Source organism: Camelus dromedarius, chromosome 10, assembly GCF_036321535.1.
Source record: "Camelus dromedarius isolate mCamDro1 chromosome 10, mCamDro1.pat, whole genome shotgun sequence".
NCBI lineage: Eukaryota > Metazoa > Chordata > Mammalia > Artiodactyla > Camelidae > Camelus > Camelus dromedarius.
The window spans coordinates 25,018,133-25,306,490 of NC_087445.1; the positions used below are offsets into that span (position 1 = coordinate 25,018,133).

At 39.0% G+C, this 288,358-nt stretch overlaps 1 protein-coding gene across 7 annotated transcripts; it reads left to right on the forward strand.

Annotated features, from left to right (window-relative positions):
- Positions 1-10,245: 10,245 nt before the first annotated feature.
- On the forward strand, positions 10,246-156,300 carry MPDZ (multiple PDZ domain crumbs cell polarity complex component). Of its 7 annotated transcripts, none has more exons than XM_064490200.1 (48): positions 10,246-10,519; positions 32,425-32,497; positions 34,708-34,874; positions 57,602-57,811; positions 58,286-58,425; positions 59,238-59,451; positions 60,138-60,266; positions 61,834-62,043; positions 64,634-64,748; positions 65,095-65,183; positions 70,251-70,434; positions 71,225-71,314; positions 73,895-74,004; positions 76,462-76,608; positions 77,490-77,654; positions 79,513-79,698; positions 80,778-80,987; positions 83,011-83,127; positions 84,066-84,233; positions 90,216-90,500; positions 90,762-90,885; positions 99,081-99,279; positions 105,739-105,843; positions 108,833-108,925; positions 115,216-115,393; positions 118,090-118,200; positions 122,716-122,814; positions 123,545-123,616; positions 125,844-126,006; positions 127,764-127,960; positions 129,193-129,284; positions 129,499-129,589; positions 131,622-131,702; positions 138,700-138,792; positions 138,879-138,953; positions 140,122-140,296; positions 141,504-141,649; positions 142,367-142,450; positions 142,782-142,975; positions 144,409-144,556; positions 147,084-147,170; positions 148,064-148,154; positions 149,044-149,087; positions 149,871-149,993; positions 151,256-151,360; positions 151,928-152,040; positions 152,892-153,015; positions 154,904-156,300. In XM_064490200.1, exons 2-48 carry the CDS (start codon positions 32,482-32,484, stop codon positions 155,048-155,050), a joined length of 6,306 nt encoding a protein of 2,101 aa, XP_064346270.1. In that variant the 5' UTR covers positions 10,246-10,519; positions 32,425-32,481; the 3' UTR covers positions 155,051-156,300. The 7 variants fall into 7 exon arrangements, with proteins under 7 accessions (XP_064346270.1, XP_064346272.1, XP_064346273.1 ...); XM_064490201.1 differs by lacking the exon at positions 10,246-10,519 and adding an exon at positions 10,574-10,592; XM_064490202.1 differs by lacking the exon at positions 123,545-123,616.
- Positions 156,301-288,358: the final 132,058 nt, after the last annotated feature.

A 288,358-nucleotide genomic window follows, 5' to 3' on the forward strand; every position in this document is an offset into this window, starting at 1 on the left:
TCATTACTTAATGAAAGCGAAACAACAGAGAGGGCCTAAACCTGCCTTAAATAAAACGAGATGTAGGACACTCCTTTCTGCTCTTGTTGGGTAATCTAGTACCAGGTTTCTCTGAGCTCTAAATCCCACTGGTCTTGAGCGTGAACACAGAGCAGCTCTCACCCAGCCAGTCTAGTTCCTCCTTCTCCTCTCCAAGTTTACCTGATGTGTCTGAGCAGAAATAATCCTTAATAATAATTCCGTGAAACTGCATGCTGCACATACAGAATTATCATCCAGCATGATTATACTTAGATAGATTTCCACTGATATGCCAATTAATCTCTTTTAAAATTTTATCTCATTCTGAAAATACTAAGTCTTGAACTAAATGTACTAAATATTTCTCATGTAAGCTCTGTCTCCACATGTTGTCATTTATGTTGTAGGTAATCCAATTACAACATAAGAGAAAAGAAAAAAACTTACTGAACTGACATGACATCAAATATAAGCAAACTTGTACTTGTTGAGTAAACGAGAACAAGGTTTTTTTCAATAATTAAACTATTTCATAAAGACCACGGCATATATCACTGAGATGAAAAGTCAGAATTTGGAGAATATTATGAGGAGACAAAGCCTCGTAAAGTAGAAATATGTCAAATATTCCCTTGAGATAACGTTACTGATGTGCTCATTTGCTCTTGCCACATTTTTCACCTTGCCTTGTCAATTTTGCGATTTCATTACTGAACTAAGATTACTAAGAGTGCTCCATTTTCATTCATTATATAAACTTTTTTAGAAGATATGATTTCTATGTTCATTAATACATCATCCCCTTGAAACAAAGATAAGACCTTTCAGAGGTGAATTATCCAGCCTACAGATAATTTAAATCCTTCACTTTACCCACCCATATATAATATATATATATATATTTTTTTTATTTTTTTTTAAATTTCAGTGATCATTGCCACACTGGGAAGATTAACAGCAGGAAGGCAAAAACTTTAAGAGGTACAGGTAATAATATAGATGTAGCATATGGTTGAAAAGTGTTTCGCTTTTCTATTCTCCTTTTTATTACTCTTTCTCAGCCAGTTTCCAACTTCCGCTAAGTAAGCAGTGTTTTTAAGCTATAAATGACAAAGCAGATCTCATAACTCACTTAATACCTTATTGTGAATGAACTCGATAGGTGGCCTCTGGCGGACTGATTTCATTTTTAAAAAGAACCTGGGGGAGGGAAGGATAAATCTATCTCAGAGCCACTGCTGCTATTGTTCTTATGTATTTGCCTCTACAATACAGATTTCATAAAAGCTGCCCATGTTGCTGCTTGTAAAAAAGATGCAAGTAACTTAGGATTCTGTTAAAAGGAAAAATAAACCGCACATTCCATTTTGGTTATCTTTTGGACTAATATTCTTGGTTTCCATAAATTAAGGTACATAATTTAAAAATTCTTCTATCAGGTGAGAAAAGTTATGAGAATTTTGAGGGAAAATAGTAGTGAGAAGGCACACATTATTAAGCTATAACAGTTAGAACAATTGATAATGAAATTGATGCAAGAAATGAGACAGTGGGACATGATCCAGCAACAGACACTGTAAGATGTGGCTCTACTATGGGATAACAGAATTGGTACTGATGTCCACTGGGACATTTTTGTTGTCTTGAAACTTTGATGAAGTCTCACATCTCAGGACCCGAGGGGCATTTGATCCACATAGTCCCAACAGAAGAGCACATTCCCCACGGCACTGACTGAGAAATGCAGCACAAATCCTGACACGCTGCACCCGTCATTCACTTTCAGGCGATTAAGGAGGAATGGGGAGGAAGGCTTTTCAGAGTGAGCCTTTCTTTGGAGAAAACTGTTTGCCTGGTAGAGAGTACTATGTGTTCTCCTCCGTTTCTCACACTGGGCTGAATCTTGCTTCTTCAGCATCTCCCCAGGCAAGTGAGGGGAGTGTCAAGAGAATCACTCAGCCAGTCGGATTTATCTGGTAGAGAGGAGGGATTTCATCACCCAGGATGGATGCTACTGAGCTGCGGAAAACTTAGGTCTCACCTGGTGCCACTATTAAAACGGAGTGTGGTGAGGAAATCTTTAGGGGAACTTGACCTGGGTCCTTGGGGTTTGTAGGGCATAGAGATTATTGTCTGATTCTCCCCTAGAAAAGTTCGAATGTGACAGGCTGTCTTGAATTGCTTGAGATGGCAGGTCCAAGAGCAATCTACAAGCCCTTGGATGGGCTTGGATTTTCCATGATGCCATAAGGACTACTTGGAAGGTAGTGGTTCTAGATTAGTGCCATTTTGAAAGGACATCCCCAAAGATCTTCCTGTCTGGAAGAGTGGACCCTTGCATGCAGGAAGAGGCTAATGGACCCTCCCAGGAAAGCAGGAGCTGAAGGGGAGATTCTTACAAGGTCAGCAGGAAATGCACATCATCCCTAAAGTGGGCAGAGGCCCAGGGAGGTAGCATGGAGGAGGTCTTCAGCTAAGTCACTAAATCACTCCTTAAGAGAAGTAGTTGACTTTTGGATAACTGCCACTGAAGAGAGTTTTCAATATCCAGCCAAGTAAAAAGCTAGTTTTGCTCCTTTTCATCTGATTCCCACCTTTGTACTCTTAACTTGGAAGAGCCAGGAAGAGCAGTGAGTGAATGGAGGGAAGGTAGTGAACAAAACCAAAACCATCCAACTAAATCTGGGAGCAAAGAGGAGATATTTTGTATCAAATGTAAGGTGAAATTTTAAAAAATTCATTTGGATGGAAACGTTTAGGACTAGAAAATAAGGGCTATTCACTGATACCCAAAATTGCCTGTAAAAGCAGCAGGATCCATTATGGTTTTAAAATATGCCTGCAAATTCTTTGGCTCTCTTCCTATCAAGACCTAGAGCCTCTGTCCTCTCTCCTTGGACGTGGTGAGCCTTTGTGACTGCTGCGGTGAATGAAAAATGGTGGAAGTTTCACTGAGGGACTTGCAGTCCGAGAGTGCAGCCAGCCTGCTGGCCTCTCCTGGGCACTTACTCCGGGAGCCTTCTGCTGTCGTGGAAGAAGTCTGGCTACTCTGAGGCCATTATGCGGAGAGACTACGTGCAGAGGTCGCACTGGGAGAGAAACATTGAGACAGAGGGGCTCATCAGTGGCAGGTGAGTGAAGGAGTGTCATTCACCTGGGCACGGAATTTAAGGCGGGGAGGGGGGCACCAAAACCCCCAAGTCATCAAGGTAAATCATATGTCAATACAACATTTAAAAAATAAAAGTTAAGGTCAATGATGAATAAAACATCAGCATTTTAAAGACAGGGTCAGTATTCCAGAAAGTTCCTTTTCTCTCCAACTTCAGTACAGCTGAGCAAGGCACGGATAGTTGTCTGATTGACTGGAAGGGACACAAGGCAACTTTCTGGGGTGATGGAAATATATTACATCTTGGTTCATTGGTGTTTATGTGGATGTATATTGTCAGAATGGACAGAAATGCACACTTAAGATCAGTATGTTTCATTGTTGGTAATTATGCCACTCTATACATGTACAAGTATGTTGAACAGTGAATAGATGAGTGATCTAATTCTAAGGAAAGTTGAAGGCATGTGGCAGGAGGTTTGGGGGACAGAAGTTTACTTGGTTTTTAAAAGCGAGCAACCACAATGGATGGTCTGTGAACAACGTTCTGTGTGGATGTGACAGCAGGACTGCTCAGGCCACCTAGTTGCCAGCCTGAACCTGAGGCTGACACGTGGAGATGGGCAGAGCTGAAACCATCAGAGAAAAAGGAGCCCAGAGCCCTACGTGAACTACGTCTGATCACAGTGTTTACTGTGGACCTTTCTATTACATAAGCGAGCATCTGTTTTATTTAAAAGCCAGTTTGTGTTGGGCTTTCTATTCCAAATTCAGAGAGACACATTGAGAAACCAGTAACCAGAAGCAGTGAGGCAGTAGGGGCTAAGAGTGAACAGAAGCCACACGTAAACAGGAGCAGAGCACACGGCCGCGTGGGCAGAGCCTGCACCTCCCAGGCACTGTGCTGTCACGGGGTCACGAACGGGAAATGGGGCAGACAGATCTCTGCCCTCAGGGCGCTTACAGTCTAGCTGGGGGTGGGAAACAGGAAGGGGGACAGACATCATTTTGGATAGTGATGAACACCTTAAACAAAATCATACAGGAAGAGGCTACTGCTTTTACTAGAGAGCTGGAGAAGCCTTCTCCACAGAGGTGACATTGGATCTGTGACCTGAATGAGGAGGAGAGGTGAGCAATCTAAAGCTCTGGATAAAAATCTTTCTAGGTAGAGAGAGAGCAGCACTTTCCCAGAAGACATAAAACAGATGACAGAGTGGAAACTCTTTAAGGACTTTAATGTGCATATAAATCACCTGGCGATCTGGTTAAAATAAAGATTGAGATTCAGTGTTCTGGGGTGAGGCCTGAGATTCTGCATTTCTAAGGAGCTCCCAAGCCATGCCAGTGTTTCTGGTTTCTGGACCATAGTTGAGGTAGCAAGGCTCTGCAGAATTGGACCCCAAAGTGTGGTCCACAGCCTGGTCCTCTAAGAAATTTAAAGTTTCTTTGAATATCTTTATAGCAATTTAACACTGATACAACATCCATGCATGTAATCATTTTACTGGTAATTCATTTGAAGTGCACAGGTCAGTGATATATTGGAAATTAAAAACAAAAAACAAAAAACCTGACCCTTCTCAGGTAGATGGAGTAGCCCTGCACTAGAGCTTAGAGGGGCTGCAGCTGCAGGGAGCTGAACTAGCTCCTAAATCTGCAGAGAAGCTGGGGGCCAGTGAAAACCTAGCACGATGGAGAACGGAAGTAAAATGTCAGGTGCACAACATAGGGATTGGAGCAGTCACCATCACCACCACCACCACTACCACATGCGTGCACACACACACAGCTTCCATACAGAACTCCTAGCAGCCTGGCATCAGAAGTCCTCTCTAGACTCATCAAATGACCCTGAGCCAAGAATTCCTCATTCTGGAATGTAGGGGCTCCTAAGTGTAAGGCTGCCCTCTCAAAAGTGAAGCACAGGGGTCAACAAGGCGTCCCGTGTGTGCAGAACCTACAACTGTTCATTGCCTCTTTATTATATAGATCAGAACATTAAGGATCACCAGACTTTCAAGGAACCAATTTAAACAACTATTACCAGCAGATGGAAAGCAAGATAAATAGGGACAGGGCTGTGCTGAATCATAATTATGGTAGAATTGCAGAGACTAAGAAAACCTGGTCTCTAGAGTTATGTCCTCTGAAATGTTCTTCCATTATTCTCTGTGTGCTCGTGGTATAGCCAGAAAGATGTCACATTTCTCAGTGAGTTTCACCTATGAAAGCTTTTAGTTGCAAATACAGAAGACCCACGTCAAACACTTTGAAGAAGTAAAGGAGATTTATTGGCTCATATAAATGGAAATATAAGACAGGGAGTGGGCTTCAGGTGATATGTGATACAGTGACCCAGTGATGGTCTGAAAAACTCAGTTTCTTTTCTCTATTCTTTTGCCATCACAAAGGAGGGATATTACCTAAAAGATACTGTGTGACTTGAACCAGTCCTTCTCATTATCATTATCATTGCTTATTTATCTTCACTTTTGTTTGGACAATTGACTTATACCCTTGTAGTATGCACTTTGCAGGAGAAAGATTCCAGAAGGTCATAATAGCTTGCATAAACGAGTCAGATTCTGGATCGGTATTTGATTGTGTTCCACTCGTAAAATAACCTGGTCCCAATGCCTTCTCCCAGGATTTCCTCACTGCACCAGAATTCTGTGGGTACAAAAGCAGATGAAGTCAAGGTCAGATGGTCACGACCTCCCAATGCCCTTTCTTTTTTCCTCAGGGAGATGAGACCCAATTAGACACACTGTAGGTTTCAGTGCCTCTGTTCTTCTATAAACAGTTTGTTATATGAAGAGAGACAGATTACTCTACATGTTCTCAAGAGAGATAATTTTTACATTTTTCTCATGCCTGACATTCTCTCTCAGCCTTTCCTTCCTCCTAATGGATTTCTTGTAGACACACATAAATTTATTATCCTAACATTCTTTTCTCTTCTCTTCATCCTCTTTTTTTTAAAAATCTTGTCTGTTTCCAACAGATTAGAGAAGTTAAAGATTGTTTAAAATGATCTCCTTTTTTTCTAACTTTGGAGAAGCTGAAAAAATCGTGTCCCAACTCTTCTTTTATTTGAGAAAGTAGAGGCCTATTGAAACCTTAAAGCCAGTCAGCCCACACTGATTGAATATAAAACCCTTTCTGCAAACTATAACAAATAAAAAATGCATATTTGTTATATATTAGCTAACCCTTAGGCAGAAGGAGGTGCAAACATGTCAACTAGTTTCCATTTAAATAAAGCATTATTAATGAGTCACATCTGGTAAAAGGTATGGAAATGGTCCATCGTCCCACAACTGGAGTTCCTCCAAAGTCATTTAGTCCTTGGAAAAGGATCTGGTGATACAGTGCCGACCCAGGAGCCCTGCAGTAACATCTACCAGCGAGGGATGGGGAGGGACTGCCTGCCCCACTGTTAGGGAAGCAGAACAAAGACTGTGTCCTTGGGAGGCAACTCTGTATCTTGATGGATCCAACACAGAATTTCCAGGAGCTATCTTTCCAGCAGACATGAAAGGTGTTGAGCAGACAAATTGGGCCTTTCACTAGTTTTAGAGTTTTAGAGGAGCTACAAATGTCAAATAATATTATGTACTTCACTGATATTTGTACTTGTTAAATTATAATAAAAATAATTCTAGCCTATCCCGGAAGTCCTCAAAACATTTTCCCCTTAGCAAAAGGGTCTGAACGTCACTCCAGTTTGAGAAAAATAAATTGTGGTGCAGAATACCTCACTGGGAAGACAGCTGGGATGCAGACAACGTGCCTGGTTCCTTCATCTTTAGATCCCGGAGCCTGTGCTGGACAGGAAGTAGGAGGAACTATTAACCTACATGTGTGGACTGAGTTTCAACATACCCCGCTGAAAAGAGCAGGTCTACTTAATCTGTTTTATACTGTGGCTTTCTCTGTAAGATTTTACTTCAGTGGAAAGAACATTTTTCAAACCAGTGCAATATACCACACTGCATTGTTACTTCTAGAAAGTCTTGGGTCCTCTGGGTTAGAGTAAGCAGAAGAGAATGGAGCAAAATATACGAGTTTACTTCAAAAGGAGGTGCTCCTGGGTAGAATCATCCTCAAATGCTGGACAATTTGATGGAAGAAGTAATGCAAGCCAAATGCCTATTTGTCCTCTGATGCATGACCATTTAAAGTGGCATGTACAATTTGCTTTGTTAAATGAGACTACAACAACGGTGTCTTTTTAGCCAAGGTAGAATCCTTTGTTTTAGCTTCATTTACATACTTGCAACAAACCGTGATGATCAATTCCCTAAACTTGCCTCTAATTCAGTGTGATGGGCTCTTTCCTTATGGTTCGATAGAATAAATATCATTTTACGTTTTAAGACCCTCAGAATATCTTCGGTAGCTAGTTACGAAATCATTCTCCTTCTATACTTTTCCTATCAGTTAGCATTTCATGCACATTATTTCTTTTGCATTTCTGAATGACTAGTTTTGGAAAAAGACAAATGGAAGTGCTTTGCTGTTCAAAGAGGAGGAATTCTTTGAAATTTCTAAGCAATAAGAGAATCCTTTCTGAACAGGATGCCTGGAGATAACTCTATGACAAGAACACAAAAGTTACATAGATGAAGAACTCATTCTTGAATTCATATATTTATCCTGTGTTATGTGAACACTAGGTATGAAACATTTTGCTAGGTTCTCAGGATGCAGTGGTGATGGGGGCCCTGCTCTGGAGTAGTTTATGTTCTAAATGAAAAGAGAAACATTGCATATATAAGTATATAAACTAAATATATAATTACAAAGTAGGATGCACACTAGGAAGCAAATGCATAGATGAGAATGTATCTCCCTGAGTTTATCCTAATTTGTCGGAATCCTGGAGTAAAGCCCACGCTGTTCACTGAAACATGAAAGATGGCAGGCTTGAGCAGAAGAGTCATGGATCCATTTTATGTAATCTAGGTTTGAGACAGGCATACAGGGAAGTCAAATAAACACTCAGACAGAGAAGTCTGGATTGAAGATAGCAGCTTAGGAATCTTTAACCAATAAACGATAAGCTAGAGGTGAAAATGAACTTACTTAGGGATAGTGGTAAAAAGAAAAGAGGGCCTATCACTGAGTCTTGAGGAATTCCATTTAAAGATTAGGGAGAGATTAGTTGGCAAAGAATATTGAAGAGTGGTCTGACAGCAGAGGCAGATCAACCTTGCAGTTCATAAAGGTGAAGCTTCTGGGTCCTTCTCTTACCTGGGAGGAGCCCTAGCAATGGGATTACATGGTCATATATTTTTGTAGAATTTTCAAGAGAAAGATATTTTTGTTTTGCCTTTCTTCAAGCAGAGCCCCCAACTGTATGAGCTTCAGGTCCCACACATCTGCCCCTAACTAAGAGGAAGGAACAAAACCAAGAGAAAGTGATTGCCTGGAATTACAGAGGGGAGTGTATCCGCAGAGACAAGGAATAGGAGGAGAGAAATGTAGCCATGGGACTTAGGTAGTAGGAGGTCACTGGTGTCTCTAGCCAGACAGGAGCCTGTTCAGTGCTGCAATGGGACAGGAAGCCAGACACACTTGGTTGATTTAAAGAAATTTAACAGTGAAGGAGAGGGTAGAAAGTGTGGTGACTGGGGAGAGATCGACTGGGAAGGAAGGTTATTTATTTCTTCCCTCCCTTCCTCCTTCCCTTCTTTCGTTCCTTCCTTACTCCCTCCCTCCCCTTCTCTTTCTTTCTCTTTTTCAAGTTGGAGAAACTTGAGAGTGCTGATTGAAAGGTTACACAAGATAGAGATGCGTTGAAGAGACAAGGGCAAAATCAGGTGGAATGAGTTTTCCCTTTATCCTATCTTAACTTTCCTTTTCCAGAGATCCAGAGGAAATGAATATCCATAGAATCTGGATACATCTAGTCACGGTTTTTATTTCCCTGTCGGAAAATCTACATTGATTCGCATGTTTGTGAAAGCACAAGGGTCCTCTGGCTGAAGACTCTCTCTCTACCCAGGCACTGAGCTCACTTTACTCAGCTCCTAGTCATTTGCAGGCAAATGTTCTATTTTGCAGCTTTCTGAAAATATCCATTTAAAAACTCAAAACCAGTTTCCCTCTGAAGCCTTGTGTATTTTATATATATAATTGTATAAATTATATATATATAAATTGTATAAATGTATAAAATAAATTGTGTTTTCCCTTAAATACTTGGTGAATATTGTAGACATACAAATCGATTTTTAAAGACAAACCAAAAAATTACGGGTCTGCCAAAGAAAAATAGATCTTTAATTCAGATTATTTAAAAAAATTCTTTTAAATATTTTAAGTTGGGCTTCTGAGTATCCTTTGATATACATTTTCATATCCAACATGTGTTGAAAAAGGGAGCAATTTTCTTCCACAGGGAAGATTCCTGGGATTGAGGATATCAGAAAGACAATCTTAAATGGCATAAAATAGAAATTAATGTTTCTCCTGGCACTATGCAATTCTAAATCTTTTCGCCACACTTCTGTTGTTGTTGGCTTTTAATCGTATCATCGGTCTAAGAATGCACGTTGATGTATTAAAAGTTACTTTTTAGGAAGTGAGATTATCCCCGCCCCCATGCATCCTCATCAGAGGGCTTCTCATCACCATCTCGTGCCACCTTAATAAGCTACCGGAGAGCAGTCCGTGTGTGTATGTGTGTATATATATATATATATATGTATATATAAAGTCCACACAACTAGGAATAGAGGCTGCCAGTTCTCCCAGCTTGCCAGATTCAGCAAATAAAAATATAGTCTGTCCAGGTAAATCCGAGTTTCAGATAAACAACGAATAGTTTTTCAGCGTAAGTACATGCCAAACATTGCATGGGACACACCTGTCCAAATTAATGCTTCCTTTTCATTTGACACTCACATTTAACGGGGCTTTTCCCCAGCAACCTCACGGAGCCCACTCCCCAGACCCTCCGCCGAGCGCCCCCGGAGCTAGTTTAAAGCCCCGGGCGGCTGGCTGGGCCGCGCCCCCTGATTGGCCGAGGCGCGCCCGCCGCCCCGCCGGCCGCAGGCGTCACGCAGCCCCGGCGGCCCCGGCCCCGCCGCCGCAGCCCCGGTCGGCGCAAGTGCGGCGCGCCCAAGGGGAGGGGGCGCGGCGGAGAGCGTGGCTGGCGTCTGGCCGCCGGCGGCCGGGCGGGATTAAGTTTCTCGGTTGCGCGGGAGCGTCCGTGCGCGTTTATCCCGAAGCTCCTCGTCGGGCCGTTACTTCAGGACAGGAGAGAGAGAGAGAGAGAGAGAGCGTGGGCGAGGCGAGGCGAGGCTTCCCGAGGCCCCGGCTCCCCAGCCCTCCGCCCCTTTCGCGCCCCCGCCCGGGGAGGCCGCCGCGAGCCGGGTAAGCGGCGCCGGGGCCCGGCCCGGGAGACCGGAGCGCGCCCCCGCGCTCTGCGCGCGCGCCGGCCGGGAAGGTATGCGGGCACCCGGGGCTTGGCGCGCGGGGCGGGCGGGAGGCGGGAGGGGTGCGCTCGCTCCACCCCGGGGGGCCCGGCGCTGCTGGGACGCCAGTGCTTCTCTGGCTATTGAAAAGGATGAGGTCTGGAAGTTTCCTTTGCCATCGTCCTGGTCCTTTCAGCCACCTCCACCCCCCACCCCATTTGCTCTTGTTGACTCTAAATGGTTGAAAAGTTTCGTTTCTTTTCCTTTGCCTAAAGAGGCATAGTCAGCGTGCTGAGGAGGGGGACCCCGGGCCGGGCACTCCGTGTCACGGGCGCCTGTTGCTTTCCGCTGTGGTGGCCGCGCCTCGGGCCGGACGCCCCTCCCGCTTTGTGCGGGGCCGCGCTCTGCGGGCTGGGCAGGGGGTGGGGAGACGCGCCCCCCGCCTGGCGTCTCTCGCCTCGGCGCCGGGGCACCCGGCGCGCGCAGCTCACTGGTACCCGCCCCCGCCTGCTCCCCTCCCCCGGGCGCCTGTGCCCTTTCATCCGCTGTCCCTGTTGGTAGGAGCATTCTGCTCTCGCTTCCCCCTCTATCCCCCGCACCCCCCTCCGCGCAGACGGGCGCCTTTGTCTGCGATTTCGCAGCCCCGGGATGCCGGATGTTTCTAGGGAAGCGCTGTTCGGGAAACGCTTTGTGTCTCGGGGAGGGTGTGTGTGTGTCGGCCGTGGTGTTGGTGTAAATTTTTGCTGGCTTTCTTTGCAGAGGCACAAAGGCTGAGCTATTCTTTCTTGCAGATCGCGTGGAATTTCAAGCTGGGACTGCGGAGAGGAGGAGGGGCCCGGCGAGGGCGGGAGGTGGCTGCCGTCGCGCAGTGACCGGGGGCGAGTCGGGGGCGGCAGGACGTCTGCATCCATCTGGGAGGGTGGGGCTCCTGAGGTTGCTACTTTGGGGTTGAAGCCGGGTATGAGCGCTGTGTGCCTTGGGTAGAGTGGGTGCGGGTGGCGGCTAGTGTTTCATAGATAAGAGGACCTTGACTTCGCCAGCCTGGGAAGAAATCTCTGCATGTTCTTTTGATGTCAAGAGAGGAATAATCTGAAAAGTGACAAGACTCTGTTTTCCAGTATTGGACAGCTGTGGCGTAAACATCCCTTTTGTTTTTCCTTAGACATTCCTCACTTGGGTTACCTTTTATAGAATAAATAACACCTAATCTGAAAAATTTACGAGGTGATGGTGTGGGGTTTTGGGATTACATGTTGAATTTGGGTATAGGTGACTACCATGAACTTTTTGTCATCTAAATTGGTATAATATATGCTTTAGCCCCTGGTAGAATTTGGGTAAACAGTTGGATTTAAAAACCCAACAAAACTTGAAGTTCCTTGGCTTGAATTCTGATATAATGCAAAGATCCGGATGGATGCACCTGTGCCCTTGCCTGAGGGAGGGGCTGAGAAGGGTTCCAGCTGGTGGGGATAATCCTGCCTGGGATGCCCAAATTTCCTGCTTGCTAGTGGGCCAGTGTACATATGGGCGGGTCTATCTAGACTGGGCTGTGTCTCCCGCCAGCGCCAACCTCAGAGTTCACATTAAGATCCTTAAAAGCAGGGGTCTGTAAACTTAAAGGCCATGGAAGCACAGCCACACTCATTCCTGTTGTCTGTGACTCATTCTTAACTGTTTGTGGCTATAGTTGCAGAGTTGAGACAGAGATGGGAGAGCCTTCAAAATCTGAAAAGTTTACTATCTTACTCTTTACAGGAAAAGTTGCCAATCAAGACCAGGCTTTAAAAATACTGCTTCCATACTCCCTTTTGTGATGGGTGGATTGTTTAATTTCATTGCCCTTTAGGTCCTGTTTCTGATGTCCTGTGAACTGGAAGACTATTCCTGAGTAGGTGAACAAATTCAGTTAATGTTTTGGATTTTCTTATTTCCATGTTTCACTTTCAGAAAATGTCTTAACTTTTTGGTATCTTTCTTTTTGAGACTCTAAGATAAAGTGGAGTTTCTGACTAGCAGAAATTGTGCATTTAGTTATTTAAGTTTCATATGGATAGCCATATCTCAGGGTGTTCTGTAGTGGGTTCTGATGACTTCCGGCTCCTCTGTTACTTGAACAGGTTTGAGAATTACAGCTTTGCCTATATAGGTAGAGTGAGGCAGGAGTTAGGGGATGTCATAGGTTCCTTTCCACAGGCAAGTTGTCACTTAAGCAAAGCTAGTTTGGGGACCATTTGACTCTTCACCACTCTTCTTACCTACCTCATTTGCTAAAACAAACAAGAAACTGATGAAGTTTGTCTCAGCATATTACTACCAGATCGCTCAGATGTGTACCATACCTCTGCATGTGTTCCCTTTCTTTCCTTGGCTCCTTGAGTATTTCTTTTCCCCTCCCTTGTTTCTGGTTTTCTTTCTCCCTTGAACACACCCTTCATTTTATCACCTGGGTCCCCTGACTTGTTGCTTGGGAGGGAGAGGTGTCAGTCAGTTTTTAGTGAGCTCCAAATTCCTATCATGTAGACATTGTCCTGTCGATCAGGGAGTAGAGGCTGTCCCCAGAGGTCAACTATATCTCTGCAAGATATGGTACTTAGAGACATTCGTGGAAATCCTTGAAATACAATTTTGCATTGATTGAGACTTTTAGCCTTTAGCTGCTCTGGTGGGGAAGCTTGGCTTTACAAAGAAGTGAACCTATTGTTCAGAGTGAAGATTAAGGGATTTAGAAGCTAGGAAGTAACAATGAATTGCCTGGAAGATAACTGTCCTGAGTTACAAGCAGATTATTTTCTCCAGATTACATCCCAAGCCTGACATCATAGACTTGACTCAGGGTGAGTTGCAGGTTGGCTCCATTTTGTATATTTATAGTACACACCCGACACTCTGTGATTTTCATTAATGTCTTCAGGCAGGTTAATATATTGGACTGGAAATGTCCCCATACATGCTAGAGCAAATGACACATCTGACAGCAAAAGATTCTGTGACCCAAAGTAAAGAAGCAAAACAACTTCCCAAAGAATTCAGGACTGCTTGATGGTGCATTTGAATGACGATATGTCACCAGTTACATTTCCCAAACAATTATAAGTGCTTTTGAAAACATGTTAGACCTAAAGTAGGAATTCATTTGATGTTGTTAATATTGTTGCATAAATTATCAACCCCATATTTATAACAAGAAAGGTATTATTTTCTCTTGTAAATTAGCTTCGTGGTTAAAAGAGCATCAATATAAATACGGTTGGTAAATGATGTTTAGTATGGTAAAGCTGATATGCTACAATTAAATAATTTTAGTGGGGTTCCATGTGGGTGAATAAGAATAAGGAGAGGAAGAACTGTTTGTAGATAGAGGAAACTCCTGCCATTGCTTGCCTCTGAGCCACTTCCATGAAGACCTGTCGTAGTTACTCATTGACTGGATAGTAACAGATGGATGAGGAGGTAGGTTGTACTGGGTTAGGCGTGGGGGAGAATACAAAATAAATAGACCGTTCCAGAAGCTCACTGTCTTAGTTGGAAACATAGATACACAGAAGAAAGAATAAAAAGGTTTTACATGTAGTAAAAGTTACAGAGATTCAAAGAAATGAGCCATCAGCACAGGATTGCTTGCTGGCAGCTTGATGACCGTCTGCTCCCTGTGTCTTCACGAGGTCTTCCTGTGTATGTCTGTGCTCTAGAGGGACCAGTCATATGAAATTGGGGACCACCCCACTGACCTCATTTAACCTTGATTACCTCTTTAAAGACCCTGTCTCCCCAAATAGTCAAGTTCTGAGGTACTGGGGGTTAGGATTTCAATGTATGAATGTTGGAGTGCAACATAATTCAGCTCATGACAAATTCTTACAGAGTTAGGTTGTTAACTGGTGAGACCTTGCAGAATTGGACTGGTTCAGGGTAAGGGAGGGAGGTCATGTGGGAGGCTGTTGTGGTATAACTAAGCATGATTGTGATAATTTGATGTTTGGAAAGAGAGGGAAACTGCTATTTGAGAAAAAAGGTATTTTATCTTTGGCCTGAGGCTACTTGTTTTCTTTCCTCTGATGTTCACTGGGAAATTGATCCTTTTTGTGGACAGAGCATTAGTTTTCTTTTTTAAGTATTTCATAAAAGCATTAATTTTAAAATCTTTCTTCTGTGTCAGAAAATGAGTAAAACCTTAAATTCAGCAGAGATGAAATGTTATAAACATCTCATAATGGTTTTGGAATTTGACCACAACAGCATAATTCATTCTTTAAATTACATTGACCTAAAAACTGTAGGCATATCCTATGCTTGCTTTGTGGACAAATATTTGGCATAGTCTTTTTTTCCCCAGAAATTTCTCCCCTTTTTGGAAAACATATAATTTAAAAAGTAATTTATATTCTATATCATAAAATAATAAAACCTTTTTTAAATGCTGAAATTATATTTGTTGAGTTAGAGAAGTGTTAAAACTTCTTGCAAATTTGGCCAGTTGAGTTTAAAAAAAAAAAGGTGAAATGCCACTTAAATTCTTGCTTTTTTTTCTTGCCTGTGGTGGTGAAGATTGTTTGGTCTAGGGAATTGTTATCTTCATCTTTTTAGTTTTATTTATATCTGCAAAATCAACATTCATTGTTGTTTTCTTGTAAATCATTCTACTTCCAGATCTGAGGTGCTTTAAATAAACACAGGAGGGGAAAGTGAAAAAGAAAACATTTGTAAGAAAGGAAAAAACAGAAACATCAGCTACCAAAAAGGAAAAAAAAAACCAAACTGAAACTTAAGGAAAAACCTATTTAGATTGTGCTAATGATTTAATGTTGATAGTATGAGTACATTTGGGATACTTTTCATTTACTCTGTTGCTTATGCTTTAAAACCATAGTTATAGTAATATATGTAAAATAATTATTTCTTTTAGTAACTTTTTTGATGATACAGAAAGCACAAATGAAACAATGGATGGCCTAGATAAGTGCACGAAAGCAGAGAACTTAACCTGTAATTCTGGCACCTAGGTATCATCCTCCCCAAAGAAAACAGATATTTTGTCAGGTGAGGATGCTTAACTTAACTTTGATAAACAAATGAACAAGTAGAGCTGTTGATCAGTAGTTCACTAATTGCCTGTTTTCTCAGTGAGGATAATATGATCTAAGATTATTAAACATCCATATATTTGAATTGACATTAATAGCATCTGTTTGAACCATTGTCTCTTGACTCTTTGAGAAAGATAATTTGTGGCACATGGGGTGCTGGTGGGGCTTGCATTTTTAAATTTTGATGTCTGCTTAAAATTCAGTGTTCCACGGACTCCTGGTCAATTTTGGAGTAACTTTCCATTATGTAATTAGGTGGCCCCTAGCGTGCCTTGCTTCAGGGAACAGACTCTAGAAAACGTCATGGGAGTCTGTTATCCTGTCTGTGCGCATAAGACAACACTGAACTAGCAAAGCTGCAAGGATAGAGCCCTAAGTATCAAAGGTTAGTCTACAATTTAGAAGATCCTCTCTGATCTCTGCAAGGTGTGCCCAATTTCTCTTAAAGGTAAAAAATGGTCAGTGTTCCCCCCACCCCAGTCTTCTAAGGGTTTTTCATTTTAATACGTTGAGCACGAAGTCTGCCCCTGGGCATCATTTATTTTCTACTGTAGCGCTGGAGGGGCCTCAGCTGTAGGATCCCGTGGAGTTTTGCCTGACACCCTCCCCCTCTTTTCCATCACATTCACGGTTTTCTTGGGAGTAGTGAAATGTAGTCATCCTGTTCTCTTTTAGAAAAATACAGATTTATTCTGATAAAATCTGCTGTATGTATCTGTGTACATAGATATGTACGTATATTCAGGATCAGACTAAGTCACGAGGTATTTTTAGATCTATTTTGTGGCTGAGGTAGGAAAACAAAAGAAGAAACAGCCCCTGGGCCTGGATTACCGCTCCGTAGGCAGCTCTGGTTAAGTTCAGTGAACATCTTTTGGGTGCTAAACTCAGGACATTTAGACTCTGCCCTTTTCTCCAGGAGCGGGGACATACTGTGGAATGTTCATTGAGGTGTAATTTATAGTTCACGTGCGGTAACCTGCACGTATTCAGAGTGTACAGTTTGTTGAATTTTGGCCCCTGTGAAACCATCCTCACAGTCCAGTTGGTGAACGTATCCAGTCCCCCCGCAGTTGTCCTCATGCCCCTTTGTGATCCTTTCCCTGCCTCTCCTCTTGCCCATCCTGAAGGAATTACTGATCTGCTTTCCTATCACCACGGATTAGTGTGCGTTCTGTAGAGCTTTAAGTAAATGGAATTGTAAGATGGTCCTCTCTTTTTGCCTGACTTCTTTCACTCTGCGTTTTAGGGTTCACCCATGCTGCCAGTGCTAATGGTTCATTGCTGTTTGCTGCTGAGTGCTAGTGCATTTATGAATTTACCCTTCAGAGTTTTTAAATAGTTTAGAATTCTCTTATACTTCGTATGTTTTGTAGAGTACTTGTTCTTGGTTTCACCTATGTTGTGCCAGATATTTTGTATTTGTTTTATTCAGTCCTCTTAAATTCATGCCCCCTTTGGATCCATGTAAAATTTAAATACCCTTAGTTAATGTTACTTGAAGTTTCAAAATATGTAAGTCTTACATTTTAAAAAATTCTGGTGATTGTAAAGAGATTTAAAATTTTTCTAATCTTTGAAGATACCAGGTGATTAAGTAAAAAAAAAAAAAAAAGTCACATGAGCACTGAGGCTTTCCACTAGCTTTTGTATACTACCTTGTGAAGTCAGTTTCAGCCCAAAGCTTTAGGTTCAGACTGCTTGTCTAATTCTCCTGAACCACATGCATATTTTTTGTTCTTGTAATTTTTGATAGATTTATCAGTCCCTTCTTGTGACAAATTTGTATGACAATCATGCAGTGAATTGAATAACAGAGAAGTAATTTGGTGTCTGAATTATCCAAGTAATTGTCATTTGGTGTTTGTTACACCTAAGATTATGCAACGTACTAAGAGTTGGAGAGGGGGGATGATCATTGCATTGTGAAAACATGTTATTCTCTCTGGGATCATTCAGATTTCTCAGGCATTTTTAACATGTGTATGTTTGTCTTTACTTTCTGATCACATGATTGAAATTAAGTGGTTAAATGAGCAAAAACCACAACCCCCAGAGCAATGCCATTTAAAGCAGATGTGTGCTCCAGATTATTACAAAAGTAAAAGTTGGTGTATAATCTTAATTTTAATAGCTAGTCCTTTGAGTACTATAGTAAAATACAGTTCACAAATGTAGTGAAATAGTAGATGAGTTAGTTAAGAAGCAAATAGGCATGTTTATTGAAAGAGGCTAAGACCTTTTACATTGTTTTCAGAGAGAAAATACCAGTTGTCATGATTGCCCTAGTGAGTCCTATGGAATTACATAGGGTAACTAAATAGTAAGGCCTATTACAGTGATCTCTGAATTAGTAATTAGGGGATTGAATTGGTCCGTGCTTATTTATCTCATCTGGCTGTCGTGTTTGGGTAGGGTAGTATTAATTTGGACTTCTTTATATAATTTTCCATTATCTGAATAACTTGGAATCTTGCCAGCAAGATGTAACTTGTCATCTCTCTGGCTGACCTCCCTCCGTGTATCCTCAGCAGTAGAGATGACCACTGCCTGACAGGCTTATCCACTGATTTAGATAGTGACATCACTTTGCTGTCAGAGGGATACAGGGATCTCTCTAGTGAGTTTTTAATACAGATTATGAAAAACACTGCTTTTATTATTGTGGGCAAACTTATCTCTTCTTGAGTGTATGTGTGTTTTAATGGAAGATCCAAAGGTGAATTTGTTTCGGTTTAGTATGGAGGTAAATAAAGGTCATCATGGCTGATTTTATATTTTTGGATATATTCTCCTCCGTAGATGTAGATATAATTTCATCTTGGAGCCTGCTGGAATATTTTTGATTCCACTAAGATTTTTAATTTATCCTCACAGGTGATTGATGTCTGTTTAAGATACTTTGGTCTTCCTCTATATTTAATTTGACCTTATTAAAGTTATCCTCCATAAGTAATTTGTTTTCACGTTGGTGTAGGAACCAAAGTGTTGTCGAATAAACCTTCTTTAGTGTCATCTAAATAAACGGTAACTTCGCTAGCCTGCTGGCCATAGTGGGAATTTTGTGAGTATAGTACATGTTTAGAGTGATCAAGCATGAAGAGTCTTTATTTCTAGTTGATTTTTGCCCTAAAATAATTCTTACACATTACATTCTGTTTTTAAATGTTCGTGTCCCCTAGGATTCCAACGTCAGTTCTCCCCTCTTGTTAATCTCTGCTTTCTTCCTGATTCGTCTCCTTTATCTTCAGCAACACCTTGAGGCCAGTGATTGCCTGCTTTTCTGTCTCCAAGTCCTTTTCTCCTTACATTCACATATGTGGTTGATTCATCCTTTCAACAAATATTTACTGAGTGCCTCCTGTGGGCCAGCCACTATTTATGGTGCTGGTGATACAGCTCAGTGTGGAAAAGGAACCAGTAACAATAAAAAATTCCGACCCTCGTGGAACTTAAGTTCTGTTATTTTCTTTTTCTCTTTCTGTTGTTTAAGCTCCTGAAGTCCCAATATTTCTAGCTTGCTCGATTAGAAGCATTGAAAGTCCGCCTCTGTGACTCATTTTCTCACGCTGCCTGCCCCCAGAACACCCCTAGTGGGCACTGATTCTTCTAATTCCCTCTAATGAATTCTGCCTGTATCTCCTTTTTTCCTGCCCCTGCATTGATCTTGGCTTACATTTTCTGACTGGGCTCTTTTAACAGCCTAATATCTAGTTATACTGTTATTAGTTATTTTCTTTTTTTGGTGAATTATTTCACTTATGGCCAGAATTGTTTTTCTAGAAAATAAATTTTAGGGACACCTCCCCCTTCCCCCCATCCCTGCCCCACGTATCTAAAATTCACTGTGAACCCCTGTGGGGCAAAGTTCCAAGGAGACCGTGGAAACATTGCTTTCCTTGCTTCTAGTTAGTGTGACAGCCCAGTAATACAGAGACTCATTGAGTTCTCTGGTTTCATTGCCTTAACAGGGTCCTTCCCTTAGCAAGAGATGCCTTTCCTTCTCCTGGCTGTCCCTCACATTCTCCTAAGTTGTGCATCCTTCAGGACGATTTGTATCTCTGATTTTTTTCTGGCTCATTCTGACAGCGTTGGATTCCTCTGTACGCCCACAGAATTAGCACATCATGTTGCAGTGCACTTTCTGTTTTCTACTGAGTGGAGACCTCACAAGCTTGGTACCTGGCTTTTACTTTTGTTTTGCCATATGCCTCAGTGATGGAGGCAGATAGTACAGATTGGGAGGGGGGAGAGCAGCTGAAAGTTTATAGAATTTCAGGTTAATTTCTTAAATATGAAATTACGAAAATGAAATTGAATGTGAAATTGCATATTTATTTGTACGAGAATGGAGGTACCCTGCACAAGTATCTTCATGCTAAATCTGCCTGTGCCTTATGCCTAGGGAACCGTAAGTGCTGGTTTAAAACCTGCTAAAATACTGCTGTGTATATATATATAACATTTTTTTGGCATTGATTCTCTTAAAATTAGGAAGCAATATCAGTTAGCCATTTTGATGCTAGTAGTGTTGTGAATGATAATAATGCCTAGTGCTTCTGTAACACCTCCCCTTTTCTAAGCACTCTGACATACTTTATCTTAGGGGATTCTGTCAACTGAGTCACAAGAACAGTGACTCAGACGTAGTGAGTCTTAACTGTGTTTGCTGCTTCGGTGGGTGAAAGAAGACAGAGCTGGAGTTCTTCCTTTGCGATCAGATTTCACTTTGACGGGGAAATGATTCAGTTCTTCTGGACATCTGTGACCTCAGTCAGCACCCTGCTGCATCTCCTGTTAGCCTGGTGAATGCTAAGGAACTTTCTGGGCTTTCCAGATTGCCTTGTTGCCCACCAGCTTTTTATCTCTTCTCCCTTGCAGCTTCCTCACCTGATTATTTCTTCTTTCTCTCCTGTTTGTGTCTTGCCATACATCAAACCTAGTCCCTCTCCCTTTGTTTTCTCTGGTTGATAACTTAATACTTTTTGAATGTCAGTTCTTTGACTAAGCTGAATTTTGGAGTTTGCAGTTGTTGGGTTCGTTTCTACTACTTTGAAGTGTGTTAGAGGGGGTGATTTCGGGGATCCTCAATAGTACTCAATAGTACAAAAACTACATATGGTTTTCAGCCATGGGAGAGCTATCCTAAAGCCATGCACTTTATTGACTGCATAGGTAAGACATGGTGCAGTTTGCAAGTCCCAATTCAGAAATGATCGGTTTTCCCTTGTATTAAGGAGTTACCCATTTAATAAAGCTGGTAAACCTCATAGCAAATCGGAAACAGCAGACACTAGTAGAAGACAAAATAATAATCACAGCAGCTTCTGTATGCCCATTGCTTCCAGACACTTTGCATACATCATTGTTAATGCTCACTTTACGGCAGCGCTCTGAGAGGTTAAGTGACTTGCCCAGGATTTCGCAACTGGTAAAATGGTGGAGTGTGTTTTCAAGGGAACTTTATAAAGCAGCCTGGGAACTCTGAAAGCATAGCTGCCTGAGGCTACTTAATCGGAAGGTAAATAACTATTTTCTTTCCTGTAGTGCGATTTGGTGAAAAGGACTTGGCTTTGATGCCATTCAGACCTGGATTGGCTTTTAATGTTAGCTCTGTTACTCGCAGGCTTCATGAATGTGAGGGGAAACACTTTCATCTTTCTGAGCCTCAGTTTTCTTACTTGAAAATGGGTATATCTCATGCAGAGCTGTTCGTAGGATTAAAGGAAAATGCATGTTTGTGAAGCACTTCTGGTCTGTTAAAGGAAACTAGGATATGTGAAAGCCATTTCAAAACGGTTTCATTTCAAACAGTGAAAATAATGCTGGTTCACTGTCTAAAAACCTCACTTGTGGAGACTATCTTATTCCCTGGAAGAGTTATTATTATAGTATATGCCGTAGCCACTGCTTTTTATATGCAGTTTTATTATTGGTTGTTACTGAATAGCATTTTTAAAAGTCTTCAGTGATGAGCTGTTGCTTTAGTTTGTGGATTACAACCAGGCCTTTTTATGTTTTGTATAATGTTTTAAACATTCCAATGGTGAATATATATTTGGAAACCTTTGCCACTTTGAATAGAGTATTTGGTGGTGAATTTGTACCTGAGGAATGAAGTTGCTTTTTTTGTTTTGATCAACAAGATGACATGGAAAACTACACACTTTGTTGTTTAGATAATCTAGTCAGGATATATACCCAATCTGAAGACTGAATCAGATGACTGAAGTTTTTTAAGCCTATTATATCTTTCTTCTTCTCTGTTCTCAAATCCTCTTGAAGCTGAATTAAGATTACTTTTGGCTGAAACATTCAGACAATTGTTGATATTTTATTATCTAGATTTTAGGACCCCCATATAATAATGGCTGTAGAAATATGATTGCTTAATAAAGATTTGAGTTATGTGAGCTTGGGGAAGTACTGATCTCTTTGACCTTCTACTTCCATCGTGGTAAATTTGGTGTTAGTAAATTGTTACGGGAAGAGTAAAAGCTCAAAAAATTTTTTATGTCTTCAAATAAAATGTTTGAAGTTATTAAGCATCAATAATTGCAAAAATGCATTGGTTTCTTCTGTCAGCTAAATTTTAAGAGTTCTAAATTGCACCATGAAAAGAATTGCGGAAGATGGGCTCACAGCAAGAGTGTGACCTTTCGCGAGCCCTTCTCAGTACACGTGTGGTACTTCTCCGTGCAAAGAGTTGGAGCTAAACCAACAGGGACGCAGACCTTCAGGCACCACAAGCCTAGTACAGGAGAGGAGAACAACCACATTAAATATCACTCCGACATGGTGTGGGTTTCCTGTTAGAAATTTGAGGCTGCCCTTTTCTGAGTCAAGTTTGTCAACGTTATCTTTGTTCTTATCCAAATTCAGCAAGGGGGAAATCATGAAAGCCACAAACTGAATTGAGGAAGCACTGATTGATGGGGAAAGATAAAAATACCTAATTATGTGTAGTACTTATAGCTCAGTGATAGCTAAGTAAATGATATGATAAATGACACTTCATAATTTTTGTAGAAAAGATTCCAGAATGGGAGAAACCGTTTAGAAATGGTGGAAATAGAGTTATTTTAAAAGTTATGGGGAAAAGCCCTAGAAATGACCTTCAGTGCCAAGCACGAGCTCGAGCCAGTTGGATGGGACAGTAGGCTGAAGCTACATGGTTGTGCTCTTCTGGGCACCTGCCATCTCCTAGCCCCACAGTTTCATCTGGATTGGAAAGCTTGTCTCTCTTCACTGTTGTTGAGGGCTTCACCCTAAGGAACCATTGAGTCACAACTGACAAAGCCACATGTGGTTGTTTTGTTCTGCCCCAGTATCATCGTTGAAATCTCACAAGCTCATGCTCATTGGGAGGGTGGCCAGGAATGACAGAGGTCTTCTGACTGTCATGCCTCCTCAGTTGATCAGTCCTAACACAGAGCAGCTGCCGGCCATGTTTCAGGGTCCTATGGGGTTGCTTTGAGTATTAGGGGTTTTCTAAGCACCAAGGACGCAGTTTGCCTGGCCCACTGGAGAATTGCCTCCATTCCAGGCAGGCAAAAGAGCAAGAGGCAAGGGCCTGAAGTAATTTCTCTGGAGAATTGGTTGCCAACCGTAGGAATGACACCAGGGAATTCTGTGGCACTGAGTTAATCCTTCTGTACATTTTTTGGTTTCTCCCAAGAAAATGATGTGGCCGGAGTAAGCGCTTTCTGAGCAGCTAGCTATCTTTGGAGTCTGATGTTAATTCACTCGTTTGCCTGCAAGGGCAGCCCTTGGAGGAATTCCCCTGCCTGGTTCTGTCCAAGAAATGTGCCCAGCCTGTTGCATCTTGGCCCTTAACGCTGAAAATGTGGTAGCAAACAGGGCAAACTGCCCAACAATCTGAGTTCCTTTGAGTTTAACCAGGGAGTGACAGAACAGAGGGGGCTATATCTTCATTCTCAGAAGCATCTCAATCTTTTTTTCTGATCACCACAGTTGGTGTGAGTTGATTTTTGGGAGAGGGTCCCTGTATATAGGGAGGGATATGCTAAGGAGAGAATATGATGGATAGAAAAATGTGTAAGAATGGGCGCGCAGGGAGAAGGTGTTGGAGCCTCCAGTCCTCAGGTAGTGTGTTGAGTGTGTGTGCATTTTTTTTTTTAGAACATGAATAATGGTTGAGGAAGAAGAAATAAATATTATACAGTGGAATATAAAGAGAACTGATCTGTCTAATACATTTTTTCTAAAGTTCAGCCATTTAATAGTTGATTAGTATAGCAGCCTGAGGTTCTAATAGCAGACACGTCACTGGTTTGTTACAGAACCAAACCTCAGTGAACGTTAGCTTGTCTGTGACCTACATGTTTTTTTGAGGCTCCTTTCAACCATAAAATTGATGTCATCATTGGGTATGAGCAGTAAATAAGGGAGCTTGACTGAAAAGCATCACAAAATATGAATGTGTAAGTCTGGAAGTGGATGTGAATCTGGTAAAAGGTCCTTATAAAGTTAATGTCTTTGTGCTTTTAAGGAGTCTGCAGTTAAGGAGAGAACATGTTATATATTTTTGAAAGGACAGTGAGCCCTTCACCTCAGGCCAACAGTCCTTAAAAATAAAAGGAAATAGCTTTCAAAACCAAAATAAATTTAATGAATATGTTTGTTAGTGACAATACATTGTTGGGTAAGTGTATCTATAAGTAAACATCCTAATATCCATTTTATATGTATTTTCCTCTTCAGTAGGTTTTTTTTCTCCCTATTGGGAAATTCCTAGGAAAAGGAATGAGATAAAAATATTTTCACCAAAATTTGTTTGGAGTATACGGATTCTTGGTCTAAGTAATTATTGTGATTTATGTATGTCTACATAATTGTGGATCAATATGCCTCTTGTCCATATTAGCTTAGGTATAGTATGTGACGTCATTATATTGAATTGTCATTTGAATATACATGAAAGATCAATGTTCTTTCAACTGAAACAGATTTATCCTTATGTACTCTTTGGGGTTCACCTGTCATTTCCAAAGATGGGGATTTGGGGTTGCTCAGCAACATCTCTTCCTGCTCTGCTGCTGAGTCTCTCACATGGAATTGGCTAATCTGAGGCCATGAGGTCTGCTTCTAAGGCTCTTATCTAAAACAGCTTGGTAAAACTAGAAGCAGAGTAGCCATTAGGAAATCAGAATAAAGCTTTGTTTTTAATTGTAAACATGAAAATTCCTCTTGAGATACTAATTTTTGAAGAAATCTTTACATAATACTTCCTTTCATTTGTTGGAGTTAAAAAAATCTAGCCTGAAGAAATTTGCCAATGGTAAAAACTTTTTCTAAGTAATTTAGTGGTTTGAGGTGAAATCTTTTTTTCTTGAGGAAGGATAATAGGGAGAATTTGAGAAGTATTGTGAATAAAGAAGGAACTAATCATCTCTAGTCCTGTCCTGCGAAATTAGATATTAACATTTTCACGTGTTTACTGACAATCTCTTACTTTTCTAATTTTTGTTATTAAAAATTTTAGTGTACATTTTACAGTGTGTATATTACAGTGAATCCTCATGTATCCATCTTTCAGTTTTAATAGCCACTGGCTCTTGTCCAGTCTTGTTTCTTCTGCCCTCTTCCTTTTTTTTTGGAAGCAAATCCCAGACATTTTGCCATTTTATCCATAAATATTTCAACCCAATTACTTTTTTACATATATACATTTAAAACATTCTAAAATTATAGTTTCCTTACAAAAAATGGAGAAAGCTAAAGTACTCCTTTTGATCTCTCTCTGATCTACAGCTACCACTTACATCTGCCCCTAAAAGTAACTGGAACTGTGATTGATTTTATAATGTGTCCTTTTAATTCATTGCTGAAATGATGAAAGCACATATTTACACATTTACACGGAGCGTATGATTTTATATATTCTAAAACTTGTAGATTAAGTGATACCAAACTACTTATTCTGCAACTCTCATTTTCATTTTTGAGATCTGAATTGTGAATCTGTTCTTAAGTGAGTCTAACCCATTTATATTTTTTGTGAGTATGGATATATGAATTTACTTTAGTCCTCTTGTTTTGTGTTTTTTGTTTACTGTGCTCTTTATTTTTTTCTCTGTTCCCAAGCTCTTTTAGATTGCTTGAGTATTCTTTGTTCCATCTTTTTTCCTCCTGGTTTATAAATTATAGATTCCATTGTAGTGTTATTTTTCATTTTAAACATACGTATTCGCCTTATTTTTCTAGTGGAGTTTGAAGTGAAAGTATTCCTCTTCTCCTATGACTGGAATATTTTAGGCAGAAATATTTTCATTATTTGTGAATGTTTTCCACAGTTACTATGGTTTCGTTTATAGAATGAAACCTTGTCAGTCAAATGTCACATTCCTTTTTCAGTAGTGGATTTTTGGTTTGTTTGCTTGAAACCTGGTCATAAATATACTTCCTAAAAGCCTTATCTCATGATACAGTCACATGAAGGGTTACAGCTTCAGTAGATGAATTTTGGGGGCATACAGTCCAGTGCATAGCAGCATTGTAAGATACTGTATAACTCAGCCTTTTAAACCCTTGATCAGGATAGAGCTTTATTTCTAGAACAATCGTACCACTGACCTGCTGTTATTTTTACGTTCTCTTTCCAGGTGGTTGGTGCTAACCATCCAGTCAATAGCTCAAGCAGGAAAGCTTGGCTTCATCCCGGGCTCATCTGCCTTACCTCTACGTCACCAAGTGCTGTTGCTGATGGCTCTTCTTCGCTTCTGTCTCCCATCTTCATTTATTTTTCACTTTCATCTCTGTTTTTGAAAATACCTTTTACCTGGCCTTCTTGTTTCCAGTTGTTCTTCCTTTGGCCGTGTCACTCACTGTCCTGAAACAAAATTCATATTAAATATCTAAACTCCTCAAGAGTGGTGTGCAGGGCCCTCAGAAGTTTAGCCTGTATCCACATCTCTAGCCTTGTCATCTCTGTCTTCTCCTTCAGCCCCAGTCCAGGCGTCAGCACCTACTGGCAGTGCTCAGGAGGGACTGTGCGCTCCTGCCTCTGTGTGGGGAGCAGTTGTCACTCCTTGTGCCCTAACTCCTGCCTGTTCTTTAGGACTCTGTGCAGGGGTCTCTGCCTCCAGGAAGTTTTCCCTTTCTCTTCAGTTTGATGACATCCGTCTTTTTTCTTCTTTTATTTTAAGTGTCTGTTTACTTGTTTTTGTCCCATTCACTTGGTGCCTGAATTCCCAGACTGTGTCCTCACTACCACCCAGCAGCATGCCACGCCAGTCCTGTCAGTGCCCTGTGAGTTGTTGAATCCGTAAATAACAGAATCTGAGTTCTTTTCTAACCCTGTGACCCCCTCGCTGTGTTCGACTTGGGCAGGTACTGTATCTTCCCATTTTATAAAGGAAGGACAAGACTATTCAATCAGTATTTGAATTATGCTGTAAAGGCAAGGTTCCTTGATATTTGATTTATTTTTCTTGATTTTGGAAGCAAAAAGAATTGATAAATTCTGTTATTATTCAAGGAATTCGGAGAGATTTAAATGTCAACTGGAAAAGAAAGATTTTGTTCATGAGTGCTTTTTTGATCAAGCCTGTAAAAATGAGGGAGAAGTTCTAACGAACAGATGCTAAGAAGAGCTGCCTGCTTTCTGTTGGATGATTGCATGATGTTGGTGGGTAGAGGGACATTTCTGTGCTTTTGGAGCAATGGTTCGGTAACCTTACCCTGGAATGTGAATCTTGACCGCAAGCGTCAGTTTTGCTGTCATGGCCAATTGACTTTACGGCAAACTACCTGCAGGTTACTGCAGTCTTGCATTTGTCTGCTGACTTCAGGTGGTGCTGAGGCAGCTATGAAGGAGACGAATGCTAAATTTAAATGCAATGACAGATGCTGGGTGACTTTGACAAGCTGCAAACTGTTGCAGCAAGCTCTTTTAATGGTGTACTCCTTTTACAGTCAGAGTTGTTTAAGATAACTAGGAAATTGTATGCATTTGGGGCAGTGTCTCTTAGTAGAGTTATTTTTAGCATGAGACATATTTTCACTCGTTAGTTGCCATATACCCTGCATTGGGCAGAATGATTTGTTTTGTGTTTCAAACACTGATTCTCTACTACACAAAAGCTGTGCCTACATATTACCAGTACAACTTGTTGAAAAATAAAATGATTTGTTAATTAATCCGTTTTTGCTTCTAAAAGAAACCAAAGAAGCTGTCTGATTTTTACCCTTGGTTGCAAACTAGTGTTATTAATCAGTTTTTGGAGAGTCATATGCTTACAGCTAAAATCTTTAGAGATTTATAGAGGATTTGGCAACTCTGCCATTACATTGAAGTTCTGCCGGAAGCGTAAAGTCCTTAAATTAAAAATGCTTTTTAAAATTTGAGTCTTTCCTAAGCTAATAGATACATAAGTAGGATTGCCAGAGAAAATAATGGATGCCTGGCTAAATTTGAATTTCAGAAAATCAACAAGTTAGTGTTTAGTATACCCCATGTACGGCATGGGATGTACTTATGCTAAAAATTTATTCATTTATCTGAATTTCAGATTTAACTAGGCATCCTGTATTTTTATTTACTAAATCTGGCTGCCTTATATTGACACAAATTTTTAAAAGCTCAGAAGAAATGCAGTTCAGAATAAGTTTCTCCTAATGTCCTCCAGCCCTCTACATTCCACTGTGTCTTTGGAAAGCTTACAGAAATAGTCTATGCTTTTATAAACATGCACGGATTAATTTTACTTACACCCACATCTTCCCCCCCTTCTTTTATATAAAAACTAGCAACTTAATACATTGCTCTGCTCATTCTTTTTTCCTATAACAATGTGGAAAATAAGGGACAGTGTCATCGAGTGAGTGGGCGTTTTGAAGTTGGGTAGAGTTGGATTCAAATCTAAGTTCTCGGACTTACTAGCTCTTTGACCTTGGGTAAGACCTCAGCCTCTTCCTTTCCTCTGTTGTCTTATCTGGAAAATGAAGAGAATAATGTGCCAGGCAGTGGAGGATGCTGTGGAGAGCAAGGTGGTCAGGGTCGCTGCTTCCCTGATGTAATGTGTGTAACTGCAGTCTCACAGCACTGTGGTGCCACATAGGGACCGAACTCACGGAGCCATTGTTGGTGCGCCTTGTAGTTCTGAGTGCCCTCACCATGGAAACAGACAGCAGTGATATGGCTGCAAGCGGAATAAATGAACAGCAGCTAGAGGGGCTGCTGTATGGAAGCCAGTATTTTTTGTAGTATTGGAATATGCTGTTCTCACTGTGTTGAGGGATTTAGTACCTTGAAATATAATAGCCATGTTTTTAAGTATACTTTAAATATTAATATAAGGAAGCTTAATTTTTTTTCTTGGGGATTTTACTTAAAATCCTGCATTTTAATAGTGATTTGTTTAAACATACATGGGCATTATATAAATGGTGAATATTATTGCTCTTTCTTTGATGTACCTACCCGTAGTTTCTAAAATACTTAATTCTGTGGGGAGGGTATAGCTCAGTGGTAGAGTGCCTGCTTAGCATGCATGAGGTACTGGGTTCAATCCCTAGTACCTCTATTGAAAATAAACAAACAAACCAACCTAATTACCTCCCTCACAAAAAAACATAAATAAATGAATAAATGAAATACTTAATTCTGACTTGTTCCTGCCTTTCTGCGGAGAGTTGGCTGTGTTGAATTGTCTATACCAGTCCATTTCAGACTTCATCACTCTGGGTCCCTATTTCCTTCTTTTGTTTCTCCTGTGTGGAGCAAGGTCTACACAATTTCGAACTTGGATAGAGGAAGAAGAACGTAGGGTGAATCTTCCTTCTCTCGAGGGGCAGCAGATTGTAGAAGTTAAATTAATTGACTCTGGAGCCAGAATATCCGGGTTCAAGTTTAAGCTTCATTAACTACTAGTGGTGCAAGTTACCTAACTTTTCGGTGCCTCAGTTTCCACACTTGTACAGTGCGGAGATTGTGTTAAAGGACTTAATTGGATAACATGCTTTGAAGGGTGCAGAGTTTGAACGTAGTAGATGCTGAGTGGTTGCTGTTATACCACTGCTTCTGCCCCAGGAATAATACCCTTCTCTTTGTTATTGTATCCGTGTCTTATTTCTTCTCTTTACTGCCCCTGTGATTCATCACTGCTAGCATGAATTGCCCAGAAAAACCCAGACAGCATTCTTCTGACATGTATTGAGCTTTCTTCACATCTTACCCATTGGCCACAACCCACTATTATCCCCCAGGTGCCCTTCTGTCTTCATAGTGTTGAGGCGGGTGAAGGGGGAAGGGTGTTTGATCGTGGGGTGGTGGGAGGGCGACAAGGAGAGTTCATGTCTGCAGTTTGATGGGGATGGACGCCATCCCTCCATCTCAGAAAGTCTGTGATTACACATGAGTTTTACACTTAGATCTGAGTACTTGGTGTAGGGGTATAGGGCATAGAAAGGAGCATTTTTTTTTTTTTAACCTCTTGTCTCTGTCATGGTTACTAATGGTGAAGTTGGAAGAGCCAGGTATTTTAGGGGCATCAGAGCAGGGATGACAAACTGTGAAACTAATTTTTTATCAGTGAAATTCAGAGGAATGGAGCTCTCATCTGGGAATTAATGTCACTGACTTGTAGCTGAATTAAGCATTTTTTCTTAAACCTTTATGAAAAGGGTTTCTCTGGGAAAAATAAAAAAGTAGTTCTGGTTCCGCATAGCTGACTTGTAGGTGAACTTTTGGATGACGGAGTTCTTCTCAGTTGGGAACTGCTTACTCTGTATTTTCTCTGCAGATTCCTCATAAATCAGTGGGCTTCCAAATCCATGGGCTGCCCTCCTCTCCACATCATGAATACTGTGTATCTTTCTGAGTTAATTTTTCACGGGGGGAAGAGGATAGTACTAAATTTTATTGTGTATACCAAGTGCTTACGCATATGATTTTATCCTTTCAAAGCTCTATGACTATCATTCATTTGTAATTAGAGATTGGCAAGTTCGGAAAAGGTAGATAAGTGACTTAACAGAGGCATATAGCTAATAAGTGGTCAAACAGATTTTTCCCTTTGGTCATCAGATGAGGGCTTTTTCATTGCTATCATGCGTCCTCTTGGGTGGTTTGATTAAATATATCTTTGTAGACCCTGGGTTTCCTTATATTGAGGTTTCTTTCTTACTATTTTTTGTCAGAAGTTAATAGTTTTTTGGGGGGGACCTAATAGTATGCTATTTCATGAAGGATTATTATATTCTCCTTGTAAATAAGAATAAAAAAGATGACTAGTTTATTCCTAAGGTCTCCCTGTACTTTTTGTACTCCTTGCAAAATGTGCAGTGCCTGGCTTTGGAATGCTAATCTATATGGACTCAGTAGTGATCCTATATATATATTTTAGAGTTAGGAGTTTTGCAGTGAGCTAGAAATTGGTATGTATTATTTATTTCATTTATCATAACCCAATGAGTAAATGTGCTTTCTAGGAAAGTAAGGTTTAGAGGATAGGCCCCTTGCTCAAGGCCACACCACTCATGAGGTTTCAGTTCCAGGCTAGAGCCAGTGCCCTCTTTCCTTGAAACCAGGACACTTTTTAAAACAAGTACCAGTAGTCGAGCTATCTGACTGCAGTGGAGTCGATGTTTTAAACCATGCATTCTAAACTGGGTTAAGGAAAATCAATAGGTACTGTTCTCAGTAATTACACAGAGCTAATTGCAGGCGTTGACGGTCTGTGCATCTGCTCATACACATCACATACTTTCTCTTTTCCCAAATGCATTCTCAAAGAGATTACAGGGGGCAACTTGTTCCTTCTTGGAGAAACTCCCTGTCTCATCTTCCACATGAGCAGTGAGGATGTCTGGCCGTCCATTACTTTTTTTCTGTTGAAAGAGTGACTGACTGACTTCCTGATGACTCAGGGTTTTCTGCAAGGCGAAGGATCTATGTGACTGGGAGTCAGTTGTGCAGAATTGTTGGACAGCAAAGATTAAAGGCGGGTTAGTGATGTGGATATTGTCAGTGGGGATCTGCATCCAGTACTTCAGAGTCCAAATGAGTATTATCAGAGAGAGATGAGATCTCGTGTGAGTTGAAGGAACTGAGAAGGTTTTTGTGAGAGGGAAAAAAGAGAATGATATAGACAGGAGGGTATTTTGACTAGTTTAAAAAAATTGTTTTTTTTCCTTTGTCTTTTTTTTTTTAAATAGAGTTACTGGAGATTGAACCAGGACTCGTGCATGCTAAGCATGCACTCTACCACTGAGCTGTACCCTTCCTCCAAATCTTTTTAATGTTGTGCTCTCTTTTATTCAGTTTTTTGTTCATGATTTACTATATTATCTTGCGTTGATTCACTTACTGCTTGAATGTCGTAGTATGTGTCTGTATTGTCTTCCCATTTAAGGCTGTGAGCTTTCAAGGGCAGGGTCATATCTTCGACTTTCTACATTCTAATGTTTTTGCCTACAGAATTTCTCATGCAGAGCCAAGTAAACTCCTTCCTCTGTGGGTAAGGATCTGTACGTGAATCCAAGGTTATAGTGGTCTGTGTTGAGAAGCTTTTACGGAAATATTTTAGATACTTATACTGTTCTATTTAAAACAGTTTTTATGCCTTCTGCCTTATTATGTGACTGTTATCTGAAAATATAGGATAATTTTGAATAATCCTAAAATGATTAATTTTTTTTTGCCAAAAGGAAAACTATGTCATGTCAACAAGATTTTATTGTCCAAGAGGATTTAGTTTTAAAATATAATTTTAAAGTTCTATTAATTAAACCATTCCTTTTTCTTTCTCCCTAGAGTTCCATTGTAGTTGCTGTTGATAATCATTGTAGAGAACACTGAACTTTGGAAAAAATGTTAGAAACTGTAGGTAAGACCTATTTTTTCCTATTTTTATAATAATTGAAACTCCTTCCACTGGGATCTTTGAAATGTAGTATATTCTACATATCAGGATTCTATCTATAGTAATTTAGTTTGAAAAATTTAATCCACTAACATTGTAGTAGGATAATGTGTTTCTATATTTGGATGGTTTCATGTGAAGTGTTACAGAAAACATGTCATTTACAGGCAAAAGTTAAAAGCATATGAAATATTCTACCAGTTACGGGTTTTAAAAAAGCTTAATGTAAACTCAGTTCTGATTTATGAACCCAGTTCTAGTTAATATTTGTTTCTGAATAGCTCCAGAAAGTTTAACAGTATTTTTAATACTGAAAGATCATTGCCTATCTCTTATTTTTACTTTTTTTGGGGCAGGTGAAGTACTATTGAGCTTTGCTTTTAAGTTGATAAAAGTGTTAGTAACGAATACTGACTGCAGTAAAATTGACTGACAATTTAAGGCAGTTTAATTTGGCATGAGATAATTTAGGTTGAAATATCCAAATTTTCTAGGCTCATGGGTTAATCTTTTTTTCACACTGCTCTTTAGTTTTAGAGAAAGTAGTTTATAGAACCAGTTTCACGTGTGTCAGGTATGGTCCGCCCAGTTGTCCCCCGTCTGACACTGCAGTCCTCACCTTTTCCAGGGAGCTCTTTGCGATTGGAAGGTGTCTGGATTTCACTGTGGTGCCTTGATGATCATTACTGGTGCCTTGACACCTGCAGGTTTTGAGGGGTGAGGGGGCGGATGGCTGGAAAGGAGAAGGAGCTGTTTTTGTGGTTCTGGGGATGATTACTGTGACTTTTGTTCTTGGTGGTAGGCCCGTGATGAGAATGCATGGGTGTGTGTTTCCTTCGTCACCTATTTTGTACTGAAGGTCCCATACCACAAAGACGGTAGTCCACACAGCAAAGTTCCTCATGAGAAAGTGGACGCAAAGGGGGAATACAGAGTTATTTAAACCATTACCTTCTAATCATTATTCTGTAGGTTATTACTGAGCTGTACATCTTTCAAGAACCGACATGGGAATTGACGCTAGATTTGTATTCTGAGATACCGTGGGAAATACGACCCAGAATAAAGTTCTCATGCATATCTTTTTTATGATTTGCTTTAAAAATTCTGCATAAGAGTGAATATTGTTTAAATTTGTGTTTGTGTGTGAACTCATGGTCAGCATTAAATCATATCTTACTATTTTAATTATGCAGAGACAGTTTCCCTGTCTCTGCATAATTCTACATTTGGTGCTGAAGAAAGTGTCTCTGGTGATAATTTTCTCTCTTTTCTGATTGCAGTGATATGGCAAATATATTTTAATGGAAACACTTGTTACCATCATGCATCTTTTAGGACATGTATCTGAACGGTCGCTATATTTAAAAAAAACAAATTTGGCTTTCCTTATAAGTAAGGGAGAGAAGGAGAGAGAGTGAGTTTTGAGGAGATGTTTTTAACAATTATTTGTGGTAGAAACTCACTCACTGGTGGAAGCGTGCATGAAAGATGCTAGGATTACTAGGGGTACACTTATGGAAAATACTGACTTTTGCATCTTTGTGCCTGATACAAGGTGATTAGTAAATTTTTGACTTGTATTAGTTTTATGCATACATATGTACATATGCTGTTTAATTTGGGGATAAGGCATTTAAAGTAGTAAAAATTGTGCTTTTGAAGGGATATGCATTATTCTGACATATTTTCAAGTAAATTCACAAGTACACAGTACTTTGCCTCTTAATATGAATTTGTCACATGTTGGATGTTATAACTCATCAGTGACATTATTCACCTTTGCATACTAGCTAAATTTCTAATTTTTCTTGTATGTAAAATTTTTAAGTGAAAATAACAACATTTGCAAAGTCACAGAAAGTGTGGTTTTCATTAGTTTTTATACAAGAGTTGAAATAGCTGGTATTGGACTCAAATATGCCTCATCTGAATGTCTGTACTATACAATTAGTTACATGTAGCATACACTATAACCAGTTCCCTGCTTCCAGAGAAACTTTCTTGCTAGAGACTTCAGGGTTTGAAAGCTATATTTATAGTGATACATGTCCCTCCTTTCTTCCTATGTCAGTTTTGAGCTCTTGAAAGGAATAGTTGTAGGATCTCTCTAAGTGTGGTTTGATGCCTGTCTTTTGACTCCTGTTATTGACTAATGCTGCTCTTTGGTTTAGACAAAAATCGGGCCCTGCAGGCAGCAGAGCGCTTGCAAGCCAAGCTCCGGGAGCGCGGGGATGTAGCCAACGAAGACAGACTGAACCTTCTCAAGTCAGTGCTGCAGAGCCCGCTCTTCAGTCAGATTCTGAACCTTCAGACTTCCGTACAGCAGCTGAAAGACCAGGTAGGCTGTGAAGCGCCCAAAGCAGGCCTTCGTGGCATGGCGTGCATCTTGTGAAAGTCTTGTGTTTTTTTCTGAAAGGCTGATGTTTGTATGTGTTAATGGATCGTTAATGAAGTCATTTAAACCTCCAAATGAGACGTTCAGATTCACTGTGGCTCCTCCACCCAAACCCCCAGTTATTTTTGCAGTGGTTGTTGCTGTATATTGTAGATGGATGACATTGTGTTGACAGCTGTGTGAATGCAGAAGGATGAATTCCTACAGGAGAAGGGCATGATAAAAATATGTTTAAGGTGGATGGCTGTAGCCTTGGTTTCCATCATCACTAAGACTCATTGTTCGTGTGATCTTGCTCATTCCGATTCAGGCATTTAGTGCACTTACAAGGTTTCAGATGAGCCTGGATTTGCATGTGTAATCATGTGTGTGAGGAAGGGAAATCACCTCTGTTTTGACAGTAAGGGGAATAATTACATTGTCATCAGTTAGAGGAATTGCAGTTCTCACTTCTTAAAAAGAGTGTAAGTAGCAATTGCTCCCGTGACAGCATCAGATGGTGATAAACATTAGAACTTCTAACTGTAAGTGTTTTATTTCTGTAAAAACTGTGAGCATTAAAAAGCCCTAGGGTTTATATTAAAATTGAAACATATCACGATGACAGAATGAAAACTGGAGTCAGATGTTCTTTGAACTTACATAATTTAATCACTATTTCTCAGATTTTTAAGAAATATTTTTGAAGTGGTTGTTATTCTCACAAGGTTTGAAGTCAAGATCATTATGCCTTCCTTCCGAGTTAATTCTGATTCTGCTGTTTTTAGCATTAGTCTAATGGTTATGGATGACTTGCTAGCAAATATTCTACCTTAAAAGTTTAAACTGAAACCTGAAGTCTAATTTCTTAATTCAGTGAAAGTACAGCTTCAGTTAAAAAAAAAAAAAAAAAGTGCCGAATGCAAAAAGAACAAATAGAAGCAATAGAGAAGGAATTTGTTTAATGTCACATAGCTTCTTAATCTAGATATTTTGGAAGTCAAAAAAAGTAAGTAAATAAATCGAGAAGAATCTTTAAAACATTTTTTTCTCAAGAGGATTTCTACTTAATGATTTTAAAAGTCATAATCCTGAATTAAGGAAAAGAGGTATATTTCGTATATGTAGTTATGTTTGTTTCCTTTGTAAATTATTAAGATTTTCTGACTTCAAATACTCATTTTCAGAATGGACTGGCAAGCTTTTGGAGAAACCAGTAACATGAATATAAGCATAATTATGGTGTGGAGAATTATCTGGTTTTACAGAGAGTGTGAAGATGGTGAACAGACGTCTTCTCCCCTAATTGTATTATGTAGAATATGATTAGAATGAGAGGAAAACTTGAGAAAGTACTAGTAGGTATGTTAGGAAATAGACCAATGAGGCAAAATCTCCCTTCCAGCCAGCCGCACAGAAGAGAGTAGCGTTTGTACTCAGCACACCTGCTAAAAGCAGGGGGAGACGTGGGCCTGCTTGTTGATGGGCTCGTTTTATTATTCCCAAATGGAAGTAGGAAGTGGGCTCTAGAACTGTTTGGGTCCCATGTGATTCAGCTGAAATTTCCTTGGAAATTACTGAGCATAGTATTATCGAGCCTCATAGTCTGCGAACTATGTACAGTGTGATCTTACTCTGTTAATGACAGACCCTAATGTACGCTTGAACAGCATGGGTATGAACCATGCAGGTCCACTTACACAGGTCCACTTTTTTTTTTTTCAGTAACTGCATCTGTGTACCATAGATGTGTTTTCTCTTCCTTATGATTTTCTCAGTAACACTTTCTTTCCTCTGGCTTACTTTATTGTGAGAACACAGCATGTGATATATATGACCATACAGAATATGTGCTAATCGATTGTTTATGTTATCAGTAAGACTTCTGGTGCACAGTAGGCTGTCAGTAGTTAAGTTGTGGGGGAGTCAGAAGTTAGCCTTGAATTTTGGACTGCGCAGGGGTCGGCACCCCTAACCCTTGTGTTGTTTGAGGGTCAACTGAATTTCAAGAGTAAGTAAGCCGTGATGTTTGTGAGTTAGGTAGGCATGTCTTAACATGCCTTTGGACTTCTGGCTCATTGGTCACCTCTTCAAATACTGAAAAGGACCAAGGAATCCCTCTGTTCTCCCCTCTGCTTGTTACAGTGGCTTAGAGAGTAGAGCCAGGACTAGAGCTCGGGTTTCTTGGCTCCCAAGGCACAGCCCTCTCCCTTATTCGAGTCTGCAGCTTGCCTTACATCTTCCTGCCACCCCCAAGGGTAGAAAATTAGTCCCTAGATTCCAAGGGTTTAATGTCGCTTGAAACCACTGATAACTTCCCACGGTTTTTGTGACTCTACACTTTACTCTCCGTTCTTTACCAAGTCAGTTTCATTTATTTATTGAACCACTTTATTTTCCTCGGATGACTAGAGGACATTTTCAAAAACTTGTATTATTTTCTGTTTTAAAGTTTAAAAATAAATATTCTAGACATTAACCACGTTAGATTTAAATTACCAACTGCTAATTTATTATTATTTGTAATTTAATATTTAAGCAATGCACCTAATGAGTGAAAATTGTGCTTTTAATCCAGTAGCTACACACATATGATTAATGGTCAACTTTTATTTATTGTCTTATACCTAAATTATGTTTTCAAATGTATAATTCTGTATGTACAGTGGGAGCACTTACTGTCTCCTTTTTAGTATTAGTGGAAAGTTTGACCCCTTCGATTTTCCTCTGCCATCATTCTGTGTTTTAAAAAGCAAAGTCAGTGAATAACTGAAAAGCGCAAGGTACATGTAGCATATTGGGAGCATAATCATACTGTTACATTAATGACAGATGTTGACATGCCATGTTGAATTAACCCCACTGTTTTTTCCCCCAGATCCTTCTCATTACCTGTATTCAATAATGTTTAATTTTTCCACTTTGCTTCTTCAGTATTAAGACTGCCCTTAGAAATCAAACTATTTCCCTTTGGCAAATTAAACACTTGACAGGTGTGTAACTGAGAGGGCAAAAAAGCCTTGTCCTGAAGGGATTGTGCTATTTAAATATTGTCAAAAATATTAACAAGTCTGAGAGTATAATTGATGCCTCTGTTTAACTCTGCCACATTGTGTATTGTTCTAACCGCCAGCTAAAAGGATGTGTGCTATTAAACCTGAATAATCTCTAATAGCTGCAGTTCATTTCCCATTGCATGATTCCTGTTTAAGTGAAGAGAGAGAGGAAGAAAAAAAGGAACCGTGACTTTGTGTCAGTGATCTGTCAAATGCAAATTCTCAAGTAGTGTCCTCACTGTCACCTAGTCATCACAACTAATAACTGCGGGGCTTAATGCATATTCATGACAGAAATCCAGCTATTGTGGAGGAAATAAACACGTTAGCAGTTTAATAATAGAAACGTGTCAGCCATGAGGATATTGGATTTGCATATTTATTCTGTGACGTTTCTTCAGTCCAGTATAGGTGGATGCTTCTCTCCTGATTACTTAATTACCTTGCCTTCTGAATTGACTATGGGCACTAAATTAAATGTCCCTTTTACTCTGAGTTATTTGTAGGAAAGCTACAAATTAAAATTAGAAATTTAGGACTAATACTTAATAATTGTCATTGCCATGATTTTTTTAAAAGCTGTGGCTACAGAGACCCAATTGAAAAAAATGTGGTTGTACAGGTTACAAAAGCTGCTAATACAGAAAACCAGCCTCAGAGCACAGAATATTTTGGAGGTTTCTCCTTGTCAGTGATTTCCAGCCCTTTTGGAGTGTGTTGTCATTCTAGTTTGATATTTCCAGGTTCCTGATTCATTCACCTTTCTCCCAGAATAGTGTTGGCCTACATGCATATCATCTCAGTGCATTATGTATATGTACACAGAAGTAAGCCAGATTTTTCTAATTTTTTTCTTTGGAAATTTTATGACATCTCTTGAAGTAATTGGAGAGATGCTGACTTAACATAGAATCAGTGTAGGAAATTAGTGCTCAGTGTTGATCAGAATAATTCAGTCCTTTTTCAGTTTTATTCTTCCAAATATGGTCTTCATGGTATAAAATTGTGGTTTTATGTTTCTGTGTTTCTGAGTTTTATCATATTCCAAAAAGAACTTGGAACAATTCCTGAAGGCAAAACACATTGACTAATGAACGATTCAAAGGTAAATCTAAACAAAGACCAAATAAAAATATTAGAGAACTAGACAAACTAAGATCTTGTGTTGCTAAAATTAAGTATATAATTTAATTACTACTTCCCAGGACAAAGGCAGAAAAGAACTAGAGAATTATCTATTGCTCAGTGTGAGACATCATTCAGTGAACCAGATTTTCCTTTGGCAATGGGAGGGTTAGCTCATGGATGTTTTTATAGAAAGCTGACAGTCATTTATTAGCAAAGCTTTGTTGAACATCTAAAATAAATAAAAATACAGTGAATAAGTAAGATGGAACGTCTCACTATTTGGAGGAGAAGATAGAACATATATATTCTAACATAATTAAATAGAAAAACAAGAAGGTGAGTGGTATAAGACAGAAACATTTTAGGTAGTGGGAACAGTGTTTATAAGGGTTTAGAGCAGTTCTCAAATGGTGGTCATTTTATATTCTCTCTCTTCAGGGGACATTTAGCAATGTCTAGAGACACTTTTTTATTCTTAATTTTAGTAATTTGAGGTGTTATTTTTTCTTTTTGGTCTGGCTAAAGGTTTGTCAATTTTGTTGATTTTATAAAAAGCACCAACTTTTGGTCTTGTTGATTCTCTTTGTTGGTTTTCTGTTCTCTATTTCATTCATCTCCCCTCTAATTTTTATTGTTAAAAAAAAAAGCAAATAAAAGGAAACAAAGATTAGAGACACTTTTGATTGTCACACCTTGTGGGTGGTGGGGTGAAATGCTGCTGGCGTGTAATGAGTAGAGTGTACAGCATAGCCCCTCACAACAGAGCTGATGGGTTTATAATGTATGCAGTGCTGAGGTGGAGAAACCCTGATTCAGAATCACATACAGTCACATATTATCAGAGAAATGGAATATGTGTAGGCTGTTGGCAAGAGAGGAAACTTTGGAGCCAGATTGTGAAGAATTTATTAAGGTAAGGCTTTTTGCTTTTTTTGCAGTATCTTTGCTGTTTTGCATTATTTTAGTATCTTTGCTCTTTTGCGTCGAATTTTGTTTTATCAAGTTTAAATTGTATTAACTTTATCTTATAACCATTCTATTAAATACAATATTTCACCAGTCATTTTATTTATTTATTTTTATTTCTCCACATTTAAAAAATTGTAGTAAAAAACACACAACATAAAACAAAAGTAAAGGTTTTCGTGACATTTTGAAAGTTAAGACCTTCAGTTGTAATTGTAAAATACATGAATTATTCTTCAGAGGACTGTTTCTTTCATCCTTCTAAGAATGAGATATACTAAAAATGCACACTACTTTACTGATGGCTTTCCTGCCAAAGAGTACGTAAGGTAATGTACCCTGTATATTCTTTTTTCTGATGCTCTGTCTTAAAACAAGAGCAAATTGTATAGAATCTAGAGAAACACGTAGTCAGTGTGTACCTCCAAGGGTCACTGATGGAAGCAGGGATGGTAGACGGGGTACCACGGCGCTAGGGCTTGCCTGGAGAGCCACTCTTCTATAGGAACATACTTGTAAAATGGCTAAGTCGAGTTTACAGCCAAAGTGTTCACCTATACTGTTTTTCAGCGGTAACATCAGCAGCTCTGACAGTTTCTTACATTTATATTTTTTAGATTGATGGGAAATGAGAATTTTGATAACCGAGAACTTTGCTCTGTTTTGACTTTGGTAGTCAGAAAGATGCTGTTTTGTGCAGTTCATGTCTCAAAAGAGCAGAAAGGTCTGTTTCCTCAGCTTTATTTTATTACTTTATAAATGACAGAAACATAACCCCTCTGTCTATGGTTTCTAATTCGAGACTGAAATGAAGATGATTCATCTGTAGGCTTGCTATCAGTAGAGGGGAAGTGACTGCGGTCTCCCAAGAATGCCTAAATTGAATTATGACTTGGTGTGGGGGAAGGGGAACAGAGAGAAAGAAAATATGCCTTGACCCCTTTAACAGGAATTATCTAAAAATCGAATGGAATTCTTTTCAGTTGATGTTGCTTGTGAAAATGAAAAATATTTTCCTTACTTCTGAAATGGTTTTGCCTTTATGATAGAGCGTTGCAGCCGCCTAACAGGAAAGTGTCTGTTTCTTGAGACTTTAACGTACGTTATCTAGAAGTTAAAAGAGGAGTTGATTCTCATGTTTTTACATTTACCATAAAGTTTATTTACTGTGGGAATTTCAAATACTTTATTTTTGGTACAATAACAGCTTTTAAATGTTTGTTCCTTTAACTAAAAGTTTGTAAATATAGAGCCTTTGAAGGGACTAAAATTCTTGTTTTATCCTGGGCAAGAAGGCACTGTTCAAGCTTTTTATACAGTGCTGGATTAAAATGCAACACCATCTTGCTATTGGGTATGCATGTGTGTCTAAAACAGCAAATGGTGCTAATTGTATGGTGTTTTTGTGACAAAGTTAAATGGTCTTTGGAGAAGAGGGAAAAAATGTGAATTTTACTGGGTATAATCTAAATCAGTTTTTTAACCCAAGAGCTTCGAAGAGTAGAGGAGTGATTTACATTTGAAGTATAGCAGCAGCAACCACAAGAACAGTTGCTTTTAGGAAGCCCTTGTGCGCTGTGGACTTGTCTCATTTAACCAGTCCATCAGCTCTTTGACGTGGGTTTTATCCCTATTTTGTCCAGTGAGGAAACTGGGGCTTAGAGAGGTTATGGAACTTACCCTGGACCGTTCATTGGTAGATTGAGGGGAAGAATCTAGGTCTCTTTGACCCTGAACCCAGTGTATTTAAACTTTTATTGCTAAATCCTTACCTCTCTAATAGAAAGAAATAAATAAGTTGAAAAAACAGTTAATAGAATTTCTAAAGAGAGGTACACTTAAACTAAACCTTTTGTGAATTCAGATTCGTTAAGAATTGCCATTTCCCTTGAATTATCCCTCCAAATTTTAATCTGAGGGCCTTTTTAATATACAGCAGAACTTTCATTCTGCTTTTATTTAAAACTATGCTAGGTTTTAAAAGTAAATGAACTAGTAAACTTATGGTGAGAAAGAATATGAAAACAAATACATGTATGTTCGTGTGTGACTGAAGCATTATGCTGTGCACCAGAAATTGACACAACATTGTAAACTGACTATACTTAAATAAAATATATATAATACAAAAACAATTTTTTTTAAACAAATAAAAAAATAAAATAAATGAACTGAGTACAGATGATGTGAGATGGAGAGGCAATATGGCCAAGTAACATCAGTCTCCATGTGCCCGTTTCCATATATTTATACTTGTCTGAGGTTTGGTTTTATTTTAATTTGTCTCTAAGCAGACTGTGAACAGTGAATCAATTTTATCTCCTGGAAATATGGGACTTATAAAAACAACACTGCAAAAATTCTAACGTGTCGTTTGTCTAAATTTTCACTTTCTAAATTTCTTTGTCTTGGCATTTTAAATAGATAAATTTACTTAATTTGGAGACCTTTACCCCTTTGATGAAGAAAATTTCAGTATACTGTGGTGAGAGTATTATTTTTGGTCAAGCTACATTCTCTAAAATTTTTCCCTTGCAAGTTTTGTTAAGAAAGCACAGAAGTGTTGAGATTTAAATAAAGGAAAGACATTCTGCAAATACACATCAACACACATGCCTAGACTGTGGTGTCTGTGCTGCGCTCCACTCGCCATTTGTTCTTAACAGGCGTGAAAAGGAGTTTTAGAATTCATTGTGTTTCAGGTTTGTTTGGCGTCCATTTACTACTTTTGGGATAAAATCCATGCCACGTTCACCTTTGAATACCTTGTCCCAGACATGACACTTAACTCAAACTCAAGAAATGATTGCTTAATTAACAAGAATGTTCTTGAATATTCAGGACTGTTATGGATTAGTCATTTATGTTTTCTTGCCAAAGAACTAATTTTTAACATAAATAAATTAGCCAAATAACTGAAGTTACTTTGAAGATGCCTCAGTTTTTTCTTAGTAGCTGTATTGAATAGGTGTGTCACTCATCCTCCATCATCATCATAGTGATTAACGTGTATAAAGCTCTTACTGTGTGCCGGGAGCTGTTCCGCTATAGTTAACCTGCCTCATCATTACAGCAGCACTGTAAAGTAGAAGATGACGTTTTCCTCATTTTGCATGGGGGAGATGGCGGTGCAGAGAGGTTAAGTGGTGGAGTTAGTATTTGGATGCAGGCAGGCTGGCTCCAGACCCCAGGTCTTGATCATAGAGCTCTGTCCTTTTTGTTTGTTTGTCTGTCTCACTGTCCTCGTAAACAATATAATGAACACAATTTAAGGATTTCCTGGTGATTTTGAGGGCTTCGTTTTGATTATGTGATCTCAAATGCTGGCAGTGTTGCCTAGTTTGGAGACAGACACAATCCGGACTTGTATTCTGGCACTGATATTTATAAGTAAATGATCTTAAACATGACTTTATTTCTTAAAATGAAAAAATACGTATTTATCTTTACCAAGCCTCTTTTTTTTCCTCCTGTAGTTACAAAATGGGAACTAACTAACAGGAATCTAAAAACTCAAAGACTTAAGCCCAGTGCTTACCAAGCATTCAGTAAATATCAGTTCTCTGCTTCTTGCTTCCTCCTTCTATTGGAATTTAATATTCTAAGGCAGCAGTTCTTAAATAGTTTGGTCTAATGACCTCATTACATTCTTAAAAATTATTAAGGACCTCAAAGAAGCTTTTGTTTTTGTGGTTTTATCCATCAATACTTACCAGAAATGAAAATTGAGAAGTATTATATTTATCAATTAATGCATTTTAAAATAACAGTAATAAGCCCCTTATATTTAAAAACTAGTGAGAAGAGTAGCATTGGTTTACATTTTTGTACATGTCTTTAATGTGGCTCAGTAGAAGACAGTGATTCTCATATCTGCTTCTGCATTAGATGTGTTTGGATTTGGTGTTTTAGTTGATATATATGAGAAAATCTGCTCTCACGCAAATACGTATCTGGAAAAAGGGAGGAGTATATATGGCCTTTCCAGATAATTATAGATATTCTCTGTTAGGGCATCAGAAGTCTGGGTAGTTTCTTAAAGGTTAGCTACAATGTGGAATGTGAAACCAAAACAATGAACATTTTCTACTCTATTACAGTAAAATCTATCTTGTGCTTTGAATTTTTACTTTTTTTACCCATGCATAATTTTATATTACTTTGGTCATCTGGAAAACTTGAAAAATAGAAAAATTACACTTCACATTTCATTATGTAATATCAGAAAATTACAGTTGCTAATAACACTTGCTAACATCACTTCTGATCTTATCAAGAGAGGCTTTAAATTATGGAAGAGTGTCAAGCTCAAGGTGACAGATGCAAGTTTTCTTAAATTCTAATTTTTACTCGAAAGCTTCACATTTACTCCTGGCAACAATTACTGTCAGTTGTTTTCCTTGAATTGACTGGCATACTTTATTTTTGAGAAATTGTCTACCGTATACCCATGTCTGAATAACCATTTTTTGGTTTTAAGTCATTTTTTTTCAAGTAATACGGTGCCCATGTAAAAAGAAGCCAAGTCTAGCTTACAACTCCAACAGTAGTGCCTTTCTTTTGCCGGTTGTATTGTTCTTACAGCAGAAGTATTTTATGTTTACTTACACTTTTTGAAACACAGAATATTAAAAAGATGTACATGCAAGAGTCAAGATTGAATAAAACTAATAATTTTTACTGCTTCTTATGAACTTTTATGTGATTCAGAGGTAGGGAAATAGACTTGTTCTTACTGGGAGGAACTGAAAATAATTTGTTGCCTTTTTTTTTTTTTACAGCTTCCCCCAGTAAAAATAGTAAAAAGTAAAGATACTATCAAAAAAGATCAAACAAGTATGGAAAAGAAACCATTGTTTTTGAAATTAATGGAAACTAACTGCAATGTCAGTGGAAACTCAGGGGATAGGTTAAAGAATCCTGTTATAGTTTATTTTTGTAAAACCTAATTTTATTTTTGTAAAACCTAATTTTCTAATGGTAAACTTAAAATTTATCTTATAACAGTAATGAAAAACATTTAAAACAAAATTATGACTTTTAAATTCAAGTTATTTTCCAGTCTTTACCCAAGTGTTCATATATATTTTTAGGAAATTGGTGGGGGGGAATCTGAATATTTTTGTGTAAGAGTATTTCTAAAGATTTTGGTGAAACTTAGACTGTCTTTTAAAATGTAGTTTACAACATACACATGGAGTACTCTGCATTACACTTCCTGAACATTTTTAGTGCAGTATGCCCTTCGGATTGGTTATAATAAATATCTTTTATGATGTAATTTCAAAAATAAAATTTTCATAGATGCAGTTTTGAGTGAAAACTAGAACAGTATAAAATAGCATGACCTTTGCCACATGGCCATTCACTTAAGTGGACAGGGTGTATCAGGGTCCAGAGCTTACACTGTACTTGATCTTGCCATTTAATAGGCTGCAGCAGTAAGCATTCCTTTGGGTAGATTATTGATCATTGATCATCCATATGTGCCTTCCTAAATATCAAAAGGGACAAGACAGGAGTCTTAAGTTCTCTCTAATTCATTTCTTTCTTTAGGCTCTAGTGTTTCTTGAGTTTCCTGGTTGATAGTTTTTAGTACAGGGGAATTTTAAAAACAAATATGCCGCTGAAACTTTGTACTTATAGCTCCATCGAGGCAGATGCAGAAAATTTACATTTTCGTTACTCAGAAGGACTCCTTAACCATTCTTGGTTTAAGGAATTAATTTCTAAACTAAGTACCCTTAACTTTTATAATTTATCAGCCAATGATAGTCCATGGAAACTTTAAGAATATCTACAAATGATAACGTGAGTTCTAGACTGCTGCTTGCTTTGCTATTCAGGAATTCATAGCTATAAAAGAAAGGCATTCTATTTCAGTAGATGGGTGAACTAAGAGTGGTGGGCTAGTTTTATGGTATGTCTAACATATCAATGGTTATGGAAAGCATTTTGTCTCTTTAATTACTGTCCCATTAGCTGGAGCCCAGTGTTTTGGGTATTTCAGGTGCTGTTGAGTATTTGAATGAATGAAAGGAAGGTCTCATAGAAAATGTAAAATTATCCTTATTCCATCTGAAAATGCCCCCTCCATAACTTGCTGCTCCCCTTTGTATCTTGTTTATTAGTTCAAGAGCTATGAGCTACTTTATGTCCAAAATAGTCTCGTCACATTAAGCTAATCCGCTTTGAACATGCAACTCAATTTCTTTAATTAGCTTTAAAAATAAGGGTCATTAAATCAGAGTGCCACCATCAATTACTGTGCCAGGGTTTGCCTGTTCAATAATGCATCAGAGTTGTGCTGTACTCAGTATTTTCACTGAAAGATTTATGGAAAAGGAGGCCTCTCTTGGTTCCAAACTTGAAATGGAGTTCTATTATGTGTAAAAATTTTTTTCCTGTGATTGCTGCCGTTTTAGGTGCTGTATTTCATTGAATACTCTCAGCATCCTAACCCTTTTTACATTTCATATTTGGGATCAGTTCCAGAGAATGTTTTACAGCATTTTTGTAAATTCACAAGAAAATAAGCACTTTTCTTGCTCTGCAAGAAGAAAAGACAAGGTGCAGATTAAAAAAAAAAACAGTCCACATTTCTATGCGGTGCACCTGTTCTGGCAAATTCCCCAGAGAGTGCCTTACTTCTTGCTTTTCATTCTGTGAGGAATAACAAACAAACAAAAATTGTGAAATTGAGCTAGCAATATATGTTTCAAAATTTGTTTAAAATCTAGCAAAAATGGAGTTGCGAAAGCAATGGTCATTTTTCTTTCTTAATTTAAGGTAATACATATTTTAGCTTCTAAATGATAGAAAAATAATATTCAAATGTACGTAAGCATTTGGGTCATTTTATTCTCACTGCTGTGAAATGAATTCAGAATAAGTCAAAATAACAGGGCCACAAATCAGGTTTGGATAATCTGTATGGAAATGGTTTAGGAAATTCAGTTTGATCCTCAGCAGTCATTTTTGTAGACAGTTTTACATGTACTTCTGGAAAGACTGATGTTAGCTGTTAAAATAGAACTAATAACGTTAACTTCCTTTTTTTAGTTAACAACCCAAAAGAGACAGATAAAACAAAAGAAGTCCATATTTCAGTAGTTGATAGCAGTTTTAGTTAAGTGAGTCTACATATTTGAAAATTTTCTATTGTTTTAAGCTTAAGTGCATAGACCATATTTATATGGTCAAAATATTTAAGACGTTGATCTTTTGGAGTATTTTGGAGTGACATTAATAATTAAAGAATAGGTATTATTATTGAAGAAAGATAAAAAAAAACAGTTTATAAACATCTTACAGTTATGTCAGCCTTGTACCAGAATGGGTCAAAATAGTTCAGTGTAAAAGTATAAGAGAACCTAATGATTATCTTTTCTCCTTGGAATTTAACGTCAACTAAATGATTACAAGTTTTAAAAGTTAATCATCTTTGAGGAAGAAGAATCTAGAAGTGTTACGGAGGTTAAAACACATTTGCTGAGGATTCATCATGATGGAGCACTTGTTAAGGGATTCGTTCTGGGAATGGGAACTAACCAGTTGAATCCATATCAAGCCTGTAGGGGTCATCTGTCACAGTAATAGACTAAGCTTCATCTTCAGGTAGCGATTATTTTTCTTCATTTAATGTGAATGCTTGATATTTGAACTTCATACAGAATTTCTGTCAGAGAAGACTTAGCTTGATACATAGAGGCTGTTCCTACCATCTACTTTCTTTAAGAGAAGTGTATTTTTAATATCATTCATTGGTGTACCCTAGGTTCTCTTGCTCTGACTGTATCAGTTATTTTGTAAACTTTAAGCAAAATTAAGAAAAAACACACGGTCAGTGGAAAAGGATTTCCCAAGGGAAAAGGGAAAAGCTCAAAGATTTTTCTCAAATTAAATTACCTAAATCAAGACATAGAAAGTTTCCGCACTCCATAATGCTCTCTTCCTCCCCTCAGTCAGTCCTGACCACCTCCAAAGGAATCACTGTTTTTTTCCCAGCCTATTTGAGATAAAATGGACATACAATATTATGTAAATTTAAGATGTACAACGTGACATTTGATACATGTATACATTGTGAAATGATTACCAAAGTAAGGCTAGTTAACGCTTCTGTCCCCTCACATAATTAACCTTTTAAGTATGTGTATAGTGAAAACAGTTAAAATCTACTCTCTCAGCAGCTCTCAACTATACAGTACAGTATTGTTGACTAGAGTCACCATGCCGTACGTTAGCTTCGCGGAATTTATTCATCTTATAACTGGAAGTTTGTTTCCTTTGACCAGCATCTCCCGCTTGCTGCCACGCCAAGTCCCTGGCAACCACCAGTCTACTCTTCATTTCTATGAGTTTGGCCTTCTTAGATTCCACATGTATGTCAGATAATACACTATTTTGACTTTGGTCCCATAGGTTAGTATTTGAATTTTGTATAGATGCAGCCTAAGTATATATTTACCTGCGTACCTGGCATCTTTGTCTTTGCTCTGTCAGTGAAATTCGTTTATGTTGTGTTATGTAGTAGCAGTTCTCATTTTCACTGTATGAATATAATAGAATATATTTGACCTTTTTATTGTAATTTTTTTCCATTTTTTGGCTATATTGTAAATAAAACTGCCATGAAAGTTCTAATACATGTCTTTTGATGTTCATAAAGTGTGCATTTCTCTTGGATATTTACTTAAGAGTGAAATTTCTGAGTCTTAAGGTATATATTCAACATTCGTAGATTCTGCCGAACTGTTTCCCAAAGTAGTTGTAGGTCTATGCTCTCACTATATTGTATGAAAATTCTCCTTCCTCCACATCATTGCTTATACTTAGTACTGTCAGCTTTAATTGTCTTTCTTTCTTTTTTTTTCCCCCTTATTTTAGCCACTCTGGGGGTATATTGTAGAGTCATATGGTTCTTTTAATTTGCATTTTCCTGAGGACGAATGATACTGAGTACCTTTTCATATGCTCATTGGTCATTTGGATGTCCTCCTTTGTGGAGTTCCCCTTAAGTCTTTTGCCTATTTTTCTATTGTTTTGTCAGTCTTTTTTCTTATTGATTGGTAAGAGTTTATTATATTGGTAAGGGTTTATTATATGCTATGAATATAACTTTTTTCTTTTTTATATTCTTTCCCTTTATGCTTTATTACAGGATATTAAATATTGTTCCCTGTGCTCTACAGTCGGACCATGCTATTTATCTATTTTATGTATAGTAGTTTGTGTTTGCTAATTCCAAACTCCTAATTTATCCCTCCCCTAGCCTATTTCCCCTTTGGTACCATAAGTTTGTTTTCTATGTCTATGGGTCTGTTTTTGTTTTGTAAATAAGTTCATTTGTACCATATTTTAGATTTCACATACAAGTGGTATCATATGATACTTGTCTTTTTCTTTCTGACTTCACTTAGTATAATAGTCTCTAGGTCCATAAATATTGCTGCAAATGGCATTATTGCATTCTTTTAATGGCTGAATAGTCTTCACTGTGTGTGTGTGTGTACATACACACACACACACACATACATACATACTACATCTTTATCCATTCATCTGTCGATGGACATTTAGGTTGTTTCCATGTCTTGGCTGTTGTAAATAGTGCTGCTATGAACATTGGGGTGCCTTTATCTTTTCCAAATTAGTGTTTTCTCTCGATACATGCCCAGGAGTGGGAATGCTGGATTATATGGCAACTATATTTTTAGTTTCTTAAGGAACCTGTGTACTGTTTTCCATAATGGCAGCACCAAACTATATTCCCACCAACAGTGCAGAAGGGTTGCCTTTTCTCCACACCCTCTCCAGCATTTACTATCTTTAGACTTTTTAATAATGGCCATTCTGACTGGTGTAAGTTGATACCTCATTGTAGTTTTGATTTGCATTTCTCTGTTAATTAGTGATATTGAGCATCTTTTCATGTACCTGTTGGCCATCTGTGTGTCTTCTTTGGAGAAATGTCCATTTAGGTCTTCTTCCCATTTTTTGATTGGGTTATTTGTTTTTTTGTCATTGAATTGTATGATCTTTTTGTAGATTTTTGAAATTAAGCCCTTGTTGATCACATTGTTTATAAACATTTTCTCCCAGTCTGTATCTTGTCTTTCCATTTTGTTTATGGTTTCCTTTGGTGTGGAAAAGCTTATTAAATTTGATTAGGTCGCATTGTTTTTGTGTGTCTGTGTGTGTGTGTATGTGTATGTGTGTGGTTTGTTTTGTTTTTTGCTTTCATTTCTGTTGCCTTGGGAGACTGATGTAAGAAAATGTTGCTATGATTTATGTCAAAGAATGCTTTTGCCTTTGTTTCTTTTAGGAGATATTCAGTGTCTTGTCTTATATTTAAGTCTTTAATCGATTTTGAATTTATTTTTGTATATGGTATGAGGGAGTGTTCTAATATTGATTCACATGCAGCTGTATAGCTTTCCTGATACCACTTGCTGAAGACAGTGTCTTTTTCTCCATTGTGAATACAGATTTTTTTTTGGACATTTGTATTGCAACTCTTTTTCTGCTTTGTGTTTTGCCTTTTGATTCCCATAATAGCATCTTTTGATGACTGGAAATTTAAAAAAATTATAATAAAGTCCAATTTCTGAAACATTGCTGGAGGGTTATCTGTTTTATTAATCCTTTTTCTTCCAAAATACAAACTTTTGGCTTTATTGAATTTATTGTATTTTTTTTTCTATTGGTCTCACCTATATTACTTTATTCTTTTTTTGGGTTTGGTGTGTTATTTTAACTTTTGGATACAGATGCTTAGCTCATTGATTTTTAATCTTTCATTTTTTTTCTAATATATTCATTTAGGTCTATAAATTTATTTCTAAGTAAGTATGTCTTTAGCTGCATCCCACAATTTTGGTATGTTGTATCTTCATTATTGTTCAATTCAAACTGTTTCATTTTTAATAAAAGTTTTTTGACCCATGATTTATTTAGAAATGTATTACTTACTTGACTAACATATGTTAGTTTTCTTGTTATCTTTCTGTTATTGATTTTTAGCTTAATTTACTGTAATCAGAGGTCATCTGTTTGTCAGTTCTTTGATATTTGTTGATACTTGCTTTTTGAACTACCTATAGTCTGTTTGGATGAATATTTATTTTGTATTTGAAAAGAATTCAGCATTCAGCAGTTACTGAGTGCAGTGTTCTATATTTGCCATTTAGAGCAACTTTATTTAGCATGTTGTTCAGATCTATTCTTATTGATTTTTTTTTCATTCTGTCAGTTAGTGAGAGAGATGTGTTTTAATCTCTAATTATGATTATGGATTTGCCTGTTTCTCATTTGGATTCTGAGTCCTTTTGCCCTACCTGTTTTGAGATTCTTTTTTTAGATTACCAGGATTGTTTTATCTTTTTACTGAATTGACCCTTTATCTTTGAATTGTTCCTTTTTACCTCTAGTAATGCTTCCTGCCTTAAAATCTACTTCTCTCAAACTAGTTTAGCTTTACCGGGTTTCTTTTGGTTAATGGAAATGTGGCTTATCTTCTTTCCATCCTTCTACTTTCATTTTTTTTGTATCTCTTTTATTATTGTTAACTTACATCTTTGGTAAACAACATGCATGTGGGTTTTATTGGATTATCTAATCGAACAGTTTAAGTCTTACTTTGAGTATTTAACCCCTTCATATTTAATGTAAGTATTGATAAATTTTATTTTACCATTGTTTTCTTACTTACTCATTTTTGCCTTTCTTGTATTCGGTTAACTTTTTATTTTATCTTCTTCCTCTATTAGCATGTTATTTATACTTAATTTCATTATTTTTTATTGTAGCCCTGAAGATTACAGTAAGTATCCTTGACCTATTTAACTTAAAAATAGTTTTATTTTTAATTACTCATAGATTCACAGGAAGTTTTCAGTATAGTTGTGTGTACTTTACCAAATTTCTTTCAGTGGGTACATCTTAATTTAAGTAAAATATCATGCCACAAAACGTACTGGTACGTGTGTCAGTTTTTTCAATTTCTGTCATTTTTTCACTTGTATAGATTTATGTAACTGCCACCACAATCTACGTACTGACCTATCCATCACCACAAAGATCTCCTTTTACATTCATATCCAACTCCCTATTCCACACCATCCCTAACCCCAGCAGCCGTTTCCATGTCTTTAATTGAATCAATTTAAGACTATTATAAAAATATCAGCACAACATATGTGACCTTTTGAGATTATCTTTTTTTCACTCAGCATAATCCTTCTGCAATCCCCTTCAGGTTGTTGTGTATATTAATCTTTTGCTTCTTATTGCTAAATATTGCTCCATATTATAAATGCGCTTACTGAGGGACGTTTTGTTTGTTTTCATTGTTTTGCTCTTATAGATGAAGCTGCTATGGGCAATGGTATGCATGTTTTTGTGTGGACATAGGTTTTCATTTCTCTATGAAAAGTGTCCAGGAGTGCAATTGGTAGATTAGATGGTGAATACACATTTAGTTTTTTTTCAGATACTGCCAAACTGTTTTCCAGAGGAGCTCTATCATTTTACATTCCTACCAGCAGTGTATGAACAATTCATTTTCTCCATATCCTTATCAGCATTTGCTCTTGTCACTATTTTTTTTATTTAGTTATTCTGAAAGTTATGTAGTGATACCTCTTTGTGGTATTAATTTGCGTTTCTCAAATGAATAATAGTGCTGAACACTTTTTATGTTCTTGCTATCCATGTGTCTTCTTTGGTGAAATGTCTCTGTGTGTCTTTTGTTCAGTTTTTTTAATTGGATTGTTTTTTCACTATTGAGTTTTGAATTTTCTTTCTATATTCTAGATGTGAGTCCTTTGTCAGAAATACGTAACCTTAACTTACTTGATTCTACTTTAATTACTACTTTCACTACATCCTGGAAAATGAAAGGAACTTAATACATTTCAACTGCATTTACCCTACTCCTGTCTTTTGTGTAGTTACTAATGTAGCTTAATTCTACATATTTAAAACTTCAAAATTTTAGAATAAGTGTTTTAAGCAATTTCTATTGATTTACTTACATTTTAAAACTCTTGTGCTCTTCAGTTTTTTCTTTTTCTGCATTAGGGAAAATCCATCAGGGATCCTTTCCTTTCTGCCTAAAATTTTATTTTGGAATCTCTTTTGCACAAATCTGAGACAGAGCCTTGTGTGGGAGGATTTGTGTGGGAGAGGTGTTTTGAAAATGCTAGGTTGTCAGGTTTTTTTAATTTGAATTTTAAAATTCTGTTATTGTCCGTCTTTCATTGATTCACTTGAGAAGTCAGATGCCAGCTTTATCCTTCTTTGAAGATAAAGTCCCTTTTTGCTCTGGTGCCTTGTAAGATCTTCCCTCTGTCTTGGCTTTCTGCGGCTCTGCTGTGCTACGCTGTGGTAGTCGGCCTCCAGGGTCGACACCAATAATCTCTGCTTTCTGGTATTCACGCTCTAGTGTGACGCCTTCTTGAATGTGGGCTGGGCGAACTGATTTACTTACGAATATAACATGGCGGAAGTTAGGGTTTCCTTTTGATCTTTTAAAGTTTTTTTGAAACAGCTTTTTAAGCAAATTTTCTAACTGATCTCAGTGGAAGGGCTGCTCTGATACAGCTGTTTCCACAGAGTGAGCATAACTGTATATAGAGCTAAAGAGAATTTTTGTTTTCTTGGGATGCTGTTACAGAAGCAGCAGTTCTCTTAGTACACCTCCAAGTGAGTTACTTGCCGGGTAAAAGGATGCCATTCTTTTCTCCTGTAATGCTGTTGACTGATGCCCAGAGCACTTAATGCTTGTTTATTCAGGTTTTTTTTTGGTCTGTTTGCTTCTTTAAGTGTACATTTATCAAAAAGTCATCTTAGAGCTATTTATGCCGATCGTGTTTATCTTTATATTTGTATCGCTTTATCGTGTTACATAAAATTTATGGCAAAAGATATTTTTGTATGAAAACTTACTTAAATTCTTTACAGAGACTACATAAGTGAATTGATAAAGTCATCATTGGTGAGTTGGTTGTGCTAGGTGAAACTGAAACATTGAGGAAAGATCTCATAAAAATGTAGTAGGTTTCTGCAATGAAATTGTTCCTCAAGTGTCCAGATTCTTGCTTCACCTTTTAAAGAGGCTAAATTTAAAAAAGGATTCCATATTATATGAATGTGGTTTATCGAAGAAAGAAGGTAGGGACCTCCCGTACATCAGAATATTTGTGAATGACTATATATGTTTTAAGTAAAATCCATAAATTAATAAGTGAATGTATGTTTGTTACTGAGAACATAAAAAAACTTTCTAGAATGAAATAGCCACAAGTTAAACAGAAAACAGATAATTATTTGGTGACTTTTGCTCATTTACTAGCAACTTCCATAAATTATGCAGATTGTTTATCTGTATATAAAAATCACTAGATAGTTGTGTTTTCTTCTGTTTATTTTATATTCTATAAACCAAGACTGGAGTCAAGTTCTTTTTATTAAACATTTATACTGTGTCTGCTATGAACAGACCTACCAAGGCAAGAAGATTTATTCCCATTCTTCAAGATTATAGTCTAAAAAGGCATTTTAATAAAGCTGTGGCAGAATCAGAAAGTGCCTTTGTGCTTTTTCAGATGGGTATAAAATTTCAGATTTAAAAACTAGCCTTTTGTATGATGATGTAATTAAATTACAGTTTTTACATTGTGATCTCTGCGTTTACATGTATGTAGACCTCAGTGGCCGGGAAGAGATAGGAGGATTCATTGGTGAAACCTTTAACATATTTGGAGAAGATAATTGATATTCAATGTCATATAACTTCATATGTATATATAACTTTACTCTTGAAATGCCTTCATGCCTTATCCTTACATAATATCGGAGCTTCTACTTCTTATGAATAGACTCTTTGTTCTTACAATGTTATTTCTTCATTCTGGCTCACTGTAGCAAAACTCGAAATATTTTTTCCCTTTGCAGACATACCATAGGCATTAGGTCCTGGTGTGTGGGATCTTCAGCCTGTCACAACTTTCACAATTACGCCATCTGCTTCAACCTGAAACAGTGTATCTTCTGCTGGTAGACTTATTTAAGTTGTCATGCTCAGGTTAAAAAAAAAATCAAGTTTGGCATAAGAAACTTGCTTTTGAAAAAATAATAATTGATCGTGCCTGCTTTAGATTTTAAAATAAGCATTTGAAAGGATTCCCCAAAGCCTCTTCCTCAGACACACTGATCTCTTTCATCTGTGGTTGTAGATAGCCAATATGATGGTGAATTATTGGTAACCTTGGTAACTTACTAAGTTTTCTGTTTTATTTTTACAGACAGGTAACAAACTCTTAGGCCTGGATTGGTGACATATTGTGAAATATTTTGATTGCTCTGTCAGTGGAAGCCATTTACTGGAGTTGATACTAAGTGTTTGTTTGCTCTGTGTATAACACAAAGATTATAGGAACACCATGATGAAAAAAAGCCAGGTCATAATCTACGTACTACATGTGTGAGGGTGTAATTTTGTTATCTTTAGAATGCAAATAGTGATTCTTGAAGAGTTGTTGGGGACATCAGATCAGAATAGGTCCTTCAAAAATGAATACACATTTATTCTGCAAATGTATATTAAATGCCAGCTCTGTGCAAAACAGTCCTGGAGAATGAGAATATAACAGAGAATGAAAGGGCAGATTCCTCCACTGAAGAAGTCTGCGTTCTAGCCTGTCTCCACTGATAGGGATGGAAGCTCCGTGACAGCAGCGTGCATGCAGGCGATAATAAGCACCACAAAGGAGAACAGGGCAGGGTAGGCTCATGCAGCTAATGATGGGGTGCTGTCTCGGTTAGGGTTGTCAGGGAGGGCTTCTTTGAGGTGGCGCTGAGTGCCCTGGGAAGGAGTAAAGAAGTGAAGACGTAAGCATGTGAACACTTAGGGGAAGGATGGACGTGGCTGCTAGAGAGAGCAGCTGGGCAGTTTGAGGAACAGTGAAGTAGTCAGTGTAGCTGGAGCTGTGTGAACGAAGGGTGAAGTGCTGGGAGATGAGTTCAGAGAGTGATCCAAAAACATCATTGGTGTAACCTTACTTATGATTAATTGTAAATAAAAAGCTATATTCCAGATACCTTATAGAAATTTGAAATTAGGATTGACTGTTTATACTGTTTTAATGATTATTTTGCTCTAACTAAATATTGTTAATTGTTATATTTCTTATTCATGTATTAATAATTAAATTATAATGGTATTATATATAAACATTGATATTTAATGTATTATTTAATAATATATTATTTATATATTTTTATTAGATTATTTTTCTCTGTATAACAGGCACAAGTAATTATAGAATACTTTTCAAAAATGGAAAGACCTTTTTTTGTTGTTGTTTACTAATGTCATCATACCCGGAGCTAACCGTACTGTGAGGTTTGAGGGCACAGTCCTTCAGACTGGGAGCTCTGCCCAGGACCTGTGCCACCAAGAGCCAGGAGTTAAGCTCCAAATACAGAGTTGGAAGGAAGAGTCCACATAAGACCACCCTCTCTTGTGATACCAGCTGTGCATTTAGGGAGGTCTCCAAAACCACCGTCAGGTTCAGCAGTTCACTAGAAGGACCAGTGGAACTTACTGAAAGCCATTATACTCTTGGTTATGGTCTTTAGCAGGGATAGGATACAGGCTAAAAATTAGCCGAAGAAAGAGCCGCACAGCACGATCTGGGAGGATTCCAAATGTTGAAGCTTCCATTTTCCTCTGGAAGTGTTCCCTTCCCCAGGTCCTCCTGTGACAGTATGCGTACGGTGTTGCCAGCCCAGAAATCTCACCTGAGCTTGACTTTCAGAGTTTTTATTGGAACATGATTTCATGGGCATGACTGATATGCCCATGTGATTTAACCTAGTGTCAGCATTTGTGCTGAGACCATGTGGCCTCGGCCCACCATGAATGACAAAGACATTTCTATCACCTGGGAAATTCCGAAGGTTTAGAAATTACTTCCTAGGAGCTAGGGACAGAGGCCAGGCCTCTCTTTGGAGAGATTGAATTCTTTACCGCATAAATTGCTGTAAAAATTCAAGCATTGTAGAAATTATGTAAATGGCCCCCTGGAATCCCATCCCTTGAGGACACGTAGTATTCTGTTGGTTGGTTTGTATATTCCAGATGTTTAACGCACATTTCAGCATATTTTGAAGGTACAATGAATTATACTATACTTATTGTTCATTAACTAGGCTTTTTCGCTTAAGAGAGTGTGCATGGATGTGCGTGTTTTTGTGTGTTTTAATGAGTACCCTGAAGTTGAACACAGGAGATAATTAGTTCTTAAAACTTTTTTCACCTAAATATACTGCTGCTTCGAACATCTTAGTACGTATATTTTTGTGTATTTTTCTAATTTTTCTCCTTGAAATAAATCTTTTGAAATAGAGTTGCTAAATAAAAGGGTATGGACGTTTTGAAATTTTGTATGTACTTCATTATTACCCCTCTTGGGATGGTTTCTGTGAATTAGTTTATGGAATGTCAAAATTGTTAATAATCTCCATTACTCTTAGGTAAACATTGCAACTTCGGCAATTTCAAACGTCGAATGTGCCCATATTCCGCATCTCAGCCCAACTGTAATTCCTACGCTGCAAAATGAGTCGTTTTTATTGTCTCCAAATAATGGGAATCTGGAAGTTCTTACAGGGTTGGGTACTTCACACATCAATGGGAAACCTGCTTGTGATGAATTTGATCAACTGATCAAAAATATGGCCCAGGTAAGAGCATTTCTTCATGTTAGCTGTGATAGAAGGTATTATATCTTAAGAGTGTAATCTGGTCCTGGATAATTTGAAGACTATTTATATATTTACTTTATATATGTTAAATATACACATCAGATATTATATATTATGTTAAATATATTTTAAAGTACTTTGTTTATGAAGACATAATATCTGAAAAAAATGGAATGAAAAAGACGTAAATTTTGTGAGCTTGGGTGGTTCAGAGATTTTTCTATTCCTTTTTTTTAGTATAGCATTTTACACTGAGCTTTATATATTATGTTCCAGAAATATTCTTGAGGATAAATAAAATGTCTCTTTCTAGGTGATGAGTGACAAAGATTATCTTAGGAAAAATATTTTTATTTTTGTCGATTTTTAAAAACAGAATAATGCCACTAATAAGATGACTGTGAGTGCAGTGATTGGCATTTAATGACCATTTTTGCTTCTTTTCCTGAGCAGGGTCGCCACATTGAAGTTTTCGAACTCCTCAAACCTCCCTGTGGAGGCCTTGGGTTTAGTGTTGTGGGACTAAGGAGTGAGAACCGGGGAGAACTGGGAATATTTGTGCAGGAGATCCAGGAGGGCAGTGTGGCTCACAGGTGAGACTGTCTCCTCTGTTTCTGACACCACAGTCAGAAGGTGTTGATTAGCTTGGGAGAATTTCGAGAAACAAAAATGAATAAAAACAGATAAAAAACTGAATGTAACCTGCTGTTAACTAGTTTTTAGAAATCATGAAATCATTAACATTATTATGGTAAAAAAAAAGAAAGTCCTTTGAAAGGAGAGTCCTTTTTAAATGTTTAACTAAACATTTTTTAATAAGGAAAGAAAAATTTGAGCAGGACTTTATTCTCACTGTTATTAAATGTGCTCTTTTGATTTGATTTTAAATTACAGTATAGAAAAGTATACGCATGACCTATGATAATTTGAGCTATGTTTTATTAATGTACTCAAAGCAGCAAGTAAGTATATGCATCTCTGCTTTCGTTTGTGGAAGATAAGGACACCTCACATATGTTGTATAGATTGAGTGGGTAGCTGAAAAGTAGACTTTAACCTGGGAGGGGTTGATTAGGGGTGGGTCAACTGGATCCAGTCCACATACATTGTCCCTTCCGGTTTTATTGAGATATAACCGACATATAGCACTGTGTAAGTTCAAGGTGTACAGCATAATGATTGGACTTAACATCGTGGAATGATTATCACAATAGGCTTAGTGAACATCATCTCATATAGATACAAAATGAAATAAATAGAAAAAACATTTTAAAAAGTAGAACAGGAGAACAGTTACCAAGTGTGGGTGTCAGAAAACAGAATGAAAAAAACCGTGAAATGCACGCCAAAGCTGTCATTTTCTTGAGAGCTGTCAGTTATCTTTTACCTCCTTTTTCAATCTTAGAGATGGAAGATTGAAGGAAACTGATCAGATCCTTGCTATTAATGGACAGGCACTTGATCAGACAATTACACATCAGCAGGCCATCAGCATCCTGCAGAAAGCCAAGGATAATGTCCAGCTGGTTATCGCCAGAGGCTCATTGCCGCAGCTGGTCAGCCCCATAGTTTCCCGTTCTCCATCTGTGGCCAGCACAATTTCAGCTCACTCGAATCCGGTGAGTACATTAGAGTTTAAAGAGGAGCAGAACATATTTTTCTAGGTCTCTTTGGTTTTGTACAGGTTCTTTGTACTTCTTGGATTTTTGCCTTTTTGTTCTTTTCTCTCTCTTTAGCCTAGAATACTTTTTTATGTTATTATGATTAAGTTTCTGACTTCTAAAAAAGCTTTTTCTTTTCTTTATTTTCTTTTAACTTGACATCGTTCCTTAAAAAAAAATTAGTTCCTTAAAAATGGACTCTATCTGTAAACAAATGTAATCTCGATTTTGCTTCGTAAGTTGTTAACAGTTAGCTGTCAGAGACTTTAAGTCATCTAATTAGGAATCCTGTGTATCAGGATTTATGCAGAAAAAATTCTTCACAGCTAAGTAGGCTTTTTTTTTTCCTTTTTCCTTGATCTTTTTTTTTTTTTTTTTAAAGTTCTGTAAAGAATCTTGCAAATTGCTGTCTGCTTTTACCTGGTTAAATGCGGCAAATTGGTAATTTCAGGAATGATGATACCATTAGCAGTGACAGTCTGTTGAAAGGGAAGTGCACCACATGAAAGGGACACTGTTAAGGCTCAGTATTATGTCTCAGCTCTTTAATTATTTAATACTAGTCACAAAATAATATTCACAAGAATTTCAACTGAGAAAAATTTTAGTTTTCCTTCAGATTCATATGGGAGCTTTGTTTTCAGGTTCACTGGCAGCATGTAGAAACTATTGAATTGGTGAATGACGGTTCTGGTCTGGGATTTGGCATCGTAGGAGGAAAAGCAACTGGCGTGATCGTGAAGACCATCCTGCCTGGAGGAGTGGCTGATCAAGTAAGCTGCTCCAGCAGGTCTTTTATGCTGTTTTGTCACAAAATTCGGCTTCGTCCTTTACGTGTTAGAAAGAAGAAACGGGCCTTAGATAATGTCAAGGAAGCTGAGTTGGAACATTCTGGGCTGTTTGTAAAGTGTTTTTTCTTAGACATGGGGAGAAAAACATTTGAAAAGAGACTTTGACTTCAATTACAGATACAGATAGTGATCACAGACTAAAGCCCGGGGGGTTGTTTTGATCATCGTAGAGGTAGCTATCCCTTATTTTATGATCCTATATCAGATTTATAAGCCTCGGTAGTTGTTTTATAGCCACAAGGCATCATGGGAAAAAGAATACATCATCACTGGAGGAAAAAGCAAGATTCATCTTATTTATCCCTTTAGTGATGGGTCACTTTTATATGGAGCACAGCCTGTTTTTATGTAGAGAAGTTCATTAAAGCATTGCCATTTATGCTGTGTAACATTGTTAGAATATATGTGAGAAAACTAAAATTACTGATTATGATGTATATTTTAATTTGACAAGTTCTGCTAGTCTCTCTTTTGCTTTGGTTATAACATTTTATTTATAAAACTGTTTGCTTTTGCATTTATATTTGAACTTACTTAGAAAGTCAGGTTTATCAAGTATTCATATTCATAAGTGAAAGTCAGATTTATGGGCAACCTTATCCACAGAGGTATATATGACATAATACAATGATATGCACAGTTTCTTCCTTCCATGATATGCCTGTATCAAGCAGTATCCAGTGAAATTTCTCTAATTGACCAGCTTGCAATAAATAAGCTTAATCTTCTATATAAAGCTTCACGGTACATTACTGTAGGTACTTGCCATATGTCACTTTTTAAAATTCAAATTTGAATTAATTAAAATGGAATAAAATTACCAGCTCAGTTCCTCAGTTTGGCTAGCTGTATTTCAAGTGCTCTGTAGTCACATGTTCCTTGTAGCTGCCATATTGGACAGTGCAGAACATTTTCATCATTGCAGAAGGTTCTAGTGGACAGTGTTTGTATGGAAGCTTATAAGAATGCTGTTCACTTCCCTCAATCTGTCTAAATTTACATCTCACAAGGATTTCATCTGCAAATGAGTTCTTCAGGGATATTTATAATCGAAATGGCAAGGCAGAAGATTGTGGTATTCACTCAGTGCTTTTTTGTGGTTCATACCATATTCTGAGTAATACATATTTGTATGGTGAGTTATACTTCATCTTTCCTAAATGGCAGTTTCTCTTTTTTTGTATATCTCAAAAATTTCACAGAAAGGCTAATATTTTTTTGCGTTAAGTGGGTAGAAAACAATTTGAAAAGCTCATACTGACTATTGAGTTTAAGAATATTTGTGAATTTCATTGACTTCTGTCACATTGAATGATGTTAGGATGCTTCAAAAGACAGTTAACATTACAACCACATGTTTAATGTACCATGATTGGTAATTCATATCATGGCTTTATTTGGTTATTATTCCCATTCCCTCATTTAGGATTTTTCTGATGAAGTTAATAATAGTAGAAGCCTGATTAATCAGACCCTTTTTACTTATTAGCATGGGCGATTGTGCAGTGGTGACCACATTCTAAAGATTGGTGACACAGATCTAGCAGGAATGAGCAGCGAGCAAGTAGCCCAAGTCCTCCGACAGTGTGGAAATAGAGTCAAGCTGATGATCGCACGAGGTGCCATAGAAGAGCCTACAGCATCCACCTCTCTGGGTGTCACGCTGTCCTCATCCTCCTCTTCGACGCCAGAGATGCGAGTAAGTCAATAAAAACAGTTAATGGGAAAGTCAGACTGTAGCACTTAGATGACAGTGGTGTTTATTTATAAACTAGACTTATTAATGTTCGTATATTAATGCTAAAGAATGAAACAAAATTCAAATGTACAGATGTTTCAGCACTAATTATTAATTAGGAACAAGTGTATAACAGGCGAAAGGTTGCTTAAAAATCCTTGTTCACTATTTTACGTTTTTCTCTAAGCAGCACTTTTATGAGGATAATGTTTTGAAATATGGATGAAATTTTAAAGAATTATTTGCTACTAATACCTAAAATGTTTAATTGTTTCTCTTATTTGGAAGCTCCTCTATAAGGTGGGCTGTAAATTCCAGTCATTCTGTTTCTTTTCTTAGTGTCTTTTTTGTGGCGGGAATGGATGAGTAAAGCATACTAAAACCTTTCAGTGTTATTGTTTTAAGGTAGAACTGTTATCAGATTCGTAGTGAGAAGTGGCTATTCTTGACCCAGTTATATAATTTTTTAAACTAAAGTTATACTTTGAGGGTTGTAACAGAAGCTTTATTCATAGGCATAGCAGTCCATCTTTGTTCTTAACTTGATATGAAAAACTGGGACATTTCAAAATTATTGGAATGTGATGATTATCTCAAATAGTTCAGGTCACAGGACTATAGTGTATGAATATCAACAAAATGATTTTCCCCAGAAATTTCTTAAATATTTAAGAAGAGAATTACACTCAATTTCTAGACGAGCTTTATAGCAAATGCAAGTTTTGCGTTCCTTTCTCATAGATCTAAAAACATCTCTGTGCTTTTTTCTATTACAGTTTTTTTTTCTAACACAGTTGCTACAAATTCTTTCTTTAATATCCTAACCTCCTCCACAAACCCTTGAAAACTTTATTAGAACACTTAAAATTTCCATGATTCTGTTGTTTTTAGGATTCAGTTTGGTTGCTATTTTTTACAGGGAGAAAGAAGGAAAGAAAGAAAGCCTGTTTATGAAAGTATTTAAATGGCATTCTTTTGTGGTAAACAAAACATTTTATTCAGCAATATATAAATGAATGCAATACCGAAAACCACTTGATGTAATTGAAAGCTTAGAAGAATATCTATTCTGTGCATATCATCATTTCTGAAGCTTGTGCCCCTTTTAAAACCATTCGATAGTCAAATTGCCACCCTCTAAAATAGCGCTCGCACAAGTCTTATTAAAAATAGAAAACACATTTGTTTCAATTGAAGCAGATTTCATCCTGTCATTTTCTTGTAATTATCTAAACTTTAAACTTTTGCTAAGTTTGCACAGATAATTATATGCAATGGAAAAAAAATGAAACTTTACTATAGAATTAAATCTCATTTAGGTGGACTATCAGTGAGATATAGTCAGAGTGTGCTTAAACTAGATCAGAAAGTGTTACCAGCCAGCCCCAACCTGCATGTCCTTTTGAACTACAGGATTCGTTCTGTTGTGATCTTTCTGGGGTTCCTGTGGAATCTGCTGACACCACACTAGTATATAATGCCAACAGCTTGTTGCTGACTTATTACATTAGTCCACTCATGCTTAATTCAGAACCCTGCGGTCCAATATATAATAACAGTGATGCATATTAGAGAAACATGCTTTCAGCTATCGTTCTAGGAATGAAGGAAATCAATTGTGGAAGGCATGCTTTCCTTAAAAAAAGCTTTTCATATTAAATTGTGAATTTATAAAGCAAATACAATTTTAAATTAGCTCTTTGGTACATTTCAGTGGTTTTGAAAATAATCAGTCTACTAGTCATATATCTAGAAGACAGATTCATATTCATGGCATTAGAATCAGCTACCAACTTAAGCTGGTAATAACAGCATGTCCTGAGTGGACACTATGGCCCCTACGCTCTAGGAGGGATTGACATACTGTGCAGCATTTAATGCAAGGACTCTGCAACCAGCTCGTCTGCATCTGAATTCTGCCTCTGCTAGATTGCTTGCTGTTTGTTCTTGGAAAAGTTTATGTTCCTCGGTTTCCCCAGAGAAAAATTGACAGTAATTGTACCCACCTCCTAGGCTTATTCTAAAGAGTAAATGAGTTGGGACATGTCAAGTACCTGTTACATAAATACTGCTCAGTAAATGTTAGCTGGACTTGTTTGTATCCCTGATGGGCAGTTGAGTAAAGTGACGCTTAGAAAAATTCAGTGGCAAAAGCTAGGTTTGAACTTGTTGATGTGAATTCAAAACATGAGTTATTTCAACTGTATTACATCCTGACTCCTTCAAAAATGAAGATGAGCCATCTCTGAAAGTAGAATTTGTCAATAAGAAACTATATGAGTTTTTATATTTTGTGCACACAAACAGTTATGTATTTATCTGAAGAGGGTGGGGTTCAGCTTTACTGCTGACATTCATTTTTAGTAAAAATGCCGTGCTCAAGCATCTGGTCAAGACTGAAGGAGTAACTCCTGTTACAGTTCTCTAAAAGAATTTTCTGACACTCAGCTGTATCATATTCTTCATAAACAAAGGTTGTGGCTTTAAAAAGCTTATCTTGTTTGTTTACATGTTTATTTCTCTGTATATTTATTTATAAATTTTATTTCAGGTTGATGCTTCTACTCAGAAAAGTGAAGAAAATGAGACATTTGATGTAGAACTCACGAAAAACGTCCAAGGATTAGGAATTACCATTGCTGGTTACGTTGGAGATAAAAAATTAGGTAGTTTTTGAACATGAGTATTTTATTTCTTTTACCTTGGCAATTACTTCTAATATCATCGTCTTATGAAATGTTGAATCAACATAATATATTTTCAGATTTTTGGATAAACTGATTGAAAACTTCCTTAGGAATAATTTAATGCTAGTGATTGATACTATTTTTCAGACAAAACCGTTGTCTTATTCTGTAGGTGATGTTTCTCCTAGTGGTTTTGTTTGTGTGGTTTGTTGACTTACATCTATTTAAAGTTAGGACTTTAAATTTGGAGAACAGAGGATGGATACTCTTTTGAGTGTGCTTTGTGGATAGTAAAACAAAACATTTCTATTGTTTCTAATCTTAGAACCTTCAGGAATCTTTGTAAAGAGCATTACGAAGAGCAGTGCTGTTGAACATGATGGAAGAATCCAAATTGGGGACCAAATTATAGCAGTAAGTAACACGTTTAATGACAGCTTCGTTAATTTTCATGGTTGAGAAATGCATCCTCCTAGTTTACTTGGTTTTGAGAACTGCTGGTAGCTCTGTACTAATTGAAGCTTGCTTTGGTGATTTAAGGCTGTCATTCCAATTACTCATTTTATTATTTTGTGGCAGTAAGAGCATTGGATAGAACATATACTGATCTCAGTTCTAAAGGTGGGACTCTTTCTTGAATAAATTCTGATATATCTGATTTCTGGTTTTAATGAGGTTGTTACATTAATAATCATATTTATATTTTAGTTGCAGATGCTCCAAAGCTAAAGACCAAATGTTATAACCTTTAGTATACTTGAATCTAAATTTGGGATGTGTGCATTTTTTTTTTTAACATCAGCAGAATGATACTCTGATTGTTGTCACCATGACCAGGGCTTATTTTAGCTGTAAGAGTATAAAGAATAGTAATTTAAAAAAAAAATCCAACCTCTCTTCTCTTAATTAGATCAAGCTCATCATTATTATCCTAGTAACATTAGTATGTTTTGGTACCATATGGCTATACAAGGTAGTGTAAAAAGAATCCAGCTCTCATTTCAGTGTTCACTAGAAACCGGACTACCCTAAGTGCTTCTCAGAGCACACATCCAAGAGACCCTGCATCAAGGGCTTTCTGATGAAGTAAGTTTAGGAAAAACTGCATGTGATAATGGTTCCTTAAGAATTCACATTGCACATTGAAAAGTCAAAGACTGATGAGTTCTGCAATAAAGAAACTTGTTTAACTCTTTTGCTTCACAGTTTCTAAAACTTTTGTAATCATGGATTATTTCTTTCCTCAAACATATACTAATATTCTTTGGAATACATTTTGGGGAATGCTGATCTATCTTAATATGTATTTGTTTGTGTGTACTTAATCTCTGTTGTTTCCTTTGGCATCATAGTAAAGATGTAGAATGTTACGATAGAAGAGTCCTTGTGCATTGCAGCTTTACTCACAGCAGCTAAGATGAGAAGGTGACCCCGATGTCCACCTAGGGACAAGTGGATAAACAAAACCTGCATAGATAAACCTTGAGAACATTATGCCCAGTAAAAAAAAGCCGGGCACAAAAAGACAAATACTGTGTGTTTCCACTTAGATGAGGCATCTGACGTAGTCAAACTTAGAGAAACAGAAAGTAGAACAGTTACTGTGAGTGACTGGATAGAGGGGGAAGTGAACTGCTCAGTGGGTGTAGAGTTTCAGTTTTGCAAGATGATAATGTTCTGGAGGTCTGTTGTATAGCAGTGTGAATGTACTTAACACTACTCAAAATGGGTAAGGTGGTTAATTCTGTTACGTGTTTTCTACATCAATTTAAAAAAAGGTAGAGATGTTCTTTATCTCTGCCCTTTGCTTCTCCATTGTAATTCCCTGACTCTTCTTGGGCTAAGTTCTAGAAAACTCCTAACTACATCTGTTCACCTCTTGAAATCTGCTCTGAAGACCACATGTGCCTGCCACCTAAGGCGGCTGTGTTCTGGAAAAGAGCTTTCCCTGTTGTATCTCCATTTTAACATACAAGGAAAATTAACTACATTTTTATTTTGGAGGAAAAGGAGGTAGGGAGAGGGAATGAATCCGTATCTGATAAAGAATTACATATTGAAAACATAGGTAATGTACTCCCTCCCCCATACTGTATATTTTAATCCAGTAGAAAGCTTTTTTAAAAACTCAGCTTTACTGAGATAGAACTCACAGAAAATACAGTTCATCCATTTAAAGTATGTAATTCAGAAGCTCTTGGCATCCTCACAGCTGTGCATCCATTATCACAACCAACTTTGGAACATTTTCTTTATCTTTTAAAGAGACCCACACCCATTAGCAGTTACTCCTTCATTCCCGCATCCTCCCAGCCCTAGACAAACATCAGCCTACTTTCTGTCTCTGTAGATTTGCCTGTTCTGGACATTTCTTATAAATTGAATCATTCAGTAGGTGGTTCTTTGTGATTTGCTTCTTATGTTTAGCATAAGGTTTTCAAGCTTCATCTGTGTTGCAGCAGGTATCGGTTCTTAATATCTTTTTATAGCTGAATAATATTCCACTGTGTAGGCATACTACATTTTATTTATCCATTCATCAGTTGATAGACATTTGGGTTGTTTCCACTTTTGGGCTATTATGGACAATGCCACTATCAATATTCATATGCAAGTTTTTGGTGGATGTATATTTTCATTTCTCTCGAGTATATACTTAGGAGTATGGAATTGCTGGATCATATAACTCTATGTTTAACCGTTCTGCAAGAACCAGGATTCCTTTATCTACAAAACTGGGATAAGGTAACATCCCTTCTGTGATTTTTAGGACAATCGAAAGAGTAATTTATTTAAGATACCTAGTATACTTGGCATGTAAGTACATTTTAAATAATCAAGCAGGTATTTATTGAGAGCCTGAAATGATGCACATTTAAAGTGTCTCATAGAAACTTCCTTTCAAGCTTGTTGTTTTCATTCTGATATAAATGGAGTCTCAAATGTAATTTTGCCAAGGCCTGGTCAGTACTGAAGGAAATTGTTGGCTCAGAAGTGGAAGCTCCGTTCTTCTGAAGTCTTCTTGTTTTCGATAAAATCACTTGTCTTTGCTCTCACCAGTGTTCTGATTTTCAGGTTTTAGCTGCCCTCTCTTACTTCAAAGTTAGAGGCGTCTCAGACTCCCAGAGAAAATCATGCAGTACTTTTGATCATGCATTCATTTTGTGCAAAACACCACCATCTTGTGGGCTTTGGAGATTTGAGTAATAAAGGTCTTCACACTAGTTGCATTTTCACAACTGCTGTCTTTTTTTTTTTTTTTCCAATTTTTTCTTGGCAGCAGCTGTTGAAACTATGCTCTGTTTTAATTTTGTAATTGTTGAGATGGAAAGAAAATTAAGAAATTGTTCCTTACTATCTGAGGAAGTATTGTTTTAAAACATGAAACTTTTGTTATAAGATTCCTGCTTTACAAATTGTACTCTGTTGACCCCTAGGGTTTCACTGTAGACATTACAGGAGAGGGGATAGAGCAAATGGGACTTTTTTTTTTGGCACATTATATGTTGGTATTCTATGTAAGAATTGTTTAATAAAAGGACTCTGTTTTTCTTTTTCAAGTTAACCAAACTTGTCATTAGATAAAATTACGTACTCATTCTGAATAGAAGTTTCTCCAAGTTACTGATGTAAGGACTTGTCTTCCATGGTTTCCAGTTTTATTACACTGTTTTTTCTGTTATTATATTTTTATTATTCTGTCCAAAAGGGTATCAACAAGGTAGAGGTGGGAGGAAAGAGGAGAGAGATACCTGTGTTTAAGTTGCCGTTTAGCTCAAAAGGATCATATGAGATTACATAACTTGCAGAGTATAAGGTGGATCATTTAGATCAGAGGTCTCTAGATTTTTGACTGAGTACCTCCATCAGTTAAAAATATATATATAAATTCTTCCTTTCTCCTTCCTCTTTTCTCTGTATATTCTTATATGACATATTGTTTTATATATATTATGTTTTGTTTTATATATATATTAATATATGTATTGTCTCATATTAGTTAATGTATATATGTTTATATATAAAACAAGTGAGATTTCAAAATATGTTTGATTTAAAATTTTATTATAATCTTCCAGAAGCTTCTGCAGTGAGGGTACTTCATCTGGGAGACCACTGATCTAGGTCTAATGTAATCCCCATTTATTGACTAAATATTTGAATGCCTAATGTGGTCAGCACTGTGCTTAGGAAAGCATGACGCTTACACAGCCATTCTAGCTGTCGCAGTTTGAAAGGAATATCAATGGCTTTGAATTTCAACATTTAATTTATTGTTCCACTTTTCCAAAATGTTTTCAGTGTAATTTTATGAATTTAAAAATAAGGTGTTATAATCTTCATTTATTCCAAAATAGAATTTGATTTACAAACAAATCTTTGACATGTGAGCCAGTTCCCATTTGTGAGTATCTCCCATGTGAACAGCACCATATTTAGATGACACACTGCCTGTCCTCTTGGAGATTGCAGTCATAAACCATGTAATGACAGAGAATGTAAAATGAAATTTCTGTTAAGTGCTATGAAGGAGAAATGGTGAGCGGGACTTTAACTATAGTCAGGGACATGGAGATAGTTTAATTGTGGAAGTAACTGTTGAACTGAGATGTAAAGCAATTGTAGGTGTTTTCTAAGTGAATAGATGAGAAAGCACGTTGGCTGGAGTGGACTGTCGAGAGCCTAGACTGAGGGAACAGGACTTGCACAGACCTCATGGCTGAAGGGGGAGCTGCAGGTCAGGGGAATGGAAATGGTCGTCTAGGGCTCGAGGGCAGAGTCAGGGGCATTGTGCAGGATGAGGTCAGTGATAGGAGGTGGGGACAGTTGACACCATTCTAAGCCATGTTGAGAATCTGGAGCATTGTCCTAAGGAGTGTTCTATGGGAGGCACTGTTAGGTGACAGGATCATGTCTGTGGTTTGGAGAGATCACAGGGGCATCTTCAAGTATTTTGACATTTGTGAACTAGAAAAAGGGAAAAGCACATATATTTTTTGAAGAAGCCAAGAAATAAAAAGGAAGGTGGTTTTGTCGTCTTTCTTTCTTGAAAGCCAGTCTAAATATGATTTTGGAATTGGTCAGCACTCTCAGTGACCACTTTATTCCCTGTCTTCCCTAGTACCTCTCTATCCGGCAAGTCCTGCTTTCCAAACCTGGCTGTGCATTAGGGTCACCTGAGAAACATACAAAAATATTTTAAATGGTATATCCTGGGCCCCACCCTAGAACTGCTGGCTCATTTCTAGACGTGAGACCCTTTATTCTGTACTAAAACAAACAAAACACTTCGAGTGATTCCAGTGCATCTGAGCTAGTGCTGGTCCCCAGACAGGTGTTAGCGCCTTCCCCAGTCAGGGGAATACTCATTCCCAGTTCCCTTCTCACTGACAAGCAGTAACCACACATTTGATGAGTTGGTAATACAAATATCCATTTATTTCTTTGTTTATTTCTCAATACATCATCTTCCTATTATAGGTAGATGGCACAAACCTTCAGGGTTTTACCAATCAGCAAGCAGTAGAGGTGTTGCGACACACAGGACAGACTGTGCACCTGACACTAATGAGGAGAGGAGCGAAGCAGGATGCTGAGCTCACCGCGGGGGAGGACGTCGCAAAAAGCACGGTTGCGTCTCCCATTAATGCCGGTGTAAGCAAAGGTGAGGCCACAGTAACCTGGTTTTCGGTTAGATTCTGACATCATTTTGATTTTTTTCTTCTAATTCTGAAATTATTTAAAGGATAGTTTTTAGTCTTAACTATTCGTTATGAACCAAGTAAAAAGGGAATTTAATCAAGTTGGGATTAACTAGACCAGTGACGCGTCCGTTGGCTGTAGAATGGGCTCTGAGTAAAGCGGATTTCTGTCCCGTTCATGCAGCCACCACTTCTCATTTAGAAACATGTGCAGTTTACCTTTCTGCCCTCGCCTTACTCTTGGGTGTCATTGCCACGTTTTCCCTTCAGAGGCGAACTGTTCTGCCTAGATGATGTGTGTGGGCCCTAGGACATTTCTAAACGCCCAGCCTTTCCTCAAAGGAATCAGCTTCAGTCCCACGTTTAGGCTTGGCTAGCTGGGACGGGACAGCCTGAGACTTAGTTGCATGTTCAGGAATGTCCTTCTTAAGCTGTTTGTACATGAATATCTGAAAATTCCTGAAATCCCCCTGCAGCTCACTGAGGTAAGGGTTCATTGGTAGAAGTCAGGCTGTTGGTTTGCAGGTGCTGTTTCATTTCTGACTATTGAGCATCCTGGTATTTATGCCGTCTGCGAGACAGGGAGGCATGTCCCATTAACAGGAGCACTTTCCTTTAAGTACACGTGGTTGTTGAAACGTTTACCTACAAAAAGCAAACTCCCATCTAGATGTTCAGATAAATAAAATGGGGTTTGAAAAATTCAAGTGCTTGATTATATTAGACATTAACTCCTAAAATCTTATCTTTAAGAAAATTATGAAGAAGATGAAGGTTCTTTATCTTCAGTAAGAAACACCAGTACATTACCAACTGAAGAAGAATGTAAACACCTGGAGCCAGGTTATTATATATTCTTTACTTTTTTTTTAGAGAAATTATTTTTATAAATGTGATTCTAACTCTAGATACATTGTAAATTACTAAAAAAAAACTTTCAAAAAGAGATTATTGTAAGTCCTTATTTATAGATGTGATTAATTATTCTAGTAGTTTAAAATAGTTTATGTATAGCTGGCAGATTTTCTTGTTGAGTCAGTCTTTTTTTTCCTTCTACTTTTTAACGAGACCTTTAGGAATCATTCAGTTACATACATGGTTTTGTTCCAATCCCCTTAGTTCTTAAGATAGAGCCAACATGTCTCTTGAGCAAGTAATGATAAAGTTATAAAGTGTTTTTAAAATAAACACAAGAGAATCTTTAAAGCGTAAGACCTTAGGAGTGAAACTCTCCATATTTTGGGGTCTTTTTCTTCTAAATTTTTCGAAAGTTCTAAATTTTGAAAGGAGTTATACAGAGAAATGATTACATCTTTCTGAGATTTCTCTCACTCTAAACCTAGAATTCATCAAACTTTTAAAAAATTGTTTAGAGCGGCATTGTGTTCTATGCAGTGATGCCAGAATCCTGCTGCCGTCTTTTTTAGTCTGAATACTGTTATGTCCTTCCCTCACCTGTTCTGTTGCTATAGGTGTTTGATAATTAAATCTGCTGGAAAAAGTCCAAGGCTCATCTTCTTTATGTGAATTCTGCCCTTCACTAAATATTTATATTGAGACTTTGAAGTTCTTTAAGATATTTACTCCTTTATTAGTAAAGGTTTTATTTTTCTGCTGAAAATTGCAATTTACCCTTTTTATTTTAAAGAAATATTTGTGTTTGCAGTGATTCCCAGGAGTGAAATGTGTAGGATTCACAGGTGTTAGTCAGATTCTGCCATTTTTACGCTAATAGGTGTAGTAGAAATTATTTAGGATTAACTGAATATCAGGAGTAGTGGGAAAGGATAAGAAACTTGGGATAGTAAGAGGGGACGGGTGTGCGGAATCATCTTGAAGGCTCAGCCATCTGTGTTGCTGTGCGGAATGTGCATATGCCTGTTGAGGGGGGGGGCGTGTAGGCTTGTAATCAGGGTTCCCACATTCTTTTTAAAACAAAAATAAGGAAAAATTCTTAATGTTCTTAATGCATCTACCTTAGTGCTGGTCCTCAGACAGAGGATGAAATATTGTTACCTCTTCCACAAAATTTGACTCACTGTGTGAACCTGGACAAATCATTTGACTTCTCAGTAACATCAGAAGACTGGGCTTGATGATTTGGGGGATCTACCTGAAATCTAGTTTTGAGGCAGTTGGGAAAGAGGTCGACTTGAGGGTTGTGTTATTGTAGGCTGTGTGTATGAATCCAAATCTCAGACTGTTGTTACCAGCAGCTGACAGATTCTCTCCTTCCTCAAATCCAAATCCCACCCTGCGTGAATCACTGCCCACCTGTGTAAACACAGCAGATGCAGAGAAAGGGGCTGTGGGAGGAGGTGGACTCGGCTGACCCTCCTTTTTCTAACCCTCATCGGGTTGAATGGTTTCCTGTCATCTGTGTTCACCCCTGCACAGTTATCCCTCTTTGAACTGAATATACTTTTGAAGAGAAAACACTCATTTAGGAAGCTAGTCTCCAAATTTTTCAAAAAATATGTATTTTATTGTTTCCAGTTTCTCAAGGAGAAAAAAAAATCATTTTATTAATTTAAAGCATAACAAACCTGAAAAATAAGCCTGGAGGAAAAGCTCATTCATTTCACTAATGAGGAGGCAGCAAATGAGAAATTGAATTTTGGAATACTCTTTAAATCTGAAATTTGAATGCTAAAAGTGATGTTGAAAATCTCATTTAGAGAGTAGTGTCTTGTAGAGGTTTGTTTTTTTCTTTAGAAGACAACCTTTATGAGTAAAATTATGATGACATGGAAAATTTGAAAATGACTTGGAAATGTTTCTTAATCAGTTTATTTTAGCTAAACTGTTTTAAATCAGTATTGTTTGCATAATTTGCTTAGTGATTTTCTTTTCTATTTTTTTCTTTCCCTTTGGCCAATTAGTAGGATTCCAATTATAGGATTTTAATAACATGTTTTCTGTTTTTCATTGTTTCTTATTATTTATATTTTCTTATTGTACATACAGTCACATATATTATTTGTTAATTCCTTGTTTGTTATTGCTAAGGTGTAGCCTGCTCCCTTCTTTACTGTGTAGAACCAAGTGGAAATGAAATAGATTAACACAGAAGACGGCATGGCTTTTTACTGTAGAGTCACTGAGGGACTACCGAGTGAATTCTGGAGCTTAGAATCCTCGTTCTTTTAAATAAAAGTTAGGTAATACATGGATACTTCAATGGAAATATAGTTAAGACTGAAAAGATATCTCTTAAAAGAGAACAGTGTTGGAATGTATAGATGATAGGGTTCTAAACTGAATTATTAAAATGTGTAGAGAAATAAGAGTAACTCATATATTGGTTGGAGAGTCAGACTTGATACGGCAAACAGGTTCTGATCACAGGGTCCCTGTTACAGAACGTTAAGATACAGAGGCGTTTGTCGTACGTCACTGACTTAACCGTGTTGACTCTTTCAGGGTATCCGTTACTGTCAGCTGAGATGGGAGAAATAGAAGACGCGCGGCAAGAGGAAGCGGCCCTGCTGACCAAGTGGCAAAGGATTATGGGGATTAATTATGAAATAGTGGTAGGTCAGCTTACCCTTCTAAAAAGTTAGCTGTGTAACTTTTTTTTTTGATGAGTTTATTTATTTATTTATTAACATTTTTTACTGATTTATAATCATTTTGCAATGTTGTGTCAAATTCCAGTGTAGAGCACAATTTTTCAGTTATACATGAACATATATTCATTGTCACATTTTTTTCTCTGAGCTACCATAAGATCTTGTGTATATTTCCCTGTGCTATACAGTATAATCCTGTGTAACTTTTTAACTGTATTTGAGCAGGAAGTTCATGACAGTAATAAAGATGGCTGTCATAAAGAGTCCTCGAGAATGTAGCACGTGCCCAGGGTTTTTTTCGAATACCTAAATGTGCTGATTCAGATGTTAAAAAATCCAACTTGGAGAAAGTCGGATTAACCAAGGAACTAAAATAAATGGGATGAAAGTTGTAGAACTTACAATCCATCAGTATGTCTGGCAGTGGTGTATGTTATATAGACACTGGGAAGGGTTTTTCTGATTCTTGTACCTGGGGAGTCCGGTGGAAGGAGTCAGAATAGAATGACAGAATTTTCTTAAAAATAAAACTGAAATTGTCACGACCTGTGTGCAGACTTGTGAAAGGGCTTTTTCCGACTCCTTCTTTGTCACTCTTCTGCACTTCTCTCCGGAAGGCATTTTATGCTGTATGCTTTTTTCATAGCACTTAAGCCGTCGTGAGTGTTCTATGTTTATTAACGGTTTGCACACCTAATGTAGCAATTGTAATCTGCTGTCCTAAAAAGATGTTTAACAAAATTGACATAAGTTACAAATCTTTAGATATATATCAACAGATTTCAGGGATTTCAAATGGAAAAATAAAATACTAGGTTAGGTAGAATTTTTCGTATTTCTTGTAATATTCAAGTAACTCTAGGTAAGAAGAGATAAAAGACAACAGATAATGATTTAAGGTTAATAATAACCAGCATTTATTGAGTACTTTGTGCCAGGCAGTATTCTTAGTGTTTTTTATATCCTCATGACAAAGATTTTTTTTAAGCGATCAAGTTAGTTAATAGTTAGATAATATTTGAGCAAGTTCAGCTGCTATGACCATTTTAAATTGAATCAAGGAACCATACAACAAGGTCCAGCTTAACTGTGGTTAATTTAACATGAAAAGAGAGTTGGAGGATTCCTTCTCCGGGGTAGGGGTAGGGTTAGCGTGGCCGGCACACGTGACTGCGGCTGTGTCTCTTCAGGTGGTAATTGAATAGTAAAGAGCACCCTTTCCCTAGGCCTTTTGTCACACACGTCAGATGGGAGACTGTGAACTTTTAACTGTCCTTTGTGCGCATGCTCTCCTGGTGGCACTTCCAGTCATCTATTGAGGGCCGAATGTTACTATAAGTAAGAAAGAACTAAGCTATATTGGCTTTCATCAGACAAAGGTAAATACGACATATTTTGGACTTCAGTAGTTTGCTCCATAGTTACACAGCACACATGAAACCATAGGAGGAGTGTGTAGTAGAGAGAAGGATTGATGGGCATGGTGAATGGGATCCTGGAGGGCTGCTCGGAGGGAGTGGTACCTAAATTGGGTTTTAAGGGGTAGAAGGATTTCATCCAGCATTAGATTTCAGAGTCAGATAATGTAGCTTCTAGCATTGACCCTGTGCTTGTTACCATTAAGACCTGAAAATGTCTATTATAATTACACAGTATTTTTCTTAGTCCCTCTATCCCTCAGTTCCCTTAGCTATAAAATAAAGGGGATGAAATAAATCATCTTTAGTATACCTTCTGATTTTAATATTGTAATTATTGGACTCTGTGAAAATGGTGATGTCCCAGCGTTCTTCACTATTTACATATTAGTGTAACAGTAGGAAATAGGAAGTTTTTTCTTTCTGTTTTAAGCTTTGATTCACTTTTAAAGACACGTGTTATCCCCTGGTACGTGTAAGGTCCAGAGGTTGGGGACTATAGGACCAGAGTGCTTAGGTACAAAGCAATTTTCTAGCTTTGGGACTCAATTGAAGGTGACTTCTCAGAACCTCTTTTTCCTAATTTGGGAAGAACAAGGACAGACATTGTACCTATTTATGACAGGTAAGTGAGGTGATCTGTGTAATGGGGTTAGCACAGTCCCCAGCCCATGGGAAGTGCTAAGGGTATGTCTTTTCCATACTGTCGTTTGAGCTCAGACTTTTGATTTTGTCTCTGGTAACCACCATCTGTTATCAACATTCCTGCAGAGCATCTTGGGTGCTTGCAAGTGACTGCTTCCTTTTGGTTTGTGTTGGTTTAAGAAACCGACAGATGTCAGTACTCTTTCCAAGGCAAAGCTCCAGAGGTTTGCAGCTTTACAAGTTTTTGCAAAGTTGTGAGAAACTTGACCTTGAGGGTGAAGATAAAATACATGAGAAGAAAAACAAACAAATAAATGAAAGAACATTAGAATTGGGATGGTTTTTCTCCTTCCAGGTGGCCCACGTGAGCAAGTTCAGTGAGAACAGTGGGTTGGGGATAAGTCTGGAAGCAACAGTGGGACATCATTTTATCCGATCTGTTCTACCAGAAGGTCCTGTTGGACACAGCGGGAAGCTTTTCAGTGGAGATGAGCTACTGGAGGTAAGGAGTTACCCTGTTTTCCCCTCTGTAACTAAAATTCTGAAAAGGCTGCGGGAAGCTTAATGTGGTGAATAAGAAGCTCTTCTTTTAAATTTGTCCTCTAAAGGGAACTTGAGAGAGATACACAAATAAAAATTCACCCAAAGTGAAATTTCCAATCTTTATGTATATTGAGTTTCACACCTAACTCCATGTACGTGTGTGTTTTTTAATTTGTTGGTTTTTTTTTGATCTAGAGAACTATAAAAACTTTCTTTAAAATTTTTGAACATTCAGTTTTTAGAGTGGGTAATAAAATCACATATTTCAGAATCTCAAAGAACACAGTGATACACTTCAGCACAAAGTCTCTCTTCTCTCCCATTCCACATAATTTTCATCACCCCTTATTAGGTGTAATTACTGTTATAGTTGATTCTATGCAGTTTGCAGATATTTTTAATAAGTAAGAAAATTTGAGTATGTTCATTTCTCCTACTTTTAAAAACATGGTAGCATACAACATGTGCCATTTCCATTTTTTTTCACTTAATAATGATATAAAGTATTATTAAACATAAACTTCTCCTTTTCCCTTCCCCCTTTGGTAATGATGTTATTAACTCTTCCTTTCCAAACTATTACACTGGCATATGCAATGTGGGTGAAAGCTAGTGATTTTCCGGTGAGTGCTTTAGAAGGTCCAGTTCCAACAAGACTCTAAAGCTGCATGTCAGTGGTTTTAGATAACACTTCTCCCACGGGTCCAACTATGATGCTGAGCACAGCCGAGCTGTGGAAATCCCCTTAGTACAATTTATATTCATTTAATTAAAAGTTGCTTTATAGAGACTAGCATGGTGTGAAATGTTCTTTCTTGGATGGCGGCTCTTTTTGCACAGGTGAACGGCATAACTTTGCTTGGGGAGAGTCACCAAGATGTGGTGACTATTTTAAAAGAGCTGCCTATAGAGGTGACAATGGTGTGCTGCCGTCGAACTGTGCCAGCCACCGCCCGGCCAGGACTGGAGAGCCTGGACTTATGTGACATTGAACTAACAGAACAGGTATGAGATCTGCGGATGTGAGACTGAGCTGAATATGTAATGGAAAGGCTAAATGGCATTAAAACATTTTTAAGCCTCTTTTCTCTTACTTGATATTTGATTTCCTCACAAATCCCATGGCTTATAGGGTAGATCTTGGGGTCAGACAGACCTGGGTTTGAACCAGGCTTGGCACGTAACTTGCTCTGTGATGTTGGGCAAGTCCTTCGTCTTTCTGAATCTCACTTTTCTCCTTTTTAAAATCTAAGTCATGATGACTGTCCTGGAGGGTTGCTCTATGTGATAAATGAGATAATGTAATATTAGATATTATTACATAATACCTGTGTGAATAATTTATTCACAGTATTCCTATGAAATAGGCACTCATTCCCTGCCCCCTTAACAGAAGAGAAAATTAAAGTGTGAAATTAGTGAGTCTATAGTACGCGTGTGGTAAAAGACACTTTTGCATAACCTCCCCAGCTCAGTGCCTGGCACACGGTTACTGCTCAGGGAACGGCTTAAATATGGATGGGCCATCATTTCTCTGGGCATAGATCTTCTTTGCACACTGTCTATACTTTTAAAATATGAAGATTTGAGCTCATGATTCTTCATGTCACATAATACTCCATGATACTGAGAAAATTCCATTTTCCTGTTCGCTTATTCTTTTCCATTCACATCACAATGTCAAGAGATAGAGCTCATTAGCTTTTCTGAGGACTCATGGTGGGTATCTAAAGTTAACATTTGGACTTTCCATAACTTATAGCCTATTCAGAGCTCACTTAGGGTACAGTGAGAGATGATTGTAGGGTTTGATTTACATTATACTGTAGGAATCAGTACAGTGGAATAATTTTGAAAACTTTGAAGAATAAAGTGCATAGTTCAGTATTCAGATGGGTAATTAGAAAAGGGTAGAATAAGAAGCGTAACTCCAGATTGTGTAGAAACTGAAGTCTAGCACTGTACATATCCAAGTGCATCTTTATGTGGTATAAATGGGATTATTACAGTAAAGAAGGCTGACAGATTTGTATCCATGGTCCTGTGTGCAGTAATTGATAAAAAGCAACGATAGTATTTAAACTAGAATTTCATTATCAAAAACATGTTTTTCCCATTTGATGTGTTCATGCAGATGAACAGAGCTGAATTAACCTAGATTCACTTTAATATATTTTTACTGAAAGAAGCTAACGTTTTGAATCCCTGTTTTTCTGCAAAGTACTTTTTAAATGCTACCTCACTTACGTCTCAGTGACACGTTCTGTGAGAGGTGACTGTGAAGCCCAGGTTAAGAATGCTGCTCAAGGCAACATGGATTAAGAGATCACAGAGACAGTCCTCAAGCCCAGGGCATCTGACTTCAGGTCTTGCCTTGCCACTGTGCTTGTTCATTTATTAAGGAAACAATCATGTGCACGAGTCACAGCGTTTTGTAACCCTTGTCTGCCTAGAGTGCACAATTTTAATATATAGCTATTTTCTCTTGAATTGTTCTTATTTATCATAGGAATCCTTTTTCTTTACATTTTTTTCCTAACAACAGATGTGATTCAGATACTGATGAAAACAGTGAAAGTCATCCACAGCCATGATGCTGAGATATAATCATTATATCTTTTTATAGATCTTTGAACCATGTATTTTTAATGCCCCTTGCGAGTTAGGTGTGTCTTCCTCTTTAACACTTTTTGACAATCGCCATCCTGATGCTTGGAGGTTTTGTGGTGAGCCATGGCTGCTCTCGTTTGTGAGACTTTGATCCTGAACAGGTGCTGGGCCTCCCCCTTTCCCTTGTGGTGTGGGTGTGCGTATCTGCTGATCTGGTGCCTCTGAAATAAGAGCTGTCTGGTCTGTTACCCAGCCTCATGTAGACCTCGGTGAGCTCATCGGGTCCTCGGAGACAGAGGAGCCCGTGCTGGCGATGACGGATGTGGGTCAGAATGGAGAGGAGGCTCAGGGACCTTTGGCCATGTGGGAGGCTGATGTTCAGAACATAGAGCTGGAAAAGGGGAGCAGAGGACTTGGTTTCAGCATTTTAGATTATCAGGTAAATACATCCTACTTTTAATAATTTTTTAAAAAATGATGAGAGAAACTAGAGATATATTGTTCACAGCCGAGAAGAAGCAGATAATATTTTAGAATCATCAGAGATGTATTCTTGTTTTACTGAGGTTGAAAATAATAACTTCATGATTAATTGGCTATCATAAAGCATTTCTTTCAACACTGAATTCATTGAGCCCTTTTATATTTTGTCTCTTGGAAATTTGAAGAATAATGCGGAATATTTTTTAGGAATCCTAGAGAAATGTAGTTGTTTGATCCTTTGAAGGTTATGCCTAAGTTACTCTTACTCCTTTGCCCTTAATTGATGCTTCATATTCAAATGGTGAGACAGAAAGTGTTAGCTACTCATTTCTTTCATCTAAAGTGAATGATAAACTTATAATTGGATATATTGTGAATTCTAATATTCTTATGATTTGACCAAACTTATGAGTTAGCTTCAGTTGGTCACGTGTGGCCTGCGTCCTTCTTTTGTGTTCTGTGCTGAGTGACTGAGGGAATGCTAAAGCGGGTCTGAGAAGGAGCAGCTGCTCCTCTTCATCAGTTAGTACTGAGCCAGGGAGTGTGTTCTTCTTTGGTCCTGGTTCTGGAGTCTGGTTCTCATACTCAGGTTGCTGTGTATGTGAAAACACTGCATCACCAAATACTCTACGGGCTCCTTCTGAACTTCTGCATCTCAGAGACAGGCCCTGCTGTCAGTACACTCACAGCTACAGAAGTTCCACAGCTGTAACTTCCTGTTAATAAACCGTTAATTCATGTGTTGCAGATGACGGTTATAAAATTGGACCGTTTATCAGAATTTAAAGCCATAACGTTAAAGTTGTCTGAATGGTACCACAGAAAGTGAGGCTGCCATTGTTTAGGAGGGACTCTTCCTAAACTCTTTAAAGAGGCCACAGCCTTTACCTAGAGAATTCATTGGGAGTATTGTGTGCATTTTTTAAAAGACACTTGAAATAATTACCCATCCTGTACAATTCGGAGCGGACAACCTGTAACAGCATTTTTAAGTGTCGAAAGAGCTGCCTTCTCTTTCCGTTTCTGTTCTGTCAGGATCCAGTTGATCCAGCAAGCACTGTGATTGTAATTCGTTCTTTGGTGCCTGGTGGTGTTGCCGAAAAGGATGGACGGCTTCTCCCTGGGGATCGACTCATGTTTGTCAACGACGTTAACTTGGAAAACAGCAGTCTTGAAGAAGCTGTACAGGCACTGAAAGGTGCACCCTCAGGAACTGTGAGAATAGGCGTTGCCAAGCCTTTGCCCGTAAGAATTTGGATTTTACTCATTTCTTTTTATTTGCAAACAAAATGGCTTTCAAGCTTTTAGCTTCAGGTGTTCTCATGATCTAGTCATGGCTTTTGGTACTTTTCATCGATACAGTTATTTGGCACCATGAGTGTGAAGACTGAATTTTGAGTAATGTTTTTTAAAAGAATAAAGTAAAGAAAATAGCCAGAAAGTTCAAAAATAAACTTATAACTTACTGTTCTATGGTTCACTTTTGACTTTTTTATTCAAAATTAAGGTCATGATCAATATAGAATCAAATATTTTCAAAGAATTAGACCTCAAAATCTCTATGCCAGATTACAGTGGCCTAAGTTCCTGTTTCTGTTCAATGTATTTTGTTGTCTGATTACTGCAGAGCAAGAATTTGAACTTTCCAATGTGGATTCATCAGGTGGTGACTCTCCTCCTGGGAGGGAACAGCTTTCATGTTTTAGTTACTATGATATAAAACAACTAATGAATTCATGCTACATAATGTAAAAATATTTATTAGGTATAGTGATTGCAACATAGCACTTATCACTGAATTGCAATTACATATTAGAGACATTCTCAATATTTGTGGGTTTCTTCTGTTATAGATACATTTTTAAGTGGCAAGATAAATATACCTTCTCTTAGGAAGGCACATAGATATATTTGCATAAACATCAAATAAAGATTTGTTGACTTCGTGAGAGTTTATTAAAATCGTAAACTTGTTAATATATTTAAAACATTGGTTAAATTTTTCATGCTGTACTTCTTATTCCACAAAGAATTCCGTAACCTATGAAAATTATTTATGAGAATAGAAGAAAGGGAGGGGAAGAGGAAGGGAAGAAGGAAGAATGTGTTAAGCAAACCTCGGATCGAACCAGGATTGTAGAAATCAGAGCAAGAGATCAGTACAACAGGGAATGTAAGAATGAAGACAGGCCATTCTGGACTCTCCGTATTTAAGACTGACCCTATATCTGATTCTAGTCTCTCTATTATATAAAGAAAAATGGCAAACGTGGCTGAGTATATGTTTTTTACTGCCCTTAACCGGAAATTATGCCAGTTATTCAGAAGCAATCTTTTCTTTTCCCTAGTTAGTTCCAAAATAAATTTCTTTCATAAAAGTGTTTAATATTTCACATTTAATATGCATTGCAGTATATGGTAACTACCTCTTGCATAAAGTGAGCTTTATTAACCATTAAATTCATAGGTGTGGGAAAAGAAGATAAATAATTTTTCTCTAAAATACATCTGCATGTACTGCGCACAGAGTGATGTAGGCAAGACAGTCTAAGTACTTTTGCTTATTTTATCTGAGATTGCAGTGAGAATGCTGTGTTTTCTGTCTCTGTGATCGTGGTTACAACATCATATCACAGGACTGCAATTTAAGCTGATTGTGAATGCGCAGAGTTGGTGGTGGTGGTGGTTTAAGCCAGGCCGAATTAAGGGACTTCCTTGTTGGGTTCACTAACAGTCCTTGTCAAGGAAGTTACATTCTTTAAAATAGTATTCTAGTAAAGGATGACAGAGAAGTTGATCCTTCTTTTTAATAGTTCAGTCTTTTGCAACTTCTTTTGTGTCTTAACACCTAAAGGTGGCCTTATTTCTATATTAAGAAGTCATTTTTTAACCCAAATATTTGGCAGAATGACTAGAAGATTATAGTAATGTAAAAAACTTGTTGATTTTGATAATCTTTTATAAGAAGAATGAAGAAATTCGTAGAAAGGGATTCTCATCAGATGATGTTGGTATTGGAATAAGCAACCTCATTGTGTGCTACTAGATGAAACTGTTAAATATGAATATTTATCATATTTCATGCTCACCATTCTGTGTTAAAGTCATATGTTTATTATGACTTTATAATTTGAAAACTTCCCCGTTTTTTCCTCTCCTCCCCTTTCTTTTTCTCCCCTCCCCCTCTGCCCTACCTTTCCTTCCTTCTTTCCTGTTCTCTCTCGTTGGTGAACTCATCCTCACACACTGAGCTTCATTCTCCCTGCAGCTTTCCCCAGAAGAAGGTTATGTTTCCGCTAAGGAGGACTCCCTTCTCTACCCACCACACTCCCGCGAGGAGGAAGGGCTGCCTGACAAAGCCCTCTTCAGGGCCGACTGGGCTCTGGTTAGTGGCCACGACTTACCAAGCTTTCTTTCACAATCTTGTGTCTTAGATTTGCTTTTCAAAGTATTCTAAAGTCTTACTATATTCTTTGATCATTATGTTTTGGGAAACTAAACATTTTCTTTTCAACTCTAGTACTTCTCATAGTTCAAAATGGGAAGGAAAACAAACTATAGTATTTGTGAAAACCGTTGAATCTGTAGGAGATATTGTTAGCAGTGCATTACGTCACCATGTAGAATAAGCCTTTTCATCATACCGAAAGTCGCTGGAGCTCTTGTCTGCTCCAATTTCACACTTGCGTATCTCTAGGCAGTCTTAAACTGTTTGTAGTACTCAGTCATAAGTCAGTTGTTTTTGCTGCCTTTTAATAAGGTAATAGGTATATTTTTTCATTAGATATTAATAATGTGAAAGTCACATGAATTGATTCGGTTACTAAGACCACAGAAGCTTCCAAAAGAGGCAAAACCCATGTTTTTTATAAATACGTGTATGTTAACATTACTGATTTACTAGAAAATCTTAAAGTTTTATTTTACTTCATCTATATAAAATCCTTCATTGTAATACATATATTTAGGAATCACTGGAGGCCACTTGGATGAGTGAATACATAGTTTTTGCTCCTAAGAACCTGATCATCTGGTAGAAGAGCCGATGCTGTGTTAATAGTTAATAGCTAAAGTGTAAAACTAAATAGCACGCTGCTCCAGGCCCTTTGTTAATTGTTGCCTTTAGCTCTTTTATCACTAGCACTGATTTGTCCATGTTCTGTCTCAGTGGTTAGCCTTTGACGTGTTGAAGAGGGTGAGGAGGTCGTGTAGGAGAAAGAATAGACAGAGTGATACCAGTATGCCTGTTGGTCTCAGGTGGAGACTTTGTCATGTGTGTCACAGAGCAGAACTGCCAGCTGACGTTTTTATTTTTATCCCTAGGTGGACACGGACGATGCTGACTTAGCAGACGAGTCTGCATTCGAGTCTCAGTACTCTCCTGATCATGACAGTATCTACTCCACTCAGGCCTCTGTTTTATCCCTTCATGGCAGTGCTTGCAGTGATAGCCTGAATTACGGTCCCTCCCTCCCGTCTTCTCCTCCCAAGGTACGAAGGAAATGCCGTTTTCTTCGTGGGGGAACCCTGTGTGTCAGTTCCCAGAGGTCAATGTTCATGGGGTGCTGGGGGTGTGGCTCGTTGGAGACATCTTATTTCTTCAGTCATGGCTTCATTATCAGGCTAAGGTGCAGGTTCGTTTAGATGGTGTTAATTGGATGTTTTCTAGACTCTTGGGTTCTATTTAAATGTCAGTTCTGTGATACAGAGTGATAGGCACAGGGTTCAAAACTTTGATTAGGATTTGCATGTTAGAAAGAAAAACTTTAGTGAAGTCTGTTTCTCAGATTGTGTTTTTAGCTGTGTGTACTTTGGGAGAATTACAAGAGTAACTTTATTTTCTTAATGGCTTTAAAACGGACTTTCATGCAGAGTTGGAAAGTAGAGTGTTCCTTGCATGAATTTAGTATTTATTAGCTAAGTTAAACTTAGTGTTGTCATATGTTTTCATATAAAATGATGCCAAAGAATACGTAAAACTCCCAGTGAATGGCTGAGTATGTTTAAGTCACTGGATGTGAATGAAGAATTTAGCTACTGATTGACACAACTGTGCCATCTGTATTTTAGAAATAGATTGTTGGTATAAATGCCCCACCCAGCTCTATGCATTATCTTGATGATATACTCTATAATGTTTAATAAGTAATAGTTTAAAACCTGTTCAGTCTTTTGGGCGTGAAATGGTATCTTACTGTTTTAGTTTGGAGTTCTTGACTGCTAGTGAGGTTGAACACGTTCTCATGGATTGGCCATCTGGTATTCCCCTCCACCAGTGGCCTCTTCATATCTTTTGGTCATTTTTGTATGGGATTTCTTGTCTTTCTATTGATTTGTTGGAGTTGTTTATATTATCTAGAAATTGATGTGCAGGGCAATTCAGTGTGTTTCTCTAAGTATGTGTGTGTGTATGTTAAAAATCTGAAAATGTGTGGGAATGTTCCTCTCAACTTCTGGGAAGATGTTATTCTTGGAGAAAAAAGAAATCATGGGAATTTAGCTGTATCTATAATACATTACAAACTTTTAAGAAGAAAGAGAGATTGAAGAAAATACACCAAAATATTAAGGTCTGTTAAATCTGAGGAAAGAGTTCATATGTGGATATATTTTCTTTATTTTTCTATGTTGGGAACATTTCATAAACAAAACATTCAACATTAAAATAAAAGACTGAATAATAGTTCTTTCTTAAATATATGAAATGTATATTTTCCACATAAATTCAGTAGGGAGGGAATCTGTATTTATGAAGAAGTTGGGAAGTAGAATTTCCACAAGCCTAACACAGTTTTCCTCTTTTCTGATAAACAAGTAGTTTTTTGGCCAGAACATTTTCAGAGCATTTTCTTTTGTGTTCAAGGTGCACCTGTTATCCTTGCAAATGATGCTGGGCAATCTCCTTGAATTGGTTTGCAAGGTATAATCGTGAATGGAGCAGCTGCTCCCCTCTCACACCTGAGACTGTCTGTCTGACTGAGTCCTGTCTGGAACATACTCAGGCTTTACTGGCCCCAGGGCTGGAAGCTGAGTTCATCTCCTAATGGAATCTCCTAATCCGCTGCACAGCACACTTCATGCCAGTGGGACAGATTGCATTGTTTAATTTAGTAATTGTTACTTAAAGGGATTACACAATCTGCATACTGAGAAGCATATATTTTACAGGGCAAATGCTGGCTGTATGCAGCACAACATATTGGCTTACTGAAGTCTGTTTGCCTCCTTTTCTGTTTTTTTCACAAGCATTTTACTCTTTTGTTGAAGCAAATTTTGGCAAGCTGGCCTATCAACTGAAATATTTAAACTACAAAACAACAAAGGAGACATTAATGAGAGTGTTTTAAAACACATTGTGAAACTCCTGTGTGCTTTCAGTTTCTCTTAGAATGTAGGACTGTTTCCCTATCATGGTAAATCTCTGCAACATTGTTTTATTTCTTTGGCTTGTTTGTTTTTGTATTTGTTTTGTGGCGTCTTTTTAGTACCTAGATATTTTACTGGAAAATTGTATGTAAATAAGAACAAAAGTAGATGATTCACTCACCTTCCTTTATCTTTGCACTAAATTTATTTTAGAAAGACAAAGTGGCAGCTTGTTACAGAATTTAGAGTCAACCATTTTTCTTAAAGAAAAGTGAGCTCACTTTAGGTTTCTTTAATTGATAAAGTCGAATGATACATGATATTTAAGGAAGACAAAGAAGCCTCCTTACTGATCTGAAGGATGGGTAAAATAGGATGTGAGGATCCCAGTGAGTCCTCAGATGTTTGACTTTGCTAATTATGAAATAATCTTGTAGCCTTAAATGGTGGTTGGAAATGCACAAATAATTTTACCTCTCTTCTTTACCTTGATGGAGAAGTCTTTTGGCCTTTGCCGGGTGTGCTGTGGAAGTTCTAAAAGCTAATGCTCCAGAGCCTGGACCTGTTGTAGAGGGAGGCCTTACTCCCAGAGGGCAGAGCCTGGACCTGGACAGTTGCTTAGACAGGAAGGGGCTGTAGGCATATGTTTGAGCTCCTTTGCACAAAATTCTCCCATTTAGGGGACCAGTCTGCCTTTTTTTTTTTTTTTTTTGAGTTGTGTTTGCTTAATTTGATTAATTATCGTTTAAGGATTTAAGGGAAACAACCATTACTCACAAATTTAAAAAAATTTGACCACTTCCGTGGTATTTGGATTTATAAAATCAGGTCGCTGAAATGTGGTTTTTTAAAGGCAAAAAGCCAGTGGGTTTTCTCATTGTTCTAGGTTTTAATTTTCTGATTAATCTTTTTATCCCCTTTTCCTTGTCACCTCCAAAGACATAATAGAATGCAGAAATAATTGTTTTCTAAACTTACTAAATGCTTGTAGACTTTTGTTTCAAAGCTCAATATAGCTTCTGGGGAGACGATGCTTTCATTTATTTTTCCTTATTTTGGCTTAAAAGTCCAACCCAGTAAAGATTCTGTAGCTCGGTGGTGGATTTCCTCCTCTGCTTCTTCCCCCACACCCCTGCCCCACGCCTCCTCACACCCCCAGGTTCTCCTCACTCTTGTTCCGGAAATGAAGTGATCCCCAGTTTGGTGCTCGTCCTGCATTCCTGAATACTGGTCCCTCTAGGAAATGCTGTTGGTTCTGGTGCAAGTTGAACTTTATGTTTGTCAAAATACAAACTCCTCTTCACACCCTGCACACGAAACAAAACTAATGTTTCTTCAATCTATGTATTTGAAGGAAAAGATCTCCACTGAGTGTCATTCTGTAGCATAAAATATTGCTGCCTTCCGATTTGTGTTTAAAATGTTGATACCATTTTTTATTTTTATATTTTGAAGAGAGAGTTAGTATCAAAAACTAACTAGATCACTCTAGCCAAGATGATGCAAGTGATTGTGGAAATCTTAGTGATAAAACAGCAAGCTTGCAAAGGTATGAGAGATGTTGCCTTTTCCCTCAGGAGGGTAAGAGTACTGATAATAAAGAAAGTGCATCTTATCTCAGAAGACGCTGTAAGTTAGAGCAGTTGGGCTTACGGTATATTTTTCAAAAGGATAAGGAGACTTGTGTGGTTGACCGATTATTGAATAAAAGCAGGTTGTGTCCAGTGAATGCTTAAATACTTAGCTAGTCTATATAGATACATTCTGTGGGTAAATAAGGTGCCCAGGTGTAACGTTAAATGCATTGCACTTAAGAAGTAGAGCTGTTTTCAAGTATAACCGACATTTTAATTTAACCTTTCTTTCATTTTTTCCTAAGAACAAGAATGTATCAAATGGAGGCTCATGTTAATACGGATTTTTGAAAGACTTCCGTTTAGACACCAAGTTGCAGTGGGAAATTGTAGAGTTATTTTTGCACATCTTATGAGGGAAGAACTGCTTTTCTTTTAGATCCATAAGACTCTTAAAAATAAAACTCAGTCGGTTGTTCAGCAACCAGAAATGTTTCTACAGTAGGCGTATGTTGTCTGCTGTGTTGATTAGCTCTTTCTTTTCTGTGTGTCTGTGTTAACTCCCTCATGAATAACGCATGGTGGTTTCTGTTACGTGATTTATAGTAAACCCCAGCTAACAAGGGCAGCTTGACCTCTTCTGATGAAGAGCAGTTTTGATTGTCATCTTTATTTGAAGAGTGGTAGAGATGATTTACTGCTAATTATTATAATTAATTTAGTAATACAGCAGCTAACCAGCTCTCTAGTAAGTACATTTGTTTTTTTCATAAGACTAAAATAAAGTTGGCTGAATGAGCCAACAGAGTATTATTTAAGTTCTAGGAGTGTGGAGGATGATATTTCCTGTCATTTGTTCCTGAGGATTTTAAAGAGGTTATTTGCTTGTATGATATTCCCACTTACCTCAATTCTTTGTGCCAGGAATATTTGATAATTCCAGAGAGACGAAACTTGATTGAATAAGAGGAGTATAATAAATTGTGCTGGAGCGATTGATTGCCAATGTAGCAAAAAATGGAAAGAGACCCATATTTCACACTACACCCTAACATAAATTCTAAGTGGATTAAAACTGAATCTGAAAACAGACCATTTATAAAATAGAAGAAAAATGCTAAAAAGCATTTTATTTACTCTCTGCAGTGGAAGGACTTATGAAGCAACATGTAAAACCCAGAAGCATTAAAAAAAGACAAATTTAGTTACATAAAGAATTATGTAAAAATTTCTTGATTACATAAAGGATTTAACTTCTGCATGTATATGTATATAACTTATACAACTTGAAAGACAAGTCACAAGCTTGGAAAATATTTGCAGTATACATCACAGACTTTGTATTCAGCCTGTGTGAATGACAGCGTATTTACTGGCATGACAATCTCTCATGTTAAGATATAAAGATACTTCAAAAAAGCAAGTAGAAATATGCCACTCAGCGTATAGTTTGGTTTAGGTTTTAAACATATACATATATCTGTGAATGTGTGCCTGTGTTCTTGGGCATATGTATTTTATGGATACATTAAAAATTTGGTGAATGAATACCCAAGGGATGCCAGCCACTTGTTTTTACTGGGGAAAGGCCTGGAAGTATGAGCCACAAGGGAAGGCTTCCCTGTCGCACTCTTCATGCATACATGGTACAGATCTGTATGGCCTGAATCTTTTCTGATGATACGTACACTGCTCTTCTACTTTAAAAACATCAGTAAAAGAATTGTAGATACAATTGATACTTTTATTCAATAGCAGTTCATGGAGCACTGCTTGCCCATGATAAAATACATGTGTTGTAAGTAGATACATACATTTATGTAGGACTGCAAAATTTTAGAGTTTCAGGGAATTTTAAAAATTATCTAACAGAAAGCCTAGAGAGATTCTGTGATGTGCAGATTGTTAAGAGAGCCTGCTTTAGAACATCCACACGTCTTAGGACACTGTTCTTAATACTAGTCCTTCTGCTACATCTTGCAGAATATTTAAGAAAAAGTTCCCTATAAGGATATGAATTGTACGGCTTTCTCTTTGGTTCCGTAAATACCAAAAAATGCCTATCAAAATACTTTTTTCTTGGAGGTTCTTATGAATCTGAATCAGTCAATATCGTACTCTTCATGCTCTTAATCTTATAATAAATAGAAACTTCAACCTGATAGTAAATGAACTACTTTTTAAATGAGATGTGGAAATAGAAGTTACTTGCTCTCCTATGTATATTGAACTCTGAGTAATTTTATTTGTGAGCAGAACATAATATTCTATCTAAATGGTCTTAGGTACCAGCATATTGCGTGACTCAGTATGAGATGTATGATTTGCAGGGAATGTATTCAAAAGTATTTACAAAAATAAGTATATGCAGAATATCAACTAAGCAAAGAATTTGTATGTTTGCTAATACTTTTTGACTAATGAATAATTGTATTGTCTTTTGTTTTTCACTCACTAGTTGTTCATTAGGATCTTATGAAATACATTGATGCAATTCTGGCCATAATTTTTATTTTTGTTCTTTAATTACCAGGATGTTACTGAAAGTTCTTCAGATCCAATTCTTGATCTCCATATGTCCTTGGAGGAGCTGTACGCCCAGAATCTCCTACAAAGACAGGATGAGAGTCCGCCTTCCGTAGACCTGAACATGGGGACTGCTTCTGGCTTTACCGTAAACGATTATACACCTGCGAATGCTGTTGAACAGCAGTACGAATGTGAGAACACAAGAGGGTGGACTGAATCTCACCTACCAAATGAAGTTATAGCAAGTGCAGAACTGAGTTCTCCTGTGCTAACTGATTCACCTGGAAAGGTACATTTTAAAGATAAGGTTTGTGTATTATGATAAAATTGGGAGACAATGAAGGGTCGCATTATTCTGGCTAACCTTCCTATTTGGAGCCAGTGCTCTCCTGAAGCTTGAGATTTTTTTCAGAAGAGAACCTATGAACTTGTTTTGTTTATAGGTTCTTGCTTAGATAAAGCACAGCCAATAGAGAATATGGGTGGTGTTGAAATCATACTCCAAAGTCTAGTTTTCCTTTCCATGTGACTTATGTTTGTTTTCTGTCAGGGCTCCAAGTTCTTAATGCAACAGGGTTCCCTGGCCTCTGCTGCTGAGTGTGTCATGTTCCAAAATATATCCAAAGAATCTTTTGAGAGGACTATTTCTATAGCAAAAGGCAATTCTAGCCTAGGTAAGTTTCTTATTTTCCACATTTACCTTCCTTCCCAACCTCCTTGTCAAGAGGAAATATTGAACATAGTTTCAGTGTTTTTGAAGGTAGATTTGAAAATAGATGCTGTAAAATATCTGGCAGTTTTTATGGTTACTCTTTTTATGTACTCATTATTTTATCTGAAATGCTTGATACGTTTGTTTACTTCAGACTCGCTTAAATCCCTCACTCCCTAAATTAAAGGAAAGTATGCACGAGTCTCATTTGCATTCAAGAAAAAGATACACAGATTGTTTGTGTATGAAAGAACACATCGGAAAAGGAATTCTTAGAAAATGGAAAGTCAGCGATTTGGAAATCTAAATTCTTTGGAATAGTAAATTATTAGTTTCTTTGAATGTTACCACTTATGCGTAAGTCAGTTTATATTTAATTTCTTTCATTCACTGAAATAAAGACTAAAAAGACAGCCAGGTGTCCCACCACCAAAATATAAATGGAGTTATTCAATGGTCCTATCCAGGTGACAGGATTTTTGTGTCCTCTTCTACGCATGCTGGATTGCGGCTGAGTAATAATCCTGAATCTTCTGAATTGGGCAGGAAGACTCCCTGTAGAAATTAAGTCCTGACTGCGGTAGCTAAAATTACATCAAGGCAGAGCACACTTGTTCTTCGAGTTAAGCAGTGGCATGACTCAGTCCTGTCTTCAGTGCTTGGTGGGGATAACGAGGATTGTACATCAGTCACTCCGGGAGCCCGACTGCAGCCCAGGACCATCCGGTTAGCTCTGCCTCAGAGGTCTCGTTCCTTCTCGGATGTAACCAGCCAGCACAATTTACGCTGATACCTATGATCGGTCTTGTTCCTTGTTAAATTTGAGGCTTGGCAGAGGGGACCGGCAGTGCTTGCTTGTTGTGTGGGATTCCAGTCTCTGTCTTCTAGATTTTGTTCCGTTTGGTGGCAGATGAGTCCTAACAACAGCAGTTAAATGGGGAATTACAGCAGAGAATTTCTACTTAGTTTTATTTCTTATGTATTACCTCTAATAGAATAATATAAAACTTAAGCTAGAGAATGTTCTGTAATTTGTTAATTATGGGATAGATACGACAGATTCCTAAGCATGTCAGAAATATTTCGTCTGCTGATGCCACGTTTCTGGAAGCATGTCACTTAGAATAGTAGTTTTATAGGATGTTAATGGAAGTTATAAATGGGTTAAAGTTCAAAAGTTTAGGATGTGATAAACTTAAGGAGACAGGTGTTTCTGTTTGTGCTACTCAGTATCTTTGATACTCAGATGTACGTTGTGGATTCTCTAAGAAAATGTTACAGTATGCATGACTTGTCACATTACATTGGCAACAGAGCCCATTTTTTAATGAACTCTTAAGACAGAGATCTTAGATCCCTATTCTGGTATATTTATTTAATCAACTCTCAAATACTAATTATTTTCTATATTCTGGCCACTCTGCACGGACACCATGGTATAATCATTCTCCTCAAGGAGCATGAGTTTAAAAGAGTCAACTAACTGCCTTATAAGATCCTCAGGGCGTTCAGATCTCATACACGCTGCGACAGACACTCACACAGAGAACACTGAAGGCTTACGAGACAGAATAGTTGATCCCTGCTCTCTGAGTGTGGAGGAGTTTAGAAAGGTTTCAAAGAAAAGATGTTTGATTTAGTTCTTGAAAAAGGAGTACGTTTTTGCCACATAGTTTGAGGCATTGGGAAAGCTGGAAGCTGCCAGAGCCAAGGCAGAGAATTGTGAAATGTCACTGAGGTTTATTTGTGTGGATGAAGTGTGGTATGAAGTGATGGCGGGCAGCGTGAGAGCTGACGCTAAAGGAGTTGGTAGGTGGAGACGCTGCCGGGCGTGTTCACGTGCAGGACACAGGACATCCGTCATGACACCTCCTGCCAAGCTCTGAAGTCAGTGGGAGTTAGGGGCAGAGCGGTGACATGACCAGATTTGTGTTTTCACATCATTCTGGCACTGGTCGATGAATTAGGTTGAAAGCAGTTGGGAGGCTGTTGTAAGAGTTACGGTTTTAGTATGCCTGATGTTATGATCTGACCCTTTGGATTGCTCACCTGTTTTCAGTTTGCGGAGAGAATGTTGAGTTTTGTGAAATCTTTTCCTTCATCTATTGAGAGAGTCATATGGGTTTTTTTGTTTATTCTGTTATAATGTCAGGATATATAATTTTTTAGTTTAATACAAGATACATAACATGAAATTGATCATTTTAATCATTTTTAAGTGTGTATTTCTATGGCATTAAGTACATCACATTGTTTTGCAACCATCACCACCATCTGTCCTCCAGAACTTTTTCTTCTTTTCTACCCGTTAAACACTTACTAGCTCCTCGCAACCTCTGCTTTCTATGCTATGTCTCTGTAAGTTTTGACTGCTCTAGTACCTCATGTAAATGGAGTCATGCAATATTTGTCCCTTTGGGGCTGGCTTATTTCACTTTGCACAGTGTCTTCAAGGTTGTGGCATGTTGTAGCATGTGTCAGAATTTCCTTCCTTATATTCCACTGTGTGTGCACACACACACACACACACCAAATTTTGTCTATCTGCTCATGTGTTATTGGAGACTTGGGTTGTTTCCACTTTAGCTTTTAAGTTTTGATTAAAAAAAAATACACTGAAATGGTTAAGCTCTTGGAGGAAAAAAACAGGAAAAGGTGAAGTGTCTTTGTTTTCTTTGATACCAGGAAATCCATTTATATCTTCATAGTTTGAGTTTAAAAAGAAAGTATAAAAGAGCTCTTCCATTTGCTTTATGAGACTAAACCACTTACTTACAAGTGTGAAAATACAGCATTGTTAGTTTAGCAACCAAACTGTAATATAAAAGTGTTAACATATATATAATAATATATATCTTTTAGCTTTACTTTTCTGCTTCATTTCCATTATTTGAATAATGTACACACCCACAGCATTTATAGGGCTTTGTCCCTAGCTATTTGATTTCCTGGGAACCAGTGAGGGTTCTCTCGCATTTTGGAGTTGAAATTCCATATGCCAAAGGGAGGACACTTCTCTGTTATCTTACCTGACAGCAGATTTCAGTATTCACATTTACATGATGCTCGGAGTAACTCAGTGTAAAGGAATAGTGAAAAAGAGCTATTTTAAAAAATCTGTGTGAAACATTAAAATAATTAAAGCATCTATTTAAGCTTTTAATGTAGGAAGGTGTTGCCTTTACAACTTGAAGGAACAAAAAGTGTCATATTTTAGAAAAATCTAAATAGAGACTGGCCTTGTGCTGGCAGGAGAGTATGTCATGAGAGGCCAATCACTGAATGTGTTTTCTTAGATTCAGTCTCAATCTGTGTGAGGTTGTTGGCAGTTTTGGCTTTCTGGGTAACTTGTTTCTCTAGTGATCATCAGATGAAAATATTAATAGATGATAGGTTTCTGTAAAAGCTGTCATCACCCAGTAGCTTTAATTTCATGAATAACTTGAGTTTTCTTTTAACTCTGTTAAATTTACTTGGGAGGATGTTGTCTGTAGATATACACACATGTATACGTGCATATGGTGACCTTTGAAAATTTTAATCTTGATGATTTTTGATAGGTCTGTGATCCATTACCTAATTACGTTGTGTTAGGTCTTGAAGGTAAAGGGAAAAGGTAAAAAGGTAAGAAGGGAAAGAAGATATTATCTTCACTTCACCGAGGAAGTACAGAAACATAGACAGACTCTGGAATTTCTCTGAAAGGACTCAGCCCTTGAGGGGTGGAACCAGGAGTCAAACCTGAGTCTGTCTCCCGTTTTCACATACCACACAAGGCACTACCATCCCTGAGTCACGCAAGGCTGCATGAAGATTTCTACAATAACAGGCTTCATTTTGAAGCTGAGTTACGATTGCCTTTAGCCTTCAGAAGGCAGTATAGCTTTGGATCGGGTAGAGATGCCTGTAAAATATATTCTGTGAGTTTTCTTTTGTACTTTATCGAGCACCTTGACAGGTACTCTATATGTGCTTTACTCACATAATTTTTTTTTAGGTTTAAGTCCTTTTTTCATGAGCTTTATTTGTTTATTGAAATATAGTTGATTTACAATGCTGTGTTAGTTTCAAGTGTGCAGAAAATGATTCATTTATACATACACATACACACACACACATGTATATACACACATTCTTTTTCAGATTCTTGTCCATTATAGGTTATTACAAAATACTAAATATAGCTCCCTGGGCTATACAGTAGGTCGTTGTTGTTTATTTTATATATAGTAGTGTGTGTCTGTTAATCCCAAACTCCTAGGTTAGCCCCCTCCACCACTTTCCCCTTTGGTGGCCATAAGTTTGTTTTCTATGTCCTTGAGTCTTTTTCTGTTTTGTATCATTTGTTTAGATTCCACATATAAGTGATATGATATTTGTCTGTCTCTGTCTGACTTACTTCACTTAGTATGATAATCTCTGGGTCCATCCATGTTGCTGCAAATGGCATTATTTTATTCTTTTTTTTACGACTGAGTAATATTCCATTATATACATTATATACTGCATCTTCTTTATCCAGTCATCTGTCAGTGGACTTTTAGGTTGCTTCCATGTCTTGGCAATTGTAAATAGTACTGCTGTGAATATTAGGGTGCATGTACCTTTTCAAATTAGACTTTTCTCCAGATACGTACCTAGGAGTGGGATTGCTGGATCATATGGCAACTCTGTTTTTAGTTTTTTAGGGAACGTCTATGCTGTTCTCCATAGTGTCTGCACCAATTTATTTCCCACCAGCAGTGTAAGAGGTTTCCCTTTTCTCCACACCCTCTCTAGCATTTATTATTTGTAGTTGTTTTGATGGCCATTCTGACTGGTGTGAGATGATACCACATTGTATTTTCAATTGTGCCTGTACCCTACAGTTTTGTTTACCGTAGCTTTGTAGTTTAGTCTGAAGTCAAGGAGCTTGATTCCTCTGTCTCCATTCCTCTTTCTCAAGATTGTCTTGGCTGTTCAGGATCTTTTGTGTTTCCCTGCAAATTTTTAAAAATTTTGTTCTAGTCCTATAAAAATTGCCTTTGGTAATTTGATAGGGATTGCAATGAATCTGTAGATTGCCTTGAGTAATATGGTCAGCTACATGTAGAAGAATGAAATTAGAACATTCTCTAACATCATATTCAAAAATAAACTCAAAATGGATTAAAGACCTAAATGTAAGACCGGATACTATAAAACTCCTAGAGGAAAACATAGGCAGAACACTCTGGCGTAAATTATAGCAGTATTTTTTTTTATTGATCTCCTAGAATAATGGAAACAAAAGAAAAAATAAACAAATGGAGTCTAATTAAATTTAAAGGCTTTTGCACAGCAAAAGAAATAATAAACAAAATGAGAAAACAACCTACAAAATGGGAGAAGATATTTGCAAGTGATGTGACCAACAAGGGATTAACTTCCAAAATATACAAACAGCTCATATAGCTCAATATCAAAAAAAAAAAAAAAAATCAAAAAGTGGGCAGAAGACCTAAATAGACATTTCTCCAAAGAAGACATACAGATGGCCAGCAGGGGCGTGAAGACATGCTCAACATTGCTAATTATTAGAGAAATACGACTCATGTAATTCCTTAAATAGCCCTATAAATGTACATATCCCCATTTTACAGATGAATGAAATAAAACCCAGTATGAGGTGAAGTCAGTTGCCCAAAGCTACACTGATTAAAGTGGTGAAACTCAGATTTGGAACTCACTCTGGTGCTGCAGTACAAGGTTTGGGCTGTCCTACTTGGTTTGGGCTTTTCCCTTTCAGGAAAAACGTGAGAGATCTTATAAGTTACAACCAAAATCTAGTCAGTAGACATTCCTCAAAGTTGCTGAACCCTGAAAATTATCATTTGGTGAAAGGAAAGTATAAGCCGAGCTCACCGATGCCGACCTCTTTGTTCATGTGGTTGACGTGACCTGGCAGCCTTAATACCTGATCGAGACAGGAGTTAAACATGCTGTTTAGAGTGAATTTAGAGGTCCTGTCAACCGTAGCTCGTGAAGACTGGTCCCATGTCTGTGGCTCGCTTGACTGCAGAGTGCATGGTACTAATGAGAACAGGATGCTGGGTTAGATTCCCAGGGTGGGCTGCTGGGTTACATTGTGTTTTGTAGTCAGTCACATTTTGTCTGGTGGGTCTTGGTGGCAAAGGTGGCAGGATCGGGCGAACTAGGGTACGTGTTATAACATTTAGGAACTGGACTCTTTGCTCGTAAGAAACCCACCTTAGTGTCTAAATTTGTTGGTTGGTTAATGACAAGCATAAGTGTTTCCTTAATAGCAATAAACTCAAAAATCATTAGTGTAAGTCTTCACAGATTATTTTAAGTGCTTTTGATTAATGGTTCATTTCTGTCAGTGACAACTGGGAGCCTGGGCGGCCCACACCCAGGCGTGAGACGTCAGGCTGGGAACATATTGTAGTCAGGATCGTTCTTAAAAAAACATTTGAAATATCATGTCTAATGTAGTATAATTAGAATTAATATTTAGAAAGAATTTCTTTCTTTAAAAAAAATGCAAAAACCTAAAAAGGGATTTGTGATTTCTGTTTTTATCAAAACCCTTATAGATTTCTCTCTCTCCTTATATTGTTTAATTCTATGATCTTGTTTTAGAAGGAACTTGTATTACTTGGGTTTAAGTTAATTTATGTTATTTTCTGTAAAGTTTTAAATATAATTTCAGCAGGTTTTATATTTTTGAAAGAATAGAATGAGGGTAGGGTGAGCAGAGAACATTAATTCAGTTGGAGTTTGTTAAGACTATCCTTTTGAGGAAGTAATATTGATGGATGGGAAGTTGTTAGCTGTGCAAGAGCTGCAGATGGGGGTGTCAGGCAAAGACTCTGAAACGGGAGACTAGGCTTGTTGCTGGAACATGGGGACCAGGGAGGACATGGCGAAAAGGACGGGCGCATGTTGGAAGGGCCAGGAAATGAGTTTCATACAGACAGTGCTACATAGGTATGTTACATGTCTGTGCAATAGGAAACTGTTGTTAGCAAAGAGAGTGATGTGGTGTGACTTGTGTTTTTTGAATGGTTACTCTGTCTGCCATGAGAAGAATGCATCAGAGGGGACAACTTTGTAAGTCAGGAGACCAGTTAGGAGGCTGTTTGAAAAAGTGAGGCAGGAGAGGTGCTGGCTTGGTCTAGATCTAGTGTGGAAATGGAGAAAGGTGAATGAATTCAAGATAAGTTTTGAAGATAAAAATGACAGGACTTGGTGATGGATTAAATATAGGGAGTTAGGGAGGGAGAGGAAGGAATCAAGAATGACTCCAGCGTTTCTGCTTTGAGCAGTGGAGACTAGTATGGTGGTGCCCTTACCGAAAAGGGGAAGACAGATGGGGAAATAAGGGGAGACAGGAACTAGGAAATTTAATTTTATACTTACTAGGGTTGTATTTCCTGTGAATCATCCAGGGAGTATGTCCAGATTGTAGTTGAATATCCACATCTGGAGCTCATTGAAGTTCAGATTTGGAAATAAAATGGGAATAGATTAGAATTAAGTTCACATCGGTTTAGTTCAACAGACTACCGTGCGTTCAGGCACTGTGATAGGCACTGGGGGTTAGACTTAAATACAAACTTCCTGATGTTAGGGTTCTGTTACGCTTTTTGATCTCAAGCCACCAGCATGGTGCTTGCAGCACTTAATAAGCATGTAATAAATATATACCGAATGAACAGATGATCTAGAAATAAGATAATGACAGAGAGTTCCTTAATTTACAGAACTAATTTTCCATTGGTAGTCCTGCTCTTTATTCTTTTGTATATGTGAGAGAGAAACTTTTATTATAAAATTGGTTTGGTGCTCTCAAAATACTGACCCTGGGAGAGCTTGCCATGTAAGTGGCAACACGTCAAATAGCCTAAGCTACATTCACTCCACGGTGTAGACCCTGTTTCATCTCTGGTGTATTCAGCATGGGGTGTCTTTAGATAAAATTTCACAAACATTTCTAAATTTACTTTAAAAATATTTTTATGTTAGAAACTAATGTTTTCCTTTTCTTCTGATTGTTTTTTACCGGCCAAAAAATTACTTCTATTCTTTGATCTATGAATCCACAGTGTTCATTAAATTCAAATTAGAATGAATTTGAAAGTCATGCATTTAGTGTGTGTTCCTCCTTTTCCATAGGAATGACCGTAAGTGCTAATAAAGATGGCTTGGGGATGATCGTTCGAAGCATCATTCATGGAGGTGCCATTAGTCGAGATGGCCGGATTGCCGTTGGGGACTGCATCTTGTCAGTCAACGAAGAATCTACTATCAGTTTAACCAATGCCCAGGCACGAGCCATGCTAAGAAGACATTCTCTCATCGGGCCTGACATAAAGTAAGTGTCATACGGACCCTAATTTGGCTTGGGAAATTCAGGAATTTCAATTCATTACTCAGAAATTTTTTTCTCAGTACATACTTCTGTTTGATAGAAAAATATTATCATATATGTATTTAATATAAATCAGTGAAGAATTTGTCTATTCCTGAAAAAGTTCTTGATTGTATACATAGGTTCCTCAAGACTGTAACAATATTGAAATACAGCTGGCCCCTGAACAACACGGGTTTGAACTGCGCCTGTCCACTTATACATGGAATTTTTCAATAAATACACAGTTGGCCTTCTGTATTCATGGGTTTCACATCCTCACATGCAGCCCACCTTGGATCAGAATTTCCATCAGAGGTTGGTTGAATCAGCAGATACAAGACCCATGGATGTGGAGGGCCGGCTGTACCATGGCATTTGAGTATCCATGGGGGCATCTGGAACCAGTCCCCTGCAAATACCTAGGGATGACTATATTCCATAACAATGCTGCTTTCTATTTTTATTTTTACTTCTCCATTGATTTCTGCAAAAACCTTAAATGTGAAAGGTATGAGATACCTTTCATAGGGCAGGACTGTCCACTTTTAGGAACTGACAGAGAAGTTTGGATTGGCTTCTGTGTGGGGAACTGTGCACTCCCCAATGATTTGTATGAATCCTCCAAGTAAGCCAGTTCTTCAAGGGCAGGCATGGAAAAGATCGTATAGAACAGTACCAATCTGACCTACAGTTTGCCCTTTTTTAACTACCTTGTGATACAGGAGAATTTGCCAGTATGTTGACGCAGTCTGACGGTAGGTCATGTAGGATATTTTAGCGGGAAATGTTTAAATATCTCATCATCCCACAGTGTGCTAAAAGCATTCCATATATATGGTTTGGTTTTTAAGTCACTAAACATTTCTTGAGGCAACTTAAAAATGAGTTCATAACTTTGTTGTCACACCTCAAAGAGTGTTAATAGCTTGCCTTTTTTCTCTAGCATTAATAACTGAATATTTGTGTTTAATATATAAGGGATAAAATAGTAAAATAAGAGCTCAGGGAAGGGTTGTTTACTTTAAATTGATATGATGAATACTAGTATGGGAGATATTTTGTATTTATATTATGTTACTGACTGCATTTGTATTATTATTTTGTGAAGTACATATTGGGAGAGCTTAGGTAAGAAAAACGTTAGTCACAGTCTGTTTTTCATTTTCCATCAATAAAAAGAAAAATATATGCTGTTTATAGTGGCTGTCTTATAGAAAAGGAGGTATTCTTTTTGGGCAGAATTTCAACTAATGGGCTTTCGTATTCTTGCTTGCCTTTTTGACTTTTATAATGGAACAGATCATCCCATCACATCATGGGACAGTCCCTTAATTAAAATTTAAAGTAAAGATCATTCAAAATGCCAGTGCCTTTACACTAAATAAGAGGAGAAACTTTAAGTGCTTTCCTCATCCCTTGCAGGATAGTGTCCATTCCTTTGGCTTAAAAGGTGATGCTGTGGATCTACATGGAGACCCTTTGCTGCTGGGGTTCCAGCTTACGTAGTGTAGATGGAGTATAAAATACGGATGGCCTCGTAACCAGTCATCTGACTTGTTGTGTGATAGTGCACATGCCACGTCATGAGCCCTGATGCAGGTTTCCTGTCCACTTCCTGGCACTCTGAGCACTGGAATTAGCGCTTGGTTTTAACCTTACCTCTCAGTTCTAATGTACTGCAGAACTTAAAAACTGGCCCCCAAATATGACCATCGTGACGTTGATTTAGCATAAATCATGCATCTCGTCATCTCTAGAAGAGCTGTCAGGTACATTTTCAGGCTCTTAAAGTCTTTTTTCCTGCTTTCCTTTTTTGTTTTGTTTTGATTTGTCTTGGTGTTCGTTTGTTTTCCCACCCTCCGACTGAGCACCAGAATCTGCCCTTTCAGCAGCTGTATTATGACCCTGAAGGATATCTGGAGAGCTAGTTTAATAGAAGTTGCTTTAGAATCCCAGGAAGCAAAATGTACTGTAGCATTTGACATTAAAAAAGAAAATAAAACTCTTGCAACCTTCTGTCCTCTGGAAATCAGTGAAGTCATTGGGTCTGTCAGTCACTCTCTCCCTTGCTCATGTGTGTGTGGATACACACATTCACAAACCCACCCCCAAATCACATTGATTTCTTCTTAAGTGCTCTGTTAAAAGTGTGACTCAGATGACTGTAGTTTTGGCTAATTGGATAAGTGATAAAAACAAATGTGAACCAGAGTCCTTTTTTGAAAAAATGTTTCAAGTGATAAAACAAATAGCCAGTTAGATCGACCAGGGCTAAGCGGTGTGTTCCATGCATTTTGCGTGAAGTTTTTTTGGCCCTGTCTCTTCCCTGTCACTTGCTTTCATGAAGGAGAAGGTTTAAAATTCCCTTGAAAGCTGTGTGAGTAATCCTCCCGAAAGGAAAGTTTAGGCCTTCCTTTGAATGAAACTGTAGCGTTTCCTCAGACCAGTTAAGTGTTACAGTCATTGGATCTAGGCTTCATGTGTGTCTCTTCCTCTTCATTTTTAAAAAAATTTAATTTAATTTTTATTTTTTTTAATGAGGTATAGTCTGTTTACAATGTGTCAATTTCCGGTGTACAGCATTATAGTTCAGTATTAACAATGCTAGCTTAATCTGGAGTGGTGGTAGAGGAATGTATTGTAGGGACTTTAAAAAAAGACTCTTACTGGTTCAGTTACATAACTGATTGGTTTTAGGAAAAGCATTGCTTATTGAGACAATGCCCTGGCTTTCTTTTTTGCCGTTTACCAGAGATGGCTAGGAACTTCACGTGTGCGTATTCATGTGTGCCTGGGTTCAGATAATTGTGAGTTTCAAGAGTTCAAGAACAGCCAGTTTAAGTTCCAGGTTTCATTATTTTCTGTGGAAAACCAGATGTGAAGCCTCACCAGAATGCATGCTGTCTCACTTCACCCTCCACCTTGCCAGGAGTGCTTATACTCCTGTAATAATAGCCAGGGTTTTGTGCTTAGCAGCAGCTGCTTGTAACATCTGCCAGATAATTACTGAGCTGAATCAGAATTCACCTGCCTTAACCTAAAGTGTGGGATGAATTCCTGATCAAGGAATAAAAGATTGATTGCAGTTACATTTTTCTATGCTTGTTAATAATCACTGCTATAGACACGAGTGAAGAGCAGATGCTTTTCTGGGGGAGGTGTAGATAGGAGGGAGGTAGCAAGGGGGAAAAACAGGAGCACCCACATATAACTACATATGTATGCATCTCACACACAGCACAAGACACTGACATTTGTTAACACCATTGTAAAAAGATGTCGCGGCGTATGCTTCACATTCTAGATTTTCTGCAGCACCTGCTGACGATCGAGCCCCCTTTTATGTGTGAGTATCGGTGATTCAAAAGCTCATTATGGCTGTGTGTTGCAACTTGTCTGTGAAAATAATTTCATGCTTTCGTAACGTCCCCATGCAGGGATAGATCCAGATATAGACTGAGTGTATATGCATTCTGGCTTTTTTCCCCCCTTTATATAAGAACATGCATTCGGACAGAGCTATGAGGTTGTTACATTTTCATATTGCACTGGTGACTGTGACCTCATTTAAAAATTGTATTTTCCAACTGCTAAGCTTTCTAGCTCCGTGGTCAGGGAATGATCCTGTCTGCATGTGCAGACGCAGCCTCTGGATTAATAGCTGTGTCACACTGCAGCGTCACTAATGCTATTCTTTTTTCCTAAGGTTAGTTTGTGTTCAAGAATGTTTAATATAGCTCTCAAATTAGCTGTTTCAGTGTGCTTCTGCAGTTCATGATGTAGTTTGGTGTTCTTGTTGGTGTCTGGAGGTTTTGTGTGGCCGTGTGACCAGGCCTGCATCACAGTTGCTCTGCATGAGCTAGTGTTTTGTCGGATGCTTGTTCTGGTGGCCTTGCTGTCTGTATTGGGCGAAGTATTCGTGAAAACTGCTTTCTTTCTTCTTTCTCACGGCTCCCTAAAATATCAGAAGAATATTTGTAAAGCTCCTCCTCCTCCTCCACCCTTGGTAAAAGGGTAAACAGTGTTGAACAAATATAGAAGAAAAATCGTTTTCAGCAGTGTTTGGAATAGAAACATCTTTTCCTTCTTAAACCAGTTTAAAAATTAAATTATTATTACTTTTACTGTTGTGTTCTAGCTTTCTCTCCTTACCTCTTCCTGGCTTTTTTTTTTTTTTTTTTTTAAGATTTTGTTTATATGAATTTTACCTTTACTGAACCTTCAGAAATAGTACCCTATTTCTTGAATAGGCTTTTCAGGTTTTGTGTTTTATGTTTATTTTCCTTTGTGGAAAAGACTGTCAGTCTTCTGTCCCAACATAATATGTTATACATTTTTGACTCATCATTTTTGAAGTGATAGATGCAAATTTGCTCTTCAGTGTATTTTTGTAACACTGTAGAGAAGGTGTTTCTATAGATGAATACATTAAGCAGGGCCAGAATTAGAATGCAACTCTCTCAGCGAGCTGAATCCTAAACCCACAGCCCTGTGCTTCCTGCTGTAGTTTGATCCTTGAGGTAAAAGTGTCAGGAAGGGTCCCAAGGGTCTGCGGCTTCTGCTGGAGGGACCAGGTGGGGCTGGCTGGCTGATGCCCTTTTAGAGCGCTGCACTATATCTGTTATGCTGCTTGGCTTACAATAGCCTCATAAAAAGTGACATCCTGTTTGTGACTGAGAATATGGGGATTCGTTGCTGATGATTTACGCCCCCCACCCAGTACACTCCTGGGGCGGAACAGAGCTGTATCCTCTGACTCCAAACCTAAGCGACCACGCAGAGTGAGTGCTTTTTATGGAGTAACCGATATATCTGAAATCACATATCTTCCCCACTGAATAAATTATGCCATTAGTATAATTCTTATTTTATTGTAACGTGCAAGACAGTCCTTTATCCTTGCTGTCCAGTGCTATGGTTTTAAAACTTAACTGTTTTCATAGGTAAGTTACGGTTAGCTGGTTTAATAGTCTTCATGATTTTTATATTGTGCATTTTTGATCCACACTTTTGTTTCCTTGCACAAATATGCTGAACTGACTTCAAAAGCATTATCTCTCTTGCCATATTACTATTCATTAATTTGAGGATTTTGAAACAGGCGACATAACGCAAGTGTATCAGTTATGTAGCATTATGAGACAGCAGTAAACGTGAATTTTCCAAAGTCAGTTCCTAAACATTGTAGCTATATTCAGCATCTTGCTCATTGCCTTCCACATTGTAGGCATTCAGCCAGTACTTGTTGAATTAGTAAGTGATCATTCAAGTATGAACAGTAGGCTTTTCTCTGAAACCAAAATGAACTTATAAGAAGTTGCGACAAATTAGTAAGAGCATGTTTCCACAAACTTATAATGGTTTAACTTCAGACTTGAGAGATCATAATTTAATAAAGCTAGGGCATAATTATTGATAATGCTTGTTAATGTCCATAATTAATTTTGTATTATGGGAGAATGTAAAGTAATTTGGGATACGCAGTGTTTTAGTGGCGTACGCCTAATTTGTTTCTGCTAAGGAACCCAAAAATCTTTGGAGAAAATTAATGCTATTACTGACAATTATTTTTCTAAGGATTTATAGATCTTTCTAATTTCAAAAAAATTGGTGTTATTCTTCTCATTTGGAAGTAGATATAATGCTGTTCTCCTCCTCCATGTAATTACTGATAAAAACATATGATAAAAGAAATTTTCACATACTGAGATGGAGGGAAATTATTCTGGCTTATCCACGAGTTAAGTTGGATTTTATTTTAACTTAAATAGCCTGTTTGTGGCCTATCAAACATCCATTGTGCATCTGCTTTAATTATTAAAGAAAAGGGCACATTGACCAGAAGTAAAGAATGTCCATGTTAAAATAAAGATTCAGGGCCTCTCTTCCCAGGCTGCCATTGCTGGTCCTCCCTTGATGATAAGACTCCCTTCCCAGGTGCCAAGGCCATACTGACTCTCTGTGTACGGGCTGGTCTGCTCTTTTATTTTTTATAACCTTAAAGAAATATATTCCTGACTTGTAAATGTTTCTTTGTTCTGACAATATATAAAACTGTGCTGAAAACCATACTTGTCTGGAGCAGAACCTCAGAGTAATCTGGGGAAGGTAGGAAGCAGGCTTCTGGGCTAGTCCTCAGTTTGGCTCAAATAAAAATCTTTTACTTCTTATCACCGATTGTTTATTAATTATTTTTGTCAGCACATAGCATTTTAAATTGTAATTTCTGTTGTTATTCTTGCCTGTGGGATACTTTATCCTTTTGAAGTTTAGATTCTCTACCGACTAAGCTGATTCACATGAGTTGTGTGAAAACGTAGGGACGAAGTGACAGTGTATTTTTATTTCATGTATTGTAAGCTTTTCCTAACAGGCAAGACTTTGCTTCCCTTTGCGTTCATGGATTGTGTCTTGTTCCAGAATTACTTACGTGCCTGCGGAGCATTTAGAAGAGTTCAAAGTCAGCTTGGGACAACAGTCTGGAGGAATAATGGCACTGGATATTTTTTCTTCATATGCCAGCAGGTAGGTGAAACAGCAAATCTGCTACAGTGAACAAATGATACTGCGAATCTATAAAGAAGAGGTTTGAATCTGGAGCCAGGGAGGACTAGCAGTGAAAAAGACTGAATTCCTTTCTTCTTTTTCAAGATTTTAAACAGTATTCATTCTTTTCCCCCGGAATACTTAAGCAGTGATCATATAGTGCGGAAAATTTAGAAAAACTATGAAAATTTAAATCAAGAAAATAAAACCATCTTTAATTGTACCACTCAGTATAGCACTTTGAACATACTGAGTTTTGGGAATTCCTTCCCAATGTGAATATGATTTTATTAACTCCCCGGAACCTACAATTTGTATGGTACTACGTCTTTTTTTCCTCTTTTATAAACATTTTCAAACCTTTTCAGAAGTTTTATTTCTTTATTAGCATACATACAGATGTAGAAACATTTTAATAGTTATCTTTTACTCTTGGAGAACGCTGAGTTGAATGTCTTTATATATGTCTATACAAACATACATACACGTTAGGAAATAAAGTGTATGGCTTTTAAAGGCCTCTTGATACACAGTGAATTAATGTTTAACGTTAGAGAGAAAGAGCCAGTTTCAGTCAGCAGTGTGCTTCCTTCCCAGCGCAGAAGGGAGTGTGGTGAGAATTGTCTAATGCTGTGACGAGCTTCTTCGCTGCAGAAAAAGTGTATTTGCTATTAATATAATATGTGGATATATTTCTTTAGAAATCCAGTTTTTACCGACAGCTTAAAGCCACACCATAATTGATTTAACATTCTGTCTTGCCCTTATAATGCCATTTATTGATGCAAAACAAAATGGTCCACATCCTCCACAGGAGGAATCTGTACCAGGGAGGTTCAGTTACTTGCTCAAGTTTCTTAGCTAATAAGAGGCAGAACCAAAGTTAGAATGCAAGTGGTCAGGCTCCATGTTCTTAACCACTGGATCCAAAGAAAGAATTGTGCAAGCCCAGTATAAAAATATGGGGCAGCGTAGGATAGAGGTAAAGAGTGCGGGTTTGAAGTAAGATGGCCTCAATACCAGCCTCACAAGCTCTGCTCCTTTACTGTGTGACCTTGTGTCAGTTTCTGGCACCTTAATGCAGATGTAAAGAGAGTTAGTTATTATAGTTGGCAGAAATTTCATTGGTATTCAGAAGTCCAACACGGATGCAGAGAAGTCAAATTCATTCGTGACTGAGTGAGTGCAGGAGGCACAGAACTGGTCCACTCTGCTCTTTGGAGCACACGGCACCACTCCCTTAAACCCCACTCTAAGATGGATAGAGGAGAATCAGCACACTTGTGGGCGCATATCGGGGTTAGTGAAATGACTTGAGAGTGTGGAGCCATTTGAAAAGAATGGGGTTTTTGTGTCAGAAGACTTCTCGTAGCTCATGCGGCAGGAGCGTGTGTGCATGTGTCTGAGTGCCCCCCCCCCCCCCCCCCCGCTTAGGCTTCAGGGGTAGGAGGTCAGTGTTTTAGGGACTCTTTCTAACTTCTCATTCTTGTCTGGATTCCATACCTGCTTTTTCTATCATCGTCTCTCCAAGGTGTTTCCAGGGGGTTAGGCCTGTGTCTCACCTCTCTGCTTTGCATCTTCTGGATTGAGCTTTACTCAGACTATTTAGTCCTCAATCAGCTTCTTAACATGGTTTAAAAAATCCTTTTTGAATCTGTTCCCAGCAGTCCTGTCCCACTCTCAGGCTTAGGCTCTGGGAACCCCAACCTCACTCAGAGCCTCCTTCTCTAGTCTCCACAGAAGGGGAATTCAGTCACACCCCTGAGGGGTAGGAACCACAGGCCAGTGGACTTCCTTTTCACAGAGGAAAAACAAACAGCTCACATTCAGGTCAAGGAAGAATGAGATATTCAAGGAGAACTCGGACAGTTGTTTGGCAAAAAGGTTGGGAAACATATTCAAATGCAGGTGAATTTTGGATTGGATGACTTCTGATCTCAAAGTCTAAAGATAATATAATTTGACAGAATTCAGTATTCTTGTCAAAGGAGAATGGATATAATTTGAACACATACTTTCTTTAGACTTTTTTTCACTTCCCATAAAACTCGACTGCAAACATTTATTGAATTAGAGTTTTTAAAGCCTTCAGTGTTTTCAGAAGAATATGTGGATGTATTTTGTCAGAAATACAGTTTTTACCGATAGCGTAAGGCCACACCGTAATTGATTTAGCATTCTCTATTGTCCTTAGGATGTCATTTATTGATGCAAGGTATACTTTTGGAAATACAAGGTATTTCTTGACAAGGTTATTATTTTACAGTTTTATTTAGAGTCAGTTACCAGACTGGGCATACTTTGTTATAGGCCTGACATTTGGCAAACTCTGAATTCCTACAGAAACTGAAACCCGACCTTGAACACAGGTACACTGTAAACTGCTTCCTGTAAGGAGAATTCTGTGTCTGGCTCCTTTGGATGGGCTGAAGCTGGACCATAAGCATTTCCCATCTGTCTTCAAAATTTGAAGGGAGAGCACTGGTCCATCCTATGAAGCAGTGATGCTACACTCCTGATGTGCTTGATGAGAAGTTCTTTCAGGCCAGGGGTCGATGCGGACTGTGCCCGCAGAATGCCTTCCTGGTGCTTCTACCTGCTTGCACACGGCAGGCATTTAAGAAATACTTGGTGAATAGTTGTTCTTTAAAATTCTGCCACTTGTTCCCTTCTTTTCATTCCTGTTCTTTATTTATCCATGTTTCATGAGGAAAGAAACAGACTAGACAAGGCTCTTTGTGTTTTACTGTATCTGCAGACTAAGTGATAGTAGATTGGTTCTAATGTAAGGCTTGAATCAGATTTTCATTTCCCCTTAATGTAAAATATGATATACTTACATGCCAAGTATGGTGAAAATATCAAGCACTTCTGCAAATTTAGCCAGACTGACAGTAAAGTGCATATAAGACAGTCTTGCATGGTTTTACTTGGACTTCATAGTACTCACTGTACGAATCTTTAACAGCGACATTCCAGAACTACCAGAGCGAGAAGAAGGAGAGGGGGAAGAAAGTGAACTTCAAAACGCAGCGTATAGCAACTGGAATCAGCCCAGGCGGTAAGGACTGTTTCTGTCTTCTGCCTACTCAGTGTTTAAAGATAGAGAGGCGTAGTTTCAAGCACTGGATTCCAGCTTGCCACTGTGACTTTGGGTGTGTTGTTTAGTATCCTTTACCCTCCATTTCTTCACCTGCCTAGTGGGGAAGATAATGTGTATCACACAGGGTTAAAATTAACATTGTTGGAGGATTTGGCAAGACAGTAGGGACTAAATAAAATTAACTGGAGAAAATTGTGTGTAGGTAGTTGGAATGGATAATATTTTCTGTAGAGTTTGATCTTAGGTATACCACCAAATGTTCATTTAAATTTTTTTCTAGTGCTGTAGAAACTAGACATTCAAGCATATATATTTAGAATGTGTGTGTGTAAGCATCTTATTGTAGGCTGCAGATGTTCTAACCCATGCTCTGTCTAGAATGAAATTTATATATAACAGAAAAGATGACTTTCCTAAAAACGCCCAGATAAACCACTCTGTGTCACTAGGGTATATGTTTTTACGTTCACACTGAGTAGAATGAAATTCAGTTTAATAGAAACTCATTGAGTCCTGATTATGGACCCAGATGAGAGGCAGATTATTTTGTGAACGACAGGGAAGTGTAAGACATAAATCCTGCCCTAAAGGAAGCTGTTACATGTTTGGGTAGGCAAGAGGTAGAGACACACAGAATAATTACAGCAAATTGGAAGGACTTTGCTTTAATCCCCAAAGATAAGTAATCATTGGGCACTTTCTCTAGATAGATCTTAAGGTGACCATGACAAAGATGCCTTTTACTTAGCACATACTTAATATTTGTTCTATAGTGAATAAACAAAATTCTCAAGAGAGAAAAATTTCTACTCTGCAGATGTATAATACAGTTTGATGATTTTCCTTGCTCACAAATGAACTTGAGGCTGCAGCCATCATATTTAAGCATTTTCTAGATTGAGTCATGTTCAAAGTGTAGGAAACATTTTATGTTGCTTTCACAGAAAAAAAAAGGTATCTAAAATGAATTATTTCCAGCCATCTAAAATGAATTATGGTTTGATTTCTTTAAAAGCTGTTTAGGCTGCTCAAAGAAATCAAGGCCTTTCTACATTATTACCTGCACTGAGAATGTTAAGTGCTAGGTCAGTGAAAGAAAATACATTATAAGCTGTTAAGTTTCTTATTTATTTGAAAATAGAGGCAGAAGTTAAGTTAGATGGAATTATATATATACTGTAGAATATTACTCACCATAAAAATAATGAAATTCTGCCACTTGGCACAACATGGGTGGACCTATTCTCTATTATGCTTAGTGAAATAAGTCAGATAAAGACAACTACTGTATTATGTCATTTGTATATAGGCTCTAAAAAAATAAACAAATGTATATGCAAAACATAAACAGATTCAGAGATAGAAAAACAAACTGGTGGTTGCCAAAAGGCAGAGGGAAGGTGGGAGGGGCAACTTATAGGTAAGGGAATAAGAAACACAAACTACTACGTATAAAATAGACAAGCAGCATGGATATATTGAACAGCACAGGGAATTATGGCCATTATCTTGTAATAGCTTTTAATGGAGTATAATCTGTGAAAATACTGAATCACTGTTCTGTACACCTGAAATGAATATAATATGTTAAATCAACTATAATTCAGTATAAAAGAAACATTTTTTAAATAATAATTAAAAATTTTTATTTAGAATAGAAAAATAATAGAACCTTTTACATTTGGGGGAGAATTCAGGGTCACAGCGTCACGTGTAAGGTCCTCAGTGTGGTGCCGGGTACAGGGTGCGCATTTAGTCACGTCAGTCTTTTCCGTCATCATCATCTTCGTCATCATTACTCACAACAAAGCAAATGAAACGTGTGGAGCACAGGGATCATTATGAAAGTTTCTTGTGGGGAGGAATTGGGTTATGACATCTTGACTGGAAGACTTTTATACTTTTATCCTGGATTGTAACCTTCACGTCAGCCTAGGAGATGTCTCTAAGGGTGGTAACTGATTTACAGAGAGGCTATGTCTGGTGCTCCTGTAAATCTTACAGAAGGTACTCAGCCGTCACTAACCTATACAGAAGCACTAAGGTACTTTTGGGGGAAAGTTCATAGACGTTCAAGAGGAAGCTTACCAAAATAACCAGAGCTTTTAGTAAATGAGGAGCAAATGTCATGAATATGCTTTACAACATTGGTAACCTGCTGGGACATTGTTTCAGGCAGTGGAGAAAAACCTGCTTTGTGTGGAAACAGAAAATACGTTTTAGCAAAGTGTAAATTTTAAGACTAAACAACCTGTGTTACATTTTTATCTTGCTCCTGATTTTCATGTACAAGATTGTGTCAGACTGTATGTATCATTTTCCAGCTCGCCTACTCCTCTCTCAAGCTAGTGTCTTGGAGATCTACCATGTGGATACTTCAATAGCTAATTCCTTCAGTTTCCTTGTTGCAGTGCATTTTAATATGGAATATACCACAGTTCACTCCCAGATTGATACATGAGTAGTAAAAAGTTATTTACTATTGTAATAGTCTGTGCAGTGTGTGTGTATGTATGTATATATGTGTGTGTGTGTGTGTGTGTGTGTGTGTGTGTGTGTGTATCTGTTTTCTTCTACATATGTGTGAGAATTTATCTAAGTATACATCCAAAAGTGGAATTGCTGGCTCACAGATTTAACTGTATTATCTATCAGAAGTTTTGTCAAATTGCTTTGTAAGGTGGCTGTACCAATTTTTACTTCTTTTTCCAATATATGAGAGTTCCCTTTTCCCCATATCCTTGTTACCACATCATATGATCATGTAAAAAAAGTTTTTGTTAACCTAATGGGTAGAAAATGGTACATTTTCTTAGTAGACAAAGTGTAAGTGTGACAGAGTTGAGGTGCTGGGGTGCACATTTGTCATATGGATTGAATGTTTTCTCTTGCTCCCATCACTTCAGTAATCATAATTACAATCATCGTAATAAGAGATTTACTAATTGCTTGCGATGTACCAAGACTTTGTTTTGTGTGTCACCTGTATTCATTACTTTACTCCTCATAGCAACTCTCTGATGTCCAGACTCTTAACTGGCTCCACTTCCCAGCTGAGGAAGGTAAAAGAGAGACTAAAGTAGTTGCAGAGGGTCACACAAGTGTTAAGAAGCCAAAGGGCAGGACTTGAGCCCAGTCCCTCTCGGTTCAGAGTTCAGGCAGCCCCCTCAGAGCTCTGATTTACCTTTGCTTTTCTGAACTCCACTCTTTTTAAACCTCTGTTCTCAGAAAGGCTGCCATTTTTCTGTAAAGCTAGCTCTGCTCGTGTTCTGTAAAATTTTTCCTTTATAGGACTCTTTCTTTCCTTGGGATGTTTACCACGTTCTGTTCCGTGGATACTGAGTCCAGTTCCTCAGCGCTGTGGTCGTTGAGGCAGCTCCATCTTTGGTTGTCTTCTCTGACGTTTCCTCTGGGAAGTGTATCTGAAAACACTCCACTGCCTGTGCCAGATCCTAAGGCTGCACACCGTGCCAGTATCCAAAGGCTGTATAACTTCTCTGTGCCTCGTCCCTTCGTAAAATGGGGCTGACAGGAGTATCCACCTCGTAGGGATGATTTGAGAATTAAATCGAAGTATGTGGAACTCACTTAGAAGGTAACGCTGAGTGCACGATAAGCCCTTAGTAAGAGTTTGCTGCTGCTGCTATTTTTAATGTTTAGGAAATCATAAGAACTACTTTCTAATTTACATCAACCACAAAGAATCCCAGGAGACATTTTCCTTCGTTCGTTCTTTTATTTTATTTTTCCTTTTTAAGAGAAGACTGAAGGAGTCCCACCTGCATATTGTGGATTCCTAACTATTAAAGACAGTGGTTACCTCTGCTGACCTCTGTACTTTGCCACTTTACCTTAGGAACTGGGAGAAGTTGGTTCTTGTCTTTCACAGAATTCCTTGAGTGGAAGAAAATTATGACTAGGATTTTGACTAGTTCAAGCTAGTCACACACAAATTTTAAGATCGGGAATCACGGTGAGATCCTTTTAAACTAAACAGGATCATGGATTTCTCATAGAGTGAAGATTGCTGACCACAGAAAAGACACATCACCACCTGCCTTCGTCTGGCCAGCTGCCCATCCCCTCACTCCACCTGGGGTGCTCTTTTATCCCCGGTCTATTCTAACTGGGCTTCTCCCATTTCATTGGAAGCCAAACTTTCCTTTCCTCTGGGAGCACCTCACATGCCAAGATTGAGGGCATCTTGGACCACGCTTTCTTCTCTCTCACTGTCCACGTCGTCTCCCTTCCTGCAGCCTGGGGCAGACTGCAGTCTCTTACCTCTCTCAGAGCTCTGCTCGGTGTCTCTGTCTGCTTCCCGTCCCCGGAGTCGCTGCCTCATCTTACCTGGACACCTCGCTGCGCATCACCTTGTTCTTATGCCCCAGTCATTTCCTAAAACATGTCCTTTCAGTTCGTCCATAGCTGTGGCAGCTATCTGCAGTTACTAGATAGGAGTTCATGTGTTTATCGTGTGAGTAGAAAGTAGTACATCCAAAGCAGAGGCAGTAGCACGCACCAGGGCCCCACGGCGGGAAGGCGTGTCTGATGAACTTGTGGAACAGCAGGAAGACGATGTGGCAGCTGGAGTGGAGAGAGGAGAGCTGTGGGAGATGGGTTAGGAGGCGGTGGTGGGACCAGATCACGTACGGTCTTGTCGGCAACTGGTCTTCACACCCTGGGTTAGTTGCGTGGTCTCCTTTGGCAGATAGACCTACAGAGGGAAGCTTCTGAGAGTGTGTGCAGAAATGTTGTCTCTTGATTGGGTTGCTGAGCTTAGAAGCCACCATCTGTTCAAGGGTAGCAGAATTTCTTAACGTCCGCAGTATTAGAGCTTCTGGAAAACCGTACTTTTACATTCCTCTGTGTCCCAGCTTGGAGTATGAGTCCAGTATTTACTTGTAACAAGTCAGCTTCAGAAATGCATTAGTATTTATCAGACCCTATAAAACACATAATTGGAAAAGCATTTATAGTGATCTTGTACTGCTGGTAAAACCTTAATAAATTGAGCAAATATTATTTGCAGAAATTAATGTATATAACATTTTATTCCTTTGAATTTTTAGAACTGTGCCTGTCATCATTTTTTAACCATTTGAACCATTTTTAAGTGTACAGGTCAGTGGCGTTAAGTATGTTTGCATTGCTCTGTAACCATCACTGCCATCCGTCTCTGAAACTTTCTCATTTTGCAACACTGAAATTCTGTACCAGTTAAATAATAACTCCTGACTTCCCTCTCCCTGCATCTTCTGGTAACCAGCACTCTCCTTCATGTCTCCATGGGTTTGCCTACTCTCAGTACTTCATAGAAATGGGATCATATAGGATTTGTCCTTTATTCACTTAGCTGGCTTATTTCATGAAGGATAATGTTCTCAAAGTTCATCTACATCATAGCAGGTGTCAGAATTTCCTTCCTTTTTAAGGCTGAACAACATTCTATTGTATTTATATACTGTTTTGTTATTCATTCATCTGTCCGTGGACACTTGGATTGCTTCCACCTTTTGGCTGTTATGAATAATATTTCTATGAACATGGCTGTACACATATGTCTTCAAGTCCTCGCTTTGAATTCTTTTGGGCATATACCCAAGAATGGAATTGCCAGATCATATGGTAATTCTTTTTCTAATTTTTTGAGAAACTTCCATACATTTTTCCAGTGCAGCTGCAGCATTTTACATCACTGCCAACAGTGCACAAGGGTTCTAATTTCTCCACGATTTCTCTTTGCCAACACTTATTTTTCTGGGTTTTTTTTTTTTTTTTTTTTTGATAGTAGCCTTCCTACTGAGTGTGAGGTGGTACTTCATAGCGGTTTTGATTTGCATTTCCCTAATGATTAGTGACGTTGAGCATCTTTTCACGCACTTATGGGCTACTTGCATATCGTCTCCAGAGAAATATCTGTTCAAGTCCTTTGCCCTTTTTTTGATTGGGTTGTTTCTTTTGTTGTTGCTGAGTTTTAGGGCTTCTCTATATATTCTAGATATTAATCCTTTATCAGAGACATGGTTTGCAAATATTTCACCCATTCTGTGGGCTGCCATTTGACTCCACTGATAGTACTTCCTGATGAACAACAGCTTTTAATTTTGAAGTCCAGTGTGTGTGTTTTTCTGGTTGTTGCCTGTGCCTTCAGTGTCATGTCCAAGAAATCATTGCCAAACCCAAAGTTATGAGGCTTTTCTCCCTGTATTTTCTTAGGAGAGTTTAAACTTTTATTCACTTTTTTATAGGGTTGAACTTTGGCGAGAACCGAGCAAATCCTTGGGCATCAGCATTGTTGGTGGACGAGGGATGGGGAGCCGTCTGAGCAGCGGTGAAGTGATGCGGGGCATTTTCATCAAACATGTTCTTGAAGACAGTCCAGCTGGCAAAAATGGAACGTTGAAACCCGGGGACAGAATAGTAGAGGTACCCTCCAGTGAGCTTTCTGTGCCGAAATTAACCACACAGTCCGTCCTTTATACCAAGGGAGTCATTTTTATGCTGGTTGCTCAACCCAACATTGAGTAAAATGTGTTTGTCGTTAAAGCATTTCTTTCTTACTTGTTTTTGTCCATAATTTTTCTCTTCAGTATATGGTGACAGATTCTATATCTTGAAGTAGAGACTAATGTTTTGAAGGTATAATCAATCATAGTTAACAACATTGGCCCTGAGATGAAGTAATTATTTTTAAAAATTACTGTTATTTAATTAAAAGGACAAAGCAAATTTCTTGAGAAAATAATTGAATTGTTTAAAAATGTATATATACACACAAAAATTTGTACATAATTAAGCCCTCAAATGAGATTTTATTTCAGGAAGTACTTAAACAGTGTTGGATGAGGGTTTTTTTTCCCCAAGTGAGTCTTTTTGGTAAAATATTCTATACCAGGATCCTCATCGCCTCTTATATCAATGTCCCCCTACTCCCATCCCTGCCGTCCAGGCTTGGGTTTTCCTCCGTCTCAGTGCTGTGCCCATTCCCCGTTCATCACTGAGGGCTCTGTGTGTGTATGCGTTTGTATGCTTGTGTACACGTGTATGAATACTTTGTTATGTGTGAGAGAGAAGCATTTGGTCAAATTGTACCTAATCCCTTAATTCAAAGTTAAATTTACATTTTAAATAGACCCTTTTCCCGTCCACAAATATTCCTGGAGCAGCTGTTGCGTCCCAGGTGCTTGACCAGCATAAGCATAGTTTCAGTTAAGAGGGTAGAGGAAAGGGGGTCTGACCCAAATTTGCTGAATTGTCAGGACTTACAGAGTAGACTACAAGAGACAACTTCCAGGTAGAAACTGCTCATTTGGTTACTATCACAGCCATCATTTTTATTTTATACACATGGTTGTCTCTCATTTTCTAAATCCATATACCTCAAACACCAGAATGCCTTAATTGTGTAGAGGGAGGTTAGCCGTATCAACCATAACTGGCTAGTGAACGTTATGGGCATTGATCTGTTTATTCCTTTATTGATTGTCCCTGAGAATTGAAAAGGGAAGAAGATTGAGACTTGAGAAAAAGCAAGGGCCATGTCTGGTACTTTTTTTTTTTTTTTAACCTTCTGACCATTTATAAGGAAGAATGATGGGCTTTTGTTCTCTTTTTCTGCATCTTTACCTTTCATTAGATGATATTTTAGCACCCCCCCCTTTAAAGAATTCTTTTTTAGAGTACTACATAAAATTCCTTATTTAAGATTGTCTCAAAGTAATTTATTTTATGGATACTTCACTATTAAATACCTTTGGCCCAAGCAGAAAAAGTAAGAAATGTTTATAATTATTTCAAGAAAGGATTAATCATAGTTTGCACCAAAATGTTATTTAAATGTATTAAGAAAGTTAAAGCAGTGGTTTCAAATTGAACAGGATTTTTTGCATATGGTAAAATACTGTATGGTGCTTAGCGGTGGTTTGTTGAGTGCTGTTATGCTCAGGGGCTTTTTCAGTAAATAAGAGAACTTTAGGCTTCTGTAATCCTGGGGATTCTAGAACATGTCTGCTAAGAGCTTCTGAAAATGCTTGTTGGCTAGATGAGTAGAGACCTACAAAATATTCCATTCTAAGTATAGAGTTCTTTGGACTTGAGCAAAGATATTTAATGTCCTGCTAAATTTTCCCACTATTGGAATATATAGTAAGAATAAATAATTTACTTTTATTCTACAGAAAGTTAGGAGCTGTTTTTCATATGCACTGAAAGAGATGTCATGACATCTGAATATCAACTTGAGTGAGGTTTTCGATTAAATGCAGCATATAATTCTTTTAAAGGTGATAATGTTCTATTTCTTTTTCAGAATTGTGTCCACGCTGATTTTGCTATTTTGTTGTATAGACCATTCTGTGGTAATTGGAAATGATAAAATTATAATAGTATCCTGTGGTTTTCTGGCAGGATTAGCATTTGGCCTTTCAAACTATTTTCCTTCCTATTCGTATAGTGCGTACATAAGCTGAGCTGATCATCACCCAGGCGAGCCACGGTCAATTAAAAAGTTACAAAATAACTTTCATTTTCAAGCTATTTATATAAGAATTACTAACAAGTAAGCACAATTTCTTGGCTTCCAGCTCCTGTCATGTGTACTGCAAAGATTCTTTTGTAAAACTAACCTTACCATAACCTGATTTTTCTAAACATCAGAATTTTGTTTTCAACTTCAGACTTCCCTGTATGGAGAGAAATACCCAAAGCATCACCCACCCACTTCCCAAACTGCTCTGTAATGAATTGGAAGAAAATTTGCACAGTGACTCCCATGATGAAGACAGTGCTGCTAGGCAGTTGCCGTGTATTATTTCTTTAATGATGCTGATTTATCAATTTAAAGAAACAGTTGGACAGTGTAAGGGAGCAGAAGTAGAGCCTTCATTCCAATTGATTCTTATTTCAGTTGATTACTGGGGACAGAAATCTGTGTCCAAAACAAGGGACCACAAGTCTGCTGGACAGATGAAAAGTTCTGGAGGCTCAAAAGTTGTCTCCAATATCTTTGACTCTGAAACAGATTTTCCAGGAGCCAAAACTAGGATCCTTGAAACTCCAGATCCACACATTGTTCTGTTGTTCTGTAGCTTCTTGAAATGTTAAGCTGAGGCCTTCCATTGCAGGTGGATGGAATGGACCTCAGAGATGCAAGCCATGAGCAAGCTGTGGAAGCCATTCGGAAAGCAGGCAACCCTGTAGTCTTTATGGTACAGAGCATTATAAACAGACCGAGGGTAAGCGAACACAAAGGGCAAGGTAGGCATATCCAAACAGTGTTCAACTTGGAATCTAAGGTATCCAGGGCCAAGTTGTCTCTAGGACCAAGGAGATGGAGTCTTGAAATCTCAGGAGCCTTTTTAAAAGTTTGTTTTGCCTTTTTTTCTTTTAAAATTGAGTTGCCCTGAAAAATCTCTTCTACCATGTTTAACAAACACTTGAATCGGCTGAAAACACACAGAAGTAGGATTTGTTGGTCACCATAGACATCTAGATGGATAATTACTCGTAGTCGTGAAGCATGTGAGTTAAGAGGGATGTGGTGTAGGCATTCAGGTTAATAGTCTGTGACCTCTAGGCAAGCCCCTTAGGAGCCAGAGAGATTACGTTTTCTTTATAAGTTTATTCTCTGGACAGGATTTCCAGCTTATGCAATCCCATGAACTCTTGTGAATGATCTTTAGCGTATTTGTCTGTCCCACCGAATATTAAATTTCCACATGGTGGATTTTGTTTAAGTCCTATGTTTATGTGCTAACGATTCCATAACTGCTGTTTCCCAGTCAACAGTCACTGCATAGCTCATCGCTGTGTAGCGCCTGGTGGACAGAGACCTGTTAACCCATTTTACCATCAGTCATCACAGGGGAAGTGGCTTTAAAAAATGTTTTAGAAAGTCTGAGTGCAGTTAGTGAATGTTGTTGGTGGGGAAGATGCTAAGTGAGGCTTTGTGTAATTGTTAAGCCCTAATGTTGCTGAAGATGAAAATTGTGCCAAGAATTTGAAACTATTTTTTTCTATTTCTTCTTTGTGCCTTATTAAAAAAAAAAAATTTCCTGTGCAACAGTTCTTAAATATATTGGGGCCACATACCCCTTTGAAAATTCTTCAAGTTTACTGCAAGGTTTGCATTGCATCTCTTAGGAGTTCTCCAGATGTCCTGAGGCTCATAGAGAGAGTCCACCCCTGGATTTGAGAACTCTTGTCATACTGATTCTTTTTGAAATACCTGCTTATTAGCTTTCAGGGTTCATTGTCTTTAGAAGGAAAGTGTTCATACATGTGAGGGAATTGAAAAGAGTTATCTAAACCTTATGTAATTTTAAGCATAAAATACATTTAATTTTAAGTTTTAAAATTAAAAATTTAAGACAGCTTTACTTAAATGGTGGAAGGAGTTTAGCAAAACAGCTCTGTGGATGATATCAGTCAAAGGAATTTGTCAGCATTCTGTGCCACAGAAAACAAAGTGACCAAATTTATCCTATAGGTTTTTCCTTTTGTTGTCAAGACAGGTGTAGCTCTGGTCTGAGTTCACTGTAAAAAAAAAAAAAATGAATTAGTAGTTCTTGATGTAAGCAGTTATCCTCACATCTGCAGGTTTTAATCATTCAGTTGTGTATTGTTAGGTAATAATTATCCATTCAGATGAGAAAATATGCCAAATGCTAGGGCTGTATCACGCTGCATTCTTTTCAGATGCTATTGAGTTTGTTTAAATAACTACAGATCTTTCTGCCTTTGTTTCCATTTGTTGTGTTAAACAGAGACACAGCATGATAATGTCGGTAAATGGCTGTTGAAGTTAAGTTAAAGCTGGGTTTTTTGTGTGTGGGGGGGTGGGTTTTATTCCTTTTTTTATTTTTAATTTCCAGCTTTTGTATCATTTAGGGCAGTACTATAAACTGCTGAATAGGATTCTCAGTATTACTTTTAAAAACTTAAACTACAAACATTTCTTTCAGTGCCGGTTGCATTTTCTAATGTGCTGGGAAGATAGTTTCTCATACACCTGGAAAATGTTCCTGTTTTATTATCTGAGGTATAATGACGCCTGGTTTTATAGCAGTTACTCCAGAATAAATCTTGCTTAGAATGACATGTGTAGTAAAATTATATTTGACAGGGATTAGGGTACCCTATCCTAAAATACGACACCGTGGCATGTTGAATATTTAAACTGAAGTTAGTTGAGAAAAGGCAGGTGCTGAAAGGATTCTGACACCCCCAGCAGGTCATTAGCCTCTCCTGAGAAGTGCGCTCCCCTTACCTGGAGGAAAGGAGCATCTTTGCAGGGGAGGAGGAAGCCTGAGAGGCATCCGAATGCATGGGCCTTGCTCAGGGTCCCTGGTGAACTGCACTTAGCACCTGTTAATTTCGTCCTGTCACGTTTCCCCCACTTTCTATCCTTCATCAGACCTACCGCAAACATACTCAGGTTTAACCATTTCTCCTGGTCTTCATTTCCCTACGAAAGCTCCGTGTCAGGCAGAACTCACATTAAAATCAGTACGTGTGCTTTCCTTTCGCTAGTTTGATTTTTGTGACACGGATCCAGCCCAGGATCTAAGGTGGGCAGAGTAAAGATGTTTTTCCTCCTCTACATACATATTCTGTTTGGGGAAATGAGAATCAATTTTGCATTTAAAATGAGATTTACCTTGTTTTCAGTGGTTTACTGCCCTATGGAAATAATCATGTCTCCAGTAATCCAAAAGAAAGAACATGACAGATAACACGAGAGTCTGTTAACGGTGAACGTTTTATTTGTGGATATAATAGAGCTTCAAGAAAATCTTAGACATAGACTGAAAAGCCAGTCGGCCTCTTTGGCTTTTAAACCGTTCTGGAATTAGAACTTCCCAGAACTAGCCCTGGTAATTCTGTCAGTACGGCCCTTCACAGTTCAGTCTGACCACACTGTCACAGCGAAGCATGGGCCCCACTAACACGGGCCAGAGGATGATTTTGTCTTCCCTGTGCTGCTTCTTAGCTAATCACATTTCTATTTTTATTAGCCTTTGGGACTATAAACACAAGTTTCATCATTGATTTTTTTTAATAAGAAATACAGCCTGTTTCTATAAATCTTTCCCTAATAACAGAGTGACCTACTATTTCCTTTGCTGTGCTCACCCTGGACTTGTACTCTTCTCTCAGGGCCAAATTCTAATCCTATAAGAGCTGCACATTGAAAAAACAAAAGGCAAAGCCAAGCAAAAAGCCAGAGCTCTCTTTAAATATTCCATTTCTTGCCATTATGGTTTTGTTTCATATCGTTGTACAGAATTGTAAAGGGAAACATAAAACCTAAAAGCTCCATGTACGAGAATTAGGGACAGTCTCTACCTTCCGCAGCATTGAGTTACGTTGCCTAGGATATTTTCTTAATCTTTGCCACATCACTTCTTCCGCCTTAATAAATGGTCATGTTTTTCTGGCATTTGTGATCTTCTCCTTTGTAAAACAGGAGTTGACATTTTAAACTGAAAAGCCGAGAGAAAGTTGAGATGAGCAGAAATGTCACCGTGCCCATTTCTTTTACCCGCCTTCCTTCTGTAGGAAAAACATTGCAGGAAGAGCAGATTGAAAGGGTACTGTGGCATAAGCTTTAGTGCAGGCGCACTGAACGAGCGTAGTCTCTCCAGAGTGCTCCCCCGTGCAGGGTGGCGTCACATGACAACCTCTCCCTCCTCTTGGTGCTTGCCAGTAGGGCTTTTTTATAGAGAGAAGTAACACAAACATTTCATTAGAGCCAAAATGAATTCTAAACGTCTGCAATTTCCCCTGAAAGATATAGTCAATAAAAGAAAAAGATAGCAGTGTGAAAAAGAGAAGGATTTATTGTGCTAAGGAAATTACTTTTCTTTTTTTTTAAAAACTATGAAAATGCTACATTCTCTTTGGCAGTCATCCTGCCTGTAATATGTATATTCAACTCCAATGGTCCAGCTCAGGGCATATCACAGGCAAGCCACAAAATCTGTAAGAACTCAAAGGCAGGACTTCAAATATTACCCATAGCCTCATAAATCCCCCAATAAGATGGGAGCTTTTATAGGAAATTAAAAAACTCAAATATCAGTGTTCCTAGTTCCACAGAAAGTGGGCAGAAATAGAGAACACCACTGTACCTCGGTTCATTTTAAACATTGTTAATTTCATTTTTAAAATTAAAAAAATACTCTTGATCTGAAGCAATCTTCGTATCTAGTCAACGTCTGAAAAGTTTCCTTACTGGGAAACAAGATAAAGAATACTGAAGGTTACAAATGAACTAGCAGACAAATGCTTCATTTCCTCCTGGAACAGATAGACTGCTTTTTTTTTTTTTTTTAAACCAGAAAAGCATCATTTACTTTTAAAGGTAAATAAAAAACCTCTCCAGTTTTAATGTTGAAGCATGTTTACTGATACGCATGGAAGATATATTAATATAAGTGGGTGAAATGTATGAGCCTATCTGTCAGCGACCGTGAAGATACGCAGGGAAAGGAAAAGAAATTTGGGATCAGTTTGACAGACTTGGTTCCCACGTGTTCCCTGGCTGCATTTAGATCAGGGTGTGGATTCAGGTTGCTAGAGGTAAACTCTTCGTTCTAGGCGGTTTGATAAGACATTGTTATTAATTATGAGGTCTGACAGGGTCTGGTGTCGCACAGTTACTGAAATCAGTAAGTACTTTGTCCTTATAACTGAGTTATTTTACCTGTGTTTCTTTTGCGCTCAGCGCCTCTTATGTTTCCTTTTAGAAATCCCCTTTGCCTTCCCTGCCGCACAACCTTTACCCTAAGTACAACTTGAGCAGCACTAACCCATTTGCCGATTCTCTTCAGTTCAACGCTGACCAGGTTGGATAACGCCCGTTGTCTTGCCGTTGCCTTTTGCCAATGTCTTGTTCTTTGTTCCTGCTGTGCCTTTGTCCCAGCTCGCTGTTTACTAAATTTGGGCAAACAACACCACCAACAACTGTGTGTTTGGAGTGGGCGTGCACATCCTTTCTTAAGCACATTTTCTTGCCAGAAGCTGTTCATTTTGATAGACAAAATTAGATGGCCCTTCTGAAGAGTAAGGGAGAATCGTGAGTCCAATTACTTTCCTTTATTTTGGTGTGAGTTGAATTTTCGGATATTTAAATTTTTGTTGGTTGCCAAATGTTTGAACTACTTTCACACATAATTTCTTTAAAACCTTGTGATGGTTTAAATCCTTCTCAGACTTATGCAAGGTGGTCCTGAAAGCTCTTCTGTTAATCACTCTGCACATAATTGTGTATGTGCAGGAGTCTGTTGAATATTTATAAAGTGTGTCCACGTACATGCCTGATCAGGAAACATGGAACTGTTTCAAATTTTATAAATCTATGCTTGGATATTCTCATACTCTGATGAAATTATAAATCCAAAATTGAGACAAAAACTTATGAGAACTTGAATACTATAATTTGATTATGAAAGGAAGAAAGCTGTGAACAATTTCTTTCAGGAAGCATTTTATGAATATTCATTGGATTTTTATGTTATTGTAATGTGGTTAACCAAAGACGCTGTATCTGAAGGAATGTGTTTTCTGTTACTGTAGGAATTACAGAATCCAAGTAGAGTTACCTTCCGTTGTTCCCCAACTAACCCTTTTGCTCCCACACCGTTTAAGGTTTGTAGCGTGACGTATCCCCGAGTAAGTGGGTGTGTTCCAGTGTGCTGTGTGTGTACGTTAACACTTGTGTGCAGACATGGCATGGAGTGACTTCAAGTACACTTTGCATTTTTGCCCATGAAGGCTAAGTGGTCTTTGTTAAAAGAGCTGTGTCTTCACTGATAATTATAAGAGGTGTCGGCAGCAAGCTCAGTTACCCAGTCTCAATAAGAATGAGCGTTTCAGTAATAATAAAACAGAACACCTGATTGCCCCTTTAGTAAATAGAGGCTTGTATTGGCTTCGTGATTAATCAGTTATGTTAGGGTGCTATTTGTGTTTACTCACAGTATGGAAAATGTGCTCAGAATGAGATCCTAAATAGTTTTTGGACTGACAGGTTTTGTTCATTTTAAGGAAACAAAGGAAAAAGCAGTCAGAAAAGTTATGCAGCAAGTAAGATCTGTAAAATTTGCATGCAAAAATTTATTGAAATTATGGCGAGTTTAAATTAGATTTTGTTCCACTTTTTAAAAAATGAAATGGGCTAAATTCTTGCATCCTCACATTTTCCATTATTAGAGAAGTAATTAAAAAAAATTCTGAGTTCTTAGTATGTGTAATGAATCTCCATTGGATCAGATGAAGTTTTTTGTTTGTTCATAATTATTTGTACATTGGTTATTTGAGGGTTTTATGGCACAGCACTTGGGAAGATAACCTGGATTTTGTCTACACTAGTGATTTTTGTTTGGCCAGTGATGTGTAGACCAAACATTTTAATACAACGGATTCTGTGACTTGAGAATCTGTTTTCTTTAAGTGTCTATCAGTCAGCTCACCTATGTTTGCCAGAAAAATAGTAATTCATGTTTATTAGAATCATTTTTGAGGTCGCTTAGAAACCTGAAATGCTTTCTGAACCATCAGAGATCACATTCAGTGCCATATAGCTTTAGTTTTAGGTATATTTTGATTCTTGACAGTAATAATTCCTGAGTATTTGTGCATGCTTGTCATTTAGTGTGTTCTGTGAAAGATATATTTTATTATATTATAGATTATAGATTATATATATAGAATCACTGTCTTTTCCCAGATACATACATGTGAAATAAAATGAGATATATCAGGGATTTTCCTATGGAGGAAAGGTAAAGTAAGAAAGGGACACATGTAGGCTCGAGGCTTCAGGGACAGCCTCACACCAGGGCTGGAGCTTCAGTGGGATATCTCTAACCCTTGAATTAGGTACCCTTTGTCTTACTGCAGATATTGGAGAAGACAGCATGATATAATGGAAAGTGCATTGGATTAGGTTAAGAATTAAATGAAAAGAACACTGGTTTCACTGTGTGATTCTAAACAAAATCGGACTTCTCACAGCCTTGAGTTATTATTGTGCAAAATGAAAAATATGAACTCAGTGACATAAGGGCCTTTCTAACTCTGATACTCTCTCTACTTGATAATCTGTAAGAGCTTGTTCACCTATGTTTTAATCAAAAGAAAAAAAAAAAAGAACTTGATGATACCAAGTCCTTTTTTTTTTGAAATAGGACCTGTAGCCCTAAGGAACAGCAAATATACCAGCCATAGTTTGAGTTTATATGAAGTCTTCACCCCTCTTTATTCATTTTGGCTGCTTTGTGAAGGGGATGGAGATGTTGTGCCGCAAAACCAGCCCCCCAGATCTGAATTTGTGTGCTCTTTGCTAACAGACTGTCTCCCTGGTAGATGACCCTGCATGTGCAATACTCATTTTCATGAATTTGTTGAGAGTCTTTTGGAGAGAGGATTCAGGGAGTAATAAAAATTCTTTATATATAACCTCACTAACTAGATTCAAGCTGTTTTGTTTGATATTATTGGAAGGCTTTTCTAGACCCCCAACATCTTACCCAGATAACTTTTGAATGAGTCCTTTTTTTTTTTTCCCATAAAAGGAAGCTCATGTAACTTTTTATCTTAAGTTATTTAAGCCTTCAAATCAAATATTGTTCACCTTAAAATATCATAGAACAAGTTCAGTGGATTGTGCTCTGAGCATACTGTTTTGTTTAGTATATTTAAACTTTACCTGAATCCTGTCTACCATTTTTATATATGCGTATTTCCCCATTATTTAATATCTCAGAGATTTTAAAGCTAGTTTTTTGTTTTTGACATTGCAGTCTTACTTCTTTTCCTTAGGTTTTCCTTCCTGGGACTGTGCATACCCACTGCGTTCTTCTTGTCCCCACAGGTGCCCAGTCAGTCAGAACCCGAGCCGGAAAAGGCTCCGCCGTGCACTGTGCCCCCGCCCCCTTCCTCCGCATGTGCAGAAACGAGTGGGGACCATACACAGTCATCTGCAAGCAAAATGTCAGAGGATGTGGACAAAGAGGATGAGTTTGGTTACAGCTGGAGTAAGTTGTCTTTTTGAAATGCACTGAATTACAAGAGGTCTTTAAAGTAGCTCTGGGCTTCCCAAGGCTTACACTCTGGATGAAAAAGTATGTTTCACCTTCAGTTACACATACTGCAGTTCTGTGTGGAAATAACTACTGTCTGTTGTGCTTGAATGCAGCACACATTTCCAGGATATGAGATCATCTTCTTCCTTTCCTTTAAACCTGCATTCGTATTCAAGCCCACTTTGCCATTTGTATAAGAATTAAAGGGTCCAGGGCACTCTCCCAGAAGCTGGTACTAGATCAGCTGTCTCATGGTCTTGAACAAGTCCTAGCCCCTCTCTAGGCCTCATGTTCCTCATTGTAAAACCTGTTGTTGCTGTTAGAACAGCTTTGAACTTTGGTATTTTTCTGTACTAGGATGGTAACGTAGTATAATTGTTGAGATAAAAACTTGGGGCATTTGACAAGCTATGTAACTGCCCCTGAGTTTTAGCCTGGTGGTTTTTTCCCCCCTTTTAAGATACAATTCCTCCTTGGGTTGCTAACAATGAGTTAGTCTGAGAAGCACTACGCATGAAGCCTGGTGCACAGGAAGCAGTCAAAGGTAGCTGTTAATAGGATGAGTGGGGTACCTCTGTTTCCTAAGGAAATCAGCCATTTTATAGGGAAACATTAAAAATTTAGCCCAGAGTTATGTATCAATGCTTATAAAAAAAGTTTCATTAAAAAAATGCAAGTATTTTCCTTAAGAACACTATGGTATATGCTTTTAGGAAGTACAGAGTGTAAAATTTCTGCTTCTAGATTCTAGAACCAGGAAATGACAGTTCGTGACATCGATGCAGTTAAGGATCAATAGCGAATGCATGATGTCAGTCATACAATAACATTTTCTAAGGGATGATTTATAAAGTTCGCAGTTTTCTCAGTCTGTTTCCAATGAAATTAAAATATTTTACTAGTCCATCAAGGTGGCCAGAATGTACTCTGAGAAAAACATGAAATGGAAGGTTTCAGTTATCTTTTGTCATGTCACAAGCCACCCCAAAACTTAATGGCTTAACGAAACACGTTATTACTAGTCTGTCAGGGTGCTGCGGCTGAGTGGGCTCAGCTGGGCTGGGCCTCCGAGGTGGCTCACTCACATGGCTGGTTGTTCATCTGGGCCTGGGGCACCTCCATGTGGCCTTGCCCTCAGATTAAAGAATCACTTCTACCACTGGAACATGTGGGGTGGGAGATATGAGTGGTCTCAGCTAACTGCTAGAACTGGTACAGTAATTTGTTCTGGCCTGTGCGACAAGAAAGCCCCTTTCCTTTCTTCTGGACCTGTGTACCAGCCACTCTCCAACGTGATGTGATACGCAGTGTAGACTTCGCTGAGGGAGAAAAGCTCCCACTGACCAGTGAGGACAAATCCTCTGGATGTTCTGTTCTCTGCAAATGATAGAGTGACTTTCTGTTGTAATCACAGTCTTTTGAGAGTTTGTTAATGGGAATGACTTCTTTGGGCCTCTTTGCCCCAAGTGAACTGATTAATCAGACCCTGCACTCTCTGCATTGTGGATAGAAAGAAATCCCTCAGAGTTTGGCTGCTCCAGGAAACCAGTCTTGATGGCCGGTTTGTTTAGCTTTTCTAACTGCCAGGGATTACATGTCGGTACAAATAATGCCCTTAAGATGCCATTCTAAACAACCTTCCACAGTAAAGCGCAGGGCTGTGAATTAGCTCTTACTACCTGTGGGCTTTCTGTTCTTGCTGTGTGTAGGAAATATCAGAGAGCGTTATGGAACCCTGACAGGCGAGCTGCATATGATTGAGCTGGAGAAAGGTCGCAGTGGTTTGGGCCTGAGTCTTGCTGGAAACAAAGACCGATCCAGGATGAGTGTCTTTATAGTGGGGATTGATCCAAATGGAGCAGCTGGGAAAGATGGGCGACTGCAGATTGCAGACGAGCTACTCGAAGTAAGTTCTCGCAGAAAACACTGAATTTACTTTCGCTGAATTGGTACAGTGGAACCATCAGTTTACGGAAAATCCACCCGGGTCTCATATGGTGACTGAGAAAACTATCGCTTGCCTAATAAAGTAGATGCATTGTAGCAAATTTGGCTCTAAACCAAATCTCTACTAAGTACAGCCCATGTTCCCATTAACTTCCATTAAAAGCTTGTGACTGTGGAGCACCAGAAACAATTTTTGCCCCAAGACAGTAATAAAGATCACACTTCAAAAACATTTTTTTGTGTGCTGCATTTTTATTAGGAGCTTTTGACAAACCAAATGACCGATCTCTCCCTGGTAATGAAACTGATCCACTGGTCCTTCCTAAAAGTAGAATCCCTAATGGTAGAAATGATGGGAGTGGTGAGCGGCAGGGTCAAGGTCAAGGCTAAAATAACAAATTCAGGCGGCCAAACAGAATAAATTTGTGGGCCATACTTGATAGTGTTTAGAGTCGTATTTGCTTGATTTGTGCGTCCTTGCCTCCTGTTGGCTGGGGCGGCTCAGTGAGCAGTGGCTGAATGACAGGGTGACGGGCACTCTCCAGTTCGTACCGTACCGTGCTGCTCCAGCACGTTCTGCTGCCCAGACCCTGAATCCACCAACATGGCTTCTCCCAGTGGCCTCTTCCCAGGGCTTGAGTTTTGAGATTTCCTGGGAACTGTGGCAGTAGAGCCTTCCCACGATGGCCTGTGCAGGTCCCACGTGACTCCACAGAGCCCTTGCTCTGTACCAGCTCACCCCTGCCCGGAAGCCGACTCTCTGCTGTCCTGCAGTCAGTCCAGGTGGTGCCTCTTTAGTCCATGGAGACCAGACCAGTGTTCGCTTTAAACATGAGCTTTTCTTTATTCATCAGCAAAGTCAGGTTCACATTCTGCAAAGGAAAATATTTTTATTTGTTTTTTTTTTCAGTTTTCAGTTTTATTAGGTAGAATTGTTACAATTTGACTGCACAAGTATGATATATTGAATGTAAATACGTATATGTAATAGACCGCACATTATTTTTTTAGTTTACATATGTGTACTGTTCATTATTTCTAAGAACAGTTCAGAGCTTTAGATTTTAAACTTACATAGGAAAATATGTATAATATTTTAAAGGGAGAAAAAATGTGCTTTTCATTAGGTTGAATGATAAAAATTTATGAAATTAAAATCTAGGCTCAATTAACGATATTTATTTCTCATAGATCAATGGTCAAATTTTATATGGAAGAAGTCATCAGAATGCTTCATCAATCATTAAATGTGCTCCTTCTAAAGTAAAAATAATTTTCATCAGGTGAGCATTTTCTTTTTCTGGTATATTAAATGTTTTTTCTTAGCCTTTCAATTCTGAGTTCTTTTGAATGAACATAAAGCATTTATAAATGTGTGAGTGTTGTAGTTTCAGCTCTTTGGAGCTACAGAATTTTCTCTAATAATCTGAGTCTTCAAGCTGAAGAATGAAAGTATGAATTGTTATGAAATGATTGGTCATTTTTTTTTTATTTTAGAAATAAAGATGCACTGAGTCAGATGGCTGTATGTCCTGGGCATACAATGGAACCTTTGCCTGCCGCCTCAGAGAATCTTCAGAATAAGGAGGTATGTGATTGTTTCTCTGGGAAGAGTTGATTGATACACCACTTACTAATTCAGTTAACAATTATAGAACTCTTGCCAGGGATATTAAGATAGATAAGTTATAGCCCTGGCCTCCAAGGAGTTTACAGCCTAGTGCAAGAAATACTAGTAGAGCTGCATAAGAGGAGTTGACAGTCTTGCCTCTGGAGAGAGCTAGAATAAGACTTCCTAGAGGAGGTGAGCCTGAAGTGTACGTTGGAAGTAGATGACTTGGGGGCATAGACTTTGCAAGCAGAGGGCATGGGTTGAGGAATGGCCTGGAGGCTCTGGCCAACACAGAGAATTGAAAACTACAGAGCTTTACCGAACAGAGGGAGGCAGGGAATGGGAGGGTCAGATCATGGGAATCATGATGCAGACTTTGTCTTTGAGGCCCTGTCATGGTGAACTCAAAGACTGAGATCTGTATTTTTAAAACCATTTTTGGAAATAGTGCAGAGAAAAATCAGAAGTTGCAAGACAGAAGTTAAAGGGATTAAGAAAATGACTGGAGAAGTGTAGGGGTTGGATGATGGGGCCTCAACTAATGAAAAAAAGAAAAAAGAAGGAAATGGTTACCTCAGGTGTTTAGAAACAAAACTGACATTACTTCATCCCTAACTGAGTATTCTCAGCAAGGAAGAATGAGTGGTTGAGAATCTGTTTATCCGACAGGTGTTTATTGGGTATCTGCCTTGTACCAGGTACTGTTCTTTAGGCTGAGAATAAGCTGGCAGATGAAACAGACGATAGGTACCTGGCTTCCAGGTGTCTGACCTGGCGACTTGATAGGTAGCTAACTTTCACCAAAATAAAATTAGAAAGAGGAGCAGATATTTGTAAAAACAGAACGCATTCCCTCTAAGGCAGCTGGAGAATGGAGTGCCTGCTGGAAAGCCTGGTAGAAGTATCCACGGGGACACTTGGTCTAGAGTTCAGAGATGAATTCCCGCAGATGCCAGCTTAGGTTTTGTTAACTGTGGGAGCCGAGGCTCTTGCCTACAGAGGACATTCAGAGGAGATGAGGGCCAAGGTCAGGATTATGTAATATCAACAGTAAGGAGATTGGAGATGAAGAGGAGAACGGTGGGCGCGCTGTGCAGCAGCTGAGGACAGCGCCCTTGAGAAAGGGTGTATTCCACAACCGTGACTACTGCGTGGAGGTCAAGTAAGAGGGTGAATAAAGAGAGTTTATTGGATTTGCCGATTAGGAGGTTATTAATGATTTTGAGAAAGCAAATGATGGATAAGAAATTAGGAAAGAGAAGGCAGTGGCTAGAGAGTCACTGAAAATTATAAGAGTCTTTGTGGGAGTTTTGTTTAGATTTGGAAAAGCTTTGGATACATGTTTAGGATGAGTATTATAAGGAGGTAGGAGAGAGTGCAAAGTTTAAAATTAGAGGAACAATGAATGTCTATGGGTAGGTCAAGGTGTAGAAACAGAAACACTGTTCCCTAAATTAATGTCTAAACATGGGGCTTTCCTGCACATGAGGTTTACAAATTATGTTCTCATGCTGGTGAACTGACTTCATGGGTCATAATAGTAAGCTGAGTTAAGTGGGTTTTTTTCAAGATTACAAAGGAGAAAATTTTGTTTTCATATGAATTGTAGCAAATATGTCCCTTGAGAAAATGGGCTTTTATAGTTTTCAAGTCAGACAGGAGTAGCTCCTGCATTCACGTGGTGACCAGCGCGGTGAAGCGCAGTGAATGGTGCCGCTGCTGGTGTCCTGTGTTGAGTGCATTGCATCGTTTGGTAGCTGGGTTGCTATTAGATGTCACTGTAGAGTTAATCTAGGCAGTCTTGAGAAGCACTTTGTGTGTCTGTGCTCTAAAATAATTACCGTCTAATCACACCTCATTTGTATTTTGAAGAAAATATAATGCTCATAAATATCATGAAATATTAAAATGAGGAATAATGAATTACAATGCGTGAAATAATTTTGATTAAGTGGCCCGTCTACGTAAGACTCACTTGTCTCTCCTGTCATTTCTTTTCCTCTGTCAGGCTGAACCGAATGTTACTACTTCTGATGCAGCTGTGGACCTCAGTTCACTTAAAACCGTGCAACATCTGGAGCTTCCCAAGGTAACTGCTTTGATTTGGAAGGAAATGATGTGGGTTCCTTCACTCCAGTGTCCTGATTTCACTATTTTGCAAAACTGTGGTCTCCGGGTTGGCAGCATCCGCATCACCTGAGAGCTTGTTAGAAATACAGGCCCATGGGCCCACCTGACGTGAGGAATGAGTAGCTCTGGGGGTGGCCCTGCAGTTTGTGTTCTAACAAGTCTTCTCCATGAGCCCAGTGTGCACTCAAGTTTGAGAACCACTGTGCTCATCGATACCTTGGCATTGACCCAGCTTTTCTTGCCTCTGATTATCCCAAGGTGTGACATTTAGTGGTCTGTCCTTTGATTCTTTTACCAAGGACCTGCTATGGAGGAAATAAAAAGAATAAATGAACAAACGTTACAGTCTTTGTCCTTCATAAAACCGAAAGCTCGCATAACTGGAAGTCTCCCTGATGGGCATCAGTGAAGTATTTACTTTTGCAAAGATCTGAACCTTAGGTTCAAGTGACCACTTGAAAGAAGTGGTTTGTTGAACAGAACCCCATAAATGCTTTCACGTGCTGCAGGCTCGTGCTGGAATGCGGGTGGACAGTGGATGCACCAGGGTGTCCGCAGAAAGAGCAGTGAAGTGTGCGGGAAGAGGAGAGGACGGGAGGAGAAGGACAGAGGGGTGTTTACACAGAATGCTGCAGGCAGGAGGCAGAGGAGTGCTCCCCCAGGGCTCTGCAGCTCTGAGGCAGTGCCGCAGGGTGCGTGAGGGCCTGGGTGCTGCGGTCAGTCTGTCTGGGGTGAGTCCTTGCTTCATCAGGTACAGACTTCATGCACTGTGTGGTCTTCCTTCACCTCTGTTTTGTCACCTATAAATTGGAGGTGATAATAGTACCTTAGATGTAGGTCATTCTAAAGATGAAATGAGTTCTTTATAAAGCTGTGGACATTATGCCTGGCACGTGGTCAGACTTTGTTCATCATTTAGTGGAAAAAAATACTGTGACTCTACTGGATTTGGTTTCTTTTTTTATAATAGATAACACTGTACAAAAACGGATTGCTCTGGACTTACCACATGTATATTTAGAAAGTCGTCGTGGGCAGTGTGTGTTGTGAGGAGAGGGAAAAGAGCAGAAGCCATTAAAGCGTCTTCTGCCAGGAAGTCCACACACTTCCATTCAAGAGTCCCTCATTCTTTTGCCCTTTAAGAAAGAGCATACCTTTCTTTCTTCCCTGCTGATTTTAGGGTTGAAGTTTTTTTTTCTCCTAAATCCTGAAGTCAAAGTTTATAGTATTTAACAGTGTAATAATGTCTGTATGTTCTGTTAAAAATTTAAATATATGCTAAATTCATAATGATAAATTATTTTTTTTTCCAGTCCTGGTTTATGTGTATCTTTAGAAAACTCCAAAATAACATAATTTATTTCACATGTAACCTTCCATGGCATTGATCTAATTTATTTACTTAGGCTGTGGTCCATCCTGGGATATAGTAAGCACCCAGGAGATGCTGGGGAGTGAGCTTGTTAGACCAGTGACTAAGGAGCTGTAGTGGTTGGCCGCACGGACTGAAAGCCAGACCACCTGGGTGGGAGCCTTCTCTTTGCCTCTTTCAGGCTGTTGCCTGTGACCCTTGCAAGTTTTATAATCTGTGCCTAGTTTCTCCTCGACGAATGGAAGTAATAATAGCACTTACCTCTAGGGTTGGAGTGAGAGTCACATACGTATTATGAGAATTGAGTATACGTGTGTGTGGAGCCCAGTACCAGGCACACACATGTTAAGTGTTGCCTGTTGTGTTCATTATTGTCATAATGAACAGGAGAGAAGAAGCTGGCAGAGAGATGTCTGACTGCTGTGGACACTGATTTTTTTCTTGAGGTTCTCTCTTTGCATTAGGCTGCCTGATGTAGTTCTTCGGAGATGTTTACCTCATCCTAATCCTTACTCACAGTCTTCCCAGGACTTCCATTTTCAAACAGACGAACTCAGGTTCCTTGGCCTGGCAGTTAGCAGTGGGTGGACAGAAGCCTGCTTCATCTGCGGAAGCCCTTCTCCCACCCTGAGGGCTCTCCAGTAAATCCTTTGGTCACTTAATCCCTCTGGTCCCCGCTTGCTCCTCTGTAACAGGGGCTGCCTGGGTCGGGGGTTGTTGCTGGGATTGTTTGAGCTCATGAGCAAGGTTCCTTCCTCCTACAGTATAAAAGCTGGTCTCTGCCTTTAACCTCCCCCTGGTTTTTACATCAGGTGTCTATTATGTACACTTCCGTTTCTGAGTTAGTGGCTATAGGGGAATCCAAGAACTTGAACTTCAGATTTCATTGCCCATAGAAATCTATATATAGATTGCAGTCTGAAGGTTGGGTAACTGAAGTGTGTTTACTGATGAACGCCAAAATGACTACGGGAAGTAGTCAAGAACCTTTTCAAACCAACCGACAGAAGAAGCAATCAGCCATGACTTTAAGTGTGGGGTTTTGGAGCCAGTTAACTTCTGGGCCTCAGTTCCCTCGTCTGTAAGATGAGGTGAATAATAATGCCTTTATATTAGAGATACTTTTGTAAAGATTAAATGAGATAATTAACATAACGCATTTGGCACTGTGCAGGTGATTGTCTTCATCACTATTCTTAACCATGAGGTTCGAATGCTTCTCAGCATTTGTCCCTGAAAACATCCTTTGAGGAAGCCGTTGCTAAAATGACTTGCTAAGTGACAAATCATACTACAGGCCTGTACACTTTTAATAGTCGACTTTGGGGACAAAACACAAGAAAGGGAAGAAGGAAGAATTAACCAGCCTTATAACAGTGTTCATCCTCATCTGAAATCTTTTGTCATTTATACTGTCCGATATTTTTTAAAATTATGATTATTTGAAAAAATAATTTCATGGTAAAGTCATATGTGTACATTATGTTCATTTATTTCTCAGCAACCCTGTGGGATTGCTGATTTTCCCCCTACTTTTAACAGTTCCCCAAACTCACAGTGGTAAAGTTGGAACTTAAAATCTGGTCTTCTGTCTTCAAGTCCTGTTTTCTATTCCCTGTTTCAGTTTGTGGCTGGGCCCCATTTACCTCTTCAGAACCCTGATATGCTCCTTATAAAAATCCGCTACTGCTTCCCTCAAACTGACTTGAATCAAGAGTCCATGGAAATGGCTTTAAGAATCCATCCCCCTTGCCTGTTTATATCACTTGGGATGTCCTGCTTTCTTGTGGCTTATTTCAGTCCCATGTAACTCACGACTTAGGTTAACCTCACTTCTCCTTATTTTGAAATATTCTTTCATCATTCTGGCCTGTGTAATGCTCACTGTTACTGTCTTCATTTAACCCGGCCTGGCCCAGAGGCACGTCCTTTGCAGTACACTTTCATGTGGGTGTATTTTCTGTACATCTTAATTACACACACGTTGAGAGAAGAACCTCTTACACTTTCTCTCATTATAGTGGTGTGTTCTTTGGCTCATACTAAGTGTTTGGGGCGGGGGGAGAATGAATGAATGATTACATGCCGTCCGTGTGTGCACAAGAGAAAAAAGATGTCAACGTCACGAAGGAGAGAATAACTTTTGTTCTGTTTCACAATGAGAACCATCACTTCCAGTTCTGTTTTGACTCCTGGGAAACTGTCTTAACAGGTCGATTATCTTTTCTCCTTTTTAAAAGGAAAATGGAAGTGTAAACAGGAAGTTTTTATGTATGTAATTGAACCCTGAATGGCTGACTTAAATGGTAATTCGATTTATCAGACAAAATATTGTGACTAAAGATTTAGCACATGTTGCCCTAGGAAAAGTACTTACACATCAAAGCAGATTACAGTCTTGCCTGCTTGTCAGAGATACGTCTCTTATCCATACAATTTTATATGGCGACAGGCTTCAGATATAATTGAGAGTTTTCCCTTCTTCAGAATTTTAGGGAAGCGTCCAGCTAGTTTTCCTGATGGTAATAGTAGTTTACTCAGCGTAGTCCCGCTTTTAATTCTTGTGTACACCTTTCTAGCTGTTTAGCTATACAGCTGTTTCTCATTCCCCGTGTGGTGAAGTCTGAGTAACTAGCTCAGGACCGGTCTCTCAGATCTCCTTCTGTTGAGGACTGTGTCTGCTGTGGCAGAAGTGAGGAGGAAAGTTGAGCAGTTGGGTAAGAAGTCGCCCGTTCTCACCCTGTTCCCCTCACTTACATGTCATCCTGCTTTTCTGCTGTTAATGAATTGTCTGTAAGTGTGTATACACCTGTTTTTGTACTATTCTAAGTGGGGTGGGGACATATTATACATGCAGATGTGTAGCTTATGGCTCCTTTTAGGACCTGTTGCAAATAACAAGCATCTTACTTTGTCAGGCCTGATGAAAGAAGGGGACTTGCGGGCTCAGGGAACTCGTCCCCAGTCTTCGAGGACAGTCCGTCCTGGGGCTCAACAGCGCCATGAAAGCCAGTCCTTTCTCCCTGCACGTCTATCCACGGTGTCAGCTTTTCCCCACGACTCCTATTCCTCATAGTTCTGGAATGACTGCTGACCGCAGCTGGGGTCATGCACCACTTCCTTCACATGCCGTTGGGAGTCAGGTGTCTAAAAACCCCAAACAAAAGTCCTGAGATTCTTCCTGAATGAACCAGTGCAGATCATGTGCCTACTCCTGAGTTAGGGACTGTGGCCACGGGGATAGAGTTGTACTGGAATTGAGTCATTCAGACTCCATTGTTGGAACTACTCATTCATTGCAACATTACAAATTACCACAAAACTTAGCAACGTAATAGACATTTACTATCTCACAGTTTCTGTGGGTCAGGAATTTGGGAGCCGTTTAGCTGGGTGGTCTGGCTCAGACCCTTGTGCAGTTGCCAGCAGACTGCCTGTGAGGGCTGCGGTCATCTGAAGGCTTGACCAGGGCTGGAGGATGCACGTCCAGGATGCTTTACCCAGACGGCTATTGGCAGGAGGGTTTATTGCCTCTTCACGGGGCTGCGTGTGTATCCGCATGACATGGTAGCTGACTTCCCCCAGAGTGAGTGATCAAGAGAAAGAGCAAGGAGGAAGCCCCAGTGCCTTCTTCGGACCTGCCTGTGAAATTGCATGTCACCATTTGTTTGTTATTAATCATATCACCAGGTCCAGCCCACACTCAGGATCCCCTTCTTGAAGGAAGGGATATTACAGAGTTTATGAACACATTTTAAAATCACCACCCAAAGTGGAGGCACAGAGTGGGAGCGAGAGCAAAAGAGAGAGCTCTTTGAGGCAGCACGGGGCGGGGAGACTGGACAGTCTAATGAAAATCTGAGTTTGTGTAAAGGAGTGAGATGAAGATGGATGTTAGGTGAACAACCAGCAGGTGCCCCCTGTACTCAGTAAAGTGCTTCTCTCACTTCAGTTGTGTGGCTAGACAATAATAGAATCACATCTCAGAATGGAGTACGCACGATCCACACGATCATGGCAGATGTGGAATGTTACTTATTTAAACAAATACTTCTCTGTGGTACTGGGAAAGAGCGTTGGTGTGGGTATTCCAAATAGAGGGTAACTGGATTATTGGCATTGGCATTGGGATTTGTCAGTTTGTTAGCACATTGACCTTCCTATTCGTTATGCCTGACTCTTTGACCAGTAGATCAAGGTTTGGGGTTTGAAAATCCTGGCAGGTTTTGAGACTTTATCTGAAGTAAAATTGATTATATCCTGTAGAGTTATAAGTGCAGGGAATGCATGCGTGATAACAACACTTTGGTCTAGTGCATTAGACTTTTCAGCCTTTTCTTACTACACTTGATCCTCATGGCAAACTCATGGTTGGCAAGTTGTATTTTCTTTTTTTTTTTTTTCCCAAGACAGGAAAATTGAGGTTGAGATGTTTGGTAGTATATCCAAATTTATACAGCTAGGCAGAAAGGAAGTTACAACTGAGCTCTGCTTACCCTAAACGCGCCTGGCTTTTTCTGTTTTACGCACATGACTGATTGCCTGGAAAGAGCAGGGGTAGAGAGGACACACAGTGACAGTGAGAAAGTCGTCAGGCATTGATCACCTTTCTCAGCAAAGCCACAGTGTTGATCATCTTACAGTGATGGTGCAGCCTTACCTTGATGTCATGATCCTAAATGTCCAGTGGCAAGCTTGGCTCCCATGTATGTACAGTTCACAGAAACCATGATGAAGTTCCCTTTTCTTTCTTGCTTTCTATCTCCCTGGATGGAAACTATAATGAAAAAGGTTGCTAGCTCTAACCAGAATGAAAATGTTTAAAATACTGTGGTAATTTTACTTATATAAACATTAAGGAAAGGTAAAAGCTGATATATGGAATATTTGTTTTTGATGAAAGAAAGTGTGGACAATATAGACAAAGTAGGTGTAGCTCTCTGGCCTTGGCAGCTTTTCCATGCAGGTCTTTGGTCTCAGAGTTGAGAACATTTTCTCTGTGTACCAAATCAAAACATGAATCTTTGGAGAAACCAGTCCTGATGTTTAGCCCCAGAAGGGACAGACCGTGAGCCTTCAAGGCAGTCCTTGGAGGAAGAGGGGCAACAGAAAGGCATGCAGGGGCCTGGGCTGGTGATTGTCTCTAAGCTGTAAGCCAGAAAGAGGAAGCAGGAGTGCTTTGGAGCCCTTTGATTGGTTTTGATTAGTCAGTTACACACAACTAAATTCTCAGATGTTGTGTATTCACTGAATTGTTGGATGCATTTTTGTTCTCTGGATATTTTGTTAAACTAGAGATATGCTACTGGATAGATACGCTGAAGATACTGGAGGTAGTAGACATATGGGAGGAGTGAGAACATCTAATATTTGATGGAGGAGAATTTAATCCCATTTAAAATTTAGAAAGTTTGCTTAAGGAAAGAGATTTTAAATAGTGGATTTTAGAATAGTTTTAATTACTTTTGTAGCCCTTAGGTAAGAAGGTGATGTTCAGAAGTCACGGCCACATGCTGTGGATAAATTGTTGGATAAATTTAGCCTGTTTGGTGTTTTCTGAGTGCCCCTCTGTTGGCCTGTCTAGGACCAGGGGGGTCTGGGCATCGCCATCAGTGAGGAAGACACGCTCAGCGGGGTGGTCATAAAGAGCCTCACGGAGCACGGGGCGGCAGCCAAGGTGAGGCGCCCCCACTCACTGTCAGGGGGTCGGGGGGGGGGGATATTCCTGTAAAAGTACTTTAACCCTTCCGTGTTTCCACCCAGGATGGGCGGCTCAAAGTTGGAGATCAGATCTTGGCTGTCGACGATGAAGTTGTTGTTGGCTATCCTGTTGAAAAGGTACTTTCCCACAAGAAAGCAGGTGGTACTGTGAACCCATCCTTGGTCATGGCTAAATTGTGCATGTGTGTGTGTCTGTGATCACTCATAGGAAATCAAAGCTGTGTAGCTGTATTAGATAGATATCTGTAAGGAAGAGAGGAGATTATGTGGAAGTTGTTTAATTTCTTTTTTCTGTTTTCCAATAAGGTGATGTTAAGGTATTTTCTTACCTGATAAATTCAGCATTCAGTGGGCATTTCTGATAAATATCATTGCAATTTTCCCTTAGGAAAACTTGGAGCTTCTAAACAAAGGTCAACTTAGTATCAAAACTAAAGGAATATTTTTTTTAAATGAATGTTTGCTCCCATAAATATCCCATATACATATATATATATATATATATATCTTTATAAACAGATTTTGAGAGTCAGCCATTAAATGTAAACTCTTATTGGAGTTAAACAGTTACTTGTGCCTGAGTTTCTCCCTCCTCAAAAGCAATCTTAATACTGCACTGACTAGGAGTCTCACCTGAAGCCCTTTGTAAGGGCTAGGGAAAAAGCTGTTTTCCTCTTGAGGTTTGGTGTGCCGGCATTTCCACTTCTACCCTGGCCAGCAAGACGCTTAAACCATTTATTAAATTCAGTTTTAGTCATTGTGTGGGTTTGATCCTTTACCCCACACGTGCATGTTTTAGCTTTCCTTTTGGTTTGATTCTTCTGTTACATAGTTTTCTTACCTTGCTTGTAGTATGTATGAGTGTTTCCATTTTATTAAAGATGTTTGTGTAAGCCACGTCATGTTCTCTGTGGAATCAGAAGTGGATGAATCACCCCATATTTCTTCTAAGGTTGTGGGGATCTAGGAAAAAAGTGGATGGTATTAATTAGAAATATAAAATGTTGAAAGCCTTTTACTTATATAAGGAAGAATATGGTCAGAACTAGACTTACAGTAGAAATTAACTGTGGCCTTAATATTAGGGAATTGGAGAAACTAGGAAGAAACTGCCACCATTCTTTCCTGACCTCTCAATCACAGGTCCTGACAAGGAAAGAATGTACCTCTGACTCTTCTCTCAGCCACAGATAGTTACAGATTCCAGCTATGATTGTGGCTATTTGTACAAGTCTACTAATTTGCCTTTAAATTTTATTTACCCTGTGCACCAACCTTCTGCCAGTTTATTAGCCTTTTGAAAGCAGCGAAGACGACAGTGAAACTTTCTATTCGTGCTGAGAATCCAGACTCCCAGGCCATTGTTCCAGCAGCTGCTACAGCCAATGGAGAAAAAAAGAACAGCTCCCAGTCTCCGATGGTCCCACTGTCTGTCTCCCCGGAGCCGGAGACCGTCCGAAGTAAGGGCTGGTCTCTCGCTGGTCCTGCATGTATGGCACATTCACACGCAGTAGCGGATCCCTACTTCGGGGCCACCTGCCTGTATGTAGCCCACTATTTGAAACGCCATAGTCAGGGAATCCTTTGGTGAAAGGATGGCATAAAGAGAGGGTCTCCTGAAGAAAGAATACTGGACAGTTAGGGAGGTTAAAACCATTTATGGAAATTTTCTCATTTTTTAATTTTAAGTTGGTCCTTAAATAGCATTGTCTATAAAAACTATAAATTGGTAAATGGAAGCATAACATGAAAGAAAATATCTTACACCTGCTCTTACCATTTCAGGAGCAAGAAAATAGTCTACCTCTAATTCCTAACAAGAGAACATCTTTTCTAAAACTAATCTATCAAGTATCCCAGCTTTCCCCAAATACGCTGTTTGCTGTGTGCACTTTGGTCTATCAGAGAACGTGTGATAGGAAGACTGTCACAAAACAAGGTGTGAAAGTACAGCCTCCTTATTTTCTTATAATCTCATCTTACTCATTTAATTCTGAGCGTAGATGCACCAGGTTTTAGTATCCAAGTTTATAAAACATTGAGCAAGACACAAGGAGAGACACTGCAGGTGGGTCTCGCTTGATGTCTTAGAAGCTCAGGTGTTAAATCCAGGTGCACGTATGCTCAGATTTGATTACCCAAGAAGAGAAACTTTAGGATGGGGTGAAGAAGAAAGCCAGATCAAACATAAGAAGCCCTGAAAGGCAGGCGCCATAATCCAAGTTGCTGATGTCCTTTGTGTTTTATGGTCCTCCTGAATGTGAGGTTCCCAACGCATCTCACCGTGCTGAGTTTTACAAATCGTCATTTCATAAGTTTGGTTGGTTCCAACAACATGCAAAATACCAAAGTGAAACTAGAGGTTCAGTTCAACTCTCTGCTCTCATTCCTTTTACATATTATCTCCTTAATTTAAAAAAATACAAAATAGTGCAGAAAATAATTTAACAGGAATTTCGTGTCCGTGACCTTAAGTTAACAACGGTGATTTAATTACCCGCTTGATAGTTTTAAACACAGCTAAAAGACTGAGGCAGAACTGAAGGCTTCTTTGTCCCCAGATGGGCCCATCTTTCTGTCCCATTCTCTATCCCATCTATGGTGAGTCTAATATATATGCCTTCGAATCAATTTTTATTTGTATTTCACTTCATTTTCAACTTTTAGGTACAAGCAGGTCGTCCACACCAGCGATCTTTGCTTCCGATCCCGCCACCTGCCCCATTATCCCAGGCTGTGAAACAACAATCGAGATTTCCAAAGGCCGAACAGGGCTGGGCCTGAGCATCGTCGGGGGGTCCGACACATTGCTGGTGAGGACGCAGCCGGAGGTGCTTCACAGACACAGAGAGCCCCCTTAGTGGGCCCTGAGAGAGCATTATTAGGGAGACTTCTGTCCCTTTTATGAACTGAAATACAAAGGCTTAGAAAAATGTATTGCTCATTCTTATTTTAATTTGTAGGGCAGATACTCAGCTGGGTACTGGGATTTTCATTTTGAGTAAGCTAATACTGATTTAATACTCATTTATTCATGTGATTGTGACCTTTAGGTTCAGAATATTTCATTAGTTTACCAAGTATTTCCATCTTTTAATTTCCTTCCTACTGACTGGATACCCATGGGTTACACCCACCCTGAGAGGAATTTGAAAAATTGGATAATTTGAAGACAAAATTTTCCACAGTGTCAAAAATGCTTTTAAAGTCTAATCATTCCATTTGTGGATATGAAAGGTGATGAGTTGACGTTTGTCTCTTACATACGTGTGTGTGGGTGGTTTATATATTTTATAATTTCTTTCTTTAGACTTACCTGTCATGAGAACGAGGTATAAGCTTCTTTGAGTCTTTAGGAAAAGGTGTCTTGTTACACTTCTCTTTGACTTGGGATACGTGACTCATGTATGGATGCAGTGCGTGTGTAACCCTTAGCACTGCCTGTAAAAGTGCGGTGTGTTTCGACTTTCTGTTCACCGTTCGTGGAGAGAATAGGATCAAGCATAGGTGTGTTTCGTTTGAGCCCTTAGGGAGCCATCATTATCCATGAAGTTTACGAAGAGGGAGCAGCATGTAAAGACGGAAGACTCTGGGCTGGTGATCAGATTTTAGAGGTACAGCATGCTGTGCGTTTGGCCTGGGAGGGTGGTGTGTGTGTGTGTCCTTTTTCCTCCCTCCCTCCTCCCTCCCCCTCCTCCCCCTCCTCCCTCCCTCCCCCTCTCCCCTCCTCCCTCCCCCTCTCTCCCTCCCTCCCCCTCTCCCCCTCCTCCCCCTCCTCCCTCCCTCCCCCTCTCCCCTCCTCCCTCCCCCTCTCTCCCTCCCTCCCCCTCTCCCCCTCCTCCCCCTCCTCCCCCTCCTCCCCCTCCTCCCCCTCCTCCCCCTCCTCCCCCTCCTCCCTTCACTTTACTCAGCTCACCTGGTTCCTCACTGTCTGGTTCTGTGCAGGTGAATGGAATTGACCTGAGAAAGGCCACGCATGATGAAGCCATCAATGTCCTGAGACAGACACCACAGAGGGTGCGCCTGACGCTCTACCGAGATGAGGCCCCATACAAAGAGGAGGACGTGTATGACACCCTCACCGTCGAGCTGCAGAAGAAGCCGGGGAAGGGCCTGGGCTTGAGCATTGTTGGTAAAAGGTATGACTGAACAGGGCACAGGCAGCGACCTCTTGGAAAGGACTGAATTTAAATTCCTTTAATAGTCCTAGCAGTCGCAGAAGCCTTCTCAGCCGCTCCTGTTCTGTAGGTAGCTGTTGTCGGCCCGCACAGTGGTAGAACATCAGAAGACAGTGGTTATGCACTTTTTCAGTCAGTGTTTTGAGGGATTGTGAAGGTTCCAGACAAATAGCAATTTGACACAATGAGTACCTGCTGTGTGCCAGGAAATACATGAGCTTCTGGGGAATAGAGTTGAATAAGACATGGATCCTGACCTCAGAAAACTCAGTTTGGTAAATGAGAATTAAATACATTCTTTCAGCAAAGTCACCTGTTGATGAGAGACAGAAACTCATTGGGGGGAACCTACGAGAAAAGGACCACGTGACTGCATTAAGGGAAGTAGGTTAGGAAAGTATCCTTCAAAAGAGGTGTGCAAGACGAAGCTAAAAGTGATGTATGAGAGTTGGTCCCACTATAGGGGTAGAGGGCATTCTCGAGAGGAGGATCAGCATGAACAAGAGCACACCGTCACAGGGAACAGAAAGTGTACATTAAGAGGCCGGGGTGGTAGATAGATGAATATACGTAAGTTAAGTGCCTAAGTTATTTCAGTGTGTGTGTATAGGTAATGTTAGAAACATATGCTCCAGTAAGTCCCAACACCTTTATTCTGAAGATGAGAAAGCAGAGTATGAGATGGTGGAAAGACTCGTTTGAGGTCATGACCATCGCAAGATGTTCAACTTTCACTGAAAGATACAGTTATCTTTCAGTGTCAACAAGAAGTTGTTGGGTTATTTATAGTTCCATCGAAGGAAGATTGGAGTAAGATTACTACTTACTCATTTTGTGTAAACCTATTATTGTATGAAAGTTAGATCTGTAATGATTTAAAATAAGAGGCTTCACAGCAATGACATTTAAATTTTGAATAACAAATAGTTTCGGTTTAAGATACGTATTTGTTATTTATTGTCAGCAATGTTAATGACATTGATGATAATAGCGACATATTTATGTAGGCACAGATCAATATCAAGTCTTTATTATGGTGTAGAAAGAACAAGACATTGAGCTCTCAATGGCTCAAGTCTCATTTTTGCTGTGTGGTAGCTGTGTGGCCCATAAAGTGAGGATAATAGTAGCCACTTCTGCTCACAGTGTGTAACTGTTGAATAAGTATGCTTATGAAAGATACGTCTAATCTGTGAAATATGATAAAGACATAAGATTATATTAAAAAATTATTCTCCTAGTTGCCCCACTGTTGCTGAAAACAGTAAAACTTTTAAAGTCATAAAAATAGAAGTAAAATTTTCACTTGATAAATGTTAGCCTTTCGTTAAATAAGCATTGCATTACAGTTGAGAAAAAAGTGCTAATGTTGAAATTCAAAATTCCATTTGCAGAAATGATACTGGAGTATTTGTATCTGACATTGTCAAGGGAGGAATTGCAGATGCTGACGGAAGGCTCATGCAGGGAGACCAGATACTGATGGTGAACGGAGAAGACGTCCGTCATGCCACCCAGGAAGCCGTCGCGGCGCTGCTCAAGGTAAAAGTCAAGTGCCCCAAGCAGCCGTGTGTAACGGTGTAGGAAAGAGAGTTTAACAGGGAGCTGCCACGTCAGATAAGTCCTGACTGCTCTGCATTTAGTGTGTTATCTCAAAGATGCATTTATGCATTAGATGCTGTGTTTCAGTGATTGCTCTCTAAGTAACAGATCTATGATTAGCTATTTATTATATTGGTATATATTTATTAGCAGTAATAAGAATTTTGAACTGAACATCTGTGATCTTAGTAAATCTTCTTACCATAAAAATGAATCTCTTGAAAAAAGGACACATATTCAGGCCACAAAGGAGAAACCAAAAAAATGTAACCTCAGTCCCCCATAATTATATTTGGATTTATTCTTACGACCTCTGGTTTAAGTGAAGACCATCCCTGGCACGGGTGCTCTTTGAAGGGGACTCGGCGGAGAGGCAGGAGGTCATACGAGGCAAGAAGGGCACCTCTGGAAGTCATGCTTCCTGGGCTGTCCTGTCCCAGCCCTTCCTTATGCCCTGTCTGGCTGTGCTGAATTGGACATCTTTAGACTTCCCCAGAGATGAAGAGTATGGAAGAAAGATTTTACCCTTGTTGAACCAGAGAAGAGGATGTTTGGTTCACATCTTACTCTGATTCAAAACTACTGAACTATTTAAAGTTTGGCATTTAAAATCATAGTTGGACGGGTCATCCTTATGAAGGTGATTTAGTGCAGATTTACCTGGCAGTACCTTCAGCAATTATCCTTGTTGTTTTTTTCAGCCATTATAAGGCCCGCATCCCAAGGTATCACTGCTAGGCTTAAGTACATTTTGCATTATGAAATCTACTTCCTCCCAAGTAAATGCTCCATGAAGAATCATCTTCTGATTGGAAAGGAGAGCCAGTCTCATTGTAAAAATAAATTGTAAAATACAGAATAGTCAGTTAAAAATGCAACTCTTGGAGCTTGAGGCGTATTTCCAAGGAATATTCCAGTTTCTAGAGAGGATGTGTCTTCCTACAAGAAAATAGAGCAGTGCTTATTACCTCCTTGTTTTCCCTTACCTGGCATGTGTTTTTATGACCTGAAGCGTAGAAGTGTTTTACAGAGAAACTAGCCACCATCAGTACCCATGCCGTGTGGCACATGTTAAGTAACATTAGCCTTCAGGGCAGCGCCCCCGCAGCAGTAAAAATACACATTTCTCACGTGCTCGTGGGAGCCTTTTCAGTGGCTAAACTCCACGGAGCGATTTTCAAGGGAGCATCTTGTTATTAACCTCTGTGATTTGCATAAGACCCGGTATGTACATATAAATGTAGTTATTCGTAAAGTCACACTTAAAAGCTGTCCTTTCGTCTTAGAGTTACCAATTTTCAAAAAATAAAATGATTACAATTCCTTAAGGAGAAGTAACTTCCTTTTGGAAACAAAAGCAACAGTTAACCCTGTAAGATAGATACCTCTCAGAGATAAAGATGGAAACATCCATAGAATAACATAAATAATTTTAGAACAAGTCAAACCACCATTTAAAAACCCCGTTCGGCGGTCTCTCATGACAGCCTTAAATAATTGTATAACTTTGCAGTTTGTAGCCGCTGCTGCCTGTTCTTGTTTTGATTTAGTCAGTGTTCCCTTGAAAATCTTGTGTAAATAATCCTCATTACACAAGAAAACTTTATGCACAGAAGGTTCATTGCAGTGTGGTTTGCAATAATAGAAAAACTGGAAGCAACACAGTTGCTACTTTGTGCTAGGCACACTCGTAAGCATTGCATGTGGGTTATTTTATCACAACGGCCTGTAACAGTCTCCATTTGTAAAATGCAGAATAAAAGACTTATCAACGTAGACGCATCTGGTAAGGTCACACTGCTAGCAAGTCACATAGTCTGGATTAAACCCATGTGTTTGACTCCAGAGTCCGGGTCCTCAAACAGCTCGTTGTGTTCCTCCTGCCTGAGACTGTGCAGCGTTCCTTGTGTGCCTCTGATTTGTGTGCGAAGAGACACAGGGAAATCGTGTTCAGTCCTTGGTCTGTGTGTGCAGCCGTGTGGCTCACTGAAGTATGTACAGTCGCTCCATGTGTGGCGAGAGAGCTCGTACCCAGTTTACCTGAGGGCCTCCTCTATGGAGGGCAGAACGGATCAGTGCCGTAGTGGTAATTTTATTGTTTTTGTTTTGTTCGTTGAAATCTGAGTGATTTAGTTTATTTGGCCTGTCTAAATTAGTGTGTTTTATGAGCTAATTGCTCAATTCTCAGTGTCTCTTGCTTTGGCAGAAACAGGCTCCATGTGAATCATTAGGTGGTAAGACAGGCGCTAGTGGTGCTGCTGCTGCTTGTTGTTAATTTTTTTTTTTTTTTACTAGTTTTAATGTTTTAGAAAAACCTCTTTCCACAAAGGATTGGTGGCAGCCTTGCCTATGGAAATTCCACAGGGAAGATGCCTTTCGAAAACTCAGTCTTGACAAATAAAATATATTCCTAGAGCTGAGTGTAGCATTTTGTTTTAACATTTCCGCAAAACCACCTCTCCCACAGTGCTCCCTGGGGACAGTGACCTTGGAAGTCGGAAGAGTCAAAGCTGGTCCGTTCCATTCAGAGAGGAGGCCTTCTCAAAGCAGCCAGGTGGGTAGCTGTGGGGTTCATCGGGGCAGTGCAGCCCACATGCCAAAAGGAACCCAAAGGTGGCCTGACTGTGGGTCTGTCCAGGGTGGTGCACGCAGACCTGGCTCCCTGACCCTTGGCAGAGCGGCCGAGGTGCCGAGTGTGGGTTGAGGGTGGGCGTGTGAGCATGGTGTGACTCTTGAGTAGTTTGTGAGTCATTCAGAGGAACTTAATTCCAAACACTTCCCTTTTCTGGCATAATTCTTATTCCATAATCTCAATAGTGAACCCATTACTATATGTAAAGCCTACCGAAGTAATATATTTTTAAAGTACTTTGTAACAAACATTTATCAGTCGGTATTCAACTAGAAAAATCCCATGTAGGGGAACTGAAGAAGCTCACCACCACGTGTAAAAATATGGAGTGAGGTAGTTGGAGTCTGTTGGCAAGCCCCTGTCCTCAGCCTTGTCTTCTGCTGACAGAAGCCCGTTTCTGTCTGCCTGTCCTTAATGACCCCTTAGTCACACCTAAATGACTACCATTTGTTTCCCATTGACTGGCCTTAGTTCTACAGTTAAGTCCCCATCTATGTACAACATGAGGTTCAGTTTAGAGAAGATTAGCTTGAATGAGATTAGGAAAATCCACTAAAATTTTAGCTAGGTTGGAATCAATTGCATCCATTCTTTTAGCTTCAATTTATTCATGTCACTGTGCAAATTTTTCCTTCAAGGAGAAAAGAAAAAAAAACTCAGTAGAAACTGTTTATATTGCCTTTCAAATTATCAGACACCACTGTTGCTTAACAGGTATTTCTTTCTAGGTACATTAAAAGAATCCTGAAATAAGTAGGTTTTAGGGAGTACCATTACTTCCCAAACTTTCTAAAACAGCTGTTATATGTTTATAGATGAGCGAAGGCAGCCTTTCATCATTCACTTTTCCACTCTCGGGATCCAGTACATCTGAGTCACTGGAAAGTCACTCAAAGAAGAATGCATGTAAGATGGTTTGATGTTTTAAGCATAATTTATTGGTTTGAATTTTGGCCATCAACACTGATTTTTTTTTCCCTGTTTTAATTTACCTCTGAAGTGCTCTTTCCTCTAAATCATCCCAAACCCTAATAGAGGTGCAAAGATGAGGGCCAGCAGAAACTCAGAACAGCATGGAGGGGGATCTAGGGCTGCATTTCCCATGTGATGTTTTCCCTATGAGACACACTAAACATTAGAAGCAGGATTCTGTAATTTTTTTCTTACGAAGCAGATTGGTGTATTTGATTTTTACTCCCTTTTTCTGTTTAATGTAACACTGATAAATCAGAAGATGACATTACGTGAAGCCTTCTTTTTCCATGAAGATTGCAAAAAGTCTGATTGAGAAGATTAATCTGATCCTCCTGTGTTTTAGTTACATGAAATCATGATGCAGAGGGGTTTTTGGCTTGGAGCACTGGTTGAAAGTTGTTCAGATTGAAGAAACCAGCCATCTGGCAGTCTCTGTTTGCAATGTGACTAATATTCTAGAAATTTAGGCACTTAAGTCCATGGATTCTTTTTAATGCTTCCATGACTTTATTCCTCTCAGCTGCGCACATGCATCTTTCTATCCAAAGCACATCCTGTCGTTGATTCATTCAAAGTGGATTATGCAGTTGTATAAGCGATGCTCGAAATAAGAAGGAAGAAATGGCATGGTGTGTGCACTCTTCCAGCTGGGAGTCGCAGTGAAGGACAGATTTAATCATGTGTGCTGGAACATTTGAGCACCTCTTTCAGTAAAGTTAGAGTATCTCATTCAGTCTCATCTAGCTCTGGACATCAACTAAAGCTTAAACTAACATTAAAATGTTTTACCAACCATATTTTATTTTTTTTCCCTTTACAGTGGCATCAGAAATACAGGGATTGAGAACAGTTGAAATTAAAAAGGTAACTTGGGAGAGAGAAAACAACATAAACTCTGTCTGCATGTGTGTTTTCCTGTTAAGCTGCCTTCCTATGTTATAGTAGCGTCTGATAAAACACATAATATATTCAGGGGAAATAGCACAGCGCAGTCTTTGCTGACTTTCCTGGTCATAGTCCCTTATTTGAAAAATCACTGTTGGTATATCCTTTATTGCCATAACTATTAACCCAGCCCCAGACAAAGCAACACTTGCCACGCTGATATGTAAGCCTTTGTCTTCAACAGAAATTTCCTATTCTCCTGAAACAGCCGTGCACAGGAGAGAAAACCTGAGCGGATTTACGGGCTGAATGCTCTTGTAGACCCTTCATACCGCTGTCACTTTACCTGTCACTGCAGCCCTTTCTCTGTGAGAGGCGCTGCGATCTCCATTTTGCCTGTGAAGATCTGGGGATTCGCTGAGAGCAGTGGACCTGTACCAGGTCCCAGTGCTCCTAAGTGTGGGCTTCTGCCTTCGAACACGGGTCTCTCTGGTTCCTTCTCACTTCATCAGTTTGTACTTGCTTTCCCTCAGTCCCTATATCCTGATTTTCATTTAGCCTGTTTTGACCTTTTTTTTTTTTTTTATGTTTCTAAATCACATTAAGGACCTGTATCAGATAAAGTAATGTGGTTTTCCAGGGCCTCGTTTTCCACCCTCACATCTAGAAGATCAGAGTTAACTGTAGAATACCGTGCCGAAGAAACCAAAAGCCAATTAAAAATGTCCCTTTGACCAAAATGTCCCGTCTGTTTGATGGCAGGGGCCTGCTGACTCGCTGGGAATCAGCATTGCTGGAGGAGTGGGCAGCCCGCTGGGCGATGTTCCTATATTTATTGCAATGATGCATCCGAATGGAGTTGCAGCTCAGACCCAGAAACTCAGAGTAAGTTTCACTCATCGCCCTGGTAGCCCTAGCAAATCTGTGGAAAGGTTTTATAGACCCTTTGAATCTGGCCACCTGTTGCAGGCAGTTTGAATTATCTGTATCAACTTTTAAATCGGCTAATACAGCCACAGCAGGGCTTGCTTTGAGTAAAAGATGAGGAAGATGAAAAGGAGGAGAATTAGCTGTTGGTGTGCAGATTCGCAGCTAGTTGGAATGGGGAGTTTTACGGTTGCTTCTTAACATTTTTCACTTGTTTGAAACCTTGTGGAAGAAGTTCAAAGGAAACAAAGTAATTTCGGAAAGTATTGCCAGACTGAAGTGAATTTTTTTCCTTTGCATGTTTTATTGGTTTAAATGCTAATTTAACTTTCTTAAATTGATAATTATCATGTATGTTACATTTGATGACCAAGTTTGCAGAAGTTTAATGTAAATATGATTTATATTGTGAAATTGTACAAGACTTGGCTTCAATATTAAGGGGATTATGCATATGTGGAACTCTGTGATAGAATTTATGCTAACTGCCCAGTTCTGAAATTATGTGAATGTTCCATTAAAGGAACTCAATCTCTATAAAGTAAAATCCGTACGGCCTTGTGCCTTAAAAATGGTCTCATACCATAACTGCTGTTAACTATTGTCTAAATCAGTAACGATTCAGTCTCCTTTTGATATGTAAGTTTATGACTGACACTTAAAAACTGATCGGACACACAACACAGGGATCAGAAAACTTTTCTGTGAAGGAGCAGATGAATACTTTAGGCTTTGTGGGACATACGTGTCTTTGCTGCAGCTACTCAACTCTGCCCTGTGAAAGTAGCCCGAGAGTCGTATTTGTCTTCAACCAAATTTTATTAACCAGAATAAACAGTGGGCCCTTCTTGACGTGCGAGTCATAATCTGCAAACCCTTGACTTAGAGTCATAGCTAATGTGTATAATAATATTGTCTAGAGAAAGTCTGGTTTCCGAATGGTAATAGATACGTTATTCTTTTAGTAGGAAGTACTGTCTTACCCAGGAGAAATGAAGAGAAGGGGGAAGAGTGGTTCCCTGCCCCTTGCCCCAGAGATGATACAACTAAGCCGTTGTATGCAGTGTCTCTCTGTGGTTGCTGCTACTTGGAATGGGAGGTTTCCTTGGGTTCTGTTTTGGTTGCTGATGAGCAGTGTATATGTGACTTGGAAAGTGGGGAAGGAAACTGTGCCATCGTCCGTGGCTGTTGGAGCAGATGGCTGTTCCTCTCTCTTGCAGGTAGGGGATAGGATCGTCACTATCTGTGGCACGTCCACCGATGGGATGACTCACACCCAAGCAGTTAACTTACTGAAAAATGCCTCTGGCTCCATTGAAATGCAGGTAAGACTTTTGTCCCAGCTGTTCAGAATATGAGTAGCTTGACAACACATGAGCTTCCATGTTAAAGTTGTGAAAATGATTAAATCTCCTGCTATTGTTTTATTTACTGCTTCCCTGAAGCGAACGATTACATTGAGAGTTCCAGGAAAGTGCGTAGCAAACACATGCTGTCACGTTTTATCCTGATGCATCTATTATTTCATACTTCGTATCTAAGGGAAAGAATTTGTGGTCTTAGCAGGAAGTGATTAATTGCTGAAATTTTAAGCATGTTCTTGAATTCTAAAGATGTTTTAAAAACAACTGCATTTGAGACCATGTTTAAAAAGCATCAGACAACTTGGTAGAAATTGAATTAGGAGAATATTCTTACTGTCAGTTGAAGAGAGGCCTCTGGACCTTGTGAAATTCCCTCCTCTTTGGTTGCATATATTATGTTAGTAGTAATGATGCTGTGAACAATAAAATATACATTTTAGTCCAAATGCTCTTTTTGAAAGAAAATTACTGATATCTTCCTAGCCACATGAACACGTGTTTTTCTCTGTATATTTCTCGGGTGTGCAGGTGGTTGCTGGAGGAGACGTGAGTGTGGTCACAGGTCATCAGCAGGAGCCTGCCAATTCTAGTCTTTCTTTCACGGGGCTGACGTCAAGTAGTATATTTCAGGATGATTTAGGGTGAGCTCATATATAATGGTTTGTATGTCCCTACCACTCACGTAAGACGGAAATAATAGGAAGTGAGGTACAAAATAGGAAAACCAAGTGTTTCTTTCTCTTCCATAATTATGGCATGGATTTAGTTTATAAAGCTCGGTATGCAGCTAGCTAGACAGACGGACGTGCATGCGTGCATGCCACTATTCCTGCATTTTCAGCTCTGAGCTTTTTGAGTTTCTGGGGGTCAATCTATCATTTAAAAAAATTCCAGCATTGCCTACTCATTTATTAAATCATCCTTCTGATTAAAAAACTTCACAGTTACCCAGAACTTGAGCACAAAAGAGTCAGAACACAGAGAGAGAAGAGAGGAGCATATTAGAATTTTTTAAGTAATTTGATGCAGCTTTTATATTGCTTATCCTTGATTTTTTTCTCTGAGCTTGGGAGTGCTGACATTTATGACTTACTCCTCCTGTAGCCTCTCACTTTAGATAAACTGGAAAAAGACCCAGCTAATCTATGCAATGAGAACACGCCATGAATATGTTAGGTTAAGGGTGCTATAAATGAGTAATAGAATTAGGGTGTTAAGTAGGATTTCATTAGATTATGTAAATATAAAATACTTAGCACAGCACGCACTGACAATTTAAACATCGCCAAATAGCCATGATACACTCGCTTTCTGTAACACAGAAAATTATACCAGTTCTAGGTGGATGTCAGATAATCCATGATGTACAGATTCTGGAGATACATATATAGATACCATATATATATGGATACCATATATATATATATACATATATATACATATATATACATATATAAATGTAAAAACCCCTTTTTCCTTCTCTTTGCTGTAGACCTCCTCAGTGTAAGTCAATCACGCTAGACCGAGGACCAGATGGCTTAGGCTTCAGTATAGTCGGAGGATACGGCAGCCCTCACGGAGACTTACCCATTTACGTTAAAACAGTGTTTGCAAAGGTAAGCTTGCAAATTTTAACCACCCTCTTTCCCCCTAAACATTAATTAATGGTGGTCAGCAGCTGGCTTATTATTTTATGGCCCGAGGTAACGCCAAATGGTTAACGGTTGATCATTTTCTTTGGGAACTCCCTACAGGAACAGGTCATTCAATATTTTTTTTTTATCCAGTACGAGGTTTAGTTGTCTTTAAGGGGAAATAGGCTCAAATTGAAATTCCATGGGCACTCTTGACAATATATATAAAACTATTAATGAATTTCAGTTAGCCAGTAAGCCCTGATTTTTTTTTTTTCCTGTGGAAACAAGTCGCATATGATTGAACGTCTTTTGAAAATAGGACACGTTGAATGTGTGTATGCTGTAGAGCCCTGGCATTTCTTTTTCTCTGCATTTTTTGTTGTGAAATGTAAAATAGGCACAGAAAAGTACATAAAACACATATGCAGAATAACTAATAGGGCATTTATTCTGCAAGTTTCATTTCATTGAATGGAATAGAATAACAACCACTAAAAAAATTTAAGACTCTCCAGCAGCTCTGTCACCTGCCATGAATCAGCTATTTGCAGTCGAGGGATTCCTTAAAGAAAAGAAAACCGTTGGCATACAGTTGTAATCGTGTAGCAATCCCGTTCTATGTTGAGATGTTTAAAGTACAAATAAAGTGATTACAACATTAGTGAAGCTATTATAATCATTTAAATTTGTATAATTATTGTTAATTCATTGTTAAGATAATTTTTTAGAAACTACAAAATTAGACAAAACTTCCTGGAGCAGAGAATCTAGATTCTCAAATTTTAACATTGTGAAGGAGCCAAAACCATATTAAACCTATGAAAGATTTGATACGGGGGCTTTAGATTTGTGCTGTGGTCCTTTAAAGTGCAAACCTGTGGAGGTTTCATTCTATTTTTTTTAATTATTATTTTTAACGAGTTTAAAGTGCTGTATCTACAGCAGTCCAGCTTTAGGCTTAATTTATGAGATTTTTTTTTTTTAAGCTACTGGTATGTCCAAAAATACAAACTGCATTTGCCAGTAAATAGAAGAGTCACGCAGTCCTCTTCCTCAGCCTTGGAACAATTTATTTAAGGCATGCTAGTTAGAACATATTTTAAGAATTTCATCATTATGGATTCCTCATTAACTTTTCCAGATTTTTAATCATATATTTAATTACGTAATTGCCTACTCTAAGTATGCCTTAAGATGGGGTTCTTGTACGAACAGCAGTGTCTGTGTTTAGTCTTAATCATTTAGGGTCCATAAGGAATATGAAGACTCCATCTACCCTTGGGAAGCAAAGAATCAAGCAGCTTAAGCAGCCTTTTCAAAACCACAGAAAGAATGAGAATTAGCAGGACTTGTGCCTGATCCTCCTGCCCTCGTCAACATGCACGTGGGCTTTCGTGCTTCTGCAAACCTTTGGGTTTGGTGACCTTCGTGTCCTTGTCCTATAAAACGGCTTTTGTCCTATGAAACGGTTAATTCTTTGTCTTCTGTCTGTAGGTCTTCTTTACAGGATAAAAAAAAAATCTTGGATTCTACAAAATCATTTCTACTAGGCATATTCCCAAATATTCTTTATTAATTTGAGTTCCCACCAACTGCTGTGCTGAACAGCCAAAAAACCATCCAACTAATCTATTGACTGCTAAATTCTCCCTCCAATTGGAATCTCAATGCTAAAGCCATTTAGGAGAAAGGGTTCCTTTGTGTGTGTTCATCACTGCTTACTGGCCGCGGAGCACCCGTGGCACACTGAGAGCGCTGTGTGTGTCCATGCAGGGCAACTCACATTCTTGTTTGGATCTCTTCATCTGTTGTGTAGCTGCAAGGCAGCGTTTTTTGAGGAGTAAACAAGCCCACTTTATAATTGCAGGGAGCAGCTGCCGAAGATGGGCGTCTCAAGAGGGGTGATCAGATCATTGCTGTCAACGGCCAGAGTCTAGAAGGGGTCACTCATGAAGAGGCCGTTGCCATCCTTAAGCGGACAAAAGGCACTGTCACTTTGACGGTTCTCTCCTGAACTTGCTGCCAGAATCGAGCCATCCCAAACTCCTTGCTCACATCCCATACTGTAAAGAGAATGAAACTGGTCCTGCGGATAACTTTCCCCATGCTGTCTTCATCGGGCTCTTCAAAACTGTAGGGGGAGAAAAGTAATATTTAAGTTGTTTTTCTCATATAGAAATGATTTTCTTACTGACAGCCTAGCATCACCTTCCCATTCTCCTTGCATTTTGTGATGTAAACTCAAAGAGCACGACTCTGCGTTGGCAGATCCCGTCTTTTCTTCCCGAAGATACTGACGTTTTATAATCACATGGGCAGAAATTAATACTGCTGATTAGTAGATAAAGAAAAAATGAATTCAAAAGCTAACCAAAGAGAAACGGCTGCCTGGCATTAAGGTGAAAAGTGAAAATATAAAATAAAGAAGAAAATCTCAAATTTTATAAACATACATTTTATTCCCCCTCCTCTCCCTGCTTCTAAAACAGAAAAGAAAAAACATTGACTGAAAATCTTTAAAAATACTTTCAGTCTTTAAGAATTTTGAATATTATTAAAAAGTTTCATCTCCTCAGCTCCAACATACACATAACTTAGTTTCCTCCTAAGAGGGGCTTCTGAGATTGAGTGAAAAAGCAAATGCAGGAAGTGGTGTCCCCGAGTTTGTACAGAAGCATTTACTGCACCATATTGATGTTCATTTTCACCTGCTCTAAGATATTTTCACCTTCCTATAAGTAAAATGCTGCTGCTGCCCCGTATTGACTGCGGTTTCCCTAGAAAGCAGCTGTGTTAACCGTGGACGAGTGTAGCTCTCCAAGTCTTCAGTGCTGCTTGTGCGGCGTGCAACACTCAAGATGTGTCACCGTGCTGTGCAGTTGGTTTTCAATTAGTATTAATCTTAATGACAGAGAAAAAAGCAACGTGTTAGTAATTATTTTGGTTGTATGCCATTAGTAAATTGATAGAAAAATTAAGGGGATTAACATAGCTTCATTTCATTGCCCTGTATTAACATCTTATAATACAATAGTTTAAGACTAAGGGAAACAGATGGAGCTGTTTATTGAGACAACTGGTGGGGAATTATCATGTGTTCATTCCCATTTTAGAGCGTGAAACTCCTACATTAGAATATATAAAGGCACTCTAAGTATTATCTATATTTGTAACGAAAGTAGTGTACAGATATTTTATTACAGCACTTTTGTGTAAATGCAGAATTGAAGTGAATAAATAAGACGTTTCATGGTGCACAAAAAAGAAGCAGGCGTATTTTTTTGTTGTTCATTTTACTGAGGAAAAGCTTTATTATATTGTTCAAGATTTACCATCTAAAATTGGTCTGTATCATGTCTAACTGCACATATGGTGTCCATAGTTACAGTTAGAGGAACTTTGGGCAGCATCATTATGAAAAGCTCGATGTTTTTCACGCCCAGCATTTTTACTAATGCTAAAGATTCACAGACTCCTCACAGAGCAGAGGAAGGAAAACAACACTGAAGGAGACACGTCCTGCTTGAACGTGCTTTTCTGAGATGCGGTTAGTGAAGCAGTATGAGAAGTTGTTCTTTAGAGTAGTCAAGAGCTAACGTGTGTTCAGAGAGAAGAAGTCATGATGAAAATTATTTATAATAGTCTTGAAAAGTCCAGTTTGAGCACTGAGCAAAGAAGTGGGGAGCCTTTGTTCTGCCAGTCTTCCCCCTAATTAGCTGATTGAGCACATGCATGCCCTCTGATTCATCTTGTCTGTGAAGGGATAGGTTATTTTATCTCAAAGCTTGTATCAAGTTATAAAATAGAAGACTTCTGGGATTCTTAGACGTACAAAATGAACGGACAAAACCGCACGGTGCAACAACTTGGGAGATATTCTCCCCAACCAACTGCTGTAAACTGAGGTACTTGATGTAATAAAATACATTTCGGTCTCCCAGTGACACATCCAGCTTCCTAGTCACCAGTTAATGGCCCTCCGTCAGGAAGGCCTGCCGAGATCCCCTCGTGGCTGGTTGCTGGAAGCTGAGCCGCCCTCTTCTGTAAGTTGTAACTAGCGAAGATTGTATGGAGGCCACTTGATGGCAGGCCCTAGGGAGGTGAGGGAACCACCCAAATTGAAGTCTGAGTAAATATGTGGAAGTACTCCAGTGAGAACAGCCTGTGTAGCAGCCTCCCCAGGGTCTACCAGGAACCTTATTTGGAAATTGGGTCTTTGTGGATGTCATCAGTTCAGTTAAAATGAAGTCATGCTGGGTTACCATGGGCCCCCATCATTAAAGGAAGGCCATTTAGAAATGGGGGCAAAACCAGACAGACAGACAGACAAACAAACAAACGGAACCTCTGGAGCCACCAGAAGCTGGAAGAGGCAGAGGCAAGGAAGGCCTTTCCCCTGGGGTCTTCAGAGGGAGCTTGTCCCTAGTGACACCTTAATTTCAGACATCTGGCCTCCTGAACCGTGAGAATAAAATTCTGTTGTTGTAAACCACCTAGTTTGTAGTACTTTGTTATGGGAGCCCTGGGACAGACAAACATGGTAATCTTAGATGTTTTTACATCCTTAGCTACTATCGTTGTGCCTGGATAGTAGGAGGGGCTCCACTCTGTACATGGTTGTTGAGCGCGTAGATGATTTAATTATAAGTCATGATTAATTTCGTGGTATGACCTTGTCTTAGTTAAGCTAGCTGTAGCCTCCATGCTGCAGAAAAGAAGCGATGGGACTGCCACAGTACAGATACAAAAATATGGAAAAACTCCCCTCCTGAATTGCTATTAAGTGAAAAGAGGGAAGGAAGGAAGGTAAAGAATATAGACTCATCAGGACTGGAGGGAGTGGCAAAGGCTTATGCTTACTATATTACTCTCTTCTGGAATATAAGAGTTCTCCATGCAGAAGGAGGAAAGTGTGCAAGGAGTTTGAAGACTTGAACATTATAGTGTTAATGCCATGTGTGACTCAAGACCATGTGTAACTCAAATCTGTGGATTGCCTGCAGTAGATTCAGTAAAATTGCTTGTGTGATGGAATCACGTTGGTGAGTACCACACATTTCTTTTGTTCTTTGTGACCCTCCAAAAGGAGGAGGAGGAGGATGTGTTTAATTTCAACCCTTACTGATACGTACCAGCAGGAGTAGCGATGCAGTTTAGCAAGTCAGCAGAACCCATACATCAGAACAGTGATGGAAGCATAAAAGATTAAAATTCAATGGAAGACAAGGGAAGGGATTTTTTTTTTTTTCATTTTTAAGAATCTTGATAAAGCAGAATTTGGTAGATTTGAAGAACGGAAAGAAGCTCTTCCCTACTCTGAGATGTTCTGTGCCAGGCTGCCTTAGATCTGGTCATCCAGCTGATCGTCTGAGAATGCCAGGCCGTGGTTTAATGCCTTTCCTCGGATCTCCGTCAGAGTGAGTAGGGATGACAAAAGGATGCCTGCAGGGAGACAGGAATAAATAGGCTCTCTTTGGGTCTAGGTGTGGGAATGGCGGAACTGTCATCACCTGCTTTCAGCAGCCCTGGTGGGTGGTTTCATGTCCGTGACAACTATTCTGGAATGCATTTGATTTATGCAAAGATGTCCCTCAACTTTGTCTACCAGGAATTAACTTTCCCCTTTCTAAAGGGAGTTATTTGTAAGGTGGGACTGGCTTCTGTTACCTCGAGAGGAAGGAAAACATTGTTGGCAGCAAGAACATGTCTAAATAAAGAGCATGAAAACTAAGCAAAGCAAATGTTGCTAGAGTGGTTTTTGTATACTGGGCATTGCAGCTCCTTTTTCCCTTCAAAACACCAGCACTTCCTTTTATGCAAATTAGAAAAAAAAATTGAATTACTTGTCTTGGAATTTTACTTCCCATTCAGGTACTGAAAGTTCAGTAGTAGACCCTTCAAAGGAATTCTGTCGAGGAGGCAAATCGATGGTAATGATCTCAGAATTCTGTCAATGAAAATGTTTCTTGAAGTTTCAGAAATTAAAAAGGCTGCTTTGGGCAAGTTCTAAGAGGGAGCCTTGTTTGCTTAACACTGGACATTTTTCAGAAAGCTGTATTGTTTGCTGATACTCTGTGACCCTTTCCACCTCCCTCCCCAATCCTCCTCCTCTGTGTGAATTTCCAGGAAATAGTTATCATTGGAAAAACCTACTTTTTCTCGCTTCTTTTCTTATTAATCATTAGAAATTGTGATTTTTCAACTGAGTCTACCTTGAAATATTTGGCATTCAAAGTTCCACTCCCTAAATTTCGTGTACCTGAAGTTACTTTGTTCCATTCAATAAAACTTACAGATTTACCTTGCTTTGGAAAATTAAATGAGATAAGTACATATAAAGCACTAATACCATGCACAGGATAAGCTGTCACAAAATGGTAATAGTTATTGTACGTGTTACATCCTGGAAGACAGAGTGTAATTGTAAATTCAATAGCTTTCTTTAAATAGCTTTCATTTTTCATTTCTGTATATCATATCTTTTTCTTCTGAAATTGGATGCAAATCAACTTACACCAGAATTTCAGTGGTTTTGCATACAACCTGCATGATGTGTCCCACATCCTCATATACCTGTACTATAAATTACTAAATATTTATCTTTAAAGTGGACTCCTGTTTAACTTAAGTGTGCTTAAAAGAGGAGCTGTCTCACTACTTTAATTAGAAAACCAATATCATTTGCCATAAATTTAGGGTAACGATGAGCAAAAGCAATATTTTTAAATTCTATCAAAGTCCCATTGCCTACCAGGGATCAGAACTTGAAGCCTGCTCTCTTAATGAGAAAGGGAGTTGCAAACACTAGAATGGTGTTAATGACTCAATGGAAACTCTTTCCTGGACTTAAAAGAACTGAAAGAGAATACCTTTTTCATGATGTGATTTAGAATTTTCTGGTACTGGGTCAGTGCTGCCTACAAAGATGATCTCATGATAATCTCCGTCTTTGGAAAAACTCTATTATAACCAAAATCAGAAAGGTCTTGTTTATAGACCCCTTATTTATTTATTTTTTTATTTTTTGTTGACATACAGTCAGTTACAATGCCAGAAATGGACACATTGTAGTAGACCCCTTTTTTTGAAAGTGTAAAAGCAAGCCAGTCCTTTAGAGTATTCTTAGCTAATGAGGTTGTTCAAGATTTTGTTTATAAGACTTTCACTGAGACCAGAATTGGGTCATCGCCTCCACTGCTTTAGTTCTGGCAATCTCGGTTTGAAATAAAGGACAAATGACATAAATTAATGGAGTAAAATTAATGTTGTGGTGATATTAAATAAAGCTAATGTCTCCTGCACCTGGAGGGCGATACAGATGGCAGGCATACCTAATTATGCACCCTGCTGCCTTTAAGTGCACTGATAAAAATCTCTCAGCTGAGTGTAAAATATGTTCGTTCACTGGCTCCAGACAAGTTTGAGTAAGGAATACAACACACAAAAAACACAGCCTTAATGTACTTTTTTTCTTTTTTTTTGATGAAAGTATGAAATTCTATAAGTTAAATGAATAATTAAATAGTAACCTCATTTTAAAAATAAGTTATTATTAAAGTCATGGTTTTTGTCCTTTGTCTGAACATTAAAATATGTGTCAGTCATTACGAAAGATTTTTCTCAAGCCAGTAAGGACGTGCTTAAATGTGTCTACATTTTTACTTACTGTGCCTTCATTAAAAAGATAAACTTACGAAGAAAATCCTAAATAAGTTGATTTGATTTCTCACTCTAGGTAAAAATTGGATTGACCAGGTATCAGCAGATGTTTATAAACTTGCTCAATTCTTTAACAAGTAGCTACTGTAGAAAATCTGCCAGTGTCATTAAGCATAGAGATAATACATTTTACTACAGATATTTCAGAGATGTCACTGAACTTTGTAAAACTTACCGTGTATTTTCTTCCTGTATGGCATATGAATTCTCATAAACTTCATTTTGTTGCAGTTGCATATCAATGCAGTTAAAAGCACAACCGACAACTTCTAGGATTTAGATTCAGAATGATTTTTTAAATGCTTTTATGATATTTACTATACATACATTAATTTTCTTATCCTTAGATATATGTTTATAGCCTATATTTTAAAAATAAAAAGGACAGACAGGTAAGATACTCTTTTCATGCATACTTTTCATCAAAATAGGAGAGCTGGTGCCAGCTATTGATTTTATAATAAAGGATGCTGGCTCACTTGAAGGAAAAGGTGTTTTTTTCTTTAAGGCTAGGGAGAATATAATGTCTTCATCTTTAACTCTTTAAGGGTTAATAAATAAAGGAACTGTACGTTTTAAAATATACATTGCCATTTGGGTAACTAAAATTACGGGAATTATGTTCAACCCATTCGTCTACAATTATTTGTAAGTGCCTGACTGTTAGTCTTTCTGTTCAGTAGTTGATTTTTTTCCCTAAAGCTTTTCCTTTCTGTACCTTGCAGGTATTTATGTAATGAAGTCATCAATGTCTCAGCACCCACTTTGAGCGCCTTGAATGGATGTAAGTCATAGCTGATCCATGTCTTGTGCTGACGGAGCTCTAGATTTGTCTGAAATGCAGTGTAGAGAGCAGGGGCCTCTGGACCGCAAGGCCCTGGGTTCCTTTGCTGGCGTGGTGCGCGACTGGAAGGCAGCCGGCCTCTCTGAGCCTCAGCCTCCTTGACTGTAAAGCGGGAATAACAACATCTTCCTCACAGCTCTGTTAGCGTCAGATAAGAGGAAGTGTCTGCACGTGGTGGCACTTGATAAATGATAGAAATAGCTCATGTGTCTAAAGTCCCTGTAACTTCAGGGCTGGATGGTCCCTATTGTGGAACTCTGGGGGTCATCTGGAGTAGACTGTGCTGTCACTCATATTCCTTTATATCCCGACTTTAAAAATAAGCTTGTAAAGTGCCCTCCTAGTTATTTATTCTAGAAATATCCTCATCATTTCTATTAGAATGGGAAGCAAAAGCGGAAATGACTCCAGAACTGAGACCCGCATGGTCTCATTGTTGGTGAAGCGGGTGCGTCACTCTTTAATGTTTTAAATAAGATAGAGTTGGGACGGAGTCATTTAAACCTAGTGAGAGGTTTTAGCGTCAATCTGAGCCCCATCACTTGCATAATAAGCCAAGTATCGTGTTTTAAGAGTAAATGGGAAATTGAAGAATAACCGTCACGCATATAATCTCTCCTTCCCAATCCTCTGTGTTCAGTTAATCAGGATAGATAAACTGTGCTTTCCTCTTCCTTCTTAGGTACAATCTCTTTCCAGAAGGAAGGACATGAAAACAATTAGCTTGATAGACTAAACAGTCTTCTACAAGGAAGTTGGTAAGATCAGACTGTCTGCTGGTTGCTCCTTTTTTCCACATTAGATATTATTTCTCCAGTGGCTGATACTAAATACGTTGGGGAAATGTAAGGCGGAAATTGTATGCACTACTAGGGGTTAAATTAAAAAAAAATTTTTTTTTGTCAAGGAAAGAAAATTAGCTTTTAAAGAGGATGTCTCCCAAGTGGTCATCACATTTGACTGTAAAATAAGCTTCAAGGTCTGTGAAGACCTGGCCCTGACAGTTCGTCCTGTTTAAGATTAAGATGAGGGTTGAGAGAATAGACGCGTCTCTTTGGGACCCTCAGCACGCTTCTCTTTGGGTGTGATGGAGGGTGATCTTGTGTGTGCTGGAGAGCAGATAACTAGAACACACGAACCTAATTTCTAGGTTTGTACAGTGGATGGGCTAAGAGTATAGAACATTCTTAATCCCCACTCACGAATAAAATAACTTCTAGATACTTATTTTTAAAAAATTATAATTTCAATTGCCTAAATATTGTAAGCCCATGAAGGACCAAGAATCACCCCTAAACCTTGATAAAGAACTGAGATCCCAGAAGAATGTATGTGTTTATAGCCACCTGTACAGAGCGGATCATTTGCAGATAGATGAGCTCGTGTGAGAGTTATGATGAGAAGTCCTAAATTGTGAAAATCTCTGGTAAGTTTTCCTTTATGACCATAAATCAAGATTTCCTTTTTCTATTTATCATGATGTTGCTACTTAGAAAGCTTATCTGTTCTTAACTTCCAAAGAAAAGCATGAAACAGTTATTAAAATACCTGAACAAGAGGATTCTGACTACTATAAAGCAGAGAAATTTAGTTGCTAAAGAATCTGAATGGGATTGTGGAAAATGTTCCCAATTTGAAGAAGAAAAAGAGTGAGATGAGTGCCAGAAACCTTTACTAAGGCTAGGTACTTAGTTTCTCCAAATATATTTCTTACTGGGGATAATATCTTCCACCTGGGTTTTTGAAAGTCACAATACATAATGGATATGGAAGTGTTTTTAAAGTTTTAAAGCACAGATCATTGTTATTATATGTTAGCGTAACCACATATGTATGGCTATTTTGATTAAAAGTTATCGAATTGACCAAACCTGGCTAAATATATATTCTGTCATGTTCCTGTTACATAGCTCTAGAAATGAAATATTCCATACTGATAACGGCACTTTATTAATGAATGAAATATATCCCACTCTTTTTTCCAAAAGTATGAGGTGGTATACATATTTTTAACCTTGTGTTACATAGTTTAAAAAAAATTAGCAACAGATCCATTAAAGAACCCACAGTCATTCCCAAGTATGATCTCTCCACCCTTTTTATTATTATATGTCTCGAACATACCCGTTTTATAGCAGATGCTTGCACTATGTTGCTTTATTTTGCCTACGTTATGGGCTCTATTTTTCTACTGAAAATAGTATTAGGTCAACAACGTGGAGAAGGGTGAGGGAGGGAAAGAAGGAAGTGGGAGGAAGGCCAGTGTGACCAGTGCTGGTTTTCATCTTCTGTATCTTTTGTCTTTTCTTCTCAAACATTTTCTTTCACTTTGAGAAGATGAGGCTAAGAGAATGGTGATAAGCCATAGATATTTTTTGCTCTCTGAGGAAGTAGGACAAGTACAGAAGATCTCAGAAGGTTGAAGGGCAGAATGCAGCTGTCATTTTTTTTCTCCAGGCGTCGCCAAAGCTTGGGGCCAGTGGATGGTTTCCCTGGAAACACTTAGTATCTTGGTAGTTGGTGGCAGGATGGAGTTACTCCCCAAGTTAGTCATTGTTATAAAAAATATACATTATGTGTATCTTATTTAATGAAAGCCGCTTCTTACAGTGTATCAAGCTGCGCACAGCATCTACTATACAAACGATAACTCTTCATAAACATTAGCACCTAGGCCTTGTTATCTCCGTGATTTCTCCCTTAGGTCATGTTAGTGATGGTCTTAATAGTCCATCCCTGTGGTACCACTTGATAACATGCCAAGAAAGGAGTATTTCCTCTGTCCTCCAGTCTGTGACCGTCTGAAGTCCTCTGAGAAGCATCGACAGGTGGTATGATGGAGAAGTGAGGTAAAGCCATAATCGAGATATTTCAGCTTCTCTAGTGTCAATTTGGCTTGCAGTATAATCAAAATAAGGTAATAAAAAACTGAACACATGGAGCTATAGACTTTATTTTTGATAAATAGGAGTTGATAACCAGAGGACTCTTTGGTCGGGAAATATTTTTTCACCTGTATTCTGCATGAACTCTCTAGACACTGAATGTTTCCTATGAATAGATGGTTGATTAGAGGCTCAGGGACTGTCGGGACATCTTCTGTAAGATCCTTGCCAACCTTCTCTTCTCCCCGCACCAAACCACTCTCTCCCGTTAGTGAAAGTGTTTGTGCCCCATTAGGGCGCTTCCCTTGCAATTCTCGCGTTGTTTCAATCCTTGTAATTATCTTCACTGTCATTCACCGCAGTAGAAAGATGAGTTGTTGCATCTCTCAGAGAAATAGGTAAGAGCTAAATTCCTGCAAACGAAAGGGTGTGGTCTTTGCCTTGGATTAAGAAAGTGGGAAGCCTCAGTGATGGCAAGCATTTCCTCAGGGAGTATCAGGACATTAAAGACTCTGGCTGAGATGTGTGCAGACTAAGAGAGCCCATCACCTAAGGTCCAGCTGAGAGGGAAGGGGGATCTGATTGCCACAGTCAGCGGGGGGGCCTCAGTTCCAACCCACTGTTTTACTTCGGAGGCTGAAGGACCACAGCTCATTCTCAGATTTTTTGTCACATTTCATCCAGAAGAGGTGCTTGCAGCACCTTCTTGACAGATGGAGAAAACAGAGTTGATGGGAGTAAAGTGATTGGAGAGTTTGATGAAGTCTCGCTTTCTTACCCACTCCCCAGTCTTCCATAGCTAAACAGGATGCCCCGGATGCCTCAGACTTTTCTGTCCGTAGCTTGCTTGTCGACTTTTCTATTTCCTTTGCTTTCTTGTGGGCCCTCTCCAAATTACCGATGCATATTATAGTGTAGGCTTGAACTCTAAAGCTGATTTTCATAATGGTGCAATCAGTGGGTGAGCCATCATTTATATGTACCCCAAAGATAAATGGGCTTTATTCAAAGAAGCACCGACTAGCCACCAAAAATATAACTAAAAGTAGTCTAAGTGTTTATTTTACTTATGAAACCTTGGTTTTTATGTTCATGAAACCTTTAAAATCTCTTGATTGATCTTTATCTTATCCTCATCTTCTACTTTCCATTAAGGGATTAAAATGACATCTCCTCCCTTGCTCATTTCCCAGTAGTTTCCACAAGCTATGCGCTGCCCTATTTCTTTCCTCCATCTTCAGCCTGGAATGGCCATGTGTGCCTGCCAGGCATGTCAGGCTGACCTAGGCACCCAGGAACTCCATACGCCCCTTCACTGGCGTGGAGAGCAGCACAGAGCAGCCCGTAGGAAGTAGATTTCATCCCTAGCTATGACCACTTTTCTTGGCAAAATTACCATCCCATTACCTGATTTCAACACATAAATAAATGATAGCAAGCCAAAAAGAAAAAAAAAATCTGTATGCTTGGGAGAATGTGTAGGGAAGGCGGTAAGGCGGGTGTATGTGAGTGTGTATAGGGTAGTGCACAGACACATAACAGGATTGTCTCTGAAACTGTGAAGATATGTGTTTTCTATGCATTGCATGGCTCTCTCCCCACCCCCTCTGCCACCCCACCTATCCTTCTTTCTCCTAATCAAGAAAACCATTTCCCCTCTCCCCAGCCCACAGTAAAATGTAAGCAAACTCTCAATGTAGCTTCTGGCAAAAATGTTAGAGGAAAAAGTTAAGGTTCTTAATGCACAGTGTTTTCATCCCCACAAACTGTCAAAATACGGATGGTGAGGGAGAAGGAGTGATGGAATAGGAGCAATGAAAGGCCTTCAAATGAGAAGAGGGCGAGGAGTCACTCACTGTAAGGACCCGGAAGCTGAGGAGAAGGGGACTGGGTGCCCTGCTGTCCTTGAGTGATGATCTCCAGTTGACAGCCCACTTGAGTTGACCAGCAGTGCCCTGACTCCAGCCCCCTTCCCCACCCCTCGCCTGTGGACAACCCACCATCTGACAGAACTAGACACTCCCCAAGTCTTCCAACTGAAGGAGGGGGCACTGGATGACTGGGATGGGTTTGGTGACATGGAGGAAAAATCTCACTCGCTGGTGAAGGGGAGTGCGTTTTAATACCAGCTGAGATGTTCTGTGTGAGTCAGGGCTGCAAGGACTACGGCACTTCGGTTTCCCACATGCCGTCATTTAAGTCCCCATACAGAGGCTATCTCTCACTCCCAAGTGCCTAGTGTTTCAGAGATTTTGTGGGAGGTGAATAGTTGGTGATGAAGAGGGTGGTGGTGGTTGATAGAACTTGGAACGTATTTTAACCACTGCTCTAGCCGGTGGTTAGACTGGATGCAGGCTGGTTTGTTAAACTTCCCTTACTTGAACTGCATAGTTGTTTAAGTAATGCTCTCCTCCCCAAGACTGTGCTATGTGATCACTGCCAGGGGTCTAGCCCTGTTTTCAGGGAGTGTCCTAACAGAGAGAAGAAGGGAAAGAGTTTACTGTCATTCTGCAGTCTGCAGGTCAGCCGTTTTGATGGTTGACCATTTAACTCAGAGCCCCGTTTCACGTTCCTGATCTCATTTACTAAGACCTTTTACTGTTATTGTCTTTGTCCTTGGTCTTGATTGTCTTCTAATGTTGTATTTTGTTAAAATTTTAAATAATTGGCATAGAAAACCTAGTGTTTGGGATGTGTTGAATACAGGCACTTGAGGAAAACCAGACTTCATTAGAGGAAGAGGATGAGTGAAACACTTTTTGTGAAGATTTTGAAGAAAACCGTTGGGTATGTTCAAGAACTCTAGACGTGAAAAGAACTGGTTCTTTATGAGTCTTGATTTTGCTTCCAAATGGGAGGCTCCTACTTTCTTTGATCTATTTATGTCACTAACTCTTCCTGAACTCAGGTCTGGCTGCTCGCTGCTCAGAAGTCGATACAGGAGGCAAGTGTTGGTAGGAGTGGGAACATTGCTTTAATCAGAAAGCTGGCAACTTGGGGAGAAGGCAGACTTGTGTCCCCAAGTCAACTCCGAAGATTCTGCTTGAGCACGAAAGTTCTGAAAGGGCAAAGGGGGAGTAAGCCCAGTTAGCCATTGAGATAGGGGTCAGACTTGTCCCCATCTCCCTCTGGGTGCAGGCTTGTCAGCTCCTTGTGTTCTTTCTTCAGATGCGATCTTGTTCACAGTTTGTTCTGAAATTTACTGAAGGGGAAGCTGGGGAAAGGATCTGGCCATCTGTTAATTACTTACTCTTCATTTCTGTTTCCTTTGATCTAAGGAAAGAACCAACAGGTTAGGCAAGGTGCTGTGTGATCAAAAGATTTGAAAGCTACTTGGGCCAGAGATGAGTTGACTGAGCATGGGGGCACCTGGTTTAAGGTTAGTTACAAAGTTACTGTATAGCTTTGCTACAGTGACAAGACGAAGGGGCCTCCTGCAGACAGCTCTTTGCTGCAAGAAGCTGCTTGCAAAATGTGTCGTAGGCTTCCCACCGTGGAGAAAAATATGTCCATACTTCGCTCAGTATCTGAGGCAACTACAACTTGGCCCCACATTTTCCAGTCTAATTCCTCAGCTCTGTTCTGAAGAAGAGTCTCATCCTATAATTCTTTTCATAATTTTCCAAACACATTTGGTGTATCCTGGCCTGCATGTTTCTATTTACACTTACCTTTTTCTGAAATGACCTTTTCCTCAGGTTGTCCCTGCGTTATCCATCCTTCAAGACCTAGCTCAAACTGTGCATTCTTCATAAAGTTTTCTATGTAACGTGTTAAAGTGCTTCTCATAGAAATTACCTGGAACACTGTTGTTGATCTCATCTTTCTTCTTCTCATGCTCATAAAATTTTATCTCTGGCATAGTGTTTTTCAAATGTTCTGTATTACTTATTAAAAACAAAAATCTTCTATGGTCCAAAAATAAACTGTTGGAACATGGGTTAAGCTCAGTTAAAGAGATTAATGTCAGACTTCTCAGAATGTCAAACCTAGCAATATATTGTAAATCTTCCCTGAGTGTAGAATACCATTTTCCAAACCAAATTGGCCAAAAATATCCGGTGAGACTCAAGTTCCAAAGAATACATTTTAAGGAAGCACATCTCCACCACTTGAGTCTTTGATCTGATAAAGTCATTTGGCTGTACATTCTCTTCCCCGGCAGATGGTGAGCTTCTGGCCAGATTGAGTCTCTGAGTCAGCTTTTTACCCCCATAAACTAGAACGTATATCACATAGCAGGCCATAATATATTTCTTTTTCTTTTTGAAAGAGAAAGATTTTTTTTCCCCTAAAAGAACTAGAAAGGGAGTTGAAAGCAAGGAAGGTAGAGAGGATGTGTATATTATTTTTAAGGAATTAGAAAGTTGTGAGTGGTAAAAAGAAAACCCACTGTGTGTTGTCCAATGTGCAGAGAGTGTGGAGCTGGAGAGGGAAATGTGGGGTCCGCTTTTGGCATGCCCACGAGGTTGTAACAAAGTAGTGTTGTTGATATTGGAAGATTAGGGTGTAGAGTACAAGCCAGTCCTTTATTGGGAAAATGTGTTTCCAAGGCAGCTGTTCTTGGTAAATTGTTGTGCGTGGGTCTGTCTTGGTATTCCAATTACTTACCATCTCTCTTGCTTGTTAAATTTGACCAAAACCTTGACCACATATTATGGGCCTGGCGTGGTATCATTCCAAAGCCAACACTATATAAGAGGGCTCTCCAGAGAATTAAAACATGTTAATTTATGAAAGATTTTAATCCACTAGTGTTATACAGGAGCCATCTTCAAAGTTACCAACAATCCATGGTAAAACTGGGACTAGAACTCAGGTTTCCTGACAATTGGGTGATTCTTTTAATTTAACAGAAGTATTTAAAAGTGACATGAATTCTTCTGAAAAGAATTCAATACTTAAAAGAATACAATACTTAAATAACTTATAACAATAGTATCTTAACTATATTAACTTAATTGAAGGAAATTAGCCAAGCATTAAAGTTGCAGATTTGAAGTTGGAGCAAAGGAGATGAATGGAGAATAGCTGAGTATTATCATTCATTCATTGAACTATAGTCTCAAAAGTTCAGACGTTAAGCCATTAGAGTTCATATTCATCACAGTATACATGTTTCCAGCAGGATGCTACCTGGAAGAATTTTCAGATTCAGCTCTTTCTTTGATAGAGGAGGAAGCTGCAGGTGAGCAACTTGTTCAGCAGTTACTAGAGTCACCGTTTCTCAGATTGTATCTGTGAGTTGGAGTGAATTTAACTTTCGCCTGCCTTCCCCATGGCAACACAAAGCAGCTCTCCCATTGGTCTGTTATCATCCCAGCTACTGCATCTTGGGACAATTCCATAAAAACAAAACTAAACAAAATGATATTTTGATTATTATTGTGGTTACTGTTGGATACAAGTTCCCTGCATAAGCTTGATTAGAAGTCTGTTTGTATGGTAGCGACTGCAATGTTAGGTTATAAGACAAAGACACTGTGTGGTAATTTAATATGTTGACGAGCATAAAAAACATTTGTGCCTGTATAGCCAGTGGGAATAGATGTGATTATAAAGCTCATTCCATAAATGGAAATGCATTGCAAATTGATAATTTTAGATTAGCAGTGAACACGATTAAGATGTTTCAGTGGAAGTTTTTAAAAGGACAAATCTCATTTAAAGGGAAAATTTAAGAATAAATACATTAAAAATTAGCCTATAACTTCTAGAGATACACTAAATAAATGTATGTCACAGATGAAGTAACCTTACACCCACATTGAAATGTGTGGCTCACCCTAGGAACATCAGGTATTCGGGTTCCAGCAGCCATTGCTGCCTCACGTGTGCACATGCAGTGCAACAGTGACACCACTGGGCCCGATTTATCTTAGCTCCTGAGCGTCCCGGTAAAAAGAAAGTTAGATGTGTATGAGAAATGGGGGCAATTGGGGAAAATGTGTATATAGTTATGAAACTAGGCTACTGAATTTGGGGGGCGTGGGGTCGGGAGACTTTCCAGCAGTGCCTTTGGAGTGCTGAGTCTGTTGTGTGCTTCCTCAATGACCTAAAAAAATAAAGGACCGGGGAATCACTATGACTGCTGAAGTATAACGACTATTACTGATACTCCAAGAAATGTTGTCAGTTGGTTATAGACCTTTCCGTTTAGCTTAAATTCTCAAAGAGAAAAGAAACTCACTGGAGAATAAAAGAAATGCATGGAACAGTTTAATTTTTTTCTGGAGTCCAACCACTAGAGGGCAGGAGACTCCATGTTACTCTGGCTTTGTTCTACATTACCCCCCACCCCCCAACCCCGCCGTCCCATCCCCCCGCCCCCCACCCCCACTCTGTCTTCAGCCCATCCTTCTGATTCTGACTGAATGAATGGACTTTTCAGAAAAGGGGCTGTTTCTTATTCCTAAAATACCAGAATATTACGTTTTCTAGAAACATACCTGAGATACAAAGCAGTACAAGTGGAACGTGATACACTTCTTTCCAGATTTAAGAGTGTGATTATATTCTTTTTGTTTCTATTAAAATGAGCTCTGTTTTGAAGTAAATGCTTAGGAACAAAAAAGGTGGGTATATCCACAGGCTTTTCTGTCGTTATTGAAAAAAATAATACCATGTTCTAAATCAATTCTTAAGTCAATTTTTGAGAAAATTTTAAAGTGACAAAGCCAAGCTCTTTGTATTCTTAAGAAGAAACTCTGTATGAAGAACATAAAATAATAACCAGATGAGATACTTGAAACTTAGAAGCCTAGATTTTCCTTGATGTTATTATTGCATTTAACTGCTAGGATTTGAAAGAGAATAATAACTTTTTCAAGTAATTTTTTTTACTTTCCTTTGTCTTTTCTCTGGCAAAAACTTTTATTCTGGTAAAATGAAAGATTTGGTTGAAACTTTTTTGACTTAATTTGAAACCGATTTTGTGGGTGCTTATTTTGTGCTTTATCCAATAAAGAAATATTGTATTGTCATCCATCACTGATAAAAGGAAATCATTTTTCTGGTTTCTGCTTCCAGCCCTGTCAGTGTTTGTGACTGCTGTCAACATTTTGTGCATAACATTTCCTCTGTAGGGAAGAAGAAAAAAAAGTAAACTTAGCCGGGATCTTTGGTGTTACAATACTTAGAATTAAATTTTTCTGTTAACATACTTAGACAGCTGGTCATTTTACTTGCTGAAGAATGGAATCCTATAGAGAAACATTTTGAAGAAATACGAGCTTTCCTTAGAAAACTGGATTAGATATGGTTAGACCTTCACCTATGCTTCTGAGTAACTCTTTCCCAAAACAGTGCTGAGCATAGAACAGGTACTCAATTTGTTCAACAAAAATTAACATGTGGATGTATCTAAATTCCAAACACTATGTGGGGAACTCTTAGCGCTTCCTTATGGGAGTTAAAAGTCTCTAGAGTAATAAATGTTCAGTATTGTTAACTTTAAGGTAAGTTCACTTTAACACTGGTATTTGCTAATTTTTGTTAAAGTTTCCTACTCTGCTCAGAAAAGTGCTCCATGACACATTTTTTTTTCCCCAATTAAAGTGAACTGAAGTATTTTGGAACAGAGTTTTTAAACAGACTTTGAGGTGATTGCAAGAGAACTGCAGTGTCTCAAAGACAGTGTTGTCAATTACTGGTGTAGGTGATGCATTTTCTCCAAATTCCCTGTATGTTGCCACCAGGATTTTTTCTTTTTTTTTTTTTTTTCCTTTTTTCTTTTTTTTAGTGATTCCCACACATAATTTTTGTACTCTGCCCCTCCTGCACAAATTCACTTTGGAGATTTGCAAAGGATTTAATTCTGGATGTGGCCTAGGGCTTGACAAGCAACTTCCTGGAAAGGCTTTGCAACAAGAGCTTTGTAGACAAAAGTCGTGCTGGCTCAGTTTAACTTTCTCCTTGGTGTGTCAGTCTGTTATTACTCATGTAGGTTCAGTTTACTTTGGCCCTTCTTAGGGAACTGCAAGGGCATGATTTTAAGGAGAGAGTGTGGGCATATCAAAGCAATCCAGTCATAATATTTTTTAAAGAGACTCCTTGGGAGACAGCCACCATGGATTCTGACACTTCTTTCTTAAAAACAAACAAACAAACAAAAACAACTTAACCTCAAGTATGTTACTTTTATCTCTTTAAGCAGAAGAGAAATCCTGAGACCCTAATGCAGAACATTGGTATTTCAGGGTTGAAGACCTGAATTTGTCAAGTGACTTTTCTGGAAATTATAACCTGTCAGAAGTCCTGTTTATCTCATGAAGTTACCCAATTTGAATAAGATATTTTTTACTTATTTTTAAAATTTTTAAAAATTAAAGTATAATGGACTTACAATGTTGTGTTGATTTCTGGTGTAGAGCATTTTTATTTGGCAACTATTACTGAGGAAGGTTTTTTTGAGGCGAGGAGAGGTCCTTTTCTTCCTTTCTATGGATCAGATTACACTTAAATGAGATACTTGATATTGTTTAGCTGGAAAGAGGATGACCTTAGTTAGCCCAGCGTTTAATCCAGTTCAGCTAACATTCCGACTTGTACTACTTTGCCAGGATTTCCTCTGTTGGACTTGAGAGCCAGCCTGCCCTGGAGAGTAGTGGTTCAGTCATCCTGTGGTATCAGTAGCGTTTTTTCTGGGTGGCCTCCAACTCGGTAGCTTTTTACGACAGACTCTGATATCCTATCCAACCGTTACTTACTCAGAGCTGACATTGACTGATTCCCTCATTACATTATAAAATTAAATACTTAACACCCTCATGTGATGGTAGCAATGAGCTCCATTTCACAGATGAGGAAAATAAAGATCAGAGAGATACATACTTGGTCTAAGGTCTCCCAGTTTAAAAGGGGGCAGAGTGAGAATCAAAGCTACATCTTTTGACTTCATGTCCACTCTTGCTTTTGCCACAACTTTAGCTTCAGTTACATCCCAAGAAAGGGCAGTGGTATAAACAGGACTAAACCAGGGTTTGAATATGCAGGTGAAGTGATGAGTCATTGTTATTAATGGAAACAATTGCATGAACCCCCAAGCCTTCTCGCACCTACAGACTCTACACTGCCCTCAACCACATTATTATGGCTTAGGATGCAGCTGTTCTGCTGAAGTCTTTAACCAGGAAGGTTGTGTCACGATTCATGCCTAGTAATTGCCAATGATACTGCAGCTCTTTTACAGAGCAACAGAGCAAGTTTCAGCAACCCAGATCTTTATCATCTTCAACTGATAAGGCCAGTTACATTTTAATATCAGTTATATAAATGATTGTTTTGAAAACAAGCTGGTACATCTCTAGAAGCTTTTTAAAAAAGAAATCTTCCTTTGATGCCCATTAGTTTTTTTTTTTTTTTTTTTTGAATAAAAGATGAATTAAACTACATGAAGTATAGAAAATGATGTAGATCTCACTATTGAATGGGTATTCTGGTCAGGGTGTTTTGTGAAGTTAGACAAACTATAGCCAAAGTCACCTTTAATAAGGCATGGTTTATATTCGGTAAAATGTACCAGATTTTAACTGTAGATCTTAATATGCTTTGATAAACATGTATGCCAATTATTTCCAGTATCCCCAGAAGTTCAGTTATGTAACTCTTGTCAGTCAAGTTTCCCTTCCCCGTCTACCGCACCTGGTCACAGGCAACCACTGACCTGCTTTCTGTCACTACAGCTTAGTTCTTCTTCTATTAGAATTTCATATGAGTAAAATGACATAAAGTTTGTATACTCTTTGTATTGGCTTCTTTTCCTCAGCCTGTTTCTGAGATCTGTGTTTTATGTTTCAGTATTTTATTTCTGAGTAGCATTCATTGCATTGTTTGGATACCCAGTTTGCTTCTTCATGCCACTACAGTAGATGTTTGTTTCAAGTTTTCAACTATTATGAATAAAGATACTAAGAAGATGCCTGAAAAGGTTTTTGTGCCCATATCACACTTTTAGATCTCTTGGGTAAAACCTATAATTAGAATTTGTGAATCATAAGGAAAAATATATATATATGTGTGTATGTGTGTGTATATATATATGTATACATAGACATATATATTATAAGTAACTTCCAGCTTGTACCATTTTGTATTTCCACCATCTAAATATGAGTCTTTTAGTTTCTTGATATCCTCACGAACACTTGGTATGATCAGTGTTTTTAATTGTAGTGATCCTAATAGATGTAAGGTGATTTTACATTGTGGTTTACCCAAATGAATAATCATGTCGAGCAACTTTTCATGTGCTTATTTGCTATTTGTGTGTCTTCTTAGGTGAAGTGTTTGCCCACATCCCTTATGCACATTTAAAAAAAAATTGGCTTGTTTGTTTTTCTTATTATTGAGTTTTGAGAGTTCCATATACTTTTGGATGCAAGTCTTTTATTTTATAATATGTGTGTGTGTGTGTGTGCGCGCGTGTATGTGTGTATACACATACACACACACATACATACATATGTACACACACACACATACATACATATATATATACACACACATACACACACACAAACATATATATATATTTCCTTCCAGGTTTGTGATTTTCTCTTCATTCTCTTCCCAGTGTCTTTCAAAAAGCAGGAATTTTAATTTTGATGAAATCCAATTATTAATTTGTTGTTCTGTGGATCATACACTTGATGTGTCTCTAAAAACTTTGCCTTACTCGAAGTCAGAAAGGTTTTCTTTTGTCTTATTTTCTAAATGTTTCATAATTTTAGGTTTATGTTAAGGTCTGTGATTTATTTTGAGTTAACTTTTACATATTGTGTGAGGTATGAATCTAAATTCATTCGTTTGCATATATTCAGTTGATACAGCACCTTTGTAAAAAGACTGCCCATTCTCCACTGAATTATCTTTACACTTTTCCGGAAAATCAGTTGTCCATTTTTGTGTGAGTTTTTTTCTGTTCTCTTGGTCTATTTTGCTGGCTCTACATTTATATCACCCTTTTTATTATTCTAACTTTAAACTAAGCTTCAAAATACGATAGCATTAATCCTCCAAATTTGTTCTTAATTTTCAAAATGCTTTTGGTTATTTTGGGCACTTTATCTTCCCATATGAGTTTTAGAATCAGATTTTTAATTTCTAAAAAATAATCCTTTGAAGATTTTTAATGAGATTATGTTGAATATATAAATCAGTTTGGGGTGAAGTAATCCCTTAACCACACTGAGTCTCTTGACCCATGAACAAAGTAAGTTGCTTCTTTCTTTAGGTCTCTTTGGTCTCTCTAAGCAGGCCTTTGTAATTTTCAGAGTACAGGTCTTTGGCGTCTTTGGTAGATTTAGCGCTCCTCAGTTCTTACGCTATTGCGATTGGGGTTGTTTTCTAAATTTCACTTTCTGGTGGTTTGTTGCTGGTGTACAGCAATACAGTTGGTTTTGTATATTGATCTTGTATCCTGCAAATTTACTAAATCACATATTTGTTCTAGTAGCTTCTTTGCAGATTCCATTAACTTTTCTATCTAGAAAATCATGTCATCTATGAATAAAAGAGTTTTACTTTTTTTTCTTTCCAACCTGGATAACTTTAATTTTTTTTTCATGCTTTATTGCATTAGCTAGAATCTCCAGTATAATATTGAATAGAAGTGGTGAGACTTTATATCCTTGTCTTATTCCAAAGCATTTAGTTTTTCACTATGTAGTGTGAAATTTGCTGTGCGTTTTTTATTTATGCTCTTTATTGGGTTGAGAAAGTTCCTTTTTTCTGGTTTCCTGGGAATATTTATCTGTGAAGTGATCTGGGCCTGGAGAGTCTTCTTTGTGAAATGTCTGGGCCATTAACTACAAATTAAGTTGCATTTCTTTGTTACAGGGCAGAGTGGTCTATCAATGTCAGTTAGGTCAAGTTGGTTGATAATGTTGTTCAGATCCTCTGTATCCTTAGTGATGTTCTGTTTACATGTTCTACTAACTTTGAGAGAAGGACATTGCAGTCTCTTACTGAAATTGTAGATTTGTCTATTTTTCTTTGTAGTTTTATCAGTTTTTTGCATCATGTATTTTGAAGTCATATTATTAGGTACAAGAAAATTTAAGATTGCTGTGTCCTCTTAACGAGGCTATATTGTTTTGCTTTTTTGTGTGTTTAGTAATTTTTATTGTATATTGGACATCTCAACATTGTGGTTTTCATTTCTAGAAGTTTGACATAGATTATTTTTACATATAATTGAATATTTGATTTTATTGTTTTTCTTTAAATCAGTGGTGAACTTGATTTTGACAGTTACCCATCAACTTGATCTTTTAGAGTCTTGCTTTTAAGCACTATTGAGTTGGTGGGGGTTTTTATGGGGGGTTTTTTTTTGTTGTTTTTTTGTTTTTACTTTTACTCCATAGCTAGTTTAAATGTAGTCCAAGGGCGTACATTTTTTTTAGGGTCAGTACTGAATACCCTGAGTTTTCAATAAGTACTCTCCACTTTGGCTGACTCTAACTTATCTCCCAGACCTGTGTGAGATCTGGGAGCTTTTCATTTTACAGGGCTCTTGTGGCTTCCTTATGATGTTTCATCCTAGGCACATGCAATGTAATATTTGAGAACATACTTAAGTAGACTTCTGATCAAACCTCTGGAGATAGTGTCTGCATATTTCCCATTTCTCTCATTATGTGCCTGAAAACTCCCTGAATTCTGACATTTGTTGTCTGTGTTCTGCTTGAGTTCTGTTGCCCTGCACCATGGTTCAGCAAAGATCTTAAGGTTCTTGTCACCAGGGTGAGTGCAGGCATCATCTCGATTTTTTTTTCCTCCTGAATCACAGTTCTGCACTACTCATTTTCTACTGTCTGAATAGAGCTGTCTCTTTGTCCAGTTTCCTAGTTGTTTTCTTTTTTCTTTTTTTCTTTAACAGCAAGATGGCAAGTCTAGTACCAGTTACTTCAACAGGGCCAGAAGTTGAGAGTTTGCAACTAAGATTCAATTTTTTAAAATTTATATTTAAATCGTGTTGTGGAAGGGCAACAATTCTATAAAAGTCTGTCTTATAGTTTTGTCAGATTTCATGTTTTATTTCTAGATATCAAAATTCATCAAAATAGGAATCAGTGCTGAAATTTAAAAAGTACACTTAAGTATTCATTTAGACATGCCTAAGTTCTAAAAACTCCACATGGCTATGTATTATAATAGCCATTTGAACACATACCTGAACATGTATGTAAAGTGTACAATGAATAACAGATGACATTAATGTGAGAGGATTTGTAGAAATCTTGAAGAAAAGAAAAAGAAAAAGCAAGTTATGTTTATTTTAAGGTATGGTTTTGAAATGAATTTAAGATAAGAGTAATATATTCGGGAAGGAAAAAGAGAAACAACAAATTTACATCCTACACCACATGTGCTTTTGAATATTTACTTATATTTAAATTAAATCTAAGTGAAAGTTTTAAAATATTAAAAAAAGGAAGCATTCTTTCAACATAGCTTATATTCAAGGAAGTGTGGTGTTGTGAGTCAAAAAAAAGAAGACATAATATGTCCTGACTTCAAGAAATGTACTATTTGGTTAGCAAAATAAGACAAAAGAAAAGGCAGACAGTGACAAATGAGTGTAAGTATTAATAGTATACCTTAGTCTCTGTAGTTTGCAGAGAACTCAAAATTATTAATATGCACCATATCTACAGGGACCCAGTGGGAGTCAGCTATGCTAGGACCTTCTCAGGACCTTAAACAACACAAAGCATGATATCCAAAATCACCCGCTCTGAATGCCATTCTCATCCTTCAGAAAGGAGTGTTGTTCTTCTCAGTGGCATCCTGTCTACTATTCATGGACAAAGAGAGACAGTCAGACAGAAGCAACATCCTAAACTCTCTGTCCTAGCTTGTGCTTCAGACGGCCATGGGCATGCGTTGGGTAACACCCTTTGTTCAGTTAATCCATTTCTAAATCACTTATCTGAGGTCTTCCTGTATGAAGACTTGAGAGGCTCTCAAGGGCAACTTAAAGACTTAAGAGCTCTCTAGAAGGTGTGGCTCTACATGAACAGAAACTGTGAGAAAGAGAAGCTTATGAACAAAGGATGTGTAAGCTTGGCCCTTGGGCCATACTAAAGAGTAGAGAGGATCACGCCAAATTTGTTTTATACCTGTAATTTGTTTTCCTATAATAAGCAAAGTATCGTTTGTATTCTGTAAGAAAATGTTAGTATACGTACTATAAACTTAATTATAACCTGTTTACAACACTATTTCACCAGGAATAAAATGTCTAATAAATAAACAGGCATTACTGCCCTTTTCCTTACTTCCCCTGTGACCTCATGCATTTCTTTTCTTGCCACCCCTGTCTCTTCTGTCAAGTTTCTGATTCCTGGCCCCTCATCTCCCTTTTCCATTCTTTCCTTTGATGGGTATGCGTGAAGGAATGGGTTAATATTTCTGGCAGATTTTATTTTAAAAAGTATTAAAATCAGTATCTGCCCAAAGGCAATCTTCCACAATAGTTATCTGGGAAATGATACAGTATGCTAGTAAAATGGTCACCACACAGCACCTCTGTAGAATCCATTTTGCACAGATAGGCTATCCATAAACATATTTAACTTTGTGTTTTTAAGCCAAAATTACATTTTGTAGATTTATAAACAAAAGTTTTCACTTACAGTATCTTTTAATGACTTTAGATTTTTTTCAGAAACTCAAGAAGATAATGCTTGCTAGCATGGAAGATGCTCCGAAAGATGCACCATAGCCTCTGAAGGCAGTCTGAAAAAAGGATTTTCCAAAGAACTTCATGAATGATAGCATCATCACCCAAAGCTCTGGCCTCTCAAAAAAATGTGATGTTTTAAACATATCTTTTACTTGAGTAGGTAGCGTAGAGTGCCCCTGATTGCCTCCCCTGACCTACAAGTGGTGTCATTTTCCCTCTTGTTAATACCGTGCATTGGTGCAATACATTTGCTATAGTCAATGAACCTGTGCTGACACGTTGTTCTTAACCAAAATCCAGTGTACATTAAGGTTCACACTTTATATTGGACAGCTCTGTGGATTTTGACAATCAATCGTGCCTTTTATCTCCCATTACAGTATCATAAAGAATAGTTTCATCGTCCTAAAAGTCCCCTGAGCTTCGGCTGCACATCTCTTCCCCTTCCCTCTGGCAACTACTGGTCTTTTTGCTGTTTCTATTATTTTGTCTTTTCCAGCGTGTCACGTAACTGGAATCCTACAGGACGTGGCCTTTTTAGACTGCTTTGTCTTAGCAATAGGTGTCTAAGATTCCTCCGTGGTTTTGATGGCTCAGCTACCTTGCTAGATATATTCCATTATAAGAATGTACCACCGTTTGTTTATCCACCCACCAATGGAGGGGCATCTTGGTTTTCATCCAGTTTCTGATGATTGTGAATAAAGCTACCTGACACTCCTGTGCAGGTTTTTGTGTGGACATAAGTTTTCAACTCAGTAGAGTAAATTGTACCTAGGAGTACAAATGCTGGGGCATGTGGTAACAGTATGTTTCGTTTTGTAAGAGATTATCAAACTTTCTTCCAAAATGGCTGTGCTCTTCTGCAGCCCCGCCAACAGTGAGTGAGAGTTCTTGTGCTTCTATATCCTCGTTAGCATTTGGTGTTGTCAGCATTTTATATCTCAGCCATTCTAAGTATGCGGTGGTATGTCACTGTTAACTCTAATTTTCAATTTGCCTTGTGAAATACAACGTTGAGAGTATTTTCATATGTGTTTCTACCTGTATATCTTTGGTGAGATGTCTGTTCAGGTTTTTTGCCCACTTTTAAATTGTGTTGCTTATTTTCTTATTGTTGAGTTTTTAAGGGTTCTTTCTCTATTTTGGATACAAGTCACTCATCAGATACGTGTTTTGTAAATATTTTCTCCCAGTCTTTGACTTGTCTTTCGTTCTTTTTTACAGAGCAAAAGTTTTTAATTTTAATTAAGTCCGACTTACCATTTTTTTCTTACATTTTCTCATAGTTTTGGTGTCGCATCTATAAACTCATTGCCAAAACCTGGGTCACCTAGAGGTTCTCCTGTTTTCTTCTAGGTTTAATAGTTTTGCAACTTACATTCAGGATTATGATTCATTTTGAGTTATAGTTTGTGAAAGATGTAAAGTCTGCGTCTAAATTCATATTTTTGTATATGAATGTCCAGTTGTTCTAGTGCCACTTATTGAAAAGACTATCTTCTTTCTATTTATTTGTCTTTGCATTGTTTTTGTTTGTTTGTTTGTTTGGGGTTTTTTTGACAAAGATCAGTTGATTATATATGAGTCGGTCTGGTGGGATTTTTCTGTATTTTCAAAAATTACACTTATTAGATTTTTAAAAATAAAATGAAATATAAATAAGAAAAACACAAATGATCTTTAAAGAGAGGGCTTCTGCTTGTTAGATGATGGAATAAAGTGATTTTGCTGCTTTGTTTCAGAAATTACTCCAGAGCAACAAGGATAATGGCAGACACAGGTGCAGATTTTATCTTTGATGACAGTAGGAGTTGTTTGGTTTTTTTTAAACTCTAAATCACAGTATCTAAGAAAAGAGTTGCCAGATGTTGCGCTGGTTAAGTGAGGATGCCAAGAGGCATCTAGATTTCCTATGTGAAGCATTGAATCTCTAAACAGCTGGAATTCCCCCAGAGCCGTCATACTTCCTAGAAACAATGCCTTCTTTAGAAGAACAGAGATGGGTAATGGGGCTGTGCAGGACTCTCCAGAAAGCTATTTTATACCATAAGGAAGCACACACGTGTACCCACACACATGTGCGCGTACATGCGCATGCACGCGCGCGCACACACACACACACACACACACACACACACACACACACGCAACTCTGTGGCATAAAGCACTTCAATATAAACCAGAAAGAATTTCTCCAATTTTGAATGCTGGTCCCTCATGCATGAACTTCCTTTAATTAATGATAGAGGCTGAGGATAAACTTGTCTCATTCAAAGATGACTAATTTTTTTTTTTTTTTGAAATATTATAAAAAGTCAGAAAAGAAATAGAGAAAGCAACAGTCCAAGGATATTGAGAATTATATTGTCCTAAAATATGTGAAAATTGTGATTATAGTCATGCGTTTAAAAATTTTAATAAAACACTTTTTTTTAATATATACAAAGGACTCAAAGCAGAGATACGAAAAAAAGCAGAGAGATTGCCATGTTTTTAATTTTGATCTAAATAGCCTCAAAAACATGGAAATACTTGGGACCCCCAAGGAAAGAAGTACTTCCTAACTCCTTCGTAGATGAGGTGTGATGCTCACTTGAATATGATTTGTGAAATGCCGGAAGTCAGGCCTGTCCCCTTTACTTCCTCTTCCCCTGCCAGCGTTGGCATTAATCTCTCCCTCTGCCTAGCACAAGGACTTCAAGTAATTACACTCCACTAGGTCAGATGGGCACGTGTGTATCAGCATATACGCTAACTGCAGAAAAGGAGATGAGCTCTAAATGGCTGCTTTGGTGGCCTTGTCTAAGCCCGTGTCAGTTTATTACTTGAGGCTTGTTGAATGTTGCATAGAGCCGGACTATGAAGATGAGATGTTGGTCGGATGAATTGTGGTCCAGAGGGTAACCTAGGAGTAGCAAGCCACAAGATGGTGCTAGACTAGTGACAGAGAGCAGACACAGGAGAAGGCCCCAGAGAACTGGAGGAAGTATTTTTAGTCCATTATGGAAGGAGGTTGCCAAGAAACAAACTTATTTTCTTGGGAAGACAAATGTCTTTTGATCCAGTTAAGTCCAACTCTGAATATGAGATTCTACTTGAAATCAGTTGTGTGACTTTAAGCAAATTACCCAGACTCTGAGAGCAAGTTTCCCTGTCTGTGAAGCTTAAAATGATGTTTGCATCATAGGTTGTTGGAAGTTTTAACGGAGATGTCTGGAAAAGACCTAGCACATAGTCGGTGGCACTCAGGCTGTGATGCGCAATTCCACAGAGCACTGTTCTCAGTGTGGAGGGCACCAGCAGCTGCGGGATGTGGAGGCCCTCGGCAGTCAGTTAGGAGAACTGCTATTATTGCTGGCTTCGTACTTTGTCTGAAGGCAGCCCCAGCCAGTCATGTATTGGACTACCATAGGAGAATGGATTCTTTGCTCTTTCTATTTACTTCTTGTTACTTTATAGCCTTATAGACAGTGTGATGTATGTGAAAAGGGCCTAAGCTGACAGAACAGGGTCCCCAGTCAAAGCCCCACTTTTCCTCAACTAATTTGGGAAAGTGAATCAGTTAATGACGTGGGTCCCCAGTTTCCTCATCTGTGAAGAGAGAGAGTTGGACCAGATCATCTTTAACGCTCTTTCCAAAATTCTTTGATTTACAACCTGGGTCTCGTTCAATCCTTTCATCCTGGTACAGTTGCCCTCGGAGAGGAAATCTTGTTCTTAAATTGACAATGAAATTCATTGAACGTGAATTCCCAGAGGGTAGGGGAAATGGGCCAGACTTCTCCTACCAATATGTGGCATCCAGTCCTTGGCAAGAAAAGGAAGTTGTCAGACTAAGCCTAAAATATTCCTCTTCCCTGACACAGTATTAATTAAATCTGCTTAATCATTACTGCAACTGTTTAGCAGAGAAAGCTTAGGCATGGTGAGCTCAGGGAGCAAGCAGATTATGGGGACGTATGAGAACAGCCAGGGCAGAGTCATGTTTGTAATTAAAGTGGAACCTCTTCCCCCTTCTCTCCCTCCTCCCTCCCCTCCTCCCTCCCCTCCTCCCCCTTCTCTCCCTCCTCCCTCCCCTCCTTCCCCTTTTCTCCCTCCTCCCTCCCCTCCTTCCCCATCTTCCCTTCATGCCCCCACCCTTCTCTCCCTGCACCTCCTCTTCCTCCTCCTCGTTTTAATTTCAAAGAATTAAGCAGTTGCTCAGAAACCTTCGAGAGTGGGCCGGGGCTCTGTCCCGTCGGAACATCACTGCAGTCCTGTCTCCTCAGCTGTTTCCTGCAGTAACGGATGCAGATCGAGAACACACACAGAAGTCCCTTTGAAAGGAAAACTGTCACATCTACTCCCACTTTCTTAACAGGTTTTCTAAATCTTCAGTAAGTTTGTGTTAGTTAGGAATGAGTGTCTGAATTTAGGCTTCAAAAATGTTCCTCCCCCCCGCCCCAATCTGTATAATTACTGTTTTTTTCCTGAAGCCTTTCAAAATACTATAATTAACAGATTGGCAGATAACCCATATAACTGCAGTTAAGGAAAATATAGTATGCAGCTGTCTTTGCATTAAGTGATTAAATCAAATAGCATAGTTTTGAAGTACATTTATAAAGCATAAATTTACCTCCTGGCAAAACTGTCTTAAGTAACACACCCTACACCATCTGTTCACTCAGGATTGATACCATATTTCCTAGGACGATAGCTCCGGAGAGCAGAGCTAGCAGCTGTGTAGCACCAAGAGGTGCTGAGGGAGCCTTTGGAATACTCAGCAACTTTGGGACCCTCTTAAGGATGCGCACAGCGATTGTGCATCTGAAGCATACATGCAGCATACGCATAGGCACACGGGCATGGACATACACCCATGCACACGCACACACGTACGCACACACCACCTCAAGGTACACATGCCTGTATGCTCACTTCCCATGAATAAGACAACATACTGGTATGACTTTAAATGCATTTATTCAAGTACTTGTTTTTCATCAAATGATTCGTGCAGCAATGATTTATTCAGGGCCCCTGAGTGTCAGACTACGTAATGGGTAGAAGGGGTACATTGGTGAATGGCGATGGCCCCTTCAGTGTAGCACTGAAGTCTTATTAAGAGACTAACCACAATAAATGGTCATGATTTTAAGACAAGATAGAAACCCAAGGAAGCCGAACCTCATTTAGGGTTTATAAAATCAAAAGCTGTACATATTTTGCACTTGAAGTCTATGTGTAATAAGTGAAAACTGTTCAGTAATCAAAAATGTCTCCAGAACTTGCCATGAGTGGCAGTAAACTCAGTGGACAAAACAAGGAAAAGACGTTCCAATCTGGCAAAGAAAACTGGAGGTAGCACTGAAAAGAGGGGCTAACTTGGATGACGCAGACTGCTGTGCGTTGTTTCAGAGACGCTGAGGAAGTACTGAGACGAGGGAAGCCTGAGAGGGTTTCACGGGGCAGCGGCTGTCAAACCCTGCCAGGCCCCTGGCATCATCTGGGTGCCAGTGAAAAATATTCATGGCCGAGATCCACCCCAGATCAGTTAATTAGAAAATCTGGGCATGGGGCTTAGATCTCTCTTGCTTTAAGTTCTTGAGGTACTTTTAATGAGCCCTATCTTGTAAGAAGTCGGATTTGAGCTAGGGTGTCAAATGACGGTATAATCTAGAGCTGTGCTGTCCATATGTTCCCCGCTGGCCACAAGTAGCTATTAGAACTTAATTAAAATGAAATGAAATTCAAGTTCTCAGTTGCCTTGCCACATTTCATGTGCTCAGTAATCATGTGTGCCTAATGGTTACCATATTGGACTGCACAGGACATTTCCATCTTTGCCAAAAATTCTATTGGGATATGAATTAGATGGATCAAGAAGAGAGATGGATAATCATGAGCGAAGACAGTGTTAGGAAAAGGCATTAGCAGCTGCGGGGAAGAGTGACTATGCGCTTAGAGCAGTGGGGATGTGGGGGAAGTGTACACAAAGTGGGTGGTAGACGATGGCGGTAGTAAGGGTCGCTCCGTCAGATGGGATTTGAAGTGACAGGAAACGGAGTATGGAAAGGTCAGGTGTAGGGGAGTGATAAAAGGTAAATGATAGAGGTGATAAGAGAAAATGTTCTGGCATAATTCAGGATGAATGGAGGAAAGACAAACTGGAGTTTGCAAAGCTGACTCAGAAACATCTCTTTTGTACCAGCCTCAGGAAGAAATAGGAAGAAATGAAGTCCTAGTTCAGTTAGCTGGAGCACACTTCACTCCATTTCTAGTTTTCTCTGGGAAGCCACACAGAAACTAAGTTAAGCTTTTGAAAAGTCAAAAGGATGATGGTTTTAAACTTGTCAGTTGTCTTGGAAGTGCAAAGCTAGAGCATCCAGAGTCATAGTTTACAGTTAGGAGGGGTTATATTGACCGTCCAAGCCAATCTTCTCATGTCATAAATGGAAACCTAGAGGTACAGAGATGGTACGTGAATTTGCTGTGGTCCTGCAGCTAACGCAAGGCAGCTGCTGACCCGGAGTCTAGGTTTTCCAGTTTCCAGCCTGGGGGTCCTTTTATTACATACCGCTTTCCAGATTTTAGTATATAGTGAAAATCAAAGCCAACCACCCACAAAAATAGCTTTTTCATGAAGGTTTTCAAAGTGGGGCTACTTGAGGAGGAAAGCAAAGAGCAGGAATGCAGATCATCAGCTGAAAACAAAAGATCAGCTATTGCTATTTTGTGAAAAAAGTGGAAGTGGATTCTTGAATTTTGTGGCTTACATGAAACATCAATAATGCAAGCATCTAAGGTCACCCTTTTTATTGCTTTTATGAGCTGATTGCTTCTTTGAGAGATATCAATTATTTGACATTTTGGGGGACTTAGTGTATATAAAATCTTGTCTACCCAAGAATCTCTCATGTGATCAGTAGTGCCTTCCTATTAGATAGACCTGATGTTTTCTGTTATTGCTGCTTAATCTAAAAAAAATTAAAAGTTTTCTTTTAGGAAAGTCTGAGTAACATTGCGCTGCCAGACTGGACTGCAAGATTCCTGCTGCAAAAGAATGTATTCCGGGTTTTGTTTTCTATCAATATTTATTATTGTATCAGCAGCTACAATTTGATGTGCTTATAATTTATTAGTCTTTATCTGGAAGCAGAAACGGATTCCATAATTCTCATGAATCACATATCCTCCAGGCATTTTTTTTTTATTCTAACTTTTGTTTACTGTCACTTGTACTGAACATTTCTCATTGCAATTCATAAAGAAGCTGTTCACAAAAAACTAGTATCTGGCCAACTCCAGTATTTTCCACTTTATTAGTCAATGGGAGTTGGCTTTCAACTACCAGGCTTATAATTTATAACCGGAACAGACAATTTAAACGTTTTAGGATGTGTTCAAGCACAGCTCAGTGCTTTAACAAGGCTGCTGCCTTTCTTCCAGAGCCCCTCCCTGTCAAGAAGGGTCTTGTATTTTAACAAAGGAAACACTCTTTCTGTTGAGTTTTCCCTTGACTTAAAACGTGTATGGAAACTATGAAAAAAAGTATGTGGAGAAGTAAAGTAAATCCCCAAGAAGGGGAAAAAAAAAACTGGGAGTCTTTTGAGGTCATGTGAAAATGAAGTAAAAGGTGGCAAAAAGCTAATTTGATAGCAGGTGGGATCTCTAAGCTCTTCATTAAGAGACTAACCATTAAGAACCATGAAGATTGAAGTTTCTAGAGGCTCACTGATTCTTTTCTGGTATTTTGAGAAGATGTGATTATATGGTACTATTTTTAAATGTCATTTTGTAGCTTTCAAAAATGATAGAGGAGGCACCTTACCAAAACGATTATCCCGAGGGGACAAGAGTAAAAGCCACTGAATGCTGGATTTTCATTTGACGTAACTCCAAATTATTTACCCCAAGGACAAAAGACCATGCATCGTGAGAAGTAGGTAATATAATTAAACATGCCTATGCTAGGCCAAGTATAAATCAGGCAAGTTGGCACCACAGGCAGCAGAATGGTAACTTCATCTGTTTGGATGCATAGATGGATGGACAGATGGAAGAATGAACTGATGGATGGATGGGCGGACAATGTTAGTATTCCTGTAAACAAATATCACCCAGTATTAGCTGGGTCCTGTTTGTGTCAGACAGAAAAAAGCGTGAAGAACCAAGAGAACTGCAATTTGGTAGATTGCCTCAGCGATGACAGTAGCAATAACTCAAGGAACACTCGGAGTTCTTACTGGCAGAAACTTTATCTTCCTTTACTTTATATCCTCAGCTGCTATCACAGTTCCTCTCGTTCAGTAGTAGTTCAGTAATGTTGGATAAATGGAGGTAAAAGGAAAGAAATATGGAAGGACCCCTAGAAGTAAATGCTATCACATTGCATTTCAATGAACAAGAATGGGATGTTTCCATTAGAATTGAAAGGAATCTTAATATCACAGAAGGAAAACAACTAGAATGAAGATAATGACTTCAAAGATGCTATTCTGAAGCAGCTTGTCTAGGAAGCCCTGAGGAGGCCTGGATGAAGGGGAGGGATGTTGGAGACAAGACTGTAGAGTCGGTGGAATGTGTAGGGCCATGAAGTAGGGCAAGACCAGGAGCGAGGAGACCAAGGGAGACCTGGACATGGGCTCTCTAGCCGTGAGGTCCTGGACAAACCTGGAGGCCTCAGTCTCTTATACGAAATAGAGAATTAAACTAATTTACCCCTTAGATCCTTTCCAAGGTCTACTGTACATTTTTATAATCCTTATGTTTCATTCTTGAAATCCCTTGTCTGACTCCCTGGAAATAAAGCTGATTAAATGTTTTCTTACGAGGGGAAGGTAGGCAGAGAGCAGAAATATTGGTTATCATTTTATTTTCCAGTTATGTTATGACTTGAAATTTTTTTCTTGTTTCTCAAGTGTGGTTTTGTAATATGAAACCGAAAATGCTAAATCTAGGTAGGATTTCTTAAAAGTAACACCTGGAGAAAATTGGTTATGAGGCAAAAAATTGCTTTCAAAGAAACTTCTCTAAAAACATGTCAGTATTTTGATTTGTATTTGAAACTATGGATGAAACTTTTGCATTCTTTCCTTTTCAATAAGAAATACCCAGTAATATGTAGCATTGGGATACATGATAGAGCCTTACATTTCAGTGCTTTAAGCTTTCAGGTCGGGAGTTTGTATTGCCGCAATCAAGAATCCAGTGAAGCACACCCTTCATCCCCAGATTTGTCAGTCTGCTGTCTTCATACACAGTTCATTCTCTCCCTGCAACTATAGAGTCCTTTCTAGCTTTTGATTTCTTTCTAGGTATTTACAGCGATGCCCAGAGTGCAGAGGAGTGGATGCCTGTACCTGAATATTTGTTTCTAGTCTGTAGGAGGCTGACAACAAAACGTTTCTGTTAGTAGAAAACGACACTAAATTGATTTCCAGAGAGGAAAAGAAGAAGAAGGGAGAAGTACCGAAAGTCAACATGAGGCATGGTGAAGCAAACACGTGGTAGCTTTGTCCCCACGTGAAAAAGCTTTGAAGAGAAATGGAACTCAAGTGAAGTCTGCTAATCCTGTGAATGGGGGTCCGTGGAAGAGAAAAGTCTCAGATGAACGAACTCGCAGGAGGATGGAGTAAAAGGCTGAAATGAGATGAGGTCTGCCTTGAGTTGGTCCTCAGCAGATCAACATTATGGGGCAGTGATATCAACATGCAGAATAAGAACAGAGCACTCCATCTTGACAAGGAGAATCAATCCATAGGCTTGTAGGACTGTGTCCCATGGATTATTGGGCTGGGAGCTATGCCAAGTGCACTTAAAAAAATTGAGATCTGAATAAAGACATTTCAGGTTTGGTAAAGCTCCTGTTGGTTCTATTAGTATTCTTAATCATAACTATTCTTTCTCATGTGACCAAGGATTTTTATCTCTACTTTCCAGAGAAAGAAACTGAAAAAGAAAAAATAAAATGTTTCCCAAGTCACACCACTGGTATGTCACAGGGCAAAGGTTGGAAATCATGATATTAATGTGATTCTTTTAATTTTTTTCAAGGCAAACAACTTTTCATTGAAGTGTAGTTGCTTTACAATGTTGTGTTAGTTTCAGGTGTATGCCAGAGTGACTCAGTTGTACATATATTTTTTTTCAGATTGTTTTGCATTATAGGTTATTACAAGATACTGAATATAGTTCCCTGTGCTATATAGTAGGTCCTTGTTGTTTATCTATTTTATATATGGTAGTATATGTCTGATAACCCCAAACTTCTAATTTATCCCTCCCCCCTTTCCCCTTTGGTAACCATTAAGTTTGTTTTTTATGTCTGTGAGATTGTTTCTGTCTTGTAAGTTCATTTGTATCATATTTTTAGATTCCACATATAAGTGACATCATATATTTGTCTTTCTCTGTCTGACTTACTTCACTTAGCATGATAATATTTAAGTCCATCCATGTTGCTGCAAATGGCTTTTTTATGGCTGAGTAGTATTCCATTGTGCATGAATCTTTTCAAATTGAGTTTTCATCTTTTCCAGATATATGCCCATGAGTGGGATTGCTGGGTCATGTGCAAACTCTATTTTTAGTTTTTTAAGGAACCTCCACACTGTTCTCCACAGTGGCTGCACCAGTTTACATTCCCACCCACAGTGTAGGAGGGTTCCCTTTTCTCCACACCCTCTCCAGCATTTATTATTTGTAGACTCTTTGATGGTGGCCATTTGAGGTAAGGTTATACCTCGAACTTCTGATTTGCATTTCTCTAATAATTAGCAATATTGATATCTTTTCATGGTCAACACTTGTTGGCCATCTGTATGTATTCTTTGGAGCAATGTCTATTTTAGGTCTTCTGCCTATTTTTTGATTTGGTTGTTTGGTGGGGTTTTTTGTTGTTTTTATTGAGTTGTATGAGCTGTTTGTATATTTTGGAAATTAATCCCTCATCAGTCGTGTCATTTGCAAATATTTTCTCCTAGTCCATAGGTTGCCTTTTTATTTTGTTTATGGTTTCCTTTGCTGTGCAAATGCTTTTAAGTTTAATTAGGCCCCATTTGTTTATTTTTACTTTTATTTCCGTTATTCTAGGAGACAAAACAGAACAAAAAAATTCCTGCTATTTATGTCAAAGAATCTTCTGCCTGTGTTCTCCTCTAATAGTTTTATAGTATCTGGTCTTACATTTAGGTCTTTAATCCATTTTGGGGTTTTTTGGTATATAGTGTATGTATCTCAAAGGGAGTTAATACTCAGCAGGACTGATTGATGAACCATTTCTTAAAACCATTTATTAGGAAGCAATTTGAAACTTAAAGAAAATGTGCAAGAGTAGTAACTAATGCCCAATAATAGCCTTTACCCAGACACCAGGTTATTATTTGTTCTGTTTGCTCTCTTTCTGTCTATATAAACATTATTCTTTATCCCATGCTTTTGAAATGTAGTTACATTCGTCATGCCCCTTTGCTTCTAAATACTTCGGTGTGTATCTCCTAAGAAAGAGACTGTTTTCTTACATATCCAGATTACAGTTATCACTTTCACTAATTTAACGTGAATACTGGGCTTCTGACTTACCCACCATCTCCATTTCAGTTTTGTCAATCCATCTACCCAGCAGTGTCCTTTCCGGCATGTTTTCCCTCCAGTACAGGATCCAGTTAAGGATCACGTATCTGTGAGCCTTTCCTTACTGTATTTCTCTCGTTTCCTTTAATTTGAAGCAGCTCCCAGGATTGCTTTGTCTTTTATGACTCTGACATTTTTGAAGAATGCAGTCGATGGGTCACATTTAGAGCCCCTTCCTCTTACCTGGAAATAGTATTCTGGAGCTTATTTTTGCTCAAACACTGAAGGGTGTTTTTAGACCTGGGAGTTCTTTGGCCTTTAAAATCAACCAGGGATATGGTTAGCCCTATATAGTAAGGCCAGAGATACTAGGATGCACAGAGAGACCTTTCTGAACAGACATGTGTTTTGCACCAAAGGGAGAGTAGGTAAGGGTGGAGCAGAGCTCGACATGGAAGTCTTTTGTGGGTAGGTGACTGTGGGGATGCAGAAAGAAACTGAAAAGAAGGAGCTGCCAGCTCTGGTGAAGCTTTGTGCCATGGATGGGAAAGGTTTAGAGGTCCTGGGCATGGAGCTCCATCAGCATGAGCAAAGGAGTTGAAAATATCAAAGAAAGAAATGAGATGTGACAGTGCTTGAACTCCTCAGATTCCCTGTTAGAGTCTTAAGAATGAAGCTGTAAGTAGTGTACATCTCCTAAATGTCTCACTAACATGGGTAGATAAAACAGACATAGATACACCATGATAATAACTAATTTTTAACTTTACGAACGTGTCATTAATAGCCAAATAACTGCATATACTTAATGTATACAATTTGACAGGTTTAAGCATATGCATACCCTTGTGAACCCATCACCACAATCAAGATAGTAAACATATCCATCACCCTTAAAAGTTGCCTCCTGCCTCTTTGATTTTTGTTCTTGTTGCTGTTACTTGTGGTAAGAACCCAACTCGAGATCTACCTTTCAAAAAAAATGTAAGTGTACAACATAGCGTTATTAGCTCCAGGCACTGTGGCGTACCTCAGAGCTCTAGACTTACCTCCCAGAGGCGAACCTTTATACCCGTTAAACCACAGCCCTCCGTTTACCCCTCCTCCCTGACCCGGTAGCCATCATCATTTATTTTTAATAGGTATTTAATAAGTGTTGAAAGACTGATGAGGATTTTGGAGAAAAGTTAGCAAATATTTGGGGAAAATTAGGGAAATGTTTATATGGGAAGTAACCTATAGATGTGATTTGAAACAAACCAAAAAAGTATTGCTCTGTATGACTCCAACTGCTCTTAAAAAGTTATTTGTGCAAAAAAAAAAAAAAAAACTAATTCACCCTCCAGATCAGGATATGTCTGGTTTTCCAGCTTGGGGTAGAGAGTTGGGAGAGTGGACATACTTTGTATAAAGAGAGAATTTGAAGTGGGCGGCTGCTGCTGGTGGTGGTGTGGGGATCTGGAAAAGAGGAGGAGGGGCCGCAGGGTGGGGCACTGCTCAGGTGGAGGGGGAGAGTTGAGAGCCTTGAGGCAGAAAAGTTCAAAAAGCCGTTTGGATGGAAAACAATTACAAGGCAAAGAATGTAAGTTGCTCACAGTGGGATGGGCTCCCTACCCTTCATCACTCAGATAGCATTGTTAGTGGAGGGTATATTGCTCCCTTTTTTTTTTTTTTTTTTTGATGAAAGTGTCTTCTTTGGGAGATGCTTTAAAGGGACACTAGCTCTGTGTCCAGGTGGATACAAGACCAATATAGATTATTGGAGAAGCTACCCAGAGGATGAAGATTTCAAGAGTGTAAATTTATAGAATTAGCAAAAATTCGGGGGTAAACTTCAGACTTTCAAAGCTGGAGAATTGATAGGTTCACAGCCAACATCTCCAGGGGTAAAGGTGGACCCAGCAAGCATCTGGGTTATATGAGGAATAAATAGAGAATTGTACTAATGTATGTGTATGTGATATGATGAAGGCTAAGGGGTGGAAAACGGTAATGCCCAGAGAAGAGTGAGGGATCTAGGCTCTGGGTAGTGGGTGCACCTTTCCTCGGCCTCCGGAGTGGGCGTTGTCAGCGCCCGGCACCTGTGGCCGCCGTGTGCTTCGGAAGATGCAGAATGAGCGTTTGTCCTGTGGCTGCTTTTCACGCCACGGGCAAGCCCTGGCTCCACTTTCTGGGAATTTTGCTTTGATTTTTCACATCCTTTTGGGGATGTGGCTCCTCTTTCCATTTTTACCAGTATTGGGGGAAAAGCTCTAAATCAGGATAGGAGCTAGATCCAAAGGAGGCCGAGTCTTGTTTTATCCTGTTCTGCTCACTTTTCTAAGTCCTGTTGGAGCAGAGACACTTGAAAACTCTCAGACAGTAGTCGGACATCATCCTTCCGGGGGAACAGGTTGGGCGGGGCAGAGGTCATAGTGGAGACTGGAGCTTCTCTTCAAAACTCACAGGCCATCTACCTGGGTGAGGGAGAGATTCCTGGGGTGAATCCCAAATACCATTATTCAGCAGTGATAATTGGGCTTTTAAGGCATCTCCAGACACGGGAGGAGAAGCGTTTCTCAAATTGTTCCTCGGCTGCCTCCTGTCGCAGCTTCCCTGGGACCATCCTCTCTGTGTGTCGGTGACCTGGAGGGCGGTGCTGAGCCTCTGGTCAGATGCTAGCCCATCTGGGCTCAGGGAGCGGAATCCCACTGCATGGAGTAGAGGTGTTTCTGAAGACCCGACGATCCGTGTCCTGCCCCAGCAGGGACTGCTGGTGGGCGTGTCACCCGCAGACTTCACGTGGGGAACCTCTGTTACTTGATCTTTTCAGAGAAGAAACAATGGAGCATTCTTTTATCTGCTCTAAAAATGAATAGCAGGAATGGAAAACTGATTTTAATGATCTCAGTCCAGAAAAGCTTATCATTCATGAATAATGAATGTGAACAAAAAATATTGCAAGCCATCTTGGTAAACAAAGAATGCTGTGGCCTTCACATCACCAGCCACTACCGCCACCCCCGACCGCCATTGAGCAGAAGAAACTCAGGACGCAGACAAGCAGGCAGCCCAGCCTCTGCAGCTGCCTCAGCGGTGCAGCCTGAGGGGCTCAGGATGCGGAAGAGCGGATACTGGCCCTAGACAGCCAGGGGCATAGCAAACGAATGATTTCAATGAGCCCAGTGCCTTTGCACCTGCCCATACGTAGAAAAGCTCTAAATTCCTTAACTTGAGATACCTGGTTTTCTTTAATTAACAGTAATCCTTTGATGTTCCCACTACCTGGTCTTTGTCGTAAAAACTCCTGTATATCCTGGCTTCTCCCAGCCTCTTCTGAGCAATCTCTCAGAGCGATCTGAGAGGCTCTCATCCCCGGCTGGAAGGGGTTCGAGTCCTCAGAAATGTCCACCTAATAAAACGTAGCTCTCAACTTTTAGGTTGTGCATTTCATTTCGGTCGACATGAATGTCTGCAGCTTGTCTAGAGAGGGGGGAATGAGAATGAAGTCCCAGACTCTCCTCCTCTTGTTTCTGTCTTTCAGCATCACCGCAGACCAGGAAGGGGCTCATGAACAGGAAGGTGGAACACTCACAGGTGTGGCTCCGCCCGTTCAACTCTGTGCTTTCCATGGGTTAACCTTAAACTCTCTTTTCTGTCAGGAGCCAGGTTGACAACCTCCGAGGATGTCAGATATTAGAGTGAGTCCATCTCAGAAATAGGGCCCTTTCAAGGGAGGTCCAAAGCGGGGAATTAAAACCAGTTCTCAGACCATCCGTAGGAATAAGAGCACGACGGGGCTGGGCAGCGGGGCTTGCCGGCTCGGTGGTGGTGTGAACTGCACTGGACGTTATCTGTCACGTTCTCCAGAGAAACAGAACCAATAGGATGTAGAGATAGAGAGGTTTCTTTAAGGACTTGACTCACATCACTGTGGAGGCTGGCGAGTCCAAGATCCACAGGCTGGGCTGGCAGACTGGAGACCAGGGAAGAGCCGATGTTGGGGTTCAGGTCTGAGGGCCATCTGCTGGAAAATTCCTTCTTGCTCAGGGAGGTCAGTCTTTTGTTCTGTTCAGGCCTTTAAGTGGTTGAATGAGGGCCACCCATTATGGAAGGCAATATGCTTTATGCAAGGACACTGATTTAAATGTTAATCTTCTCCGAAAACAGCCACTCTTTGTAGATTTTAACAAACGCATAGAGTCATGTATCTTATTTTTTTTTTTTAGTTTTATACAACAGACAGCTATTTTTCCCCAACAAATTTCACTTTCCATTTAATATGATATTTGTGACAAATCTTCTTTTATTCCTCTTTCTTTCTTGCTCCTCTTGTAATACTAACTTTATCATTTCAACTCATATGCCTTTATTTTGAATTTTACAATTTTTCCATAGTTATGTTGCTGAACTAGAAAATAGATTAATAATATTATCATTGTAAAATCATTTCAATTTAATTATAAGTTAAACTTACATCAATATCATGATAACCTGTGGTATTCTCCTAAGATATTCAAATAAACATACTACAGTGTTGCGTTGGTGCATAGAAAAAAAAATTGAACTGGAGGAATCCATTGGCTTGGAGTTAAGCCACGTGCTTATATATGATACTGGAAAAGATGTCCCAGCACCTCACACATAGTACAACAGAGTATGTTACAAGATGCAATAGAGCAAAATTGCAGACTAAAATGATATTAAATTGAAAATAGTTTGCGCTGTCTACGGAAGGATATTTAGATTGTTCCCATGGCTATTGTGAATAACACTACAGTAAACATGGGAGTATGTCTCTTCATGATCCTGATTTCAATTCCCTTGGATATATACCCAGAAGTAATTCTGCTTTTAATTTGTTGAGAAACCTTATACTGTTTTCCATAGTGGCCACGCCGGTTTCTATTCCCATCGACAGAGTTCAAAAGATCTTTGTCCATATCCTCACCAACACTTGTTGTCTTTTGGGTGTTTTGGTAATAGCCACCCTTCTCCAAGGAAAACATACAAATGGCCAATGGGTACATAAAAAGGTGCTCAGCATCAGAATTGGTCAGGTGGCGAGGCGCCACCACCTCAGCTTTGGGCCCAGGCCACAGGCTTTCTGGGAAGTCTCCAGCCAAGGTCTGAGCCCAGTGTGGGGCTCAAGAACTCGGCCATTTCAGCAGGACACGTTTAATCAGCAGTCTTCTCTCTGCAGTTTCTGTTGGGTTGGCCAGAGTTTGTCCAAAGCTCCCCTGCCCAGTCCTGCCCAGGCTTTCCTTTCACAAGGGTCAGATCTGCACGGTCACCAGATGGCTTTCCTTAGCCAAACCTAGTGCCTCCTCGCCCCCCAAAAATGGTTTTGTCTCCAAACTCCCTTTGCATGTCTGCTTCCAAAAGACACAGTTCCTTAAATTGTTTCCCTTTTCCTCTGCTCTGTGATTGCTTCAAACTTTTAACGTCTCCCATCCATTCTTAGGGATGTTTTTAGATTCTCTGGCAGGAGAATCCCGCCTATTTCTACATACAACTTACTGGAATCTCCGTGGCTAAAGTACATGTTATCAACAACTTGAGGATGAGATGTAAATGTTCTCATCTTCAGAAGTCTTTCATCTTTTTTTTTTTTTTTTTTTTTTTTGCTGATAATCACACGTTTTAAATGTTACCTAAATCAAATAATTCTAGACTTACAGCCACCAGGCCCAACCCTGCTCTTTTATAGATGCTATGATTTACCTGAGGGCCAGGGTAGTTAAGTGATTCATCTCAAATTGCAAGAATTATGGAATGAATTTCCTGCATAAGTTAATTGTCTCAAGAGAATTTCCTCACGTTCCTGACATTTCTAATCAGAAAGTGTCAGAGGCTAGCTGTAGACTGCTCATTTACTAATCTTATTAAATTACTTCCTAATGTGTTTAACTAAGATTATTTTACTCATCTGAGGTTTGATAGATTCTCTCTGTATATGTGATGAGTGCCTTGTCTTTGGGGGCATATATTCCATAGATGCTGGGGAATCTTTGTCAATGGCTAGATTAGCAAGCAACAAGATGATCATGGAAAATCCATTAATTAATATATATTTAATCTAATTAGTCTGAGGCAGCAAGTTAATATAGAGCACAGTATCAAAAGACATGGAATTGTTAATTAATAGTGAAAAATGAATTTAGATACTCTATGGAATGTTTCTGAAAGTATCCTTTTGTTTCTTGTACTTACAGCAGCTCCCCCTCCCTTCCTTCTTCTTCATCCAAATGGCTGCTGCTCTGATTGTCCATTATTCGATCAACAATTAACCCCAGGGAACAGAATCTAGAATTTCCCAGGAAAGCATTATTAGCGTCCTTTCCCGCAGACATGGTGATGCATCTTGGGAAGAGAAACTCAAATTAACTACGGAAAGGTAAGATAGAATTGGGGGTGTCTACTCAGACTTGGGTAGGAGGCCGGGAGGGTGGCAGTTTACAGCAATTATACTTCACAATCCTGAAAGGATTACACACATACACACCCAGTTAATTTGACCCCAGGAGGCCTGCAAGCGATTTTCTTCCCCTAAGTAATTCTGTCAAATGTATCCATGTTTTCATTAACTGCTGAAATAATTTTTCCTGTTCATTGTAGGGTTATACTGTACTTTTTTTGTGTTAATAAGTATTTATCCTCTTACCTTATACTATTACAATCATTAACTGCAGTGTGTAAATGTGCTAGTTATTACTGTCTAACTTTTGTTGAAAAAGAGCACACTAAGGGAGTGGAGGTGAAAGAAACATTACACAAAAAGCGTGCGGCCAGAGTCTCCTGCCAGGTCGCCGGGCACTGAATTCATGACATTTAGTCTCTGTGCCCAACAGCTATGTCCTGTGGTTTTATTGAAAAAGAATGCTGATCAGCCTAGGGAACGTAATATTCTTGAGAGGTGCACATCTTGGAATTGAAGAAAATGAGAAATTGGAGGGACAGTATCCCTGAGTTTCTTTCTTTCTCTCTCCCCTCCCTTCCTTTCTTCCTTCTCTCCTTCCTCCCTCTGCTCCCCCTCCCCTCCCTTCTCCTTCCCACCCTTCTCCTTCCTCTTCTTCTTTTTTTTAATGGAAACAATTTAAATGCAGACCAGGATGGCATCAGATATAAGCTACAGGTAAGTTAGGGCAGCTTCCGGTCAGCAGTATCCATCTGGAAAGTTGGTTACCACACACAAAAAGATGCACAACATAAGAACTAAAGAAAAGTGAAATTAAAAGCTGGTAAGTGGTACCAAAAAAAATAATAATAATAATAACAATAACCATTAAGGGGGAATAAATGCACGTGTACATGGCTCAGTTACTAGAAAAAACTCTCATAGCTGTCAAAGCACTTCAGGGATGTTGTAGATAAGCAATATCTTGAATATGACTTTCTTTGGTACACAATATTTTAAATGAAACAAAATCTGGGGAGAATGTAGCAAGTGCAGCCTTTTCACTATGCAGTATGTTAATGCGTCAGATTGGCTGTGCTGTTGAACAGCTTGAGGGAATGGCAGTATTTTAATAATATTATATGGTAACCTGGCCTTTATAAATAATCTGTTTACCTGCAAGATGCTATTAGCGTAAGTACAGAAATGTAACTTCTATACATGTTTATCCCCACTTGTTTTTTTTTATTTGTATTAGCAAAGTAGCATTTCAGTCTTTTTTTTTAAGGAGAGAAATTAGGTTAGATTCAGGGGAGAGGAATAAGGTTGTTGCATATAAAAACGGAGATGCCTATGTGTTTGTCAAGGTTGAATGGAAGGTCCAGTAATTCTTTCTCAGTTTGATATTGTTTGACCATATTGTTTGACTGAGAAGGTTGACTCAGTGTCTTACTGTTTGCAAACGAAAGGCAACTGTAATGGAGCATCTTGGGAATACATCTGTGGTCCTGTTTCCTTCTCTTTGGTTGCTCTAAAAGCCATTTTACACGCGTTATTAAAGAAGAACCGTTGGCTCAGATGAAGAGTCTGGAGTACAGCAAGGCTGTCTGTGGTTAGCTCTAAGCTGTCCTTATTTATGTCTCTAGCACAGGGTGTATTTGAAAATTTACATGTCTTTACTCCATTTTAGTGTGTTTTTCTTTTTTCCATCAAAAGACTTCTACCTATACCTAAACAATATATGTGGATTGATTTGAAAAATGCCTTAATCCAAATGCCTCTGGGAAGACGACCTTGCTGCCTGCTCCACGGGGCCTCTCACCACGTTCCCTCCAGGAGAGCTGCCCTCGGTCTCCTCCACAACAGTGAATTATGCGTAACTGGAGGGCAAGTTCTTGGCATGGACAAAGTGTGACCTGTTGGGTTAAAATTACATACTGAGTAGGCTTTCTCTGAGAGACATGAATGAAAGGAAGATGCTGCTTTTTCCCCAGGGAGCGTGGACTTCCCGTTGTGATGTCTGCACACGGCAACCTGACTGTCACGACACGGCGCAGGACAGTGCAGACATCACGCCCGCCTCCACAGCTGACTGGTGTCAGAAGGAAGTCCTGGCAGTTCTCAGAAATGACTCGGTGATCAGACTCTTTCTCTAGACTCAGCTGGTGTTTCCGTGCATGCTTTATGGCCTTTGGTTGGGTGGAGCCTGTGCTTAACCCACAGGCTGTCACTAGGGGCAGTCCTGAAGCAAATTACAACAAGTGATGATGTCAGCTGCGACACTCAGGCTAAAACTCCCCAAACGATGCGCCTTTGCCTTTAGTATCCTTGGCCAGCAAAGTGCTGTGAGGCGCGAGAGCCTACCGAGAGGATGTGGGAACGGCTCGGAGCCACTCTGATGCGCCTGCGATGGAAGGGAGGAAATACAGTAGCCCTGAGCAAACCAGCCAACCTGCTCTGAAAATAGCAACTCCTGACTTAACTTGCATGTGTTGGTTTATTTCCTTATCAGTTCCTTCTTCCCTGTCTTTAGTAACAACTTGGAAGAGAATTAAAATACGGTCTGTACTTTTCGAAGCAAAGTAAACCAGGCACCAAAGAAGAGCTTATTTAGGATATGTCTTTTACAAATTTGACTCTCCCAAAGCGATCCAGTCTTTTCAAGATCTTGGATTAAATCTCCTAGGTCCTTCTCATGATATGATAGATGGCATTAAGTCCTGAGACGTGGCTAGGGACATAATAGGTCATTTCTTCTGCAGGGATGGGCACGTAACCAGGTGTTTATTTCTCAGCCAACTAGAGGTTCCGTCGCAGATATAGGACTGCTGTCTCTGACAGTGTTCCAGTGCCCCCTGAGGGCTTCTAAGTGTAATAAAAGCAAAGGAAAATGCGGCTGCATATGAAATAATTCACTTTGCAGGAGCCAAGCTGAATATGTGACTCAGAGGATCTCTGAAGTAAAGATTAACTGCCAGTCATCAGGAAACCTAAAGTCATTTGAAATAAGAGGTGCCACAAGCCAAAAGATAGAAGCCATAAACACATACAATATTAATAAAGCAATTACAGTAAGTGCTGTAGCGTTCTGCTTTGCAAATCTCTTGCCACTTCAAGAAACATCTGTCTCCGCCACTAGAAATTACTGTTAAAAAAAAAACAAAAAACACTAAACAAGCGGTGTTTTGTGTTTCAGCTTTTCATTCAGTGTCCTGATCAGCCAGTCCGCTGCCAAAGCTTCCATACCAATTTCATAGCCTATTCCCTGGTTGGTTTTCCGACCAATGTGGCCAATTGCGCTTATAATAAGCAGAGGAGCAATTAGCTGATCCGCTGCCTCGTGCAAACTGCCTGAATCCAGTCACACATAGTGTCTCGGGAGGGTGGGGAGGAAATTCAAGTGACCAGACAAATCTTTGTTTCCTATTAACTGGTTTGAGCCTTAAATCCCCCAGATCGAGAGAGTTGTTGGTTCTTTATTTTTTAAAAAATAAATCCTCAAGTTTAATTACAGTGCACATGTTTGTTTGTTGCTGGTCAGTAAGATTCAGACGTGACTGCTAGAGGAAGGAGTCTTGGGGGTGAATGCCCACCTTCCCAGAAAGCCAGATAGCCCTGGGTTCTATCCCTATTTGGTTTTTTTTTTTTTTAATATTTGTTTATTTACTTATTTGAAGTATAATTGGTTTATAATGTATTAATTTCTGGTGCATAGCATAGTGATTCAGATATAGATACATATAGAGATATATATATATATTCCTTTTCACATTCTTTTTCATTATTGGCCATTACAAGGTATTGAATATAATTCCCTGTGCTGTACGGTAGGACCTTGTTGTTTATTTATTTTATATATAGTAGTGTGTATCTGCCAATCGCAAGCACCCATTTTATCCCTCCACACCCCATTACCCCCTGGTACCCACAAGTTTATTTTCTATGTCTGTGAGTCTGTTTCTATTTTGTAAATAAGTTCATTTATCTCATTTTTTTAGGCTCCGCACAGAAGTGATATATCCCTCTTTGAATGGGAATGACACAAACTTCCTACAAATTTCCTTTTCCACATTTTAAAATCGGAAATTTAATTCCTCCCCAGCTCAAATGGGATGAAATAGAAAATTTTCAGGGAAATGCCGTGTGTACTGCAGTGCGCTACGACAGTATAAGGATTTCCCACACACATATGCTGTGTAGCAGTTTATCCTGGAATAGCACCGGTTTCTTGGAGAATGACTAAGAAGACAGGCAGTCACGTCCACTGGGGATCACGGAACTCAAATAGGACCTTGCTTTAAGAAGAGACACAACAACAAAGCAGTGTGATTCGGGGAAGAGGGAATGAACGTTTGTTTCAGTTGTGAAGAAAAGAAAAAGATCAAGGTAATCGTGGCTTCTTTGGAAGATGATGACAGAAGATGAAATGTCAAAGGTCCACTTACTTGAAGTTGTGGAGCTGAATGAGCACTGGGTTAAGAACCATTCACTCCAATATTTAAGTTAGAAACCCATAGAGTCTACTTGGGGTCCTTTTCCACACTTACCGCAAGGTCCTGATTTAATTGACCACCGAATCTCTCTTCTTATCGGTTTATCTCTTAGAATGGGCTCCAGTTTTTATTCTCCTTCCTGTTGACTTTGTTCAGGCTCTTTCCTTTCTACCTCGATTTCAGTGGCCTGCTGAATGATCCTTTTGCCTCTGGTCTCTTGCCCCTTTGATCTGTTCTCCAAATTGGTAACAGTGTTTTTCTAAAATCCAGACCTGATGTGTCATTTCCCACTTAAATCTTTTCCATGATCCCTCATCACTGACTGAGCAAAGCTCGAGCTCTTTGGGTGGCCCGCCGAGCCCTTTGCCTGACTTTTTGGCCCTGTGTGTCCAACCTAACTCCATGCATGGTCCTTTGCTTCCAGATGACTTGCAGTTCCTGGAAGATGCCGTTCTTTGGGGCCTGGCAATGTGTCCTTCCTTAGTCTCGCCATTCTTCATTCTTCACTCTTGTCCCCGAGGCCAGTCACCTTTTATCCTCCTCTGTATGACGTGTTAGATAAGCTAAGTGACCGGGTGTGCCGGTCACTTCTGTCTGTACATACCATTCACAGTAAGTATGAGACACAGCATCATAACACGGTGGAAAGAGCAAAGCTTTGGAATCGAACAAACTTGGATTTAGGTTGTAGCTTACCACCTACTGTAGCATATTATTTACACTCCTGGAACCCTAGTTTTTCCACTTGTCAAACAGGAGGACTAGCAGTAGCATATCTGAGATACGTAAGGCTACACTTGACTCATCGTAAGGGCTTGAGATAGGACAGCCACGGTATATTATATTGTACTTGCTTCATTAAATGTCTTCTTCATCTCCTTTAAACTGTGACCTCCTTGAAAAAAGGAAGTTAAATCTTATTTTTTTTCTCTCGTCCCTCATTCCGGCCTCAGCACCTAGCAACATGCCAGGCACATAGCAACTTGATAGAGATTTGCTCAAAGTAAAGGATGCACAAGTGGTGACATCTCTGAGAATCTGTCCTATAGAAGGATTAGAAATGATGACACTTACAGTGTCTGTAAATTTCAGGTGTATTTAAAACATCATTTGCTTTTCTGATTCTTGGACTTTCTTGTGGTGACAAATTAACACATCAGGAAGCTGTGTCCTCTAAAAGGACCGACTGCTATCAACGTGACATAAAGGTAGAGCATAGTGTGCGATGCAGGGCGTGGAAAGAGATAGGGGATGGCCGGTCAGTTAGAGGCCGGATGGAGGAGTGCCTTGCAGTTCACGTGTTTAAGTTGGACATCCCCTGTAGGGGATTTACTGAAGGTTGAAACAGGGATACGACAGAACCGGATGTTCTGGAGGGTGTGCAGAGGGTGATTCCAGAGGGAGCCCACCTGAAGAAGGAACATGTTAGGAGGCTGTTGAAGAGCTGAACTGAACAGTGGTCGGGGGCAGCTTCAGGGATGTGACCTGTGTGGTCACACAGGCCCCCCATCTGAGAAAGGTCCCCTGCTTGGTTCAATGTTCTGTTGTCACTCTCTTGAAACTTTTTAATAATTTTTGAAAAAGGGACCCTGCAAATTGCTTAACTGGTCCTGGCAGGGGTGGTAGGAGGGAAGTCCTGATAGATGGGCCAACACTTAGGACGAGGACTGTCCAGCTCCTCTTGGCTTTTCTGTGGGTGTGACTTCTGTGGTGCCCTCAGCTTAACCTCTGCCCGACTCGAGCGAGGCTGGGTGTGGGGGTGAGGGGAGTAGAGAAGATTCAAGAATTTTTATTATAAAAGAGTTAATGTTTAGTCTCTGTCCTTCAGTAAGGAAATTTTGAAGTCTTATCCAGGCAGTGGAGAGTCAGGATTTATTGAGAGCGGAAAAAATTATCTATGTTCTTCTGTCTTTACCTGATTCAAAAATAAAATTGTATTCTTTGCTCAAAATAGGGGTAAAGTCGTGTAAACGGTACAGGAAGGCCAAGGATTTCTAGCCTGAAGGATTGTGAGCAAGATATCAGAGAGGGGCCTGAGGGGACAGTGGCCTCCTGGCACTGAGGTTCCTGTGCTGAGCACAAGATCACAGGCCCCGGGAATGACCCAGAAGCAGTGCTGAGCGAGAGAGCCTGGGTTTCTGCATCTCAGCAGCGGTCATTGCTCCCAGATGCCTGGTGCTTGCTCTTGCCCCAGGCCCCACGCCAAACCTAACGCCGGAGCTTCCCTACAGGATTTGACTTTGGAACCAAAGAGACAAAGCCCTGATACCTCCTGAGGTTAAAATTCTTGCCAGCCTGTTGGGATGGGTGCTTAGAGTCAAACTTCAGTTAATTAAAGAAAATCAAGTGTGCTATTTCTCTTACCTAAATAGAAGGTTGCAAATTTAGACCTGCATAAACCACTGTTTGGCACTAAGAAGATAGAAGCATGAAGTCATAATCTTCATCCCCTCAAACAGAGTAGTTTTTTATTTTATTATTAGTTTTTATTATACTGGATGTACTGGGGATCAAACCCATGACCTCCTGCACGCTAAGCATGCACTCTACCACTGAGCTATATACCCTTCCCCCTGGTTTTTTATTTTAAAACAAAATTTTTATTTTATTTTATTTTATTTTATTTTGATTGTTTTTATTGAACTCTAGTCATTTTACAACGTTGTGTTAATTTCTGGTGTACAGCATAGTGATTCAGTTTTACATATATATATATATTCCTTTTCATATTCTTTTTTGGAGTAGTTTTAAGCATCTAAAATTGCAGCATTGTATTCCTTCTTTATGTGTAGGTTTAATAGACTTCTATGCTATTAGGAGTCATACCACCACAATTTACGTGAACACTTACATATTGTTAAACCTGGTACGCTTTGCCTTTCCTGGCTGCCTAGCGTGGGGTTTAGTGTTGTAATTCTCCTCATACCTTTCTAACCATCTCTTCAGTATAACTTTCCCTTTCATCCTTGTGTAATGTAATTAAGGCTTATTTGCTTGTATGGGATCCTGAAGGAGACGGATCCGGCATGGGAAATAGACCTCCCTGATGGGTATGCATCTGTTAGGAAACTCGAGGCTTGTGCAGTTCTTAGTACCTGCAGAAGTCCAGAACATCATCTCTTGCTGAAGAAGGTATGGACCCGTCAGTCTTTTTGTATTATTATTTTGTGCTTTGTCAAAACTCTGTATAGGTGGTTGCAGAAGCAGTGTCTCTCCAGCTCACTGCTCCCAGCTGCCCAGTGTTTGCAGTGGAGTGCACTACGGTTTTTACAGGCAGCTCTGATACGATTAGGACTAATGTAAGACTGGCCGGTGAGCAGCTGCTTTTCTGACCGCTGGCCTACCGCTCCTGACGCTTGCCTTAGAACCAGATAGCGTTTGTTGTCTTCTTATTTATAACTGCCCTGCTGGCCTGTAGGCACTAATATTAATAGGTGTCTGTTGTTTTAATTTTTACTTTATTTCCCTGACTTTTTGAAACAAAATATGTTTACTTTAGAAAATTAGGAAATGCAAAAATCTTTAATGAAGAATTAAAATGGTTTCTCATAAACTAACTTCTAATTTTTGGCCTAAATTATTTTATTTTTCCTATTAACTCATAAATATTTCCCATGAGAGTATAGTCTGTGTAAGCAATCATTCTAAGGGCTTCACCTTCATTTAATTTTCACAACCCTCTGAAATTTGTAATTTTCAGCATTTTGTGTTGAGGAAACTGAGGTTCAGAGGGGTTAACTCTCCCACTGTCATATGGAAAATAAAGGGCAGGGGTAAGCCTGCTAAATCCATTCTTCACCAGCAAACAGTAGCACCTTAGTCTTGGATTAAATGGTTCATAGGTTTTGTTGTCTTTATGTCGCCATTAATATTATAATGATATAAATCATTCTGTTTTCATTAAACATTTTCATAAATATCCTTAATAACTGGGAAACATTCATGATAGGGATTTTTCATATTTCCTTCAGTTGATTTCTTTATAAATAGTCTCCATTTCCATTCCCCAAACAGATCTACTCTTGCAAGATAGCTTTTTTGCACTGAATCGATTTAATTACAGTAAACTCAGTTATATGTTTCTTTGATTGGGGGGAGTTACTAGTTACTATGGTTTAATTTTAACATAGATTTTCCAACACATCCTGATTCTAGGAGCTATTATACTGAGGGTACACTACACTCATGATGGAAGGAATATAGGAGTCACACGGGTTTGGGCAGTGAGGGGGATGCGAGCTCTGTCCTGTGATCCCCGAGCGTCCCAGCAGATGACACCCCCAACATGGACACTTAAGTTTCAAACTCTAGTGAGAGCGGCAGGTCTGTTTGAATCACAGTGATACTGTAGACAAAAATGCCTTAATTTTTCAGCTCTTGTCACTTGGGATTTGGAAATAGGACAGTGGGCTGAAATCCAGATATGTCATGCACTGGAAATTGAGGATAGGTTGGGATGAAGTGAATAGGAATGTCTGGGAAGGGATGGAAGTTGGATGGCTTCCTTCACCATGCATCACTGCCAGGAAACACGATTTCTGAAAAAAATAGAGGGCTGTGATAATGAAGACTTTGTTGTTGAGTTTTTACTTTCTGATCATTCAAATAGTTCATGTGGGAAGAAACACAAACAAGACTGAGAATAACCTAAGGCTGAAAACATTTGCAAAGTAAAATCTGCCAGGTGTTTTCTTCTGTGTGGTTGACTTTTCGAACATTCTATACATATGTATTGTGAATGTATAATTAAAGCGGATAGTGGACTAAGAGAGTGAGGTGACGAGAAATAAATACTTTTTTAATTTTCAATAATTTGAATAAGCTGAATTAAAATAACTAGATAGTACACTTTTCTATTAAATCTAGTCTGGTTATGTATTTAGAAGCTAACAGTTAAATGGAATGGAAATTAATGTGCTTTTTTAAAAATATAAAGCTTCCAAACATTTTGGAAGTTAAGGTTTTTTCTTGTAAATATATATATTTTATATATATATATATATTTCTAATGTCAGAAAAAATCTTTCCCAACTTGAGTTATTGAGAATTTTTTAATTTTATTTTTCTCAAGGAAGAGTAGCTTAAAAGGGATTGGATGATTTCCAAGATTTTCAAAATAAATTCTGATCTGGCTAAAGACTGTTTTACATATTTTTCAAAGACAAGACAATTTGGGGGAAAAGTTAAAAAGTTAGAAACAGGTTTTCTTAGCAAGAAATGGATTTTACAAATTAGCCATTAAAAATCCTATTTACTATATATTCAATTCAACCCAATAAAGTCCAAACAGGTTTTTTTTTTTCTTGGTGGATATTAAAAAGGTAACCTTGAAATGTTATATGAAAAAGAAATGTACCTAGAATAGTCAGAATTACCCTGAAAAGAACAAAGTTGGAATACCTACACTCCCTGATTTCAAGACTTATTATAAAACCACAGTAATTAAAACAATGTGGCAAGAATAGGCCAATAGATCATTGGAACAGACCATGTGCCATCAATTTGCAACATAAAATATACAGTCAATTTTCAGACAAAGCTTTTTAGTGAAGTAACAAGAGTCTTCAACAGCAGAGTCAGAACAATTAGGTAAATGTGGGGAAAAATGAACATTGACTCTTAAACTATACAGAAATTAATTCAAGGAAAATCATTGACCTAAATGTAAAAGCTAAAACAACAAAGCTTTTGGAAGATCATATAACATCTTTGGGACCTTGTATTTGGGCAGTTTCTTAATGAGGATACTAACTATAAAATAAAAAGTTAAAATTAAACTTCCAGTCATCCAAAGACACCGTAGAAAATAAAAAGGAAAGCCTCAGACACTGGGAGAAAATATTTGCAATACAGTGATTTATATTCAGATGATATAAATAATCCCTACGTATCAAAAAAGGGAACAACATAGCTTTTCAACAGGAAAATATCTTAGAGAACTTCACCAAGAAAGATTCCTAAGCGGCCAGTAAGTGTATGAAAAGATGGTCACCATCAGTAGTCATCAAGGAACTGCAAAACAAAACCAAAATGAGATGCTGCTACGTACATACTAGGATGGCTGAAGCTTGAAGCACTTGGTGAGACCCAGGACTGGCAAGGATGCAGAGCAACAGGAATTCTCATACATCTTGGTGGGAGGTGTAAAATTGTTCAGCCAACCAATGTACTGGGTTCAGTAGTGTCTCCCCAGATTAATGTCTGCCTGGAACCTCAGAATGTGACCTTATTTGGAGATAGGGTTTCTGCAGGTGTATTCAAGTTAAAGTGAGGTCCTAGTGGATTAAGAAGGACCCTGAATCCAATGGCTGGTGTTTTTATAACAAAAGGGAAAATGAAACACAGAGACTTAGGAGACACTCAGAGAAGAAGGCCATGTGAAGACAGAAGCAGAGATTGGAGTGATGCTGGCAGAAGCCAGGGTATGCCAAGGATGGCCAGCAACCACCATAAACTGGAAGAAGCAAGTGAGGATTCTTCCCTGGAGCCTGCAGAGGGAGTTTGTTCATGACAGCACCTTGACATCACACTACCTGATTTCAGGAGTTCTGGATTCCGGAACTAAGAGAGAAGACATTTCTGTTGTTGTCATCTACTCCGCTTGTGGTGCTTTGCTATGGTAGTCCTAGGAACCAATACAACCACACTAGAAACTTCATCAGTTTCTTAAAACCTTAAACTTAACCTTATGACTCAGCAGTTCCATCCTTTGATATTTACCCAAAAGAAGCGAAAGCATATGTCTGGAAAAATACTTGGATGTGAATGTTCATAGTGGCTTTAGTTATAATAGCCAAAACTGGAGACGAATCAAATGTCCAAGAAGGGAATGAATTAAAAATTGTATTATAATCATATTATAAATACCGTTCAGCAATTAAAAAAAAAAGTAAACTGCTGATACACTCCATAGCATAGATGAACATAACAAAAAAATCCAAATCAAACAGGACAGGACAGTTGAAAGAAACCAGAAACAAAAAGAGTCTTTATACCATAGATGTCCATTTATATGAAGGTCAAAGTCATGCAAAAGTATTCTCAGGTGGTAAAAATCAGACCAGTGAGGGGCAGGATTGACCTGAGAGGCCCTGAAGGAACTATTTCAGGCCCTGGAAAAGCTCTGTACCTCAGCTGTGGAGGTGTGATGTTGTTTATATTAGTGTATATACATTTGTCAAACATTACTGGACTATGTACTTGAGTGGATACATTTTATTAAATGTAAGTCATATCTCAAGAAAAATTGTTACAGAGAAATACAAATCTTGGAGCATTTCACCATATATAACATTTACTTCAATTTAAAAAGAAGACAAAATCCTCACTTATTTTAATGAAAGACATTTAAATCCCTCTTCTGTTTTTTGAAAACCACGTTAATTATCTGCTTTCTGAACTCACTTTGAATCCTTAGAAAGTAATTTTCAAGTAATTTATCTTTGTTCTTGAAGGTTTCCAGTCTACCTTGAATGTAGGACTCCATGCACCATGTACTCTGTCAGAGTCCACTTCTTTGTAAATGTTGGCAGCACCTTAGGTCTCAATTTCCTTAGTTGAGAGGATTCTGATAACTTAGGACATAATTTGCTCTGGTGGCTATTTTGTAAGGAATAGGTCACTTGCCAGTCAAGAGCAAAATGAAAAAGACCTGTACCTCAAACTAAGCACGCACAGGGTTCGACAGCATTAAAAATGTGCTTGGGCATTTTTTTCAGACGGGAGGAACACACGGAATCTGGCCTGTCGGAGAACAAAGAACATACCAGCTTCAGGTGGGCAGTATCCAGTTCCAGGCTGACAGCTTCTTGGCAAGTATTATATGTATCAAGCTTGACTGGGTGGAAAGGAGGACCTGAGGGGAAACACAGCAGAAGAGTGGGGGCAGGAAGGGGAGAGAAGGAGGCCCCTGGAGGGGCCTAGGGAATCCACACTGCCCAGCTGCTCCTGGATTTATGGTGCAGCGCCAGCGCCACCATGTGGCCATCAGTGAAATTTCAGAGGAAAAAAGAAGTTCTTTGCCCATGACCTATGAAGGGAATAATGAACCAAAGTCGTCCAAAGGGACTGAAAAACCTGGAGAGGGACATCCTCCTAGAGTTCTTTTCCATTTAGAAGCCAATTTGGTAATACATCTGGAATTCCATTTAGTAATACATCTGGAATCGTGTTGGCTAGCCAGATACCTGTTATTTGTTCCTTCATTCATGGACGTTTACTAAACTGTGTCAGACACTGTGCTAAGCAGGAGAAAAGCAGGCATCACGGTCTAGTGGGGAGGGCAGACCTGTGAACAAAATGTTAGCTCAATCACATAAATACTCTAAGGCAGGAGTGACAGGGACACTGCTGCTAAAAGGAGCCAAATGGGAGCGTTTAGCATTTGCCAGAGATGCCATCATGCCCCACCCTCCCCATTCCGTCCTGTAATCCTGTTCCCTGAGAAGCCTGTGTTGATTCTTTTACTATCACTTGCCCATACCCTTTTCAAAATCTTGCTTTAATGATTGATTGATCGATAATTATTTATTGAGATCCAGCTATGTGCCAGGCACCACAGGAGATACAGATACAGAGGGAGGAAGAGAGAAAATGTTTCTTCTTTTGTTAAGCTTATGTGTGGGAAGTGAACTGTCAAGAAAAAAAAATGTTACATATGTCATACATACATATACATATATATAAAACATAAGTTGTTTTCCCTTCTTTAAGCTGTTTATTTTTGTTGTCTTTATATTTCCCACCCGTGTTGCCCATTCCCTGCTTACTAGCTTGTAAACAATTACTCTAAACTATTTCAAATTATTGTGAGATTTTTAAATCAGCATGACTTCTTCCTCAATGATTCTGGGAAATGTCCTTAACTTCCTGTTGCTCAGAAGGGCACTTTGGTTTCATTTATTAGTTGAGCTACAAAGTTGGAATTGGGGACAAGACTTCTGTTCCGGCTCAATTAACTGCTTCATCTGTCAGCTTTACTTCCTAATCTCAATTTCTCCTGGCTGGTTCAGGGTCATGCATACAATAAACACGGATCATCTCAGAATTTCATAATCCTAATAGCAGATCCTAGGAAGCTGGCTGCACACTGTGTCCAGACCCAGCCCCTGTGCCTCAGCGCTCACAGCCATCTGGGAGAGGACCACCAGCTCAGCCCCTTCATCACACACGGAGGCGGCTATCTGTCCACCTGCTCCAATTTTGGGAGCCAGAGCAGGAAAGAGGGATTCTTCTAGTGACCAGAAATGAGGGGAAATTTGAATAAGCATACTGAACTCATTGTAGGAGGGGGCAAGGAAGCCCAGACGTCCCCCTTCAGACTCAACTACTGGCCCCACCAAATTAATCAGCCCAGTGCCCTGTACCTGTAAGCTTATGAGTTTCCTATTCAGCGTCTTTGGAAGATTTGGAAAGGAATCTTCCATTTAGATTTTGCAGGGAGGTTTTGTTTTTTTTTTAAATTAAACTGAAGCTCAGTAGAGATTATGCATTATTTCATACAAAATGTATGGTCAATTCTATGTTGTGGCAACTTTCTTTTGGCTCCAGGTGTTTCAAACATTAAACACCAAACTATCTTTATGCTCTTTATGAATTTCAAGGAAAAGGTCTTTTGATTCATGGTACCAGCTAAGAGGAAAGAAGCATGATCTTTGCAAAAAAAAAATTTGTGGTCAACAACGGAAAATACTCTTTGCCTAAATCTCTCTCTATTTACATGACCTGGTTATAGTTGCTAAAAAATTTATGGTTTACATGCATTTGATAACAAAGTTGAAATATTAAAAAATTCTCCTGTGTATCTCCGACTCAGACCTTTACAGACGTAAATCTAATCTACATGCATCTACATCAAATAGAACAGGTGTGTTTCATCAGAATGTTAAGCAGATGTTATTGGTGACAAAGCAAGTTCAGTAAAAGAACTGAATCCTCATTGAAAGTACATATTTAAAACATTTTTCAGACATGGAAAAGCCACCCAAAAGCATGCCTTGCAATTTCACTTTTGAGGTCTTTGGACATAAGACACATGAACTGACCATTTTCCCTTTACGAAGAGAAACTGCACCGTTCCCTTCCTGGCATGCCTCTTCAGGGTATTAACTGCTTCCAGAAAACCATCATCAGTTGAACCGATGAAGCATCCTCACTGCACAACAGAACAGGATGTACTGACGAGATAATCCTTTCCTTTGTGGAGGACCACTTTGAGAGACAGGCTGGATTAACGGGCATGCATTTTTAAAGTAGCAGTTCATGGCCAGCTTCATTAAACTCCATAATAATCTCTACAGTTTTATTGCAACAATAATTGGTGAACATTCTGATGTAAAATAAGTGGGATTTTGTATTAAAAAATGGTTACTATTCTCATAGTCATGTATTTCTGGAGAACTTATTTCTCTAAAATTTCCCTAAGCCTAACTTACGGTGTCTGAGCTGAGTCTGATGAAGATCTTCAACGGTGTAAACAGTGGGGATCAAATCTTCAGGAGTAAAGTGACACTTTTTTGATACATCTCTCCGAACCTCCAGTTTTATCCCAATTTAACTTTCTTGAGTTGTCTTTAAAGTGACTGCAAAATCTAGGTCTGAGCCATAGGTTACAATAATGGCCCAGTGAGTCAGCTATTACAGAGAAGATAACACTGTTTTGTACACAAGGCAGCAATGTAGTGTATCGTGACTTTACAAGGCAATTTTTTCCCTGAGCCTGGATTTAAAAATCAAACTATAAACCCCAGAGCAATAACATTATTTACTCATTCTCATGAAGAATGGGGAGGCTCATACAACTCGGCACTGAGAGTAGGAAGAGACTATTTTAAGATCATTGCTCTAGTTCATTGCTTATAAAGTTTCTCATCTATGTTATTTAATAATAATAGTAACAACAAAGGTAACAAAATTGCCATGGTCCTAGGAAGCGCTGTGTGCTAGATACTGTCTTAGGCATCTCACGTATACTAACTTACTTAACCCTTATGACAATGTTATGAGGATGGTATTATTATTGTCCCTATTTTAGTGTGGAAGACACTGAGTCACAGGAAGGAGAAGGAACATTCAGAGTCACGTGGAGTGGAGGTGGTGGGGTCAGGACAGAGTCTTGTCCTGTGCTCTTCTTGCTAAAGGAATCCTCTCTGCGGTCTTTATCTCTCAGCTTGAGATCCCGCTTCCACTTCAGATGAGGCTGCAGAACATCTCCTCCCAAATAGCCCACCGATCGTCAAAGTCAGCATCTTCAGGTGGAACCTGTTGCCAGGTACCTGCTACCTTCACCCTTAATTTTCCTTTCCCGTTTTCTTTTTTCTTACCTGTTTTTGTGAGGATCCTCCTTATTTTTCCAAAGTAAGAGATCTTCGGCCCACGTTCAGTAGGTAGTCTGTGTGACTTGTTCTGTACGTAGATGCAGTTTTTGATGTATTCATGGGAGAGGGTGGGCGATGCGTCCTTCTACTCCGGCACCTTGGCCATCTCCTGCACCCGTAACTCTCACTGTCTAACTTACCTTCCCAGTTCTGATGAAGACGCCGTCATGCTCCGCTCTCCTTCCCCATCAGTGCTTGCCTCCCCCACACTCGGTCCCATCCAGCTCTCATATTGTCCCTGTGAGACAGCGTTCCTGGCTCCTCCTCTTTCCACTCCCCAGGCTCCATTCTCTCTTAGGCACTGCATATCTCTCACCTGGACTTTTGACACTGACCTTGAGCAGCTCTCTCTCCATTCTCTCTCTTCTCCAGTCAATCCTACGCACACTCTTACCCCCATGAAACTTACTAAAACAGACTTCACACTGTTCCTACCAAGAAGACCCTGGTTGCTTACAGCCTATAGAATGAATAACAGAGTCCTACAGCTTCCCCTCTAGGGCATTCATATCATGACCTGTACTTTGTTTCAGTCCTTCTCACCCCTTCCTCCTTCTGTCCCTTTGTTTGCTGGCAGACTGTTATTTCATTTTCTTTAGCTATTCCTGTCCCACCACCCCAATACCGACCCATGGCTTCTGACTCACTATTGAGTGTCTCTCGCATGGCCCAGATGAGATGTCCACTGTTTGGCCAAGTCTCTTTCCTGATTTGTTACGTCTGTCCCTTTCTCTTCATCCCTGTTCCTGTTTCTTGGTTCAAGCGTTCTTGCTTAGGCTAGAAAGATAGTTTCCCAACTGGTCTGCCTCATTCTGTATTCTCCTTCGTTGAACACACTCGGCATTGTCACTGTTAGGGAAGCGGTATCAAAACACACACTTTCACCTGGTCGGTTTTCTGTTCACGAGTTGCAATGGCTTCCTGTTCACTCGCGGTCAGACTCCAAAGGGGCCGCCACGTGGCACCACTACCGACAGCCCCGTTCGGTTTTCTTCCACTGGAGTCTTCACTGAGAGTTAAGCAGTATTTTGAGAGTCCACAGTAGAAATGCTATTATGTTCCAACCTGCCCCTCCACTCCACCAACCCCTGCAAGGCACACGCCGCCACCAGGAAAGGGAGGACCGCGACCTCCAGGCGTGTTGGGGAAGCGCTGAGTCAGACAGAGTCTCCTTCCTGGAGGGCTCTCAGATGTCTTCAATGTACCAATGTACAGTGTGTTACGAATCTCCAAAAAGAATCTCTATAGAAAAGGGTGTTTTTTGTTTTTGTTTTCCTCCGTCACCCTTTGTTATTCCCCAGGGCACCAGAGTCCCACAACGTAGACCTGAGGAAATCCTGCCTGTGCGTTTCATTCTCTGCTGCAGTCGCTGTCCCAGGTCAGGGGCCCCGCCGAACAGCCTTCCCTGACCCTCCTGGTGGGAGCCACCATCCCTCCCCTGTGCCGTCACTCCTTTTGTTTTCTTTGTAATACTTGTCACAGTTTGATGTGATGGTGCTTATTGCTTGTTACTTGTTTGTTGTTTTTTCCTCTAGGATGTAAACATTTTATCTTAGCTGTTATTGTCTGCACCTGATACACTTAATCACTTAATGCAGGCTTTTTTTTTTCCAGAGGAATGTATGTTCCTCCAAAGCCTTGCTTGTGTTCAGCCCCACGTTTCTCTGCCTACCTAACTGCATTTAGGCTTACGTTACAAGGTTGAAATGCAAGTTTCCTTGTCTCTGAGGTTTTCCCTGATGGCCTGACTCGTCCCAAAGTAATAGTTCTTCTACTGAACTCCTGTAGTGTTGGTATCTGAGTAACCCAATTTATTTTGAACAGTTAATGTGTACTTTTTACATAGAAGTACTACTTTGTTCGCCCAGCTAGAGTGTATTTGCCTTGTGACCAGGATGGGTGCCATTCTTTGGGGAATCTCCGAGAATCTAGCAGACAGGGCTTCTCAGGTAATCTGTAAACATCTATTAGTTGATTCAGTAGATAATCACGTTCTATCCTCTCGAAGGATGTGGTGCCACGTGGTACGTGGAGCGGCTGGGTGGGCTCCATCCTCGCAGGAAACATAACCCGTGCTGGGAAGGTGGGAAACAGCAGGAGAGTCTCTGGGACTTGCTTTGGGGTCTCTCTCTCCTATGCATGCTTTTTGGCATTTATGTACGTTTGGTAAGTCTTCCCTGCCGGTAGTTCGTGGAACAGAAGCAGGAAAATCTCCCTCTGGCCTGCCGAAAAGGACACGAAGGAGCGTGATCTCTCACGGGATGGGGGTTAGGGGGTAAATATGGACCTTTCAGGGGGCAAAGGAGAATTTGCCACTTCAGTTTGCAAATGGGTAGCATGTACATACACAGTGGTTTTTGAAAGTGTGTATGATATACTGTTTTGAGAACTTGTTTCCTTCCAAAATGCTTAATTCACAGTATTTCGAGATGTTTCTACACACATTATTTCACATAGCTTGGGACAAGGGGAAAATAGGGAAAATGTAACTGATCAAACAGTTTTGCTACGGGCAAAGAGGTTTTAAATTTAAATGTCATATACACAGTGGATTCTGTTTGGGTGGAGATGCTATACGTTCTCACCTCTAAAACTATTTCTTATTCTCAGAAGAAATAGCTGTGATAGGGAGGCGTTGGGGTGAAAAGGTCTGATGAAGAAGTTAGGGAAGGAGGGGCATTTGGGGTTATATAATAGAGGATGAGTGAAAATTCTTGTCTCATGTAGATACACACGGTCTTAAATTCAACAGAGACAGCAAACCCTCTCTGGCATCGGGGACTTTGGACTGAGATGGTACTTCCTGTAACAAATCAATAGCCAGGTGCATTTTTATGTAAGTCACTCAAATGTTAATCCAGCTCTAAAATCATCGCAGCAATTCCATTACTTTTATTCAGAAATGAGATGTTCTTTGTGGAGACAGGTTAAAACGTTGAATCTTCATCCAAGTGATATGGATTAGGGACATCTGGAGAACCTACCCGTTTTTTTTTAATTGTTTTTTATTAATGGAAAGCTCGTAAGGCTTAGTGATTTATAACTTCTGTGTATTTTAACACACTGTCGGATTTTTCTTTTTCTTGGTTGAACTTCATTTCATTTGGAACCTTTATATGCTGATGTAATATGCCACATATGAAACTGTTTCTAATGGAAAAAGCCAGTATATCTGCTGCATGTCAGATTACACAGCCGGGAGGGGCACGATGTGGAGCAGACTCCACCTAAATGTTTGGATCTTCTGGAATGTTGTCAGGGTGCTAGTTTCAGCCTGTCTCCGACCGTTCCATCTCAGCCTAGCCTGGGACCGTAAGATTAAAACTCCCCACAGGTGGATTCAACAGAGCTCTAGTGCTTTGAGATCCTCTGTGAAGAAAAAAAGTGTTGGGTCATGAAATACATTTGAGGAATTGCAGAATTCTGAATCTCCTTTTTGGAAGCTCGCAGGCTTATGAGCCTAGCAAGGCTTTGAGGATTCCTAGAACTCTGCAAGCTTGGGTCTGTCCTGTCCCCTTTGCCTTTCTGCCCTCATCCCCTGCGTCTCTCTGTCACCGCCCGGCTAGGCACAGTCACCCGGGTCTCCCGGGTGCTGGGTGATCTAGGAGGACGCCAGGGAATCTCTCAGCTCTGTCCCATGGACCGCTCATCCTCCAGCCAGCTAGCAGAGGCAGAGTCTCTTGACAGTCACGGAGAAGCCAGAGCCGGCAAGACGTGCAGTGTGCTCACATCAATTTGCTAATGTCCTGTTGGCCAAAGAAGGCCACGTGGTCAAGCCCAGCCTCAGAGCTGGCAGGCGCTGCAGTGCTGCAAAGCAAAAGACGTAGACAGGGAAAGAGGTGAATAATTTGGGCTACTTCTATAAACTCACATACATATGTGAACTTATAATTAATTTTTTAAAATTTTCTCTCTACTAGAATATAAATTCCACAAAGGCAGAAATTTTAAAATCTGTTTTGCTAGCTGCTTATCCTTATTACCTAGAACTCTGCCCTGCTCTTCGTGGGTACTCAAGAAATACTTGTGAATGAACGCATAAAAATAAACCCATTTAACTCTGTTTAACTCAACATTTTCAAATACAGTTTTCAATTGATCCCATTTTTAGTGGAAAGCCAAGTAAGATTTCCTTCGAAACTGGAGACCCTTCAGATATCTCCTGACTGTCTGAGAATGTGAACTCCAGTAATTACAGGAAAATTATGGTCTATACAAATTGAAAAACCTATCAGCATTTATTTTACCTCCTTTCATTCATCTAAGTAGATGACTTTCACGTACCATGTTATGTGCTAGATGCTTGTGGGAGTGGAGACAAGAATACAGCCCCTGCCTCTGGGAAGCCTCACATGAGCTTAGGAACAAAGCTATACAGCTAAACTTTGAGCCATAGGATATGCTCCATTGTAAGGTTGTTAAAAAGGTCCCCAAGAACACAAAGGAAGAAGTATTCAAATGTGCTAGAAGATATGAGATACAGCATTCTAACTTTGACCTCCACGTGTGTTCGGACTGAGAAAGTCACCCTCCTTATATAGAACATGACCGTCACCAGCACAGCTGTTCACCATTTAACCCTTTCACCCATCCCCACGCTCACCCTTGTCCTCTCCTTTCTGAATCCTACCCACCCTTCAAGTCTGACCAGCAATGGAACGTGGTCTGAGTTTGCTTATGGTTTTCCCCTGAAGTCATCTGGATTCCGTAGCATTTATTTCTGTATCATATTAACGTGTAATGCCTGGAGAAATCTATTCTGGCTTTTTAATAGGCTGTTTCACTCTCCTCTTGTTCACCTTTTCACGTGTGGATGTCTTGCCTTTTCAAAGAGTTAACAACCATCCTGAGAACAGAGATTGTGTTTCTTTTCTGGAAGTGCTAAAAATAATGTTCGCTATATTGGGTTCTCTGATAATTAATTAGAAGGATATGCTGAAAACCGGAAGCTTTAACCTGAATTCATCGCCTAGTTACGGCCAGGCCTGAGAATGCATGTGGACTTCTGATGCCAGTATAGGAAGATTTCTGCTTAGGACTGGTGTTTAGGTACTGTCCTTATCTATGTTGGAAACCAGTTACTGCTTTATGTAAAGTTGCAACCACAAGCCAGTATTTTTAACAAGTTGAAATAAAGCTGACAAATTTTAAGAGGGTTTGGAAATGAATAAGAGAAAAATTTTAAACACCAAACTATAAAGGCATAGGGGGAAACAGATTTCTCTCTTGGCAAAGAAAATGTGGAAAAAAGGAACAAAGGAAGAGCCAAGATGTGTTACCTGCTGTTTGATATTAGGCCCCAGGGCAGAGCAGCAAAGCATTTGTCATCTGTCAGTTAGTTTTGCAATTTCTACCCACCTGCGTATTCTATCCATCAGCCCCATAAAGCTGCCCTTTAGGGGGAAATTTTGCTTAACAGGCTACTTGATGTGTGGGAAACTCCCCCAAATAAACGACAGAACTAACAAGTCTATTCACTTAGGTCAAGAAGAATGTGAATCTTGGATTTGACTTGGAGGCCTTTGAAAAGGCAAAAAGGAGCTCTTCTGTATTCCAAGTATTCCCTGATAGAGACTGCTCCAAGGCGGTGATGATGGTAAGAGAAAGGAAATTGTTAGTCTACTCATAGCCAGAATAATTAAATCATAGTCATGTGTTCAGATCCCATTACAGACTGTATCCCACTCAGTACATTTAGGCTCTAGGCCATTCAGAACTCCTTTTTCTTAAGTTTTAAAATCTCTAAGGAACTTCTTACACTCATCTGTGACCCCCTCATTTTAGGGAATGGGTGCTGTGTACAGCTGATGGACTAGCTGCTTATGAACTTATTTCCCATCTTAAATGAATACATTTGGTTGGAGGTCTCTTAGCATCTGTATGGTGTGGACTCATCTTTAGACCTGATCTTTTGGAGTGAGCTGACTGCGGATGTCTCCCAGCAGCATAACTGGGAAACCTGTTGCTGGACTCAAAACAATCTCACAAAGGTCAGAGACATGACCTGGAATGGCGTCTTTACCTCAAAAACTGGTATTAGCTACAAACATAAATAATCATTTGTTGTAGTTCTGTGAAAAATGCTGTTGGTATTTTGATAGGGATTGCACTGAATCTGTAGATGGCCTTGGATAGTGTGGTCATTTTAACAATATGGATTCTTCCAATCCAAGAACATGGCATATCTTTCCACCTGTCTGTGTCTTCTTCAGTTTTTTTCATCAGTGTCTTACAGGTTTCTGAGCACAGGTCTCTTACCTCTTTAGGTAGGTTTATTCCAGGTGTTTTGTTCTTTTTGATATGATGGTAAGCGGGGTTGTTTCCTTAATTTCTCTTTCTGATACTTTGTTATTGTGTAGAAATGCAACAGATTTCTGTATATCAATTTTAAAGCTAAAATAGAATTCATATTGATGTCAAGGAACGAGGGCTCTCACGTAGTGTTGGAACAGTTGTAAACTGATGTCCTATTTAGCAGAGCATTTTTATACCATATTTTCCTTCCATCAGTTTCTGTTAAGATTTATTCCTGATCATTCAGTTTGGGATTTTGAGGACAGAACGGAGGACAAGACTCACTGCTCAGTCTGTGGTCTTTCTTCCCTCTCGTCCCTCCTCTCCTTTTTTCCCTCCCTTTCTCTCTCTCTCTCCTCCCCCCGCTTCCTTCTGCCCCCTCTCTTATCTAAATGTTGAAAAGCTGGAGTTATTTAGTCAGTGGAGACCAGTGTAGGAGTTAATATCTATCTCTTCTCTAGTATAAAATGTTGAAAATATAGAAAACTTTTTCTGGATTATTTTTCTCGCCAAATGGCAGAGTTTTTCAAGGACACTGTAAAGTCTTCCTGCCTGTGTACTCGGCTCATTCTACCTCCAAGTTTCTGGCATAAGCCATTGAAGGGCATTTTTTTTTTTAAAAGGATCTATTTAATTTGATAGGAACATTTGCATTTTATAGAGAGAGGATTCGTACATGATATATTTGATTCCAAGTTTTTACAGGCTCCTTTTAATTTTTCACTTATATAACCAGGTGGAAACTGGGAACGTAGGGCCATTGGGTTACGTTGCCTAGTCAGACAAACCTGGAATTCCTGGGAAGAGGGCCTGTTCCAGAGGGACAAAATGGAAACGCACGTGTGAACGGGGCTGTTAGAATTACAGTGCGTATGTCTCCCAGCCTGATGTGGAGTAACCGTCGGGCATCGCGTCCCTAATCCCACTTTCCCAAAGGCACACTTTGACTGCCATGGATTATTATTCATTAAATGTAGGATTTCCCAATAGAAGCACGTTTAGGAACTCAGAATTTTCAGAATAGAAAAAAGATACCTGTTGTCAAATCCAGATTTTCTTCTCCTTAGTCAGAGTCCTTAAACTGTCATCTGTCTCGTTCTTAGATCAGTCTTTGTTGAAGTTTCCAAATTGGAGAGAGATGTGAAAATGTTGGCAGGAGAGTTATCTCTTCTCAAAGAATTTATGGTACTTTCCTCATAAAGTATATTTATAACTAACATATAAATGTCAAATTTTAATCATAAGTATTATCTTTCATGTGAGGATGTGGACGTACTTAATTAATGATAATTAAGCTTTGTGTAACATATATTTTATGATCAATTTAGAGCAGGCAAACAGAGACCGTAAAGTAATGCAGACCTCAAAGGAGGCACCATCTCGACTAGACAGCAGAGAGACTGTGAGAGTTGTCCTGGGTATTCAGCACAGAATATCTGTTCTGTGCTGAATACCCAGGACAACTCTCACAGGGAGCACTAACCCAACTTTCCTAAAATTAATGTCTCTGCTTTTAGGGAGCGAAAGAATGTCCTGGGAAAATTTGTGAGAAGTTAAACAAAAAGGATGGAAGCATTTTAAGGAAAAGGCTGATGAGTCTCTTGGGAGAACAAAGTCCAAATTGTAACATAGCAGACAAAAATGCTTATAAAATGTTAAGCGGAAATGCCATAAACATTTTTTACTGAATTATTGGTTCGTTATATGCGACATTAATAACCTTCTATCTCCTGCCGATGCTCCTTTTACATGGGAGTGGGGATGGGGGAAGGAGCAGGCACAAATCAGAGAGATTTTCTTGAAGATGCAGAAGAAGAAGGCTTTCCCAGAACCAAATATCTATAATCTCTACTTTGCTTAGAAGTAAGAAGGCAATTTTTCCAAAAATCACTTTGCTAAGAAATTCACTCTTTATTTCTTTTTAAAATATAGGATTAAAAATCTTATTTAAATGGCAGACTATAAGGAATGTTAAAGTATTTTGAAATATCTGAATGCTTCCAGCTGCTATCTCAATTTTAAAATATTTCTTAAAGGGGATTTCCAGGCTGTTGGCAGCAACAAAATAGAATTTCTCTGGGTTTTTTTTTTATGTTTGTTTCTATTATTGGATTTCACAATGCATCATGTGATGTACTTTGCAGACACGATGAAATGCATTCATTTAGAAATTAATATCATTACTTACTTACTTACTCGTTAAAAGTATATATTTATATTAGTTTGGAGCTGTTCAAACTGGTGGAGGATGATACAGTATTCTCCTACTGAGACTAGAAAATTAGAACTAGAAGGAACGTATTTTGTCAAAAGATGTCATATATCAGAGACAGAGATTAAACTGGGGATAGACATCAGATGTCTTGTCCTGAGCACAATATCCCCAAGGTTCAGTCCTTGTGGTGCCCAGCAAGTTGTGCCCAGAAAAAAAGAGTTCCCAGATTTCTGGAAGTGACTTGTAGGAAACAAAGGAAGGGGGTGTTATTCAGGAAATTTCCTCGAATCTAGATCCTAAAACTCTGAGTAGCCCACCTGTAGACTGAAGTTAGTCTCCTACACCAAAGATGAAAGAAGTGTCTTATCATGTATCTCCACCATATTTGAGGTACCAGTCATGTCTTCCCCCGACCCCTACTTCCTTAAGAGAGAATCTGCAAAATCTGTAGTTCTGAGCTCTTCCTCCTGGTCTAAGCTGCCTTCACAAATAGTGAATACCAGATGCAAAGGAGGGTGGTCTCTCCTGAGTTTTGGAATAAGGCCATTGAGAGAATGAATTAGTAATCTGTGGAGACCAAGGTGGAAACTTAACGTAGTCCCGAGGACAAAGACTGTCATTTTAGGTTGACTTGGATGGTGTACAAAGAAGTCAGACCACAGAAGAGGCAATACGCCAGGAGAAGTAGAGAGAAGGAGCATTGCAACCAGAGAGACAGACAGATACTGCCCTCAAGGTGTTCCCGAGTACCCGCTGTGTCCTCAGGACTGTGCTCCAAGCTGGGCAAGGGTTGGGGTCTGTGGTAAGCTGCTGAGGCTCCTAAAAATATGTCCAAGCCCCAATTCCTGCTACCTGTAAATGCTGCCATATTTGGAAACTGGGTCTTTGCAGATGTGCTGAGAATCTTGAGTTGGGGAGAGCATCCTGGATTATCTGAGTACGTCCTAAATACCATCATAAGGATCCCTGTAAGAGAGAGGCAGAGGGAAATAAGACACACAAGGAAGGGAACTATGCCATGTGACCAGGGAGAAAGATTGGAGTGATGTGGCCAAAGTCAGAGAATGCCGACAGCTACTAGATGCTGGAAGGGTTGGGGGATAAATTCTCTCCTAGAGCCTGCAGTGGAGGTAGGGCCTGCTGACTCTGTGATTTTATCTCATGAAATTGACTTCAGACTTCTGGCCTCCACAACTTAGAATAGATTTCTGATGGTTTAAGACACTGAGTTTGTGGTATTTGTTACAATAGCTATAGGAAACGAACACAGTGATTTCCTTACCATGAAATAAAACATACTTTCTACTTTTTTGGTTAAAAATCAAATAGTGAGAAAATCAAGCACCTAGTTTACTAAAAAAAATTAATCATCATCATCATCATCATCATCATAATGTCCTTATTGAAGGTGTTGGTTTGCAAATGGCCTCAAATTGACAGGAGAATGAACATACCATTTTTTCTAGTGAGTTCTAAGATGCTGTGGTAGAGATGGCATGAGACCTGGGCCATGAAGCCAAACAACTAGTTTGAACTGAGAATGTTTCAAAGTTTCAGATGACAAAGCCCATCAGTGTATGATAAATACATTATATCTTCCCCTCTCCTCAAATAAAAATAATGTATATACATCAGAGATTGACGTTAAAGTGAAACATCCCTTACAAGATGCTAGGCAGGCTCATGACTCCAGTGATAAAGCTCTGAATTTCTGTCAAGCTTCTCCATTTACAAATGGCAAAGCAAAAATTCTCAAAATTTATCGAACAGATCAAAAGTCAGATTTCTTTTTAAAATTTGATTTTAGCTGTATCCTCTTTTTTCCCCCCAAAGGTGTGAAAATGCACATTTAATATTATCAAACCTGAAAATGATATTTCCCAGCCCATGTATATCTTTTGATTTTCTCAGTTTTTCTTGAGGCTGATTAATTGCTTTTTCTTTACAAGAAAGGACACCGGGCTATATACTTATTGAAAAATAAGAACAAGTGAAAATGACCACGTTAGTGCAGGAGGAATAAAGTTCAAATTCACAATAAATTAAAGTGCATTACTTTCTAATCTCAAGGCTGAGGAACTTTCACTGGAATGTTGGTTCTGAAATTCTGTGAGAGGTAAGCTCACACAGGTTATGACCACAGAACCCCCTTGTTTGTTACCTTCCAGAACTGCTTTCTGCTCCTATCTGTCAGTTACATCCCTACCGTATTAAGCTGATCCTTTCCAGAAAGGAATTTAGGAAGTAATATGCTTAGATTAAAAAGTGTCAACAAAACATTACACATGGAAATTCCTAAGGATTCTAAGACAAGTTTGGGTTGCGTAAGATAAAAAGATATAAGGCCAAATTCCTCAGAAACTATTACCAAGGAAAAACACTACCACTCCAAAATAAAAAGAAAAAAGAAAAAGAAAGAAAAGAACACAAAGCGTATTAGCTCTGGTAGACATTATAATGCTTACCAATATCCAGTTCTCCCTCCTTCCTGGGCGTGATGGACAGTGCCCTTCCCAAATCCCTTGGAATTAGGTGGGGCCATTGACTTATTCTTGTCTGTGAAATGTGGGCAGAAGAGCCTCTGTGTGATTCTCTACTATTGCTACTGTACTCTGAAAGGGGTTCTGAAACTACATTTTTTTGTTATGAGCTTCTGCCAGCTGGAGACTTCAGGGAGTAGAGCAAAGTACTCTCGTATTGAACATACAGAGTTAACAGGAAATAGCCTTGGTTATGTTAAGACACTTTGCTATCAGAGTTAATTTGTTACTGCAGTATAATCAGCAATTTATCCTGACTAACTCTATACCAGTCAACCAAATAAAGAAATAGACAAACAAGAATTTATGTTCAGAAAAAACTAGAGAGAAACGTGCTTGGCTTAAAGGAGTGTGACTTTGCACATACTTTTTAGTATTTGTGTAGTTTCATATTTACTTGTATGTGTACCTATGTGTATACGCTACTTTTATGAATGAACAGACTGTACTTTTAAAAGCATCAGTATCTCAGAAATCCTGCTGAGCACAATGTGAGGACAACCATCTTTTACTCTTAGAGATTTTCCTTTGTATTCTCTCTTCTAGTCAGGTTCCCAAATGTTTGCAAATAGAATATACTTTAAAGGCAGGCTGACTTTTATCTATTGCCAAAGTTCAGATTTCATATTGGTGGCTTCGTCCAAGTGGTTCCTTAAATGATTCCAGTCTTTAATTCAAATACACGTAGTATTTTCTAGCATGTTGACACTTATATTGTTTCATTAGCTCTAGAGTGTTGTTTTATATGAAGATTAGAGGAAATTGTTGAAACCAGTTATTGAGGCTTGTCTTAGTCCTCCCCTTAATCTTATTCTAAGTCATGAGAATTCTTCCAGGGGTCCTCTGGTTCCGGACCTGGCATCATGTGAAGCTTTCCTACTTGCCTGAAGCATCAGTTTCACCTCGGGAGTAAGAATAATTAATCAGTGTGGGGTTGTCTGTGGGGTGTGTGTCTGATGGTGAACCACAAATGCTGTGTGTTACTTCACCATCCCCAACTTTTCATTTCTGCCTTGTTAGGTTAATAGAGTAAGTTGGTGGCACTAAATACTAAGTTTTGATTGTTAAATATGTAACATACAGCATTTCAGTAGCCACCATTACTCTCCCAAACCGATAGAGATCGCCTCCAAATCAATAAAAAATGACAAACAACCCCACGGAAAAATAGACAAAGAACATGAAACAAGCAATTTACGGGGGAGGAAACCAGGATGCCCGTTGTACGTATAAAAAGATGTTCAATTTGAATTAGTGGTCAGGAGGATGCAACAGAAAAATGCTCATTTGTAGCCATAAAATTAGACATAATTATAAAATCAAATAATGGTGAGCATGTTGAAAAAGTGAATTCTAATACATTGTTACTGGAAGCGAACATTGGTACAACGAATTTAAAGAACAACTTGGAGTTATTTACTGTTATGGGTTGAATTGTGTCTACCCCCAAAAAGATATATTGAAGCCTTTACCCTCCAGTACCTCAGAATGTGACCTTGTTTGGAAGTAGGATTGTTACAAAGTGATTAGTTAAGTGAAGATGATATCGTACTTGAGTAAAGTGGGCCCCTGATCTAACATGAATAATGTTCTTCTAAAAAAATGGCCATTTCAAGGTACAAGGAGAAGCCATGTGAACATGCAGGCAGAGGCTGGAATTACGCTGCCCCAAACCAACAATGCCTGGGGCTGAGAGCAGCTGGAAGGGGCAAGAAAGCGTCCACTCCTGGAGACTTTGTTGACAGCATGGCCCTGCCACGCCTTGCTTTCAGATTTCTAGCCTTCTGGAACTGGGAGAAAATACATTATTTGTTGTCAAGCACACTTTTCTCAGAAATCTCCAATCCGTGCTTTCTTAATTGTGTGGCTTGGGGTCAGCTACACTGCTCAGTTTTCTGCAGGTGTAAAATGATTCTACTGAGGTTTATGAAAGTTAGAGGTGATAATGCATATAAATGTTTAGCATGGTGCATGATTTTTTTTAGTATTCATGATAGTGGTCATTTCACTGAATTTTTATTTCTTGTTTATCATTCTCTACCATAACATAGAAGTTCTTTTAGACCAGAGCTATCTTTCTTTTTAATGGTAGTAGCCCCAGAGTCTAGCAAAATGTCTGGCAAATAGTAGGTGAATGAATGTAAGACTGAAAATTTCAGTCTTTATTTTTTCATTAGGAAAGATCTCCCACTTTTACTGAAATGCTGTGCACACTCACAGTCCTCAGGCTACCGTGGAAACAGACTCAGCCCCTGTCCAGGGCGGCTGACTCCCTGACTGCTGGCTCGGGGATTGGTTAGGACCCCAGCTGGCCCAGTACGTCTGTGCCTTTAGATTTTGCACTTTGGCTCAAGAGATAGTTGGCCTAATCTCCCTCTGTGTGGTTGAAACTGTAAAGTGTAAATCTTGGGAGTTCTCAGTGACCTTACTGTTCGCTACATTGGAGGGAAAAAGAGCCTATATTGTAAAAATAGTGAAGCTATTACAAGGGAGAAGTTGAAAAAGGACACTGGACGCAGGTGGGAGGGGGTTGGGGGGCAGCTGAGGCTGTGCACTTGGACAAGTAAAGACCAAGAAGCAGTGAGACTTAGGTAATGATTTTTAATATTATCTAGTTTTCACTCATTTTGCCTCATGGTTGATGGGGTCTGAGGGCATATGGGTCATTTGGGCATTCCCCCAACATAAGTAGAGATTTTTGTTCTTAGACACGGAATTTGTTACAGTTTTTTAAGCCCTGTGATCACTGTTATTCCTTGTGGATGAAAGCAAATTCTACAGCTAATGCATGTTTAACCCTTTCAGTTTCCCTTATTTAGGGCCTGGTTCATAAAACAAGTACAACAGAATTCCTGTATTAATAGGGTAAGAGTTTTCACAAGCCATTGTCCGTATGTCATAATCAAGTACAGAAGTGTGTTTTGTTGTTGTTTTAAATACCTTTAGTTATCTACGGAAGGCAAGATACTTGGCTCAAGATAAGGAAACATTATTTATAGCCTTTCCAACTCAACTGTAGAGCCTACGGTGTTAGACAGCCATTCATAAAGCAAACGTGTTGTCTGATTCAAGGTTAGCAGGTTTAAGGAAATTACAAACTGGTTAGGAAAATCCCCTAAGAAATTCAGACCTCTCTGATGGGAGTCTGACCTAGCCACTAGGCTGAGAGATTGATGCCTTTTACCCTTTAGTGTCGAGTATTTTGAAAATCTCCAAGCACCTGGCACAAATCTTAGAAGATTCTCTTGTCCCCAGGCTTGTCAACCTTTGCAAAGTGATGCCTGAAGGCCGTCATCCCAAGCAGTCAGCAGTCAGCCAGGGTCTGCATCTCAAACCAGTTGAGGCTCAGCTGGGAACAACCTGCTGTATCAGAACAGAAGGATGCAGCCCCTGAGAAGATTATTTCTGCTGTTATTCAGGATAAATGCACATACGTTCCTCCCCGGATACTCGTAAAACACACACCCACTGAAGGAGGATGTAGGCCATGTCATGAAAAGTAAGAAACATCATACATCAGCCAGGGGGTGGGAAATGGTGTGATGAATTCAGAATAACAGGCTAACATGATCGTGTGAAAATTCTGAATATCTCATTCACATTCTCTGCTTTGGCTTTTCTTTCTTTTCTTCCATGAGCCTCTGCTTCTCTGTCTGATGTTAAAAATAAAGAAACGACAGAAGAAAATGGGAATCCATGGCCAAGAAGATCTGCAAGAAGACTTTTATTCAGAAAATTCCTTTTTAAAGAAATGATAATACAGGTAGGTCTTCTGAGCACCTGTAGTAGAGTTCCACATTTAGAATCCTTGATTGGTATCTGAACACAGATCATAGTGCAGAGAAACTCAGTGATGTGTAATAGGATATGGAGTGGAATTATTTTGCTCTCTTGGAGTTTCAGCTAAGCCTCAAATTTAGAACAATAGATGGTAACATATCCATATTCTGGAAAGAGCTAGCTTCTAGATGCCCCATCCAGAGCTTATTAATAAGAGAAGAACTGGTCCAGGGACTACTATCCACGTCTAGAAATCCAAGAGGCGGATCCCTTGAAAGGAGTGTTCAGGAGTAGAGAGAGCCTTGACCTTTCTCTTCTGCTTGTAGGGCTAGGGAATGGAAAAGGTTTGGGCTGATCACATGATCAGATCATTTGGCTTGGTCCCCACTCCCATCCAGGCTAAAATCAGGGAAGCTCTAAGAGAATACAGTGTAGAAATGATCGTGTCCATAAAATGTAGAATCTGACTTTTCCCTGCCAGGGGGGAAGGAGTAAGCTTTAGCACCTCATCGTCCAGCCTCTGTGAAGCCACTGGGATAGGGCTTGGTGAGAGTTCTCTCAGAAGAATCTGACAAGTATATCCAGGAATTTGGAGCATATTTGAAATTGGTATCTGCTGTTAGCTGGAGAAGTGGTACCTGGCTGAAACAGGCATACGTGGAGACAGGGACTCATAGTAGGGTAAACTGTAGATCCATGTTAGGTGTGACAAAGATGCTTTGGGCATTTGAGCCACTGAGAGGGTCCTGCCTGCACGTCCTTAGCTGTAAGTGGCCAGAAATGTACCCAAGTGGAGAAAGGATTTGAAGCGGTCAGCCACTGAGCACACTGCCCATGTCAGGGATGCAAAAGAGCCCATCCACCCAGGTGCCCCGTTATCCCAGCCTTAATGTCTGGGATGTTGCCCTCTTTCCTCGTTCTCCACAGGAAAACAGATGGAGAATGAACATATGAACAGACTCTGCCTTGAGTGAAATTGGAACAGACTGGGTGTGTTTTGTTTGTTTGTTTATATTTTAAAAAAATTTTTAGGGGGGAGGTCATGAGGTCTATTTATTTATTTATTAGTAGTTTTTTGTTTTTGTTTTTTAAATGGAGGTACTAGGGATTGAACCCAGGACCTCGTGCATGCTAAGCATGTGCTCTACCACTTGAGCTGTACCCTCCCCCTAGACTGGGCGTTTTAATACCCAAATGTGTCACGGACAGAGGGGTGGTCTGTAAGGAGTGTAGAGGGGGAGCCTGCAGAGCGCCCTGAAGGCAGTGATGGGAGAGAAATCAAGTTGTCTCCTGTGTGTGTGTCTGGATCAGGCTAAATATTGTTGCTATTTATTTGTAGCCACAAAGTATCACAGCAAAAATACGCAGGTTTGACAATTACGAGTTAACATTGTGACCTCAGAAATAAGATGGTAATTAGATCATGCTGTCTACACTTTCTGAACTGTCTGAAACAGAAAATAAAGCCTCCTGTTCCTCCCACATCTGTAATCGCTTTGTGCAAAGTGGCACAAACACTCAGAGGCACAGAGACCCCTGTGAGGACACAAGGAGCTGCCAGTCTTCGTTTCCATCTGTTCTTCCATAAACATTTGTCTCGTGTTTCTGGCGGGTGGGTCGATGTGGCTTCTGTCTCTCCAGTTTGTCTCTTGTCCCAGTGACTCATCCTTCGGCGTGTTTCACGTGTGAGCCCTTAGAGTGTGCGCCGTAGCGGATGGGTCGGTGTTGTTTTTGCCCCACGAACCAGAGCCTGAGTGACTGGTTTCCACAGTTTTACACAAGGTGCCTCGTTACAAATTGAAAAACTGGGGAATCCCATGGCCCAAGGCTGAGGAGCGCCGCTCTGTGGCTGAGGCTGGGAAGGTGGCCACAGCAGGAAGCAGACAGCACAAGCCATCCTGTTGGATTATTTATCTCTCCATTTTCTGTCTTGTTCTCTGGAATGTAAGCTCCATGTGGGTACTGTCCCATCCCCTAGGCAGTAGGTATCTGTGAGCTTTTTGTGATGAATGTATAAAATCTCTTCATGGTAAACACAATCATAATCACATAAAATCACATATCATTTATTGATTCCCTATTAGCATCCACACGCTATGCTAGGCACCTTGCAGGTGGGGAGGGCATTATTGAGTTCACACACTCACTCTTCAGTGGGATGCGGGGTCTTATACACCTGTTTTGGCTGAGAAAAGTGGGGTTTAGCAAGAGGAGGTGGTTCGCTTCTGATTACCCAGCAAGGAAGGAGAACAGATGAGCCCAACTACGCTTTTCCCACAGGTCGTGCTGCTTCTGTACTGCAGGCAATGGCTTGTTTATATGTTTCTTTCCCATTACAAAACCGTGCTCGAAAGTCTGGCGCTTGTAAGGAATTACAAATGGAAAACTCAAGCCAGGGCACGGAATTTGGGGCCATGTAGTACATGTTAACATATAGTACATCTTAACAATCATAATAAAAGAAGAAGATTCCAATATTCTTATTCACAATTTAGTTTCCTGCTTTGTGATTTAATGAAATTAAATGTCTCCGTCACAGTCTGCTCAAGATGAAGCAAATATCTGATTCTTGCTAACGTAACTGAGGATTACACATACATCTCCTAATGTGTCTACTGAAGGTTGTGCGTTTATTAACTTGATGTACACTTGTAATTTTTGTCCAAGTCTTCAAAAGTTTAATAATCAGAGGGAGCATGTGTGGCAAATAGCAATCTGAGAGATCACAACAAGCTTGGGTATTTCTTGCTCTGTGAAAACCAGGAGTTCAATAAGTTCTTCTTTAATACCTTCATGAAGCTGCTGTCCCAGACTCCAAGAAGTGTAAAACACTCAGAAGATAAAGACAATATTTAAACATGTGAAACAGACAGGACGGGCTCTTCTCCTGTGTTCCTGCTCTGAGAAATGGCTTAAGAAGTGAGGACTGTGCAGATTTCCCCAGCGCACGAGTACAAAACGGGAATCCTTATGAAAACTTAAGAGTTATTTTAAGAGATGGAATATGACTTCCATGTAGCCCATTTAACCAGTGTCTTTTCATAGAACAATAGGTCTCTTTTGATATATAAATATTGAATAGGACAATCTAAGGTGGGTTTAACCTTTGTTTTATTCCAGAATCATTCATTCCCTGTGATATTTTAAGAGGGATAGTTGGGGGAGGGGGTGAAAGGCTGAATTTATCCCTATTCCTTTTTATTAAGCAAAAAAATGGACAAATTCAGAGGCTTAAAAAAGCAGAGAAATTTCTAGTAAATTCAAAGCTGGGTAAACAGCTTTTGAAATGGATGAAGTAAATGCACTAGGAGGTTTTTTGGCTACAAAAAAATCTATGTGGTATCTTTAATTCATGTTACTCTTTTAGATTCTTTTAATAGTCTTTAGATGCCATGTTATAGGTTGGTGCTGTTAGAATGTATATTTCTGTAGCGTGGTAAAAATAGTCTTTTGACAAAAAGAAAAACGAGGTAATGCTCTTGGTGAAGGATTTTGGACTGTCCTCTTTGATGAAGAATTTTGTAATAATCTACGCCACTGCCTTTCCTTACTGATTCTTAAGCTTTCGTTCTAAACCTGTATGTGCGTGAGAATGTCAAGTATTCAGATTTTTTCCACTGCTGCCAAAACTTCCCATGGGTGGAAACCCTTTAATGCAGAGCTTAAATGGGAGTGAGGGAGTAGTCCTTACTTTGTGTGCAGTCAGTGCTATGACAGATAATGAAAATCATCTTTCCAATAGGATAAAACAAGCCTTCAATTGATTCCATAAACCCTGCTACCTACTGATGGATTGTCTACACTCATACTGTGCCATACAGGGTCAGATTAACTTTTGCATCTATTACGAAGCAGTATGAGTGGAGTAACACAAAATCACCGGGGATACTTTAGATGCAGACAAAGATAATGTCAGTCTGACTTGCCTTCAAAGCACGGTATGCTGCACATGATAACTGGCAGCCTTGGAGTTCATAGATGGACTTGGGACCCAGCAGCTTTAAAAGGTATATATGGAGTTTAAGAATTTATTTTCCAGGTGCAATGCAATCCCCATCTAACTAAATATTTTTTTCAGCTTGTACACTTGAAGGCTGAAAAATACCATAACTTGGAAGTAATAATGGGTCAACATTTACAAAATAAAGTACTGTTTTGATGCGGGGGAAAAAAAGTCCTGGTCATATTAAATGGAACAATCTGAGGAGATCACAGTTCGTATCCTTTCCATCTCCACCTTCTGCCGGTCTTCTGTACCCACCTTACTTCTCTGCTCAAAAATCGCCACTTTTCACTGACTCCCAGATGTCCTCCTAACCTCTTTCTTGGCACCAAAACCTCCAGCATCTGGCTCTAGCCTTCTTAGTGTTGTAGGGGCACTTCCTGTGTCAGATTGTAGCTTTCAATAGGTCTGTAACAAGATCTCACATCCCACATGTTATTCTTACAGTTAGACCTTGGCACCCCTCCCCTGTGAGGTGGTGAAGTCGATACTCCTCTCTCTGGAAACTGGGTCAACCTTTGTGACTAATTCGGCTATTAGAATATTAATAGCGGAATTGACATTATGTGACTCCTGAGGTTAGACCGTAAAAATGTCATGCACTTCCTTGTTCTGTTGGAATGTTCAAGCCACGCGGTGAGAAAGCCCAGCCAGTCCATGCGGAGGGAACACACTGATAGGCTGTGTTTGCACGTTCCATCCGACAGCCCCTCTGTGGCCCTAGCTGACAGCAGGCACCTTTCTCCACACACATGATGGTGACACCTGCAAGCAATTCCAGCCTCCATCTGTTGAATCATTCCTAGCCTTCAGGTCTCCCCAGCCGAGGCCCTGGCTTTGTGAAACACAGGTCGGCCGTCCTCCCTGAGCCCTGTCTAACATCCTGGGATATAGAATCTATGAATACCGTAAGATGGCTATTTTATACCACTAGGTTTCGAGATGGTTTATTACCCAGCAGCAATAACTGGAATATTCTCTTCAATTACAAATAGCAGAACCACATTTCGAACTAACTTCGTCCAAGGGGAGGAAATCCTTGCGAGGCTACAAGTGCATCTCACTACAACGGCTTGAAAAGAGACACTGAAAATCCCTTGGGAACAAAGGTGAGCCTTCCATTTGCCTGTGGGTCAGTCAGTCTCTCCCTCTGAGGTCTGGTCCCTGGTCGCTGTCTCTATATGTCTGATTTCGTTTTCTCTCTTAGCAGGCCAGCCTCCTCTGCTTTTTGGTGAATGTGATAATCTGCATCACCTCAATTTTGTCTATAAATTAGCATTTATCAGTCCAGTTTTATATTTCTAGGAGAGAGGTCCCTCTGGTCAGTTTGGCCAGTTTGTCAAACGTTGTCTTACTAGAGTCTCCCTCTATGAAGGGGACAGTTAAAAAAAAGGAAGTCTTTGTCAGTGCCCAGTGGGAAGTAGAGAGCCTTGGACAAGAGTTAGAGGGCTAGTATTTTATTTGGGAGGTGGAAACCCAGGGTGGTGAGGAGGCAGGAAAAAAGGATGTGAAGCTAATAAAGATGTGAAGCAATGTGACTTGATACCTGACCATTCCGCTGCTTTCACAGAAGGCTGGTAGGGACCAAGGGAGTCACTTAGCAGGTAGGTCAGCCTGCACCGGTGACTTCCCTAGAGAGGTCCACTGTATAGGAGTACTCCTCACATTTCACGTTGTGTCACATGGGCCCTTGGGAGTCACTCAGGTAGCCTGACATTGGTGGCCTTGGTGTGATGTTTTATTTCAGTCCAAATGGGGAATAGGAAGGACACTGACAAAGAGAGAAAGAAGGAGGTGGCCAAGGGAATCTGAGAATGCTGCGTACGGTAGACTGGACAGTGGTGTTCCAAAGATGCTCCTGGCCAAATCCCTGAAACCTGTGAATATGTTACATTGCCTGGCAAAGGGAATCTACACATGCAATTAAGGTTATGAACCTTAAAATAGGTAGATGATCCTGGATCATCTGGGTTGACCAAGCCTAATCACATGAACTCTTAAAAGTAGAGAGATTTCTCTGGCTGGACTCAGAGGAATGTGTCAGACGGAAGAGTCAGAGGGATCTGAAGAGTGGGAAGGACTTGTCCTGCCACTGTTAGGGGGAGCCACGTGGCAGGAAGGAGAAGAAATAGGGGCATACTTCAGAAGCAAAGACAGGCTCCTGACAGCCAGCAAGGGACAGGGACTCAGTTCCTCACAAAGGAACTGAATTCAGCCAACAGCTTAAAAGCTTGGATTTTCCCCCAGAGTCTCCAGAAAAAGAACACAGCCTTTTGAACACCTTGAGTTCAGGCATTGAGACTCTAAGCAGATGACTCAGTTGGGCCACACTATATTTGGCCGTTTGAGCTACAGAATTTTCAGATAATGAATGGATATTGTTGGAGGCCACTGAATTTGTAGTCATGTATTGTAACAGCAATGGAAAACTCATACAGTAGATGAGGTGTAAATCCTCATCATACGGGGGTTGAATGCTCTAGAGCTGTCTCATAGCTACCTAATGTAATATTCTACCATTCATCTGCCTGAATTGATTGCTACAGTCAGGTCTCTTTGCTCATCAGATAAAATATCTGTTGTTACTTCCTTGTTTTCGGTCCTTTGACCACATTCTTCCTCGAACTTCAAATGACCTCCATGCCTCACATCTTCCTGTAGTCAGAAATGGAAAGATTGACTAGAGAAGAGAGAAACAGAAAAAAGAGAATAAATCAAATTAGAGTTTGAATCTGAAAGTCATCGAGGAGACCAGGTAAATCTGTTTTATAAGTTTCCAAACTAGCAATCACAAATTTAACAGGCACCAACTTCCATTCTAACTCATCTCCCTTTTATTTTTTGTATTGTTGCCTTTTCCTTTCGTTATTTTTTCTCTCCTACTTTTCCTTTATCTAGAAAAACTCATGCAAGTATATTATTAACTATCATGAGCTGACATGCCAACTCACAATGGGAAATGTTGACAATGAAAACTACCAGGTCTACCCGATTTCTCCCTTCATGGATATTTTCCTAGTATACATTTGAATAAATGTATGATAAATTGACAAGATTAAAATAGTTTAGTTGACACCAGTCATAACTAGGAGCTTAAGAAACTCAGCTGAGTTCTTTCAGATGCCGTTTGCCTCCTGTCTTCCTGACTGCATGTTGTTGAAAGTCCCTGAGGTAAATCACCTGCTTGCAAACTATAATGAAGAAAACAGCGCACATGCCCGTGGGCCTCTGTTAATTCTCAGTTGTTAGCCCCATTGTTATTCTAGTCTCGACAGGTTTACACTTGGAAATACTCCGAGGTTTCTGAAGAAAGGCATTATGTAATTCTAGAGCAGAGTCAGTACTTAAACGATTCTTCTAAATTGTGTTCCTACATTTCTGAATCTTGTCAAGCATTGAATCAATATCCTCCAGGAGTTAACAAAAAGTCATTTTTTTAGTTACCTGCAATGTAATTGTGCAGGTCATGTTTTTTGACAAGGTTTGACTCTGTATTTCTTCAAAAGTTTATAATAATCCAAGGGGGTGTTAGTAAATGTCTATGGCACAACTCAGTGGGTGGTGTGAAAATTAAGGTGTTTGTGCTTTAAAAAGCAACTTTATTTATGTGTTGGTTTGACACTATCTGGAAGAAGCAGAACAAGTATGATGAAAGTATTTTTGTTTCTTACAAACACTCAAACCAGACAGATCAGATTGGCAACAGAGATAAAAAGTGACTCTTGTGACGTCTGATAAGAAACATTTCTTAAACTTGTCACATAAAACATTCTGTTATGCTTCAGGCTGTTGAAAATAATTTCATGCACAGGGGCTTAGTCACCTGAGGCAATTTTGTTGTTCAGCAACAGCCTTAGGACAAATGCGCAGCTCGGAAGGTGGAAAATTTGGGTTATCATGTAATTGTCATCATTACCTAAAGTGAATCAGAGTCAGTCAGTAGAGGGAGAACTTTTGCAATGTGGATTAACCTTCTTTTACTTTTTACTGACTATTCCTACTACCCCAGAGATCCAAGAGTATTTGTCATTGAGAAAATTTCAAACATTCTTTAAAAAGCAAATTCCTTTTTAAAAAGTTGATCTGTTCTATATTTAGTCTGTAAGATATTCAAATGAAGTATTCTGTTTTGTCAACAAATTTGCCCAATCATCCAGGGGAGAGGCTATCAAAGAATTCAAGGATTTCAGATGCTTTTATGCGGAAAACAGTGAAGCCACCCTAGGCATTGGCATAAAGATTTCTCCTGATACATTGGAACCTAAGTACTCTGTTGAATATTGACCTTGAGAAAGTGAAATTGAAGGCATCGAGGAGGCCAGAGACACAGACAATTACACTGTATCTCTTGCCTCAGAGATTTTGTATTTTACCTGTGTGGACAAAAAATACTGCCTGCCTTTTCTTGATAAATCATTCAGCATATTTATAGCATTTACAGATTTAAAAGATGGCTTTCTGTATTTATTTTAAATGGATATTAGTTTCCATTTATTTTCTTTTGCCCAAGAGTCTAGCTTGAAGGTTTTAGTCAGTTTTATTTGTTTTGACTATATAAGTATTATATGTTCATCATAAAAATGAGAAAATTTAAATAAAAGAAGAAACTGTCACCCAGAACACAACCAAATGATGGCTGCTGTTAACTTAGTGTTTGTTCTTTTAAATAGTCTTCCTCTGAATTCCCCTTCTCATGTATACACATTTTTCTCCCCCAAACTGTTTTATTATAAATACTACTATGTAACTTGCTTGTTTCACTATGCAAAGTATCATAAACATATATCCATATCTTTAATTATAGACCTATAGAATACCTTTGTAACATTCTATTTTGTGAATGTGCCAAATCTTTTGAAGCTACTCTATTATGTTAAGCACTTAATCTGTTTTTAATGTTGCACATTATAAACAAAGCTGTGACAAATATCAAAAGGGAAAAAAAATGAGAGACAATTTTATCAATAACCCCATGATGTGTCATTTCAGAGAATGGAATATAACATAACTGAAGTATTTTCCAAATGTGGATGACTTAAATGTCCCACTTAATACATCATTTGTTAAAAACAAGATTGTCAGAAACCTTTAAGTCATTTTAGAACATCTGATGACATTGATAAAGAATGGCTTGTTAGTAATATTTATTAGTAATGACTTCTTGACAAATTCTGATACAGTAAGTTCTTTTCCTTATTACAGCGCTTTCTATGCTAAATCTAGGGACACCAAAGAAAAGAGAAACACAAATATACATCCTGTGATAAGACAGACATTATTTTGCAAAATATTACCTGATATATACCTACTGGTTTTGATAAACAATCCCCAAAATAGCTTGAGTGAACTGAATAAAACATCACACGTATCAAAATCTCCCTCAGGTGATCGTCTTTTTCAAGATGACCTAAAAAAGTGTATTTCACTTACATTCAGAGTTTTTAAAACCTTTTTGAAATTTATTTTTATTTACTTCAGAAAAATTTGCTCTTAATACTTTAGCTGACTTGGATACTTGCTCGGTGAATATAGTTATTTTCCTAGAGTTTATCTCATATGCTCATGAATCTTCGATCTGGAAGGAGCCTCTAGCGATTTCACAGTTTTAATTTATATTAAAGTCAACAAGAAAAACAGATAAGATATTTTCAGAAGGAAAAAAACAGCAAAGATGTAAAAAGCTGGGAAGTCATCTTAAAATGTTAGATAGTTTAGACAGAAATGAGCACTGGGCAGGGGGAGAGGGAGGGGAAAGGAACAATCCAGAACACAAAGAACCTGAGCTGTCAATCAACCAGAGCATAGGGAACCTGAGTTGTCGATCAATCAATCAATCACGAAACTAGGATATAAAAACAAGAGAAAGGAGGGAATGGCTCCATTTTTCCTCTCTTGGATTGGCCCGCTCCCAATTCTCGAGAGTGTACTATCTTTTACTTTTTTATTTCACTAAAAAAATCTTGCTTGTATCACGCTTTCTGTCTCTCATCAAAAATCTTTTCTTCGAGTGACTAAGAACTGAGGTAATTCTTATTTTCCTTTTCCCCAGTAACAAAAGGAGAAAGGAATTAACTCTGGGATGCGGTAAGGCATCTATAAGCATAAATCAGCACTTCTTGGCAAGTGATGTTTATAGTCCATCAGGTACTACTGAAAAGGAGTTCACAGTATAGGACATGCATAATAAATTCTGCCACCTAAGCTTTTGCTGGCAGTCACATCCAGCCACATCATGTCCCTAGATAAATGTTTTCTCTGATTGGAACTCAGAAAACTCACAAATGTGTAGGTGCTTTCATAATTAAGAAGCCAAAGGGTCTTCCTCATTAGAGTATTGCGGAAAAATGTGTTACAGCTCAGTGTTACAGCTCAGTTGTGACAGCAACCTGGATCTGGGCGAGAGACCAAGCAGCACTCGGAGAGTTGGAGAACTCAGGTTTATTATGCCAGCGGGCCCAGGAGAGTTAACATTTCAAGCTCTAGACCCCATTTGTCAGTTTACACAGGCCTTTTATAGGCTGCTTGTTTTATACTTTGCAACATCAAATGCAAATAAAGTATAACAAGTTGACCAACCAGGAACAAGCTTTGTAGAAATAGACCAATCAGGAGTGAGCTCCATGCAAATGAAGTACTACAAATGGACCAATCAGAAGTGAGAGTAATAGCCAATCAGGAGTGAAGGAAATTACCAATCAGAAGTGAGCTCAGGGAACCAATAGAACTCTAGGTGTAAGTTAGCCGCTTTAGAGGCAGAAAGTGAGATAGAGCTTCCCTGCCAAGGAACTGGACCGTGCTGGGAGGAGAGCAGCGGCCCTGCCTGGGGGTCTTGCCGGTCTTTTTATGGGGCTTCCCGCCTCAAGAGAGCCCTGTGAGGGATTCTTAGAGCTCAATCTCCCAGCTCCCTGTCTCAAATGCGTTGTGTGCAGCAGCCAACGTGAGGGTAAGAGCTTATCTTACCCTTTTTTTCCCCCGTAAATTAATATAAAATCAAAGACCTGTTCTGTAGGGCCAACTGCTTTCCCTTTTCAAGGCTTTTACAGGACTTGAAAGCACATCTATTTAAAAAACTGCTTTGCTGAAACCTTCAAGGAAACACGCACATGCACCAAATTAGGCTGAGGGGCTGGGTGGAGCTTATTTTGCTGCAGGATAATGGGAAAGAACAAAGCTAAGGAAGTTTACTTCTATCTTAAACTTTTTTTTCTTGCTGAGAATGTTACCAACCAGCTTCCCTGTTTTTCTGCTAATCTTTATTTCTGTAGTTTTTCTAAGCAATTGCACATCCTGGAGTGACAATTTCCTTCATTCCTTCTTTTGGGAAAAAGTAATGTATGTTAAGTTACACCTGCTTCCTCCAGTTAAGTAGACTTTGGAATCAGGATGCACCTGGTCCTTCTCCAATGAGAACAAGGCTTTGACCAAGAAATTTCAGATGCAGCTGGATAGTCAGCAACTTTTTACACATGGAAGAGTGCAGTTTTTCTTTCTTTTTTTCTCTTCCTTTTTTTTGCTTACTGTTGCAGTGGATCATAACCCTGAGTGAATAGGGTTAAATACTGAAGGTTTTAATTTTTCTCTCTACTGAGGCATAATTGACACACAAAAGTCCATTTATGAGTTTGACAAATGTGTACAGGTGTAAAATGGCCACCACAATTAAGATACAGAATTCTCATTACTCCAGTTTTCCTCTGCCCCTTTTCAGTCAAGCTCCTTTCTCATCTCCAGCCACCACAGACCACCAGTCTGTTTTCTGTTCCCCTTGTTTTGATGTCTCTACAATGTTATGTAACACTGTTACATAGTCTCTGTCTTGCGGGTCTAGCTTTTTAAATTACTATAGTGCTTTCAGGAATTATCCATTTTGTTGCATATATCACTAGTTTGTACCTTTTTATTGCTGAATAGTATTCCATCTATGGGTGAATCACAGTTAGTTTCTCCATTCACCAGTTGGATTGTTTACAGTTTGGGGCATTTAGAGCTTAGGTTGCTGCAAACGATTCACACACAGGTTGTTGTATGGACACATGTTTTCAATTTTCATGGGTATATGCCTGGGTTATATAGTAAATGTATGTTTACACAAAAATGTTTTTTTTAAAGTGACTATGCCATTTTTCATTCCTTCTAGCACTGATGGAGAGTTTTTTCTACTCCCTTACCAAAGTTTAGTATGACCAGTTTTTCTTACATAGTAATTCTAGTAGTTGGGTAATAGTATCAGAGTGGTTTTAAAATTGCATTTCCCTAACGATTAAAAAGGAGCATCTTTTATGTGCTTGTTTACCATTTTTATATCTTCTTTGGTTTCTTTGTCTTCTTATTGAATTTTGAAAGTTATTTATGTTTTTCCTAGCAGCTGTATAGGTTTTGATCTTTCATTTGGCTGTATAATCTATCTTGAGGTAATTTTTGTACATGTGGAGCTAAGAGTTGTGGTTCATTCACTTTGCAAACGGATGTCCTCCAGTGTTGAGCTAGTGTGGGGCTTGGGATCCCAGAGAAGGGTATTTCTCAGTGTTTCTGCTCCACCCCCACCTTCAGTGGGCCTTGCACACCTGCATCCTGGAAGGGCTCCTCCTCCGTGCTCTCACCCTCCTCTTCTGCACAACTATGTTTTGTATTATTTAGTGCAAGACTTAGGATGGCAACATGGGTGGTTTCTCATTTGTCCTGCTCCCCAGTCAGTCTTAGGCAGGTCCCGTACATCTGAGCCTCAGGGGTAGGGTTTTCTCATCATTCCTGCATGTCTCCCAGTGTACTCGGAGAGTGCAAGCAGATTGCCTGCTTTCCCCATCATGTCACCTAAATTCTGTCACCTGTAGGTGGGAGATCTTGGGTGTGATTAAGTTTCTTCCCTTGCTGTTTGGCAGCTGAGTACTGCCCTTGAAAAGAATTTTTTGCACAAGTGGGACTTCTACCACCTTCCCAGCTACAGCTGGTCTTTGCCCTGGATGGGGGATGGAAGTGTTTCCTGTCCTTCCCCAGAGGTAATCAGCTTTGCCTGGCAAACAAAGGTCAGCTCTGGGACATGGATGTGTTTCTTGCCCTGTCTCCAACGGCAAGTGGCTTTTGCTACATATGTGGTTGAAAGCAATTCAAGACACAGGAGGATTGGGACCTGTCTCCAGTGGCGGCCAGTCATTTCTGTATGTTCACAGAGTTCCTAGAGAATGGATGGGTTCCTGCAGGTACTCCTGCTCCACTCTCAGTCTTCGGCAAGCTCGCATACTGTGTCACTGAAGGAGGCCCACCAGTCCTCTGCCCTGCCTCCAGACCTTCTCCTGAGGGCTGCGTGTGCTGATGGTGCAAGTTTGTTTGCCAGATGCACTGTGAGGCCAGAGAAACCGAAACGTCGGGGTTTGGAGCAGAGAAAGGTTTATTGCAGGGCTGAGCAAGGAGGACGGGGTGGCTCATGCACAGGAAAACCCTGAGCTCCCAGAAGAGTTTCAGCAAAGCATGTTTAAAGGCCAAGTAAGGGAGCAGGGGTCGCAGGGAGTTTGATCAGCTGGTGCACAATCCTCTGATTGGTTGATGTTGAGGGAAAAGGGCAGTCAACACTATCACTTCCTAGGCTCCAGAGGGTCTGGGGGCCATGTGCGCTCCATCATCAAGTAGTTAATTTCCTCCCTTTGGTGGTGGTTTTTAGCATCTGAAAAACTCAAGAAATATGCATGAGATACCATTCTCTGGGTACTTCAGAGAGGAGCTACAGCAGAGGCTATGGGGGAGGGGGTCTGTCCTCGGGAAGGCCCCACAGGGTCCTGCTCAGTTACAGATGGAGGCCCTTGGAAAAGATTACACGAGTGGATATAGACACTGTTTGTATCTGGGGTTCCCAGAGATCCTGGACTGTCAATCTAGCCCTCAGGCGGTCTCTAGGAATTTACTGCTGTTTCAGGAGATAAAGATTCACCTTTCCTGGCAGCTTCAGGTCTCCCGCCCCTTTGTCCTTCTGTCCCTGCCCTTCTCCTGCCCGGGGACTGCCCTCCCTGGTCTTTAGATGACCTGTTCTCATCTCATTGCATTTCAAACACTTCTTTGACCTCACAGTCTGCTGTTCAGGTCGTTGGTTTGGGTTTTATCTTGCTCAGAATAGGAACACCTGTGCCCCTTCTCTTTTTTACACAGTCTTCTTGAAAGGCTGGTACCCATCTTTAGACAGTCAGAAAACAGACCACTGAATCATCTTCTAAAAGAGCTGGTTTTCAAGTTTTCGGGGACCTATAGGCCCATGTGTTTGGGAGAATGCATGCTTGTCACTGTCTCATATGTATTTTATAGTTCTTCTGAAAAAGGAGTGTGTATAACACAGGTATAAACAATGCTGGTCTCTGTAGCTTACAGTTGCCAGTTTTATTGTCCCTCAAGTGATGTCCCACCTAATTACTCCAATACGTAACATAAACATGATTCATTTCTCTTAAAGACTAGTTTGTTGTGGAACTGAACTGGGGCATTCTTCTGTAATGATATCTTCTCTTTTTAGAGGCATTTTTATGATTAAGCAGCTATTGGTAGCCTTGAAGAATTATTTGAGATTAATTTCTATAATTAATGCTTTGGAATATATTTTATTACAAAAGTGAGAAAAGAAGAGCAAGTTTTTATGTGGGAGGCATTATACTCAGTGTTTTGCATGTTCATTTTCAGCATTTTTCTGTATCTCTTTGTATGTTGCAATTGGCTCAAGTCTAAAAACCTTTCTACATTCAGCTGCTGCAATGTTCAGATAATTTAAATGAACTGTTAGGAATCAGAGGATCAACAACTCTACTTAAACGGACAAACAGTTGCAAAAGGCTACTTGCTGAAGTTAACATTCCCAGTTCAAAAATGAAGATACAGTTGTTATTTGCAGGAAGTTACTGAGAAGCTATTCCACAGTCTCTAACTTATGCATTCATTCACTTGATTTTTCAAGTGTCTAAAAGTAGACAGTCAGCAAGCACCTTAAGTAATTTGTTAAACTCTTACCAGCTTTTAAATTAGTCTTCTTTTTGCTCTGTCTCCTGTGATGCTGCATGTAATGCTAATTACATTAACTTTTTCATCCATTCATATTTATACATTACATACTATGTTTAGGTAGATCTTGAAGTAATTTAAAACATAAATCAGATATAAACTCTATATTCAATAGCTTATAATTCATTAAGAGATGCTGTGAACCCAGATAATTACAAGATAAGTTAGAAAGCTGTAGGTTGTATTTTAAATGACTGAGATACAGTTGTTATGGGCTTTCGAGTAGAGATATGAAAAATTAATTCCAGCTGGGAAAGTGAGGAAACACGTCATGGAAAGGTGATACTTGGATTCAGAGGATGGATGGGATTTGCGTATATGGAGATAATGAAGAAAGGAATTCCAAACAAAGGAAAGAGCAGTTTCCTGGAAGCTGGTAGAATCAGCTTTGGAATAAGAAAGACTTATTTTCAAATGGCTGGTCTGAAGTTAATATAGACCTACGTGCACATTACTTAACATCATAGCCTATGTGACTATTTACATTGCTGTTTCCCCCCAAGCTGAGCTATAAAATTGGATTAAAATACACTGTGAAATAGAAATTTAAAAGCTTGAATTTCTTCCTATAGTTCTATTCTAAAGGCCAGTAAGTATAAAGTACATATCCTTTGAAAAGGAGAACCAGGTGATATAAAGATTCCAGAGGAGGGCAGCAAAGATAAAGACAGTAGAATCACCACAGGTGGAAAGAACAGAGAATCCTATTTTACAAATTCTGTTAATTTTCACAATAGTAAGCATCTCTGTGGTGGGTCATCTGTTAGCTTTAAATTATTAATTGGTTTGCTAAAATACGGAAAAATGAAAGCACGTGTAATTAATCCTGTCTCTCTCTCTTGGTCTCTTTTATCCCTTTGAGAGGTTTACAGTTGTTCACATCTGAAGACTATTAAAAGAGCTATCCCAGCTGAAACCTATACTAATTCAAGTAGTCCTTTATCCAGCAAATCCTAACTGTCTGCTACATGCTTACAGAGCGTTGGGTGGTAGGGATATCATTGACAAAATAATGCCTGATTTCATCAAGTTCATACCCGGTTGGTGGATGATTTACTTTATCTCTGATTCAAGTGTATCATTGATCACTATTCTCAGGACAGCACTGTCATACACTAACATGAGGATGGAATGAAACCATGGCTGGCAAGCCAGAACTTGGCACTAACTCTAAATGTGCCCAGAGGAAAATACGGTATTTAGGGACCATTTTGTAATGATAAAAACATAAAAAAAAATTAAGAACAGTGTTTTATAAAAGATTTAACTTTGGTCCTAATTTGTGTAACTCTCATTAGACAATAGATTGGTTTTGGTAAACTACAGACTAAATAAAAGACTTTGATAAGAGACTGCATTTTAACTTCATTCCTAACTCCTATCAGTAAGCTTGGTACTCTGAGGTATGACATAATTTCTTTTGAGACTTAAGTTTGTGAGCTTATATTGAATTAAAAGGGTGTTTGGCTCCCACCTAAAATTTCAGACTGGAGAATGCATCCTCCCCACTGTGAATGAGTATGTGGTATAGGTTTTGATATCCGTATATTATGGCCAAGCCATAGAAAACTATTTCTGGAATAGAGCTATATACTCGGTGGTCATAAAGTATGGAAAATGTGTTCGTTTAACATCATTCAACATAGTATGTGTTGAAATGCACTGTGAGTAAGCCTGTATATGTGTGTGTACACCGTTACATATATTCACCTATGTTTCCAGGTTTTATAGCCACTCTGTATAATGGTTCAAGTTTAATTATTTGAATATAGCTGTATTTGTTGGACTATGCTTTTTTTTTTTTTTTTTACTAGTTGAAGACTGATGGAAGTAGAGTCAAAAGCTATTTTTTTACAGAAGAAACTTGTTTTTTTTTAATCTATTTTTATATATAGTAACTAACATTTGCAAATCTCAAACTCCCAAATTTATCCCTTACCACCCCCTTTCCCCAGTAACCATAAGACTGTTTACTATGTCTGCAAGTCTATTTCTGTTTTGTAGGTGAGTTCATGGTGTCTTTTTTTTTTCTTTCTTTTTTTTTTTTTTTTTTTAGATTCCACATTTGAATGATATCTTGTGGTATTGTTCTTCTCTTTCTGGCTTACTTCACTTAGAATGACGATCTCCAGGTCCATCCACGTTGCTGCAAATGGTATTACTTTATTGTTTTTTATAGGTGAGTAGTATTCCGTTGTATAAATATATTACAACTTCCTTATCCAGTCATCTGTTGATGGACATTTAGGTTGCTTCCATGTCTTGGGTATTGTATATAGTGCTGCTATAAACATTGGGGTGCATGTATCTTTTCGAATTAGAGTTACCTCTGGATATGTACCCAGAAGTGGGATTGCTGGATCATATGATAACTCTACTTTTAGTTTTTGAGGAATCTCCATACTGTTTTCCACAATAGCTGCACCAAACTACATTCCCACCAGCAGTGTAGGAGGGTTCCCTTTTCTCCACACCCTCTCCAGCATTTATCATTTGTGGACTTTTGAATGATGGCCATTCTGACTGGTATAAGTTGATACCTCATTGTAGTTTTGATTTGCATTTATCTGATGATTAGTGATATTGAGCAATTTTTCATAAGCCTATTGGCCATTTGTATGTCTTCATTACAAAATTGCTTGGTTAGGTCTTCTTCCCATTTCTGGATTGGGTTGTTTGTTTTTTTGTTATTAAGTTGTATGAGCTGTTTATATATTCTGGAAACTAAGCCTTTGTCAGTCTCATCATTTGCAAATATTTTCTCCCATTCAGTAGGTTGTCATTTGTTTTGAAAACCTATTTTTAATGTGAAGTTTGTAAAATAAGAAAAAACAAAAAGAAAAAGTAAGGGACAGAGAATGATAGAGCACAAGCTTCTTCTTATTCAGTCCTTTGAAGACTGTGGCTGATTCCTGAATTTCCGAATTCATTTTCCACTTTACCATCCTTCTCTCTGATTCTCTTCCCGTATGGGGCTGCCTGCTCAGAGGCTCTAAACACTCAGTGGTCTCTCCCACTTCCCTCCTTGAGACTTGATACTTTGTCTGAAGCTCTTTGTATAGGGAAATAGTCTTGCCTCTTTTTCTCCCATTGAAATCCTTTGTATCATTCATGGCTCAGACCCAGTGTCATTCCTTTAACTATGTGTCATAGTCACAAATGTCTGAAAAATTTAATTCATCCACAAGTCAGTCAGTCTCTGTGCTCCCAGGTCACTTGCCTGGTCTTTTCATCATGGGATTTAACTAGAAGATTTTAAGATTCTTAGTGGAAGGGTCCCTATGTTTGCGTTCTGTGTATCATCATTGTGCATAACAGAATTTTCAATAAAAGTGTCTTGAACAAATGAATAGCGAAACAGAGGAGAAATCCTATTTCTTTAACCTGTGTTTGAAAGATTTATTTCGTGGATGTCCATGAAAATGGCAGTTGCCTATTTGTTATAGCCAAGTCAGAGGCCAGGCAGTGAGGGCAATGACCACTTGAGGCACTGGGGTCAGAGGAATTTGAGGTCACACCCTGGCACTGTCATTTATTTTACAAGTTATTTTACTTGTTTGAGCCTTGGTTTCCTCAGATACAAAGTGGGTATAAGACATCCTACATGTCAGGCTTATTGTAAATACTAGAATGAAATATACAAATTTCCTAACAATGATAATAATTATTCTATTAAGGATGACGATCCAAAGAATAATGTGCTCTGGATAATAGAATGTTCCTGTTAATTGAGAATTGTAAATTTTCAGGAAAATAAAGATGCCTCCTTTTCAAAGGACAAGCTCTAGAGATGCATATGAACAAGTAAGTTCTTGCAGGGAAAAAATATGTTCTTCTGGGGTTAGGCTGGTATCATCTGAACTGTAGGTTGCAGCCCATTGGTGGGTTAAATAAATTTATTGGCATTAACATGAAATATAATAGATGAAGCATAATGTAATAGACTAGCATTTAATAGAAAATAGAGTGTATTTCACTTAATAATGATAAGAATGGTTTTATGGCTAATGTAGTTAAATTATACACATATGCACATGCCAGTGTTTTAGATACATAAATAAAATGCATTCCTTACTTGAGGTCATGGTCAACATGTTTGCAGAATGCTTATCTGCAGGATATCCAAAAAGAAGCTAGTATGTGCTAGGTGCTTTCTGCCAGAAGTAATCCTTAGAGGAGAAAGGGTTAAGTTGCACTGGCTGGTTAAGACATTAGCTGGTAGAGGATGCCAGAATATTTAAAATCACAAGGGTTTTCAAGCTAAAAATACATTGTGCACAATTCAGGGTGTTTTTTTTTTTTGTTAATGATTCACTGATCTTTTATAAATTTTATGAACCACATAGTCATTATCATGGTTATCAATTATTAGTATAGAGCAGTGTCCTGGAAACATCCAGCTAATACTGTGCTTTAGCTAATAAAGGACTGAAGAGTTCCCTAGATGTGGATGTAAGCCAGGTTAAAATGAAAGGATTATTCTTTTCCCCATAGTTAATAGAGGGTGTGTTCCATGCTGCCAAATACAGAGGGGGGAGCTTATTAAAATGAGAATTTAAGCCCTTTTTTGCTTCAAAAACTTTGAAAATATAATGAAAGAATAGAGGGCCTGTTTTAGAACAGAGGTTTTTAATTAGTGGTCCACAAGCCCCATTCACTTATACATATTTTTTTCTTTTGATATCTTTCTTGTTTCAGTGAAAATTATTTTTTGAAATAAATTACCTTTGTATCAAATCATGCTATGGAAGCAACTTTTTGTCCAAACAATCATCCTATGGTAGGAGAAGCTACTCTATAATTTGGATACAGTTGTAATCATCATTTTATGATGTTACAATGTGGTACAATAGATTTCCATTTATAGGAATTATACATATCCTGACATTATGCTAGGGGACATCTGTCTTCATTTGCATTTGGTCAGCTTAATTAGAAAGTGTTAAAAAGAGAAATGGGAAAGAAACTCACGTATCCTATTCTTGAAGCACTGTTGTGAGGTACCACTCACAGATGGTAAGTTTCTTGACAATGGGAAAAAGAAGCCAATGGACTTGCCTACATATGACATTTTCCCACCTCGAAGGTATATTGACTTCCACATGTCTTCCCCGTGAGAAGAATTTTCAACTTGAAATGCATGAAATTTAAAAAAATTGTGGGTTGCCACATTAAAACTTTTTTTTTCCTTTTTTGATATACAATATTGTGTTAATTTCTGGTGTACAGCGTAGTGATTCATTTATACATAAATACTTTTCCATATTCTTTTTCATTATAAACCATTATAATGTATTGAATATAGTTCCCTGTGGTATACAATGACCTTGTTGTTTATGTATTTTATATACAGTAGTTAGTATCTGCAAATCCTGAACTCCCAGTTTATCCCTCCCTACCTCCCTTCCCCCTGGTAACCGTAAAGTTTGTTTTCTATGTCTGTGAGTCTGTCTCTGTTTTGTAAATAAGTTCATTTTATTTTGGGGGAAAAAACTTTTTTGAATGCAGCTCAGAGCACCCCTTAATAAAGGAAGCCACAATCTGAAAGAAATTGATGAAGTAGTGGATAATTTGTAACCAGGAGCAAGAGAAAAATAAGAAGCAGTGCCTTGGTCATCCAGTGTCATGAACTCGAGTTAGTGACATTTCTTTTGTAACTTAGAAGAAGGTCATAGAAGAATTGGCAACAATTGAAAGAGATTGCTCTTGTCTCTGAGTCAAGCCAGCTTCTGGTTTTCATCTGCTCTGTGCACACTAATGTCATTAAGGAAGAATTCCTATTTTTGTACATCTCTTTGGGAATATTCAAAGATCTTCAAATGGTATAAAATTTCTTTGCCAAGCAAAATTTTGTCTGGATAAAACACTTGGTATTTTGTGTGTGGTGTAGCATCTTAAGAACTGGCCAGCCTTTATTCTTCATGATTTCTGTGAAGAAAAAAGCTTCACTCACCATTGTGATTTAAGACTTTTCTACATCGGGATACATTGTAATAAAAATAATACTGACTGCAATCCTGAAATAGCCCTCTTCTCCTTCCATGAAAGTTGCTGACGATGTGAGAACTGGGGCCATAAATCATCATCTTGTCAACGAAGGAACAAAATAAACAGTTCTTATCTAATGCACAGAAGTTCACTGACTTTTTATAGGTCATGCCTTGATATGTTTCACTGATCTTCGGGCAGACGTTTCCCTCTTTGAATCCCACAAAATGCCTCTGAATAATTTGACAAGAATTATTTCATTCATAACGTGGTGTATGTGCAGATTTGGCCTCATGAATGCATTCATTCAATGTATTTTTATGAATAAAGAGATAAGGAGATAAATCTCTTATTTCAAGGCCCTACAGTCAGTGTTATGGATGTTGCTGAAACACTCAGATCTCTTTTAGCAGACTGACATTTTGAGAAAAGGGATTATAAGACCATTGTGTGGGATTTCCAGGGCTGAGAACGTACTTCCTTGGCTAGCTGGCTCAGAGAGTGACACTGCCTTGGCAATTTCTTTGCCTATAGCAATCAGCAGACATCTAGAAATAGCCATCACACTTGAGATTTACACCTGCCGAGAAGACTTGAGATTCAAAATAAGAATTTTCATTCTTTCCTCATTGATACAGTAAACTTTGAAGAGGTGGATGTCGTGAAGGACTTCATTGCAAGTTCACTGTGCTCAACCATCTGTATGCAGTGGCCTTGCCTCAGTATTTTGAGGCCAAAGGAAACAAATTTAGTTCAATAGTTTTGAAGAATTCTGGAGTCCCTTGACTTAGGCTTCCTTACATTATAAAGTGAACTGTAGGAGATGCACTTTTCTTTGTTCTCAACATCCTTTTGTGGGTCCAGAAACTGGGGACTTGTGGGCATCCACTTAAAAGACAATATTAAAAGAATGTAAAGGATTATATAAAGGATAGTATACATATTTCCATGCAAAAGCCCATGCTATGCTTTGAAATTCCTGTTCCTATTTAGAGATAAAATTTCATCTCTAACCTACACATTTTTGGTTTGTCAGGTACCTTCGAGCAATCAGTAGCTCCATTATAGGTAATAACTACCCCAAAACCCAACAAATGAGACACTGCAGAGAATTTTCACCAAAAAGTATATAGTAAATTATAATGTGGAGGCTAAATTATAGTAATACATTTTCAGAAACATTTTTTCCTTAAAAAAAAAAAAAAAAAAAAAAAGAACCAGCCATAAGAAAGCAAACTTAATGGACTTGAACTGCTAAGTTGCTTTGACTTCTATCTAGAGCACTCAAGCTTGAGGAATCTTGACATTTGGTAAGAAAGAAAACTATTTCAAATAGCATATGGAAGCTTCACAAATTTTATTACAAATTTTTGTGTCCATTGTTACTAGATCAACTAGTAGGTTGATTGCAAAAATGACCCTGACAGTCTGCCCCTCGCTGTATCTTTGCTATTTGGAGTTTAACTTCGCAGCTCTTCTACACAAAGGTGAGGTCTCGTTCCGCATCACTTGAATCTAGGCCAGTCTTAACATTTCCTTAGGCCAAAGCAGATGGTGGAGATGATGGCATGTCAACTCTAAATTGAGGCCTCAAGAGGTCTTGCAAGTTTCTACTCAATCTCTTCGACCCTTGCTTTTGCCATGGGAGAGACTGCCATGGTGGAGCAGAGTCTCGTCACATGGCTTATGCCATCTTAGAGCACTGAGCCTCCAGCTAACCTGTGAGCTGAATGCCGATGCAGGGACAAGCCCAGCTTATAACCGAGCTGGACCCTGTGGGACCTTCCCCGAACAGACCCTTCCCTCATATCCTTTGCTGAAGCTTCTTTCTGAAGTACCCAGCTAATAGTATCTCATGTATAGTCCCTGAATTTTCCAGATGCTAAAATCCACCATCAAAGGGAGGAAGTTGACTACTTGAGCAGGTGGCCCCCAGACCTTCTGGCACCTAGGGGCTGCTAGTGTGACCGCCCTGTTCCGTCAGTATCAACCAGCCAGAGAATTGTGCACCAGCTGAGCACCTACCTTGTGACCTGTCCTCACCTCACCTGACCTTTATTTTTATTTATTTCTCTTTTTTTATTGACGTATAGTCAGTTCACAATGTTGTGGCAGTTTCTAGTGTACAGCATAATAGTTCAGTCATGTATATACATACATATATTCATTTTCATATTCTTTATCATTGTAGGTTATTACCAACTATTGAATATAGTTCTCTGTGCTATACAGTAGGACCTTGTTATATATATATATATTATGTTATATATATTATGTATATATTAGTATCTGCAAATCTCAAACTCCCAGTTTATCCCTTCCCACCCCTTTTCCCCCCATTGTTTTCTATGTCTGTGAGCTGTTTCTGTTTTGTGACTAAGTTCATTTGTCTTTCTTTTTCTTTTTTTTTTTTTTTTAGTTTCCACATATAAGTGATATCATATGGTATTTTTCTTTCTCTTTCTGGCATACTTCGCTTAGAATGACATTCTCCAGGTCCATCCATATTGCTGCAAATGGCATTTTTTATTATTTTTCATTCCACTGTGTATATATTCCACAACTTCTTTATCCTTACCTGGCCTTTAAATATGCTTTGCTGGAAATCTTCAAGGAGTTTGGGGTTTTCTTGGGCATAAACCACCCTGTCTTCCTTGCTTGGCCTTGCAATAAACCTTTCTCTGCTCCAGACTTCGACAGTTAGGTTTGTTCGGCCTCATGGCGCCTCAAACACATTAACTTGCATTCATCAACAAGCTGAGATCAGCTGGGCCCAGCCTAGGTCAGCAGAACTGCACATCTGGGCCACAGACTAGTGGAAAATAAGAAATGATTGGTATTTTAAGTCACTGAGTTTTGGAGTGATTAGTTATTCAGCTATAGCTAAATAATTCAAAAATCTAAATAGATTGTATCTAGTTTTAAAAACTAAGAGAGAGCTGGTAATCATAATAAATGGTGACAGAAGGTAACTAGGTTTATTGTGGTGATCATTTCGTAACATATGTAAATATTGAATCACTGTGTTGTACATCTGAATCCGTGTAATACTGTATATCAATTATCCTTCAATTAAAAAATAATAGATGCCATGAAAGGTAGACCATCTACAAGGTGCTTTGTATAAATTTTTACACAGGATATTCTTTCCTGTGTACTACAGTGCATCTCTATATTACATACCTGAGTTCTTAAGATCTATCTGGACATTTCCCACAAGTATATATTTTTTTTAAGAAAAGAATCCTGTCCAGAGACATCTACTGAGTTTGTCAAGAAACCTATAGTAAGTTGAAAGATGTGAGGAAAGTGCTCATTAAATGTTTGATCCATCTTGTACATCCTCTATAAACTTTTTTCACCTTTAACAGTATTTCCAGTGATACACGTAGAATTGTTTCTCACTTTCCATACACATGCGAATGAAAAGCAAGATAAAACAAAATCCCCAAAGAGAAAATGGCTCTGGAAACTTTTCTAGACGCTTATCAATCTTCGGAGAATGTTAGTAATTTCCCTTAGCAAATTTTGATTGCTCTAAACACATAGAATACCTCGCATAATGAATTAGGCAGGAAATACTTCACTCCCATTTTGTCTGATATACAGAGAACAGAGGACCATGAGCACCTTCAAGATGCCCCAGTACAGAATGAACAGAGATACAGCACTGGATAGAGATGACACAGTAGGTTGCATTTTCCAAACTCTTCGTGGAACTACCACAAGTGGTTTTGGAAGATGATGTAAATAATCTAGTCATTTACAGAAATCACATGTCCACTGTTTTTGTATAACTGTCCCCTCAGATTGTCCCCAAAATGTTTCCTTGATTTAGTATGGTATTTTGAGAATTGTAACAAGAGTTTGGAAGTAGAGAGTGGAAAGTGAAGAGAATGGAGGGGAGAGATGGGAGGAGAAACCAAGTGAAACAGTTCTTTAAAAATGGCCTGAAAAAAAAAAAAATGCTTGCCTTGACAGAGGAGCCATAATGATGAATTAGAGAGTTCAGAGAGAAAAGGATTCTTTCTCTTTATACAGCCAAATGTTAAGGCCACAGGCTCCACTCTAAGTTGGATGTCAAACAAAGGTGTTGGCTGGTACAGCTATTTAAAAAGTCAAGTCTTACGTACTTTATTAGTTCTCTTAGCAGATTGAGACTGAGTTCTTGCCAATGTGGAAGCCACCCAGATTCAAGAGATAAATGTCCTGAGTACTCATGTTTTCTCTGAGGTCTGAAAGTCTGCTGAGCATGTGTGCACTGGATATCAGTCAGAGTGCATTCAGCCTGGATGATCATAGTTTACTTGGGTGCGAGGAATTCCCAGGTTATATATGTGCATGTATATATATGTATGTATGTGTGTGTGTGCATGTATGTATATATATAAAATGCCTGGGGCTTGTGAGTTTAGTTCTCTGCTTTGTTTCATTAAACTTCTTGAACAACTTCCCTTCCTCCTAGCCAGGAAAGAAAAAAAAAATTAAAATTTTAACTCGACTTTGTAACCACATCTGTAGAATTATTGAATCTGAACTGTGTATGTGTTTTTTGGATTTGGATGTTGCTTTTGACTCCAGACTGCTCAAATGAATGGGGATTCTGTCTGGGGTAACCAGATTCCACTTAATGCCCATGCTTTTGTAGCTCCTTTAGGCTGACTCAGATATTGGAGTTACCTTATAGCAGGAACCAGACCAACAAGTTCAGGTCCAGACTGGTTGAATATTTTCCTCTGGAAATTCAAGTCCAAGTTGAAGATTAGACCTCAAGTTGATAGTTATTCCATCCCCTGCTCAGGGTTTTGAATCGTATTTCTTCTGCAGAACTTCATTTTGGAGCAGGCAGAGTAGAGATACATTTGTCAGGTGGTGAATCAACTACTTAGATTTTAAATTCCCCAAGAACTGTGGAGGGAGAGGACTGTCACACTGAAGAACAGAGAGGGGGAAGGCACACTTTGAGGGATGATCTTAGAATTGGGCTCTCTTAATCTGGGAGAGCCGTATAGTTAAGGAAACATCACATTTTACACAAAGCAGTCTAGGCCATCTCTTCCAAAACTGAATTTTTCTCTTCTGAACAGTCCCTCCCTGTGGGTATTTGCTCTAACATTTTATGCAATATTTTAATTAAATTTTTAATGTTCACTCTCTTCTTATCTATTTGTTTCTTAAGGTTGGCTCTGTTCCATCCAAACACTACCTCATTTAAAGTGGATCAAAAACATGTATACTTGGCATGGGCTGGTGTTTTCAGAATTCCATTTCTTTTAGGTTAAGGAATGTAATCATAGACTTACTAAAAGAAAGTTAAAAGCTAATAGAAACAGATTCTCAAGTTGTGGTTCTGCATTTTACAACTCAGATTTGCTGTGTTTCTTACAAAGGTTCCTGAAATTGTCCTGCTTTATTATTATTATTATTTATTATTATTTTTTGTATGTATATTTTTATTGAAGTATAAGGACACGAATGACAGTCAAAGAGCTGTATATATTTAATGTATATAATTTGATGAATTTGGAGATAAGTATACATTCATGAAACCATCATTACAATCTATGCCATAAACATATCCATCATGTCCAGAAATTTCTTTCTTTTTATTATTATCATTTTGTTATAAGAGCATTTAAGATAAGATCTACCCTGTCAGTAGATTTTTTGAGTATTCAGTGCAGGATTGTTAAGATAGACACCATGCTATATATTAGATTTAGGACATACTCAATTCCTATAACCGAAATTTTATACCCTTTGACTAATAACTTTTTTGGTTTAACTATAAGATAGAATTAGAGCTATTTCATAATACTGTTGTGTGATTCATAAGATAAGCTACTTGGAAAGTCCTGGGCTCTTCCTAAGTAGTACTAGAAAAAACAATGTAAACCTTTTTAAAATTGTCTTCAAATATAATTAACCAATGTATTCTATATATGAAATTTATATATTTGAGCTGATTTGGACATAGGTGTTTGACTTTTTGTTCCAAAGTTAAATATCTTTTAAGAGTAAGCTTCAGCTCTGAAAAATGCTAACTTTGTGGTCTACTCTGAGAAGTCCTTGCTATTGGCAATGAAAACTGTATGAAATCTGACAGCCTCACTCCAGAGTGAATTTGGGCAGAGGTTTTTATTTGATGTAGCCCTCATGGGTACAAACCCATTGAAATGGGTGCCAAAATAGAGATTTTAACCCCATCTTGCAAATATAGTATAATTCAGTGGAAATCACTCATGTTTGCATAGATTTTATCCAAATTCATATATAGGCTTAATACTGCTTTAAAACTAGCCTTTGGTTTTACTGTAAGTTCATGACCTCAGAGAACAAAAATTGAATTTATGAAACTGGAATTAGCTTTAACTTGGAAGCCACGCCCGTATTTATGCAAGTTCCTCATTTCCCTGGAAATATTCTATTCTGCTTACCGGCTGGAATTTCTCTGAAGGCAATGTCATTTGATTGTTAAAAATGGAAAGATTGCTACTGTAAAAAAAAAAAAAAAGGACACTGTCTTGTAATAAGGCATATTTATAAAACCTAGTTCTGATTTTAGGACTTACAACTGATTTCTGATTTTTAAGAACTGATCCAGTAGAAAGCATGCAACAGCATTGTCAACAACGAAAACAACAGAAACCACCTGTGGAGGGGTCTGTTCGTGCATGTCCATTAAAAATTGTTTGATAGGATAATACATGGGAAATAATTTATACTGATTAAATTATATTTCCCACATTAATAAAGAGTTAATGTTACAAATTTAACACTAAATAATCAGCTTCCAAAATTGTATAAAATGTAGAGTTGTTTTATGGAAGCAACAATGGACTGTTTGAATTTGTTACTGGAATTCTGTGATAAAATGGCCACGCCTTGAAGAATGCTGGTGAGGTGCTAATGGACGTGCACTTACGCACTCGCTGGGCAAAACCTCTGATCGAATAAGCACCTGTCATAGAGCAATTACTGGAGGTTCTTCTCTGTTTCTTTCTCTGCTTAATGCTCTCAGGTGAATCTCTTTGGCCCACTGCTGGCTTTCAGGACTGAGGAGGGACTGAAGCTTCTGGAATAAGGGAGATTATTAGCATATGTGTGTAAATCCCTCATGGCTTTTTGTAAATTGCTCATGTGTTTGACTCTCAATGCATTATAATCACAGCAATGGTAAATCTAGTGGTTTAGTCCCGATGAAAAAGGCAGATACAACAGTATATTTTGGAAGAAAGAACAATGAGACCCATATGATTTCAATCTTGGGTAAAAATCACCAATTTACCAAATAAAGTATTTTCAAGCAGGTTTCCATCTCCTCTCCTATGCAAATTCCCTTGGAAAATGGTGTTTTATAATTTTATTGTCTATCTCAACTGATACTGATATAAAAATAGTTGAAGATTCTGTTGGTATCTACACAACAGTCCCAATCAATTTGAAATAGAAATATAACTGCATAACATATAATTGCTTTCATAATACGTGCCTCAGTAAGCGTCCCTTTCTATCACAGTGTGTGCTCTTATTTAAATTTACTCTATTAAATATTTAAATTGCAAAAGCAATACATATATCTTTTGTCAGAAGCAAACAAAAATGTGTACTTGGAAAAAGGTAATGCATTATACACAACGCAGCTTGCTTTGAACTCTTCCGTCTTAATGAGTTAAAATGTTTTCATATTTGTAACAAAAATATGGTCATGCAATATGCTTTATTTTCATGACTTTTACTCAGTCTCTCTGTGGATGAATGTTCCATAACTTACTCAGTAAATCTGCCCCTTACCAGTGATTTTCATTTTTCTCTTTTCTGTTCTTTGCCTCCCCACTCCCCATTAGTAATGTTCACACAGTCATTTTTGTACAACTATCTTTACACAGAACTGTATTTCGTTAGAGTTCCTTAACTGAGATTTCTAGATCAGAAGGTTTGTACATTTTAAGCGTTAATATATTCTGAAATGTTACTTTTATATAATACATTACATTTTAATATTTATTTTCTTTTGTTCTTCCTTCGCTAGGCTGAATTCCTAGAGGACAGGGATATATCAGTGTTGTTAGCTATAAATACTTAATTCTTTTTATTCTGCAAATAAAAGATTTGACTATTAGGCAATATTAACATGACTATGTTTTTCCTTCCCTACCCTCTTACAGTCCATCTTAATGCTAAACACCTTCCATAGGACTGAAGCCATCATTGATTTCCACCCTCCATCAGTACCAGCATTTCCTAGAGTATGTCACAGATCATTGATTTGTTAAATCCAACCCTATAACCTTGGCTGATTGTTAACATCTTTGTTATATTGAATTTCCATTTAGAATAGATGATCAGCAATTTGGGGCCATCAGTCTAATGCCATACATATGCATATGGGTTTATATATTTTGTATACTCTCTCTCTATATATATAGTATAATGTATACTATATATAGTATAATGCATACTATATATATAACAAAGTATACAGTTATTAGTACTTTTTATATACTCATAGAATGTATTTTATATGTTAATTATATGGACTAAGTTTATGTGTTTTCTTACTGTTGTGAATCTACATTGACCACATTTCCTGAATGATTATTCTGTTCATTTGTATTGGAGACACAATTAAAGTATTGGATAGTGGCTTTTAACCTCAGCTGTACATTAGAATCAAATAGGGTGGTAGGCTCTTGAAGATTCTTAGGCCCCATCTCCACCCAATAGAATCAGAGTCTGGAAGGTCAGAGTGAAGCAGGCAACTGTGTTCTTAAAATATCACCAGGTTAATTCTGATGCATGGTGAGCATTAAGACTCACTAGTTAAAAAAAAAAAAAAGAGTGTTGTCTCTTTCTTAAAGTTGCATTTTTCTGACCCTGATATGCAAATGTGAGAACTTCCATCCAGATATAGGGTCACAATCCAGGCTGTTGTAAATAATACAAGTGTGGGTGATCTTACTGAATAAGTTGAGGTTAGATGGAAGCTGAGAGCAAGTTTCAAAGACAAGAGATTTGATTGATATACATGAAAATAGGTGGAATTGAAGCAGGCTAGGGATTTTTTTTTAAATTGAGATAATTGACATATAATATCGTATTTGTTTAGGTGTATAAATTAATGATTTGATATATGTATATATTGTCAAATGATTACCACAGTACATTTAGTTAACATTCATTACCACACATAGTTACAAGAATTTTTTTCTTGTGATACAAACTTTTAAGATCTACTCCCAGCAACTTTTAAATATACAATATTGTTAACTATAGTCACCATGCTGTACATTACATCCCCAGGACTTATTTATCTTATAACTGGAAATGTGTGCCTTTTTGACCACTACCTAGGGATGCTTTCTGTACTGGGTTGAATACTGTTCCCCTGCCAAATTCAGATTCACCAAAAACCTATGGATGGGACCTTATTTGGAAATAGGGTCTTTGCAGATGCAATCAAGTTAAGATGGGATCATACTAAATTGGGAAGGGCCTTAAACCCAAAAGACAGGTGTCCTTATAAGGGGAGGTGTAGAGACACAGACACACGCAAGAGGGAAGAAAGCCACATGAAGATGAAGGCAGAAACTGGGGTGATGCCGCTAAAGGCCAATGAATGCCAAGGATTACTGGTAGAATCCCAGAAGCTAGAGGGGGAAGGAAGAAGTCTTCCCTGGAGACTTGATGGGGAGCAAGGTCCTGCTTCAGACTTTTAGCCTCCTGAACTGTAAGAGAATAAATCTGTGTTGTGTTAAGTCACCAAGTATGTAGTATTTGTATGGCAGCTCTAGGAAACTAATCAAGTTTCCTAATTTTTGTATGTGTCCCAGGCAACAATTTGTTGTAGCCTCCCCCACATCTATGCATATTTTAATAAGCAGGCCCTATTGAAAGGAGAAAATTTAAAGCAGAAATGTATTGGAGATATTTTTAAGTTTGGAAAGGACTGCTCTGTCTCCTTGCTGAATTTGTTTATTTAATTCTAACAGATTTTAGTTATTATCTTTGGGTTTTCTAGAGATGTAGTCAAACCATATGCAGATGTTTACATATAATTATATTTCTCCCTCTCAATAATTTAGGCTTTTTAATTTTGTATCATGCCTTGCTAATCATATCATCAAAGCAATATTATCTACAAAAGATATAGAGAACATATCTATTCTATTTCTTATTATATGGGGAATAAGTCTAATAAATTTTATATATATGTAATGTTATTTTGAATAGATTTTTGATGCTGAGAAAACAACCTATCCCAGTTTTTAATAGTATTATTAGGAATGGATCTTGACTCTTGTGAATGGAATTTTTATTTACACAAGTCTGCTTTTTTTCCTTATTAGCCTATAAATTATTTTCCTGTTTCACTTTATATGGACTTTTGAGGTTTAACTGATACATGCCCTGGATATTGTGAATACCATTTTATTTTATTTTATTTTTTCCATATGTACTTTTTCCACATGGGATTCTTCTATCTCTTTTATGACAGATTTTTATATTAGTATTTTCTTATAACTTTAAAATTGTTCTTTTTACTCTTCAGTTCTCCTTTTGTGTCTTTTTTAAATTCTTGGTTTTCTTTTAGGTTAGTTTTACTAGGACTTTATTTATTATGTTAGTATTCTCCCTAGTTCCTAAATTAATTTATAAATCCCGCTTCTACTTTTTTGGTAATTAATTTCTTTCTCTTTTTATCTTTTATTATTGCCTTTTTCACACTTTCTCAGGTTGACCTTTTGTCCTTTGTGTAAGTCTCTGTCTTTTGGTCTAAGTCAGACAATAAAAAGGAATTTCTTTATTTTTGTAATAAAAGCATTTCAGGGCATAAATTTGTTTGTGGATACAATAGCCCTGGTTTGCATTGTAATATTCCTTTTGATTATTTTCTAATCTTCTTGCGTTATCTCCTGGAGATTATTTAGGAGTGTTCAGTCTTTAGCAAAATTCTGTCTTTTTCCTCTATCTTTTATATGCATCACTAACTGCCATCATTATTAGTTGTGATATGAGAATGTCATAAATAAATTATTTGGAGATAAATTTTAAAACATATTTTATAGTATCTTATATAATCAGTATTTGTAGATGATACAAAATGTTTCCAAAAAGAGGAATATTGTCTGCAAGATAAACAATTTGATATCACTCCATTATTTAAACATCCTGATATTCTATGTATTTTACCTGTATGACTTACTGTGATTTTAACATGGTAAAATTCTGCTGTATTCCTGTTTTTTCCCCTTTGCTTTAAGTTTCAAGGGACTTTATCAACATAAAACAGATTTTTCCAGGTTTAAGCTTTTTTATTGTAATTCTACTTTGATAAGAATATATCCATGCTTGCTTGACCTTATCTATTCTTCTGTTAGTGCAAGCCTTTTTGTGTCATTATGTTCTGAGGGTCCCTCTGTTTCAAATTATTGGATGCCGTTTTAAGCCTGTCTGATCTAGCCAGTCTTATTTTTGTCACCCTATGTTGTAATTTATTTTATTGTTGTCATGTAAATTTACTTAATACGTATCTTGCTAGAAAATGCTTTATCTGCTTTTATTTTTCTCAGTGGTTTGGAAGATAAATATTTGTTCTAATTTTATTATTGAAGTGAAAATATAGTCTCTTTTTCTTTATTATAAATGAATGATTTCAGGATGTATTCGTAATCCTCAAAATGTAAATTTTCATTAGATTGTGTGTTGGAATTAATCTCTGGTTATTTTTCTTAAATATTGTGAGCCCTCTCAATTTCCAATTTGAGGTCTCGTTCTCAAATTGGGAGTTTTCCTTATTAGATTTTCATTATTTCTTCCTTTCTGGGGCACGTACCTGCTACTTGTAGACTGGCTGTCATCTTTATCAGTCTGTACTAATAGCATCGCCCTTCTCTGTGTTCTCTTTCATCTTATCCTCTTCAGTCTCCATTTGAAGTTTCACAGTCTCAGGTTATTTACTGTTTTCAACACTGATTTTAGTTCTGTTAACTGTAATTTTGTTTAATTGTTTTTGGATTGCTTTGTTTTTCTCTTATTTATTACAATAGCTGTTTTTAGTCTTATTTGTATCTAAAGTGGATATTTTCCTGCCTTTTCTAAAAGTTAGCATGTTTGGGTGGAAAGGGTTTCATCTCAGCACTTGGCTCCATTTCTCCTGCATTGCTACATTTTTTTAACGCCCTTGTGGGTTTTTGAATGCAAAATATTCTATTCCAATTGTTTGAGCAAGACAGTTTTTGAGGATTTACATCAAACTTCCTTGTAATTGCCCTGACTGCTGTCTCCTAGACCTGGAGCTGGGTTGTCATGTGACAAGCTTAACAGAGATCCTGCATAACAAGTTTTTAGCAGATTTTGGGACTTGCTTCTAGGTATGTCCTTGAATAGGTTCTCCAGACCATACAGGAGTCCAGTGACTCATTTCAGTGGTTACTGCATCTGAGGCTTTCAACACTGAAAAACAAGGCTACCTAGGGGAGAATTTTTCTTTGTCGTTTGGGCCGTAAAATGTGAATTGGGCCCAACACAGTCCACAGAACTAAAATTCCAAATCCAATGCTTAGGCAGGGTCTAAATGCCTCCAAAGAGATGGCCAAATGAAAATGATGGAGAAGGCCTCAGAAAAGAATGATTCATAAACCTTATCCATAATGTGTAGCATCATATCTATTCCTATCAAAATTTGGCATTTTACTATTTTTTTTCTCCCTGCTATTTCTTAGCAAATTGGTTTGATGACTTTAAAAGTTTACGAGGGTTTCTTGATGCTTCTCTTGCCACTGTCTTCCAGAAGTCCCAGAATCATATATTTTTCCATTTATAGAAATGGTATATTCTTCAAAAAGTTGTTTGCCTTGGGTAAATTCATCCTTTTTCACTTAATACAGAGGAAAGGGAGGATCATCTGGCCAAAATGTGTCCTTTCATGAAGCTGCACAGTGATAACAATAATCAGCCCAAGTTTATGCATAACTCTGTCAGCAGTTTATACACACGTGCACACGTACACTGTGTAAGCCCGGTTAGTTTTCTAAAGATCCCAAATTTCCTGTTTTCTTAGATGTCTTGGTGGTTCTTTATTTCCTCATGTTTGTGTTGTTAAAATCCCATCCATTGAAAAGTTTAAATGCCGTATTTGTCTTGTGGTCGTTTTATGGAGTCTGTTTTCCTCATCATGGAAAGGGGTTGTTGGTCTTTGTAAAATGAAGTGAAAGTGACTGTTTGTGAGTTCTGGGGGTAGAGGGAAAAAAAACAGATAATATAATGTCTGCCTGGTTCTCAGCCTCTTGAGACTTTTGCTCCTGGGATCCAGTCTCCACGCTGTGAAGCCCAGACCAGGTGGAGGGCCATGTGGAGGTGCTGAGGTGTATGCGCCAGCTGAAGGCACAGCAGCAGCCAGCCTCAGTCCCCAGACAGGGGAGCGAGAGAAGCCATTTAGATGGATTCGGCCTCACCGCTATATGACAGCACCTACGTGATGGGAAGCTGCTTTGCTGAGTCCACTTTCATATCTGTGGAAGAGAATACTAATAAATGACTGTCATCGTTCTACGCCATTAACTTTTGGGTTGGTTTGCTATGCAGCTGGACATAACTGAAACAGTAGGATATTTGACTTTGTATTAAACTCAGTCAGCAGGTATCTGATTCTACTTAGCATGTACTCAGAATCTCACTGTGCTAATTTTCTCTTCCATCCTTTCTGAAGATTGGGAGAGTAGATCTATTTAATTTATGTAATGAAAGCAAAGCCAAATATGGTTGAAAATAGGAAAGGTCTAAAGAGACAGAGACTAACTCACATGCACCCAAATGCATCTGACCCTTGTCTCAGGCACATCCCAACCTTGGAAAGGTCTAAATGAAGGCCCTGGGAAGAGAGAAGGGGATCGCCAGAAGTTCCGTCATAGTATTCCCCGTCTCCGTGGTAATTTCCATGTATTGCCACACACTGTAGACATTTAGGTATATAATTTAATCTTCTATCCAGCCGAAACAGCTAAGTGTCAGGAAAGGGTAATTTTTCAAGTCTACACCAAATCCTACCAAACGTGAAATGGAGACTCAAATTTAATAAATCAGCTTCACATTTTTGTAGTACATGGAAAGCTGAGGCACTGAAAGCTTAAATAACTTCTCTGAGGCCGCTCAGATGAAAGATGGCAGAGCGAGGATTCAAAACCAGGCTGTCTGGCTGTAGAGGCTGTTTTCTTAGCCCTGGGTCCCCCAGGTCATATGCTGTACTACTTTTCAAGGAAGAGTTCCTTTTCTGGCTTTGGGTTATTGTGTTAATGTGGAGTGTTCCACCTTCTGTCTTTTCTGGGATGTCAGCCTTTTGCTTTAGACCCTTCTTTGTAACCCCAGGAGTTCCTTTTTTTTTTTTTCTCGACTGTGCGACTGCTCTAAGTACAGTCTTTATTTAAGAAGGCTTTATTTAAAGAGTGATGTCTCTTAGAGGATAGTCTTCTTTTCAGTACATTCTGCCGAATAGTGATTACCTGCTAAATTTGTTAGTAGTAATGTCTGGGGGGTGGGGGTGGGGGCTGCAGCTCTCTGGCCTCCCAACCTTATTAGAGAGCTGTGTGTGTTTCCTCTTTCGGATGAAGACGAGTTCCCAAAAGGGTTCGCTGTTCTCTGAATCCTCTGGTGAATGGGGGGGGGGGGGGTGCTTATTTGGGTGGGAAGAGCAAATCCCCACTGGGAACTTGAGTTACAAATAACACTCAGCCATTATACAGGATCAGAGTTCTTGCCTATGAGAAATCAGTGTAACACAAAAGTTTGTTCTATAGCGGGCCTTCCCGAAAATGAACGCAGGACCACCGCGGAGGAGGCCACAAATATGTGCGCACAGATGATTCTGTTAGCTGCAGGCATGTACTCGTGTCCTTCCTCTTCTTTCCCTTTTTCTCCAGTTTCCATTAGTCCCTGTCCTTTACCTGTAAAGTTACCTAGAAAAGCCTCGTCAGTTATGACAGTGCCAGGGTTCAGGTCACAGTGCTGTTTCTCCACATTCCCAAACTTCCTCTCTCCACGATGCCCACAGGGTTCCTGCTTCCCTTCAGAGGTACAAGAGAGGCCCTTCTTCCCTCTCTGTGCCAGTCATCTCCTCATCTGCTCCCTTTTTATGCCTAGGGAATCCACATTTTTATTGAAGTGTTTCAAAAACGTATGCATTTCAGCACTTAATACTTGTCAAGCTCTGACCAGACTGAAGAGGGAACAGGTAACGGAGCCTTCTGTGCATTCTTCCTTTTCTTTTTTTCTGGGCCTTTCCTTTTGGGTTTTTTTTTTTTTTTTTTCCATTTCTCAGTTACAAAAGAAAAAGTTTCCAGGACCCATGAAGGGAGGTGGGATTGCTGAAAGAGGAGGTGTGATCTAATACTGCCAGCATTTAGCTAGAAATGTCTGGTTACAGCCCTCATCCCTCAGTTTCCTCAGTAACAGTAGCTGGAAATAGAGTTTTTAACCACTTCACTTCAGGCCCAGTCTCACGTGGACTGTGTCATGAGATAACAGAGGACCCCAGGAGAAGAAAGAAAGAGGGAAAGGCAGGAAGAAGAGGGCTTTTACTAATGGTGTTTTGTATTAAATGGTGTTGGTGATGATTTTTGAAAAATGGCTGAAATTTAGGTAGATATAGAACTGATAAATGAAAGCATGGAAATATGCTTTTCCTTTTTTCCTTTTTTTTCTTATTCCTCTTTCTTCCCATCCTTTATTTATTTTTTACTACTAAAGTAAAAGCTTAATACTCCTGCTATAAATAACAATATAAAGTAAGACTACCCCAAGGCATAGGGGAATTTAGCCCATTTGCACAGAAACCCAACACTGTTGCACCTTCATCAAATTTCCAAGTATTATTGATAATTTATACAAAATTAGTAGAAACCAAATCAAATTAATAGTTCATAAAATAACCTTATTGTGGTGGTGTTTCTATTTTCTTTTTACCATACTCTTTATGTTGAAAGATTTCAAGCCAACAGAAAAGTTGAAAGAGTAGTACCAAAAACACCCATAAATCATCCTTCACCTGGACTCCTTTGCTGCCTTTTTGCCACATTTGCTTTCTCTCTCTCTCTCTCTCCCTGTGCACACACACGCATGCGCGTGCACGCACACAGCACACACACTTACATCTGTCTGTATATCTGGATATACTTGTATAATTTTCACTGTAATGAACCATTGTAAGTAATTTGCAGATATCGTGAAGCTTCACTTCTATATACTTCATCATCTAGCTTTTAAGGGCCTTCTGCTACTTTTCATTGTCACTCTCAAGCAAATTTACATCACTGCAATGTCAAATGTGAAGTCCCTATTCAAATGTCTCCCAGTTGTTCCAACAGTGTTTTCTTCCTACCTAATTCAGGGCCCAGACATGCATTGCATTTAAGTTGCCATATTTCTTTTCCTTTATTAATCCAAAACATTCACCTCCTCTTGGAATCTTTAATGACACTGACAGTTTTGATGCATCCAGGCCAGCTGTTTTGAAAACTTATGATTATGAGTCACAGTTAGGAAAGAACAGTGCATAAGATGCGGTGCTTTATGGTGGTTTTCATTTTAAGTTGAGAATTTTGATTTAGTTTTTGCGTCTCTGATCTTGAAATGAGTGATGTAATCAAAAACACTAAATTATTCCTTAAAGGTTATTTCTCAAAGGATAAGCAGGAAAGAATCTGAGATATGCCCTTTCTACTAACTTACAATTTAAGCCAAGCAAGTAACTAAACCCTCAAGATCAGAGAGGGCCCGGGAGAATGAAATTAGCACAGATTGAGAAGAGGTGTCTTGAGCGAGGTATAGATTCTTCTGCCACTTAGTCATTATTTCATCTTGGATAACTTGGTGTGGGTTCACTTTCTCTGTCTGTATCTGCTGGAATTATCCCTAGTCTTCCTGTCCCATGGGGTTATCATAATGGCCAAAGGAGATAAATATATGGAAGTGCCTCATGGGCTGTAAAGCACCATGCATGTAAGCGTGGCTCTGCCTTTATGCCCATGTGATGAAAAACATCTCCAGAAAGGACCTTGATTTCCTGGTAGTTGACCAGGAATACACTCAGTGCTTCAGAAGATCATGCAAATATTTCTTCCTATTCATTTCTGGCTGCCTTGCAATCAAAGGCTTGCCTGTGTCCTTGACTGACTGCCCACCCCACTCCCCTTCTGATAGTCTTCCATTTTTTGAAGTTATGTGTGCAAGTTCTCTTTCCTTGGCACATTGTAGCTTCAGAATGAAATACTCTAAGACAAATTACAGTCCTGCTCATAAACCAATACAGACAGCTTCGCATAGTATAACTTTGAGGTCAGTGATGTTAACAAATCGTAAATCTGGGGAGGAACAAACCTAAGAACCTTGTTCTGACATGTACGGTATTATTATTAATAAATGTAAAGCAAGCAGGTCATTTGTCAAGAAATTCCAACTAGGGTCATGCTTTGGTTCTAGTTATGAGAAAGAGCCTGAGAAAGTAAACTTGCTGGCATTGTTACTTTTTTTGCTCAGAATGTTGAAATACCCCATTTCTTACCATTCAGAAAGCAGTTTTTAGAGATTGCTGATTATCACAGCATTTCGAAGTAAAGCAGAGATGGAGTTATAGGAAGTTATGTCAGCACATCCTGGACTAAAAGCAGAATCAGGAGACGGAAAAATTCAATAAGTGCTCTGTAAGATTACACTGCGTAGCTACCAAATGTCTTTAGAGGCTGGTCTTCCAAGGGAACAGGCAAAAGTCATATTAATTTAAATAAAGTTTAGCTAAATAGAAATGAGGAGTTACATAATTATGAGATCAACTGTTTCAGCATCCTGCCAATGGAAACATTTTCTGCCTGGAGTGAATTCCCTAATGTTCATTCTAACTTCAATGGCTCAAGTAATGGTTTTTCTACTTCTCAGATAATTGAGGAACAATATGAAAATCATCACATCTTATTGCTTATTCCAAACTGTCAAATATATTGTTCCTAGAAGGCTATTTCTATGCAAATCCCTTTCTTACAAGGCAGCCAGACGCTCAGCTCTTTTTTTGCTGCTATTAAAGAAGCGTGCAATATACATAACGTACAGGGGAAGAGGAAATAGAGAAAGTAAAAGTATTGGAAACATCTTTAAAATATATAAAGATGTGTTATCAACTGAAATTGAGCCATCATTAGACTAAATTTGAAAATACCAGAAAAATGTTTTATGTCATCTTTAACTCAAAAACATTTCCTATTGACAGCTAAATAGAGCCCAAACTCCCTCCTCTGATAACCATAGCCCTTCACACGTTGGTCCAATTGCCTTATTTCTAACTTATACACACTAAACTTCTGGTATATTTCACATATACCCTTTAATTGTTTGTTTTTTTTTTTGAGGTATAGTCAGTTTACAATGTTGTGTCAGTTTCTGGTGTACAGCATAATGCTTCAGTCATATGTGAATATACATATATTCATTTTCATATTCTTTTTCACTGTAAGCTACTACAAGATATTGAATAGTTTCCTGTGCTATAGAGTATAAATTTGTTTATCTATTTTATATATATTAGTCAGTATATACAAATCTTGAACTCCCAGTTTATCCCTTCCCACCCTCTTCCCCCTGGTAACCATAGTTTGTTTTCTGTGTCTCTGAGTCTGTTTCTGTTTTGTAAATAAGTTCGTTTGTCTTTTTTTTACATTCCACATATGAGTGATATCATATGGTATTTGTTTTTCTCTTTCTGGCTTACTTCATTTAGAATGACGATCTCCAGGGCCATCCTAAACATCCAGAGAAGTTTTCAGTCATCATTTCTTCAAATACCTTTTCAATCCCCTTTTCTCTTTCTTCTCCTTCTGGGACTCCTATTATGCACAGGTTGGCACACTTTATATTATCCCATAGGTCGCTTGTGTTGTTTTCATTGTTTCTTGTTTGTTTTCCTCTCAGCTGTTCTGATAGGATGATTTCTGTTGTACTGTCTTCTAAGTCACTTATTTGTTCCTCCCATTATGTAGTCTGCTTTTACAGCCTTTAGCTCAGCTCTCATCTCAGCAAATGAGTTTTACAATTTTAATTGGCTCCTCTTAATAGTTTCAGTTTCCTTTTTTACGTGTTCTCTGTCTATTCACAATCTCTTTTAGTTCCTTCAGTACTTTGATCACTCCTTTTTTGAAATCGTGATCTAGTAGATTATCAAGGTCTATTTCATTGATCACACTTTCAGAGGATTTCTCTTGTTCTTTTAATTGGGAGTGGTTCCTCTGCTTCTTCATTTTGCTTATATCTCTCTGGCACTGTGGATTATGGAGGATCAGTTATCTACTGTGGTCCTGAAGGGGTTGGTTTGTCTGTCTATCTATCTAAAGCAGATGCAGAATTAAAACTAAAAAAAGAAAAAAAGATTTGAAAACAGTATAATCAATATCAGAAGAACAAAACGAAGAGAAATAAAAAATCAAATTGAGACAAATTATAAAAAAATTAAAAAATATTTGAAAACAGTATAATCAGTAACAGAAGAGAAATAATCAAATTCAGACAAGTTTTTAAAAATTAATAAAAAATTGAAAGAAAAATTTTAAAGGGATTTAAAAATTTTTAAAAATAAATTTATAAAAAAAAGAAAAAGGTGGATGTGTTCCCATGGAGACACTACATTCTTAATAATTTTTTTTGAGAGGTCCTTTTTAAGCATGGGTCATTGCCAAGTCTTCCTTCTGTGCCTCTTGTCTGTTATCCCTTTGATTGGGGGTCTGACTGGTGTTGTGGCCAGAGCCTGCCCTCTCTGTTGAGTGGGGCCTCCTTTTTGTTCTGTGGTTATGGCTGCTCATGCCCTCATTCTGCTGCGTGAACTCCACTGGATGGTTCCAGAGGCCCTCCAGTCGAGCCCCCAGTCTGTGCTGCTCCCAGCGCCCATAGGCGGGCGGGTCCCACCCCCTCCCAAAGCTGCCTCTCAGGCAGTGGTAGGCAGGCGGGTCACGCCCCCTGACGACGCAGCGTCTCGGCGCCGTCCTGCGTGGTAGGTGGGCGGGGCACTCCCCCGGTCAGTGCTACTCTCTCCTGCATCAGGTCTGTGCTTCGTAGGCGGGCTCGCAGAAGGGGGCCGCATCTGCCCTCGCCCCTGCCGTGTTCCAGAACTCCGCTCCTTGTTCGTTTGTCTTAGCGGCATGGGTTCACAGAGGCACCCGGGCAGAACGGTCCCCTCTGCCTGGGGCTGTAAACAAATTTCAGTCCCACCTGTGAGGTTGCGGAGCCCCTAGGTAAGGATTCAGGTTTCGACCCACCTCCGCCTGGGAGCCGCGCACCAGAGAATGTGGCGGCTGTGGCTGCGCTCCACCTCTTTTCTCCCGAGAAGCGCCAGTAATGGCGCCGAGGGTCTGAGGAGACAAAGGCTACGGCGCCCCCCCCCCCCCCCCCCCGGGCACACCATCAGTGTTGCTTTGCTTTTTTTGTTTTTTCTGTAATTTATGGGGGACCGAGGTTGTGCTGTTCCGTATCCCGTCCCAGCCACAGTGCCCAGCACCCTGCAGTCCCCCCGGGACCGCCTCAGTGCAGCCGCCCCAGTCCTCTGCCCGGCTCCGGTGGCCTGTCCCGGCCCCCGGCTCCTGGCTCCCGTCTAGGGCTGGATGTTGCGGGGACCCTTTGTGCCCATTTAACTCAGTTCTGTCGGTCAAGGGATGCTCGTGGCAGATCTGAGCCTCAGAGGCTCCCCCTCCGTCCCATTAGCCCCTGCGTTGGAGGAGGGAGATCCAGCGAACAAGCGCTGTTCTCCTTTGCTGCTCCCTCCCTGAGGGACTGGTCCTGCACTATTTTCTTTTTCTTCTTTCTTTTTTCCTTTTCTCCTACCAGATTTGTGGCAAATTTTGTCTTTTGAAGGTGATGTTCTGTCAAAGTTCAGCAGGTGTTCTGAGTGGATGGGGGTGGTCCGTGGAGATCACTCTTGCTGTATTTGTGGAAGAGGGTGAGCTACGAGCTTCTTTCTACTCTGCCATCTTGGCCCTATGGCTTCAATTGCTTTTTAAATTCCAGTCTAAATGAACTATTCATTCTTACCAAAAAACTTTTCTATGTAGCTTTTCTACATCTATGCTACATTATCCTTTATTTACAAAGCTTCCTTATTCCCTTCTTAACTTCTATGATACTTAAATTGTGCCCATTACAGGGAGCTCAGCATAGTTTACCCAGATCTGTCTCCTCCCTCCTCCATCCTCCCTCCAAGGGGCTCTCATTCACTCACCTGCTTGCTGTATTGGCTAAAGACAGAACACAGGTGAGCCCCTTTTCAGAAATTCTCTCCTTAAGGAACCCCTAAGCCCATGGTTGCGCCCCTTGCAGAGACAGGTCAGCCCACAGCAATGACTCTTTGAAACAGGGGTGCAGACTGGGCTCTCTTGCCTCAGCTCAGAACAATTTAGAAACACCTATTCCAGCTCCAGAGCTTCCTGACGGGGTAGACACAGTCTCCGTTGCAATTGCCTTGCAGTTCAAACTTCCCTCTGCTGAGTCCTGCTTCTCTCATTCCCTTGCAGGTAGTGTTCCTGACAGAACTCCAAGAAACCACATGTATCCACTTCTCTGTTTCAGAGTCTGTTTCTGAGGGGACCTTGACACAAGACACTTGGCACCAGAGGTTGTCTGAAGAAGCACATTCTAAAAGCATACTGGGGCTGAATTGCCCACTGGTTGGCTGGAGGTCAGAATCACAGCCCCTGTGCTGCACCAGCTCTCCTCAGTGCCGCAGAGCGACGGGATACAAGTGTCAGTGAATGCACTGGCAGGTGGGACAGCTTACCTGTGATAGGTTTGGGGTCAGTGGTAGTTATAAGGACTGTGAAGGTGCACAGTTGTGGCTGAAGGCAATCAAGCACTGAAGGAAGCTAATGATGGCCTGAGGGTGATTAATCACCGGTCAGCAAAGGCTGTGCAAGCCAGAGGACCTCTTGGACTGCACAAAGAGTTTCTCATCTTCCGCAACCCAGAAGAAAACGCTAAATACCTGGCCCAGGACTTACTTAAAAGAGAAGAGATTTGAGGAGATGTGAAGCATGAGGAGAATTCATGTCTGTTCTGTCATAGTCAGGACCTTTGTTGGGTATGAATGGCGCCCTGAGAGCTGGGATGGAGCTGTCTGGGTTGATGCGTTGAAAAGTTAAAGTCCCCATCTTCCCATGAATCCTCTGGGCCTACGAAAGTAGTCCATCCTTCCCAAATTAAACCTAATTCTCGTCCCTCACCTGAAGAGGATGCAGAGGCCTCTGCCTTGTGAGACAACATCTAACGCCTCAGGACCTCCTCTCCGCCCTGCTCCTGCCACCACACCAGTAACTGAGGTAAAGTCACAAAAATTACTTGGCCAAGGACGCGATGGGGACGCTAAGGGGTGGAAAGGGCTCTTCTGCTGAAGGAGATTGAGACCTAACATGAAGCCAGAGTGCAGAATGTGTATGAGTCTGAATTTTAAGAATGCTGGATCAAGGAAAACAAAATTAAATTAGAGAGAGTTTATCATTGTGGAGACACTTTACTGTGATATGGGACTTAATGTCCTGACCAGAACTCTGAAGAATACAGCTGACGTGCTGTTAGGATGAACTGGGAAGACTCCGAGTTCTTGGATGCTTGGAACAAGTAAAGGCCTACACTAGCCCTAGTAGAAAAGCCCGAACAGTGGCAAATAGAGAAGGAAGGGATTGAGCGTCTTAGAGAATTTAACATGTTAGAGGGGAGATACCACACCAAGATGAGAAAAGCCACCAGCCAGTTATGTTGTGCAGAGGGTCTGGAGGAGACGCTATTCAGAACTAAGCTCCCTGATACTGTGGGGGATGGAAAGACCTGAGACAACAGAGTACAGGTGGAAAGCAAAACTTGTGCAGTTGCCCTTATGGGTGGTGAAGGTCAGAGTTTCTACCGGGATCCCGACCTGCAGGGAGCTTAGAAATGGTTAAAAGAATAATGTCCTCAGGGGCAAGATAAATGCATGGCCAGCAAGCAGATTTCTTAATTTGTATGTCCAAAATAAATTAAGGACAGCTGAAACGCTGCCTGAGAAATACTAGCATCCTCCCCTTCTGTTGGGTATGTCAGCTGAAATCTTAGTTCCTATAGAAGGGAGAGGAGCAGGGGAGAGGAAAGAAGATGGAACATGAGAAGGAGGGAGGAGGAAATAATAGTTTAAAATCTTTACTTTGAACGTACTTCTTCCCTCCAACCAGAGATATTAGTGGGAAGTCTCATTCAGGTTACTTTTTATTTGTTGTGTATTCACTGTCAAATGATTAACTCTCATACAGATATTTTAAACTGCAAAGTAAAAGAGGGGCATAGAGGATTGAATGGATTTGATGCTGTTTTTAGTCTGAGGATAAAGAGTAAACAGCTATGGTACTTTTTCCCCCCTTATCACTCAGTGCAAACAGAGGCAGAAACATGCTTAGACGTGTATTCAAAATGCCATTTTGGAGTCTATCTTCCCATAGAATGCATGTTATCACTTGATGGTATCATTCTAAAAGCAGACTTAATGATGCTGAAATATCATGTATTAATCTTAAGTAAAAAACAATATTGCTTCAATATTAACCATATGTGTTGGTCTTAAAATACATATACAAATTCTTTGATACTCCTCTTTTCAAAATGGGGAGCTTAATTCTTCTCCCTTTGCGTATAGAATGGTCTGACTGACCTGCTTCTCATGAACAGACTCTTATCGGAAGTGACTATACGCCATTTTCTAAAATAGGTCATTAAAGGTTTTGTGTTTCCTCTTTGTTCTCTCTCCTGCATCACTGACTCTCAGGAGTGTGGTAAGGATACTCAGACAGCCCCGTGAAGAGGTCCATGTGGCAAAGAACTGAGGCCTCTTGCCAAAAGCATGTGAGTGAATCATCTCTGTGGTGGACCTTCCAGCCTCAATCAGGCCTTCAGATACCTGCAGCCCAAGCCACTGTGCTGCCGGGCGGCCTCAGGAGAGATGCTGAGCCAGAACCACTCAGGTAGGCTGCTTCCAATTCTCCAGTGCACAGAAACTGCATGGTAAAAATGTTTGTTGTTTTGAGCTGTAAGTTTGGGGTAATTGTTTAGAGCAATGGATATCTACTATACTACAATAATGGACTTAATTTTTTTACATTTTTGTCATCCAAGCTGGTCCTTAAGGAAGAGTGAATTTAATCAGAAATAATTGAAGAAGTAGAATATAGGTGGGACTTCTGGACATCGTTAGGGTGTTTATAATTAGCTGGAACTTTTTTTTTCCTGGAAAATCTTTTTTTAATCATTTTGGGAAATTGTGTGTGATTATCCTTAATTGATTGACTGATATTCTTGTTATTAAGGAAATGAGGCAGATTTGGGGATACTGACTGCTGTTTTCCTAATAGCATCTTGTCCCCCTTTAGAACGGTGGTTGGTAGAGGAACAGCTGGGGCACAGGCAAGTCTATGGCTGTGCAGGGTTGTGCCAGCCCAGGGCTCTTTTCCTGGGGTGTTGGTCTGCCGTTAGACCTTGTCTTTTCCGAAGCACTTTGCAACAGGGACTATATTAGCATCACTTACAAATGGTAGTGGTCTTTTCATTGGGTAGGAGAATTGGATTTGGTGGTCTGAGGTGGTATTTTGCAGAGAATCTTCCAGCCTGGAGGAAGAGTACTTCCTTCCACTCTTCATATCAGAATTAATTCCTGTGGGTCCTTTCTGTTACACACCCTAGGAAATCAGGGCTTTCCCAGGTGCAGTGCAAGATTATAACTCCAGATACTTAACAAGCCAGGAGCTTGACACAAACTTGTTTTCCCTCTCTCCCTTCCTTTCAGAACATTTGAATGCCTATATATGTATCAGGTTCTATGCTTGATGATTTATTTGTATGTGAAGTTCAACATACAATTTCTGCTCATAAGAAACTTGCAGTTAAGAATGGAAATGGACAAGTAAACAGATGGTTATCAGTGTAAAAAATGCCAATAGGAGAGCCACTGTGTGCTATACCACCTAGCTCTGACTTAGGTCAAAAAAGGATTTTAGGAAGGAGTACTTGGGTTTTGAAGGATAAAAATGAATGAGGCAGAGAAGGTTGGGGAAGGTCAAGCTAAGAAGAGAGAAATTCATATGTAAAAGCCTAGAAGCAGGAAAACTTGGCCCATTCAGAGAAATACAAAGAGCCCAGGATAGCTGGATGGCTGAGACAAACAGCTTGAGTGCACTATGATGAGAGATGAGATGGGAGAGACAGGCTTCATGAAAGGCCCTTTATGTTACTCTAGGAAGAATGGACTAATTTATTCTGTAGGTTATAGGGAGCTATGTAAGAATATTCAGTTAATAAGAGGGTGGAGTTAACATCACCAGATTGGCTTTTATAATAAGCTTGCTGTGTTGTCAATCAAGAATGCATCGGAGGAAGCTATCTGGGGCAAAGGTTGGGCATTGCCTTAGTAATAATAAGTCACATTTCAAAAAGACTTTGAGCCAGAGATGCACTAGTAGTGATTGCAAAGCTGTAGGCCTGAGCCACTGGGCGAGGGATGGTGCCATTTACAGAGAAGGGGTACACTGTAGAGGGACAGGGCCTTTGAATAAGACATGAGTAAATTATATATGCTGACATGCTTGTGCCTAGGTGCTTAAGTTCCAAAAAAATCTTTATATATCATATTGTTTACTTATGTGAAATAAATATTTTTTGCATGAAATTAATTTTGTACAAATTCAGGTCACTTCATGAGGCAGAGGAAAAGTTATAAGCCAAAAAGGAAATTGTGATTAGAAGAATCAAAAAATAACTCACTCCAATTAATTAGAAAAAAGAAGCTCTGAGAATAGGATCAGTACATTGTTCAAAATTTTTGATAAATGTAATAGTCTACCCTATGATGTTCCATGTTTTAAAATCCCATTTGATCATTTTTAGTTATTTAAAAAATGAGAAGGAAATCTCAATAGAAATACAAAGAAGTTCAAGTCTTATCACACTGGCATAGATGAATAACAATTCATTCTTTGGCCAAAATTTGTGCTACAAATATTGTACAAAATTGACTCCAATTTAAAAAACTTATTCTTAGCCACCCCTTGCCATACTGATCCAATTATACTTAAAAAGCAATAATACAATCAAGTAAATAGAAAAGGAGGATTAAAATTATAACTAGTCACCAAAGCTTTTCTGTATTATGAAATTCTGTGAAACAGGCCATTTATTGAAAATACTCTACCACGTACTGCCACTGCATGATAAAATAGCTGTTGTGAAAATAGAAAAAATATAAAACTTTCAACATATGTGCCATTTAGTCAGTGATGTCAAGAGCAAATAATTCCATGGTTAATATCTTTATTCCAGGATTGGCATTTAAAGTTGAAAGTAGGTAGGAGTAGGTAGAGATTCTGATACCTGTGTGTTTAATTGGTAGTGAACTTTGATCTGAACACTGACTTGAGCGACCAGAGAAAAGTGTGATAGTATTTGCCAGAGTTGATTCTGTTCATTGGTGGTTACTTAGAGAAACTGAAAAAACACTCAGAATACAGTATTGTGTACTACAGCAGCATATAGAGATGGCATCTTCTTGAGAACAAATAATTCATTAGTTTAAAGGAAAAGAAAGTATCTTTTAAAAAACTGACCAATTTAAGATGAATATTTTTAAAAACTGTATTTTCCTCTTACTAAGTATCAGTGAATAATCATTCTATTTTACTTTGACGTAAAAATCTCTGACAATATCTATACTACCGATTAAGATCCATGGGTCATTAATGCTGAGATTTTATAAAAATGAGTTGTTTAGAAAAACTCAGAACTTCTAACAATGCTGATTCATCAAACGTTAATTTATTGCCTTCATGTAATTAAGCTCAAACCTGCAGGAGATTGTGTGCAGGCAAGGATATAAATTGCAGTTTTCCTTTGAGGGGAATACTTATTTTGATTGGTACTACAGTTTATCTAGAAGTTAACGTATGAAAATAGAAACAATCATTTGTTGAAATATCATCCGTTAACTTGGTATTAAAAGATGCCTGATTTCTAATAGTTACTTCTTTTATAATTAGTAAAGGCTATTAGGAGGTTGTTGATCTGTAACATATTTTGTGATCATGTTTATTTGGATCCAGAGAAAGTACGTAAAATGGCTTAAGAATTTGTTCTGAGTTAAAAGTTACTAAAGCTATGCTTGAATTATAACAGAGGCCACATGATTCAGGGCTAATTCAAGGGCTAATTGTAAAGAAAGGGGAAATTTCTTTGATGCTTTGCACAGGGGGAGTTCCACAAGTTTTGTTTTGATACCACTGGGCAAACATGGATGTGCATTCTAGTTTTGTTTTTTTTTTCACTTGCTCACCATTGCCACCACTCTACCATAGCCAGTTATTGGGCTTTTTGTGTCCCAAAGACTCAGATACTAATAGCTGTCTACCTAGAGGTTTCAAGCAAAATTGTGCTGTATAAAGGAATGAATGACTTAGTCACATATTCAAGTAATTTGCTCTTGGTTCTAACAGCTAATAAGGGCATTATCTGTCACTATAAATGGTTTTATGTCACAAGTGCAAGAAATTTAAAAAGTAGTGTTGTGTAAATTGATTTGCCACCCTATGACCATTTCATGGTCTTCACTGTAAAACCCCCATGCCCTTTAAGTGGAGTTGCTGCTGGCTTAGCTTCTGAGATGACGTTGGTTTGTTGATTCAATCAATGTAAAGCTATCTTCCTTGACACTGTGATTACTTTAGGGGTTACATTATTTAAGTGGTTCCAATCAGAGAGAAAGTCAGGAATGCTGCTTTTTCATACTGCTTGGGAATGAACTTGAAACAGCATGTGGCCTTGGTAACTGCTGGGAACCACTTTGCAGTCAGTAGGGAAACCAGGTAGAAGGTAAACCACAGTCCACAAAAGCAGACTGAAAAATGGCTGCAGGGAGCAGCAGCAGAAGCCCTGGTTAACACCTTGTTGGAAACGTGATATCCACCTCTGGATTTTAAAGTTAGGTGAACAGAAAAATTCCCTTCATTGTTTAAATCTGTTGGAGTTGCTTTTTTGTTACTTGCAACTGAAAATGTTTTAAATGATAAAATCAGCCTTTGAACTGGCCTGAAGCAAAATGAGGCAGCTGACCTGAATGTGAAGGGAGAAAATGCATAGTCCTTTATTAGGTTTGAAGAAAACTCAGCGCAAAAGAATAAGGAATATGTAATATCAACATCTTTTTAAACCTTTTTAATGCACAGTATGACTCAATACAGAAAAATGAACAAAAATTACCACTTTATGGATAATCACAGGGAGACCATGCAAGTCAAGGAGAAGAACATTCCCAGAAACCTTACTCCTTCTTCCTGTCACTGTCTATTCCAGTCTCTATTCTGAAGAATATTTTTAAAGTAGCAAAAGATTCCAAATGAAATTATATTATGTATACACGTATTTTTGTAGTCCCTAATTCTATCAGAAACTCTGGGAGCATACAGTTACATGGAATTTTATGCACTACCACAAATAGAGAACAAAATTAGACAAAGGGTTATAGATGAAGTGAGACTAAAGGCAGAAGAATAAGTAGAAAGTTTTATATCCAATCACAAAATGTCAGAAAGGCAGTACATTTGGCTTTACTCTTCTTAGAAGTCAATAAAGAGAAAACAGAATCAATTACAAAATATGTTATTCTCCTAAGAATCATAGCTAGCAGGAAGTGCCTACTCTTATATTTTTGTAGATGCCTTTTGTGTTTAATATAATTTAACGTTTTCAATAATCCTATCAGGTAAGACCTACCTTTCCACTTGTTTGACAAAGGAGGCAAAAAAGACATCAGCATATCTGTATTGGCCACAAGATTTGGACCCAGGCTGTCAATTGCAAAGCATCTACCCTTGACCATTGGACTTCCTGCCTCTGAGTGATAACATTTGCTCCTTAGAAGAAACACAGATTTACTGATAGATGGGATACTGCTGCCTTCTGTCCTCATAAAAGATAGTAGAACAGTGTCCAACCTTCCATGTTATCTATAAAGCATGTTAAAAGGCAGTCTCTCCAATTTTCCTATTAAGTGAGGCCAATGATAAAGCATAGTTCACATAAAGGACATTTTAGAGTTCTGTTTCGCTTTCCCAAGGATAAAAATCAGTACTAGATAATTACATATTCTTTAGAAAATCTTCCAGGAATAACACATCTCGCTTTTAAGTGACTGATAATTCAAAGTTACTCATGTTGTCAAGAAACTGAAGAAATTCTGTAGAACCACCTAAGAGCAGATGGCTAAGGTTATAACTCATTCATGTGGTGGCAAGACTTAATGAAGTATCAGTATTTCTTAAAGTGCTTAATCAGGACCTGAACCAGAAGATTCAGTGTCCTCATGGTGGTAGACTGAAACAGGATTGAAGCCCTAGTATTTTTTGAACAGTGACTTGTATTACACTCAAGGAGTACAAGTCACTTATACAAGACGAAGAATTCCAAGATAAAAAGTAGTACATTGTTGCCTGTGCTCAGACGGATTGTCTAAGAAGTGGCAGCACAAATACTATAAATGGAGGGAAAGACTGCACTCAAAGAACACAGTCAATGCAGTTGGGATTGGAAGAAAAGTAAAACAGTCACAAATATTCTAGACCACTACACATTTTATGAGACAGGTGAATTTTTTAATTTACCTGCAGAAATACTTTAAACCCTGACTTAAATTTTGTAAAATACCCTGCTTTGTCCTAAAATCAAATAGCAAGCATATTAAAATGCAAGCGTACCAACATTTCTAAGGGGAAGACTGCTGAAATCTGTTCCTCGCTATTGCAACATTAAAGAAAAAAAAAAGGCCATACAAGTATTCGAATGTTGTCGAATGTTTTCAAGTTCAGGACAGTATACTGGGACATTGCTTGGGATGCAAAATCTAGTACTGAATGCCCTATGACAAAATAATTCAACAAATTAATAATAATAGAATGGATTACATGGCCAGGCTTTATGTATAAGTTCCTTTAGAAGTTGATTTTGAGAAATGTTTAATATTTTTGTTGCTGAAATGGGGCAAGGGAGGGCTACTTGGAAGAGAGAAGAAATGTATCACATTATGTTGCAACTTGCTGCTTCTTTGTTTGAAATTTCCACTAAAATATTAGAGTAAAATTTTTGAATTCCTGATGCTGAAACACAGCCTCTACCCGGCTTACTGAATTGAGACTCGAGGACAGAGTTTTGGATGAAGTAGAAAAGGCAGCTTTATTTCTTTGCCAAACAAAGGAGAGAGGTCACAGTGGACTAATGCCTCCAGAATTGTGATCCTGCCGGGGAGAGAAGGCAGGGGGTTTTATAGTAAAAGTTCAAGAGTTCAAGGAGCTAGTTCCATAGAGATCATATACAGGCTAGCAAATTGTTTTTCAGGTGCAATGGTCCCTTTCCTTCTGCTGAGTATGAAGTTCACCTCTGGCTTTGGGACTCTCTTAATATTCTTGTTCCTAGAGCAAAGGGTGCATAGGAAGGGGGCCTGTGAAAAAGAGCTCTACAGAAAGACTTGTGCAGTTTAAAGTCAGATTGATAAATGCTTTTAGCCTTTAAAGCAGGCTGAGGTCTGGCACCTCCTGCTGCAGGCTGAGGCCTGCAGCTCAGAACACAAGGAAACCACAAGGGGCCAAAAACAACTACAGACATGTGCAGCTGGGGCAAGTTATGAACAATAAGATGCGCAGAACACCCAACTGCCTTTTCTAAGGTGTTGGGGTCAAGAGGAGGTCACTGGGATCAAAGGAAGGACACTGAGCATGATCCCCTCACACAGCACCAGAAGGGGATTCGGGGGACCACTCGAGCCTCCCTCCTCTCCAGCCTAACCCTGGTCAGCAGGAGCATGAGAAAAACCCTTTAAACCATTATACAGTTAGGCAGTTAGAAACACCATTGCAGACATCAGGTGGTCACCGAGGACAATAGGGTCCTACTCGGTTACATTCCTTGCTCCTTACTGCTGCTCCAGCAATGAACACAATACTTGGTACTTAAAAAAATGAATAACGACTGAATGAACAAAGGTCCATGTAAGGAGGAAATCATGAAGCAAGATCAGAGAATGAGTTAGCCAGTTACATGGAGGGAAATGTACACACAACAGGAGAAATGAAAGCTCAGGCTTGAACATGAGGTGAGCTGGACTTTACAGCCTTAAATGCTAGCCAGAGTTGTTAATAATAGGTTCGTTATGGGTAGAGCCACTGCTAGATGGATTACATGTGACCAGGGGTAGACACTGACGGAGCAGCTTCAGTTTGATAGTTTAAACAAGTGGTGTAAGACGTCAGATTGGTAGAACTGTTGAATTTATCTTTTCTTTTTCAACCATCCGCTGTAACTGTAAATCTAAAGTTGGTAATAACTTTAAAACACCTGGGCAATCAATAATCATGCCAAGAAAAGAGAAAATAGAACATCAAAGTTAGACAATGTGAAGAGACTGCTGTAATTCTGTCAACTTAGAACCGCTAGGAAATTAGTGACCTAGGCTTATTTATAAGCGTAGTTGAAGTGCTCGTAAATCTCATTCAACCTTGAGTTTACAGCCTCATTTTTGGGTTGAGCATGAGACTCAGATGAATTACTGTGAGGATTCCTCTGGGAAATTAGAGTTTAGGTGATGTTTTCTTGGGGAAAAATAACTCATATTTTTGGTCTGTTATGACCTAGGGTTAGAACCAAGGCTTATTAGCATTAATCACATAAGCTCTTTATGTGGAAGAGGGAAAACAAGACAGCTAGGCGATTTCATTCTTTTATAATTCAATATTGCATAGCCTATTCTGTGACAATAAAATGAACTCAGGATTGTTTTTCTCTTATTGGTCAGTTCTGGAACTCAAATGCCCTAGAAAAGTCAGACAGAAAAACAGATGTACTGTGACAGCTTGTTGTATTTAATAGCATAACCATATTCAGTTTGACAAGCAGTAATTTATTCTGGCACTCAGTATTTTACAGGAATCTTGGGAAGAGAATTAGCACTATTTCTCAGACAAATCTTGTCTCAAAAGATTATAGGTTATTTACAGTTTATTATTATAATAGAACTATTCTGTTTCTGTGATAACCATGGCAGATCTCTGCCTTTGCTGTCATGACTAATGGAAGATAAATTCTCATTTTGATAGAATATCTAACTAGTACCGGTGTTTATCGTTCAAATCTAATTATTGTGGTATCACATACATATTTATTACTTTAATAATGTTACTATTTGTTTCAACTTGTCTATCCTTTTCTGTTATATTTGTACTTCATTAATTTCATGATATTAATCATTTTACTATCAATAAAGTTATTTTTATAAGTAAATAAGCTCTTACTAACAGTATAAGTCAAATATGTCAGATTTAATTTTATGATCAATTTCTGTCATGGGCACGTTATCATTGGTAACGTGATCCATTTAGTAGTCTTTTTAGAGATATTTAATACCAGAGGCCAAGATCCAAAAGAAATCATTATGAATCATTACCTCTCCCCTGGCTTTACTGGTGCCACATCCCATAGCTTCAGTGTTTATTGTTAAGATCTCCAATGACCACTTTGTCATTACCTTCATAACTTCACAGGGTGTTTTCCATTTACCGTCTCATTTTCCACTTGTCATTTCTATGCCAAAATAAATGACATGTAAGTCAAAAAGATTAATATTTAAAAGTCAGTCATGTTAAAATGAGAAGATAGATTTGAATATGAAGTCTCTGAAGGCATGGGTACCACTCAATAAACATAGAAGTAAGAGAAAGAAGATGGAAAGATGTAAAGCCATAAATGACATACTTTAATCAGTTAATGTTTGCTTTATCTTACTCTTAAGAATATATGAATTAATTGTTGAAGATACACTTAGAAATTTCTAAAAATATGTGGTCTCTAGTTACTGACTTGGAAAAATGGGCCTGGAAATATGTTTGAGTGAAAAATGTTCAGACTAATGAGTTTAGATAGTATAATCTAACTTCTGAGGGGGAAAAAACTAGAAAAAAATTCCTCTCTGTATGTTTTTAAGTAGGTGGAAAAAATACATACAAATTAAAAGGAGGATGGGGTATGTATTTAATGAAAGTTCAAGGTCAATTAAAAAATCTCTTAGTCCATTCAGGCAACTATAACAAAAATTACCATAAACTGAGTGGCTTATATCAAAAACGTTTATTTGTCACAGTTGTAGAGGCTGCGAAGTCCAAGATCATGGTGCCGGTGGACACATGTGAGCGCCTTGCTTCCTCATTGACTGCTTCTCACTGTAACCTCGCAAGGTGGAAGGGCAGGGGAGTTTTCTTGGCCTCCTTTGTAAGGGCACTAATTCCATTCACAAGGATTCACCTCCTGAAGCCCCCACCTTCTAATACCATCACCTGGGGGGCTAGGAGTTCAATGTAGGAATTTTGGGGGGACACAAACATTCAGAACATAGCAGAGTCCCTTACACTTACCATTGAGTCTTGGTGGTGTAACTGCCTTCTGGGAGTCAGCCACAAATAGGGGTGTAGGTGGCTAGCATTCAGTGTCATAAGGAAAACCTGGACTGTTACCCAGTTTCTAGTTTTTGAGATTTAGAAGCATATTGAGGACTCAAGTGAAGTACACATGTTCCTCCCAAGACCAGAAAAGAATTTTCCCTGACGGCTTGCGCTAAGGAGGACACTCTGTAATGTCCTTGAACAGTGTCCTCAATAATTTCCTTTCAGCCAGCACAACGTGAGTCTCAGATCAGATTTTCGCATGGCTGCTTAATGCAGGCCAATGGCATCCCAACGAGGCAAATTCCAAAAGAACGATTCCCTTTATCTCACGGAGAATTTTGAAGAGGCAGGGCCTAAATTAAATCTTTTCCTCCCAGTTAGTGTTTTCCTTAGAACCTCCTGTAATTAAAAGGGTATTTTTAAAATTCAAGCACATTGTGTGTAAATAAAGTCTAAGAGGCAACATGAAGATGAATTTTCAATAAGAACTGCATTGTAAATCAGTAGGTTAGGAAGATTCTAAAGTAGTACACCTACTGACATCTCAGATTTAATGTAAAGTGATGTAAAAATCTATCTGTATCGCTGTCTTCTAAAATATTCCTGTTATTTTTCTCTTGCCACAACAAGTATATTTCAAGAGAAGGGGCAACTGATGATTTGTTATGTCCTGACTAGGTGGCTGGAAACTTGTAGATGCTAATTCTTTTTAATTACTCTAAGAACCCTATAATGTTCTTAAAAGATGCAACTATAAGCCCTAGTAGTTCATTTAAGTGATGTGAGTGGAAAGTGGCAAGCTCTGGTTCACCCCAAGGTGTAAGATTAGGTAATCTCTGCTCTTCCCAGTTCGCCAAGCAGCCCATGAGTGGTTTAACCAAAGTTGTTCTCGGGGCCCCCTGTTGTTTGCTAGTCATCAGCTTCCCATTTTTCACAATGTTTGACCTAAATTAATCCATGAGTGAACGTAAGTCCCTATGTTTGAGAAGTATAAGGCATTTCTTCACTTCACTGGTGCATTCATTTACTTATTTTAAAGGATGTATTAAGCACTGCTCTGTTCTAGAAGCTGTTCTTGTTTGTTCCAGAGCAAACCAAAAAAATCCCTCAGGGAGCTTATTGTCTAAGTAGGGATTATTACTCTTTTTTTTTTATTGAAGTGTAATTGGCATATGACGTTGTATTAGTTTGGAGTGTACACCGTAATGATTTGATATTTGTATATATTGCAAAATGATCACCACAAGTCTATTTAGTATCTGGCACCACAGTTCTAAATAGTGTGTGTGTGTGTGTGTGATGAAAGCTTTTAAGATTTACATTTTTAGCAACTTTCAAATATAGTCACTGTGCTATGTGGAATTGTTAATATTGATCGTGTTTTGACTGTTTATTGATCATTTACTACATGCAAATTCCCATGCTAAGCACTTTACCTACCTTATTGCTTTTAATCTTGAAGTCTGTAAATTGTGTATTACTGTTATTATTTGCACTTGACAGAGAGGAAAATGGTGGTGTAGAGAGTTTGAGGATCTCTTCTAAGATTTACAGTTAGTAGGTATATTGGTGAGTTTTTAGCTGCAGCAAAACAAACAAACAAAAACCCTAGAAACCCTCACAAATTTATTGATAAACTTTGAGTGAGCTGCTTTGACTGGACTTGTCTGGGTTCAGCTGGGCTGGGCTCCAGACTGCTGGTTGGATTCAGGTCTTCTTTGAGTATCTTTTTGTACTAAAATGAAGATCCATTATCTGAGGCAAGCTCTTCTAAGGGAGAAAGAAAGCAGCTCAAGGGGAGAGAATTGCATAATGAGAACTGGAAAACTGTCACTTGAACTTACATTCCAGGGTCATAGCAAGTCACAGGTGAAGCCCAAGGTCCATTATCAGGGAAGTATTCTCTGCCCACACTAGGGCAGGGCAAGGATGGAGAGAGAAGGAAGAATTGACCACAGTAGGCAACAGCACTGGAATTAATACCCAGGGCTACCTGAGCTTGGGCCCTGTTGTTTTAACTACTATCCTATTCCAAATAAACAGGAACCTACTTTATCTTCCTTTGGATTGATGGCGAGTATATATATATTTTTTAAGGTTAGTATTTTCTGAATGAAGTTTCTGGTCAGGAGTAAATTTGTTGACTTTTTTCTCAGTAATTGATAAAATTTCAGAAACCATGTGATTTCAGTTATTGATGTATGGAAAATGATCATCTGTAGCTATGGTAATAAAATTCTTGTTAATCATTTAGCAGATACCTAATGATTTCCTGTAGTGTATAAACTTTCTCTGTTTTCTGCAACTTTTCAGAAATCTGCAGTCATATTTTCAGAGATACACACTACTCAGTAACATATTCTGATGCTTTAAATCAATGTCATAGTTCTATGTTAAATCTAGGTGGTTATCACTTTAAAGCATTGGGTCACCATGGTGAGTAATGATACCAGAGAACATTCCCACTAGCTTTGCAGAATACCCTTGGAAATTTATAGCAGTGGAGCACTCTCACATACTTCTGGGGGTTATGCAAAGTGTTACAACTCCTGTATGTAGCAATTCAGCAATATCTGTGCAGGTTGCCTAACCCTTTAATCCAGTCATCCTGTTTCTATGAATTCATGTTTCATATGTATAACAGAACAAATGCAAAAGATGATTGTATATAATTTTTATTATATAGGACAATCTTTTATATTATTATTGTATATATAATAATGTACAACTGTATATTAAATACAAAATAATATATGGAATATATTATACACATACTATATATAATAGCTATGCTATATATTGAGTATTTCTAATATTCTATGTATAGAATATAGATACAATATTGTATCTATAATATGTTGTCTATTATGTATATATAATATATATATTAACACTATTTGAAATGGCATAAGCTTAGAAATGACATGAACATACATCAAAAGGGTATACAGGTTAAATAATTATTACAAATAATGCAAAAATAGTAAGAAACTACTCTAAGTTCTAGTATGGAAAAAATCTCAAGATACAATTTTAAGTATAAAAAGCAAGGGACAGAACAATGTATCCAACTTATGTAAGAAGGGAGAGAAATCAGAAAATATGTTTGATTTGTTTGGGAAAGATACACAGGAAAATAATAAAAATATTTATAGAATAAATAGGGACAGGATTGAGAGGGAGCTTTCTTACTGTGTACCTTTTTGTGTTGTGTAGATTTTAGAACCATGTAAATAAAAGAAAGAACAACTTCCTTATCTGAATGATACCCAATATCAAAACAATATAATGTATTTATCATTGGCTTCATGGGGACTTTCTATATAATAAACTGAGTTGAAAAATGTATCCTAGCTCTATCATCATGAAGGAAAAACCTGTTCCATATACTTAGCTATTTTTCTTTTTAGAAATTTCAATGCATATTCTTGTTTAGTTGTATGAAGCTTTCTAAACCACAACAACTTTTCACTTCCTTTGGTCTTTGTCTATTTTTGTAAAAACTGTGGAAGTGTTTCATCTTTCCTTGCATTTGGATTTATGTGTATTTTTCTAATCAGTCTGAATTCCAGATAAGTGAAGGAATTTGAGAATGAGTGGGGGGAGCAGGGCCCTTATCCCAGAAATCCATGCACCAGCAGTTGCTCAGACCCAGCTTCAGCAACTTCAAGCCAGCACCAGACCTTATTTTTGAGGGTTAAGATTGTACTTTTAAGACCAAGCAGCCCATTCTACCCTAAGAGTGGAACTGATAAATAACAAAGGTCGTGGACAGAATTCACCCAAGGTGAAATACAGTTCTTAAATGAATACATTTGAAGTGGCAAAGTCAATACTAATCAAAAGAATATTCCTTTAAAGAGAATGTTTGAGGACTATTAATAAATCTGTGTAACTGAATCACTCCCAAACTCTAAGAAATTCATCCACTGCATGGATGAATAAAGTGATGTATCCAGTTGAAGGAGAAATAAGACAAACAAAGGCTGATTTCCCATTGTTGTTAGAAGACAACTTTCCATGTATCTCTTCTGTTTCTGCATCTCATGTACCAAGACCCTGACTACCTTTGTTCTGGACTATCTTTTCAAGGATATTTGAATGGTGAATAGCCTTGGATGGCAAAGACAATCTCCCTCTCCAGAGCAAAGGGGCGAGCAGAATTCCAGGTTTGCTCAAGAGGCAAGGTGCCCCCTAATTACAGGAATGTCCAGTTAAAGCTCTGTTTGTGCCTGGAGTTCCTCCTTGAACTAACTTTTCTCCCATGCATGAAGTTGGTGTCTAATCCAGGTTTCTTTTCCATAGTAAGACCCTTGACTTCCATATACTCCTGTGGTTCAGCTCACCCTCTCTCCATCAAGACAGCTCTGCTTTCAACTGGGCCTGCTTTGTGCAAAGAACCTTCCTGCTCTTTGACGTTATTCATCCAACAAAGTTACTGAAACGGGTGCCTCTTTCTTTTGAAATTACTTTTTGGAAGAGCTTGTGTTTCCCTGTCAAGTACTGGGACCCAGTTGTGCAGGAGGGGCTCCGCTGACCCTGGGCCCTGGGCAGGGTGGCTCTTCATTCTGGTGCGGGATGATCTCAAACCTGCATCGGCTCCCTGAGGCTCTCCTGATTCGGGACTCCTGGGGCCTCTCTTCTGTCAGTTGGATCTCAGTTGTCCTGGCTCTTTCATGATGCCTGGAATGGAGGACTCCAGGGCCTCTGGTGTTGATCAGTGCTCCTTCCATCCTCCATGCAAGCATACGCCAATCTGGGAAACTGCCAAGTCCCCGTGGGCACAGTCAGGAGGGACACCGAGAGACTGGAAGCAGAGTTACCTAAAACAGGGGGATCTCTTCAAAGGTATGGATGGTGGGTGGCTGTCCAGATGGACCTCCAAAGACAGCTTTAACTTCTCAGCAAGATGTTCTGTAAGAGATGGTTTTGCTGGATCTTTAGGGTAGAAGGAAGTTCATTCTTTGAACTCTCGACTCACTGGACTATTCAGATTTCCTTTTAGATTTTTGAGAGTTTCCTGGCTCACTGGCTCTCAGGATGTCTCTTAATTGTGGTTGAGGGGCTGGGAATTCCTCAGCCTTGACTATCTCCTTGGATCCTGTGACCCTTGAAGGAATTCTTAGTTTCATCTCTCATCTTTCATCTTTTAATCCTTTTCCCCTGAGAACGTTGCTATGCTATTGCCAGATTCTCCTGGGATGTATCTGACTCTCATCCTTTGGCTCATTTCCTGTTACTGCTTGACTTGGAAATAGCTCTGGGAGCTGCCTCTGTTGCCCCCCGACATAGTCCCAGTGTGTCTGTGTTTTGGCAACAATGATAGGTTTGAGGGCGTAAAAAACCTGCTTTCCTTCCCTGTCTGAGAAAGTCCTGTGACTCTGGGGCCATTTTCAAAGAGGGACCGTTTCAGGGGGCTTTGCCCTCCTCTCCTACAGGTGAGGGGCAGATGGAGGACTTTCCAGGGCAGGGAATACATTTTTTGTGATCACCTGTCTTTCTGATTTGCTGGAGGGTTTCTTCCAAGGTGCTTGGTGACTCAGCTACAGAGTCAACCCTTAACAAATGATGACTGAGGAAGAAATGGCAGAAAAGGGCAGAAATTAGGATTGGGCCTCCCTGACCAAAACAGTTTATGGATTCATGACCCTTTTGTAACGATACTTGTGACTGAATTTAGGATTCACCCACGTAATTCTGGATAATCTCTTCTTCTCAAGATCTTTAATTTTATCACAGCAGCAGAGTGCTTCTTTGCCATGTGAGAAAACATTCACAAATTCCAGAAATTGGGACCTGGTTATATTTGGCCTGGGGCAGGGTGGGGGTCATTATGCGACCTACTATACACATAATTGTCAACTTAAATTTCAGTACCTCAGGGGCCCATCTTGTGGCTCTAGGCCAGTAGGGAAGAAGTGGACATCTTTGGTTTTATTTGGACAGTCAGCATATCTTCAACCTTCTGGAAGAGTCCCTTTGTTTTCCTCTTCAGCCTCAGCCCAGGTACAGACGGAGC

What these genes read in the sequence shown, in the direction of transcription:
- MPDZ (XM_064490200.1), top strand. An exon ending in GAGGGCAGTGTGGCTCACAG is followed by an intron (nt 58,426 to 59,237) that starts GTGAGACTGTCT and finishes TTTCAATCTTAG; the next exon opens with AGATGGAAGATTGAAGGAAA. An exon ending in AACTGGAATCAGCCCAGGCG is followed by an intron (nt 108,926 to 115,215) that starts GTAAGGACTGTT and finishes ACTTTTTTATAG; the next exon opens with GGTTGAACTTTGGCGAGAAC.